Here is a 276,937-nt window from a genome sequence, read left to right as displayed (position 1 = left end):
CTCTCTACCACACCTGATGTCTCAACCTCTGAATGCCTGGCTATGAAAAGCCAACTGACATTTACTCCTGAGGTACTGAATTGTTGCACCCTCTACAACCACTGATTATTATTTGATCCTGGTGGTCATCTATGAACGCTTGAACATCTTGAAGATCAATCTGGCCTTAAATAGCAATGTACTCTTATAATCTCCACCCGGCACAGCCAGAAGAGGACTGGCCACCCCTCAGAGCCTGGCTCCTCTCTAGGTTTTTTCCTAGGTTCCTACCATCATGCTTCTACATCTGCATCGCTTGCTGTTGTGGGTTTTAGGCTGGGTTTATGTACAGCACTTTGTGACATCTGCTAATGTAAAAAGGGCTTTATAAATACATTTGATTGATTGATTAATGTTTTGTACACTCGGTGTATGTTCTGTGTTCTAGATTCACTATAGCATGTTGTTCTACGTTGAAGACTCACTGTAAATTGTATTTTTATGTTCCAGTAACTGTAGCTTGTCATTCTACGTTCTGTGTTCTAGACTCACTGTAGCTTGTCGTTCTACGTTCTGTGTTCTATACTCACTGTAGCTTGTCATTCTATGTTTTTGTTCTAGAGACTCACTGTAGCGTGTCATTATGTTTTATGTTCTACACTCACTGTAGCTTGGAGTTCCATGTTTTGTGTTCTAGACTAACTGTATCTTGTCATTCTATGTTCTGTGTTCTAGACTCACTGTAGCTTGTCGTTCTCTCTCATCAGCTCCTGCAACAGGCTCCTGAGGCTGGTCTCAGAGCAGGAGGAGCCTGTCCTGACCCCGGCCAAGTCTTTTGCATGCTGAGGAGAAGAACTCATACTCCCAGGGTACTTTGTCTCCAGCCCAGAACCCCCTGCCCCAGCCTTATGGGCTGAGGAGAGGTGCTGCTGTAGCAACAGGTTCTCCTGGCGCAGCCGACAGATCTCTCTCTGGAGGCTGACCACCAACTTCTCACGCAGGTCCTGGTGTAGAAATATGATGAGTAGAATGGATATTATAGAAATGGAATGGATTTTCTAGAATCAATATTCTAGAATGGCTAGAATGGATATTCTAGAATTGGTAGAAGGGAATTTGTAAAATGTATTGAAGGGATATTCTACAACTAAAATAAATAGAAAGGATTTTCTAGAATGGGTAGAAAGGATGTTTTAAAACTAAAATGTTAAGTTACCCTCTTGACCATGGGTCTATTCTTGATCCTTTTGGCTCTGCTGGAGTATCGAAGTGTGTTCAGGGTCTCCTGGAGATTGCCCAGGGTGGGAGACACACACGCAATCTAGGACAACATATACACCAGATTATTTTGGGGACAAGCCCACAGACGTAAAGATTTTTTTAAATACACACACAAACTATAGATCTACAATACCATGAGAGTGATACCAGATCCTCCCAGCGAATCAGAGAGCAGCTTGGTGAGTTTACTGTCGCGGTAGGGAATATGGCCATTCCTCTTAATAGGATCCACCAGAGACGAGATACACTTCCCTGTAGAACACACACGCGCAGACACACACACACACACACACACACACACACACACACACACACACACACACACACATTCAAACGTTTGGGGTCACTTAGAAATGTCCTTGTTTTTGAAAGAAAAGCCCATTTTTTGTCCATTAAAATAACATCAAATTGATCAGAAATACAGTGTAGACATTATAAATTACTATTGTAGCTTAAAACTGCAACTTTTTTTATGGAATATCTACACAGGCGTACAGAGGCCCACTATCAGCAACAATCACTCCTGTGTTCCAATGGCACGTTGTGTTAGCTAATTAAAGTTTATAATTTTAAAAAGCTAATTGTTCATTAGAAAACCCTTTTGCAATTACATTAAAACATCTGAAAACTATTGTCCTGATAAAAGAAGCAATAAAACTGTTAAAACTGTTTAAACTAGTTTAGTATCTGGAGCATCAGCATTTGTGTGTTCGATTACAGGCTCAAAATGGCCAGAAACAAAGACTTTCTTCTGAAACTCGTCAGTCTATTCTTGTTCTGAGAAGTTAAGGCTATTCCATGTGAGAAATTGGCAAGAAACTGAAGATCTCGTACAACGCTGTGTACTACTCCCTTCACAGAACAGCACAAACTGCCTCTAACCAGAATAGAAAGAGGAGTGGGAGGCCCCGGTGCACAACTGAGCAAGAGGACAAGTACATTAAAGTGTCTCATTTGAGAAACAGACGCCTCACTGGTCCTCAACTGGCAGTTCATTAAACAGTACCCGCAACACACCAATCTCAACATCAACAGTGAAGAGGAGACAACAGGATACTGGCCTTCTAGACAGAGTTGCAAAGAAAAAGCTATATCTCAGATTGGCCAATAAAAATTAAAGATCGTCAAAAGAACACAGACACTGGACAGAGGAACTCTGCCTAGAAGGCCAGCATCCCGGAGTCTCCTCTTCACTGTTGACATTGAGTGTTTGCGGGTACTATTTAATGAAGCTGCCAGTTGAGGACTTGTGAGGCATCTGTTTCTCAAACGAGACACTCTAATGTACTTGTCCTCTTGCTTAGTTGTGCACCGGGTTCTCCCACTCCTCTTTCTATTCTGGTTAGAGACAGTTTGCACGGTTCTGTGGGGGGGTGTTGTACGACATCTTCAGTGTCTTGCCAATTTCTCGCATGGAATAGCCTTCATTTCTCAGAACAAGAATAGACTGATAGTTTCATAAGAAAGGTCTTTGTTTCTGGCCATTTTGAGCCTGAAATCGAACCCACAAATGCTGATGCTCCAAATTCTCAACTGGCCTAAAGAAAACTAGTTTTATTGCTTCTTTAACAGTTTTCAGCTCTGCTAACACAATTGCAAAAGGGTTCTCTAATGATGAATTAGCCTTTTAAAATGCTAAACTTGGATTAGCTATCACAACGTGCCATTGGAACACAGGAGTGATGGTTGCTGATAATGGGCCTCTGTACGCCTATGTAGATAATACATACAAAAATCAGCCGTTTCCAACTACAATAGTCATTTACAACATTAACAATATCTACACTGTGTTTCTGATCAATTTCATGTTATTTTAATGGACAAAAAATGGGCTTTTCTTTCAAAAACAAGGACATTTCTAAGTGACCCCAAACCTTGAACGGAAGTGTACATGCATACATACATAACATTACACACAGACAACAATAAGCATTCAAACACACACACAAAAACAACGATGCTCAAACACACATTGACACGCACACTGAAAACACACACACAACAGTAACATTGGTACCCAGAGTGAGCAGACTGCGGTTGATGTTGCCTGTCTCTTCCAATAATTCCTCTATAGAGTCTCCCTCTCTCACCCTCTCACTGCCTGCCAGGTCTACTACGCACAGCTTCCCCTGGGTTGACATGCCCTGGCAGAGAGAAGGAGGGGGAGAGAGAGAAAGAGAAGTGAGGAAGAAAAGGGGTAACTCTCTCCACCCAGCCTTGCTAGATCTACCATTGAGACAGAGGGAGCCTGTGTGTGTGTGTGTGTGTGTGTGTGTGTGTGTGTGTGTGTGTGTGTGTGTGTGTGTGTGTGTGTGTGTGTGTGTGTGTGTGTGTGTGTGTGTGTGTGTGTGTGTGTGTGTGTGTGACTGGTGAGATGGCTAGCTATTTAGTGGTGCGCGCTAGTAGCGTTTCAATTGGTGACGTCACTCGCTCTGAGACCTTGAAGTCGTTGTTCCCCTTGCTCAGTGGAGGCAGATGTTGATGTGTTCAAAGGGTCCCTGGTTTGAACCCAGGTTGGTGCAAGGAGATGGACGAATAACAAGACTGTTACATTGGTGCTGTGACCTTGATCAATCAGTTGGAATCTGCCCAGCTGATGGGGTTGCTGCAGAGAAGGAGGAGGTCTAATGGGGGTGAGTGTAACTGGTGTGAAAAAGCTAACTAATTAGCGGTGCGCACTAGTAGCGTTTCAGTCGGTGACGTCACTGACTCTGATACCTTGAAAAAGTTGTTTCCTTTGCACTGCAAAGGCTGCAGCTTTTGTGGAGCTATGGGTAACAATGCTTTGTGGGAGGCAAGTGTTGTGTTCAGAGGGTCTTTGGTTTGAGGCAAGGAGAGGGACGGAAGACTGTGTGCGTGTACCTTGATGTGGACAGTTAGGATGGAGTGACTACGGCTGGAATGTTCATTCTGGGAGTGAGAGGAGCTCTGTCTGTTCTGCATCCCTGGGGGAGAGAAATAGGGGGTACAAATTAACTATTACACTAAGGGGAAAAGATAGGGGGGTACAAATGAACTATTACACTGGGGGAGAGAGATGGGGGTACAAATTCACTGTTACACTGAGGGAGAGATGGGGGGGGGGGGTACAAATGTAACTATTACACTGGGGGACAGAGATGGGGTTACAAATGTAACTATTACACTGAGGGAGAGAGATGGGGGGTACAAATTAACTATTACACTAAGGGAGAGAGATGGGGGGGTACAAATTAACTATTACACTGAGGGAGAGAGATGGGGGGGTACAAATGAACTGTTACACTAAGGGAGAGAGATGGGGGGTCAAAATGAACTGTTACACGTAGGGAGAGAGATGGGGGGGTACAAATTAACTGTTACACTGAGGGAGAGAGATGGGGGTAAAAACTTAACTGTTACACTGAGGGAGAGAGATGGGGGGGGGGTACAAATTAACTGTTACACTGAGGGAGAGAGATGGGGGGTAAAAATTAACTGTTACACTGAGGGAGAGAGATGGGGGGGTACAAATTAACTGTTACACTGAGGGAGAGAGATGGGGGGTAGAAGATTAACTGTTACACTGAGGGAGAGAGATGGGGGGGTACAAATTAACTGTTACACTAAGGGAGAGAGATGGGGGTGTACAAATTAACTGTTACACTGACGGAGAGAGATGGGGGATAGAAATGAACTTTTATCCCGAGGGAGAGAGATGGGGGGGTACAAATTAACTGTTACACTAAGGGAGAGAGATGGGGGGGTAAACATTAACTGTTACACTGATAGAGAGAGATGAGGGGGTACAAATTAACTGTTACACTGAGGGAGAGAGATGGGGGGTAAAAATTAACTGTTACACTAAGGGAGAGAGATGGGGGGGGTACAAATGAAGTGTTACACTGAGGGAGAGAGATGGGGGGTACATATTAACTATTACACTGAGGGAGAGAGATGGGCGGGTACAAATTAACTGTTACACTGACGGAGAGAGATGGGGGGGTACAAATTAACTGTTACACTGAGGGAGAGAGATGGGGGTACATATTAACTATTACACTAAGGGAGAGAGATGGGGGGTCACAAATTGACTATTACACTAAGGGAGAGAGATGGGGGGGGGTACAAATTAACTGTTACACTGAGGGAGAGAGATGGGGGGGTACAAATTTACTGTTACACTGAGAGAGAGAGATGGGGGGAGTACAAATGAACTGTTACACTAAGGGAGAGAGATGGGGGGGGTATGAATTAACTGTTACACTGAGGGAGAGAGATGGGGGGTAAAAATGAACTGTTACACTGAGGGAGAGAGATGGGGGAGTACAAATGAACTGTTACACTGAGGGAGAGAGATGGGGGGGGGGGGGGGTACATATTAACTATTACACTGAGGGAGAGAGATGGGGGGTACAAATGAACTTTTACACTGAGGGAGAGAGATGGGGGGTAAAAATGAACTGTTACACTGAGGGAGAGAGATGGGGGGGTACAAATGAACTGTTACATTAAGGGAGAGAGATGGGGGGTACAAATGAACTTTTACACTGAGGTGGAGAGATGGGGGGTAAAAATGAACTGTTACACTGAGGGAGAGAGATGGGGGGGTACAAATTAACTGTTACACTAAGGGAGAGCGATGGGGGGGTACAAATTAACTGTTACACTGAGGGAGAGAGATGGGGGGGTACAAATTAACTGTTACACTGAGGGAGAGAGATGGGGGGAGTACAAATGAACTGTTACACTAAGGGAGAGAGATGGGGGGTACGAATTAACTGTTACACTGAGGGAGAGAGATGGGGGGGTAAAAATGAACTGTTACACTGAGGGAGAGAGATGGGGGGGTACAAATGAACTGTTACACTGAGGGAGAGAGATGGGGGGTACATATTATCTATTACACTGAGGGAGAGAGATGGGGGGGCTACAAATTAACTGTTATCCTGACGGAGAGAGATGGGGGGGGTACAAATTAACTGTTACACTGAGGGAGAGAGATGGGGGGTACATATTAACTATTACACTAAGGGAGAGAGATGGGGGGTCACAAATTGACTATTACACTAAGGGAGAGCGATGGGGGGGTACAAATTAACTGTTACACTGAGGGAGAGAGATGGGGGGGTACAAATTAACTGTTACACTGAGGGAGAGAGATGGGAGGAGTACAAATTAACTGTTACACTGAGGGAGAGAGATGGGGGGGGTACGAATTAACTGTTACACTGAGGGAGAGAGATGGGGGGTAAAAATGAACTGTTATCCTGAGGGAGAGTGATGGGGGGTACATATTAACTATTACACTGAGGGAGAGAGATGGGGGGGGGTACAAATTAACTGTTATCCTGAGGGAGAGAGATGGGGGGGGGTACAAATTAACTGTTACATTAAGGGAGAGAGATGGGGGGTACAAATGAACTGTTACACTGAGGGAGAGAGATGGGGGGTACATATTAACTGTTACACTGAGGGAGAGAGATGGGGGAGGTACAAATGAACTGTTACACTGAGGGAGAGAGATGGGGGGTACAAATTAACTGTTATACTAAGGGAGAGAGATGGGGGGTCACAAATTGACTATTACACTAAGGGAGAGCGATGGGGGGGTACAAATTAACTGTTACACTGAGGGAGAGAGATGGGGGGGTACAAATTAACTGTTACACTAAGGGAGAGAGATGGGGGGGGTACGAATTAACTGTTACACTGAGGGAGATAGATGGGAGTAAAAAATTAACTGTTACACTGAGGGAGAGAGATGGGGGGGTACAAATTAACTGTTACACTGAGGGAGAGAGATGGGGGGTAAAAGTTAACTGTTACACTGAGGGAGAGAGAGGGGGGGGGTACATATTAACTGTTACACTGAGGGACAGACATGGGGGGGTATAAATGAACTGTTATCCTGAGGGAGAGACATGAGGGGGGGTACAAATTAACTGTTACACTGAGGGAGAGAGGTGGGGGGTATAAATGAACTGTTATCCTGAGGGAGAGAGATGGTGGGGTACAAATTAACTATTACACTACGGGAGGGAGATGGGGTTACAAATGAACTGTTAATCTGAGGGAGAGAGATGGGGGGTAAAAATGAACAGTTATCCTGATGGAGAGAGATGGGGGCGTACATATGAACTAATACACAGAGGGAGAGAGATGGGGGGTAAAAATGAACTGTTAAACTGATAGATAGAGATGGGGGAGTACAAATTAACTGTTACACTGAGGGAGATAGATGGAGGGGTACAAATTAACTGTTACACTGAGGGAGATAGATGGAGGGGGGGTAGAAATTAACTATTACACTAAGGGAGAGAGATGGGGGGTACAAATTAACTATTACACTGAGGGAGAGAGATGGGGGGGTACAAATTAACTATTACACTAAGGGAGAGAGATGGGGGTTACAAATTAACTATTACACCGAGGGAGAGAGATGGTGGGGGTACAAATTAACTATTACACTGGGGGAGAGAGATGGGGGGGTAAACATTAACTGTTACACTGATAGAGAGAGATGAGGGGGTACAAATTAACTGTTACACTGAGGGAGAGAGATGGGGGGTAAAAATTAACTGTTACACTAAGGGAGAGAGATGGGGGGGGTACAAATGAAGTGTTACACTGAGGGAGAGAGATGGGGGGTACATATTAACTATTACACTGAGGGAGAGAGATGGGGGGGTACAAATTAACTGTTACACTGACGGAGAGAGATGGGGGGGTACAAATTAACTGTTACACTGAGGGAGAGAGATGGGGGTACATATTAACTATTACACTAAGGGAGAGAGATGGGGGGTCACAAATTGACTATTACACTAAGGGAGAGAGATGGGGGGGGGTACAAATTAACTGTTACACTGAGGGAGAGAGATGGGGGGGTACAAATTTACTGTTACACTGAGAGAGAGAGATGGGGGGAGTACAAATGAACTGTTACACTAAGGGAGAGAGATGGGGGGGGTATGAATTAACTGTTACACTGAGGGAGAGAGATGGGGGGTAAAAATGAACTGTTACACTGAGGGAGAGAGATGGGGGAGTACAAATGAACTGTTACACTGAGGGAGAGAGATGGGGGGGGGGGGGGGGTACATATTAACTATTACACTGAGGGAGAGAGATGGGGGGTACAAATGAACTTTTACACTGAGGGAGAGAGATGGGGGGTAAAAATGAACTGTTACACTGAGGGAGAGAGATGGGGGGGTACAAATGAACTGTTACATTAAGGGAGAGAGATGGGGGGTACAAATGAACTTTTACACTGAGGTGGAGAGATGGGGGGTAAAAATGAACTGTTACACTGAGGGAGAGAGATGGGGGGGTACAAATTAACTGTTACACTAAGGGAGAGCGATGGGGGGGTACAAATTAACTGTTACACTGAGGGAGAGAGATGGGGGGGTACAAATTAACTGTTACACTGAGGGAGAGAGATGGGGGGAGTACAAATGAACTGTTACACTAAGGGAGAGAGATGGGGGGTACGAATTAACTGTTACACTGAGGGAGAGAGATGGGGGGGTAAAAATGAACTGTTACACTGAGGGAGAGAGATGGGGGGGTACAAATGAACTGTTACACTGAGGGAGAGAGATGGGGGGTACATATTATCTATTACACTGAGGGAGAGAGATGGGGGGGCTACAAATTAACTGTTATCCTGACGGAGAGAGATGGGGGGGGTACAAATTAACTGTTACACTGAGGGAGAGAGATGGGGGGTACATATTAACTATTACACTAAGGGAGAGAGATGGGGGGTCACAAATTGACTATTACACTAAGGGAGAGCGATGGGGGGGTACAAATTAACTGTTACACTGAGGGAGAGAGATGGGGGGGTACAAATTAACTGTTACACTGAGGGAGAGAGATGGGAGGAGTACAAATTAACTGTTACACTGAGGGAGAGAGATGGGGGGGGTACGAATTAACTGTTACACTGAGGGAGAGAGATGGGGGGTAAAAATGAACTGTTATCCTGAGGGAGAGTGATGGGGGGTACATATTAACTATTACACTGAGGGAGAGAGATGGGGGGGGGTACAAATTAACTGTTATCCTGAGGGAGAGAGATGGGGGGGGGTACAAATTAACTGTTACATTAAGGGAGAGAGATGGGGGGTACAAATGAACTGTTACACTGAGGGAGAGAGATGGGGGGTACATATTAACTGTTACACTGAGGGAGAGAGATGGGGGAGGTACAAATGAACTGTTACACTGAGGGAGAGAGATGGGGGGTACAAATTAACTGTTATACTAAGGGAGAGAGATGGGGGGTCACAAATTGACTATTACACTAAGGGAGAGCGATGGGGGGGTACAAATTAACTGTTACACTGAGGGAGAGAGATGGGGGGGTACAAATTAACTGTTACACTAAGGGAGAGAGATGGGGGGGGTACGAATTAACTGTTACACTGAGGGAGATAGATGGGAGTAAAAAATTAACTGTTACACTGAGGGAGAGAGATGGGGGGGTACAAATTAACTGTTACACTGAGGGAGAGAGATGGGGGGTAAAAGTTAACTGTTACACTGAGGGAGAGAGAGGGGGGGGGGTACATATTAACTGTTACACTGAGGGACAGACATGGGGGGGTATAAATGAACTGTTATCCTGAGGGAGAGACATGAGGGGGGGTACAAATTAACTGTTACACTGAGGGAGAGAGGTGGGGGGTATAAATGAACTGTTATCCTGAGGGAGAGAGATGGTGGGGTACAAATTAACTATTACACTACGGGAGGGAGATGGGGTTACAAATGAACTGTTAATCTGAGGGAGAGAGATGGGGGTAAAAATGAACAGTTATCCTGATGGAGAGAGATGGGGGCGTACATATGAACTAATACACAGAGGGAGAGAGATGGGGGGTAAAAATGAACTGTTAAACTGATAGATAGAGATGGGGGAGTACAAATTAACTGTTACACTGAGGGAGATAGATGGAGGGGTACAAATTAACTGTTACACTGAGGGAGATAGATGGAGGGGGGGTAGAAATTAACTATTACACTAAGGGAGAGAGATGGGGGGTACAAATTAACTATTACACTGAGGGAGAGAGATGGGGGGGTACAAATTAACTATTACACTAAGGGAGAGAGATGGGGGTTACAAATTAACTATTACACCGAGGGAGAGAGATGGTGGGGGTACAAATTAACTATTACACTGGGGGAGAGAGATGGGGGGGGGGGGGTACACATGAACTGTTACACTAAGGGAGGGAGATATGGGGGTAGAAATTAACTGTTACACTGAGGGAGAGAGATGGGGGGGTATCAATACATTTTTACAATGAGGGAGGGAGATAAGAGGGTACAAATGAACTGTTACACTACGGGAGAGAGATAGGGGGGACAAATGACATCTTTACATGGGAGGTAAGAAGATTTTGCAATTTTACAGATTCTGCACATGTTTCCTTAGGGTGGAGAAACATTTTGGCCATGTTAATATGATCTGTGAGAATGACTAACAAAATCAATGTGGCCCGTCTAAGCAGTCGCTTATGTCCCTTTTTCCTCTGCCGCCCCTGAGCACACACACCAGGACAAAAAGTCTTAGTGGCGCAGGCAGAGACAGAAAAATAACATTATTTTTGTGGTGTAGCAATGGAGAAAATAATAAAATAAATGTATCGCCCTCACCTCCCTCCAGTATTCTCATGAAGCTGTCCAGGTTGTGGAACTCTACTACTGACAGGTTCTCTACGTAGAACCCTTGGGTTCTGCTGCCGCGCACTGCCAACGAGTACGGCAGACATGGGTTCAGCAGGTCATGCACCTAGATAGATACACACAAGTGGATTTTGAACACACAGTTACTATTGTGTGTGTGTGTTTGTGTGTAACTTGTGTGTGTGTGTGGGTGTCTACCATACCATACATACCTGTTCATTATAGATCTCCAGGTATGAGGCATAGAGGTGAAAGCCCTCCTCTGATTGGCCAGCCAGCTGAAGAAGGTATGACAGAGAACGCTGCATTAGACCTGCCAGCAAGGCGTCATGAGAGCCCTCCAAGAACTGGAGGAGAGGAAGCCAGGAAAGGGTGAGAGGTCAAGTACAGACGTAAGGAAATAGGGAAGGATGCATTTCTTTAAGAAGTTTAAAAGATCCTCTGAAGACAGGAGTCATGCTTCAGCTCATAGTCTCTGTCCTTTTTTTTTAACAATCAACTGTTTAATATAATTATATTTTTGTTGAAACAAAAGGACGAATGTAGGCAAGACTCTGTCTTTGTCCTTACTAACTACTGGATGAACAGGGGTATTACTGACCCTTGTTCAGAGCCGACTTAGCTAGTATGAGGAAGCTACCTCTTAGTACTGACCAGAGAGTGTGGCCCAGTGATGGTGTATGTTTTTCCTGACCCTGTCTGTCCAAAGGCAAACACAGTACAGCAGAACCTGCCATAGAGAACAACAGATGAACAGATGAAGATGATGGTGTCCCTAGTCATTCAACTGTTGTTTCTGCATTGTGTAGCAAAATTAGGTTTTGAACTAGCTTGCTAGTGAGTGACTCCAAAGACTAGAAGTAGTGTGTGTCGCCTCCGGCAAAGTTGCACTACAAAATCATTTAGATTTTTATTTGATATATTCTTAGACCTTCTCTGAAGGCTTTGAAGGCCCTGACGGTATGCAACCGCTACCAACTCACAAGCTATGATGTGTGTTTGACTACAACATTTTCTCCTGAACAACTGCACTACCCATGAGCCTCCTGACTGTCTCTCACCCCTGGACCGCCATGTCTATGAGACGAGTCATGCCACACTCTTGAAACATGGCATGCTGGGAACTCTCCGGTCCCAGGACCACATCAAACACAAACGCCCTCTCCTGCCCCGACGCACCCACCTGGGAGAAAGGATGTGTGATTGAGGGATGACTGAGTGAAAGGAGAGCCAAGGGAGAGAGAAGGATGAGAGAGAGAAGAGGATGTGTGAGAGAGAGAAGGGAGAGAGAGAAGAGGATGTGAGAGAGAGAAGAAGATGTGAGATTGAGAAGAGGATGTGAGAGAGAAGGATGAGAGACATAAGAGGATGTGAGAGAGAAGAGGATGTGAGAGAGAAGGATGAGAGAGAGAAGAGGATGTGGGAGAGAGAAGGATGAGAGAGATAAGAGGATGTGAGAGAGAGAAGAGGATGTGAGAAAGAGAAGAGGATGTGAGAGAGAGAAGGATGAGAGAGAGAAGAGGATGTGAGAGAGAGAAGAGGATGTGAGAGAGAGAAGGATGTGAGAGAGAGAAGAGGATGTGAGAGAGAGAAGAGGATGTGAGAGAGAAGGATGAGAGAGAGAAGATGATGTGAGAGAGAGAAGGATGAGAGAGAGAAGGATGAGAGAGAGAAGAGGATGTGTGAGAGAGAAGGATGAGAGAGAAAAGAAGATGTGTGAGAGAGAAGGATGAGAGACAAAAGAGGGCATGATGTGTGTTCATGTGCTTTTCGGCATCACCAGTAGACTGTGTTGGTCTGGACAGTAGACGATGGTCTCATCTCCCCTGTTATGCTCATCTTCAGTCAGAGGCCTTACCCTGTACACACACACAAACAGACACAATAGCTCACAAATAGCTCATCACTACACACATACAGTAGTGATGAATAATAAGATACCTGACGGCCACGATAACGTTGGACTCCACCTGTATCTCGGTCCTCTGCTTCTCTCTTTCTGGCACCTGGCTGGAGAAGGAGCGTTACATTATACTAAACATTTTCCCCATCCCTCCCCCTCTTCATTTAGCTTTAGCTGATGTTCTTACATAGAGAGACTTCGCAATACCTATGTTGTTGTGCTTTGGAAAGTGCAATTGTCAAAATATAAACAACTGCAGTGCAAACTCTGGAATGCTAAATGTGGGCCCCATTCTAGTAGAATGGGCTACATAGTGGTTCAATTACATCAGACTGATCTACAACATGTAATAATCCTTTTACAGCCAATGGAAGAAAGGAGTGGCCAGAATCAGACTGGACCTGTCCCAGTCCACTACAAACCGGTTCTTACTGGTTGGTTTGGTGTTGGTGGAGTGGGTTAGCCCCAGGTTGGATACAGTCCTGACCTGCTGGTCTCCTCCTCCTGCCCCTCATATCCCCCTGAGACACAGACACTCTTCTGTCTCTCTGTTCTCTACTTCCAAACATCTTATGTGACATCACAATCTCATGATAGAACACTAAACACAAAGGAAGGATAGCACAGTAGAATTAGAATGCATTTATAATTTGTATCTAGAATTGTGGAGTAGAATTAACTTCACTAGACTCACTAATTTACAGAACCATTTAAATCATTGCCCAGCCTTTCTGCTCAGTGCTTTCTGATGTCTTTGCTCAGCTGAAGTCAGAAGTGATGAGGAAATAGGGAAACTCTTGAAGGGCAATGGAAGCTGATAAAATATATTCTTTCAAAATAACTGCTTCTGTACGGTTGTGGCTAGATGGAGTAAAGCATTTTAGCTAAGCCTAACCTATTTCCTAACCTTAACATAATTCTCATAACCTGCTACATTAATTATCCTAACCTGCTATGTTAATTTTCCTAACCTGCTACGTTAAATCTCCATCTAGCCACAACCGTAGCAGCCTTTAGTTCTGAGAAAGCATCACCACACCGGTTTAAAGATCGAAGAATGAAGGAGGATTTTATATTATGGGATATTGGCATAGAGAATGATAGAGATATCACCTTTATATATGTCCCATTATGGTGTCTGTGATCGCACGGGCAGTGCCATTGAGCCAATCGCCATTTTGAAGTCGTCAATTTTCGTCTTCTAATATTTCCATGAGTTGGCAAACAAACTGAAACAAACTGCATACTGCCACCTAGAGTGTGTTGTTTAAACAGGTATAAAGCCAAGGTTGGGAATTTACTGTCACCTAAAGTTCTGGATCATTTGCTCACAAGTATAATTCATTGGCTGATCCCTCCAGATGACCATGGACTCATGTGATCCTTTCATAACCCATAGAAAGTCCAACCCAGTTGACTACTTTAAAATGGTGGTTGCCCTCAGTGGAAATGTCCATGCCAAAACGTTTTTTATTATCCATCTAGAGTCCTCTAACTCTATGGATATTGGTAAATGAGTTAGACATAGGCCCTGTTCAACTGCTTAGAAGTTGCATGCATCAACCAATGGTTGCGTGCCATGTCATCAACTGTGTCATGGATAGTCTGATTGCTATAACATATGATGTGGTTAGCTGATATGTAAACTACCTATCCAGGTGTTGTAAGATCTTGTAACATCTAAACAGGGGAACGCGACCATTGAAACCAATTAGGTTTGGTTTTATAGCCTAATCCCATTGTGATTACGTCATATGGGTCCAGGGACCAATTTTTAACTTGATTTTGCTAAGTGGGATGGAAAAGTCGAAGTGGGTTCCTTGGGACGCCCAACTCTGACATCATCTCACTGAAGTTGAAATTTTAAATTGTAAATTCTAAGTGGGATCCTTGGGACGACCATTCCCTAAACCCTAACCCTTACCCTTACCCTTACCTATACACCCAACCATAAATCTTACCTAACCCTAACCTTAACCCTTACCCTGTTGGACCCTCCACCTCCAAATCGATCCCGCTCCAGAGTACAGGCTCTTTTCTTAGGTCTTGCTTCCTGTATCCTTGGTCTGTGGAACAACTCCAATACGACCTCTGCCGCTGTTTGTTGTTTTAACAAAAATAAAACACATAAACAAGAACCCATGAGTATTGATTCAATGAACAATTATTTTTAATCACTTTATATGCTAATATATACAGAACCTCCTTCTGAAGTGTTTTCTTACCAGAGCAAGGTTACTAGAGACCTGTGGGTGCTGGGTAGGCTGTGGCGTGGAAGTTGTGGCAAGGGTAGAGATCACTGTGGGAGTGAAGCCAACAGCTCGAGACAGAATGGTTGCTTATGGAATACGGATGGATCATTCTGGGTGGTGTTTATTTGTAAAGGACCACAGGAGGCGGCTGGTAGCTGGGTCAGGGGCAGACAGAAGGTCATACACAGGGGGTCAAAAAAGGTAACAGTACAGGTTGATGACAGGAAATCCGATAGGCAAAAGTACAGGCAGGGAATAGGTAAAAAAAATAAAAAAAAGGCATCGTTAGTGAGGATGGCCAAAACTATGATATACGGGAAACACAGCGCTCCAAAAAGAAATGTGTATCAACACAAACAATAGCTCACAATGGTGGGGTGCAAAGAACTGAACTAAATAGTGTGTGTAAATGGCATACAGGTGTGTGAACAGGTGATTAGGATCTGGAGAGTGAACTGCGTTCAGAGGATCGATGTGTTTGAGAGTGTGAGTTGGAAGCAGACGTTACAGCTCTCACATTTTTCACGTTTTTTACAAAAGGATAGATTTGGAGTTAGACAAACTTGGATTTTTCGGCAGGTACATATGCAGGATGCTACCCTCCACAGCATTGCCATAGCTCCAGATCAAAACTTCAGACCTACAACCTAATTTTGACCAAAATAACCGGAGAGATTACCAAGGTTTTCTTTTTCCAAGCTATACGGAGGGTGCTCTAGCAAACAAACAGCAGAGACCTGAGGAAACCATTCCAACCTGGAACTGAGTGAGTAGTGTTTGGTCGGATGTTATTTTGAAAGACAAAAAGAAAAATGAAAAAAAATGAAAAATAAAGTACATGACATGGGCCTCCCGGGTGGCACAGTGGTCTAGGGCACTGCATCGCAGTGCTAGCTGTGCCACCAGGCTCTGTTGCAGCCGGCCGCGACCGGGAAGGCCCAGGGGGTGACGGACAATTGGCCTAGCGTCGTCGGGTTAGGGAGGGTTTGGCCGGTAGGGATATCCTTGTCTCATTGCGCACTAGCGACTCGTGTGGCGGGCCGGGCGCAGTGCATGCTAACCAGGTCGCCAGGTGCACAGTGTTTCCTCCGACACATTGGTGCGGCATTTTGCTATTTGCCTCATAACTCCTGAATACTTTGTTGACTACAACATTTCCCCCAACCGTGGGACAGACTTTGTTTGTGGGTCAGACTTTGACTCTCTATTGGTTACACTGACTTTTGGCCTCACATCTTATTCTAACCACCTCTCGCCAGCTTTGCATTCATGTTACCTGATGAAATATGACTATGACGTTGGAAACCGGGAACTCCTAGAAGTTAAGATGGCTCTGCAGGAGTGGAAGCACTGGCTGGAACATCCATTTTTGGTTTGGACTGACCATAAGAATTTAGAATACCTCCACACTGCCAAGCGCCTTAACTCAAGGCAAGCCCGTTGGGCCCTGTTATTTACCAGGTTCAATTTCACCATCTCCTACTGCCCAGGGTCCAAAAATGTGAAGCCGGACTCCCTTTCCCGCCTGTACAGTTCCGCTGCCACACCCTCTGAATCAGAGACCATCCTCCCTGCCTCATGTTTGGCGGCTTCGGTTGTCTGGGGTATTGAGGCTCTGATCCGCAAAGCACAATGTTCCCAGCCGGACCCTGGGGGACCGGATGTTCATTCCTGATTCGGCACGGCCTCAAGTCCTAGAATGGCTCACTCCCACAGCCTTACCTGTCATCCTGGTGCTCGTTGTACCCTGGCTTTCCTCCAACAATGCTTCTGGTGGCCCACCATGGCTCCTGATGTCTCGGCATTAGTCGAGACATCATCTTGCTCAAAGCAAGATTCCGTGGCAAGTTCTGTCTGGCCTCCTTCAGCCACTCCCTGTTCCTCATTGCCCCTGGTCCCATATTTCCCTTTTTGCTAGTCCTCCCTGTTTTGACCCCTGCCTGCCTCTACTCTGAACCTGCCTGCCTGACCATACTGCCTGTCCTGACCTCAAGCCTGCCTGCCACCCTGTACTTCCTGGACTCTGATCTTGTTATGATAATTTGCCTGTCCACGACCATTCTCTGGCCTGCCCCTTGGATTATAATAAATATCAGAGACTCTAACCATCTGCCTCCCGTGTCTGCATCTGGGTCTCGCCCTGTGCCCTTATAATGTTGTTGTCTTATAGGTCTCTCTTTATGTAGTGTTGTGTTGTCTCTCTTGTTGTGATGTGTGTTGTCTCTCTTGTTGTGATGTGTGTTTTGTCCTATATTTATATTGTATTTTTCATTTTTAAACTGCAGGCCCCCGTCCTCGCAGGAGGCCTTTTGGTAGGCCGTCATTTTAAATAAAAATGTGTTCTCAACTGACTTGCCTAGTTAAATAAAGGTTAAATAAAGGTTATGAAAATAGTGAGGACGCTCGTTAGCTAACTGGACTAGCCAGTGCCTAAATTACGGCTAGAGACAAATGATCAGCCATTGGAGGGAGGCATCTTTCCCATAACATATTACTACTTAGCTCAAAAACAACAACAAACATTTCTAAACAAGCTTAAGGCTTTCCTACATGTATATAAAACATAAAATAATGGATGAAACTTTATTGGACTATATCTAACAAAATTTAGAAATGTCAAATTTGATACATTTATCTTAAAATGATTTTGATGGAATGACTTTATGATACAGATTCAACTTCTTGCCCCATAGTACCCTAATGTTAGCTGCATGTGAAGATATTGACTAATAAAACTCTATGTCGTAGGTTTTTGTAAATTAAATAAAAATACAGTACCAGTCAAAAGTTTGGACACACCTATTTATTCCAGGATTTTTCTTTATTTGTATTATTTTCTACATTGTAGAATAATAGTGAAGACATCCAAACTATGAAATAACACATATGGAATCATGTATTAACCAAAAAAGTGTTAAACAAATCAAAATATATTTTATATTTGAGATTCTTCAAAGTAGCCACCCTTTGCCTTTATGACAAGTTTGCTCTTTGTATTATGTCAACCAACTTCATGAGGTAATCACCTGGAAAGCATTTAATTAACATGTGTGCCTTATTAAACGTTAATTTGTGGAATTTCTTTCCTTTTTAATGTGTTTGAGGCAAATAGTTGTGTTGTGACAAGGTACGAGTGGTATATGGAAGATAGCCCTATTTGGTAAACGACAAAGTCCATGTTATTGCAGGAACAGCTCAAATAAGCAAAGAGAAATGACAGTCCATCATTACTTTAAGAAATGAAGGTCAGTCAATCCGGAACATTTCAAGAACTTTGAAAGTTTCTTCAAAAAGTGCAGTCACAAAAACCATCAAGCGCTATGATGAATCTGGCTCTCATGATCACCACCACAGGAAAGGAAGACCCAGAGTTACCTTTGCTTCAGAGGATCAGTTCATTAGAGTTAACTGCACCTCAGATTTGAGCCCAAGTGAATGCTTCACGGAGTTCAAGTAAAAGACACATCTCAACATCAACTGTTCAGAGGAGACTGCCTGAAGCAGGCCTTCATAATAAAATTGCTGCAAAGAAACCACTACTAAAGGACACCAATAATAAGAAGAGACTTGCTAGGGCCATGAAACACAAGCAATGGATATTAGCCTGATGGAAATCTGTCCTTTGGTCTGATGAGTCCTATTTTGTTATTGTTGGTTCCATCCGCCGTGTCTATGTGAGACGCAGAGTAGGTGATTTATTTAGAATTCAAGGCACACTTAACCAGCATGGCTACCACAGCATATTGCAGCGATACCCCATTCCATTTAGTTTGGGTTAGTGGGACTATCATTTGTTTTTCAACAGGACAATGACACAACACACCTCCAGGCTGTGTAAGGGCTATTTGACCAAAAAAGGAGAGTGATGGAGTGCTGCATCAGATGACCTGGCCTCCACAATCACTCGACCTTAACCCATTTGGGATCGTTTGGTGTCACGCCCTGATGTGTTTCACCTGTCTTGTGCTTGTCTCCCCGTTATCCCCTGTGTACTTATACCTGTCTTCTCTGTTTGTCTGTTGCCAGTTCGTTTTGTTCATCAAACCTACCAGCGTTTTCCCCTTGCTCCTGTCTTGTCTATAGTTTCTGTTTTCTAGTTTTCCCAGTTTTGACCTTTCTGCCTGCCCTGACCCTGAGCCAACCTGCTATCCTGTACCTTTGCCCCACTACTCTGGATTACCGAACTCTGCCTGACCTGACCCTGAGCCTGCCTGTACCTTTGCCTGCCTGTGTTCGATTTAATAAACTTTTGTTACTTCAACACTGTCTGCACCTGGGTCTTACCTTCAAACCTGATCGTTTGGGATGAGTTGGACCACAGAGTGAAGGACAAGTAGCCAACAAGTGCTCAGCTTACGTGGCAACTCCTTCAAAAAAGCATTCCAGGTGAAGCTGGTTGAGTGAATGCCAAGAGTGAGTGTGCAACGCTGTCATCAAGGCAAAGGGTTGGCTTACTTTGAAGAATCTAAAATCGAACATATATTTTGATTTGTTTAACTCTTATTTGAGTACAACATGATTCCATGTGTGTTTTTTCATAGTTTTGATGTCTTCACTATTATTCTACAATGTTGAAAATAAAGAGAAACATTGAATAAGTCGGTGTGCCCAAACTTTTGACTGGTACCTTATGATGATCGATTAAGTATAAATACATCTTCATAATCCCGACCTCAGTGGTTACAGCCTACAATCTATTATCCCACGCGTTAGTGGGTGAGAGGCTGTAAACCCAAAATGTGTCTATCGCTCAAGATTTCTTAGTCTTATTTCAGTTCGTATAATGTTAAATATCACTGTGTGACTTATTACTATTAAGGCTCTAATGGGATTCAAACTCATGGTCTCCCGTTTACTAGACAGCCAATTTAAGCAACTACATAATATGAAGGGATATTAACAGCATATGCATCATGCACTACGAGTTTACAGATTCGTTATGATTTTATTTGTAGGCTAGTTTGGGATCTAGTATTTATACAATCAAACCAATACTATGGAACAATATTTGATTGAATAAAATACAATAGCGTAATCATTAACTGCTTGTATATAAAACAATTGCTAGCTAATAGGCCAAGAATGCGTGTTCATGTCTCCATAGACCTCTATTCACATATTATTATAATTCTTATATATCTATAACTATTAACAATAATTTGCATTTTTTATATTTTACCCTTTGTAAAAACTCAGCTGAGAATATAATCGATCATAGCAGTTGAAACCTCCAAATCAGTCAAATTCAAGTCGTCGAGATCCTGCTTGTAGAACTCAGGCAGGTCTTCTGAAATGTCAGCTTTCTGGCTCCAACAGGTGGCGAAGCTGAAGTACTGCATTGGCATGTTGTGTGCATGCAAGCACTGGTCAGATGCGCCACTTTGGCTCTCGGGGATGGCGTGTTGCCACTGCGTGTCCCCGGCAAAAGCCTCATAGACACTGAGTCCCTCTGAAAACTCCCAAGTACTCTGTGTCGCTTTACACTGCACCGCTTCATTGTTAAAATACCCTAAATGCAGGCTCTGAATACTGCCCAGTGGGTAGCCCGTGGCCTGGTCTCTGGGGGTTGGAGAGGTAGGCAGTGGCAGGAACATTGGCCGACTGCCTGGCACACAGCCTGAAGAAAGCTTGGAGGCCTTGGCTATACCTGGGGAAGTGTAGCGGGGAGGCGGAGATGTGTATTGGCGAGGTGGGGAAGGATAGGGGGGAGGCATGGTCGTGGGGTTAGGGGTTGGAGCGCAGGGGAACTGTGGAACTGAACGGTCAATTGCTGGTGGTAATTGGTCTTCTTGTGGTTTCTTGTTCTTGAAGTAGCGCGCACGGCGATTTTGGAACCACACCTGAGAAAGAGATAGATCAAGTTGTTAGGTTGGATGCTTTGTTTGCAATCTCTCTCTCTTTTTCCAGTTAGGCCTACTCATCATCCATTAGTCTATGCATACTCCTCCATTTCTAAACAGTTATTATTTTGGTCATCCCTAACCTTAAAAACACAAAAATAACACATCTGTAATACCTGGATCTTGGACTCGGGGAGCTCCATGAGGGACGCGAGAGACTCCTTCACTTTGACGTCAGGGTAGTGCGTGAGGGAGAAGGCCCTCTCCAGCTCGACCAGCTGCGCTTTGCTGAAGGTCGTCCGCTTCCGGCGCCGGCGAGTGCCCTCGTGCACAACGCGGAGAGCATCCTGGCTTACTGTAAGGAGGATGAGAGATATAGTCTTTGTAGGTTTTCTGTTTAGAGACACCTTTTTTCTTTCTATTCACTTTGTTACAGTTTCCAAACAGGTTGGAGACATAAAATACTAATTTACGCAACGGGATATGTCTCCTAACCCTGAGTGATCTTTTTCATCTTTACAGTTTCACATAAAGTTATAGGCTACATCAACAACAATGTTAGACAATATAACTATTTTAGACTATTTCACTTTGTAAGAGCCATAACCTGTCATTTTTAAGTAAATGGTCTTACCTCTGCAGGAGTCCTGTGCGTAATCCGTGTTGTTGTTGGTGGTATCCACGTAGGAAGTTGACCAGTTATGGCCAGTGTAAAACGCGTTTATCTCGCTGGCACAACTCACGTAATCTTCACCAAATGACATCTCTACAATATTATTCTACAGACGGAAGGGAACTTGCTGCAAGGACATGGAATGGTGTGACCTGAGTATTTAAAGACACGACACCTCGATATCCAAGGACAATGAGGCCATGGCCGGAATATCAGTTTTTTATACCATGGGAGGGAGAGATCTGGGAGCGATTTACCTGTTCTCATAACCCCCACCCCCCTCCTCATCCTCGGCCTCCCCAGAGGTGGGGAGCTATGCGTGCCTATGAAGCGCACACGCTCCTAAAAGTCGTTAACTCTAGCCGGCTAATAAGGTGTCCTTTTTGAAGTCCAATGAGCTTGTAATGGGCCCGTTTACGCCACTGAGCCAGATGGACACATTGCCAGCCCTGACACGATCAGGGAAAACAGTGATCACCCCCTGACACATTTTGTTCAGAGAGATGTGGAGGGGATAGTGTCATAGGGAAGTGAGTATGTCTGCGCATAATCTTTCCATCTAGACCAGACCACCAAAAGACAATATAGGCTAGGGTAGACTACCACCAGAGAAACGTCCCACTGGGCCAAACACTAGTTGAATTATCGTTGTTTCCACATCATTTCAACAAAAAAATATTTTAATGCGATGTGGAAAACTGATTGGATTCGCAAAAAGTCATCAATATAAGGGCATTTTTTCACCCAACTTTGAACATAAATCCAATGAAATTGTGATTTTTTGGTGATTTCACTTTGAGTTCACATCAGTTGACTACTAAAACAAATTAAAATAAAACAAATAGACGTTGAACTGATGTCTGTGGCTAAAGTGGCTAAAGTGTATATTGAGAAGGCCTTGGGAGTGTCGGATCAGTTAGGTCTGAGTGGATGTGGCAGGTCGGGCTACTAGTCGTTGTTTTGGCTACTTGGTCGGGTTATTTTCCATCGATTTGAGATCAAACCGTCGGATAACGCAGGTTGTTAGGGATTCTGGACTTTCACAACCAGTCTATGGCTGTAACAGTGCCGGACACACACTGTAGAATAGCCCCTGTTCTGAGCCCTGACCATCTAATGATTATTGAAGATGAAATATGACAACAAAACCGCAGATATTTCTATGTAATGCATAAATTGATGCAGTCCACTGACCATGATAGTATGTACATTCGTAAAATGTAAATGTTGGTGTACATTTATAGGCTAGGCTCACTGTTATTCTTGCTATTCAAAATGAATGAAATGTTTGCTTTCATCTTGAGACAGGGCCCTCCAGTAGCCTATGAAACAGTCCAATGAATTATGTCTCCTTAAAGAAAACAGCCGAACGAATTGTACATAGCCCTATGTCTCCTAAAAGCACTGCATTTATGTTTCAGTGTTGTAGGCTAATTACGCAACATTCGAGGAAGACACTGAGGAATAATAATATGGTATACTTGTTATTGCTATAAATCGGTGCAACATGATAAATCTGAACAAAAAACACTTTTATTTGTATTTTTGTTTGTTGGATACAAACTGAATTAGTCACAAAACGTCTACAGGCATATCAAAGAACATGGGAAATTAACTTTATTAAATCAAGTTGGATTAAATTTACAACACATTCTCACTTAGAGCCTCACGTGATAAACCAGAGTATCGTTAATCCCTCACATGACCGAATTATAATGGCTCTGTCATTCATAAACTACATCGAAACCATTTAGGCCTATCGAAACTTCCATCCGAGACTGGGCCCATATCACCCCTCTGTAAAGAGGACTCTCGTGTTCAGGCAGGTCCAAATTAAAGTGGATAATTAGGAACAATATGCGTTCAGTCCCCATCAGTTCATAATTATAATGTTGGCTAAATTATCAATCTACAATATGGTCTACTGTATAACCGTGTATCAGTCTTTATACAATGGCATTGTTGAATACTCGGCTTGAAGGGCATTCTAGATTGTGCATTATTTCCCTATAAGCAGAATTGTAGAATACAATGGTTATAGTTCATTCTTACATGTTTGATCTGCTTTTAAAAAACAAAAGTCGAATTGAAAATGTTGGCATTGTTGAATTCGATTTCCATAATAGTAAGATAGGACTGACTCATGGTTTGGTGAGCGAAACCAACGGTAAATGTGTTCAATTATAGCCATGTTAAAAATTAATTATCAACTCGAGGCTCTATGTGTTCTATGGAAAATAATGCAACTCAGTTGAAGGTTATTTATTTATTTGATTTTTTACCTTTATTCAACTAGGCAAGTCAGTTAAGAACAAATTCTTAACGCGTCGTGAAACACACCTTCCACATCATTAATTATTCTCCAGAGAACGCATAGCCCCTCATGATTATCCCTTATATCAGTCTATAATATTACATCATAATCACATCACTGAGAATAGGCTATACCGGTCTTGAAATTCACATCTCCAATTTCATATGAGTGACACCTGTCTACCTCTAGCTGTTGGACTAGCTATGAGCTATAGTTACAAACCCCGACAGTTCATGTTTAAAAACTGGTGGCAAAAATGTGACAATCCGATTATGTAATTGTAATATGCCTTCATTTCAATGGATCATAGAACTTGTTATTTTAGGGATAGTGGTTTGGTATGAATAAAAGTACAAATGCCTTGTGAGCTTTAGTTCATCTGTCGTACCGTGTCAGAATCCAAAATATAAGATCATTTGAAAACAATGCTAGTGTAAACAAACACTGTATTTCCACAAAACATTGTTACAACTCTAATATTGATGTTATGAATAGGTCAGTCCTTGCATCTCTGTCTATGAATTTGAAAGTTATAAAAATGTTTCCAGCCTAGTCCCTCAGCTGTTTACCAAAACAGCAGCAGATTGACAGCTTTTGTTATTGTTTGAATGCAGATTGCCCCTTTAAAGCTCCTTCATAGATTCACAACTTTAATTCCACCTGTGCTCTCATGGCCCCAGCACGGAGCGAGGTAAATGGATTAGCTGTTAAGGTTTTCTGTCGAAGGAGAGGAGGACCAAAATGCAGCGTGGTTATCTTTATACATCTTTAATAAAGATGATAACGAACAATACAAAAACAATAAACGTAACGTGAAAAACCGAAACAGCCCTATCTGGTGCAAACAAACACAGAGACAGGAACAATCACCCACAAAATACCTAAAGAATATGGCTGCCTAAATATGGTTCCCAATCAGAGACAACGATAAACACCTGCCTCTGATTGAGAACCACTCTAGGCAACCATAGACTTTTCTAGACAACTCCACTAACCACAATCCCATAACCTACAAAAAAACCCCTAGACAAAACCAACACATAATTCACCCATGTCACACCCTGGCCTGACCAAAATAATAAAGACAACACAAAATACTAAGGCCAGGGCGTGACATTAGCCATGGTTTCGCCACTAGATGGAATCAGATGCACATGCACGCGCACACACACACACACGTTACGTTCTTCTATCCTCGTGGAGAACTCACATTAATTTCCATTCAAAATCTTATTTCCCTAACCCTAAACACACCCCCCCCCCCCCCCCCCCCCCCCCCCCTAAACCCATAGGGGAGAGTCTGGGTGGGCGTCTGTCCACGGTGGCGGCTCTGGCGCGGGACGTGGACCCCACTCCAACATAGTCTTAGTCCGCTTACTCCGCGTCCTTAGATTGGCGATCCTCGCCGCCGACCTTGGCCTAGTAACCCTAACAAAGGGCCCACTGGACTGAGGGGCAGCTCCGGACTGAGGGACAGCTCGGGACTGAGGGATAGCTCGGGACTGAGGGGTAGCTCGGGACTGAGGGGTAGCTCGGGACTGAGGGGTAGCTCTGGACTGAGGGGTAGCTCGGGACTGAGAGGAAGCTCGGGACTGAGAGGAAGCTCGGGACTGAGAGGAAGCTCAGGACTGAGAGGAAGCTCAGACAGGTTGATGGCTCTGGCAGATCCTGGCTGACTGGTGGTTCTGGCAGATCCTGGCTGACTGGCGGCTCTGGCAGATCCTGGCTGACTGGCGGCTCTGGCAGATCCTGGCTGACTGGCGGATCCTGGCTGAATGGCGGATCCTGGCGGCTCTGGAAGATCCTGGCTGACTAGCGGCTCTGGCGGATCCTGGCAGACTGGCGGATCCTGGCAGACTGGCGGCTCTGGCGGATCCTGGCGGATCCTGGCAAAATAATAAAGACAACACAAAATACTAAGGCCAGGGCGTGACATTAGCCATGGTTTCGCCACTAGATGGAATCAGATGCACATGCACACGCACACACACACACACACGTTACGTTCTTCTATCCTCGTGGAGAACTCACATTAATTTCCATTCAAAATCTTATTTCCCTAACCCTAAACACAACCCTAATTCTTACTGTAACCTTAACCATAACCACTAACCCCCCCCCCCCCCCACACACATACACACACATACACATCCCCTCACAAGCCAAGACCCACAGTCCAATAACAATCACAGGTGTGCAAACACAGCTAGTGAAAACAAACCCACTAACAAACAGACAGCAACAAGTTGAAATCACTTAAACACAATGGTACAATGGTATGGGTTTGTCTCTGTTTGTGCATCGATTGTAGTTTGCTGAACCTTGCTTGAGACCCGAACACTAGGCTTTAGCTCAGCAGGCTAACACAACCTTGTTGCACACAGGAAACCCGGTTGGAATACAGTCGGTCACATTTGACTGAAGTTGAAGTAGAAGAGTCCAGAGCCAGAGCCTTGTATTGAGAATATAAAGCTATTTTGAGTGATATAAATCAGAGATTAACTTCTGGATGAAGGGTCTACTGTGTAATAATAGTTGGCATAGAACAAATGGGTTTTTTATTCGTGACATTCCGGATGATTTATATATTTTTTGCTTTCAGAGAGCATAGAGAGAGGAATGAGTTGAGCCATCTCAAACATTACACAACAAAACCACCAGTGTTTGTCATTGACTCAGTGTGTGTCACCAGTGAAAGTGGATCCTCAGGTGTGATTGACGTTCCCCCTCCTCTTCTCCTCCTTCTCCTCCTTCCCTTTCCCCCCTTCCCCAATACACAAACACCCCTCCTCTCCTCTGCGTTTGATGTGGAATCTCCATCCATATTTCCTGTTATCCTGAGAAATTTTGAGGCCTAATTCGTGTGTGTGTGTTGAAGGGGAGAGTCCTGGCCTGCTACCAAGGCTTCAGAGAGCCTCTGTGGGCATCAATAGGGCCCCTGGAAACCCTGAGAGCCTGAGATCCAGAGCCTGAGTGTGATCCATCCCAACCTGGCTACAGATGAAAGGCATGGAGACCCGGCATGGTATAGGAGATATACTGCAGAATGCCTAGGGGGATGACCCACATATGAATGGACTTGGTTTAAGCTTGAATCGCAAACGTACTGTATGCTCTTTACGTATGTGTGATGAATATAAAACCATAAAATGGTTTAAATAATTAGATATCAAGTGTAACTAAAACACAAAATATTTGTTCATGATTCCCACCTGGGTCAGGCACAAAGTTGGCCTACCATAATGGAAATTAACCCCTAAGGAGCGCAGGGGAAAAATATTATTATTATTATTATTTATAATAAGAAAGTTTTTCTTGAAAAGTGAAATCACAAGACATGACAGTAAAACTACAATAGCAACATTCAGATCAGTCTAGCAAGAGCTTTATTTTAAGTTGAATGTGAAATGAGAATCTGATGGTCACCTATTGCAAGCACGCAAATCCTTCTAAATATGTCTGTTTTTTTTCTGTGGCTGAAACATGGGCTACTCACAGAATGAGGTTTGGCTATGGGGAATTAAATCTGAAAAGACTTGGAATTGAACCTAACTCTCGTGTCTGGGACTATGTTTCTCTGTCATGTGTGATAGGCCAAGAAGATGGTTGGCCTATTTCAGCCCGAATTAGATTCATGTGAAATGAATGTGGCTTTTATCAGCTCAATCATGGTTCACAGATTTTTGTAATAGTTCGGTCATACTTACACCTTGGCCCAAACCCTTGAATCTCTAAATAGATGGTGCTTTTCATTTACATTAATTTGGGTCTGAGATTACGCAATTTTTCTAATGCAGTAGGCACCAACCCTGGTCATAAGGAGCTAAGCCTATAGTGTTGCATGGAAATATGCATGCAAAGGACAATTGACATCACATTGTATTGCACAAAGCATGGGGTTGTGGCAGCCACATTCAACATGATTTTGGCAGTTGGCAACTTGGCAAAATATTGTAGCATGATAACATGTCACTCAGCAACTTAAATTCTTAATGGAAATAAGAACTTGTTGGCCTATATCTTTAGATTCCTACAGCACCCGTTGTCACAGGAAGGCCAGAAAGATCATGAAGTACAACAACCACCCAAGCCACTGCCTGTTCACTCTGCTACCATCCAGAAGGCGAGGTCAGTACAGGGGCATCAAAGCTTCAACCGAGAGACTGAAAAACAGCTTCTATCTCAAGGCCATCAGACTGTTAAACAGCAATCACTAACACAGAGAGGCTGCTGCCTACATACAGACATGAAATCATTGGCAACTCTAACAAATGGATCACTAGTCACTTTATTAACGCCACTTTAATGATGATGTTTACATATTAATGTAAACATACTAATGATGTTTACATACTCATCCTATATGTATACACTGTATTTTATACCTTTATTGCATCTTGCCTATTCCGCTCTGTCATTGCTCATCCATATATTTATATATATATATTCTTATTCCATTCCTTTACTTAGATTTGTGTGTATTAGGTAGTTGTTGTGGAATTTTTAGATTACATGTTAGATATTGCTGCACTGTCGGAACTAGATGCACAAGCATTTCGTGTCACGAGAATTTTCAATTCCAATGATAATAACAATCAATCAATAACTCTGACCAATCCCCGAGATCTGTAAGACCACGGGTTTAATAATAATTAGTCAAAGACTCAGCTTATGCAAAAAGAGAGTACCGTTTATTCGGAGAACGTCCTAAAGTCAAGAATACAAAAACATCCATTTTATAGCTGCGCACATACTTCCACACAAACAGTAGGTATCCTATGCACATACATACACACAAACAGTAGGTGAGTTTTATCCTTCTCCACAGGTCGCACCACTTTGTATCACTACCCAGCTGACAGTTCCATTCCCCCGAGATTAGGGAGACCTTGAGAAGTACTCACTGTCCTCTCCCAAGTCTCTCAGAGGCCTAGCCAGGTCAGTCCAAACACAGTTTTAATTGTTCTTCGGTATTTTACTAGGCACACACACACACACAAGTTCAAATCCTAAGCTACGCCTTGCTCAGACAGTCTGTGTTTTCCCATTATACAGATATATTGTTTAACATAACTCCGACTAAACCTACACACATCATCAGATTATAATTGTATTATTCTAATCAATTTCATACAGTTATAAAGTTTCAGAGTGCAATTATTTTTAGCATTATCTTTCACATATACATTATTTTATAATTTCACTGTGTGTATGTGCCCAATAAAATAGGATTTTATGTATTAATCATTAGGCTATAGAAGCATTGGGCTCTCGAGTGGCACAGCAGTCTAAAGTACTGCATATCAGTGCTAAAGACGTCACTACAGACCCTGGTTCGATTTCAGGATGTATCACAACCAGCAGTGATTGGGAGTTCCATAGGGCTGCGCACAATTGGCCCAGCGTTGTCGCTAACCAGGGTAGGCTGTCATTGAAAATATTAAATTGTTCTTTAACTTACTTGCCTAGCTAAATAAAGGTTTTAAAAAATGTGCTTTATTTGCGATAGGCCTACCATTCTGCAGTGCAAAAAGTTTGGAAAACAAAACAACATCATAAAATAAAGATCAAGTAAGGGATTATGCGTCACCGCCAGGTAATAACCATGTAGGAAAACATGGTTATAATTGTGCATGGACTTCTGACGCTTGAGTGACAGGCAAACTAACCATTAACTACCCAACCAGCGTCCACCAATAGCAGAGGGGCAGAATTAACGGAGATCCACCCTTAGCAGCGGTGGAAAAGGGATGTTTATGATTTTCAGGGATTCAGTCATTTCAACCTAACTTCGCTTTTCCACTGTAAAACAGAAGTAGGTACTCCGCTCACACGTCTTTCTTTGGGTGCCACATTAAGTGAATGTAGATCCGTATTTCATGTTTACTCTATAGTGGTTCAGACTGAGTTTGCGGATCATTTCTAACGTCGTTGATTCGGCATTTAGCAATTTTGCGAATAATCTGAGTGAGATTTGGAATAACAGCCAGTCAGGTAAGAGTTGACGTTGTGTTTGCGAGTAACATATTCATTTAATTAGTGATAACCAAGAAACGTTACAGAATGGCCTGCTGCAGGCCAGTACAACGTTACTGTGTTAAAGGTTGTGGTCAAGCCTTTTCTACATGTTGACTCAGCAGAATAGAATTATGAACAACACCGTTTCTTAAACGGATTCAATCAAACTCAAAGCTACCATGTAATTTAACGGCTCAGAATGATTCTATGATTTGATCTCGCATGGAGCCAGTGTTGTTACATAGCCTACAATGCGCTGTTCTTTAGTTCACAGGTAGTTACGCCGTTGTAATGGGATAATACAAGTCATTTACTTTTGACAGCATTTCATCATAGCTGTTATTGCCGACCACACCAAAGCAGGCAAAGTCGGTTGACCAAGGCAAACAGAGCAACCTAGTAATTTGTGGATGTCCAAAATCAATTTATCAATTTCGAATGATATGTTACAAATTGCAATTCGTACAATATGTTACGAATCTCATTTGCAAACGTATGATACGTTATTAATTCCAATTTGTGGTGGCTAACGTTTGCTTGTTGCCTAGGTGGCACCGAGTACCTACTTCCGTTTTACAGTTAGCTAGGCTAGGGGTTAGGGCAGAGCTGCCAACTCTCACGAATTTGCGGTGAGACATCAGCATTGAAAAGTACGGCTTTTATTTGTCTAATTAGTCAGCGCGTTAACTTTTCAACTGTGCTCCAAATCGATGATACGAAACCCAGGACTCACTGGAAAACAGTGGCAATTGTTACTGAGTGGACTATCCTGGCTAAATAAATGAGCGCAGTTTTAAATAGGAGCATCTGAGTCTCCAATTTAACACCATGAGTGGAACCTTTATCATTGTCCTGTCCTACCACAGCACTGTCAACCGCGGCATATTGAAGCATATGATTGGTCTAGTTATGTAGGGTATCAAGGGGATTGGACGCATGTTTTAAATAAACGCCCCTCAAGATTAGAGTGAAGTTGAATGGAGAGAAACAACAACATCGATTTAATCCGCACTTGCATTAGTCCCCTTGTTTGGTGATGATTTGCATTTAGGCTGTGACAAGGAAAAGGCAGCAGACAGAGACCTACAGCATGTTTTAGCAGGGACGTTTGGTAGGGTGACCTGATTTGTTAACTATGAAAATAATTGTGTCTAAAAGATTGTGAACCCAAAGCATACATTTGATTCTAGAGGGGGGACAATAAATATACATTATTTGATTAGGAAGTGGGGGCAGATTAATGGCATTTTGTCTTTAGGAGATTTTATTTTTTATTTACTTATTTTAGTCAGATCATTCTTAACAATGGGCTAAAATATAGGGTAATTAGTGTGCTTGTCAGCAAGAACACTACTGCTATTCCCCAATTTTGTCACATTAGTCATTTTAAATCTGATATGCCTACATTTGTCTTTGAAAATTAATTATATGAGGCTATGCATCGTCTGAAAAAAGTGCCCGCACTTTAAATGTCATCCCTCAAAATCTAAAAGTTACAAAGTCATAACATTTTGAGTTTAATGTTTAATATTTCATTTAATGTTCAAAGCATCCTGAATACACCTGACTTGTGGTTTTTATTAGGGTTAGAGGTTAAGGTTAGGGTTAATATTAAGGGTTAGGAGTTAGGATTAGGGGAAAAGTTAGCTAACATGCTAAGTAGTTGCAAAACAGCAAAAATGTACTAAGTAGTTGTAAAGTTGCTGTTTAGCTAAAAAGCTAAAGTTGTCTAAGATGTGATTCAAACGCACAACTACTATGTTACGTCTTCGAGCCCAGGATGAACATAGTTAGCCTACTCATATCAGTATGTTGACTATTTAATATTATAGCCAATAGATGAAATCATCCCTCCCTGATACACAACCTTGTTGTCATCAACACAGCATGACTCAGGAGTATAAAATATAAAATGGTTGTGAGTAGTGCCGTTCGTTTACAGTAGAAACATTTATGTTATTTTGTGGGGCGTGTTTGTAACATCCAGCCATCCATCACCTCTTGTAGAATGTCCCGTGAGCAGAAGGCGGTGGAGCGCGCAAGGAAAGCGTTCCTCACTGGGAGGTCAAAGCCCTTAGAACACCGGATCCGCCAGCTGAAGAACCTCCAGAGATTCCTCTTGGAGAGAGAGAAGGAGATAGCTGAGGCGATCAAGAAAGACCTGAACAAGGTAGAGAGACAAACAGACAGACACAGCGTGAGTGAGAGAGGAGTATGTGTGTGTGTGTGTGTGTGTGTGTGTGTGAGCATGTGCATAAATATATTTGTGTTTGTCTTTGCAGCGTATGTTTGCACACGCACTAGTGTGTCTGTGTGCATGTATCTATCCTCATCTATGTCCATATCCATCTTCTATCCTCCATTCATCCAGAGTGAGGCAGGCACCCAGCTGTATGAGACACTGGGCCTGGAAGGGGAGATTGTCCTTGCAGTGAAGAAGCTGGCAGAGTGGGTTGCCCCCCGGCCTGTTGAGAAGAACCTCCTGACCATCTCAGACACTGTTTACATCCAGCCTGAACCGCTGGGAGTGGTGCTCATCATAGGAGCATGGAACTACCCCTGGGCCGTCACCATACAGCCACTTATAGGGGCTATCGCTGCAGGTAGGGGGGAGTGGGGGGGTTGGGTAGTGTGTGTCTGTGTGTGTTTGTGTGTGACCTATCCCCAGACCATTCATCCATCTCTGCTTCTCTCAGGCCAGGTCCTTTTAATCAGTATTACACAATTGTCCTCTCAGCCTCTTACCTATCAAAGACAGGTTCAAAGTTCCTTGATTGTTATTCATTTGTGTGTGCGTGTTTGTGTGTGCTTCCATGCATGCATGCGAACTCTGAGCACTGCCACCTTCAGGGACTTTATCCTCCAAGGGTGAGACTCCGTCCTTGTATTGTGTCAGTCATGATCATCTAGCCCTCCATCTTTCCCCCTTCCAAGATGGCCGCCAGTGAATGTACTTCTGAATTATTTACGTTTGTTTTATTCACGTTTGTCTGTTTTAAAAGCTTGTTGCCAATGATCACTCTGTTGTTTGTATACAAGCAGCACCACAGTAAACACCTGAGGTATCCTACAACGTTAGCCAGCTAGATAAACAACCAGAAATAACCACACATTTTCTGGTTAATTAAGAAAGCTTCACTTAGACATGTGTCTTTGTACTCCCTGACGAATGATATGCTACCGAAACGGGTCAGAGTTTTAAAATCGTTGTTCCATTGAATGAAGGCATTTTAATTATATGAAGAGTGCCTTGATCCTCCTTTCTTTTTGATGACCAATTTATCCCAATTTATGACCAATTTACACCTTCTACCTACAAAGACCTAGCAGGGTTATATCATCCAATATCATACACAGCACATCCAATATCATACACATCAACCTACTCAGATTTACTACACACATAATAGCTTGACTACATTTTCTAACATCTGTGGCATTGGCTCACAGGCAAACAGGCAAGGGAATAAAACACATATTGCTAGAACCTGTTTCTTTAATTCTAAATATCAGACATTTGAAATCTCTAATTTTGACCGTAATACCTCTTATGGCAGTAACTTTACAAGCACTAATTATGGTCAATTTAGACTGAGAATAGTATCTAGTTATGATAAGGGGTGAAATAAGTATAGCCAGTTATAATTGTAATGGTTTATCAGATTATAAAAAAAGATGATCAGTCTTTACGTGGCTAAAAGAAAAGGAATATAACATATACTGTTTACAGGAAACTTACTCTACATCCTTAGATGAAGTTGCGTGGAAAAAAGGAATGGGGTGGCGAAATCATTTTCTGTCATGAACAAAGGAACTCAAAAGGTGTGATGATTTTAATTAACAAAAAATTGGATCTGAATGTGCAAATAGTCAAGAATGATTCACAAGGAAGGTGAATCTTTTTGATTATGAAAGTGGACAAAAAAGTGATTTGGCTCATTAATCTATGTGGTCCAAATTAGGATGATCCATACTTATTTGAAAATATTTATACCAATTTATTGAATTTACAGGCAACAAATGATCAAATCATTATGATAGGAGACTATAACTATCATCACCGTGCCCTTAAGGAAATCACAAATATTATGGACACCTTAGAAATAGTGTATATTTGGAGACTAAAAACCCTGACCAATTGAGATATACACGGAGGAGACTTAATCAAACTAGTCGCGTTGACTACTTGTTTGTCTCTTTCTCTCTTGCATCAAAGGTTAAAAAGGTTTTAATAGGAGACAGAATGCGATCGGATCATCATCTAATTGGCCTTCACATAACTCTTATAGAATTACCATGTGGATGGGATATTGACATTTAATCAATATTTACTGGAGAACCATTTATTTTTAACTAAGACAAAATAATTTCTAACTGAATTCTTCCAGTATAATATAGATTCAGCAAATCGCCTTATTTTTTGGGATACCTTTAAAATGTACCTTCAGAGATCATTCAATTCAATATTCATCAATAATTAAAAAAAGCAGTTTCTGGCTAAAGAGACCAGACTAACAAGGGAAATATATGAACTAATAGTACAGGTAGATAGCAATAAAAACAATACTACAGAGATATGAAATAAGTTAGAGGAAAAACAAAAACCTTCCGGTTACTAGTCCAACGCTCTAACCACTAGGCTACCCTGCCACCCTAGTTCCGACAATGCAGTAATAACCAACGAGTAATCTAACCTAACAATTCCACAACTGCTACCTTATACACACAAGTGTAAAGGGATAAAGAATATGTACATAAAGATATATGAATGAGTGATGGTACAAAATGGCATAGGCAAGATGCAGTAGATGGTATAGAGTACAGTATATACATATGAGATGAGTAATGTAGGGTATGTAAACATTATATTAAGTGGCATTGTTTACAGTGGCTAGTGATACATTTTTACATCAATTTCCATTATTAAAGTGAGCAGGAGTTGAGTCAGTATGTTGGCAGCAGCCACTCAATGTTAGTGGTGGCTGTTTAACAGTCTGATGGCCTTGAGATAGACTAAAAAACAGCTTCTCTCTCTGTACTGACTTCGCCTTCTGGATGATAGCGGGGTGAACAGGCAGTGGCTCGGGTGGTTGTTGTCCTTGATGATCTTTATGGCCTTCCTGTGACATCGGGTGGTGTAGGTGTCCTGGAGGGCAGGTAGTTTGCCCCCGGTGATACGTTGTGCAGAGCTCACTACCCTCTGGAGAGCCTTACGGTTGTGGGCGGAGCAGTTGCCATACCAGGTGGTGATACAGCCCGACAGGATGCTCTCGATTGTGCATCTGTAGAAGTTTGTGAGTGCTTTTGGTGACAAGCCAAATTTCTTCAGCCTCCTGAGGTTGAAGAGGCGCTGCTGCTCCTTCTTCACCACGCTGTCTGTGTGGGTGGACCAATTCAGTTTGTCCGTGATGTGTACTCAAAGGAACTTAAAACTTACTACCCTCTCCACTACTGTCCCGTCGATGTGGATAGGGGGGTGCTGTGTTGTTGATTGTGTCGCACTGCATTGCTTTATCTTGGCCAGGTCGCAGTTGTAAATGAGAACTTGTTCTCAACCGGCCTACCTGGTTAAATAAAGGTGAAATATTTTTTTTTATTATTTTACCAGTCTTACAATTGGAAGAGAGCGGTGGGTCTATGTAGCATCTAGATCTTTTGAGTTTAAGTGGTTTGGCCCACATCCAATGATCTATATTTCTCTGGTTAAGCCTTAATTGAGACGTAACAATTGAGTCTTCCAGTAACAAGTTCCAATTCTGATTAGATTGGTAGTGGAAACACTTTGAGGAAACATCTTGTCTGGTTTTCTTTCGTCCTAGTTCCTCCTGGTTCTTGTAATGGAGAAATGGCATAATATATTTAACAGACATTTAGCATTCAGCCAAGTAAATAGCTGTTGGCATTGAGCTTGGACTGTTATTGATTAATGTGTGTGTGTTGGGCTGGACTTTATTCTCTAACCCTGCTATCAGTTACCAGAGGCAAGGTTATGGCCGTTCACTCGGTGAGAGTTCTGCCTTGCCTTACAGAAGGCCCTTTGCACACACACACCAGTCATCCCGGTGGATGGTGGCTGCAGAGGGACATATAGTACTGTAATATCATATGTGATAAATATATTTTGTAAAATGGTCTATTGCAATGACTGTGGTATGTGGTTGTTTTCCCTACTAAACTTCTTAAATACACTTAAGAGTGTCTGCTAACTCAGAGTTTCCCAAACTTGGCATAGGCCCCCCCCCCCAACTGAATAAAATGTAAATGTAATGTCATAATGGCTCTGCAGGTGTGAACCAAACATTGGATTAGACTGAATAAGAGATAAGTAAACATATAAATAGAATAAGGATCTCTTTCTATGCCAGTAAATGCCAACACATTCTGTCTGTCCGACTCATAAGGTATCACTCCAACTTTGTTTGTCTGCCCCAAGACTTATTGCCCAGTGCTAACCAATAACTCCATTGTTTGTCTTAGCATCCTTAAGCTAATGCTAATGACAACTGTACTATTCTCTGTGACAGGCAATGCTGCTGTGGTGAAGCCGTCTGAGGTGTGTGTCCACACCGCCAAGGTTATGGAGGACCTGCTGCCCGCCTACATAGACAAGGTAACACACATGCACACGCAGTCACACACTAGGAGGTTGAACGTTTAAACATCTTAATGCTAAGAAGAATCCCAAATAGAAAAAATATATTTATTTCCCTCCCCCCACAAAATTAAAATCACAGTGCAGCTGGCTCACCTGTGCTTTCTCAGTCTTTGGTCTGTTGCGTGTAGAATATTCTAGCCTATTCATTGATGATAGGCTCAAGAAATTGCAAAATACAGCATTCCATTGCGATATGTAGCTTTTGATTGCCGATAGATAGGCCTAGTGCATGGTTCTGACTCTGTCTGCCTGGTGGCCTACCTGCCTATACTGTGCCCCTTTCTCTCCGTCCCTCGCTATGAAAAACGTTTGTGTTCTCGGGAGTACAGCAACTAATCAGTCATCTCCGTTCCAAAAATACTGAATCTTAGGGGTCAATTCCAAGCGGAAGATGTGTTTTCTTTCTACTAAATGTCTTAGTAAGTCACGGTATTTAACTAACTTTAAAGTACTTTTTTTAGTAGAGAGTGGTCTGACTCTGCATGCAGGCAGGCTGTCCACAAGCAGCTTGAGATTATTTGATTGACATTTCTGTTCGCCTAGTGATTGACGTATGAGTCCCATTTCAGAAATGGCATTCCTTTATAGACAAGTAAAATGCCTGTTCAATTGCGCTTCGAAAGTTTCTTGAGAGAAGGTTTAGTGTCGGCATTTAAAAAGCCGTATTGTACCCTTACCGCTGTAGGGGTGGCAGATAGCCTAGCGGTAAAGAGTGTTTTGCCAGTATCCGTAAGGTAGCTGGTTCGAATCCCTGAGCCTACTAGGTGACACATCTGTTGATGTATAAACAGTTTGTATCTACCTCCCTGTTGTGGTGGCAGGTAGCCTAGTGGAAAAGAGTGGTGGGCCAGTACCTGAAAGGTGGTTCAAATCCCCTCAGTGACAAATCTGTTGATGTGTCCTTGAGCAAGGTACTTATCTCTAATTGCTCCTGTAAGTTCTTCTGGACAATAGCATCTGCTAAATGATCTGTTATGTAATCTGTATATAACAGCATGCATAATGTGTTGTAAATAACAATGTGTTTTTCCCTGCATCTCTAGGAGTTGTACCCAGTGGTGACAGGGGGTGTATCAGAGACCCAGGAGTTGCTGCGTCAGCGGTTCGACCATGTGTTCTACACAGGGAACAGCATGGTGGGGAAACTGGTGATGGAGGCAGCAGCCAAACACCTTACCCCTATTACCTTGGAGCTGGGGGGCAAGAGCCCCTGTTACATCGACAAGAATTGTGACATCCCCATCGCCTGCCGGTAAGAGAACACACACAGATACAGAAACAGACAGACAGATAAAACGTTCTAAATCTCTTCTCACCTTGTCCCTCCCTCTCTTTCCTCTTCTCTCTCCTGTAGGCGTGTGACATGGGGGAAGTATTCTAACTGTGGGCAGACGTGTATCGCGCCAGACTACATCCTGTGTGAGCCCAGCATCCAGGGCCGCGTGCTGGAGGAGATCAAGAAGTCCATCAAAGTACAACTCACTATGTTGGGAGTATAAAAAGGAGTATATATCTGGCTTCACGAACTAAGCATTGAGTAGCAACCATAAAGGTACTGACAGTTTTTGTTGGAGTGAAAAAGGAGGCCTTTTCCCTGATGTTTTTGTCCCACAAAACCAGTGCTCTCACAAGCTTATTATAATTATAGACAGGTGGGTTGTTTAGCAACAAAAACTTTGGTGCAAAACAGACGGCGTTGGTTTAAAATCAAAAGGAAATCAACTATATTTCATCTCCAAATGTTTATTGAAAACATAAATACATTTGCACAATGAGCACTTGTTATCGCTCAAATACATTGCTACTAGGGATGCGCCGATATTACATAAAAAAATAAAATAATCCAACTTTATTTAACCATGTAGGCTAGTTGAGAACAAGTTCTCATTTGCAACTGTGACCTGGCCAAGATAAAGCAAAGCAGTTTGACACAAACAACAACACAGAGTTACACATGGAATAAACAAACATACGATCAATAATACAATAGAAAAGTCTATATACAGCATGTGCAAATGAGGTAGGGTAAGGGAATAAATAGGCCATAGTGGTGAAGTAAGTACAATATAGCAATTAAACACTGGAATGGTAGAATGTGCAGAAGATGAATGTGCAAGAAGAGACACTGGGGTGCAAAGGAGGAAGATAAATAAATACAGTATGGGGATGAGGTAGATTGGATGGGCTATGTACAGGTGCAGTGATCTGTGAGCTGCTCTGACAGCTGGGGCTTAAAGCTAGTGAGGGAGGTAAGAGTCTCCAGCTTTAGTGATTTTTGCAGTTCGTTCCAGTCATTGGCAGCAGAGAACTGGAAGGAGAGGCAGCCAAAGGAAGAATTGGCTTTGGGGGTGACCAGTGAGATATACCTGCTGGAGTGCGTGCTACGGGTGGGTGCTGCTATGGTTACCAGTGAGCTGAGATAAGGCGGGGCTTTACCTAGCAGAGACTTGTAGATGACCTGGAGCCAGTGGGTTTGGCGACGAGTATGAAGCGAGTGCCAGCCAACGAGAGCGTACAGGTCGCAGTGGTGGGTAGTATATGGGGCTTTGATGACAAAATGGATGGCACTGTGATAGACTGCATCTAATTTGTTGAGTAGAGTGTTGGAGGCTATTTTGTAAAGGACATCTTTGAAGTCGAGGATCTGTAGTTTTGGCTGATACCGATATCCAATATTTTCCTTGCCAAAAAACCTGATACCTATACCCTATATTTACAATTTTAGCGACCTTTTAAGCATTCTAGTACAGTTAAATAGTTGAAACACACACACACTGACCAAAAAGTTATTTTGTTGGCATTTATGTCCCCATTACCAGTAAAACATAATCAAAGCCTATTTCTTTCACTTACTTGCCTTGCTGTTTCAATTTCATCATTATATCAAGCAGTGAGGTTTCAGCTCTGTCTGTCCGTGGCCTCTCTTCCTCAGTGCGCACTGTCACTGTGTCCTTTTTCCATCTTGTCCAGCTGTGTCTAACATTTCACGTAAACCCTGTTTCTTGTCTGCATCGAAGTAGCAGTCCTTGTACCTTGCATCGAGCATGGTGGTGACACAGTAAAGAGGCTCAGAGAGAATTAAACCAAATTGCTTGTTCACAGCCTCTAGTGGAGTACTTTTCTAAGTTAACCCAACGGTCTGTGTTGGCAGTTTCAATGATTTCAATGCCATGACAGAGGGTATCACGTCTGCTGCAGACGCAGTTGATGAGCTTATATCTCCAGTCAGTTGATCGAATGGCGCTAGGAGTGTGTTCATGTTTCCAAGTTTCAAACATGTTCTCAAATGCCATTGAAATGGCAGCAGCGGTATGAAAACCAGCACATTCTTGAGCATGCAATACGGCTTTCCTCAGTACAAAATCCTTTGTCGACCACTGTGCTGTCAAGCTAATAGCAGTGACGCCCATAGCAAGTAGCTCATGGATGTACGTGTAAGCAATACTGTGTAACTCTGGTAGGGCAACATCTGAAAAATAATTCCTACTTGGTATTGTGTACCAGGGATAGAGGTGCTTGATCAGTCAGCGAAAGCCAACATCATCCACGATAGAGAAAGGTTAATTGTCAAGGGCAGTGAATTCCATCATCTTGAATGGATTTCGCCTTTGAGTTGTCTCGCTGAAATGTTCTTCCTCTTTCAAATGACTGCCTCACTTGTTGACTGCTCGATCCACACAGCAGACATTGTGGGCTAGATTAGGAATGCTGTGTTGTACGTGTAGCGCTATCATTTTCGTGGCGCCATTACGTCATCTAACTACGTCAGCTTTGACATCAATTATGCACATCAGCGTTAAACTAGACATCGGGCCGATGCCGATGTTTGTATTTTTAGCTAATATCGGCAGATTATGCTTATGATAAGATTCATACTGTTACAGTATCTAGAGTTTACAAAATGGTACAATAGAGATAAATAATTAAACACAACAAAGAATGACATCTGCCCACATGATCAAATGATATGCTTACCGATATATCGTGCATCCCTAATTGTTACAGTTGTTAGTTAGTGATCCAATTTTTGACATAATGGCATATACGTGACATAAGTCAAGATACCATGTCTTGTTTTCAGGTGTTAAGAACAAGATGAAACTACAATTTCCCACATTACAGCTTCTTGGCATAATTTTCACGTCATCATTTTCGTGACTTTGTCAGGCAACCCATCTATTATGTAATGTACAATTGGTCAATTGTGTACATGTATTTTCCTTTCAGGCCTTCTACACAGAGGACCCCAAGACCTGCCCCGACTACGGACGCATCATCAACCAGCGCCACTTCAAACGCATCATGGCCATGACAGAGGACAGCACCATCGCTATAGGAGGGGATAGTGATGAGTCAACGTGCTACATAGGTACTACTTATGACAAGCATAATGCTACATAGATACTGTACTACTTATGATAGGCATAGCTACCTAAGATGGCGCCAGAGAAGAAGGCTGACGTTTTATGTGCCCCCAACCAGTTGTGTTTTTTGTTAGTTTCTTTGCATTGTTGTTTTTTTAAACTTATTTTGTACATAATGTTGCCACTACAGTCTCTTATGACGGAAAATAACTTCTGGACATCAGGACTGTGATTACTCACCACGGACTGGCAGAAACCTTTTTTCCCTTTAACGAGTCTGACGAGCCCGACGTGAATGATATACTGCTCTCCCAGGAACAGGCCCAGATCACCATGATTTGCGTGAAGAGAAAAAGTGGCCAAAGGGCGGGCTGCCTTCTGAGAATTTGTAGGCAATCAAATGAACCCCCACTTCCTTCCATTCTGCTAGCAAACGTGCAATCTTTGGAAAATAAAATAGAAGACCTACGTGGAAGATTAAACTCTCAAACTATTGCTCGCCTGAGGTAGAGTATCTCATGATAAGCTGTAGACCACACTATCTACCTAGAGAGTTTTCATCTGTATTTTTCGTAGCTGTTTACATACAACCACAGACTGAGGCCTGGCACTAAGATAACATTGAATGAGCTGTATTCCGCCCTAAGCAAACAAGAAAATGCTCACCCAGAGGCGGCACTCCTAGTAGCTGGGGACTTTAATGCAGGGAAACTTAAATCATTTTTCTATCAGCATGTTAAATGTGCAACCAGAGGGGGAAAAAAAACTCTGGACCACCTTTACTCCACACACAGAGATGCATACAAAGCTCTCCCTCGCCCTCCATTTGGCAATCTGACCATAATTATGTCCTCCTGATTCTTGCTTACAAGCAAAAATTAAAGCAGGAAGCACCAGTGACTTGATCAATAAAAAAGTGGTCAGATGAAGCAGATGCTAAACTACAGGACTGTTTTGCTAGCACAGATTGGAATATGTTCCGGGATTCCTCCAATGGCATTGAGGAGTACACCACATCAGTCATTGGCTTCATCAATAAGTGAATCGATGACGTCGTCCCCACAGTGATTGTACGTACATACCCCAACCAGAAGCCATGGATTGCAGGCAACATCCGCATTGAGCTAACAGCTAGAGCTGCCGCTTTCAAGGAGCGGGAAACTTATAAGAAATCCCGCTATGCCCTCCGACGAACCATCAAACAGGCAAAACGTCAATACAGGACTAAGATTGAATCGTACTACACTGGCTCTGACGGTCGTCGGATGTGACAGGGAATGCAAACCATTACAGACTACAAAGGGAAGCACAGCCGAGAGCTGCCCAGTGACATGAGCCTACCACATGAGCTAAACTACTTCGAGGCTCACTTCGAGGCAAATAACACTAAAACATGCATGAGAGCAGCAGCTGTTCCGGAAGACTCTGATCACGCTCTCCGCAGCCGATGTGAGTAAGACCTTTAAACAGGTCAACATTCACAAGGCCGCAGGGCCAGACTGTACTGCGAGCATGCGCTGACCAACTGGCAAGTCTCTTCACTGACATTTTCAACCTCTCCCTGTCCGAGTCTGTAATATCAACATGTTTTAAGCAGACCACCATAGTCCCTGTGCCCAAGAACACTAAGGTAACCTGCCTAAATGACTACCGACCCGTAGCACTCACATCTGTAGCCATGAAGTGCTTTGAAAGCTTCGTCATGGCTCACATCAACACCATTATCCCAGAAACCCTAGACCCACTCCAATTTGCATACTGCCCCAACAGATCCAGAGATGACGCAATCTCTATTGCACTCCACACTGGCCTTTTCCACCTGCACAAAAGGAACACCTATGTGATAATGCAATTGATTGACTACAACTCAGCGTTCAACAACATAGCGCCCTCAAAGCGCATCAATAAGCTAAGGACCCTGGGACTAAACACCTCCCTCTGCAACTGGATCCTGGACTAACTGACGGGCCGCCCCCAGGTGGTAAGGGTAGGTAACAAGACTTCTGCCACACTGATCCTCAACACAGGGGCCCCTCAGGGGTGCATGCTCAGTCCCCTTCTGTACTCCTTGTTCACTCATGACTGCACGGTCAGGCACGATTCCAACACCATCATTAAGTTTACTGATGACACAACAGTGGTAGGCCTGATCACCGACAACGACGAGACAGCCTATAGGGAGGAGGTCAGAGACCTGGCCATGTGGTGCCACGACAACAACCTCTCCCTCAACGTGATCAAGACAAAAGAGATGATTGTGGACTACAGGAAAAAGAGGACCGTGCACGACTCCATTCTCATTGACGGGGTTGTAGTGGAGCAGGTTGAGAGCTTCAAGTTCCTTGGTGTCCACATCATGAACAAACTAACATGGTCCAAGCTAGAGATCGACCGATAATGATTTTTCAGCGCCGATACCGATTATTGGAGGACCAAAAAAGCTGATACCTATTAATCGGCCGATTAAAAAACAAATGTATTTGTAATAATGACAATTACAACAATACTGAATGAACGCTTATTTTAACTTAATATAATACATCAATAAAATCAATTTAGCCTCAAATAAATAATGAAACGTTCAATTTGGTTTAAATAATGCAAAAACAAAGTGTTGGAGAAGAATGTAAAAGTGCCATGTAAGAAAGCTAACGTTTAAGTTCCTTGCTCAGAACATGAGAACATATGAAAGCTGGTGGTTCCTTTTAAGATGAGTCTTCAATATTCCCAGTTAAGAAGTTTTAGGTTGTAGGTATTATAGGAATTATATGAATTATATTTCCCTCTATACCATTTGTATTTCATTAACCTTTGACTATTGGATGTTCTTATAGGCACTTTAGTATTGCCAGTCTAACAGTCCCTCTCCGTCCCTCTCCTAGCTCCTCCCTGGGCTCGAACCAGGAACACAACGACAACAGCCCCCCTCGAAGCAGCGTTACCCATGCTGAGCATGGGAAACAACCACAGGCTCAGAGCGAGTGACGTTTGAAACGCTATTAGCGCGCGCTAACCCGCCAGCCATTTCACTTTGGTTACACCAGCCTCATCTCGGGAGTTGATATGCTTGAAGTCATAAACAGCTCAATGCTTGACGCACAACGAAGAGCTGCTGGCAAAACGCACGAAAGTGCTGTTTGAATCAATGTTTACACGCCTGCTTCTGCCTACCACCGCTCAGTCAGATACTTAGATACTTGTATGTTCAGTCAGATTATATGCAATGCAGGACACGCTAGATAATATCTAGTAATATCATCAACCATGTGCAGTTAACTAGTGATTATTGTTTTTATAAGATAAGTTTAATGCTAGCTAGCAACTTACCTTGGCTAACTGCATTCGCGTAACAGGCAGTCTCCTTGTGGAGTGCACAAGGACTTGTTAACTGAAAGGTTGCAAGATTGGATCCCCCGAGCTGACAAAGTGAAAATCTGTCGTTCTGCCCCTGAACGAGGCAGTTAACCCACCGTTCCTAGGCCGTCATTGAAAATAAGAATGTGTTCTTAACTGACTTGCCTAGTTAAATAAAGATTAAATAATGGTGTAAAAAAAAAAGATTAAAAAAATCGGTGTCCAAAAATACCGATTTCCGATTGTTATGAAAAAGAAAACTTGAAATCATTCCAATTAATCGGTCGACCTCTAATCCAAACACACCAAGACAGTCGTGAGAGGGCACGACAACACCTATTCCCCCTCAGGAGACTGAAAAGATTTGGCATGGGTCCTCAGATCCTCAAACGGTTCTATAGCTGCACCATCGAGAGCATCCTGACTTGTTGCATCACTGCCTGGTATGGCAACTGCTCGGCCTCCGACCGCAAGGCACTACAGAGGGTAATGCGAATGGCCCAGTACATCACTGGGGCCAAGCTTCCTGCCATCCAGGACCTACCACTATACCAGGCGGTGTCAGAGGAAGGCCCTAAAAATTGTCAAGGACTCCAGCCACCCTAGTCATAGACTGTTCTTCCCCTTCACCGCTGCTGCTCTCTGTTGTTATTCTTTATTTATTCTTTAATAACTCTAACTACATGTACATATTACCTAAACTAACCAGTGCCCCCGCACATTGACTCTGTACCGGTACCCCCCTGTATATAGTCTCGCTATTGTTATTTATTGCTGCTCTTTAATTACTTGTTAGTTTTATTTTTGTTCTTGTCTGTATTTTTTAAAACTGCACTGTTGGTTAGGGGCTCATAGTAAGTAAGCATTTCACTGTAAGGTGAAATGTTGTATTCACTTGTTGGTTTCCCATGTGACTAACAAAATTTGATTTGATGATACATACTTGTAGGTATCACTTTTCCTATCAAAACTGCCTCAACTCCTTCCAACATTCATAGCTTTCTAGAGACACTATTCAATATCCATTTTTACAATTTGTTCTTTCTGTAATACAAGTTGAATAACTTATTTGTATTGTATGACTGACTCCATAGGTATCACATACAGTGCCTTGCGAAAGTATTCAGCCCCCTTGAACTTTGCGACCTTTTGCCACATTTCAGGCTTCAAACATAAAGATATAAAACTGTATTTTTTTTGTGAAGAATCAACAACAAGTGGGACACAATCATGAAGTGGAACGACATTTATTGGATATTTCAAACTTTTTTAACAAATCAAAAACTGAAAAATTGGGCGTGCAAAATTATTCAGCCCCTTTACTTTCAGTGCAGCAAACTCTCTCCAGAAGTTCAGTGAGGATCTCTGAATGATCCAATGTTGACCTAAATGACTAATGATGATAAATACAATCCACCTGTGTGTAATCAAGTCTCCGTATAAATGCACCTGCACTGTGATAGTCTCAGAGGTCTGTTAAAAGCGCAGAGAGCATCATGAAGAACAAGGAACACACCAGGCAGGTCCGAGATACTGTTGTGAAGAAGTTTAAAGCCGGATTTGGATACAAAAAGATTTCCCAAGCTTTAAACATCCCAAGGAGCACTGTGCAAGCGATAATATTGAAATGGAAGGAGTATCAGACCACTGCAAATCTACCAAGACCTGGCCGTCCCTCTAAACTTTCAGCTCATACAAGGAGAAGACTGATCAGAGATGCAGCCAAGAGGCCCATGATCACTCTGGATGAACTGCAGAGATCTACAGCTGAGGTGGGAGACTCTGTCCATAGGACAACAATCAGTCGTATATTGCACAAATCTGGCCTTTATGGAAGAGTGGCAAGAAGAAAGCCATTTCTTAAAGATATCCATAAAAAGTGTTGTTTAAAGTTTGCCACAAGCCACCTGGGAGACACACCAAACATGTGGAAGAAGGTGATCTGGTCAGATGAAAACAAAATTGAACTTTTGGCAACAATGCAAGACGTTATGTTTGGCGTAAAAGCAACACAGCTCATCACCCTGAACACACCATCCCCACTGTCAAACATGGTGGTGGCAGCATCATGGTTTGGGCCTGCTTTTCTTCAGCAGGGACAGGGAAGATGGTTAAAATTGATGGGAAGATGGATGGAGCCAAATACAGGACCATTCTGGAAGAAAACCTGATGGAGTCTGCAAAAGACTTGAGACTGGGACGGAGATTTGTCTTCCAACAAGACAATGATCCAAAACATAAAGCAAAATCTACAATGGAATAGTTCAAAAATAAACATATCCGGGTGTTAGAATGGCCAAGTCAAAGTCCAGACCTGAATCCAATCGAGAATCTGTGGAAAGAACTGAACTGCTGTTCACAAATGCTCTCCATCCAACCTCACTGAGCTCGAGCTGTTTTGCAAGGAGGAATGGGAAAAAATGTCAGTCTCTCGATGTGCAAAACTGATAGAGACATACCCCAAGCGACTTACAGCTGTAATCGCAGCAAAAGGTGGCGCTACAAAGTATTAACTTAAGTGGGCTGAATAATTTTGCACGCCAAATTTTTCAGTTTTTTATTTGTTAAAAAAGTTTGAAATATCCAATAAATGTCGTTCCACTTCATGATTGTGTCCCACTTGTTGTTGATTCTTCACAAAAAAATACAGTTTTATATCTTTATGTTTGAAGCCTGAAATGTGGCAAAAGGTCGCAAAGTTCAAGGGGGCCGAATACTTTCGCAATGCACTGTACATTACAGGCCCATGGATATTATATACACATACAAACCCCACTACATTATTTAGTACCAAGCAGTTAGTGTTAAGCCCTTATTTGTAGATCTAGTTGATGTATATCTATGCTCAGGGCATCGCATACCCAACAGTTGGTTACCCTGACACATCTAGTTGTGTATCTATGCTCCCCTCCTCAGCTCCTACAGTACTGCTATGGGGTTAAAGCCTATCTAGTTAATGTATATCTATGTTCTGCCCACTACATGCCCTGCTGTTGGTTACCCTGACACATCTAGTTGTGTATCTCTGCTCCCCTCCTCAGTTCCTACAGTACTGCTATGGGGTTAAAGTTGGTTTCCCATCTAGTTGCTGTATATCTATTCTCTGGCCACCGCATACCCTGCTGTTGGTTATCCTGACACATTTAGTTGTGCATCTATGCTCCCCTCCTCAGCTCCTACAGTACTGCTATGGGGTTAAAGTTGGTTTCCCATCTAGTTGATGTATATCTATGTTCTGGCCACCACATACCCTGCTGTTGGTCACCCTGACACATCTAGTTGTGTATCTATGCTCCCCTACTCAGCTCCTACAGTACTGCTATGGGGTTAAAGTTGATTTCCCATCTAGTTGACCTCTAAATATATTATCCCCTACTCAGACCATACAGTGCTGCTACTGGTTTCCCTGACACATCTAGTTAATCCATATCTGTCCTCCCTCCTTCTCAGCTCCTACAGTACTGAAGGACGTGCAGGTGAACTCCAAGGTGATGCAGGAGGAGATTTTTGGTCCCCTGCTCCCCATCCTGACGGTCAGTGGAGTGGACGAGGCCATCAACTTCATCAACAAGGGAGAGAAACCCCTCGCCCTCTATATCTTCTCACCTGATGACAAGGTAACTACTCACACATGCACACATATAGAGAACACACAAGCACATGCTCAGCAACTATTTATTTTTAAAACAATAATGGTGGGCTGTTTTTTTCATTAAAATGTCTCATTCTCTCTCACTCCTCTCACCCCTCCTACTCAACCCTCCCTCCCTTGCTCTTCTCTCTCTGCATCCCCCTTCTCTCTCTCTCTCTCATCCCATCTCTCTCTTTAGGTGATAAAGAAAGTGATAGCAGAGACCTCCAGTGGAGGAGTGTTGGCTAATGACTGTCTTGTGCACTACTCTGTCAGTGCACTGCCCTTTGGTGGAGTGGGTAAGTAAGGTTCACTATATAACACAACAACAAAACATTGCTGTTTCACACGGAGTCAAATGAGAAGAGATATGTGTTCTTCAATTTTCCCCCTGTAGGTAACAGTGGAATGGGCAGCTACCACGGAAAGTTCAGCTTTGACAACCTGAGCCACCTGAGGGGCTGTCTTATCAAGCAGCTGAAGATGGAGGGGGTTAACGACATGCGCTACCCTCCCCATACTGCCAAGAAACTGTTCTGGGCACGCTTCTTCATCCTCAAAAATCCAGACCTGGGGTGGTTAGGACGCATGACGCTGCTCGCTATCATCGCTGTGGTGGCTGCTGTGGTGTTACAGGTTAGGGGGAAGGAGGAAACTCTGTGTGTGTGGGGGGGGGGACTGGTAAGAAGCGATTTGGGAATTTTAGATTGAGTTTCACTGATTGGTGGATGTGTGTGTTTCTGTGTGTTTCTTCAGAGATATCTTCAGTGAGATCAAACAAGTCTAACCGTACTTCTGGCCTGATGTTACTCTGGTGACCCGCTGGACCCTGGAACAGAGTTGGCTCTAAAAGTGCTAAATGAACTTTGACGCGGTTAAGATTCTGTCTGCTTCAAGATAATAATCATTCGTAACCATAGTAATGTCAGGTTCAACCTTTAACCCCTCCCCAATAACCCCAATCAGAATTATTATGCAATTCTGCATGAAGCCGTTTCAGAAGGATTAGCTTGCTAATGCTTACTAACATTAGCTAGCCGCAACAGATTTTATGAATGTGATTTTTTATCTGATTTATGGCACGTTAATCAGTGTAATATTATGTGAATTTGTTAGTTAAACCTGTCCGCTTTTTATTTTAAGCCTTAAAATGTTGAAATGTTTGCTGCTTATTAACATTTTGGAAAATGTATCAAAATAAACAATGCATACCTCTTATAAAAGGTTATAACTGGTCATATCGCTGCGCTATGAAGAAGCATAGCTGACCTATATGCAAGGTTCTCTAAGGATTGCATAAAATCCTTTCATATGAATGAATAATCATGAAGTATTGTGTGTTAATATTGTACTACTATTACACATGCTTGTATGTTTCAGTCAGCCTCAGAGAAGCACAACTCTAGTTCTGTTATCATTTCAGTTTTTAATTTCAACCGTTAGAAAGAGATTGCAATGGAGATGTATTTTATTTGAAGTAGAACTTTAACATTCCCTGTCAGTGATTTACCATGCTTTTCCAGGGCAATTGTTCTGATTGTTGCATTGTATTTTTTATCTTTCACATTCACACTATGTGCCTGAAACAAAACCAAATAACCAATCAAGTACCTTTCGAGAATTACACCTTCCATTTCACCACAGAGTTCGTAAAATATTTGCCTGAAGAACTTGTATTCAATAGCTCAGGGTGTAACAAAGTATGACAACTACTATGCCTGAGCAACAATGAAGGAGTAACAGCGTATAATTTCAATGTTTTGGTATTGCCGTCAGAGCATTCCCATGGCATTGATTGTAATTGATTTGTAATAAATCCGTTTTTATGTCCTTCACTTATTGATTGCGGTTGTGTTATTGATAGGGAATGAGAGGAATATCCAGTGCCGATTTTAGCATGTATATCTTGGAGGGGTAAACTCCCCCCCAATTTTTTTTATGCATGCCAGCAAAGGCACTACACAACACAAGACTAAACAATACATGGATTGCACTCTAACGGTGACAAACGGTGCCCACAAACGGTTAGGGCCTACATAAATCTGTCCCAACAGCAGAGCTTTCTTTTCAGCACCATTGAGTGAATCCTTACCACCGCTACACCTGGCTTTCAGCGGAACCTTGTCTGGCAGCGAAACAGTTCATTCAGCCTCATTTACTGCCTTTTAAAAACACTAATTTGATATGGCTGACTTGCTTAAACAAATGTGGTTTCTACTGACAATTGATATGTACAAACTATGGCATAAGGGAACAATGAGCGGAGAGGAAATCCGTGATTTTGATTAAGACATTAATGAGCGAGCTAAGACGAACGTAGTCATAACAATTTGTTTTTTAATGTAAAGTGACAGAATTCAGAACATGGGCCGTTCTTACAGTATTCTCCCTGTACACCAAGTCAGAACTGTAAGATAAGTAAAGGGGGCATATAAGCAGACAATGAAAGCTCTTAAGAGTATTCGATGGTGACATTTCTCTAAAACAGGCTACATGTAAACCACCAAGTCAGAAAAGAAGGCTAAGTTATGAGGGGGAACCAAATTATTATGGTGAGGCACATGGGCTACTAACAGCTTACTACACAACATATACTTATAATTACTTTCTTAGCTACATTATACATATCTCACTGGCATATTACATCATTTTTGCAGCAGCATTCAAGACATTTTTGGACTCACCTTGTTGTGCTGTCCTCACTTGAACAGGAAGGTGGCGCAGTGGTCCTTTTTGTGGCAAATTTTGTCATAGAACTTTTAAGACAACTAGGAACTCTGAAAAAATCAAGGTTGAATCATGTCAGAGATCTTCGGGTCGGAGCTCTAGAAAGAGGCCCGAGTTCCCAACTTCAAATTCACAGACTTGGACAACTTACCCTCTCCACCGAATAGCAGGCTAGTGATTATGCAGCGAATAGCAGGCTAGTTAGCCACTGATTCCTTCCAAATCACATATTTTTGAATTTGAACTTGTTGTCTAATGTTTATGTCCAATGGCTGAAGGAGCACCAAAATGTTTAATCTATAATTTCTCTTCATATGACAAGGATTGAAAAGGAATTACAAGAGATTATCGACTTGATTCATGAAGACTGCTTGTTTAGCTTGCTAGCTAAGATTTTGAAAGTATGATGTTGACATGATCAGTCCAATCAAAGCTCCAGTACATAAAACATGATTTGACATCATTTAATCTGTGGCCAATGATCTTGAGCCTTCTTGGATGTGCACTTCTAATGTAAATCTATGGCAACAACCAAGTGGCTTGAACTTTCTAGCTGTCCCTGTAGATTTGGCAGTGACGTAGTGTCCCTATGAGTGAGAGAACACTGAGCCAATCACGGTGCAACTTGAGAACATTATCAACCACTATGCTCTGTATTTTCTGCTGGCTGCCCCACCACCAAAGAAAGCACTGAGCTAGGCTGAAACAACTGCATTTTGGAGCTGCCTTACTCAAGAAAGCAAGAAAAGAGACCATGTTTGCATGCAGCTTTATTAACTCAATCAGTTTGCCAACTGATATGTGATACGTATTATTTTTATTTATTTATTTATTTGCTTAATGGGGGGCTCTGCCCCACCTGCCTTGAATGACGGGTCGCCACTGGGAATATCAGATGATCGGGTTTCTAAATAGAGCCACAATGTCAGTAGGACATTCCATTTGTGTGGTTTGCTATGATAAATATGGCCAGTAGGTGTTGCTCTAACTACTTGACTACAACTTTGAAGAAACCTGCCAGTAGTTATTTTCTCCACCTTCTCTGTCTCTCTACCTCCCTCTCTCTCTCCCCATCTCTCCCTTTTTCACTCTCTCCCTCCCTCACTATCATCCCCTTTCTTCATCTCTCAGGTGGAGGGTCAGAGAGTGTGTGTGTGTGTGTGTGTGTGTGTGTGTGTGTGTGCGTCAGAGTGTGTTTTCATTAATGTATGCCTCTATCTGGCTCCTGGGAGTGTGCGCGAGTGGTAGTCATGGATTTTGCTCTTTACCTCTCCAGTCTCCTCTCTGTTTTCATCCACTGCTCAGGTAAGACATTTGAGGTTTTTGTGATTGTGTATTTCGGAAATAATCAAAACTTGGAAAATGGCGCAGAAGAGGATGGCTGTCGTTTTACATGCCCCTAATCAATTGTGCTATTATTTTTTTTTTTTCATTGTTCGTAACTTATTTTTGAACTTGTTTTGTACATAATGTTGCTGCTACCATCTCTTATGACCAAAAATAACTTCTGGACATCAGAACATGGATTACTCACCACAGACTGGAAGAAGCTTTTTCTTTTAACGAGTCTGACGAGAAAGATATACTGCTCTTCCGGGAACAGGCCCAGATCCACGTCATTTGCGTGAAGAAAAGACAGAGGAAAAGAGGATGCAGATCAGGCTGCCTTTTGAGAATCTGTAGGCGAGCGAGTAAACTCCCACTGCCATCAATCCTACTTGCTAACATGCAATCATTGTAAAATAAAATGGATGACCTACGATTACGATTATCCTACCAACAGGACATTAAGAACTGCAATGTCCAATGTTTCACCGTTTCGTGGCTGAAAGACGACACGGACAATTTATGCTAGAAGGATTTTCAATGCATCAGCAGAACAGAGAAGGTACGTCTGGGAAGAAGAGGGGTGAGTGTGTGTGTCTTCTTGTCAATAACAGCTGGTGTGCGATGTCTAATATTAAAGAAGTCTCGACGTATTGCTCGCCTGAGGTAGAGTACGTTATGATGAGCTGTAGACAACACAATCTACGAAGAGAGTTCTCATCTATATTATTCATAGCCGTCTATTTACCACCACAGACCGATGCTGGCACTAAGACCGCACTAAACCAACTCTATAAGGCCATAAGCAAACAAGAAAATGCTCACCCAGAAGCAGCGCTCCTGGTGACCGGGGACTTCAATGCAGACAAAATTTAAATCAGATACATTTTTACCAGCACGTCACATGTGCAACCAGAGGAAATAAAACTCTAGACCACCTTTACTCCACAAACAGAGATTCATACAAAGCTCTCCCTCACCCTCCATTTGGCAAATCTGACCATAATTATATCCTCCTGATTCCTGCTTACAAGCAAAAACTAAAGCAGGAAGTACCAGTGACTCGCTCAATACGGAAATGGTCAGATGGCGCGGATGCTACTCTACAAGACTGTTTTGCTAGGACAGATTGGAATATGTTCCGGGATTCATCCACTGGCATTGAGGAGTATTCGACCTTTGTCATCAGCTTCATCAATAAGTGCATTGACGACGTCGTTCCCAAAGTGACAGTATGTACATACAGTATCCCAACCAGAAGCCATGGATTACAGGCAACATCCGCATCAAGCATCAAGCTTGAGCTGAGCTGTAGTCATTGAACAGCATTCGCACATACGTGATCCTTTTGTCCAGGTGGGAAAGGGCAGTGTGGAGTGCGATTGAGATTGTGCCATCTGTGGACCTGTTGGGGCGGTATACGAACCATCAATAATTTAGCCGACGACACCACAGTGGTAGGCCTGATCACGAACAACAATGAGACAGCGTATAGGGAGGAGGTCAGAGTGTGGTAGTGTGGTGCCAGGACAACAACCTCTCCCACAATGTGAGCAAGACAAAGGAGCTGATCGTGGACTACAGGCAAAGCCGGTCCGAACAGGCCCCCATTAACATCAACGGGGCTGTAGTGGAGCAGGTCGAGAGTTTCAAGTTCCTTGGTGTCCACATCACCAATGATCTATCATGATCCAAACACACCAAGACAGTTGTGAAAAGGGCACTACAAAACTGTTTCCCCCTCAGGAGACTGAAAAGATTTGGTATGGGTCCCGAGATCCTCAAAAAGTTATACGGCTACACCATTGAGAGCACGGCTACACCATGGTTCTGGTATGGCAACTGCTTCGGCATCTGACCGTAATTTATATAATGGCCACCGGACTATTTACATTGGCTATGTTGAGAGGTATCTTGCAAGTAAGCATTTCATTGCACTGTTTACATCCCTCTGTATTCTGTATATATGATTAATAAAATTGTGTTTGATTTAATTTGATTTGATTTTTGACAGTAAGGATGCTTGCCATTTAAGGAGACGTAGTTCCTGAAAAAGAGTAAAAGAGAGTACACCAGGGATATATCTCAGGATAAATTTGTCCAGGATGGCTGTAGTGCTCCAAGCAACAAGGCACACTTGTTGGGGCAACACGAGATGCAGTTCAGCCTTTAGAGGAAGCAGAGCTTCAAGTAGGTTGTTGAAAATTCTCTCTGGTATGCTGGGTGTTTGGTGGTATAGATGAAGAGTGACGCAAAAAAATATGCTGTCAATCAGATGACTTTGAAGGAGTACCTGCAGGTCCAACCCCACCATTCAGCATCCAGTCCACACATCTACCCGCATCAGTCCTCCGCTCCTGTATGGACTACTTTACCACCAGCTGGGCCTCTGTCCATGGCCATGACACCAGTGCCCGGCTGGGCCTCTGTTCATGATCTCCACACCTATGCTCGGCTGTCCCTCGGTTAGACCCATCCTCTGCTCCTTACGGGCTAGGCATTATGATGGAGCCAGTGATCAGTCACTCTCCATTTTCAGTTAATTATATATAATTTTAATTTTTTGTGTTAAATTGTTTGTCCCTGTGGTGTTTATTTAACTGTATATACAGCATCATACTCAAAAGTATTCTCCCCTTCCTCTTAATTCACTCTGTAATTACATTTCACCCAATTAATGTCTGTCTTTGAATGGTGTATAAACTATTTAATGTTCCTGCTTGTGTGCTATGTGCACTGATTTCAAACAATTAAGGTTATGTTTATCACTCTCAGTCTTCCTCCAATTCTGTCTTCAATGACGTCCTAGATTTACAATCAAAACAACTTAGCTAACAAAGAGACAGGTTTTCATAATGAAAAGTTATGGATGATGATGATGATGATGACAGATTTACAGGCTAAGAGGAACGAGGATTGGAAAAGAAAGCAATAAAAACGATTCAAGGCTAAATACAGCAGCCGTGTTGGGATCAAATGAAATAAAATGTATTTATAAAGCCCTTCTTACATCAGCTGATGTCACAAAGTGCTGTACAGAAACCCAGCCTAAAACCCCAAACAGCAAGCAATGCAGGTGTAGAAGCACGGTGGCTAGGAAAAACTCCCTAGAAAGGCCAGAACCAAGGAATAAACCTAGAGAGGAACCAGGCTATGAGGGGTGGCCTGTCCTCTTCTGGATGTGCCGGGGTGGAGATTATAACAGAACATGGCCAAGATGTTCAAATGTTCAACGATGACCAGCGTTGTCTAATAATAATCACAGTGGTTGTCGAGGGTGCAACAGATCAGCACCTCAGGAGTAAATGTCAGTTGGCTTTTCATAGCCGATTATTCAGAGTATCTCTACCGCTCCTGCTGTCTCTAGAGAGTTGAAAACAGCAGGTCTGGGACAGGTAGCACGTCCGGTGAACAGGTCAGGGTTCCATAGCCGCAGGCAGAACAGTTGAAACTGGAGCAGCAGCACGGCTAGGTGGACTGGGGACACCTAGGAGTCATCAGGCCAGGTAGTCCTGAGGCATGGTCCTAGGGCTCAGGTCCTCCGAGATACAGAAAGAAATAAAGAGAGAAAGAGAATTGGAGAGAGCATACTTAAATTCACACAGGACACCGGATAAGACAGAAGAAATACTCCAGATATAACAGACTGACCCTAGTCCCCCGACATAAACAACTGCTGCATAAATACTGGAGGCTGGAACAGGAGGGGTCGAGAGACACTGTGGCCCCATCCGACGACACCCCCGGACAGGGCCAAACAGGCAGGATATAACCCCACCCACATTGCAAAAGCACAGCTCCCACACGACTAGAGGGATATCTTCAACAACCAACTTACCATCCTGAGACAAGGCCGAGTATAGCCTACAAAGATCTCCGCCACGGCACAACCCAAGGGGGGGCGCCAACCCGGACAGGAAGATCACATCAGTGACTCAACCCACTCAAGTGACGCACCCCTCCTAGGGACGGCATGGAAGAGCACCAGTAAGCCAGTGACTCAGCCCCTGTAATAGGGTTAGAGGCAGAGAATCCCAGTGGAGAGAGGGGAACCAGGCAGGCAGAGACAGCAAGGGCGGTTCGTTGTTCCAGTGCCTTTCCGTTCACCTTCACATTCCTGGTCCAGACTACACTCAATCATAGGAACTACTGAAGAGATGAGTCTTCAATAAAGACTTAAAGGTTGAGACCGAGTCTGTCTCTCACATGGGCAGGCAGACCATTCCATAATAATGGAGCTCTATGGGAGAAAGCCCTGCCTCCAGCTGTTTGCTTAGAAATTCTAAGGACAGTAAGGAGGCCTGCGTCTTGTGACTGTAGCGTACGTGTAGGTATGTACGGCAGGACCAAATCGGAAAGATAGGTAGGAGCAAGCCCATGTAATGCTTTGTAGTTTAGCAGTAAAACCTTGAAATCAGCCCTTGCCTTCACAGGAAGCCAGTGTAGAGAGGCTAGCACTGGAGTAATATGATTACATTTTTGGGGATCTAGTCAAGATTCTAGCAGCCGTGTTTAGCACTAACGGAAGTTTATTTAGTGCTTAATCCGGGTAGCCGGAAAGTAGAGCATTGCAGTAGTCTAACCTAGAAGTGACAAAAGCATGGATTAATTTTTCTGCATCATTTTTGGACAGAAAGTTTCAGATTTTTGCAATGTCTTGATATGTTCGTCAAAAGAGAGATTAGGGTCCAGAGTAACGCCGAGATCCTTCACAGTTTTATTTGAGACGATTGTACAACCATAAGATTTATTGTCAGATACAACAGAAGATCTCTTTGTTTCTTGGAACCTAGAACAAGCATCTATGTTTTGTCCGAGTTTAAAAGTAAAACATTTGTAGCCATCCCCTTCCTTATGTCTGAAACATAGGCTTCCAGGGAGGGCAATTTTGGGGCTGCACCATGTTTCATCGAAATGTACAGCTGTGTGTCAACCGCATAGCAGTGAAAGTTAACATTATGTTTCCGAATGACATCACCAAGAGGTAAAATATATAGTGAAAACAATAGTGGTCCTAAAACAGAATGTTGATGAACACCGAAGTGTACAGTTGATTTGTCAGAGGACAAACCATCCACAGAGACAAACTGATATCTTTCCGACAGATAAGATCTAAACCAGGCCAGAACTTTTCCGTGTTGACCAATTTGGGTTTCCAATCTCTCCAAAAGAATGTGGTGATCAATGGTATCAAAGGCAGCACTAAGGTCTAGGAGCATGAGGACAGATGCAGAGCCTCGGTCTGACGACATTGAAAGGTAATTTACCACCTTCACAAGTGCAGTCTCAGTGCTGTGATGGGGTCTAAAACCAGACTGAAGCGTTTCGTATACATTGTTCGTCTTCAGGAAGCAGTGAGTTGCTGCGCAACAGCCTTTTCAAAATTATTTGAGAGGAATGGGAGATTCGATATAGGCCGATAGTTTCTGATATTTTCTGGGTCAAGGTTTGGCTTTTTCAAGAGGCTTTATCACTTCCACTTTTAGTGAGTTTGGTACATATCCGGTCGATAGAGAGACGTTTATTATGTTCAACATAGGAGGGTCAAGCACAGGAAGCAGCTCTTTCAGTAGTTTAGTTGGAATAGGGTCCAGTAGGCAGCTTGATGGTTTAGAGGCCATGATTATTTTCATCAATGTGTCAAGAGATATACTACTAAAAAACTTGGGTGTCTCCCTTGATCCTAGGTCCTGGCACTGTTGTGCAGACTCAGGACCACTGAGCTTTGAGATTGAGATTTAAAGAGGAGTCCGTAATTTGATTTAAAGAGGAGTCCGTAATTTGCTTTCTAATGATCATGATCTTATCCTCAAAGAAGTTCATGAATTTATCACTACTGAAGTGAAAGCCATCCTCTCTTTGGGAATGCAGCTTTTTAGTTAGCTTTGCGACAGTATCAAAAATAAATGTTGGATTGTTCTTATTTTCCCCAAATAAATTGGAAAAATAGGATGATCGAGCAGCAGTGAGGGCTCTAACAGCCTGCTGCCTGGCCTGCACCCTATTCCATTGTGGAGCTAGGGGAGTTAGAGCCCTGTCTATGTTCATAGATAAGATGAGAGCACCCCTCCAGCTAGGATGGAGTCCGTTACTCCTCAACAGGTCAGGCTTGGTCCTGTTTGTGGGTGAGTCACAGAAAGAGGGCCAATTATCTACAAATTCTATCTTTTGGGAGGTGCAGAAAAAAGTTTTCAACCAGCGATTGAGTTGTGAGACTCTGCTGTAGAGCTCATCACTCCCCCTAACTGGGACGGGGCCAGAGACAATTACTCGATGCCTACATATCTTTCTAGCTGATTTACAAGCTGAAGCTATGTTGCGCTTGGTGACCTCTGACTGTTTCATCCTAACATCGTTGGTAACAATATCCCTATACTCTCTACATTCGCCAGTTTTAGCTTTAGCCAGCACCATTAGCCTTAACGTCAGTAGCCCTGCCCCCTGGTAAACAGTATATGATCACTGGATGATTTGTTTGAAGTCTAATACTGCGGGCAATGAAGTCGCCAATGACTAGGGTTTTCAATTTGTCAGAGCTAATGGTGAGAGTTTTCGGCACCTCAGACCCCGTAACGGGAGGAGTACCAGAGAAGGCTAGGCCTCTGATTCCGACTCACTGCTTAATGGGGAGAACCGGTTGAAAGTTTCTGTCGGCTGAATGAGCGACACTGGTTGAGCATTCCTACAGCATTTCCTTCCAGAAGCCATGAGAAAGTTGTCCGGCTGCGGGGACTGTGCGAGGGAATTTATACTACTATCTGTACTTACTGGTGGCACAGACGCTGTTTCATCCTTTCCTACACTGAAATTACCCTTGCCTAACGATTGCGTCTGAAGCTGGGCTTGCAGCATCGCTATCCTCACCGTAACGCAATCGTTCTCCTGTATATTATGAGTACAGCGACTGCAATTAGAAGGCATCATGTTAATGTTACTACTTAGCTTCGGCTGGTGGAGGTCCTGATGAACCAAGTCCAGATAAAGCATCCGGAGTGAAAAAGTTGAATGAAAAAAGTCAAGCGAGGGAAAAACTAAAAATATAAAAGTAAAAACCGTAAAGTTGGCAGGTGGAAAAGTCAGGTTAACAACAAAACGCACGGCAGCACGTAAACAAGTCTACAAGTTGGGACTGGAAATGACGAGAGGAAAAGGAAGACGCATTCAGAGTGAAAGAGGATGTTGGGTCGGCAACGGTGAGTATGTTCATTCTTGGTAGAAATTGCATCCCGAATTCGCTACATTTGTTAATTGCTGGTGGCACAACCTCGACTAACTTGTTGGACGACGGCTTCTTGAATATATCCTCTGTAAAATTTACCCCGAATTAGCCTGGTAAAGGTACTGCTTTTTTCTCCATTCTTCTTCACTCCATATATTTATCATCAATGTTTGAATAATCTTCATTGTTAAAGTTAACACTGCTCCCTGGTGGTCTAGTGGTTAGGATTTGACGCTCTCGCCGCTGTAATCCGGGTTCGATTCCTGGTTAGGGAATTATATTTTTGCCTCTCTGCATTATGTTTTTGATGGTGATGAGTAGAAGACATATATGCTACATATGCTACAACAAAAAATGTCATATATTTTTTTTGTCTCAATGGGAGAATTACATCCTAATGAATAGCCAGCCGGCTCTTGTTCATGACATTGGTGGGACCTACAGATTCTCAGACTACCCATCCATCACCATCCATCCAAAGACAACCATTTTATTTTCCTATTTCAGAGGAAATTATATAATAACTCAATGCATTCATGCAACACTGAGATGAAACCTGGCAGCCCTTGCCTTAACAGTGCCCTTTGCGTGTTTATGACAGCCTGAGCATGTGTGTGAAAGGGGCTGATGAATTGTGATATCCACTTTATCTAGACCAATAGTCAGATTCAGACTCTCTCATAATAAAGAGGAAATAAATATTTCTGACTAGGCTACTGTTAGTGCTCAGCTCACCCCTTCCCTCTCTGTCTTATTTCTTATGTCTTTCTTCCCCCTGCAGAGATGGATTGCGTGCCTTGGCTGAGCTGCGCAGCTGCTGCAGAGATCTCACGGCGGCGCAGATGAAAGTATCGGTCTGGGCTTTGTCGCAGCACCGAGAGCTCGCTCCTTCGGCCCCGTCTCGTGATCATCATCACATCCATCGCCAAAAACGCCGTGCCGTGCAGACACCCACGACAACCAACATTCGAGTGGATAATAAGAGAAAAGCCGATAGGTCGATAAATAGCCTAAATATGGCGGCTATAACCGCGTTATAACCGTAAACATCGACTGACGGTAGGGACTATTGCCTCGATAACCTAACCGCGCAACAGAAGAGGAGGAAAGACGCACTTGTTCAGGAAAGGAACATCACTTGTGTAGGTCGGGTCGGAAGATGTATGCAGCAATGCAGACTTTACTCAATTAAGCTTGTCAATGAATCGAGGCTATATCAATCTGCATGTCCCTCTGTCCATCGCGCTCTCTCTCTGTTCTGATTAGGTCTGTCCATTGAGGTTTGTCTGTCTGTCTGTGTTTCCATACAGAGGCTGCTCACTGGCCCAAAGAGACATGAGACAACTGCAGGAGGCAGGTAACTAGGCAACAATAGAAACACTGCACGCGCCACGGCGGGATAAAATGGGGTACAAGGTAAGCGCGCAACATGCATCTAACGTGCTTTGAATATATATGTTGTTATGGAACAGTGCCTTATTGTATATTATGGAAGGAAAGTAGGTAGGTAACCAACTACTGGAAATGTACCAGTGTGGATGGAAATTATGTTATTTCATGTTGAAAAGCAGGGCTATGTTGGTATATTGGATTTGATAGCTAACGGTTAATCGTTTTCAGTGTTTCAGGTGTGTCTTAACACTTAGTTTTTTTGTGTGGTGGTGGTGAATGAGTTTGGTCCCAGATCTGTTGGTCCTCTTGCCAACTCCATTGCTCATTATCAAGCCAAACATCATTGGCATGACAATGAGTGACAAGGAGTTGGCATGATAGCAAAAACAAACTGGTATTCAGGTTAGTACATGAGAGCATTATGAGGCATACCCGAATCCATGAGAGGGCAAGTTGAAACTTGGCAGTTTTAGTTTTATGTCCCTATGTAAAAATAGCAAAAAAGCTCTAAATGATTGAGTGACACAGGTTGGCGTAAAATCTGTTTCTTCGCTGAGCTGTGTCAGCACCATGGACAGAGCGTTCAGCGGTATGTGTAAGGGGGCTGTGGAGAGCCACTTGGGCGGTTAGGTTTGACTCCTTTGGGTTTCCATAAAATGTGGGAAAATCTCATCTGTGGTAGGCTAAGTGAATAAATGATAGGCCTCAGTCTGTAATATCATTTATTAGGGCAAGGTCAAGTTTACTCTTGAAGCTGCTTCACTCAACTCTGCCTCATGCCCCACCATTACAGAGTTTAGTTCGCTTCTTAGCTAGCTGTAAAAATTGTTAGTGTTATTAACCTTAGCCTATTTAGCTAGCGCGAACCAGCTAATCTGCCACTACCATGTTGGATATCAGTAATTGGCTTCGCAAAGTACTCAAACAAAGCCAAAAGAGAGCGATGAGCAGCAGCAGCATCAAACCACCTATCCCAGCATCCAAGCTCTAGCTATTTCTGAGTGCAGAGCCTTCCCCCTCTTCCACAAGCGCCACCAGGATAATAGCTCCACAGCCCCCTTCACCTCCAACTGTTCCTGACGATCATGGAACAGAGGTACCAGCCCAGGTTAGCCTAGAATCCTACCATAGCCACAGGTTTTCTGTCCAAAAACGTTCATTAAATAGCAATTAGGATGGCATCAAACACATGGACACCATGTGTTTGATGTATTTGATACCATTCCACTCATCCCGCTCCAGCCATTACCACAAGCCTGTCCTCCCCAATTAAGGTGCCAACAACTTCCTGTGATAGAAAGAGAGTGTCTGGAATACTCAGTTACGGCAGATGCAGCATTTTGTTTCCCATTTAGAATGTTCTGTGTTGGGTCCAATGCTATTTCAGACAAGGCCTTCTCCTAAGCTGGGTATTCTAACTCGAAGCATGCTATTGATAGTACCAATGGATTCGCTAGGCACACAATCAAGTAAAGAGCATTTGAAATGCACTGCACTGTGGAAAGAAACACAGGTTTGGGTATGGGTACTGAGGTATTAACACTTGTTAATGATGGGTAGCTGGCAAGAAATCGCTGGTTCGCTGGTGTCAATCGCTGGTGTCAGCGATTGCGGATGAAACATACTCTCTGGAAATACAAGGAACTTGCCAAGGTGTTTAGCACCATACCCTACAATGCCACATACACGTCACAGGATATTAAACATTAAATCATAGGGCTCATGAGTGAGATTGTCACTGCGGAAGCTACGTGCAATAACACATTTTCCACTTTGACAAAAGTGTTCAGTCAGCACAGAAAAAGCATGATTCAAAAAAAAAAAAAAAGCTAATTCAACTGACATTTGAGGGGGATCTTACAAGAAGATTTGGGGGAGAATGGAAAGATCAATTACTCAGGAAGTTCCACAGAGCATCAAGGAGGCTTCAACTGGTCTGAAAAGGTAAGAAAGAATCTAGCTGTTTTTAAACATGTTTTTAATCTGCTTTAGTTTGTAGTGCTCTGTCCATGGTGCTGCTAGAGAGCAGCTGAGATTTCGCGCCAACCTGTTACTTCTTGGTCAAATGCATTTAAACTTGTATGTTTATTGTGGAATAGTGTGATATAAACAGAATACGTTTTTTGTGGTATAGTGTGATGTAAGCAGAATTCAATATAATTCCAATGCAAAATTCCAAATGACGCCCCTGGGTATAGCTACATATATAAGGAGTTCCTACATATGCTGAGCACTAGTTGGCTGCTTTTACTTCAATCTGCGATCCAACTCATCCCAAACCATCTCAATTCGGTTGAGTTTGGGTGATTGTGGAGATCAGGTCATCTGACGCAGCACTCCATCACTTTTCTTGGTCAAATAGCCCTTACACAGCCTGGAGGTGTATTTTGGGTCATTGTCCTGTTGAAAAATAAATGATAGTGACCGGTGACGTCGACCGCCGAATGCCGCCCGAACAAGGAGAGGGACGGGACTTCGGCGGATGTCAGTGGTAGCCATGCTGGTTAAGTGTGACTTGAATTCGAAATAAATCACAGCCAGTGTCACCAGAAAAACACCTCCACACTACCACACCTCCACCATGCTTCACGGTGGGAACCAAACATGCAGAGATCATCCGCTCACCTACTCTGCATCTCACAAAGACATGGCGGTTGGAACCAAAAATCTCAAATTTGGACTCATTAGACCAAAAGACAGATTTCCACCGGTCTAATGTCCATTGCTCGTGTTTCTTGGCCCAAGCAAGTATTTCCTTCTGATTAGTGTCCTTTAGTAGTGGTTTATTTGCAGCAATTCGACCATGAAGGCCTGATTGACTCAGTCAAATCATCAAGGAACCCACCAGGTACAACCCTAAATCCGTATACATGGGCACCCTCATAGACATTATCCTGACCAACTTGCCCTCCAAATACACCTCCGCTATCTTCAATCAGGATCTCAGCGATCACTGCCTCATTGCCTGTATCCGCTACGGGTCCGCGGTCAAACGACCACCCCTCATCACTGTCAAATGCTCCCTTAAATGCTCCCTTCTGCGAGCAGGCCTTTCTAATCGACCTGGCCCGGGTATCCTGGAAGGATATTGACTTCATCCCGTCAGTTGAGGATGCCTGGTCATTCTTTAAAAGTAACTTCCTCACCATGCTCTGTTCAAAAAATGCAGAACTAAGAACAGATATAACCCTTGGTTCACTCCAGACCTGACTGCCCTCGACCAGCACAAAAACATCCTGTGGCAGACTGCAATAGCATCGAATTGTCCCCGCGATATGCAACTGTTCAGGGAAGTCAGGAACCAATACACACATTCAGTCAGGAAAGCAAAGGCCAGCTTTTTCAAGCAGAAATTTGCATCCTGTAGCTCTAACTCCAAAAAGTTCTGGGACACTGTAAAGTCCTTGGAGAACAAGAGCACCTCCTCCCAAATGCTCACTGCACTGAGGCTAGGTAACACGGTCACCACCGATAAATCCATGATAATCGAAAACTTCAACAAGCATTTCGCAACGTCTGGCCATGCCTTCCTCCTGGCTACTCCAACCTTGGCCAACAGCTCCCCCCCCTCCCCCCCCCCCCCGCAGCTACTCGCTCAAGCCCCCCCAGCTTCTCCTTTACCCAAATCCAGATAGCAGATGTTCTGAGAGAGCTGCAAAACATGGACCCATACAAGTCAGCTGGGCTTGACAATCTGGACCCTCTATTTCTGAATCTATCCGCCGCCATTGTCGCAACCCCTATTACCAGCCTGTTCAACCTCTTTTTCGCATCGTCTGACATCCCCAAGGATTGGAAAGCTGCCGCGGTCATCCCCCTCTTCAAAGGGGGAGACACCCTGGACCCAAACTGTTACAGACCTATATCCATCCTGCCCTGCCTATTTAAGGTCTTCGAAAGCCAAGTTAACAAACAGATCACTGACCATCTCAAATCCCACCGTACCTTCTCCGCTGTGCAATCCGGTTTCCGAGCCGGTCACGGGTGCACCTCAGCCACGCTCAAGGTACTAAACGATACCATAACCGCCATCGATAAAAGACAGTACTGTGCAGCCGTCTTCATCGACCTGGCAAAGGCTTTCGAGTCTGTCAATCACCATATTCTTCTCGGCAGACTCAATAGCCTCGGTTTTTCTAATGACTGCCTTGCCTGGTTCAACAACTACTTTGCAGACAGAGTTCAGTGTGTCAAATCGGAGGACATGTTGTCCGGTCCTCTGGCAGTCTCTATGGGGGTACCACAGGGTTCAATTCTCGGGCCGACTCTTTTCTCTGTAAATATCAATGATGTTGCTCTTGCTGCGGGCGATTCCCTGATCCACCTCTACGCAGACGACACCATTCTGTATACTTCTGGCCCTTCCTTGGACACTGTGCTATCTAACCTCCAAACGAGCTTCAATGCCATACAACACTCCTTCCGTGGCCTCCAACTGCTCTTAAACGCTAGTAAAACCAAATGCATGCTTTTCAACCGTTCGCTGCCTGCACCCGCACGCCCGACTAGCATCACCACCCTGGATGGTTCCGACCTAGAATATGTGGACATCTATAAGTACCTAGGTGTCTAGCTAGACTGTAAACTCTCCTTCCAGACTCACATCAAACATCTCCAATCCAAAATCAAATCTAGAGTCGGCTTTCACAACAAAGCCTCCTTCACTCACACCGCCAAACTTACCCTAGTAAAACTGATTATCCTACCGATCCTCGACTTTGGCGATGTCATCTATAAAATAGCTTCCAATACTCTACTCAGCAAACTAGATGCAGTTTATCACAGTGCCATCCGTTTTCTTACTAAAGCACCTTATACCACCTACCACTGCGACCTGTATGCTCTAGTCGGCTGGCCCTCGCTACATATTTGTCGCCAGACCCACTGGCTCCAGGTCATCTACAAGTCCATGCTAGGTAAAGCTCCGCCTTATCTCAGTTCACTGGTCACGATGGCAACACCCACCAATAGCACGTCCTCCAGCAGGTGTATCTCACTGATCATCCCTCAAGCCAACACCTCATTTGGCCGCCTTTCCTTCCAGTTCTCTGCTGCCTGTGACTGGAATGAATTGCAAAAATCGCTGAAGTTGGAGACTTTTATTTCCCTCACCAACTTTAAACATCTGCTATCTGAGCAGCTAACCGATCGCTGCAGCTGTACATAGTCCATCTGTAAATAGCCCACCCAATTAACCTACCTCATCCCCATACTGTTTTTATTTATTTACTTTTCTGCTCTTTTGCACACCAGTATCTCTACTTGCACATGATCATTTGATCATTTATCACTCCAATGTTAATCTGGTAAATTGTAATTATTTGCTCCTATGGCCTATTTATTGCCTACCTCCTCATGCCTTTTGCACACAATGTATATAGACTATTTTTTCTGCTATGTTATTGACTTGTTTATTGTTTACTCCATGTGTAACTCTGTGTTGTTGTCTGTTCACACTGCTATGCTTTATTGTGGCCAGGTCACAGTTGTAAATGAGAACTTGTTCTCAACTAGCCTACCTGGATAAATAAAGGTGAAAAAAATATATAAAAAAATAAGTCTCCTCTGAACAGTTGATGTTGAGCTGTGTATGTTACTTGAACTCTGTGAAGCATTTATTTAGGCTGCAATCTGAGGTGCAGTTAACTCTAATGAACTTATCCTCTGCAGCAAAGGTAACTCGGTCTTCCTTTCCTTTGGCGGTTATCATGAGAGCCAGTTTCATCATAGCGCTTGATGGTTTTTGTGACTACACTTGAAGAAATTTTCAAAGTTTTTGAAATTTTACGGAATGACTGACCTTCATGTCTTAAAGTAATGATGGATTGTAGTTTCTCTTTGTTTATTTGAGCTGTTTTTTCCATACTATGGACTTGGTCTTATGTCAATAGGGCTATATTATATATACCACCCCTACCTTGTCACAACACAACTGATTGGCTCAAACGCATTAAGAAGGAAAGAAATTCCACAAATTAACTTTTAACAAGGCACACCTGTTAATTGAAATGCACTCCAGGTGACCTTCTCATGCAGCTGGTTGAGAGAATGCCAAGAGTATGCAAAGCTGCCATCAAGGCAAAGGGTGGCTATTTGAATAATCTCAAATATAAATATATTTAGGTTTGTTTAACACTTTTTTGTTTACCTCATGATTCCATATGTGTTATTTCATAGTTTTGATGTCTTCACTATTATTCTACAATGTAGAAAATCGTAAAAAATAAAGAAAAACTCTTGAATGAGTCAGTGTGTCCAAATTTTTGACTGGTACTGTATATATTCTACGATGGTTTTCTTGGTAGCCTATTGTTGCTGAACTCATGAGCGCCTAGCAGCATGGTTTTCCATGTTTGAAGGGGGCTTATAGGCCTATTTATTTGCAAGACAGATGTGCATGGCTGCATCTCACTGTGTTAGGCTGCAGGCTATGCTTTGGTTATTTGGATCTCCATTCACCTTTTCGTTACTGCGTTTGTTAACTGTTAATGCAATATAGATTGTTTCATACCTGATATTTTGTTTACTAGGCCTACTACTTGGTACTGCTGTTTTGTTCTGTTAACATTCATTAATTCACATTCGCAGTTGTGTTGTATTCTAAGCCAAACTGCTGTCTGGAAATTCATACACAGGGACACTCAAAGTCAGTTAAATTAATACTTGTTTATTGTCAGCGCGCTGGAGAGGTTCCAACCAACTCAATGCACCATAGTACACATGTCAATCAGGACCTCTTCCTGGGCAGACCCAGCAGTTGTCTTATATACGGCTATACACAGACAAATTATATTTACATGATTTAGCATAATTAATCAATCATTATCGTTTTGTTTCATAACATGTGACAGACCAACACCTCACGAGGCTTCTTCTCTCTAAGCTGAGACCTTGAAACTGAGATATCTTTAGTTCGTTCTGAAAACACGGTCTGGGTGTACTGCCAAATTGCAGCTACTGATAGTGGGTATTTGTACAGTCAGCCACTTGCATGAAGACAGAAATTGGTTATTAGAACAGCACATGAATAGAAGACAGAAATGAGTTATAAGAAAAGCACAAACATTAACATTTCCTTTACACTGCTATTCAGTATTTGTTTTGCATGCATGAGTAACTAGGCTGTTACTTTAAGCATACAGTTTGCATTATTTTGTTAAGACAGCTGTATTTTTGGCTGCATTCACTGTTCTTGTAGCCTATGTTCATTACTAAAATAGCCTTGTTTTAAAACCTCTTGGGGCTAGGGGGCAGAATTTTCACTTTTGGATAAATAGCGTGCCCAATTTCAACTTCCTGCTACTGCCAAGAATAAAAGATATGCATATTATTCGTAGATTTTGATAGAAAACACTGAAGTTTCTAAAACTGTTGAATCATGTCTGTGAGTATAACAGAAGTTATGTAGCAGGCAAAACCCCGAGGACTAACCGTTCAGATTTTTTTTTTTTGAGGTCTCTGTCTGTTCAGGGATTTCTCGTTGGCAAACAATATTTCTTAGGAACTAGTTTTCAGTTCCTACCGCTTCCACTGGATGTCACCAGTCTTTGGAATTTGGTTGAGGTTATTCCTTTGTGCAATGAAGAAGTAAGCCAACTAGGAACTGGGTAACACTGTTGAGAGTTGCGCAAGATGTGAAAAGTAGCGCTGGTTTGTTGTCTTCCTGTATTGAACAACAGATAGACCCGTCTACAATTTGATCGATTATTAACATTTAAAAATACCTAAAGTTGTATTACAAAAGTAGTTTGAAATATTTTGGCAAAGTTTATAGGCAACTTTTGAAATATTTTGTAGTGACGTTGCATTTTTTGGAAGCTGTTTTTTTCTGGATCAAAAGCGCTTTATAAATTGACATTTGGATATATATATGGACGGAATTAATCGAACAAAAGGACCAATTGTGATGTTTATGGGACATATTGGAGTTCCAACAAAAGAAGCTCGTCAAAGGTAATGCATGTTTTATATTTTATTTCTGCGTTTTGTGTAGCTCCTGCAGTGTTGAAATATGCTACCCTCTTTGTTTGGTTGTCATCAGATAATAGCTTCTTATGCTTATGCTTTCGCCGAAAAGCCTTTTTAAAATCTGACATGTTGGCTGGATTCACAACGAGTGTAGCTTTAATTGAGTATCTTACATGTGTTATTTAATGAAAGTTTGATTTTATATAATTGTTTTGAATTTGCCGCTGCATTTTCCCTGTTTTTTGCCCAAGAGGGACGCGACTGTCCCGCCTATCCGTAAGAAGTTTTAATGTCCATTGTGCTGATACAGATTTCATATGGAACGCTATTTGGGTCTTTGCGTGTCAAATAAGCTTGTTGACTAATCAGGTCCTGAATATGACTGCACGTCACATAATAATTTAACGCGTTCCTACATTTTTTACATAGTTACACATTACACATTGATTACACTATCACTCGTATTTCATATGTCACAACGATTCATCGATACGTATGCTATGATGCTGGTAAAGTTGTCTTGCGCACCTACAGTGCTGGTCATAAAAGAAAGCAAGCTAGCTCATGGATGCAAACAATGTTCTTCCCCAAAAATATAGCAAAATCTGTTTTAGTAGCTATAGTAGTTTTAGTAGTTCTCATTTGATTAATGGTGGTCTGACCCATATATGTGAAGCTAGCCACAATAGTGGACTTTGCAGTTAGCTTTCAAAATAAAAGTATGTAATTGACAGTGATACAAATTAATACAAATAGAATTATGCCATAATTGAATAGATCATGCTAAACGTGCTATATAAAATCAACAAAAGACAATTTGTTAATTTGACAAAAAGGTGTTGAAATCACACTGGATGTATTAGACTTTAGAATTGCATTGGGGGCATACTTATTTCACTGTACAGCCTTACCAAGGGTATCAGTCTACTCAGTGACACCCAGAGAAACATTAGCGTCATAGCTCTTATTGCGGGACTCTGAAACAACTGTGAATTGAGCCACATTTATTGTCAAGCCATGTGTATTGAACACTATTCCAGAGGAAAAACAATGCTGCGTAGATGTTTTGGAGTGGGAAAAAATATATTGGGTATTGAGTAGACTGATACACCATTTCATTGATCCCCAATACTTACGTAAAGCTGTACAGTGCAATATGAATGTCAATACATACAATAGGCTGACTGGGGAGGTGATTTTACACGGTCACAGTCCTGCGATAAGAGCTACAACGCTAATATTTGCGTAAACTCTTCACAATTGTGTTCTGCGGGTGTCACCGAGTAGACTGGTAACCCATTTCATTGCTTCACATTCTAACCATGTTTAACATTATCTAGTCTAAACATGGCATAATTCCACCAATTGTAACCTTCTGCGTCACTTTCAGAGGTTGTTTTATTTTGAAGGCAAACCGCAAATTCCACTATTGTGCCTAATCCTTATTTTTTCCAATTTCACAACACATAACCCAGTCAGGTCAAGCCTCATTAGCCAGATTAAACTAGCTGGCTGTTTATAATGTTATCTTTGGGCAACAGGATTAAGTAGCTGGCTAGCTAATTATTTTAATAACTGAAGTTCAATTTCAATAGACGAACAAGTGGCTAACTAGCTAACATTTATTCACAAGGATTCCTAAATCATTGTTAAGGACAATGAAAATGACTGCAGTTTCTACTGGTCATTGTTTTTAGGCTTGATGTATTGGTGCAAGCTAGGTACCAAGAAGTTAGCTAACCCAGAAGTTGAGGTCGAACAAATAATGCTTTATTACCAACGCGTATTGTAAACACATCATTCGCGGCCGATGTTTGCCTGTTTGCAGACTTTTTTGTACTGCTTTGACAGTGCTACTGTTAGTTGTGGTGCTTGGCCTGCATGTGCAAATTCATCACACACAACATTCTAATAGAATTGTTATTTGACAAGTCAAATTGGAAGCTTATTTGACGTGTCAAATAGTGTCATTTGACGTGAATTGTTTTGACATGTAAAGACCCAAACGGCGTTCCATAATTTTGAGACAACTGTCACTTGAAAAGCACTCAATGGTCTCTATGTCTCGGCATTTGAACATGTTTATTGTGGTATAGTGTGATATAAGCAGAATTACAAATCATTCCAATGCAAGAACCCCGGAAAATGTCTCAATTTTAACTTCCCCTTTAGTCATTTTATCCTGGTGCTGGGTCTGTTATGAGGTGAGATCATGTGTGATGCCTCCTCTTGGCACCATGGTGCTGGTGGTGCCATTTACATAACTACTTCCTTTAAACCATATTATGCAATTTCACTAAATGGTTTAAAGGGGAATAATGTCAACGTTTGAAAATGTGTCTAAATTCCTAAACCCCTCTGACTTGTAGGTTCGCAGTGTATGTTCACTATGTCTGTTAACTAAAACAATTTTTGGACTCTGTCAGGGAACTGGCTCAAAGATTTCCAACCAAGACCACAATTCTCACTCTCATGGACGAAACCTCAGCGTCAGCAGTGGACAGTATTATTAGTTTCTTCAGGATCTCTAGAACAAAATATGTACAGTTGAAGTCGGAAGTTTACATATACCTTAGCCAAATACATTTAAACTCGGTTTTTCACAATTCCTGACATTTAATCCCTGTTTTAGGTCAGTTAGGATCACCACTTTATTTTAAGAATGTGAAATGTCAGAATAATAGTAGAGAATTATTTATTTCAGCTTTTATTTATTTCATCACATTCCCAGTGGGTCAGAAGTTTATATACACTCAATTAGTATTTGGTAGCATTGCCTTTATATTGATTAACTTGGGTCAAACGTTTCGGGTAGCCTTCCACAAGCTTCCCACAATAAGTTGGGTGAATTTTGGCCCATTCCTCCGGACAAAGCTGGTGTAACTGAGTCAGGTTTTTAGGCCTCCTTGCTCACATACTCTTTTTCAGTTCTGCCCACAAATTCTTTATTGGATGGAGGTCAGGGCTTTGTGATGGCCACTCCAATACCAAGACTTTGTTGTCCTTAAGCCATTTTGCCACAACTTTGTAAGTATGCTTGGGGTCATTGTCCACTTGGAAGACCCATTTGCGACCAAGCTTTAACTTCCTAACTGATGTCTTGAGATGTTTCTTCAATATATCCACGGAATTTTCCTAACTCATTATGCCATCTATTTTGTGAAGTGCGTCTCCTTCCTGCAGCAAAGCACCCCCACAACATGATGCTGCCACCACCGTGCTTCATGGTTAGGATGGTTTTCTCTGGCTTGCAAGACACCCCTCTTTTCCTCCTAACATAATGATGGTCATTATGGCCAAACAGTTACATTTTTGTTTCATCAGACCAGAGGACATTTCTCCAAAAAGTATGATCTTTGTCCCCATGTGGAGTTGCAAGCCGGAGTCTGTCTTTTTTATGGCGGTTTTGGAGCAGTGGCTTCTTCCTTGCTGAGCGGCCTTTCAGGTTATGTCGATACAGGACTTGTTTTACTGTGGATATAGATACTTATTTGATACACTGCCGATTTTGCAGGTTTTCCTACTTACAAAGCATGTAGAGGTCTGTAATTTTTATTATAGGTACACTTCAACTGTGAGAGACGGAATCTAAAACAAAAATCCAGAAAATCACATTGTATGATTTTAATTAATTTGCATTTTATTGCATGACATAAGTATTTGATCACCTACCAACCAGTAAGAATTCCGGCTCTCACAGACCTGTTAGTTTGTCTTTAAGAAGCCCTCCTGTTCTCCACTCATTGCCTGTATTAACTGCACCTGTTTGAACTCGTTACCTGTATAAAAGACACCTGTCCACACACTCAATCAAACAGACTCCAACCTCTCCACAATGACCAAGACCAGAGAGCTGTGTAAGGACATCAGGGATAACATTGTAGACCTGCACAAGGCTGGGATGGGCCACAGGACAATAGGCAAGCAGCTTGGTGAGAAGGCAACAACTGTTGGCGCAATTATTAGAAAATGGAAGAAGTTCAAGATGACGGTCAAGCACCCTCGGTCTGTGGCTCCATGCAAGATCTCACCTCGTGGGGCATCAATGATAATGAGGAAGGTGAGGGATCAGCCCAGAACTACACGGCAGGACCTGGTCAATGACCTGAAGAGAGCTGGGACCACAGTCTCAAAGAAAACCATTAGTAACACACTACGCCGTCATGGATTAAAATCCTGCAGCGCACGCTAGGTCCCCCTGCTCAAGCCAGTGCATGTCCAGGCCCGTCTGAAGTTTGCCAATGACCATCTGGATGATCCAGAGGAGGATTAGGAGAAGGTCATGTGGTCTGATGAGACAAAAATAGAGCTTTTTGGTCTAAACTCCATTCGCTGTGTTTGGAGGAAGAAGACCACTATCCCAACCGTGATGCATGGAGGTGGAAACATCATTCTTTGGGGATGCTTTTCTGCAAAGGGGACAGGATGACTGCACCGTATTGAGGGGAGGATGGATGGGGCCATGTATTGTGAGATCTTGGCCAACAACCTCCTTCCCTCAGTAAGAGCATTGAAGATGGGTCATGGCTGGGTCTTCCAGCATGACAACGACCCGAAACACACAGCCAGGGCTACTAAGGAGTGGCTCCGTAAGAAGCATCTCAAGGTCGTGGAGTGGCCTAGCCAGTCTCCAGACCTGAACCCAATTGAAAATCTTTGGAGGGAGCTGAACGTCCGTATTGCCCAGCGACAGCCCTGAAACCTGAAGGATCTGGAGAAGGTCTGTATGGAGGAGTGGGCCAAAATCCCTGCTGCAGTGTGTGCAAACCTGGTCAAGAACTACAAGAAACACATAGATTTCTGTAATTGCAAACAAAGGTTTCTGTACCAAATATTAAGTTCTGGTTTTCTGATGTATAAAATACTTATGTCATGCAATAAAATGCTAATTAATTACTTAAAAATCATACAATGAGATTTTCTGGATTCTTGTTTTAGACACCGTCTCTCACATTTGAAGTGTACCTATGATAAAAAATTACAGACCTCTACATGCTTTGTAAGTAGGAAAACCTGCAAAATCGGCAGTGTTTCAAATACTTGTTCTCCCCACTGTATGTAAACTTCTGACTTCAACTGTATTTGTTCTAGACACTGTCTTCCTGAAGAGAGACAAATATTCTCTGATTGCCCCTATTGTACATCTAGTTAATCTGTCAATGTAATATGGGTTCTTCCCCAATGCTTGGAAGTCTGCTGCAGTGATACCTGTTTAAAATCTGGTGACCCAACACTGGTGGATAATTACTGACCTGTAAGCATTATTCCAGTGCTATCAAAAGTAGCTGAAAGATGGTTGGCTGATCATCTGACTGATCACCTCAATCAGGGCAACGCCATACATCAAATGCAATTTGGATTCAGAACTAACCATTCTACTGAAACAGCCAATTGCTATTTACTGGAGTGCATTAAATCTAACCTGGACATAGGTGGTGAAGTCAGCACAGTCTTTTTGGAACTTAAAAATGCATTTGATACTGTGAATCGTGAGGTCCTCCCAGTGCTTAATTTGTAAATTGGGAGGTGCCAGAACAAAAAGTGAGCCCGAGAGGGGGGTGACCTGGATGGCTCTGAGGTACTTGAACGCATGAAAGAAAAAGGCACTCTCATAATAAAGCATTACATGCATTATCATCTATTTTGCGTACTGGCATGGAGTAGTAGAGTAGAGAGAGGCCTTTGCAGAAGTTACACACATGTGGACATTTTTAGTGGCCTAGGGTCCGGGGAAAAAATTGGCCTTCATAAAAGCATTTCATACAATTCTACCTAATTTTAGATGACTGGAGGAGACTTTAGCAGAATCTTTTTTAATACCTCACAAATTATCGAGATGACAGGCTATACTTTGACACTGACAAACTGAGAATCTGAGATCAATGAAAGCAACCTTGTCTTGAATCTACCAATAGCCCAGACCTAGATGTTTGGAGACACATTGTGCAATATGAGGAGGGAATTATAGTCCTAAAAAAGCTTTTGTTTCATTGACTCAACTCAATAATGTACAACTCACTCACCAGCGATGGCCGTTGCGCTTGAGCCAAAAGCTCTCTTGTTTTACTTTGAAAAACAATGCTGTTCGCTCAGTAAGTCTATTTGGAAGTTGATAACATGGTAGCCTACAGAGAAACTAGTCTTCTCTTTTCAGCAGGATCCATTTGCTTACCAACCTGTGTTTTCCAGTGAGTGAATTTGATATATCCTGAATATTCCTGAATAGTCACAATGAATGAAAGATTACATGTAAAGACATTGTAAATTTTCCCCCTTTTTGTCCCCCTTCAACCTCTCCCAGAATGCCAACAAACACATTTACAAAGAACGGCAAAGTCATTGAGTTACATATCAGAAAACCAAACAAAAGTATACAACAATGTTACTTCAATACAAGCAAAAAATGTAATAGCCTAACAATTTCAGGTGATTAGGTGATCCTATAGGCCTATAGCAGTAATCTCAAGGGGTGGGGGTGGGGCCAAGAGCACTAATCTGGAGGAAGTGTTTGGAGGATAGGATATCATCGGATCCCAGGTGGAATAAAATTAGTTGTACTTATTTTTTTCTAATTTTAGGAACAGCATCAGATCTTTGAGCCAAAGAGAGGCTAAGGATAGGATTGATAGATTTCCAATCCAACAAAATCCTTCTGTGGGCCAACAGGGCGGCAAAAGCAATTGCATCTAGTTGTCTATTGGTCAGAGAACGATTGTTGTTTGGTACTCCAAAAATAGCCATTTCTGCACTAGGCTGCAACTTTATATCAAATGCTTCAGAAAGTGTTTTTAATATAGTGGACCAATAATCTGCCTTTACACCTGTCACATCAATATTTGGGTAGAATTTGGATAATCTGGCCTTGCTTAAATGGATACTGTGAAGTACCTTAAACTGTATTAAGGCTGAGCCGGGCACAAGAGGAGCTTCCATTTACCCTAAGTAAGGCACCATTCCAGACTTCATCAGTGATCTCTCCACAAAGTTTCCTTTCCTACTCAGATCGGATTTGATTGAATGATGGCTTATCAAGGGACATGATTATCTCAAAAATACGGGATATGAGTCCCTTTAGTTGAAAAGGTGTTTGCAAAATGGCATCCAGACCCGATCTGGGTGATAGAATTGGAAAGGTTAGGCTTTGAGTCCGAATAAACAGGCTCATTTGGAAATACCTAGATAAACCTGAATGGGTTAGATTCAATTTGATAGCGAGGTCTTCGAAATTGGCAAAGGTGTCATCAATATAAAGGTCCTGAAACTTAGTGAGGCCATTCCTCTGTCACAGCCTGAAAGCTGAATCCAGTTTGCCTGGAAGGAAGAGGTGAGTATTACATATAGGATCTTGAAAATGTAAAATGTTGACGGAATTGAGTCCACATTTCAAAAGTATTGACATCAATTGGATTGGATGTGTAGCGCAACGCTGAAAGGGGGAGATTGGGGGTGACTAAGGCTGACAAAGAGGAGGAGAAACAGGAGTTGGCTTCTGTTTGACAGTAGTCCGTTTCTGGGGTGTGGCCCTTGATAATGGGAAATACTGTGAACAAAGTACTGATGCCTTGGGTGATGAGTACAACAGTAAGACCCAGGAAATGAAGTTTTCACCAAAGCCACATTTTCCCAGTACAGAGAATACATTTTCCTATTCTACCCTGTCAAATGCCTTCTCTGCATCTAAAGACATAAACACTTCAAGAACGTCCGAAGGTGCAGGAGAGTGTATGACATTAAGCAGACGTCGAATGTTAGAAAAGGAGTGGCGAGCCTTAATAAACCCTGTCTGATCCGTCGATATGATGTCTGTCATAATGGTTTCTATTCGAAAGGCAAGCATTTGCAAAAAAATTTACATCTGCATTTAAAAGTGAGATCGGTCTGTATGAGCCACACTCAGATGCATCTTTGCTGGGTTTTAACAAAGGAGGGGAGCTAGTTTGGCAGAAGACTTTTGTAGAATTCGATTGGGTAGCCATCTGGGCCAGGGGATTACCCACTTTGCATTGCTGTAATTGAATAAATAAACTCCTCTAACTGCAAAGGTTGATCAATTTCATCTCACTTCTCTGTACTAATGGTAGGAGTTTCCAAATTGTAAAGAAAATCATTCAGAACTGAATTGTCTTCAGGTGGTTCTGACATGTGAAGATCTGAATAAATGTTTTTGAAAGTATTTTTGATTTCAGTAGGGCTAACTGTTAAGACACCTGAGGTGTTGTGAATTTGAGGGATCAGCTGTGAGGCAGATTTACACTTGAGTTGATGAGCTAGAGGTCGACCAGCCTTTTCTCCATGTTCGTAAACAAAACCATGTGAGCGGAGTAGCTGCTGCTCAGCCTTATCTGTGGATAGTAAATTGTACTGAGTTTGAAGACTCAGCCTTTCTTTGTAAAGTTCTGGTGATGGAGAGGCAGAATGTTTTTGGTCTAATTTCAGAATAGCGTCGATCAGCTGTTGTTGTTATTTAATATTCTGTTGTTTATTGAGAGGAGAGGAATAGGAGATTATTTTGCCACTAAGAACAACTTTAGTGTTTACCAAAGTGTAGATGGAGAGATCGATTCTGTTTTATTAGTCTCAATAAAGACATCAATTGCATTCGATAGAATGGTGCAGAATGAATTTTTTAAAAGTAATGATGAGTTAAGTCTCCACGGGGGCGATTTGTATAGTTCAATGAGAATGAGAGGTCGAGCAACAGAGGAGCATGGTCACTAATAACAATGGCAGAGTATTCCACTTTCTTAACAGAGGGGAGAAGGGCTTTATCTATTAAAAAGTTGTCTATGTCACACCCTGATCTGTTTCACCTGTTTTGTGATTGTCTCCACCCCCTTCAGGTGTCGCTTATTATCCCCGTGGTTCCTGTCTCTCTGTGCCAGTTTGTCTTGTATGTTTTTCAAGTCAACCAGAGTTTTTCCTCCTGCTTATATTCTCTTTTGCTAGTCCTCCCGGTTTTTGACACTTACCTGTTTTCTGGACTCTGTACCCGCCTGCCTGATCATTTTGACTGTCCTGACCTCGAACCTGCCTGCCACCCTGTACCTCTTGGACCCTGAACTGGTTTTGCCTGTCCACGACCATTCTCTTGCCTACCCCTTTTGGATTGTTTAATAAATATCAAGACACAAATCATCTGCCTCCCATGTCTGCATCTGGGTCTCGCCATTTGCCCTTATAGTACGAACTGGCCATGACAGACCCAGCAGACTTGGACCAGCTCCGCCACACTGTCTCCCTGCAGGGAGCCACCATTTTGAGGCATGAAGAGTTACTGCAGGATCTTGTGGAAGGACTTCGTTCCCTGACGGAACACCACGACCAAGGGTTTAAGTCTATTATGGAGCAAATCGGGGAGTTAGCTCTTTGGCAGCCTGCCACCTCTGAGAACCCCCAACCACCCAGTAACTTTTTCCCTAATAGTGCTGAGTTTGTACAGCCTACCTCGGCTCCCCAAGAACCCCGCTTACCTCCTCTGGAGTGATATTCTGGGGATCCTGGTACCTGCCAGGGTTTTCTTTCTCAGTGCTCTCTTATTTTAGAGCTACAGCCATCTTCGTTTCCTTCGGACCGATCGAATATAGCGTATATTATTACGCTATTGTCAGGAAGGGCGCTCTCCTGGGCTACGGCAGTTTGAGCACAACAATCCGACATTTGTCATCATCTGGAGGATTTCATGGCAGAGGTGAGGAAGGTATTCGATTCTTCGGTATCCGGGAGAGGCGGCCCGAAAACGTTTTGAATTACGTCAAGACTTCCGTATTGTGGCAGACAACGCTGTTGACTTTCACACATTGGCCGCCGAGAGTGCCTGGAATCCAGAGTTTCTTTTCGATACCTTTCTTCAAGGATTATCTCAGGTGGTGAAAGATGAGCTAACTGCTCGGAAATTACCGGTGGACCTCGATTCCCTCATCGCCTTCACCATTAGAATTGATGGACGTCTAAGGGAATGCAGGAGTGAGAGGAGGTCTGGCCTAGGTCACACTCGTACATCTGCTGCGGCTCGCTCACCTCTGAAGGAATCCGGAAGTCACGGAAGGCTGTTTTTTCGAGAGAATCCAAAGCCACCGAGCTCCCTCTAGAATCATCGGCGACGGGTGAGTCAGATACTCCGAACCTATGCAACTGGGCAGAGCTAGGTTATTGCCTAGGGAACGTTCAAGTAGGCTAAGTTCCAACAGTTATCTGTACTGTGGGGCTGCGGGACATTATATAGCCACCTGCCCAGTTAAGAGACCTATTTTTGTAGTAGGTACAAGTACTCTGGTGAGCCAGACTGGTAATCCTCTAAATCCCATCAAGCACACTCCTTTTTTTGTGATACTGCTGTGGGGAGACCAGTCTAAATCTCTCCGGGTGCTCATTGACTCTGGGGCGGATGAGAGTTTTATGGACGCTACCCTAGTTTCTGAATTAGGTATCCCTCACGGACGCTAGAGCACTGAGCGGCCGCTCCATTGGTAGAGTTACCCACAGCACTGTTCCTGTTTACCTGCGGGTTTCAGGAAATCAGTGAGGCTATACAGCTTCTCCTCATTGAGTCTCCCCATGTTCCTGTTGTTTTGGGATTTTCTTGGCTCAAAAAACACAACCCCATTATTGACTGGACCACAAGTTCCTTCCTGGGTTGGAGTCCGTTCTTCCATTGCCCTAAAGCAGTGCAGCCTTCCCCGAGACGGCCTCCTCAGGGCTTAACAGAGCCTTTTTGGATCTGAAGGATCGGTTCACCACAGCACTCATCATCCGTTCCGTCAATTTGTGGTAGAGGTTGATGCTTCTGATGTTGGAGTGGGGGCCATCCTGTCCCAGCGATCTGCCCAGGACCAAAAGCTTCATCCCTGTGCCTCCCTGTGCCATCGTCTCAATCCTGCAGAGAGGAACTACGATGTAGGCAACTGAGAACTCCTGGCGGTTAAGATGGCATTGGAAGAGTAGAGGCACTGGTTGGAAGGAGCAGAACAGCCATTCCTGGTCTGGACCGACCATACAAATGTTGAATATCTCCGTACAGAAAAGCGCCTTAACTCCAGGCAGGCCCGTTGTGCTCTCTTGTTTACAAGATTTAACTTCACAATGTCCTACTGCCCAGGGTCCAAGAATGTGAAGCCTGATGCCCTCTCCCGCCTATACAGTTCCTCTGCCAAACCCTCAGTCTCCGAAACCATTCTCCCTACCTCATGCCTTGCAGCCTCAGCGGGTTGGGGTATTGAGACCTTGGTTCACAAGGCACAACATTCCCAGCCTGGACCTGAAGGGGGACCAGCTAGCCTGCTGTTTGTCCCTAACTCTGTCCGGTCCCGGCTCCTGGAATGGGCTCATTCCTCCAGGCTGACCTGTCACTACCTGGAGCCGACAGCTGGTCTGGGTGAAGTATGCAAGAATTGGAAGTCTACGTACCCTTCGACGTTCATCTGCCACTGTCGACGTACCTGGAGAATTGCTCGGGCAGCACTTCTCAAGACCAATTCCAGGTATCGTCAACAAGTGGACCGCCGCTGGACTCCAGCTCCCGCTACCGCATTGGCTGTTCGTATGGCTGCCCACACTGGACCTGCCCCTTCTGGTAGAGTCCCTGCAAATTGTCCCCTCGTTTTATTGGTCTGTTTCCCATCTCTAGAGTCCTTAGTTCCACTGCTGTCCATCTCTTTTTACCCCGTACCCTCCGTATTCACCCTATGTTCCATATGTCTAGCCCATGTCTCACAGTCCTTTGTTTTCTGTCCCCAGGCCCCCCTCCCCGTGTCATTGATGGCCATCCGGCATACACGGTGAAACGTCTCCTGGGTGTTTGACCACTGGGCAGGGGTTTCCAGTATCTGGTTGACTGGGAGGGTTACGGCCTGGAGGAGAGGTGCTGGGTTCCCACTAGAGACATCCTGGATCCAGCCCTCATCGCCGACTTCCACCGCCGACACCCCGGTCAACCAGATTTGCGCCCAGGTAGGACGCCAGGTGGTGCCCCTACAGGGGGGGCACTGTCACACCCTGATCTGTTTCACCTGTCTTGTGATGGTCTCCACCCCTTCCAGGTGTCACTTATTATCCCTGTGTTTCCTGTCTCTCTGTGCCAGTTCGTCTTGTATGTTTTTCAAGTCAACCAGTGTTTTCCCCTATACTCTTGCTTCTATTCTCTCTTGCTAGTCCTCCCGGTTTTTGACCCTTGCCTGTTTTCTGGACTCACCTGCCGGACCATTATGACTGCCCTGACCTCGATCCTGCCTGCCACTCTGTACCTGGACTCTGAACTGGTTTTGACCTTTTGCCTGTCCACAACCATTCTCTTGCCTACCCCTTTTGGATTGTTAAATAAATATCAAAACTTAAACCATCTGCCTCCCGTGTCTGAACCTGGGTCTCGCATTGTGCCGTTATAGTCTATTCTAGAATAGGAGTGGTGTACATGTGAAAATAAAGATAATTATTTTGTTACTGGGAAAAAGGAATCCATGGATCTACACATTCTGCCTGGCTCATAAATGCAGACAAAGTGCTGGACATTTTTGAAGGAGATAATGATCTAGGGTTTGAGCGGTTCAAGACTGGGTTGATCACACAATTCAAGTCCCCTCCAAAAATTAAATAGTGTGAGTTGAGATTGGGCAGCAAATAAATAAGTTTGTTAATAAAATCAACATCATCCCAATTGGGAGCATAAACATTTACAAGCAAAACAGAAGTGTGAAAGAGAGAACCAGATACCAAAACAAAATGCCCCTGTGGATCCGAGATGATGTCAGCAGTGGTAAATTGTACTTTCTTATGAATAAGTATTGCTGTTCCCCTTGCCTTAGCATTGGATTTTTAATGGAATATTTGCCCTACCCAAGCTTTACGGAGTCTACCATGATCTGCTGCACACAGATGTGTTTCTTCTAAGAATGCAATATCAGTTTTTACATTCTTAAGATGAGCAAATACTCTAGCCCGTTGAACCGGGCCCTTCATTGCCTTGACATTCCAGCTTGTAAACCTAGTAGCTGACCCCCCAACTCCCACCCCAATATCTGAATTGTCAGTCATTAAAAATTGCTCCCAATTATTAACAGAATGATTTACAACAACAGTTTTAAATTGTATAAACTCAGATTTTGACGGTTCACTCAATAGTCAATCAGTTACATCCTTCATTGGCTTTAACAACCGCAAATAACCAAAAAAAATGCTTATGTTGGTCAAGACTTCGGCCCATGGGTTGTGTTAGGGGTGCGTTCCACGCTCCCAAAGCCGCACCGCGCAACTGCATCCACAGGTAGTAAAATATGATACTCAGGCGCAGTGCGACCACAAGGACTACAGCAGGGAATGCACCACACAAACACGAATGCCAAAATATTCCAACGTCAATGAATCTCCGTAGAGGCGAAAGCTAAATATATCCTAACACCCACTCAAACAAATAAAGGCATTACAGTCACATGAAAGCAAATGCAAACAAGAAAGTAACCCGAGTCAAACTCTGAGATTGTAGCATTAGCAAATAACGTTAAATGAATAGCTAATGCCAATTTAGTTCAAACAAAAACAAACTCACGTTAGATATTTAAAATGTGTTACTAGTACCAGCTAAGCTAGTCAGTCAGCCAATGTTACATACATGGATACAGGTCTTCAGGTCTTCATTCAGTCGATTTTAGATGTAGCTAGCTAGGTAGTATATCTCAGCTAGCTAGCCGCTAGAAATGGTGGAGAATTGCCTAGCTAAATCCACCGCCACATTCAAATAGCCCAGTCAGTGCTTGAGCGTAGCTAGCCATGCTAGCAAGTCAGCCCAATGTTCCTGTTGTCTGAAATCTTCACAGCCAAGTATATATGTAATACAGATATCCCTGGGTGCTCCTGGAGTTAAGCATTAATCTTGTTGTCATGTAAATATACATAATAAAAAAATTGTGTTAGCTAGCCAGCCAGATAGTAAACAGTCAAATGTGTCAAGCCAGCTCCCGCAAACCAGCCAATTTGATTGTGATGTATTAGCTAAAGTTGCCAATAATCTCAGTCAGATTAAACTAAATAAAATAAAGATGTCATCGGGTGCTCCCGGAATGAGAAAGAAAAAAACATTGCTTTGATGTGAAAAGTAATATCCAAGTGGGTGTCATGAAAATCAGTCAGTTCCCAGCTAGAAAATTATCCAGCCACATATTCCTTCCGCCATGGCCAGCCAACCGGGCCGCTTCCTCTATCAACTTTACTCTATGCATCAGAAGTTTCTAAAGCCATTACATAATTTTTAGGAATTTTCCGAGCTGTTTAAAGGCACAGTCAACTTCTGACCCACTGGAATTGTGATACAGTGAGTTATATGTGGAATAATCTGTCTGTAAACAATTGTTGGAATTACTTGTGTCATGCACAAAGTAGATGTCCAAACTGACATGCCAAAACTATAGTTTGTTTACAAGAAATTTGTGGAGTGGTTGAAAAACAAGTTTTAATGACTTCAACCTAAGTGAATGTAGACTTCCGACTTCAACTGTATGTGAGAATGCTATTCATTGACTACAGCTCAGCGTTCAACACCATAGTGCACTCAAAGCTCATCACTAAGCTAAGGACCCTGGGACTAAACATCTGCAACTAAACTTCCTGACGGGGTGCCCCCAGGTGGTAAGGGTAGGTAACAACACATCAGCCACACTGATCCTCATCACAGGGGCCCATCAGGGGTGTGTGCTCAGTCCCCTCCTGTACTCCCTGTTCACTCATGACTGCACGGCCAGGCACGACTCCAACACCATCATTAAGTTTGCCGATGACACAACAGTGGCCTGATCACTAACAATGACGAGACAGCCTATAAGGAGGAGGTCAGAGACCTGGCCATGTGCTGTCAGGACAACAACCTCTCCCTCAATGTGATCAAGACAAAGGATATGATTGTGGACTACAGGAAAAAGAGGAACGAGCACGCCCCCATTACCATCAACGGAGCTGCAGTGGAGCAGTTTGAGAGCTTCAAGTTCCTTGGTGTCCACATCACCAACAAACTAACATGGTTCAAACACACCAAGAGGTACCGGAGCACCAAGTCTAGGTCCAAGAAGCTTCTAAACAGCTTCTACCCCCAAGCCATTAGACTCCTGAACACCTAATCAAATGGCTACCCAGACTATTTGCATTGCCCCCCACCCCCCTTTTACACTGCTGCTACTCTTTGTTGTTATCATCTATTATTTATATTTTACCCCCTTTTCTCCCCAATTTCGTGGTATCCAATTTTAGTAGTTACTATCTTGTCTCATGGCTACAACTCCCGTACGGGCTCGGGAAAGACGAAGGTCGAAAGCCATGCGTCCTCCGAAACACAACCCTGCTTCTTAACACAGCGCACATCCAACCCGGAAGCCAGCAGCACCAATGTGTCAGAGGAAACACCGTGCACCTGGCGACCTGGTTAGCGTGCACTGCGGCCTGCCACAGGAGTCGCTAGTGCGTGATGAGACAAGGATATCCCTACCGGCCAAAGCCTCCCTAACCCGGACGACGCTAGACCAATTGTGCTTCGCCCCATGGACCTCCCGGTCGCAGCCGGCTGCGACAGAGTGTGGGCTCGAACCCAGAGTCTCTGGTGGCACACTGCACTGCAGTGCCCTAGACTACTGCACCACCCAGGAGGCCAGTTACTGTCTATTCATAGTCACTTTAATAACTCTACCCACATGTGCATATTACCTCAACTAACCGGTGCCCCTGCACATTGACTCTGTACCGGTACCCCCCTGTATATTGTCTCGCTATTGTTATTTTGCTGCTGCTCTTTAATTACTTGTTACTTGTATTTCTTATTCTTAACCTGCATTGTTGGTTAGGGGCTCGTAAGTAAAGTACACCTGTTGTATTCGGCGCATGTGAGTAATACAATTTGATTTGATTTGACTTGAAATCATTGGCCACTTTAATAATGCCACTTTAATATTGTTGGCATATCTTGCATTACTCACCTCATATGTACAGTATATACTGTATTCTATACCATTTATTGCATCTTAGCCTATGCTGCTTTGTTATTGCTCATACATATATTTATATATTCTTATTCCATTCCTTTACTTAGATTTGTGTGTATTAGGTATCTGTTGTGGAATTGTTAGACATTACTTGTTAGATATTGCTGCACTGTTGGAACTAGAAGCACAAGCATTTCGCTACACTCGCAATTACATCTGCTAACCATGTGTATGTGACAAAATTTTTTTTACATGCAGATGTATGCAGACGATACACTCAAAATGTATGTTCACTCAAAAAATAGGCAACAAGTTGTTAACAAGTTAACTGAAGCTACATTATGGTACACATTTCTAAATGGATGACTGATTCTTGCCTGCATTTAAATATCGACAAGACTGTTTGTATGTACTTCTCTAAGAAATCAATTGATTCTTCGCAACCAGCTGTTCTTGTTAATTGGGAGATTCTGAAAGTTGTGTCTAACTTCAAGTATCTCTGCATAATTTTGGACTCCAACTTGACATTGAAGAAACGGGTGAAGAAGGTGGTTAACATTGTCAAGTTTAGGCCATCCAACTTTTGGTTTATAAGACTTCCTCTGGAATGCATGTTATGATCAATATATGCATGTTATGATCTTCTTACGTCTGAGATATTGCCTCACATGCTGGTCACAAGCAGGAGCTACTACTCTGACACCCATTGAATCACTCTACAAACAAACCAAACAGTTACCACCATTGTCACATCATTCACAAAAATCATTGATATCATCTGGATAGCTTTAAGCAGTATGTAGATGCAAGCTTTGTCTTTAGGATCTTGCATGGTCTTACCAATCCACCCCTATGCCGGCATAGCATGCTCATGGAAAGCCCCTCCAGGATAACAAGTGCAGCAACTAGAGGGGATTGTGTTGTCCCTTTTCAACACAGTAAAATCGGTCGATCGGCCTTCTCTGTTAGAACTACAATATACTGGAATCTAATGCCCATGGACTTGAGAAGCTGCACTGATTATTGTACTTTTAAATGTAAATTGAAAACATGGCTCAAATCCATCCAAACCTATACACATGTCATCTGTGGTTCCTCATAGGTAAGACAACAGTTGATGATATTTTTTTTATTATGAATAAGTTGTTGTTAGAATGATATATTATTGGATGTAATGTTTTTGTATTGCTTTGGTGAGTATTTGCATTGTGGCTGTGTAATTGCCGTTACCTGCCCAGGGGCTATTGGTGCAAATTAGCTTTTGGCTAACCCCGGCACATTTACATGGATGTTGCATTATTGTAAATTGATGTTGATTAATGTGCATTGTCCCCTATAAATAAATACATTTAGAACAATAGTGTAATAATGAAGAATTGTGGGCATTGTGGGCGGTCTAATTATTTTATAATGAAAGGCTAGAAATGGTAAAAAAATTCCCCTCAGAGAGCCAAATAAGACACTGAGTACAACACTATGTGTGTAGTTCACAATGACAAGCCAAACTAAATGCTGCAGAATTTAGATGAGTTTGAGTCGGATGGAGGATCAGATATTGAGCTTGAAATCGACGTTGTAAACAGATGAAAGAGCATGGATTTGGAGTCATTTTGGTCTGATGGGTATGGGATGGACCTTCAGAGAAATGATGCAACACCTGCGGCAGGTATACAGGAAAAAAGGCCTATGAAACCTGTGTGCAGTGCAACTGATTTGTTTGTAGGGCTTGCTCACACAAAGCCCCAAAGCTGTGTGCTGACTGTGGACCCAAGCATAAAGAGAAGACGAGATTGATTAATGCGTAAAGGCACTGGTATAAGGGCACAATTATCCCATACAATCAACAAATGCCAGTTGTTATATCTTGCCATTAATATTTTTCCACTAATATTTCTTTATGCAATTCATCCTTTACAATTGTCCAGGTGGTTTTGTTTAGGAATAAAGTAATTTCACCTGTGACCTGGCTGGTTATATTATTATTATCTTTTCAGTTTCTACTTTGTCAAAAGAAACTGTAACTGGGCTTTATTAATTACTATAACTATATTACTAATCGAATCTACAAATAAAGTTGATCAAATGGATTACACTGTAATGTTTTTATTGTAAGGGAAAACAAAAATAGGATATAGGCCTGCATTTATTCTAGGACTTTGTAGATTTATACAAAACATATCATTGACTCTATCTAAACAAACAACCTTTGTTGTTCATTTTTTAAATGTATAGATTTCCACAAATATTTCTTCATCCAATTAATCCTTTATGATAGTTTATGCACTATTTATCAAGTGCTGGTGCTTATGTTTGCTGTATCTTGCGGGTTGATATGCATCTGATGCATATGCTAAAGGAGACGCCTGGCAAAGTTCTCAAGATTCTCTATCGGGTACTTATTGGCTGAAAGCCCAGGCGGTTCTAGTGTTAAAGGCCAACTCACAGCTACCACTCCCCCATCTCTCAGACTGTATTCTCTCTTTCTCTCTGTCTGGTCCTGCTCTACTTTCTCTCTCCGTCACTACATCTCGTTTCTGTTTAGATTTTTCTTATTGGTCAGTCTGAAGCATTGTTCTTTGTGCCATTTCGCTTCCTTGTGACATTTTTAAAGTATTGCACTGTAGGGAATAGGAAGCCATTACACAGCTATAGCCATTAAGCCTGTAACTGTGTTACCAGTTCAGTGGGTTGGCTGGAGTAGGCCTATACACTGGATGTACATTGTACATTGTGAATGTGAGGATGGCTGAGAGAGTGTGACCACTATTAGCTACTGGATCTGCATCCCAAATTACACTCTATTCCCTATTTAGTGCACTACTTTTGAGCTCGGCCCATATGGTGCAATTTGTGATGCAGGCCTACTAAGCCTGTGGCTCTGCTCTGGGCAAGGGTGCCTGTTCACTACAGCAGATAAATAATGTAACATGAACATATTGATTTCAAAGGTTCCCTACAGTTCCATGTAGCTTTAGCTCAGCCAATGTGTCTGTGTACGATAACAAGTAAGCAGGAAGTTCCATGATGGTACAAACACACAATGTTAAAGGCTCACCATCGATCTCCACCTGCTCCCATTTCATTAACTCTTTAATTAGTCTCTCCATGTCTCTCTCTCTCATATATAATATATACTCTAACTCAGATTGATTTATGCAGGGCTGCAGTTTTGCCAATGATTTTCTCTGAGACGCTTGTGTCCATACTAATCCAGATTCTCAGAATTGCTTTCCAACCAGCCTCTCCTCTGGTGCCATTAAATGTGTGAGTGTGTGTGTGTGCTTGTCAAAAATTGAACGCTATTCTGATCGTGTGTGGGATCTTCTCTCTAAAGTCTAGTCCAGCTTTGACCGAGTAACAACAACCATTCGTCTCCTCAGCTCTCTGTCTCTCTCGTTCTTTCTCCCTCACTGTTTCCTTCTCCCTCTCGCTCTCTCTGATGAAAGATCAGATTTACATTAGATGAGTTCAAGAAACAGCCTCATAGAGTTTAAACAGGGCTACTGCAACATCGTCTCTTTAATAAAATGTTCAGCAGCACTATTCAAAAAAGCTAATTCAATAAATATAATAAATTACATTTGTAAAGCATTTTTTATTATACAAAAATAATCTAAATACTTAAAATAAAAATATAAAATAGAGAAATAGTAAAACGTTATTTACAGTTGAAGATGGAAGTTTAAATACACTTTAGCCACAATTCCTGCCATTTAATCCTAGTAAAAATTACCTGGTTTAGGTCAGGTAGGACCACCACTTTATTTTAAGAATGTGAAATGTCATAAAAATAGTAGAGAGAATTATTTATTTAAGCTTTTATTTCTTTCATCACATTCCCAGTTGGTCAGAAGTTTACATACACTCAATTAGTATTTGGTAGCATTGGCTATAATTGTTTAACTTGGGTCAAACATTTCAGGTAGCCTTCCACAAGCTTCCCACAATACGTTGGGTGAATTTTGGCCCATTCCTCCTGACAGAGCTGGTGTAACTGGTTTGTAGGCATCCTTGCTTGCACACGCATTTTCAGTTCAGCCCACAAATTTTCAATAGGATTGAGGTCAGGGCTTTGTGATGGCCACTCCAATATCTTAACTTTGTTGCCCTTAAGCCATTTTATGGAAGTATACTTGGGGTCATTGTCCATTTGGAAGACCCATTTGTGACCGAGCTTTAACTTCCTGACATGTCTTGAGATGTTGCTTCAATATATGCACATCATTTTCCTATCTCATGATGCCATCTATTTTGTGATGTGCACCAGTCCCTCCGTGCTTCACGGTTGGGATGGTGTTCTTCAGCTTGCAAGCATCCCCCTTTTTCCTCCAAACATAACGATGGTCATTATGGCCAAACAGTTCTATTTTTGTTTCATCAGACCAGAGGACATTTCTCCAAAAGTACGATCTTTGTCCCCATGTGCAGTTGCCTCACTGCGGGAGTCCTGCCAGAGCTGGAGTAGCCTCCGGGCAGCCTCTCCCCGGAAAATGTGGCATCAAACACCATCTTGAATCAGAATGCAGCCCCTCTCTCCCCCTCTGTCCTGTCTTTCAGAGAGTGAAATGGGGTTTTCCTCCTTCTCTGGGTCCAGTCCAGCTTCTTCACTTGTTTAAAGGTCAACTCACAGCTACCCCTCCCCATCTCTCTGACTTTATTCTCCCTTGGTTACTGTCTTGCCCTTACTCTCTCCCCCCATCATTCCATCTCATCTCAGATTTTTTTCATAGGTCTGTCTGAATCAAGCTCTTTCTCTTTTCCTCCCTGGCCATTCCCTCTCTCTCCCTCCTTCCTTCAACCCGCCTCTCTCTGTAGATCAGCCTCTACTACCTCCACTCCCACCTTCTCCAGTGTCCATCCTTCGCTTGGCCCGATTGGCTATAGGCAGTCTTAGTGACGAGGCTCTACTTCTTTCATCGCTGCACCTCATTGTTATCCTTCTTTCTATTCTGACCCTTCTTTCCTCTCTCATCCCTCTTTTCTGTATCAACCTAACTCACAGGATTTAACACAAAACATGTCTGTTTGTTATGTTAATATAGCACTGTGTAGAAAGGGCAGGCCCACTCTTGTACTGTAGATGAAAACGGAGAGTTCCAAATGTGTTTTCCCATACAGTGGGAATATACAGCATACTGTAGGTGAAAAGGGGTGAGTCATCAAAATATGCATTTTGTCCATGTAGATACAGCATTCTGTAGTTGTATTTCTGCTTGTCTGATCTTTTGATGTTATCCTCCTGTGATACAGTATTGTCTTGTTTGCGTTGCCATGGGATGTTGGAAGTAAGCAATTTGTCGTCGGAAGGCTCATACTGTCATCTCATCACTCTAACCCCCACCCTCTCCCCCTTCTCTCCTCTCTCCCTACCTCTTTGCCGTTCTCTTTCCAACCCTCAATTCCTCACTTTCTCACCCCTCCTCTCTACCCCTCCTTCGGCACCCCTTTCTCTCTTACCTCTCCCCCTCTCTCCATCGAACCCCCTGCATCCTCTCCACCTCTTCTTCCCCTCTCTACATCCACCCAACCGCCTCTCCAGTACCCCGGGGCAGCGATGGACCGCGTCAGCTTGCTGTGGCGTCTACGTCGCCGGGCTCGTCGCGGGGCGCTATGTATGGGCCTCTTCTGCATCTCCATGGCAATGCTCTATGCCCTCTGCGCCGAGAACAGCGTACCCGTCACCGATGCTATCTTCGGGGTGCGGGCACGGACCCGCGCCCAGCCCCGGGCACACTCCATCATCAAGGTCTGTTTGTCTGTCTAGAGTGGTCAGGGAGCATCATCAGCAGAACATGAGCATGTCCGAAATGGCCTATTCCCAATTTAGTGCACTACTTTTAAACCCATCGGACATACTCAAAGCCATAGGCTCATGAATCCTCACACTGTATCATACAATAGAATCTATCCATTCTTCTATTTCATGTAATCTTCTTCTTCCACAGGTGCTGAGAGGTGGGGCCAAGCCCATGTACCTCGACCCCCAGAAGCTCCCCGGCGTCATCCCTGGCAACGCCCACCGTCCAATCCCAGTCCTCTCCTCCCCAAACCACACACAGGAAGTCACAGCTAAGGAGACACACCCCAAACACCCCAAGAGAGAGCGAGAGTCATCGGGATTCTTCGCCTGGCTCTTGCCGCGCCCCTTCAGGCGGGCCATGGAGACCCTGTTTGGGGGCCGTCGCCGGGGGGAGCTTAGTGGAACAGTCGGGGACGCAGAATTTTTTGGTCCTCACAGAGCTCTGGGGGAGGTCTGGGACGACGAGATGTCCAGTAGCATGCTGGGGAAGAGGCTGAGGAAAGTGGTGCAGAACTATCAGGTGAGGGGGATAGAGAAGAGAGAAAGAGTCCAGCTAGCACATAGCGTGTATTACTTTAACAGAACGTTTCCTAAAAGGAACTTAAAACCAATCAGAATTCTGAAGGAATGTCAATGTCATGCTGGAAAATGTTTTTGCCGAGGACGCTCCGCAAAAATAGCCTATAAGGCAGCCTTTTCCCTATAATGTAAACTCCAACAGAAATAACTTCAAATTAAACAAAGGTTGCTAGCCAACTAGCCTGCTAATGTCAACCCTACTACCCTGCGAATTGTAGCACTACCAGCCTGCTAACGTTTATTGATTGCGTAAATCAACCAGTTGCTAACAACACTTAGCTGACAGCCAAAGTTTGAGAAACGAAATGCCATCTAACCAGTTATCAAATAATGTTACCAGTATATGCAGTTATCTTAGCCAACAAGCAAGCCAGCTAAAGTTTGTTATTTTAGCCTGCTAGATAGCCTAGCCAGCTAACTAGCCTAGCTAGCCAACCACCAGGGTTGTCATACAGTATATCACAAAATTGAGTACACCCCTCACATTTTTGTAAATATTTGAGTATATCTTTTCATGAGACAACACTGAAGAAATGACACTTTGCTACAATGTAAAGTAGTGAGTGTACAGCTTGTATAACAGTGTAAATTTGCTGTCCCCTCAAAATAACTCAACACACAGCCATTAATGTCTAAACCGCTGGCAACAAAAGTGAGTACTGTAATTTATGGACTATTAAGCGCACCTGAATATAAACCGCACCCACTGAATTATTAAAACATATGTATTTTGTACATAAATAAGCCGCAGGTGCCTACCGGTACATTGAAACAAATTAACTTTACACAGCCTTTAAACGAAACATGTCTTGTAACAAAAATAAATAGGCTTTAACGAAACACGGCTTGTAACAAAATTTTTAAAAAATAGCAGTAAACAGTAGCCTACCAAGAAAGTCATTGGTCACTATCTTCCTCCTCCTGTGCAATGAAACCACTGAAGTCATCTCCTTCAGTGTCGGAGTTGAATAGCCTCAGAATTGCTTCATCCGATGTTGGATCGTTTTCATTGTCGCTCTCGTCACTTTCATCCGGAGGCAAATTCCCCGCTGAGCTCATGCTGCCCCTTCAACACGCAGCAGTCAAGCCTTTCGAAACCCGTTGATGATAGTGGATTTTTTGACAATGCTCCATGCTGTCAGGACCCACTGGCAGACTTGACCATAAGTTGCTCTTCACATGCGGCCCGTTTTAGTGAAGGATTTCTCCCCATCCAAGCCTCCCACTGAACACGGAGCGCCACCTTAAATGCACGATTTACACTGATGTCGAGTGGCTGCAAATACTTTGGGCCAGCTTTTCTTCCCTCTGAAAGCTTTTGTTGATTTTTTGCACTGAGTCAGTTCCTCACGCTGCTGTTTCCAACGTCTTATCATTAAGGCTCATTAAGGCCAAGCTCCCGTGCAGCATCTCTATTTCCTTTTCCAACAGCCAGATCGATCGCCTTCAACTTGAAAGCTGCATCATATGCATTTCTCTGTGTCTTTGCCATGATGAGGGTGACAAAATTACTACCGTAATCAGAATGATGGGAAGTTTGAGCGCGCTCGATTTACGTCACATTATGTGATGGTGCTCAGTTTTTTGGCGGCATGAATCTTGTGAAAGCGGGAAAAATCCATAAATTAGCCACGTCATTGTATAAACCACGAGGTTCAAAGCGTGGGAATAAAGTAGCGGCTTATAGTCCGGAAATTACGGTACACCCCTAAGTGAAAATGTCCAAATTGGGCCCAATTAGCCATTTTCCCTCCCCGGTGTCATGTGACTCGTTAGTGTTACAAGGTCTCAGGTGTAAATGGGGAGCAGGTGTGTTAAATTTGGTGTCATCGCTCTCACACTCCCTAATACTGACTGGTCACTGGAAGTTCAATATTCAACACTCTTCTAAAGATGATGCACAAGAAAGCCTGCAAACAGTTTGCTGAAGACAAGCAGACTAAGGACATGGATTACTGGAACCATGTCCTGTGGTCTGATGAGACCAAGATAAACGTATTTGGTTCAGATGTGGTTCAGATGTGTGTGGCGGCAACCAGGTGAGGAGTACAAAGACAAGTGTGTCTTGCCTACAGTCAAGCATGGTGGTGGGAGTGTCATGGTCTGGGGCTGCATGAGTGCTGCTGGCACTGGGGAGCTACAGTTCATTGAGGGAATCATGAATGCCAACGTACTGAGACATACTGAAGCAGAGCATGATCCCCTCCCTTTGGAGACTGGGCCGCAGGGCAGTATTCCAACATGATAACGACCCCAAACACACCTCCACGATGACCACTGCCTTGCTAAAGAAGCTGAGGGTAAAGGTAATGGACTGGCCAAGCATGTCTCCAGACCTAAACCCTATTGAGCATCTGTGGAGCAACCTCAAACGGAAGGTGGAGGAGTGCAAGGTCTCTAACATCCACCAGCTCCGTGATGTCGTCATGGAGGAGTGGAAGAGGACTCCAGTGGCAACCTGTTAAGCTCTGGTAAACTCCATGCCCAAGAGGGTTAAGGCAGTGCTGGAAAATGATGGTGGCCACACAAAATATTGACACTTTGGGCCCAATTTGGACATTTTCACTTAGGGGTGTACTCACTTTTGTTGCTAGCGGTTTAGACATTAATGGCTGTGTGTTGAGTTATTTTGAGGGGACAGCAAATTTACACTGTTATACAAGTGTTGTCACATGAAAAGATATACTCAAATATTTACAAAAATGTGAGGGGTGTACTCACTTTTGTGATATAGCTAAGTAGTAAGCCAGAGAATAACACCAACTAGTCTACAGGGGCAGGAACCACAGAACACAAAAAAATGCCAGCAGATATAAAGTAGAGAGAGCAGAGACTTACCGATTGATGGCTAAGTTAGCTACCAAAGAAGGGCCAAGAAGGGGCACTTCAGAGGGAGAGGATATTCCAACGGCCGAGGGAGAGTCAGCTAATCCAATAGCGATATAGTGAGGTAAATCCAAAATCGATAGATTCCAGAGGCAATAATCCAGAGGCGGCGTTGGGTACAGGAGACGAGGGGAAGAGTGAACAATAAGACAGTGATCGGAAGAAGGCTCCAGCAGATGGAAATGATCACAGCAGCACAGTCATTCAACTACTGTACCGCGCTAGTACTAAGCCAGGGTTGGAAAACGCTGGTAGCCTACTTCAAAAGAGAACAGGATGAAAAGTTGACCAAGCAAATTGGAGGATGAAAAACAAATAAGAACAGGTGAGGTACTAAGCAATTAGAGTATGCAGATTTTCCACTTTTCTTTTGATCCACAAGCAAGTCTGCCGGTGGTGCAGGAGAAGTCAGAGCTGCCAGGAGATACCGACCCTACCATCAGGCTTGTTTAAAACAATAATTTTTGTCCTCATGCTAGCTAGAAGTAGTCACTGCAGCTAAGTTTGACCACACTGAGTTGTTACTTTGGTGAGTAAAAACGCAGGGTTCAAACTCATTCCAGGAAGGGCCGACTGTCTGCAGGTTTTCGCTCCACCCTTGTACTTGATTGATGAATTAAGGTCACTAATTAGTAAGGAACTCCCCTCCCCTGGTTGTCTAAGTCTTAATTCAAAGGAAAAAACAAAAACCCACACTCGTCCCTCGTGGAATGAGTTTGACACCTCTGCTTTAAAGTCATATTCTCAAATTGTTCCAAGAAAATGTATAAAAAACACTCTTCTGTGGGAATTTCAGTACTTCAGCATAACATTTCGTACAGGTTTCATCATGGTTCTTTTTAAAGAGGCAATCTGCAGTAGCTACATACATTTTTGCCCAATTGATTTTTGAAGATTATAATTTATAAATGCCTCATGAGCTTAGTTCAACTGTCGTATCCCATCAGAACCCCAAATATAAGCTTGTTTTACTCCAATGTTTGTAAATAAAGTAAATGTAAACACACACTGTATAGCCTCAAAACATGGTTAAAATTGTAATGTTGGTACAGTGGTTCTTCCTGTAAAAGTTGGGGGCTGCCGCAGAATTCTATGGCATGTTATTTAATTGTCAGCCATTGTTACCATTAATGCTAGTTAGTGATAGTTTGATCATCATAGGGCATCTTTGAGAAGCTTTTGATAGCCTTCAATATTGGCTGTTTCCGTCAGGAAAATATGGCCCTGTACAACATGACAGTAGGCTACAGTAGTCTAACCAATACCCAAACGGAGATTCAGTGAAAATAAAAATCTCATTGACTTATTAAAACCAGTTCCCATGCTTGTCTCAGAGGAGCACGAAACAGTGCTGAAATAGTTGACCACGGCGGGTAAACTATTGTTTCAAATCCTATTGCTTCTAACTTCAATATGCTTTAAATGCCACAATGTCACAAATAATTGAACACACTCAATTCTTAAAACTCTGAGAAGGGTAATAAGAGGTGGTCTGCGCTGCATATTAAACTGACATTCTTATTGCTTTATTGCACGTGTTACTGTGTGTGTTTCGATCCTCTCTCTCTCACACACATACGCTCTTGCTGTCTTGACCTCCGAATGGTCGGCTATGAAAAGCCAACTGGCATTTACTCCTAAGGTGCTGACCTGTTGCACCCTCTATAACCACTCTTTATATTATTTGACCATGCTGGTCATCTATCAATGTTTGAACAGCTTGAAAAATGATCTAGCCTTTATGGCCATGTACTCTTCTAATCTCCAACCAGTTTGGACATAAGTATAACTTTTGTATGATTGACGCCTTTAGTGAGAGGTCTAATGCTTTAATATTTAATAATTTCTGCCCTCCAAATTCATATTCATTATATAAATAGGGCCATGTGGACCTTGATATTGGGGATGCGCCATGTGGCCGTGCCTAACGGGTAAGTGGGTGCGCCATGCGGCTGTGCCTAACGGGGAAAGGGGGGGGGGGTGGAGCCGGTCGGCGCAACCCAGGCAACATGGAGATACAGGGATCCGAGCTCATGCGAGAGCCGAAGCTACCCTTCCGACCCTCCCGGCCCAGAACCCAGCGCCAACGGAAGTGGGAAGTGGAGAGCGTGGGCCCCCTACCCTACCCAGTCCTCAGAGAGGCATAGATACTCCAGCCGTTTACCCTGTGCTTCATTGGTCTGTTTTGTTGGATGGCCTTCCGTTCTGCACTTTTTAGATGGCCCTCCGACCTGCAACTGTTTTCTACGGTTATATATGCGTTCCCATTCTTGTAGTGTATCTTATTGCCCGTTTTACTATCGTCCTGGGCTTATAGATCGAGGCAATCCTTCATCAGATGAACCACAACATGTCGGCTAAAGCGATTTAATTAATGAATGCGTTTGAAAGTTTTTAATATTGTGATAGTGAAGAGAAAATTCGCTTGAGAGGAATTTAACATTAAATTTACACCAACTGGTAGGCTAATCACACAACTGTACAGCTCCCACTGGTGAAGAAAGTTACCCTCTACATACACATTCCTTACCGGAATCTCTGAATGAAAATACTGGCAGATCCATAAAACGTCCTTGTACAGTAGTATACCTAATACAAATTTGGAAGATTCTAAATTAATATCTAAGGGGCTTTTATACAATTAAAATGCAGTAAAACATGTTTTTTTTAATGTATGTTTGTTCAGAGGGCCTCCCGGGTGGTGCAGTGGTTAAGAGCGCTGTACTGCAGCGCCAACTGTGCCACAAGAGACTCTGGGTTCGTGCCCAGGCTCTGTCGCAACCGTCCGCGACCAGGAGGTCCGTGGGGCGACGCACAATTGGCCTAGCGGGTTAGGGAGGGTTTCGCCGGTAGGGATATCCTTGTCTCATTGCGCTCCAGCGACTCCTTTGGCGGGCTGGGCACAGTGCACGCTAACCAAGGTTGCCAGGTGCACGGTGTTTCCTCCGACACATTGGTGCAGCTGGCTTCCGGGTTGGATGCGCGCTGTGTTAAGAAGCAGTGCAGCTTGGTTGGGTTGTGTATCGGAGTTGTAGCGATGAGACAAGATAGTAGCTACTAAAACAATTGGATACCATGAAATTGGGGAGAAAAAGGGGTAAAATCCCCCCTCCAAAATAAAAAAATAAATAAGTATGTGAATTAAGTAGTCTTGCTTGTCTAAAAGTAGCGCAAAACGGTGCTGAAATAGTTGATAATTGTCACATCCTGACCATATAGAGCTGTTTATTCTCTGTGTTGGTTGGGGCGTGACAGTAACTAGGGTGGGTTATCTAGGTAAATTATATATCTATGTTGGCCTGGTATGGTTCCCAATCAGAGGCAGCTGTTTATCGTTGTCTAGGGATCATATTTAGGTAGCCATTTCCGCATTGTGCTTTGTGGGATCTTGTCTTGGTATAGTTGCCTGCGAGCACTACTTTGAGCTTCACGTTTCGTTTTACGCTTTATTGTTTTTGTCTTTGAGTTTTTCTTCCTAAAACAAAGAGGATGGAAACATACCACGCTGCATCTTGGTCCACTCCTTATAACGATCGTGACAGAAGATCCCACCACGACTGGACCAAGCAGCGTGCCCGGGAGGAGATGGCATCCTGGTCTTTAGAGGAGGTTGAGGAGCGAATATCCTGGACTTGGGAGGAAGTCTTGGAGAGATACGAAGGCCTGCCATGGAAGCAGACGGAAGCAGCAAAGGAGGATCAACGACGACTCCGGGGTTCGCAACCACGACGCAAGCACGAGAGGCAGCCCCCAAAAACTTTTCGGGGTGGAGCAACGGGGTGGTTGGCGGAACCAGGTTTCAGACCAGAGCCAACTCCACACACTCGCTTTAAGGAGCGAATGCTATGCAAAAACACATTCACGTTTTTTTTAAAGAAAATGCACTGAAACCAAAATACCTTTAGTTTTGGTGATCCTCTCAGCTCCTGTTCATTTTCAAGTCCTCCGGTGGTTACAGTCCTAACCCTGGAACGGATAGCACCATAGAAAGAAGCTGGCTAATGAAACTGTCTGTAAGCCGGAAAAGGGTCTGCTCGGACCAAAACACACGGCCACCCGGGTTTGCATTGCAAGTGAGTAATAAACTGGGTCAAGATGCCAGCAAAGTAGACCTTTATGTAGTAAAATAAAGGTAAAATTAACATAAATAAATAAAAGACCTACAATGCCTACGGTAGGCCTACAGTATATCTACAAATATTTTTTGAATCTCTACATGTAGGTCTCCTGACTTAAATCCGATCGAACTTTTTTTATTTTTTTATTTTTTAAATTTTTACCCCTTTTTCTCCCAATTTCGTGGTATCCAATTGTTGTAGTAGCTACTATCTTGTCTCATCGCTACAACTCCCGTACGGGCTCGGGAGAGACGAAGGTTGAAAGTCATGCGTCCTCCGATACACAACCCAACCAGCCGCACTACTTCTTAACACAACGCGCATCCAACCCGGAAGCCAGCCGCACCAATGTGTCGGAGGCTACACCGTGCACCTGGCAACCTTGGTTAGCGCGCACTGCGCCCGGCCCGCCACAGGAGTCGCCGAACTTGTTTGTTAAACACGATGGAACTCGTTTGGCATCAACTGAAAACATTAATCCCTAACTCTGCCAAGCCTACAGTACAAGCAAATATGAACTGGTGAAGGCCATCAAGATATTTTGGCTTGAGATATTGACGATACTGTTCTCCCCCTACCCTCCTCCTTGGAAAGAGTCGATTGTCCTGCTAATGACCATAATGGATGGATGGCTTCTTTTGTATTCCAATATATTGAATTAATGTATTAATTACAGTCATTTACCGTTCTCATTCTCAGACTGGAAACGTTGTTTGCGGAGTACACAATCTCAATTTCAAGTCCTTGTTTAAAAAATATATATATTTTAGATATTATTTCATTTCCAAATACCCTAAAATGAGCAGTTAAAATCTGAATAAAGGGAAAAAGGCTATTCTTGAACACAGGGTGAGACAATATCAAATCAAATTGATTTATAAAGCCCTTATTACATCAGCTGATATCTCAAAGTGCTGTACAGAAACCCAGCCTAAAATGCCAAACAGCAAGCAATGCAGGTGTAGAAGAAGACAATATGCCCTTTTAATTTTATATGGCTTGCTATTCCAACTAAAATTGAATATTCTTTTCTCAAATAATTTAAACAGGTCGCTCTCCGCCTATTCTCTCCGCTTATTTTAGTTAATCGCTCTTCACAGACCGTGCTCATTTGAGACCAATACTAGTGATCAATTGTAGAGTCGTGACTTTTATAATCACTTCTATTTTCTATTTTTCACTTCCAGACTATCAGGAAGAATGTTGGTACTTATTTTGATCCAAAGCCATGAATGAGTGAGTCACTCAGCTTCATGTAGGTGCCGAGGCCTGCGCCATCAACTTGATCATTTTGCAGACACCACTTGCTGCTTATAATCAGTCAGCACATACTGTATATCATGGAATATAATTTAACATTTTCATTTTTCTTAGAATAAAAACCTTAGTGTAACAACAGTTTTAGTAAGTAATATGCTACGGTCCAGTTACAGCTCCTTCTGACCAAGTAGAAACAAGTGGGTTTTTTTCGGGTGTGTGTGCAGAACAGAGGAATAGCAATTCTTACACTATTGTTCTATATTCAATCACCTTCATCCTCATCATTCAGTTCAATAAAATTACATTTTGAAGTAGTGAACAATTATCACTTTCCATTTGGTTTATATCGCCCAATTCATTGTCATTCATTTAGTGCCTTAGGACCCAAATGCACAATCAGTGCTCTAACTCCCTCTTGTGGTGTTCTGGAGCAAAGAAGCAGTGACGCAGGGTAATGTACAAAACCACAAAGTCCCAAGGCATAATTTCAAAACATGTAATTGAGGATCCACTGTATCTTGGATAGTGAGTCTTTGCTCATGGATAGCTCTGTCTATGAATTTGATAGTTCCATTTTTCGAGCCCCATCCCTCAGTTTTTTTAGAGAAACAGTGGCGGGAAGTTTGTTATTTATTTTAAATTTCACCTTTATTTAACCAGGTAGGCTAGTTGAGAACAAGTTCTCATTTACAACTGCGACCTGGCCAAGATAAAGCAAAGCAGTTTGACACAGACAACAACACAGAGTTACACATGGAATAAACAATAAACAAGCCAATATCACAATAAACAAGTCAATGACACAGTAGAAAAAAGAAAGTCTATATACAGTGTGTGCAAAAGGCATGAGGAGGTAGGCCATAGTAGCGAAGAATTACTATTTTGCAGATTAACACTGGAGTGATAAATGAGCAGATGAGGATGTGCAAGTAGAGATACTGGTGTGCAAAAGAGCAGAACAGTAAATAAAAACAGTATGGGGATGAGGTAGGTAGATTGGGTGGGCTATTTACAAATGGACTATGTACAGCTGCAGCGATCGGTTAGCTGCTCAGATAGCTGATGTTTAATGTTGGTGAGGGAAATATAAGTCTCCAGTATCAGCGATTTTTGCAATTCGTTCACATCACTGGCAGCAGAGAACTGGAAGGAAAGGCGGCCAAATGAGGTGTTGGCTTTGGGGATGATCAGTGAGATATACCTGCTGGAACGTGTGGTACAACGGGTGTTGTTATCGTGACTAGTGAACTGAGATAAGGCAGAGCTTTACCTAGCATAGACTTATAGATGACCTGGAGCCAGTGGGTCTGGCGATGAATATGTAGCGAGGGCCAGCCGACTAGAGCATACAGGTCGCAGTGGTGGGTGGTATAAGGTGATTTGGTAACAAAACAGATGGCACTGTGATAGACTGCATCCAGTTTGCTGAGTAGAGTATTGGAAGCTATTTTGTAGATGACATCTCCGAAGTCGAGGATCGATAGGATAGTCAGTTTTACTAGGGTAAATTTGGCTGTGTGAGTGAAGGAGGCTTTGTTGCGAAATAGAAAGCCAATTCTAGATTTGATTTTGGATTGGAGATGTTTAATATCAGTCTGGAAGGAGAATTTACAGTCTAGCCAGACACCTAGGTATTTGTAGTTGTTGTCACGTTCGGACCTTAGTTCCTTTGTTTTTATCTTTGTTTTAGTATGGTCAGGGTGTGAGTTGGGGTGGGTATTCTGTTTGTTTTTCTATGTTGGTTTTTGAGTTTGGCCTGGTTTGGTTCTCAATCAGAGGCAGGTGTCGTTAGTTGTCTCTGATTGAGAATCATACTTAGGTAGCCTTTTTCCACCTGTGTTTCGTGGGTGTTTATTTTCTGTTTTGTGTGTCATCACTAGACAGGACTGTTTAGTTTGTTCATTCTTCCTAGTTGTTATTTTGTTTAGTGTTCAGTTTTGATTATATTAAAAATCATGAACACTTACAGCGCTGCACCTTGGTCCTCTTCTCCTTCATACGACGACCGTTACAGTTGTCCACATATTCTAGGTCAGAACCGTCCAGGGTGGTGATGCTAGTCGGGCTTGCGGGTGTGGGCAGCAAACGGTTGAAATGCATTTGGTTTTACTAGCGTTTAAGAGCAGTTGGAGGCCACGGAAGGAGTGTTGTATGGCATTGAAGCTCGTTTGGAGGTTAGTTAGCACAGTGTCCAAGGAAGGGCCAGAAGTAAACAGAATGGTGTCGTCTGCGCAGAGGTGGATCAGGGAATGACCCGCAGCAAGAGCGACATTGTTGATATATACTGAGAAAGGAGTCGGCCTGAGAATTTAACCCTGTCGTACCCCCATTGGGACTGCCAGAGGTCCAGACAACAGGCCCTCTGATTTGACACACTGAACTCTGTCTGCAAAGTAGTTGGTGAACCAGGCGAGGCAGTCATTAGAGAAACCAAGGCTATTGAGTCTTCCGATAAGAAATCGGTGATTGACAGAGTCGAAAGCCTTGGCCAGGTCGATGAAGATGGCTGCACAGTTCTGTCTTTTATCGATGGCGGTTATGATGTCATTTAGTACCTTGAGCGTGGCTGAGGTGCACCCGTGACCAGCTCGGACACCGGATTGCACAGCGGAGAAGGTACGGTGGGATTCGAAAGGGTCAGTGATCTATTTATTAACTTGGCTTTCGAAGATTTAGAGAGGCAGGGCAGGATAGATATAGGTCTATAGCAGTTTGGGTCTTTGAAAAGGGGGATAACCGCGGCAGCTTTCCAAACTTTAGGGATCTCGGACGATATGAAAAAGGTTGAACAGGCTGGTAATAGGGGTTGCAACATTGGCGGCGGATAGTTTTAGAAAGAGAGGGTCCAGATTGTCTAGCCCAGCTGATTTGTATGGGTCCAGGTTTTGCAGCTCTTTCAGAACATCTCCTATCTGGATTTTGGTGAAGGAGAAGGAGGCTCAGGGGAGTAGCTGTGGGGGGTGGGGGGGTGGAGCTTTTGGCTAGGGTTGGAGTAGCCAGGAGGAAGGCATGGCCAGTCGTAGAGAAATGCTTGTTGTCAATTATCATGGATTTATCGGTGGTGACCGTGTTACCTAGTGCTCTTGTTCTCCATGGACTTAAGTGTCTAGTGTCCCAAACCTTTTTGGAGTTAGAGCTACAGGATGCAAATTTCTGCTTGAAAAATCTAGCTTTTGCTTTCCTGACTGACTGAGTGTATTGGTTCCTGACTTCCCTGAACAGTTGTATATCGGGGGGACTATTCGATGCTATGGCAATACGCCACAGGATGTTTTTGTGCTGGTCAAGGGCATGAAACCAAGGCTTTTTTGATCACAGAAGTCAACAAATGAGGGTGCCTGGGGACACGCAGGGCCTGGGTTTACCGCCACATCACCCGAGGAACAGAGGAGGAGTAGGATAATGGTACGGCTAAAGGCTATCAAAACTGGTCTTCTAGAGCATTGGGGACAAAGAATAAAAGGAGCAGATTTCTGGGCATGGTAAAATAGATTCAGGCATTATGTGCAGACAGGGGTATGGTGGGGTGCCGTACAGCGGATGTAAGCTCAGGCACTGAGGGATGATAAGAGAGGTTGCATCTCTGGACATGCTGGGTATAATGGGTGAGGTCACCGCATGTGTGGGAGGTGGGACAAAGGAGGTATAAGAGGTATGATGAGTGGAACTAGAGGCTCCATTGTAAACTTAAACAATGATAACTAGGGAGGTGGGCCTGGCCTGGCTCAGGGATAGCTTTGGTACTGGGTCACTCGGTGGCAGCTAGCTAGCTGTGAAGATCAGGAGTAATGGTCCAGTGTTTACGGCAGGAATCCGGCGTTGTAGTGGAGAAACAGTCCGATACTGGTAGGCTGGTGAGTATTATCCAGGCTAAAAAAAGGGCTGGTATCTGTGCAGAAGGTAAAGACCGCTAGCAGTGGCTAACAATGACTAAATAGCTTGTAGCTAATTAGCTTCTGGTTATAAGGTCTAAATAATTAAAAATAATAGCGGTTCCGTATCACATCGAGTGAGGCAGGTTACTGGAATGTATAAGAGATTGAAATATATACAAAAAAGGGCGAAAATACAAAAGTACACGAGAGAACGAACAAAACACATCTGCACTGCTACACCATCTTGGACTCTATCAAGTACAATTTGTTATTGTTTCAACTGTCGATTGCAGTTTGAAAGTCAGGTAATCAAACTGCGCCGAGAACGTTAAGAAAACGTTACATAAAAACCATAAGAAAACTTTTGTAACGTTCAAAAAATGTTCTAAGAATGTTATTTAAAAACATTTAGATTCCGTTCTTATCATCATCAAAAATATATATATATCCTTTAACTTGTTAAGTGTGTTCAGGTGTGTTGGCCGCACCCACTAATTGGCCACACCTGATCTTAATGAGTGCTTGTTTCCTTTTGAAATGGGCTCTGTTTGAATAGACTAAAATGAAAAACGTTGTATCTGTGAATGAAAGAGGGCATGCTAGCTCCGTCCTGGTGGCGCAGTGGACTAACTCCATGGATAGGGAACAGAATAGTATAGGTTTGAATGCCGTGTTACAATAAAAAATACATGTTTTTGCATGATGAATGCCTGTGTAAAGTTAACAGAAATAAACAAGCAGTGTTATTAAAAGTCTTGAAACATTCAGTGAAGTTATTCAAAAATCTCCAAATAACCTAGAATTTTCATTTTCAGAGCGTTAATAAATCCTCCCAGGAAAACTTTCAAGGATGCAGAATAAAACTAACCCTCTAAACTATGAATAAACGTTCCTAGAACAGGCAACCTTTTCACTTCTGTTCTCGGAACGTCAGGAAACATAGGGCTTTGTTCCCACAACCAATGTGAAACCAAAAACATACGTTTCCACAACTTACAGAGAAAGATGGAAACAGAAAACTGGATTTATTTCATATTTTTTGTCCAGTTATCTTTTCTCTTTTGTCCCTCTTTCCAACTGCCTCTCTTCTTCTCCATCTCCCCCATCTTCTTCTCCATCTCCACCCATCTTCTTCTCCATCGACATTACCGTTCCCTCTCACCATAATATATATCTCTCTCTCTCAGGCGATGAATAAGTATGGTGTGGAGTTCTCTGGTCCTGGGGGCGTGGCCACTCGTCCTAAAGTGAGCGGCTCTGAGTTGCTGTGCCAGCTGAAGTACAAGGTAGACGTTGCGACCCTGACCCCTGACCTCGAGCCCTTCTCCTCTCTGCCCTGGGCGTACCAGCTGCCCCTACAACCCATAACCTCTGACCTTGGACCCTACAAGAGCTGTGCGGTGGTATCATCGGCTGGGTCACTACGCTACTCTGGACTGGGCAAGGAGATTGGTAAGTGTTGTTGTACTAAACACATTAAAGTTGTATAGAAGTTGTGTTATCGTACTGTTAAAAGTCACCTAAGTGTACTTCTAGGTACTAAAATCACCCCACTTAAAGTATACTACTGTAAGTGAACTTGTAAGACATAATTTGAAATGTACTCTATACACACTTAAAATGTACTTTTACTGACACTGAAAGCTATTGTCAAGTAGTATGGAACCAACATTTTTGGTTACACCAATAGTAAAACCACCCTAATCTGTGAGGTGTAAGGCTAGTTGAGGGCTCCATGAACACGATTATGCCTAACATTTTTAGAAACATTAGACCAGAACCTTGATACTGTTTGACGTCTACATTTGAACATTAGTCATGAAGATTAGGCTATTTTGGATTTATTTTGCATCAGAAGTGTGTTAATAATGTCACTAGCATATCCCATTTATACTAAAAGTGCACTTTAATTATCTTTGGAGCACTCTTTTAGTTGCAAAATAATCTAATCAGACGCTCTTATCCAGAGCAATTTACAGATTGCCTACATTTTCATACTGGTCCCCCGTGGGAATCAAACCCACAATCCTGACGTGACAAGCGCCATGCTCTACCAACTGAGCCACACGTGACTATAGGGTAGCCTAGTGGTTAGAGCGTTGGTCTAGTAACCAGAAGGTTGCAAGTTCAAACCCCGAGCTGACAAGGTACAAATATGTCGTTCTGCCCCTGAACAGGCAGTTAACCCACTGTTCCTAGGCCATCATTGAAAATAAGAATTTGTTCTTAACTGACTTGCCTAGTTAAATAAAAAAAAATATGTATACTTATTTTTATATTTCTAATGTACTAATGCTGGGATTGACGTTAACGCTTGTCCGCTTGCCTGGGGCAAGTATGTCGGACAAGCAGATTATAGATTTAAGTTGTCCAAATGGAAAAGTTTTTAAAAAAATCACAATATCAAACAATTAGCCTACTCCGAATAGAATTGTATTAGTGTCCCCTGTCTGCGATGTGTTGAGCACTGTCCTCCCAATTTTTACAGAGCGCATTGCAGTATAATTATTGTAGGTCTGCATTGACAGGCATGAGCGGTCTTTCAATCATGCAGTCTCGAGCTGCGTTTTAGAGATAAAAGTGAGCATTTGCACTTTTGTTGATATTCATTGCTAGTTAGTGAGTTATTTGCCCAGTTATAGCAAATATTTGGTCAGCAATGACAATTCTGGAAATGTCATGGTGTGTGCATCACATGCATGCGTGCCAGTATTTCACTGGTTATCTCGCTATTTAACTATTTAGCGATTAGCATGTATCAATGTCATTGTCATGGCCAATGCCATAAACAACTTTCCACCGGCACTCATGAACAGCCTTAAATGGCCGTCACAAAGTTGATACGGGTGCACAGTTGATAAAACCAATGCAGCATACTCTCAGCATACTCTCTCAAGCACTCTAAATTTGGTGTTGAGAAATAAAAGCTGGGATTCTCTTCCATTCAGTAAAAAGTATTCTTACGATAACCTAATTGACAAGTACAGTAACTCCTATGCTGTCAAGATCTCCCCTGAGATCTACCCTTACAAATAGATTAACATGTCTTAGTTAGCTACCTTGCTTTGAAGTTGCCCACTTTACCGTTTGATCCCTGGTTCATTGAATGAGGGAATTATTGAATAAAGACATAAATAATATTTGGTTGTAATTGTAATGTTGCAGGGTTGCCAATCACCCTCCAGGATAGTCCTGGACAGCTACTGGGTGTGCATGTTTTTGTTTCAGCCCTGCTCTAACACATTGTAAAAAAATCAGCTGCTCAACAGTTGACTAAGTTGACTCGGGTGTGTTTTTGCAATGTTGGACCAAAAGCGCTATTTCATTATTGGATAAAAAAACGTGCCCGTTTTAAGCGCAATATTTTGTCACGAAAAGATGCTTGACTATGCATATAATTGTCAGCTTTGGAAAGAAAACAGTCTGACGTTTCCAAAACTGCAAAGATATTATCTGTAAGTGCCACAGAACTCATGCTACAGGCGAAACCAAGATGAAACTTCAAACAGGAAATGAGCAGAATTTCTGAGGCTCTGTTTTCCATTGTCTCCTTATATGGCTGTGAATGCACCAGGAACGAGCCTGCCCTTTCTGTCGTTTCTTCAAGATGTCTGCAGCATTGTGACGTATTTGTAGGCATATCATTGGAAGATTGGCCATAAGAGACTACATTTTCCAGGGGTCCGCCCGGTGTCCTTTGTCTAAATTGGTGCGTAATCTTCAGCTGCGGGCATTTTCTCCTGGGATTCAGAACAGAAAGCACACTTCCACGATATATCATCGAAGAGATATGTGAAAAACACCTTGAGGATTGGTTCTAAACAACGTTTGCCATGTTTCAGTCGATATTATGGAGTTAATTTGGAAAAAAGTTTGGCGTTTTGATGACTGGATTTTCTGGTTTTTTTGGTAGCCAAACGTGACGCACCAAACGGAGCGATTTCTCCTAAACAAATAATCTTTCCGGAAAAACTGAACATTTGCTATCTAACAGAGTCTCCTCATTGAAAACATCTGAAGTTCTTCAAAGGTAAATGATTTTATTTGAATGCTTTTCTGTTTTTTGTGAAAATGTTGCCTGCTGAATGCTAACCCTAACGCTAAATGCTACGCTAGCTAGCTACTGTTACACAAATGATTGTTTTCCTATGGTTGAAAAACATATTTTGAAAATCTGAGATGACAGTGTTGTCAACAAAAGGCTAAGCTTGAGAGCTAGCATATTTATTTCATTTGCGATTTTCATGAATAGTTAATGTTGCGTTATGGTAATGAGCTTGAGGCTGTATTCACAATCCCGGATCTGGAATGGCTAAGTGCTAGAGGTTAAAAATCACTTTTGTTTTAGATTCCGTCTCTCACAGTTGAAGTGGGGCGGCAGGGTAGCCTAGTGGTTAGAGCGTTGGACTAGTAACCGCAAGGTTGCAAGTTCAAACCCCTGAGCTGACAAGGTACAATTTGTTCTTAACTGACTTGCCTGGTTAAATAAAGGTAAAAAAAAGTGTACATATGATAAATATTACAGACCTCTACATGCTTTGTAAGTAGGAAAATCGGCAGTTTCAAATACTTGTTCATACTTGTTTTATACAGTGGGGCAAAAAAGTATTTAGTCAGCCACCAATTGTGTAAGTTCATCCACTTAAAAAGATGAGAGAGGCCTGCAATTTTCATCATAGGTACACTTCAACTATGACAGACAAAATGAGAAAAAAATCCAGAAAATCACATTGTAGGATTTTTATTGAATTTATTTGCAAATTATGGTGGAAAATAAGTATTTGGTCAATAACACAAGTTTCTCAATACTTTGTTATATACCCTTTGTTGGCAATGACAGAGGTCAAACGTTTTCTGTAAGTCTTCATAAGGTTTTCACACACTGTTGCTGGTATTTTGGTCCATTCCTCCATGCAGATCTCCTCTAGAGCAGGGATGTTTTGGGGCAGCTGCTGGGCAACACGGACTTTCAACTCCCTCCAAAGATTTTCTATGGGGTTGACATCTGGAGACTGGCTAGGCCACTCCAGGACCTTGAAATGTTTCTTACGAAGCCACTCCTTCATTGCCCGGGCGGTGTGTTTGGGATCATTGTCATGCTGAAAGACCCAGCCACGTTTCATCTTCAATGCCCTTGCTGATGGAAGGAGGTTTTCACTCAATCTCACGATACATGGCCCCATTCATTCTTTCCTTTACACGGATCAGTCGTCCTGGTCCCTTTGCAGAAAAACAGCCCCAAATCATGATGTTTCCACCCCCATGCTTCACAGTAGGTATGGTGTTCTTTGGATGCAACTCAGCAATCTTTGTCCTCCAAACACGACGAGTTGAGTTTACCAAAAAGTTATATTTTGGTTTCATCTGACCATATGACATTCTCCCAATCTTCTTCTGGATCATCCAAATGATCAGACGGGCCTGGACATGTACTGGCTTAAGCAGGGGGACACGTCTAGCACTGCAGGATTTGAGTCCCTGGCGGCGTAGTGTGTTACTGATGGTAGGCTTTGTTACTTTGGTCCCAGCTCTCTGCAGGTCATTCAATAGGTCCCCCCGTGTGGTTCTGGGATTTTTGCTCACCGTTCTTGTGATCATTTTGACCCCACGGGGTGAGATCTTGCGTCTGGAGCCCCAGATCGAGGGAGATTGTCAGTGGTCTTGTATGTCTTCCATTTCCTAATAATTGCTCCCAAGGTTGATTTCTTCAAACCAAGCTGCTTACCTATTGCAGATTCAGTCTTGCCAGCCTGGTGCAGGTCTACAATTTTGTTTCTGGTGTCCTTTAACAGCTCTTAGGTCTTGGCCATAGTGGAGTTTGTAGTGTGACTGTTTGAGGTTGTGGACAGGTGTCTTTTATACTGATAACAAGTTCAAACAGGTGCCATTAATACAGGTAACAAGTGGAGGACAGAGGAGCCTCTTAAAGAAGAAGTTACAGGTCTGTGAGAGCCAGAAATCTTGCTTGTTTGTAGGTGACCAAATAGTTATTTTCCACCATAATTTGCAAATAAATTCATTACAAATCCTACAATGTGATTTTCTGGATTTTTTTTTCTCATTTTGTCTGTCATAGTTGAAGTGTACCTATGATGAAAATTACAGGCCTCTCTCATCTTTTTAAGTGGGAGAACTTGCACAATTGGTGGCTGACTAAATACTTTTTCCCCCCACTGTATAAAACATACAGTGTGGAGAACAACAGTATTTTACTTCGTGGGGGGTTAAGTGCCTTGCTCAAGGCTACAGTGGCAGCATTTATAATAATTGAGTACAGAGACCCAGCAGCCTTCCATTGTCAATACCAGTGATAATAATGCATTTTATTTTGTGAAGTGGTTCCTTGCATGATACAACACAATTTTCATTCACCGTTTCGTCCCATGGTCTTACAGATTATATCTATTTTTCCTTTGGACAAATGACTTGAGCTTTTGGACAAGTAAAAAATAAATTATACTTGTCTGATGAACAAGTGGCTAAAAAAGTTAATGTCAAGTGCTGTAATACATACATGTATTTAATGTGTACTTATATAGTGTTAGTTTGGAACATCTTAAGTTGTACTAACTACACTAAAGATGTGTCAGAGTACTATAAAAAGTCAACTAAGTGAACTTCTAGGCACTTAAAGTAAAGTAATTAAACTTGTAAGACATTATTTGAGATGTACAATCCTCCCGAAAATATTAGCAACATATGAGAAACAACATAATATATTAAATCAAAACTCCACCTGCAGAAAAGGACACGGGGTAATATGTAAATGTTTTTAGGGGTTCACATAATATGGTCAATGATTGGTAACTTTTTTTCTAATGGCACACAGAAACGAGAGGCCATGTGTAACTTGGTCAAAATGAATGACACCGACTAGCCTATAGGTGGCACTGCATAAGCAGTCTCACTTATACCCTCATCTGCCACTCTGTTTGACCTAGAGACTTGAAACTGTGTATGTAGGGGTCATTCCTAATGCTGAACACATTTGCCTCAAGGACCCATATGGTCCGTCAGAACAGATTTTCCTCTACCTTGGACATTTTGAAAAAAGGTCTTCTCATGAACCATAAATCCAAATAACACAATTTGGTATTTAGGTCCATGATTCAACCATTCCAGCTCTGCAGATTTTTGCTGCGAAGAGACAGAATCATCCGATCATTTGTTTTGGTACTGTCTATACAGTTGTTTCTGTTTTAAAAGTTGCGAGCTTTCGCCGCGGGACTTAAGAGGTACTTCATTGCTCCAGACCACCACAGGGGGGAGCTAGAGCACTCATTTTGCATTTGGTTCCCAAGGTTTTTATATGACCAATCATATCGAGTGGTTCCAATGACAAATTTGACGCGAGCTACCCGTTGCTGGTGACTTTCATCAGCAAAGATGTCTGGCAAAAACGTTACAGTGGAAGCAAATGTAAGTAGTTATATCATAACGAGTCAAACAAAAAATGTACCATTGAGAGGAATCTGTTAGTTAATGTAGAGACAAACAATTGTGCATATTTTTTTGCCATTAAAGTTCATTAAAGAAAATCGCTATTTAGCAAGTTTTTTCAGTCCTATCCAATACCAGATGTATCAAACTCCATTCTTTGAATGTCTGCATGTATGTATGTACTGTATGTATGTATGCATCACAATTATACACTTCAACAGTGTTTACCACTCCTGCTCCTGGGACATCAATGATTACATATTGTAACTATGCAATAGACTAGAAACATGATTTAAGTAAAGCCTGATTTGTAATTTATATATACAGAAAAAAAACAGTACACTACACTTCCTATGCATATCTAACTCCCTTCATCTGCATAAATCTGAGGAGGTTCTCCCAGCCAGGTGGACGATTGAAAACAGGGCAGCAAAATGTGTTTGTCACCAGAGCGGTTTAAAGCATATTACTATTTGACGTGTGGAAGAGGGCGAGGAACGAGATGGGAGTAACAATCCAGGCTATTTGCCCTGTGACCGGCATAATAATGTAATGAAGCAAGCAGGGAGCAGGTTTCGACCCATCAACATTCTAGCCTGATGTCCAGCACGCAATAGACTGTACCCAAATGTATTAATTGGGGTTGGGGCCGATTGTGGCTAAAAAAAAACATAATTTGGAATCTTTAACATGTGGAAAGGGGAAAAAGTATTATTAGTTTTTCACAAGCGTAGCAGGATGGGCTATTAGCTGAACAAAATACTATTCAACCTTTACTAAATAATTGTCTAATAGCCGAGCTAGATGTGAAACCCCTCCTCCACAACTCGCAAACAAATATTTTTTCTACCTTTCCACATCTACCTACACAGGGTTAATGTTCTGAAAAAAATATATATTTATATATATATATATTGGTCATGGCTCCCGAGTGGCGGAGCGGTCTACAATCCCTGGTTCGAATACAGAACTGTATCACATCCGACCGTGATTGGGTGTGCCATATGGCAACGCACAATTGGCCCAGCGTCATCCGGGTTTGACTGGGGTAGGCCGTGATTGTAAATAAGAATTTGTTCTTGCCTAGTTAAATATAGGAAAAATGTAAAAAACAACTAGCGGGAAACGCAGCACAATCAATAGGAGGTGAACAGTGGCTGGTGTTGAAAATATAGCTAACTTGTTATGCAAGTGTTGCACACCAACAGATGGAGAAAACCTACACCAGAGGAGCAATTCATTTCAACAATAATCTTCATTTTAATTTGACTTTACAAACAACACGAGGGCTTAATTGGAGTCTTTCTTCAGAGCCTAGGCCCATATATAGCTTAACTGGCTGAGGTCGGCTATGAGGCTTAACAGCCTAATAGAAGTAGGATTTTTTTTATTAGGCCTACTTACAATTGCAACTGGTCAAAAATGTAGCATCCTATATAAGACAATCATTTAAAGAAAAAAGTCTCTTCATTCGACCTTGAACAATGCAACTAATAATGAAAAGCTCACATTTGTAAATCCCAAACTCTAAAAGTAATTGGAAAGGTAGATACAAAGTATTTGTGACATTGTGGGTACAATAAAGAATGTAAACAAGATGCTGTGTTTTTATTTAGGGTAGTGATGGACAACTGGAGGCATTTTGAAAAAGTTTTTCAAACACTTGTTTTTCACAAGTGTACTGTAGCAGGTGTAGCCCATCATGCAAATTTTTCCTATTAGCAGGACAATAGACTTTTTATAGCCCAGCTACTGGAGTGAAAATCCCCCAACTTCCAATGTATTCGATGCTTAAGTACTCTAAAGTGTTACATTTCTAACTAAAAACAACAGTACAGTATTTATTCACCAACATCTTTATGCTTTTACTAATAAAATAACGAGAATACATTAAAATGCGGATGTTTATTTAAACTCCATTTTAGTCGCACTTCCACCCAGCTCCACGACCACAGGTAAAACCTTGCTGAGATGATCAATGTATTTGTTGCATTGTTGTTTCATCAATTTCTCTAGCCAAAACATCTTGATGGCCTTGACCAGTTCATCTTTGCTTTGTCAGAGCTACGGATTAATGTTTTCAGTTGATGCCAAACAAGTTAGATCGGGTTTAAATCAGGAGACCCACAAGCAGAGATTAAAGATTTGATTTAGATATACTGTAGGCCTACCGACGGTGTTGTAGGTCTTTTATTTATGTATTTTATTTAACCTTTATTTTACTACATAAATGTCTACTTACTCTGCTGGCGTCTTGACCCAGTTTATGCCCTCATTTGCAATGCAACCCCGGGTGGCAGTGTGTTCTGGGTCATTGTCTGCATTTGGAGAAGAAAAAAATACATTTGGCCTAACAGCCAACATTAGGTACAATAATAGAAATATACATGTAAATAGGCATAAAGGTAACAAAATATTGCTATAATCCTACCTTGAAATAAACAATGTGGTCCCAGAAACACCTCTCTGACTTACAGTGGCTTGCGAAAATATTCACCCCCTTGGCATTTTTCCTATATTGTTGCCTGGAATTAAAATAGATTTTGGGGGGGGTTTGTTTAATTTGATATACACAACATGCCTACCACTTTGAAGAAGCAAAATATTTATTATTGTGAAACAAACAAGTAATAAGACAAAAAAACGGAAACTTGAGAGTTCATAACTATTCACCCCCCCAAAGTCAATACTTTGTAGAGCCACCTTTTTCAGCAATTACAGCTGCAAGTCTCTTGGGGTATGTCTCTATAAGCTTGGCACATCTAGCCACTGGGATTTTTTCCCATTCTTCAAGGCAAAACTGCTACAACTCCTTCAAGTTGGATGGGTTCCGCTGGTGTAAAGCAATCTTTAAGTCATACCACAGATTCTCGAAGGGGAACCTCCATCCCAGTCTCAAATCTCTTGAAGACTGAAACAGGTTTCCCTCAAGAATTTCCCTGTGTTTAGCGCCATCCATCATTCCTTCAATTTTGACCAGTTTTCCAGTCCCTGCCGATGAAAAACATCTCCACAGCATGATGCTTCCACCACCATGCTTCACTGTGTGGATGGTGTTCTCGGGGTGATGAGCTAAATTTGTATCATCTAACCAGAGTACCTTCTTTCATATGTTTGGGGAGTCTCCCACATGCCTTTTGGCGAACACCAAACTTGTTTGCTTATTTTCTTTAAGCAATGGCTTTTTTCTGGCCACTCTTCCGTAAAGAGTAGCTATGTGGAGTGTACGGCATAAAGTGGTCCTATGGCAAGATACTCCAATCTCCGCTGTGGAGCTTTGCAGCTCCTTCAGGGTTATCTTTGTTGCCTCTCTGATTAATGCCCTCCTTGCCTGGTTCGTGAGTTTTGGTGGGTGGCCCTCTCTTGGCAGGTTTGTTGGGTGCCATATTCTTTCCCTTTTTTAAATAATGGATTTAATGGTGTTTAATGGATGTTCAAAGTTTATAACCCAACCCTGATCTGTACTTCTCCACAGCTTTGTCCATGACCTGTTTGGAGAGCTCCTTGGTCTTCAAGATGCCACTTGCTTGGTGGTGTGCCTTGCTTTTTCTCGGAATAGAAACACCATAATATTTATCAAATGAATTAAGCCAAATTTCTTAAAATTAATCCCATATACTATGTTATTACAAAAACATTTTTAAATTCTCTGGTAATGCCAATATGGAAGACTATCAAATTATTCTCAAAGATGCCCTCTGGTGGTCAAACTAGCACTAACTTGCATTAACAGAAAAAATGGCTGACAATTCAATAACGTGCCTTAGAATGCTGTAGCAGCCTGCAAGGTGTGCTGCAGTATGATGCAACTTTTTTAAAAAGGAAACACTGTATTTAGCTTGGTTTTGGTCACAAGTCCAGGAATGGCTGAAGAATTGCAACATTTACCTTTAGCTAACTCTGCAAATAGCACTGCTGGGTGATTTGAAAAGTCATAGTCAATCAATCAATAATACAGTATAATAATACTTTTAGCAAATATGTTTTATGTACAATCTGTAGAAACTATAAGAATAGAAAGGTTCAGAAATTTTGTGAAACATCACAGCACAGGTGAAAAATATGGAAAAATAGCAATCAAAATGGATTGTGTTGAGATAGATGGGAGGAATTGAGTGGAACTGAAGGGTGGGACTAAAAACAACACGATAGCTAATGTAAAATATACTGTATCTGTAAAATGTATATAGGTTCAGAACTTTTGTGATACAGCATAGTTAAAAATATATTGGCAAATAGAAATCAAACTGGATGGTCTTCAGAGATAGAGCGGCTGTTATTTAAGTCCCGCCGTGGGACTATGCTGGTGATGTATACCTTAGTTGCATTGTGGCCACTTCTCCCAGGGCCCATACAACTGCTGCAATGGCTGAAGTGAACCCATGTAGACCTCTCTGCAACCTGCCTGGGTCGTCAGGAGCACCTGGAATGGACCAGTCCAGCGCTGTTGGTGCCAAGTCGGTGGTTCTCCTGGTTGAAGATTTGTGGAGCTGTCCTCCCTTTGGTTCAGGCAAAGCTGCTTCAACTCTTGGGAAAATAGACTTCAAAGCATTGTTAAGTGCAGCACAGAGCATAGTAACTTACCATTCCAGTTGTATACTTAAACAGATCATCATTATGCAATCATTCAGTCAATCATTCTGTTATTGTTTGCGTCAAATCAAATTGTATTGGTCACATACACATGGTTAGCATATGTTATTGCGAGTGTAGCGAAATGCTTGTGCTTCTAGGTCCGACAGCGCAGCAATATCTAACAAGTAATCTAACAATTTCACAACAACTGCCTAATACACACAAATCTAAAAATCTGTCGTTCTGACCCTGAACAAAGGTAGTTAACCCACTCTTCCTAGGCCATCATTGTAAATAAGAATTTGTTCTTAACTGACTTGCCTAGTTATATAAAAGGTTAAATAAAAAAATACATTTGGGATGTGTAATGTAAGATATGTAAACATCATTATTAAAGTGACTAGTAATCCATTTGTTTTTGGCCAATGAGGCAGCAGCCTCTCTGTTAGTGATGGCTGTTTAACAGTCTGATGGCCATGAGACATAAGCTATTTTTCAGTCTCGGTCCCAACTTCGATGCACCTGTACTGACCTCGCCTTCTGTATGATAGCGGGGTGAACAGGCAGTGGCTCGGGTGGTTGTTGGCCTTCCTGTGACATTGAGTGCTGTAGGTGTCCTGGAGGGCAGGTAGTTTGCCCCCGGTGATGCGTTGTGTAGACCACACAACCCTCTGGAGAGCCCTGCAGTTGTGGGGGGTGCAGTTGTCATACCAGGCGGTGATACAGCCCGACAGGATGCTCTCAATTGTGCCAAATTACTTCAGCCTCCTGAGGTTGAAGAGGCACTGTTGCGCCTTCTTCACCACACTATCTGTGTGGGTGGACCATTTCAGTTTGTCCGTGATATGTACACAGAACTTAACTTTCCACCTTCTCCACTACTGTCCCGTCAATGTGGATAGGGGGGTACTCCCTCTGCTGTTTCCTGAAATCCACGAGCATCTCTTTTGTTTTGTTGACGTTGAGTGAGAGGTTGTTTTTCTGGCACCCCACTCCGAGGGCCCTCACCTACCTGTATTATCCTCAAAGCGGGCAAAGAAGGTGTTTATTTTGTCTGGAAGCAAGACGGTGTCTGTGACGTGGCTGGTTTTCTTTTTGTAGTCCGTGATTGTCTGTAGGCCCTGCCACAAGTCTCTGTGTCTGAGCCGTTGAATTGCGACTCCACTTTGTCCAGATACTGACATTTCGCTTGTTTGATTGCATTGCGGAGGGAATAACTACACTGTTTGTATTCGGCCATTTTCCCAGTCACCTTTCCATGGTTAAATGCGGTGGTTCGCGCTTTTCAGTTTTGCACGAATGCTGCCATCTATCCAAGGTTTCTGGTTAGGGTAGGTTTTGTCTCAACATCGCCTATGCACTTCTGTATAAACGCACTCACCGAATTAGCGTATAAATCTATATAATTATCTGAGGCTACCCAGTCCGCGTGATCAAAACAATCTCGAAGCGTGGATTCCGATTGGTCAGACCAGCGTTGAATAGTCCTTGTCACGGGTATATCCTGTTTGAGTTTCTGCCTATAGGACAGGAGAAGAGAAATTGAGTCTTCGTCAGATTTGCTGAAAGGAAGGCGGGGGAGGGCGTTGTATGCATCGCGGAAGTTAGAGCAGCATTGATCCAGTGTTTTGCCAGCCCGGGTACGACAATCAATATGTGTCCACACATTAAACAAATAGGGAGTGGTCCCCCATTAATTAGTTATTTAACGGTATCTACATTTCTTAACAGCAGTCAACTCTTAGATCAATCAGTTAACTAATACCAGGCCTTTTTTACATAACATTTTGTACACTTAAATTCAATTTCAATGTCAAAATGCATGCTCTAGTGAGAGCAAACAATTCTGCAGCTTGGGCTGACAGATGTGGTGGTAATTTAACAATCTCTAGGGTAGTGACAGCCGCAGTTACAGCATAAGCCACAAATGGTTCTTCTGGAGTCCACTGTATCTTGTGATTCATCGCCATCTTGTGGTCAGAGGGTGGCTGTACAACTTCAGCATAGTCAGGCAGCCAGGCTCTACAATAGCCTGTCATTCCTGTGTGTCAACATATGTTGTTTTGTAGCTGGCTGTGGTACAGAGATTTCCAGCCACACACTCTCGACCCAATTTCCTACCATTTGGTGTAATATCATGTAAACCAAACACAAGCATCCTAAAAATATAAAATACAGCCTGTTCTTTAGACATCTTAATACTAAGAACACAAAACAAAACTGAGGCCCACTATCATCTGAAGGTTGTGAGTATCACTGCATTGTAAGCTTTCTTTCAGACAATTTTTTTCATAAATCTCTCAAGGTGTAAATCTCTCTTCAATGGTGAGAAATGGGTGGTGCAATGTAGGTCTGTCTGTGGCATAAAACTGCCCTTTTTCCCCAACAGCCATTGAGAAAATCTCTTCAATTGGGTCAATGTCCTGTATGTCCCATGCATATTAACAATCACACATTTGGATAAAATAATATGAATTCCCAATTTACAGAGAAGATCTCTTCCTGCCAAATTTGCAGGGCAACATGCAGAGGCAATACATTGATGTGTCCTGCACATATCAATTTTAACTGGCAGGGGCATTGTGAGTAACTCTTTCACAATTACTCCCAAGGCCCCCACAGTGCTGACTAGTTCATTTGACACGGGAGGATTGGACATAGTTTTAGAATTTATGACAGACATTGCAGTGCCAGTATCTACTAGAGAATTGATTGACTCACCATTGACGAAGAGACAAACCATTGCCTCCTCACGGGAGCTTGAAAAATCTTTAAACACTGTCCAAGAGAGTCAACTGTCTCAACCTCGCGTCAGTCTGTGTGTGGGTTGTAGACGGTCGTTTTTGGTGTAGGTCCTGTTCTCCAGTTACCCCCTCTCCCGACCCCGCCCAATCCAACAGCAAAATATCAATTATTTCCACAATTAGAGCAGGCAAAGTTCATACGCTGTGGTTGCTGTTGTCCAGCCCGTCCGTCCTCACTGTCTCCCTCTACTTCTTCCTTTTCCTTTCTGTTCATCGTTTTGAGGTCCTCCCTGAGCCTGCCACTGCTGGCCCGGTCCTTGAGAATGCTAGCTGGGCAGCTTGTAGTTTCACACCATCCCTTTTCATTCTCTGGTTTCGTCTTTTCTTCTCGAGACAGTTGCTGCCTCTCAGCGTGTTTACAGTGTTCAATGACTGTTTGTAGGGTAGTAGTTTCCCAGCCAATGCAGGTCATCTTAACATGAGGCAAAAGTCCATTCATCAAGACAGCCTTCAAGACGCTCTTGTAGTTATCGGTTGCTGGTCTGATGCCATTTTATTTGTGGAAACAGTTCTCCAATCGATGCCTGTAGTCCTCCAGTGAAACTGTAGTCATTATAGGCAGTGTGTAGAATGGGTTCTTACTGCTCCGGCCAGAGGAGTCTGTTGATCCTGCAGTCATATCCGGTCTTGTTGGGGGGGTAGAGCTGCGGCGGGGGAGGTGGATGAGCGGGCTGCTGGTGTATTGAATACAGGGATATAATAGGAGGTGAACAGTCATTGTTGTCAGAGTAGAGTTCCACATATTAATGATAGTGTAACTTCCAAAACAACAAAAAATGGACACACTAAGTATGATCCCCAATTAGAGGTAACGATTATCAGCTGCCTCCAAATGAGAACCATACATACACACCAACATAGAAATATAATACCTAGAAACCCCCCTAGTCAGGGCGTGACTATTGTTTCTCCTTCTTTTCTTGTCATTCACCATTATTCCTTTCATTTTATTTTCTGCCCTTCTCTCTGATTCTCTTTCCCACTTCCTAAAATCATCCCAGTCTATTATACTTCCCTTGCCTTTCCTGGTTCTTCAAAGTCCTGTAACTTATTTCTACATTCTGCTAATAAAACTTCACTTAATGTGCCTTTTAAGGGAAAATCTGCTACCTTGTGCCAGAGCAGAACCTGTTCCAGAATGTCCCTGTGCCACTTATCCACCATTACCTTCACCTGTCCGGTCAGTGGGTTGGGCAGACGGTTCCCCCCTGGTGCTCTTGGCTCCCATTGAGAAAATCCATTTACACACACACACTCAGAGATAAACAAAAACAAACACACAAAACAGTATTTAGTTAGGAAAGTCTTCCTTTCTTAAAATTAATTATGGGTTAACTCAAAAATAAATTGATCTTGGGTTAACTCAAAAGGGAGTGTTTCTTTGCTATCAAAATATTTTTAATTTAGAATTCTGTACCCATACAGTATTTCCTCCTGTACAAAATGTTGTGTGTTTTATGCACGTAACCAATTACCAATTATTTTCCAAGTGTATCCAATTCTCCAACGGCTCCATGGGTCAAACTGCGACCTTCTAAAATAATATTTTCTTACTTCTATCTCAGGACCCTGTCCTGGAATCATGTAGCTCATGCTTTTACATCTGACGATTGCAAACCATGGCATATCAATTCATATTAATTTAGTACCCGGGAATACCTCTGTTATAAAACAGGGTTGTCTTTGCTTCAACAAAGACCTAATGTGCAGAACATTTCCCAGAACAGGATTTTCTATGATGATTGAAAGAAAATCACCCTTCATTTATTTTGCCTGTTCGGGATGGTGCATCCGTCCACTGACGCTCCCTGCCAGGTGCGAGAAGGGTCACTTCTGCTCCTTTAAGTGGAGTGTGGGCTCCCTGAGCCACGCCTAATGTGGCCACTATGCAGAGTTAACCTTGGTGTCCCCTGGAACGATCAGCAAGTGGAGCTAGCCATCCCATCCTTGTCGCCAGGAATTGTAGTGGAAATTCTAATCAGAAAGGAAGAGAGACTGCAGATTCTTCAAAACAGCAACTTTTTATTATATACGATTTGCAAATCTGGAGCTGAAAATCAATCAAAATATGCAAAGTTAAGAGCCCAACAAACAAGAGTTGGGTCTCAGCTTTTATAATCTTAGTCTACTTGGCAGTTTACCAGGAGGCAGTTTACCATCATGATGGGAACATAGTGTACAAACAAGTGAAATCGCCAGTTTTGTTACTCCTTTCTGCTGTCGCTGGTGCTCAAACTAGCCTCTTCTCTTTTCTCCACACAGCTTTTTCTGAAAGAAACAGATAGAACAGGTTGGACCAAAAACTGTGGTCACTCTCAGAAGCTCTTTGTCTTTGGCCACGTGGCCAAGTAATTTTTCCACCATAACAGTTGATGTTGAGATGTGTCTGTTACTTGAACTCTGTGAAGCATTTATTTGGGCTGCAATCTGAGGTGCAGTTAACTCTAATGAACTTATCCTCTGCAGCAGAGGTAACTCTGGGTCTTCCTTTCCTGTGATGGTCCTCATAAGAACCAGTTTCATCATAGCGCTTGATGGTTTTTGCGATTGCACTTGAAGAAACTTTCAAAGTTCTTGAAATTTTCTGGATTGAATAACCTTCATGTCCTAATGTAATGATGGACTGTCGTTTCTCTTTGCTTATTTGAGCTGTTCTTGCCATAATTGTAACCAACCTCTTCCTCCTCTTCTGAGGAGGAGTAGCGAGAAGGATCAGAGGACCAATTTGCAGCGTTGTAAGTGTCCATAATGTTTATTTTAATACATAAACTGAACACTACGAAATACAAAACAATAAGCGTGAAATGAACGAAACAGTCCCGTGTGGTACGAACACTAACACGGAAGACAAACACCCACAACTCAAAAGTGAAACCAGGCTACCGAAGTATGATTCTTAATCAGGGACAACGATTGACAGCTGCCTCTGATTGAGAACCATACTAGGCCGAACACAGAAATCCCAAAATATAGAAAAACGAACATAGACAACCCACCCAACTCACGCCCTGACAATACTAAAACAACGACACAATGATATGGACTTTGTATTTTACCAAATAGGGCTATCTTCTTGTATACCACCCCTAACTTGTCACAGCACAACTTGTCACATGCGCTGAATACAACAGATGTAGACCTTAGAGTGAAGTGCTTCCTTACAAGCCCTTAACCAACAATGCAGTTAAGAAAAATAAGTGTTAACTTCTTATGGCCAGACCGTCCCACCTGGCCAACATCTGGTGAAATTGCAGAGCGCAAAATTTAAATAATAGAAATATAAATATTTAACATTCATGAAAATACAAGTGTCTTAAACAAAATAAAACTTAACTTCTTGTTAATCCAGCCGCTGTGTCAGATTTCAAAAAGGCTTTACGGCGAAAGCACACCGATTATCTGAGGACATCGCCCCACATACAAAAGCATGAAAAATACATTTCAACCAGGTAGGTGAAAGTCAGAAATAGAGATATAATAAATGCCTTACATTTGAAGATCTTCTTCTGTTGGCACTCCAAAAGGTCCCAGCTACATCACAAATGGTCCTTTTGTTCGATCATGTCCTTCTTTGTATCCCCAAAAACTCAGTTTAGCTTGTGCGCTTCAGTCAATAATCCACCGGTTTTCTTCCTTCAAAATGCATACAAAATGAATCCCAAACGTTACCAATAAACTAATCCAAACAAGTCAAACAATGTTTATAATCAAACCTCAGGTACCCTAATACGTAAATAAACAATAAAATTTAAGACGAAGAATCGTTAGTCTTTACCTTGTCTTTAGTCTTTATAAACAACGAAGAACGCGCTCTCATCCACGCGCATGAAAACACTAAGTCAAAATTGGAGCCACTTAGAAAAACTACAAATTCTAGCACATTTTTCCAAAAACAAGCCTGAAACTCTTTCTAAAGACTGTTGACGTCTAGTGGAAGCCCTAGGAACTACAATCTGGATGGACTTCGCCTCATAATAAACACGACAGTCATTGGAAACAGTGGTAGGCTGAAATTATTATTTTTTTAGATGGTTTGTCCTCAGTGTTTCGCCTGCCATATCATTTCTGTTCTACTCACATCATTTTAGTTTTAGAAACGTTAGTGTTTTCTTTCCAAATCTAACAATTACATGCATACCCTAGCTTCTGGACCTGAGTAACAGGCAGTTTAGTTTGGACACGCTTTTAATCCGGATGTCAAAATCCTGCCCCCTACCCCAGAGTGGCTTATAAGGATCGGTGTCCCGCTAGCGGGACAACTTCCGGTGAAACTGAAGGGCGTGCAATTCAAGTAAATAATCATAAATATTATGGATTCTAAACATTTAGGTACATATAAGTGTCTTATATTGGCTGAAAACTTAAATTATTGTTAATCTAACTGCACTTTGCGATTTACAGTAGCTATTACAGCAAAAACATGCCATGCGATTGGTTGAGGATGGCACACATCAAAATATTTTTCCACTGGCACAGGTTTCATACATTCACATATAACGATTAAATATTCACTTACTTTTTGAAAAAATTCCTCTGATTTGTCATCCAAAGGGTCCCAGCTATAACATGTAGTGTCATTTCGTTAGATAAAATCCTTCTTTATATCCCAAAAAGTCAGTTTAGTTGGCGCCATCGATTTGTGTAATCAACTCGTTCAACTTGTAGAGACAGGAATCCGAAAATCTACCCCTAAACTTTGTTTCATCAATTCAAAATACGTTTCTATTTACTCCTCAGATACCCTAAAATGTAATCAAACTATAATATTTATTTCGGAAGGAAGTATGTTCAATAGGAAACCGATTTTAGCAGGTGCGTAATGTCTTCATGGCAAGCGCAAACAGGAATACTGATATTTCTTATTCATTTTTGAAGTTACAAGTCTGAACATAGACTGCTGACACCCTGTGGAAGCCATAGGAATTGCATCCAGGGAGCTAATTTTCAATATGACCTTTCTCTTGCATTTCTAAGATGATGGTCTCTCAAAAATAAAACATTCCGGTTAGTTTTTCTTTGGATTTTCTCCTACCATATCGATTGTGTTATATTCTCCTACATTATTTTAACATTCCTACTAATGTGAAAGTGTTTTCTTTCCAATGGTACCACTTATATGCATATTCTGGCTTCAGGGCCTGAGCTACAGGCAGTTTACTTTGGACACGTCATTCAGACAGTAAGGGAACACCCCCCTGAAATGTACAAAAATGAATGGGAAGTCATTGGCACTGGACAAACCATATACACGGTGTCCAATACCACTCAATTCGGTGTCGTTTCATTCAAAGTTGATTGCAAATGCCATATGGCAAATGCCAAGTGTAACACTTTAAAAATCCAACAGGATTTGGAGTGCGCTCCACCGTGGTTTTTCATATTGCAAATGTAACACAAGTCAACATCCAAAAGTAAAATTTTGAAAAACTGAACATTTTTTCTAAAACTTATCACCCCCTTAAAAAAGTGCTTTCTGGGCCGTTTTTCGAAATTCTTTAGATTTTCAAATCAAATCAAATCAAATCAAATTTTATTTGTCACATACACATGGTTAGCAGATGTTAATGCGAGTGTAGCGAAATGCTTGTGCTTCTAGTTCCGACAATGCAGTAATAACCAACAAGTAATCTAACTAACAATTCCAAAACTACTGTCTTGTACACAGTGTAAGGGGATAAAGAATATGTACATAAGGATATATGAATGAGTGATGGTACAGAGCAGCATAGGCAAGATACAGTAGATGGTATCGAGTACAGTATGTACAAATGAGATGAGTATGTAAACAAGGTGGCATAGTTTAAAGTGGCTAGTGATACATGTATTACATAAGGATACAGTCGATGATATAGAGTACAGTATATACGTATGCATATGAGATGAATAATGTAGGGTAAGTAACATTATATAAGGTAGCATTGTTTAAAGTGGCTAGTGATACATTTACATCATTTCCCATCAATTCCCATTATTAAAGTGGCTGGAGTTGAGTCAGTGTCAGTGTGTTGGCAGCAGCCACTCAATGTTAGTGGTGGCTGTTTAACAGTCTGATGGCCTTGAGATAGAAGCTGTTTTTCAGTCTCTCGGTCCCAGCTTTGATGCACCTGTACTGACCTCGCCTTCTGGATGATAGCGGGGTGAACAGGCAGTGGCTCGGGTGGTTGATGTCCTTGATGATCTTTATGGCCTTCCTGTGACATCGGGTGGTGTAGGTGTCCTGGAAGGCAGGTAGTTTGCCCCCGGTGATGCGTTGTGCAGACCTCACCACCCTCTGGAGAGCCTTACGGTTGAGGGCGGAGCAGTTGCCGTACCAGGCGGTGATACAGCCCGCCAGGATGCTCTCGATTGTGCATCTGTAGAAGTTTGTGAGTGCTTTTGGTGACAAGCCAAATTTCTTCAGCCTCCTGAGGTTGAAGAGGCGCTGCTGCGCCTTCTTCACAATGCTGTCTGTGTGAGTGGACCAATTCAGTTTGTCTGTGATGTGTATGCCGAGGAACTTAAAACTTGCTACCCTCTCCACTACTGTTCCATCGATGTGGATAGGGGGGTGTTCCCTCTGCTGTTTCCTGAAGTCCACAATCATCTCCTTAGTTTTGTTGACGTTGAGTGTGAGGTTATTTTCCTGACACCACACTCCGAGGGCCCTCACCTCCTCCCTGTAGGCCGTCTCGTCGTTGTTGGTAATCAAGCCTACCACTGTTGTGTCGTCCGCAAACTTGATGATTGAGTTGGAGGCGTGCGTGGCCACGCAGTCGTGGGTGAACAGGGAGTACAGGAGAGGGCTCAGAACGCACCCTTGTGGGGCCCCAGTGTTGAGGATCAGCGGGGAGGAGATGTTGTTGCCTACCCTCACCACCTGGGGGCGGCCCGTCAGGAAGTCCAGTACCCAGTTGCACAGGGCGGGGTCGAGACCCAGGGTCTCAAGCTTGATGACGAGCTTGGAGGGTACTATGGTGTTGAATGCCGAGCTGTAGTCAATGAACAGCATTCTCACATAGGTATTCCTCTTGTCCAGATGGGTTAGGGCGGTGTGCAGTGTGGTTGAGATTGCATCGTCTGTGGACCTATTTTGTCAATTACACGTGTAATACACGTGTAAGAACTGTATGAATATACTTTTGTCCAATTTTATTATCATTATTATTATATATTTTTTTTTAAACTTGTGCATAAGGCATATATATGTTTTGTCCATTTGCAATATGATTTCATAGGAAGTCAAAAGTCAAAAATAGCAAAAATGTAAAAAAAAAAACTTAATCACACCCTTAAAAAGTGCTTTCTGGACCGTTTTTCGAAATTCTTTCGAATTTTGTGTCAATTACACATGTATAAGAACTGTATCAACATACTTTAGTCATATTTTATTATAATCACTTTTTAAATTGTTTTTAAAACTTTTGCATAAGACATATGTTTTGTCCATTTGCAATATGATTTCATAGGAAGTCAAAATTCGAAAATGTGAACTTTTTTTCTAAACTTAAACTCACCCCCTTAAAGTTCTTTCTGGACCGTTTTTCTAATTTTTTTAAATTTTTTGGTCAATTAAACCTGTTGTAACTAACCATCCCGGGTCCGGGAGCGTTGTCATCATCTGACACTAATTAGCATAACGCAACGGACGTAAATATTGCTAGAAAATATTCCTATTCATGAAATCACAAGTGAAATATATTGAAACACAGTTTAGCCTTTTGATAATCACCCTGTCATCTCAGATTTTGAAAATATGCTTTACAGCCAAAGCAAGACAAGCATTTGTGTAAGTTTATCGATAGCCTAGCATAGCATTATGCCTAGCTAGCAGCAGGCAACCTGGTCACGAAAATCAGAAAAGCAATCAAATTAAATCGTTTACCTTTGATGAGCTTCGGGATGTTTTCACTCACGAGACTCCCAGTTAGATAGCAAATGTTCCTTTTTTCCAAAAATATTATTTTTGTAGGCGAAATAGCTCCATTTGCTCTTCACGTTTGGCTGAGAAATCGACCGGAAATTGCGATCACGACAACGCCGAAAAATATTCCAAATTAGCTCCATAATATCGACAGAAACATGGCAAACGTTGTTTATAATCAATCCTCAAGGTGTTTTTCAAATATCTATTCGATAATATATCCACCGGTTACAATTGGCTTTTCAGTAGGACCGAGAGGAAAAATGGCTACCTCTGTATTTTACGCCAGAATCACTCTGAGAGCCATCAGGTGACCACTTACGCAATGTAGTCGCTTACGCTCATTCTTCAACACAAAGGCGTGAAACTACGTCAAAATGCTGTAGACACCTTGGGGAATACATAGAAAAAGGAATCTGGTTGATAGCCCATTCACTGCTCAATAGGGACGCATCGGAACGCAGAGCTTTCAAAACATGAGTCACTTCCGGATTGGATTTTTCTCAGGCTTTCGCCTGCAATATCAGTTCTGTTATACTCACAGACAATATTTTTACAGTTTTGGAAACTTTAGAGTGTTTTCCAGCCGCAAGACGCCTACCAAAATGACGATCCCAGGGATCAGGAGCGTACCGGTCACCTCTGCTGAGACGCGGGAAACCTTTCAGTCCGGCTAATCAGGGAAGTGATGGAGTCCAGGTGAGTCTGACAACATGCAGGTGAATGTGACAGGTCTGCGTCTTAATGAGCAGCCTGGTGACCTAGATGCCGGAGAGGGAGCACACTTGACAGTACCCCTTCCCCGACACGCGGATCCAGCCGCAGGACACCGACCAAAATGACGATTCCGGGGATCAGAAGCAGACCGGTCACCTCTGCTGAGAGGTGCGGGAAACCTATCAGTCCGGCTGAAACGCGGGAGCATGGCGACCCCCTCCCCGGTGCGTTCGGCTCCAGCTGTAGGACGCCAACCTAAGGGTCAATCCTGGGGATCAGAAGTGGACCAGTCACCCCTGCTGATGCGCAGGAACCTGGCAGACCAGCTGAGGCAGGGGAGCTTGTTGGATTGTACAATATTTGCCCATTATTATTTTAAAGATTCTTCAAGCTCTGACAAGTTGGTTGTTGATCATTGCTAGGCTGCCATGTTCAAGTCTTGCCATAGATTTTTGACCCGATTTTCAAGAACATTCAATGTTGTCTTGGTAAGCAACTCCAGTGTATTTTTGGCCTTTTGTTTTAAGTTATTGTCCTGATGAAAGGTGAATTTGTCTCCCAGTGTCTGTTGGAAAGCAGACTAAACCAGGTATTCCTCTAGAATTCTGCCTGTGCTTTGCTCTATTCCATTTATTTTTATCCTAAAGAACGCCCTAGTCTTTGCAGATAACAAGTATACCCATAACATGATGCAGCCACCACACTTGAAAATGTGAAGAGTGGGACTCAGTGATGTGTTGGATTTGCCCCAAACATAACTCTTTGTATTCACTTTATAAAGTGAGTTTCTTTCAGTTTTACTTTAGTGCCTTATTGCAAACAGGATGCATAATTTGGAATATTTGTATTCTGTAAAGGCTTCCTTCTTTTGAAACTGTCATTTAGGTTAGTATTGCTTGAGAACTACAAAGTTGTTGATGTATTTAACCAGCTAAATTGACTGAGAACACATTCTCATGTGCAGCAATGACCCCCGGGGAAGAGTTATGTGGGAAGGAATGGACGAGCTAATTGGAAGCAGGGGATGATTAAGTGGCCAGAATGGTATGAGGGCCAGATTGGGAATTGAGCCAGCACACCAGGGTTAACGCCCCTACTCTTATGATAAATGCCATGGGATCGTTAATGACCACAGAGAGTCGGTGACAGCCATTTAACTTCCAATCTGAAAGATAGCACCCAACACAGGGCAATGTCCCCAATCACTGCCCTGGGATATTGATTTTAGACCACGGGAAAGAGTCCCTCCTACTGAACCTCCAACACCACTTCCAGCAGCATCTAGTCTCCCATCCAGGGAGTGACCAGGATCAATGCTGCTTAGCTTCAGAGGCAAGCCAGCAATTGCTGCTGGTATGCTGCTGGTTGATCCATCCTCAGTTGTCTCCTATCACAGCCATTACACTCACCATTGGCCTCATGGTGAAATCCCTGAGCGATTTTCTTTCTCTCCGGGAACTGAGTTAGGAAGGACGTCTGTATCTTTGTAATGACTGAGCGTATTTATACATCATCAGAATCTGTGTTAGAAAAAAGGTATTAGGTGAACAATAGGTGAGTAAAGAAATAAAACAAATAAAAATAACAGTAGCGAGGCTCTATCCAGTAGTGAGGCTACATACAGACACCGTTTAGTCAGACTGATTGAGGTTGTATGTACATGTAGATATGTTTAAAGTGACTATGCACATATGATGAACAGCGAGTAGCAGTAGCGTAAAAGAGGGGGTGGCAGGACACAATTTAGATAGCCCAGTTAGACAATGTGTGGGAGCACTGGTTGGTCGGCCCAATTGAGGTAGTCTGTACATGAATGTATAGTTAAAGGGACTATGCATATATTATAAACAGAGAGTAGCAGCAGCATAAAATAGGGGGTTGTTGTTGGGAGGGGCACACAATGCAAATAGTCCGGGTAGCCATTTGATTACCTGTTCAGGAGTCTTACGGCTCGGGGGTAAAAACTGTTGAGAAGTATTTTTTTCCTAGACTTGGCACTCCGGCACCAATGAGAATTGGGCAGTGCTCGGTCTGCCTTTTTCTGTAGTGCACAATCATGTCCTTAGTCTTGGTTATGTTGAGGGATAGGTTGTTATTCTGGCACCACATGGTCAGGTCTATGACCTCCTCCCTATAGGCTGTCTCGTCGTTGTCGGTGATCAGGCCTCCCACTGTTGTGTCGTCTACAAACTTAAGGATGGTGTTGGAGTCGTGCCTGGCCATGCAGTGAACAGGGAGTACAGGAGGGGACTGAGCATGCACCCCTGGGGAGCTCCAGTGTTGAGGATCAGCGTGGCAGATGTTGCTACCTACCCTCACCACCTGGGGGCGGCTCGTCAGGAAGTCCAGGATCCAGTTGCAGAGGGATGTGTTTAGTCCCAGGATCCTTAGCTTAGTGATGAGCTTTGAGGGTACTATGGTGTTGAACGCTGAGCTGTAGTCAATGAATAGCATTCTCACATAAGTGTTCCTTTTGTCCAGGTGGGAAAGGGCAGTGTGGAGTGCAATAGAGATTGCATCATCTGTGGATCTGTTTGGGCGGTATGCAAATTTGTGTGGGTCTATGGTTTCTGGGATAATGGTGTTGATGTGAGCCATGACCAGCCTTTCAAAGCACTTCATGACTACGGATGTGAGTGCCACCGGTCTGTAGTCATTTAGGCAGGTTGCCTTTGTGTTCTTGGGCACAGGAACTATGGTGGTCCACAGACTCAATCAGGGACGTGTTGAAAATGTGGGTGAAGACACCTGCCAGTTGGTCAGCACATGCCCAGAGCACACGTCCTGGTAATCCGTCTGGCCCCGCAGCCTTGTGTATGTTGACCTGTTTAAAGGTCTTACTCGCGTTGGCTACGGAGAGCGTGATCACACAGTCATCTGGAACAGCTGATGCTCTCATGCATTGTTGCTTTGTGTTGCTTGCCTCGAAGCAAGAATAGAAGTGATTTTGCTCGTCTGGTAGGCTCATGTCACTAGGCAGCTCGCAGCTGTGCTTCCCTTTGTGCTCTGTAAAAGTTTGCAAGCCCTGCCACATAAGACGAGCGTCGGAGCCGGTGTAGTATGATTCAATCTTAGCCCTGTATTGACGCTTTGCCTGTTTGATGGTTCGTTGCAGGACATAGCTTCCGGGTTAGAGTCTCGCACCTTGAAAGTGGTAGCTCTACCCTTTAGCTCAGTGTGAATGCCTGTAATCCATGACTTCTGGTTGGGGTATGTACGTACAGTCACTGTGGGGATAACGTCCTCGATGCACTTATTGATAAAGCCAGTGACTGATGTGGTGTACTCCACAATGCCATCTGAAGAATCCCGGAACATGTTCCAGTCCTGTAGTCCTGTAGTTTAGCATCTGCTTCATCTGATCACTTTTTTATAGTCCGAGTAACTGGTGCTTCCTGCTTTAATTTGAGCTTGTAAGCAGGAATTAGGAGGATAGAGTTGTGGTCGGATTTACCAAATGGAGGGAGAGGGAGAGCTTTGTACGCATCTCTGTGTGTGGAGTACAGGTGATCTAGATTTTTCCCCCTCAGGTTGCACATTTAACATGTTGATAGACATTTGGTAGAACTGATTTAAGTTTCCCTGCATTAAAGTCTCCAGCCACTAGGAGTGCCGCCTCTGGGTGAGTGGTTCCATGTTTGCTTATTTCCTTATACAGCTGACTGAGTGCGGTCTTAGTGCCAGCATCTGTCTGTGGTGGTAAATAAACAGCCATGAAAAGTATAGCTGAAACCTCTCTAGGCAAGTAGTGTGGCCTGCAATCTATCACAATATACTCTACTTCAGGCAGGCAAAATCTAGAGACTTCCTTAGATTTCTTGCACCAGCTGTTGTTTACAAATATGCACAGACCCCCCCCCCCCCCCTCGTCTTACCTGAGTGTACTGTTCTATCTTGCTGGTATAGTGTATATCCCGCTAGATAGGATATTACAGTTTTTGATGTCCCGTTGGTAGGATATTCGTGATCGTACCTCATCTAATTTATTGTCCAATGATTGCATGTTGGCGAGTAGTATTGATGGTAACGGCAGCTTTCCCACTCGCCTTCTCCGGGTCTTCATCCGGCTCCTTGTCCTCTGTACCTAAGTCGCTTCCTCTTGCAAATAATGGGGATGTCGGTCCTGTTGGGTGTTTGGAGAATGTCCTGTGCTTCCTGCTTGTTGTCGAAAAAATCTTTATCTAATCCGAGGTGAGTGATCGCTGTCCTGATATTCAGAAGCTCTTTTTTTGCCGTAAGATGCAGTTACAGAAACATTATGTACAAAATAAGTTACAAATAACGTGCAAAAAAACACATAACAGCACAATTGGTTGGGTGCCCGAAAAACCGCTGCCATTTCTTCCGGCGCCATTTTTTCTGACTTTGATTGGGAGTCCCATAGGGCGGTGCACAACTGGCACAGTGTTGTCCAGGTTTGGTGGGGGTAGGCCGTCATTGTAAATAAGAATTTGTTCTTAAACTGACTTGCGTAGTTAAATAAAGGTTACATTGTTGCCAATACAATAATGCAGAAAATACTTCACAAACCTTAACATAAACCATTAGTCAAATTGACCCCAGAATTAGTATATAAACATAATACCTTTAAAAGCCCAGTGCAGTCAAAAACGTGATTTCTCTGTGTTTTATATACAGTGCCTTCGAAAAGTACCCCTTTACTTTTTCCACATTTTGTTTGGTTACAGTGTTATTCTAAAATATATATATTTAATCCCTCAATCTACACACAACCCCCCATAATGACAAAGCAAACCTTTAAAAAAAAAATTAAAAACTGAAATATTGACATTTACATAATGGCAAAGTAAAAAGAGGTTTTTAGAAATATTACATTTACATAAGTATTCAGACACTTTATTCAGTACTTTGTTGAAGCACCTCTGGCAGTGATTACAGCCTCATGTCTTCTTGGGTATGAAGTTACAAGCTTGGCAAACCTGTATTTGTGGAGTTTCTCCCATTCTTCTCTGCAGATCCTCTCAAGCTCTATCAGGTTGGATGGGAAGCGTTGCTGCACGGCTATTTTCAGGTCTCTCCAGAGATGTTCGATCGGGCTCTAGCTTGGCCATTCAAGGACATTCAAAGACTTGTCCCGAAGCCTCTCCTGCGTTGTCTTGGCTGTGTGCTTAGAGTCGTTGTCCTGTTGGAAGGTGAACCTTCGCCCCAGTCTGAAGTCCTGAGCTCTCTGGAGCAGGTTTTCATCAAGGATCTCTCTACACTTTGCTCCTTCATCTTTCCCTCGGTCCTGACTAGACTCCCAGTCCCTGCTACTGAAAAACACTGCCACAGCATGATGCTGCCATCATGCTTCCCCGTAGGGATGGTGGTAGGTTTCCTCCAGACATGACGGTTGACATTTAGGCCAAAGACTTTCATCAGACCAGAGAATCTTGTTTCTTGTGGCCTGAGAGTCTTTAGGTGACTTTTGTCAAACTCCAAGCGGGCTGTCATGTGCCTTTGCTGAGGAGTGGCTTCCACCTGGCCACTAGGGAAAAGGGCGATACTTAGTCAGTTGTACAACTGAATGCCTTCAACTGAAATATGCCTTCCGCATTTAACCCAACCCCTGAATCAGAGAGGTGCAGGGGGCTGTCTTAATTGACATCCACATCTTCAGGAGCAGAATTACATATTTTTACTTTGACAGCTCAGGGATTCAATCCAGCAACCTTTTGGTTACTGGCCTAACGCTCTAACCACTAGGCTACCTGCCACCTCCTACCATAAAGGCCTAATTGGGGTAGTGCTTCAGAGATGGTTGTCCTTCTGTAAGGTTTGCCCAACTCCACAGAGACACTCTAGAGCTCTGTCAGAGTGACCATCGGGTTCTTGGTCACCTCCCTGACCATGGCCCTTCTCCCCCGATTGCTCTTGGTGATTCCACACTTCTTCCATTTAAGAATGACGGAGGCCTTCAATGCTGCAGAAATGTTTTGGTACCCTTCCCCAGATCTGTACCTCGACACAATCATGTCTCGGAGCTCTACGGACATTTCCTTCGACCTCATGGCTTGTTTTTTCTCTGACATGCACTGTCCTTACATAGTCAGGTGTGTGCCTTTCCAAATAATGTCCAATCAATTGAATTTACCACAGGTGGACTCCAATCAAGTTGTAGAAATATCTCAATGATGATCAATGGAAACAGAATTCACCTGAGCTCAATTTCGAGTCTCATAGCAAAGGGTCTGAATACGTATGTAAATAATAATTGCTACTAATAATAATAGTAACGATTACCTGCTGCATTCAAAGATAACCAACCTACAGTACTAGACCAATCTTCAGTTGTGTCATGCTTGTTGTATTGAGTGATAAACATGGTAATGCATTCACCGATTGCACGTAAAGGAAGATACTTTTGCATATATATTGTATTTGCACACCCCTTCAAATGAGTGGATTCGGCTATTTCAGCCACACCCATTGCTGATGTGTATAAAATCAACCACACAGCTATACAAGCTCCATATACAAACATTGGCAGTAGAATGGCCTTACTGAAGAGCTCAGTGACTTTCAAAGTGGCACCGTCATAAGATTCCATCTTTCCAACAAGTCAGTTCGTCAAATTTCTGCCCTGCTAGAGCTGCCCGGTCAACCGTAAGTGCTTTTAATGTGAAGTGAAAATGTCTAGGAGCAATAACGGCTCAATCGCAAAGTGGTAGGCCACAGAACGGGACCGCTTAGTGCTGAAGCGTGTAATAAAAATCACCTGTCCTCGGGTGCAACACTCACTTCCGAATTCCAAACTACCTCTGGAAGTAACGACAGCACGAGAACTGTTTGTCGGGAGCTTCATGAAATGGGTTTCCATTGCCGAGCAGCTGCACACAAGCTGGAGTGGTGCCCTTTCCTGTTTCAGCATGACAATGCCCCCGTGCACAAAGCGAGGTCCATACAGAAACGGTTTGACGAGATCAGTGTGGAAGAACTTTACTGGCATGCACAGAGCCCTAACCTCAACCCCATCAAAGACCTTTGGGATGAATTGGAATGATGACTGAGAGCCAGGCCTAATCGCCCAACATCAGTGCGGCTGAATGGAAGCAAGTCCCTGCAGCAATGTTCCAACATCTAGTGGAAAGCCTTTCCAGAAGAGTGGAGGCTGTTATAGCAGCAAAGGTGGGACCAGCTCCATATTAATGCCAATGATTTTGGAATGAGATATTCGACTAGCAGGTGTCCACATACTTTTGGTCATGTAGTGTAGTTCATGCTTTGTTATCCAACTCATCTTGTGTCCTTTCTGTCATCCTGTGAACCCTGTTCATTGCTGCTCGTGGCTATATTTTGTACATACTTTTTTGAATGTATCCTTAAGTATATTTTGTGGACATTCAAATTAAATAATTTTTTGAAAGTACTATATACTTAAAGGAAAGTTTATTTTTATTTTTTGCCAAATCTCTGTTTGATTTTAAGGTTAGGGTTAGCTAACATGCTAAGTAGTTGCAAACTAACAAAAAACAGTAAGTAGTAAAAAAGTTGCTAATTATCTAAAAGGCTAAAGTTGTCTGTGATAAGATTCCAACTCGCAAGCTTTGGATTGCACCCACCCCAACCAACCACCCTACTTTAGTTTTTGCCTTAATTAGCCAAAGTAATTTGAGTGTCCAAGATTTACATTTACTATGTTATATCTAGTCTATCACCTCAGGCTTGTTCTGCAGTATGTGGGCACACATAACACATAAACAAAGTCTTGAAAAACACCAATACATCCTTTTATTTAGATGTTGTACACTGGAAATTGTGTCATTACAAACTTTTTTATAGAATTGTTAAAAAAAAAATTTAAAAGCCCCTTTTTGTGATATCCAATTGGTAGTTACAGTCATCTTGTCCCATCGCTGCAACTCCCGTACGGACTTGGGAGAGGCGAACATCGAGAGCCGTGCGTCCTTCAAAACACAACCGCACAATAAGGGTAGGTAACAACACATCAGTTACACTGATCCTCAACACGTGGGCCCCTCAGGGGTGCGTGCTCAGTCCCCTCCCTGTTCACTCATGACTGCATGGCCAGACACCAACACCATCATTAAGTTTGCCGATGACGCAACAGTGATCACCGACAAGACAGCCAATAGGGAGGAGGTCAGAGACCTGACCGTATGGTGAAAGGACAAAAACCTCTCCCTGAATCATATTTTTTGGTTTATTTAACTAGGCAAGTATGTTACCAACAAATTTGTATTTTCAATGACAGCCTAGGAACAGTGGGTTAACTGCCTTGTTCAGGGGCAGAACGACAGATTTTTACCTTGTCTGCTCAGGGATTCAATCTTGCAACCTTTCGGGTACTAGTCCAACGCTCTAACCACTAGGCTACCTGCTGCCCCAATGTGATCAAGACAAAGGAGATGATTGTGGACTACAGGAAAACGAGGACCGAGCACTCCCCCATTGTCAATCAGTAGAGTTTAACAACGGATGTAGGCTACATTACAAGTGTGTACGCACTCTCAACCATTGTGATATAATTAATTGGCACAACCATTGTTGGCAAATGTATTGCATATCTGTTGTTCCACCCGAGTGTAGACGAAGCCAGTTAATGCTCCAATTCATGTCAGTCACACTAAATTTAAATATTAATTTGAGTGATCTTAATTTTACTTAACACGAAGTCATACAGTGCCTTAAGCCGCACTTTTTCTTGGTCCTCCCTGCTGGGGTCAGGGGGCTTCACGTTCCGGAATCGAGGACAAATGGAATGGAATATTAACTAAGTATGCATAATGTATAAAGATATCCACACAGTGAATTAATTGGCCACATTTATTAATGAAAATGACATTTTAATGAAATATTTACCACCATTGTCTATACGGCACGCACAGTAATGGTGGCAGCTTTTGGTTTGCTGTGTATTTTAAAAACAATAGCACATAGTTACACCATGGGCAATAACAGATATGGAAATCATTCTCAATCTAAGTAACATCTGTAAATGAATGAGACCAGGTGTGCCTCGTCTGATTGCTGATACTATCTTTGTATATTTTCTTTTGAAAATCTGCCACTGAACCACACACTTCTATCTAGTGAGAGCGAGAACACAACATTGCATCGTTAATTAGCTGGTTGTCCCATTGAAGTCAACATTACTTTCATGGGAGACCTTTTAGTATGGATAAAGGCTTGAAAGCAGGTAAATAGACAAAAGAGTGACACCACCACAGCTGCATGAATGTGTGATCTCTCCATATGTTCATTTATCAATTTCCAAGCCCAACTAACTAGACAGAACAGTGTTCAGGCTACATTGTTGTCATTCAGTAAAGGTGTAGCTAGCTACTGTAACATTACTGTACTAGCTTACTGTAGCTTGCAGACTACAACCAAGCTAGATAACTACAAACAAACAATCCATTTCATCAACAGGCTTTTAGCCCTACTCCAGCACTTTGTATTTGAAACAGCTTTAATTTGAAGGTATTTTCATCCATATCGGGTGAACCGTTTAGAAATTACAGCAGTTTTTGAACATAGTCTACCCATTTTAGGGGACGAAAAGTATTGGGACAAATTCACTTATGTGTATTAAATATCCGGAAACAACTTTATTGACCTCTAGAACTAGATCTATTCAATCTTCAACAAAACCCAAGTCAGTAATTAATTGAGGAAGTCATTATATATGCGCGCAAGTCTGTAAGTCAATCAAATGTAGTTATATAGCCCTTTTTACATCAACAGATGTCACAAAGTGCTATACAGAAAGCCTAAAACCCCAAACAGCAAGCAATGCAGATGTAGAAGCACTGTGGCCAGGAAAAACTCCCTGGAAAGGCAGGAACCTAGGAAGAAGTCACTTTGGATAAAGGTGTCATATATGATTATATATTTAATTCTTTAGAGTCTAAGACATTGGGGGAGGGGGGGGGGGGGGGTGCTAAGCTGACATATGGAATTGTTTTAAGATGGTCATACTATGTATCATTTAGCTATTTGATTTGGAATTTTAGGACCCCTTTAGGTATCAACAAAAATATATAAATACATGATTTGATAAAATATAGATTTTGGCCTTTGCTATTAAAACCAACATAAACACATTGAATAATACATGCATAAATGGGAAAATAGACAGAAAATAAGACATCATAAGAAACAAGGTTTTTGAAGTATCTGTCCTAAATCTAGGAGATATAAGAAAGCTCAGGAAACCTGTTTTTGCTTTGTCATTATGGGGTATTGTGTGTAGATATGAAGGGGGGGGAAACAATTTAATAAATTTTAGTATAGGGCTGAATTACATAACAAATGTGGGAAAGGTCAAGGGTCTGAATACTTTCTGAAGGCACTGTATATGTATTTGACACATATTTAATGTCCAGTGAGTCCAGTGACACTTGTGTGGGTTATAGAGCAAAATCGAGTTTTGTAGGTCAAACCGTTTGGACACTACAGACATTTTTGTGACCGATTTTTGGGATGTTCTGACAAACACCGCTCTAGCTCTGTCACCATCCACCACAGATGTGGAAGTACAACACTGGCGGATGCGGTGGACTGAGACGCATCCAATGTGTCCTGTTTGGCTCAGTTGGTAGAGTATGGCGCTTGCAATGCCAGGGTTGTTGGTTTGATTCCCATGTGGGACAGTATGAAAATGTATGCACTCACTACTGTAAATCACTATGGACAAGAGTGTCTACTAAAATGTAATGCAAAAAAACCTCATATCTCTAGCTTGAACTGACACATTTTGATGGGGCGTCAATCGACTCTAGGGGATTAATTAAGAAATAAGGCCCAAGGGCGTGTGGTATATTGGTCATTATAAACACAATACAATATACAACCATACACTCCACCTGAATCTAAATACAGATTTGGATGCAAAACTGAAATATGTGGGCATCTCAGAAATGCATTCAAAAAAGCTTATAAGCCCACTTTAGTACAGCATCTGTAGCTTCAATGATTCCAAATGAATGATGTATATATAAATACTGTACTTATTTATCATTGTCCAACCACAGACTCCCATGATGCAGTGCTGCGGTTCAACGCAGCGCCCACCGTGGGGTACGAGAAAGACGTCGGCTCCAAGACCACCGTCCGCCTCCTTAACTCCCAGGTAAACACACACACGCCTAGTATCTACGTTTAACCACACACCTACACAGTCATTTTTTGTTGTTGTTGAGTGAACTTAAAACAATCAAGGCAAACAGCTGCAATTCGATTTCTACTGAACTGAGTCATGGCGCTGGAGGGAATAGCAGCCATTTTACGGGCTCCTAACCAATTGTGCTATTTTGTGTTTTTTTTAGATTATCGTAACTTTTTTTGTACACAATATTTCCGTCATCGTTTCCTATGGCCGAAAAGAGCTTCTGGACATCAGAACAGCGATCATTAACCTCAATTTGGATGAGGTTAATGATCGCTTGAATAACCCAAAGAATTGAGTTACTTTCTCGGATGTGTTCTTGCTCATACGAGCACCACACTTCTTCTTCTCCCAGAGGAGAATGACATACCGCTCATCCTCGACCAGGCCCAAATCCCAGACACTTGAAAAAGGAAGAGGCGCCATTATAGAGGCCCGCGTGCGGCATACCTGACGAGACTATGTCTGAAAGTGGATAAACTGCCTCGACCCTCATGCAATCACTGGAGAATTAACTGGACGAGCTCCATTGGAGACTATGCTATCAACGTGATCTGAAGAACTATAATATCCTATGTTTCTACGAGTCGTGGCTGGAAAAGGACATGGAACATTTTAATCTAGCTTTTTTTTCTGGCCACCGATACCTTAAAAAAAAGGTAAGGGCATGGTACAGAAAACCAATCAGTATCTGGTGTAACCGCCATTTGCCTCATGCAGCACGACACATCTTCTTCACAAAGAGTTGATCAGGCTGTTGATTGTGGCCTGTGGAATGTTGTCCCACTCCTCTTCAATGGCTGTGCGAAGTTGCTGGATATTGGCGGGAACTGGGACATGTTGTTGGACATTTCCATCCAGAGCATCCCAAACATGCTTAATGGGTGACATGTCTGGTGAGTATGCAGACCATGGAAGAATTGGGACATTTTCAGCTTCCAGGAATTGTGTATAGATCCTTACTACATGGTGCCGTGGATTATCATGCTGAATCATGAGGTGATGGCGGCAGATGAATGGCACGACAATGGGCCTCAGGATCTTGTCACGGTATCTCTGTGCATTCAAATCGCCATCGATAAAATGCAATTGTGTACGTTGTCTGTAGCTTATGCCTTCCCATACCATAACCCCAACTCCACCATAGGGCACTCTGTTCACAATGTTGACATCAGCAAACCGCTCTCCCACACATGGTCTGTGGTTGTGAGGCCAGTTGGATGTAATTCCAAATTCTCTAAAACAACATTAGAGGCAGCTTATTGTGTTGGGTGACAAAAGTGCACATTTTATTGTCCCCAGCACAAGGTGCACCGTTGTAATGATCATGCTGTTTAATCAGCTTCTTGATATGCCACACCTGTCAGGTGGATGGATCATCTTGGCAAAGTACAAATGCTCACTAACAGTAATTTAAACAAATTTGAGCACCAACATTTCTGGGATCTTTTATTTCAACTCATGAAAAATGGGAACAACACGTTACATGTTGCGTTTATATTTTTGATCAGTGTATTTACCAAAAGAGTTTAAATCTATAGTTTTCGTACTGGTCTTCTTACCACCACAAACCCATTGCTGGCACGAAGATCGCACTCAACAAGCTGTATAGGGCCATAAGCAAACAAGAAAATGCTCACCCAGAGGCGGCGCTTCTAGTGTACGTTATTTTAATGCAGGAAAACTTAAATCCATTTTACCTAATTTCTTCCAGCATGTCATCTGTGCAGTAGAGGTGAAAAAACTATAGATTAACTTTACGCCACACACAGAGACGCACACAAAGCTAACTCTATTCTCCTGAATCCTGCTCACAAGCAAAACAAACAGTACCAGTGATGCGCTCAATACGGAAGCGGGCCTATCAGATGAGCGAAATGCCTTCCATGCTCACTTCATGGCAACCAACACTGAACCGTGCATGAGAGCACCAGCTGTTCTGGATGACTGTGTGATCACTCTCTCTGTAGCCGATGCGAGTAAGACCTTTAAACAGGCTAACATTCATAAAACAGATTACCAGGACGTGTACTTAGAGCATGCACTCTCCCTGAACCAGTCTGTAATACCTACATGTTTCAAGCAGACCACCAAAGTCCCTATGCCAAAGAATGCCAAGGTAACCTGTCTAAATGACTATCGCTACATAGCACTCACATCTGTAGCCATGAAATGCTTTGAAAGGTTGGTCATGGCTCACAACACCATCATCCCAAACATCCTGGACCCACTCCCAATTCGCATACCTCCCCAACAGATCCACAGATGACGCAATCGCTAATGCACTCCACACTGCCCTTTCCCACCTGGACAAAAGGAACACCTACGCGAGAATGGTTTTCATTGACCACCCAACTTGTTGTGGGAAGCTTGTGGAAGGCTACCCAAAACGTTTGACCCAAGTTAAACAATTTAAAGGCAATGCTACCAAATACTAATTAAGTGCATGTAAACATCTGACCCACTGGGAATATGATGAAATAAATAAAAGCTTAAATAAATCATTCTCTCTACTATTTCACTTTCTTAAAATGAAGTGGTTATCCTAACTGACCTAAGACAGGGAATTTTTACTAGGATTAAATGTCAGAAATTGTGAAAAACTGAGTTTAAATGTATTTGGGTAAGGTGTGTGTAAACTTCCGACTTCAACTGTATATCGACGGGGCTGTAGTGGAGCGGGTTGACAGCTTCAAGTTCCTCGGTGTCCACAAACACACCAACACAGTCTTGAATGCAACAACAATGCCTCTTTCTCCTGAGTAGGCTGAAAAGATTTGTCATGAGCCCTCAGATCCTCGAAAGTTCCACAGCTGAACCATTGAAAGCATCTTGACTGGCTGAACCACTGCTTGGTATGGCAACTGCTTGGCTGTAAGGCGCTACAGAGGGTAATTCGGACAACCCTGTACGTCACCGGGGCCAAGCTCCCTGCCCTCCAGGACCTCTATACCAGGTGGTGTAATAAAAGGCCTTAAAAATTGTCAAAGATTCCAGCCACTCAAGTCATACACTGTTCTCTCTGCTACTGCACATCAGGCGATACCTCAGCGCCAAGTCTGGAACCAAAACGCTCCTGAACAGCTTCTACCCCCAAGCCATAAGACTGCTGAACAGTTAATCAAGTGGCTACCCTGACTATTTGCACTGACTCTCTAGCACCGGCTCTATGCACACTCACTGGACTCCATCCACACACTCAGACATGCTACATTGTCACACCATAACACACATACATTCACACACACAAAACACACAACTTGTACTTACTTTTTAACTTTGCATTGTTGGGAAATGGCTCATAAGTAAGCATTTCATGGTAAAGTCTACACCTGTTCTATTTGGCGCATGTGACAATTAACATGTTATTTGATTAATTTCACTCAACTTTGGGGCAGAAAGGTTTTGCTAACTTTAGGGATCTGCATCTTTCCCTTTCATATGTATCTAGCTAGATACATGGCCTCCTATACAATACAGGAATGATACATTTTAGTTTGAACTTTGAATTTAAGACTTTAAGAACTTTTCAATGCTACTTGCAATGCAATTTTGAGGTCTGCGCACGTCAGAAACCTAGAGAGGTCATCCATAGTGTCATTAAATGTGAAGACTGTTATTTTAACAAATCAATGCTCTGTGTGTAACTATTATTATGTGATTAAATTAATAATGTAAACTTTAATTAACTAGGAAGTTGGGGCACCACGGACAAATGTTTACAGAGTCTCTATTTCCCGAATCGACTCTTCGGATATTTTCATATCTTATCTTAGTCTTCCATTAATGATTATTAATTGTTACCTCATTAGTCTCATTCCATACGTCGTAAAATTATTGCTTATCTGCACAAACCCTAGTTTCCATAATGAATCAGCATATTCAAATTGGCTTAATTGTATATTAACTATCTAAATAATCACAGAAATACATAAAACAAACATTAAATGTTGGTTACTAACAATGATAGGAATGTCCCGTAGTCAGATATGATGGCTTGGTAGACAAAGGGAAGGGGTGGGGTGGGGACTGAGAGAGTGGGAAAGACAAAATGCATTCACTACATACAGTCTATAATTCTATTCATTGACATGGTATACCTTTGCACATGAACAGCCACTAATTCGGGAATAATTGCAATTTATATATTTACACCAGTATGTCGTTGTTGTCTTCTCTGTTGGAATCCTCAATCGTCCTTTAGGGTTCATCAGAGTCTCTGGTTAACTTTCCCAGAAGTTGCAATGTCTTTCGTGGTTGTAGGTGGTTAGAATGAATACTTCAGAGTACCATTCGGAAATGTTCTCATAGAATAGATGCTTCGGCGGTTGTCAGTATTCTCGTTGTAGACTTACATCATTTCTAGCTGCAGACGAGTAATTCTACGTCTAAGATTTGCTCTTATTCTGTAGTGATCGATAGTCTCAGAGTTGAACCATTTCCAGCCGTGTAGCAAATTCTCCACGTGGTATGGTCTTTGTCCTTTGGTAGAGTTGTAGTGCCAATTATTTCTACATTTCGCATCAGGAGTGGGTTTTATACTCTGTCGAAGAAGGGGCGGTTCTATGACACCTAATGTGATGTCTGAGCTCACGGGGTTGTGGCCACTGACTAGTTCATCTTTACATGAAAATCCATGCTCTCATTTAGAAGGTTAATATCACATTACATCTTTTCACAAATACGTTTCACAATATTTAGATGTAAGCCTGACAGCTGTACACTTTAAGCGATACAGTTATGTGAGTTTCCTGTCCTTCGTGAGATCACCAAATGAAACACACTCGTCATAACTGTGACTTAAGTGTCCACGGACCATTCCCACATTCTCAAAAGTAAAAATATAGTTTAATTCTCCCATTTTGGGGATTAGGAGTTTGTCCAAGAGAGATGCTTTGTTCTCTTAGACTCTCTCAATACTGCATGGCAGTTTCTACCAGGTATTAATGACCTGTCGAAGCACAAACAGACCCCACAGAGCCCCAGGACAGCAACACAATTAGACCCAACCAAATCATGAGAAAACAAAAAGATAATTACTTGACACATTGGAAAGAATTAACAAAAACAGAGCAAACTAGAATGCTATTTGGCCCTAAACAGAGAGTACACTGTGGCAGAATACCTGACCACTGTGACTGACCCAAAATGAAGGAAAGCATTGACTATGTACAGACTCAGTGAGCATAGCCTTGCTATTGAGAAAGGCCACCGTAGGCTGACCTGACTCTGAAGACAGGCTATGTGTACACTGCCCACAAAATTAGGTGGAAACTGAGCTGCACTTTCTAACCTCCTGCCAAATATATGACCATATTAGAAACACATATTTCCCTCAGACTACACAGATTTTGAAAACAAACCCAATGTTGATAAACTCTCATATCTACTGGGTGAAATGCCACAGTGTGACATCACAGCAGCAAGATTTGTGACCTGTTGCCACAAGAATTTAACCTGTCTACGATATTGGTTCCCAATTGGGAATCAACCCTCCCACGTTCAGCTGAAACGGTGGCGCATGGAACGCAAAAATATTCTTAAAAATATTTAACCTCCACACATTAACAAGTCCAATAGCTCAAATGAAAGATAAACACCTTGTTCATCTAGCCAGCAAGTCAGATTTCTAAAATGTTTTACAGCGAAAACATAGCACATATATATGTAAAACCACCACCAGACACAGCTCATTTGAATAGCCAAAACATGCAATCAACAAACGCAGGATTAAAAAATAAATCGCTCACTAACCTTTTGAAAATCTTCATCAGATGACAGTAATATGACATGTTACACAGTACATTTTTTTTTTTCAATAATATGCCATTTATATCCATAAATGTCCATTTACAGTGAGTTCACGTTCAGAAATTACTCAAAAATGCCTGCAGGAAATCTAGGTAGCGCGGCAAGATAACGTAAATAGACATCATAAACTTTGACTAAATATACATGTTCTACATATAGTTAGAAAGATACACTGCTTCTTTATGCAACCGCTTTGTTAGATTTATTTTTAACGTTACAGAAATCGCACACTATTCAATATGCTGAGACGGCGCTCAGTTCCAAGCTACATTTCTACGTAATGTTGGAGTCAACAGAAACACAGATTTAAGCATAAATATTCCCTTACCTTCGATGGTCTTCGTTCAGAATGTTCTGGAAGGCTTCATACTTACCCAATACATCGTTTGGTTTCAAGTCTTGCGTCTTTGTATTAGCTACTGCTAATAACATCAGCTGAAATGCACCCAAAACGTCCTCTGGTCCGGAAAAGTTGTGCATCAAAACTTCAAAATTACATATTATATGTCGACTAAACAGGTCAAACTAAGTGCAGAAGCAAGCTTTATGATGTTTTAGACACGCAAAACAAACTTCAATTCAATCGGCCATCGTCTGCCCTTCTCTTGAGTGCTGGAACAAAGGAATGGCTGGGACCAATTCGCGCCCCTACGCACAGCCTATTCTCTTGTGGCACGCACTAATTTCACTCCCATAGGGTCAAATCCCCATTCTCGCGGGATTTGAACCATTCAAAGCTCTACTGAAAGAGGACATCTAGCGGAAGAGATAGAAAGTCTCCCCAGAATCATAACTGGTTGGGAAGGGTGGGGGCCATGACGTCAAAGTTGCTCCAACTTTCATGGCCACAAAAACTAGTTTGGAAGAATGCCTGCCCTGTGAGTTCTGCTATACTTACAGACATAATTCCAACGGTTTTAGAATCTTTAGAGTGTTTTCTATCCAATAATAATTATTATATTTGCATATATTAGCAATTTTTGACAGATTTTTTTTTCAGTTTACTAGGGGTACCCAATCTCTCCAAAGGGGGCATATGTCTGCCATAATGTACAAGAGTCACCAGCAAGTCACCGTCCATCAGTCAATTAGATATCATTCTGACACCAAACTGACACAAACTGACACCAAACCCACTTTTTCCAACTCGTTTAGTAGCCAACTATCACATACTTCAGAGCTGGCCCAAAATTCACAACGCTTTCGGTTCAAACCATTAAAAAAAACGTAAAACACATAGTTACATTCTAGCTGCGGGTTCTGATATTATGTGTAGGCCTAGCTGAGGCAACCCCAAATCCCAAGTTTCGGCTCGATAGGTCATTTGGTGTCCGAGCAAGACCCTAATTGGTGCTGAAAATCCACTTTTTTCCATGACTTGCTGCGGGTTCCTTGAATTAGCTATCGGACAGAAACGTTGGGGTCCGTCTATATGGGCCGAGACGGTCGCAATGCACCTAGTCTTGCGACTCTGGAACATTTCTAAATGTCGTCATTTTCGTGATGCAAAAATGAATTGAAGTCATTGCAAATGTATGAGGCTGTTTCTCGGCCCGAGAACCTTCTAGAGCCACGTAACTCACCACGCACTATCGACCTAAGGTCTAGAACAGGTTTCTAAAGTTTCGGAACTCTAGGTCTGACGGTTCTTTAAAAGTTCCATCAAGGTTAACTAATGCAGGCAGTGTATGTCTCTATGCACCCCAATGGGTCCCTCCTTCCAAGCTGTGTGTGTGATTTAGTTTTCCTTTGAAATTTTATGGGAAAAATTACTGATTTACAGTTCATGGGGGTTGCCTAATCACACATATGAAGTTTTGGACAGATCTGACATTTTTAACCCTTCGAAACAGCCCCTGTGACACCAATTATGGCACTTCCGGTTGGCACAGGAAGCTATAAGTAAACACATATCCTCAATGGGGTATGCTTTTACAGAATCCTGAGTTTTAAGTCTTTACGTTAAGAACTGACTGATTTACACATTTGATTGAATGCACTATTTATCAAAAACTGCAGGCAGGGTACGGATATACACTTTTAGGGTGATTTTAACCACTTCCGGTTGGTCCAGGAAGCTTAGAATCCACACAGGTAGACCTCATAGTGGCCTGATGGACTGTCACCGAAGACAGGTTCATACGGCATTCATAACCCACATAGGCTTCAGGTTGAATTTAGGAGTGCAGGCAATGTATTCCTATGGGGAGAGAAGTCCATGCAAACTGTTTGATGTAAACACCTTCTTTTAACTATTAAGGGTTAATGCCACACGGTCAAGGTTAGGCTTGCACGGATCGGGAGGACCTTAGGAACGTACCTGAGGTCGAATTGTGCTTCTCACCCTAACGGTTCTCTCACGGTCACCCAAAAGCAAATTACGTTGTGGGGCAGGCTTCATTTTGGGCCTACTTTTCTAATGGTCGCTGCGATTAGACCGAGCGAGCTACGGTCAAGTGGGATATCTCGTTGAACTCGGCACGGCCTAGAGAATATGGGAATGCCATTGCAGGCTCTCTATGTCTTTAAGCACCACACTTTTTCACTCCATCCTTGCTGTGTGTGTGTGAGAGAGCTTTTCTTTGACATCTGTTGGGAGAAATGACTGATTTACAATTCATGGGGGTTGCCTAATCACACATTAAGTTTTGAAAAGATCTGACCTTTTTAACCCTTGGAAACAGCCACTATGACACCATTTAAGGCACTTCCGGTTGGCACAGGAAGCTATAAATAAACTCATATCCTGATTGGGGTATGTCTTTACAGAATCCTGAGTTTTAAGTCTTTACGTTAAGAACTGAGTTATTTACGGAGGGTTTAGTGAGTGTGTGTTATTTCAGAAAATCATAGCAAATCACAGAAATCTCACAGAGCTCCGCAGCACACTTTAAAAAGATTTGTATGAACACCCTGCAACTGGATCTGTAACTGTTTAAAAAATATATATTTTTGAACATCACCAATTTGTCATTGTACGATTTCTCTTAAATGACGATAGATAAATGGCTGGTTCTTTTTTTATTGACACCGGAGGCTCCTTGACTTTGACGTGAAGTGGAATTTTTTTTTCTCTATTTTCATTTTGGACCTTTAATGCCAGAAAAATGGCCATAACTCAAAAACCGTTGAGGCCTAGACGCCATCTTGTTCAGGGCCAACTGCCCATTATGCCAAACCTACGCTCACCAAGTTTCGGCTTCGAAATATTTTCCGTTTTGGAGATAAGGCCCCATCGTGATTCGTGATTTTTTGTACATTTGCAATACGATTGCTTATGCCCTCTTGTGGGATTTTCCGGGACAGTGGAAAAATGACCAAAATTTGTTTATTTTATAAAACGGAAACCGAATGTCCGAGAGAGAGAGTTTGATGACTTCCTGGTAGGTCCGGCCCTGCCGCTCGGCCCGACGCCATCCGCAAATTTTAGAAACGTTCTCGGACGTCTAGTAAGGGACCGTACATTTGCAATACGGACTTTCTCACTAACCATACGGCAAATGTCAAAATGTTATTATTATTATTTATTCTGCAAATTTTAGAAACGTTCTCGGACGTCTAGTAAGGGACCGTACATTTGCAATACGGACTTTCTCACTAACCATACGGCAAATGTCAAAATGTTCCCTTAAGGTATGTTAATCAATTAGTATATTTGAGTTTAACCACAATATTTGTTGTATTATTTATTCTGTCTTTTCTGGTGGCTTAAACTGAAATTGCAAACAACTTTCCATAGCTTGTAAAAAAATATATAATATTTTGCAGATTGTTTTGTTAAAAAAAGGCCATTCTTGAACATGAGGTAAGACATTCTTAGTAATTTGTAAACAAATCAAGTTTATTATTTTGAATGATTTATTTATGTTTTTAGAGGGAGAGAAAAAGAAAGCCCACCATCACCTCATACATCTTTTTGTGTAAGAACATAGTATGTGGGATTCATTTTAAGAAATGTAGCTTTATTTATATTATGGTGTTTCTATTCCAAGAAAAACAAAAAACAAAACCCTCAGGGTTACCTTTAGGAAAATATGACGCTGTACATCGTGACCTTTATTTAACTAGGCAAGTCAGTTAAAGAGCAAATTCTTATTTACAATGACGGCCTAAACCAGTCAAACCTGGATGACACTGGGCCAATTGTGCGTCGCCCGAAGCGACTCCCAATCACTGCCAGTTGTGAAACAGCCAACCTAACTAACAAATACATTTGACGATACAATTCTCCCCAGACCCTCCTTCTTGGCAAGAGTATTGTCCTGCTAATAGCCCATAATGGCGCTGTGGTTCCACACCCTAATTGTAGTCTAACCAATACCCAAACGGAGATTCAGTGAAAATAAAAATCTTGTTGATTTATCAAGACCAGTCCCCATGTTTGTCTCGGAGCAGTGCTGTCTTGACCTCTGAATGCTGTCTCTTCCATTCAATTTGAAAGAGTATTTACCAGTAAGCAACCATTTGTTTACCTTCTTTAGTCTACTTTGATCCAATATTTCTGTCATTCAGTGATATTTATTCCCATAGTAATTTGTTATGGATCAATAATGGAATAAACATCTGCATTTTCAAAGAGTATTTTTATAATTATTTGATTAACGAAAGCACAAAGATGCTGATGAAGAAATACAGTACTGTACAGTATATGCTTTATCCGATATGTTGCGGTTGCATGAGGTCGCCCACACGCACTTTACATTTTGGATAATAAAGCATTTAAAGCATTTTGAAGATAGACGCCGCCTGCATTTGTTTATTAGGCTATGGTAAAGTGCCTAATTCCTTCAAGCGCTCATTAACTCTGTCTTTAATGCTTTTTCGGGTTGCATCAGTCATGGACAAAAACTTCTGAGACATAGTATTAATGATGAACCCCAAAAGGTTCACTTGTAAGCCACATTGACTCGAGATCCATCCCAGTTGGTATTCTGTGTCCACTCGTTATATTTCTCTTCTGTTACACATCCTTGGAATAGCAGAACAGCATAACGGTCCAGACTGCCCTTGCTGTGCCTGGTGAGCAGTTGGTCAAGGTCTATTGTCAGAAGAAGAATGGAAATGTCAGGTTACAGTTCTAACGGGTCGCACCATAGAAAGAAGCTGGGATGAAAACAATGTCCATTTCATCTGTTCTTTTTGGTCACAATGTCATTTTTGGGTGAATTAACAGCTTGTTTTTGAATGGTAACTGTGTTAACAAACAGATCACTGACCATTTTGAATCCCACCGTACCTTCTCCACTATGCAATCTGGTTTCCAAGCTGGTCATGGGTGCACCTCAGCCACGCTCAAGATCCTAAATGATATCATAACATCCATCGATAAAAGACAGTACTGTGACCTGGTCAAGGCTTTTGACTCTGTCACCGCATTCTTATCGGCAGACTCATAAGCCTTGGCATCTCAAATGACTGCCTCGCCTGGTTCAACAACTACTTCGCAGACAGAGTTCAGTTTGTCAAATCGAAGGGCCTGTTGTCAGGACCTCTGGCAGTCTCTATGGGGTTGCCACAGTGTTCAATTCTCGGGCCGACTCTTTTCTCTGAATATACAGTTGAAGCCGGAAGTTTACATACACTTCGGTTGGAGTCATTAAAACTCGTTTTTCAACCACTCCACAAATTTCTTGTTAACAAACTATGGTTTTGGCAAGTTGGTTAGGACATTAATTTGTGCATGACAAGTCATTTTTCCAACAATTGTTTACAGATGTAACGATCTGGCTGTCGTGGGTGTGAAGTCAGGCGCAGGAAACAGAAAGTTCAATATAGTGCTCTTTCAATGCACACACGGTGAACAACGGCCACCCCACAAAACACTGGGTGTTCAAAACAAATGCCCCAAACGCAGGGACGAAAACAGTCCAGCAAAATCCACGAACAGAAACAAACACGTTCGTCTCCAACATACACAAATGTTACAATAATTAATCACGCACAAAGAAACAGGCGGGCCGGCTGACTAATAAAGCCCGACTAATTACCACAAACTCATAACAGGTGTAACCAATAAACACACAAGGAGGGGGAGGAAAGAATCAGTGGCAGCTAGTAGGCCGGCGACGACGACCGCCGAGCGCCACTCGAACGGGAAGGGGAGCCACCTTCTGTCGAAGTATTTCACTTATAATTCACTGTATCACAATTCCAGTGGGTCAGAAGTTTACATACACTAAGTTGACTGTGCCTTTAAACAGCTTGGAAAATTCCGTCATGGTTTTAAAGCTTCTGGTAGGCTAAGTAACATAATTTGAGTCACTTGGAGGTGTACCCATGGATGTATTTCAAGGCCTACCTTCAAACTCAGCCAAGACCCGAGAAAAAAAAACTGTAGACCTCCACAAGTCTGGTTCATCCTTGGGAGCAAATCCCAAATGCCTGAAGGTACCACAATCATCTGTGCAAACAATAGTATGCAAGTATAAACACCATGGGACCACGCAGCCGTCATACCGCTCAGGAAGGAGACGCGTTCTGTCTCCTAGAGATGAACATACTTTAGTGCGAATAGTGCTAATCAATCCCAGAACAACAGCAAAGGACCTTGTGAAGATGCTGGGGGAAGCAGGTACAAAAGTATCGATATCCACAGTAAAACAAGTCCTATATCGACATAACCTGAAAGAACGTTCAGCAAGGAAGAAGCCACTGTTCCAAAACCACCATAAAAAAGCCAGACTACGGTTTGCAACTGCACATGGGGACAAAGATCGTACTTTTTGGAGAAATGTCCTCTGATCTGATGAAAAAAACTGTTTGGCCTTGCAAGCCGAAGGACATCATGCCATCCGTGAAGCACGGGGGTGGCAGCATCATGTTGTGGAGGTGCTTTGCTGCAGGAGGGACTGGTGCACTTCACAAAATAGATGTCATCATGAGGCAGGGAAATTATGTGGATATTTTGAAGCAACACCTCAGGACATCAGTCATCATGTCAAAACTTCCAAATGGACAGTGACCCCAAGCAAACTTACAAAGTTGTGGCAAAATGGCTCAAGGACAACAAAGTCAAGGTATTGGAGTGGCCATGACAAAGCTCTGACCTCAATCCAATAGAAAATGCGTGGGAAGAACTGAAAAGGTGTGTGTGAGCAATGAGGCCTACAAACCTGACTCAGCTACACCAGCTCTGTCAGAAGGAATGGGTCAAAATTCACCCAAGTTATTGTGTGAAGCTTGTGGAAGGCTACCCAAAACTTTTGACCCAAGTTTAAATTGTTTAAGGCAATGCTACCAATTACTAATTGAATGTATATAAACTTCTAACCCACTGGGAATGTGATGAAAGAAATAAAAGCTGAAATATATAATTCTCTACTATTATTCTGACATTTCACATTCTTAAAACAAAGTGGTGATCCTAACTGAACTAAGACAGGGACTTTTTACAAGGATTAAATGTCAGGAATTGGGAAAAACTTAGTTTAATTAAATGTATTTGGCTAAGGTGTATGTAAACTTCCGACTTCAACTGTATCAATGATGTCGCTCTTGCTGCTGGTGATTCTCTGAACCACCTCTACGCAGACAAACCATTTTGTATACATCTGACCCTTCTTTGGACAAACAAGCTTCAATGCCATACAACACTTCTTCCGTGGCCTCTAACTGCTCTTAAATGCAAGTAAATCTAAATGCATGCTCTTCAACCGATCGCTGCCTGCACCTGCCTGCCCGCCTGACTAGCATCACTACTCTGGACGGTTCTGATTTAGAATATGTGGTCAACTACAAATACTTAGGTGTCTGCTTAAACTGTAAACTCTCCTTCCAGACTCATATTAAACATCTCCAATCCAAAATAAAATCTAGAATCGGCTTCCTATTTCGCAACAAAGCCTCCTTCACTCATGCTGCCAAACATACCCTTGTAAAACTGACTATCCTATCGATCCTTGACTTCGGCAATGTCATCTACAAAATAACCTCCAACACTCTTGACGTAGTCTATCACAGTGTCATCCGTTTTGTCACCAAAGCCCCTTATACTACACACCACTGCAACCTATATGCTCTCGTTGGCTCGCCCTTTCTTCATATTCGTTGCCAAAACCACTGGCTCCAGGTCATCTATAAGTCTTTGCTTGGTAAAGCCCCGCCTTATCTGAGCTCACTAGTCATCCTTGGAACACCCACCCGTAGCACACGCTCCAGCAGGTATATTTCACTGGTCATCCCCAAAGCCATCACCTCCTTTGAGCGCCCTTCCTTCCAGTTCTCTGCTGCCTATGACTGGAACGAGTCTTAAATCTCCCTCACTAACTTTAAGCATCAGCTGTCAGAGCAGCTTACCGATCACAGCACCTGTACACAGCCCATCTGTAAATAGTCCGCCCAAATACCTCATCCCCATATTGTTATTAGTTTTGCTCTTTTGCACTCCTGTATCTCTACTTGCACATCATCATCTGCACATCTATCATTGCCAGTGTTAATGCTAAATTGTAATTATTTCGCCATTATGCCCTATTTATTGCCTTACCTCCCTAATCTTACTACATTTGTACTTTTGTTTATCCCATGTGTCCCATGTGTTGTTGTTTTTGTCGCATTTCTTTGCTTTATCTTGGCCAGGTTGCAGTTGTAAATGAGAACTTGTTCTCAACTGGCCTATCTGGTTAAATAAATGTGAAATAAATGTAAAAAAAGAAAATGTTTCAATTGTCTCAAGGCTTAAAACTCCTACTTTAACCTGTCTCCTCCCCTTCATCTACGCTGATTTTAAGTGGATTTAACAAGTGACATCAATAACGGGTCATAGCTTTTGCTTGGTCAGTCTGTCATGGAAAGAGCAGGTGTTCAATGTTTTGTTCACTCAATGTCTGTCTCTCTCTCTCAGATTCAATTAGAATGTAATTGATGTAGAGAGAGAATATTTTAGAGTGCTCACACTGATTTAAAGCAACGATATTCAGGTGATATGCTGATTTAAAAATGCAGCTGAAATTTAAACAATCATAATCTTTACAATAAAATAAAAGGTGACCCCAGAAAGCCAGATGGAAATGTGTAAATTAGATGTGCATTCAGTCCTTATATTACTGTACCATATGCAGCAGCAACTGTAAGAACCACAATGGAAATAAGTCCCTGACTTTATTGTGCAATCTCGTTCACTTTTAAAATTGTGTATGCTGTTGTTTTTTTACTGACAAATAAAATCAAGCAATAAATCCCAGCAATTTGATGAATGGAGAAAACACCAAAACGTTTAATGACATTCAGAGATTGTCAAGCCATGCCTTCGATACTGGGTAAGCCTACAAGGTAGGAAGGGGTGTGTTTTTTGTTAGTCAAGATTGACATCGTCTATTCATTCTGGTGTTGAAAACGCAACCCATGATACTGAAGTGCCCGAAGTCTGTATGTTTTTTGTTTATTGGTTGTGTGGTGGCACAGAAACCTATTGGTGGGGGAAAAATGGCAATATGTTATGTAATTATAAATTTGGCATCAAATGGTTGAAAATCAGATTTCTCCCTAGCTGATCATTGTCTGCAACCGGCTCTGATAGTGAAGTAATGAAACAGGCAGTGAGATTCTAGTCCATGGTGGTCAGCAAACCATTAACCTTCTGGCCCGTAGACATGCATGGCACATAGATATCTATGTGTATAAACACAGGGTCGCTACAGTTATTGTGATCATAACCATTATTTTGAGTTAATTCTATGAGGTTGGAGGGTGTTCAATGTATTTTACAGTACAAGAGGAGGGTCATGTAAAAATATTTGTAAAGTTGGGGAGGGGGTGCATTTTGTACTGGGCAGATGGCGGACAGCGTGTATGGCATCGTGTGGGCAAACGGTTTGCTGATGTAATTTATGTCAACAGAGTGCCCCATGGTGGAGGTGCGGTTATGGAATGGGCAAGCATAAGCTACGGACAACAAACACAATTGCATTTTATCAATGGCAATTTTAATGCACAGAGATACCGTGACGAGATCCTGAGGCCCATTATCGTGCCATTCATCCGACGCCCTCCTCTCATGTTTCAGCATGATGATGCACGACCCCATGTCGCAAGGAACACAATTCCTGGAAGCTGAAAATGTCCCAGTTCCTCCATGGCCTGCATGCTCATCAGAATGCCACATATTGATCATGTTTGGGATTCTCTGGGTCGACGTGTACGACAGCGTGTTCCAGTTCCCACCAATATCAAGCAACTTCACACAGCCATTGAAGAGGAGTGGGACAATATGCCACAATCAACAGTCTGGTCAACTCTATACAAAGGAGACGTGTCACATGCATGAGGAAACTGGTGGTCACACCAGATACTGACCAGTGTCACGCCCTGGCCATAGAGAGGCTTTTTATTCTATATTTTGGTTAGGCCAGGGTATGACTAGGGTGGGCATTCTATGTCCTTTTTTCAATGTTTTGTATTTCTATGTCTTGGCCTGGTATGGTTCTCGATCAGGGACAGCTCTCTATCGTTGTCTCTGATTGAGAACCATACTTAGGTACCCTTTTCCCCCACCTGTTTTGTGGGAAGTTAACTTTGTCTTTGTTCAGGGCACATAGCCCAAAGCTTCACGGTTTGATTTTGGTCTTTGTTTTGTCGGCGTCATTTTCAATAAAGAGAGAATGTACGCTTACCATGCTGCACCTTGGTCCAGTCCTTCAGCCAGCCGTGACACCAGCCCATACTTTTTTTTGAACAGATGCATATCTGCATGCCCTCCATTATTTCAATTGACTGATTTCCTTATGAACTAACTCAGTAAAATATTTGAAATTGTTGCAGGTGCATTTTAGATTTTTGTTGAGTGTAGATTAACACAAAGTTCAAATGTCATAGGCCTATGTATGTTTTTATGTTATCACTTATCATAATTACATACCTTGTGAAATATGTCATACCTAGGGCTGTTGCGTTGACTATATTACCGCCACAAGAGCAGTCATGTCTGCAGTAAAATTCCACGTGACCGTTGAGTCACGGTAATCTCCTCATATGCACTATGGACATTCATTGGTCAAAAGCAAGTTTGGGTGACCATCAGGTCCTAATGGTCTGGTACTCAGGGCTCTATTGTCCCTCCACCAGATTCGAATGGTCTGGTACTCAGGACTCTATTGTCCATCCACCAGGTCCTAACTGTCTGGTACTCAGGGCTCTATTGTCTATCTCATGGCTCAATTGAGAATAGTCTGATGGGTGAAAATATGACCACTTGAGGCGAGAACTGCGTGTGCAGCCTGAGGCAAGGAACAGAGCGCAAGCTCTTCTTGGACATTCTCAAATCATCAGTAGCCTATAGTCGCATCATGCAGCTGACATGTTTGGATTTCTAAAACATTCTAAGGTTTGTATCATTCACAACTAAAGTTGCTAAATAATTCTGAATCTAGCATATAGGGCCTGTTTCAAGTCAACATAGCCACTTCATATGCGCACTCGTTTCAGAAGGCACAGGTCTACGAATACATGTTCTGCACGTGATAATACCAGTGTATTTATTTGTATTCTGATCTGTATAGGTGAAATACAATACCAGTCAAAAGTTTGGACACACCTACGCATTCAAGGGGTTTTCTTTATTTGTACTATTTTCTGTAAAATAATAGTGAAGAAATAAAAACAATGAAATAACACATATGGAATTATGTAGTAACCAAAAAAGTGTTAAACAAATCCAAATATATTTTAGATTCTTCAAAGTAGCCACCCTTTGCCTTGATGAGAGCTTTGCACACTCTTGGCATTCTCTCAACCAGCTTCATGAGGAATGCTTTTCCAACAGTCTTGAAGGAGTTCCCACATATGCTGAGCACTTGTTGGCTGCTTTTCCTTCACTCTGCAGTCCAACTCATCCCAAACCATCTCAATTGGGTTGAGGTCGGGTGATTGTGGAGGCCAGGTCATCTAATACAGCACTCCATCACTCTCATTTGTGGTCAAATAGCAAAGAGACAGTCTAGAGGTGTGTTTTGGGTCATTGTCCTGTTGAAAAACAAATGATAGTCCCACTAAGAGCAAACCAGATGGGATGGCGTATCGCTGCACAATGCTGGTTAAGTGTGCCTTTAATTCTGAATAAATCACAGACAGTGTCACCAGCAAAGCACCATCACACCTCCTCCTTACACAGCGGTTGGAACCAAAAATCTCAAATTTGGACTCATCAAACCAAAAGACAGATTTCCACCAGTCTAATGTCCATTGCTCGTGGTTCTTAGCCCAAGCAAGTCTGTTCTTCTTATTGGTGTCCTTAAGTAGTGGTTTCTTTGCAGTAATTCGACCGTGAAGGCCTGCTTCACACAGTCTCCTCTGAACAGTTGATTTTGAGATGTGTCTGTTACTTGAACTCTGTGAAGCATTTATTTGGGCTGCAATTTCTTCAATGAACTTATCCTCTGCAGCAGAGGTAACTCTGGGTCTTCCTTTCCTGTGATGGTCCTCATGAGAGCCAGTTTCATCATAGCGCTTGATGGTTTTTGCCACTGCACTTGAAGAAACTTTAAAAGTTCAACATTTTCCAGATTGACTGACCTTCATGTCTTAAAGTAATGATGGACTGTCGTTTCTCTTTGCTAATTTTAGCTGTTCTTACCATAATATGGACTTGGTATTTTACCAAATAGGGCTATCTTCTTTATACCACCCCTACCTTGTCACAACACAACTGATTGGCTCGAACGCACTAAGAAGGAAAGACATTCCACAAATTAACTTTTAACAAGCACACCTGTTAATTGAAATGCATTCCAGGTGACTACCTCATGAAGCTGGTTGAGAGAATGCCAAGAGTGTGCAAAGCTGTCATCAAGGCAAGGGGTGGCTACTTTGAAGAATCTCAAATATATTTGGATTTGTTTAACACTTTTTTTGGTTGCTACATGATTCCAATTGTGTTATTTCATAGTTTTGATATCCTCAGTCTTCACTATTATTCTACAATGTAGAAAATAGTAAAAAAAAATAAAGAAAGACTCTGGAATGAGTTGGTCTGTCCAAACTTTTGACTGGTACTGTGAATTTGTGTTACCAACATGTATATTGATTATATAAAGCTCTGTCCTTACCTGTATAGGTGATACCTACAGTGTATTTGGAAAGTATTCACACCCCTTGACCTTTTCCAAATGTTGTTATGTTACAGCCTTTTCTAAAATGGATTAAATCGTTTTTTCCCAATCATCAATCTAAACACAATACACAATGTTTGCAAATTTATTTTTAAAAAATGATGCAACATTTACATAAGTATTAAGACCCTTCACTCAGTACTTTGTTGAAACACCTTTGGCAGCAATTACAGCCTTGAGTCTTCTTGGGTATGACCCTACAAGCTTGGCACACCTGTATTTGGGGAGTTTCTCCCATTCTTCTCTGCAGAACCTCTCAAGCTCTGTCAGGTTGGATGGGGAGCGTTGCTGCACAGCTATTTTCAGGTCTCTCCAGAGATGCTCTCCAGAGATGTTCAGAGACTTGTCCTGAAGCCATTCCTGTTTTGTCTTGGCTGTGTGCTTAGGGTTGTCCTGTTGGAAGGTGAACCTTCGCCCCAATCAGAGGTCCTGAGTGCTCTGGAGCAGGTTTTCATCAAGGATCTCTCTGTACTTTGCTCCGTTCATCTTTCCGTCAACCTGACTAGTCACTCAGTCCCTGCTGCTGAAAAACGCCACCACCATGTTTCACCGTAGGGATGGTGCCAGGTTTCCTCCAGAGGTGAGGCTTGGCATTCAGGCTAAAGAGTTCAATCTTGGTTTTATCAGACCAGAGAATCTTGTTTCTCATTGTCGGAGAGTCTTTAGGTGCATTTTGGCAAACTCCAAGTGGGCTGTCATGTGTCTTTTACTGACGAGGGGTGTGGTGGTTAATTTCTGGATTATCAAATGAGGAGAGAAATTAATCACACAAGTCAGCGTTATACTTAAACTGAATCTTTATTAGTGAGAGCTTTGCAATAGCGGTGGCTGGTTGACGAATCAACCTCAGATGATCCATTGAGAGCCACCACACAAAGGCTACTAAGATCTTTTATAGCAAAGATCCACCCCTTAGTGTACATAACAACCCACAGATGTTTAGAACGTGTCACAAGGTGAGACTTTTTAAATGAGAAAGGAGTATCCCGTAGCCAGATAGCATTCGCTATAAATGATTGTTCAGTTTGGCCCCTAAGACGAGGTTCCGATCTCATTCCTGGCACTTCATGGCACAAAAATACCAACTCATCCAATGGCATAAATCAATTGTCAACTCCAGATACTCCCATCTCAAGTAAAACCCCTTCTTGACCACACTCCTCAACAAGCTCACCGAGGGGAGTGAGCCTCTAGGTCAAACACTATCCCAGGATAAGTGCAACATCAGAGATGACATACAATGGTTCCAGACACTACCACACACATCCCCCCCAATGCCAAAGGAGGGAGTGACTGGACAGACATTGTGGGGACAAGTAATAGGTTCTCCATGAATTGTGCCATCCCTTCACATGGGTAAAGACATGGGTATAGGTAAAGACACATTCACATATGAAGACAATGTTCCCCCCTGTCCTCTTCCCTTTATGATATTCTGCATATCACCAGGGACATGTGAAAGACAAACCTGACCTCTCCCCTCTCTGGGCCCCAGGTGACTGAAGAAGTGCAACTGCCAACACCAGAGTTCGAAAGGATCCATTCTAATAACAAGTATATCACATAAGCATATTATGCAGATAAGACATCTTAATTATCTATGTTACCCAACTAATTCTGATTCTTTCACCACAGTGGCTTCCATTTGGACACTCTACCATAGAGACCTGATTAGTGGAGTGCTGCAGAGATGGTTGTCCTTCTGGAAGTTTCTCTCATCTCCACAGAGGAACTCTAGAGCTCTGTCAGAGTGACCAACAGGTTCTTGGTCACCTCCCTGACCAAGGTCCTTCTCCCCTGATTGCTCAGTTTGGCAGGGTGAAAAGCACTAGGAAGAGTCTTGATGGTTCAAAACTTCTTCCATTAAAGAATGATGGAGGCCACTGTGTTCTTGGGGACCTTCACTACTGCAGAAATGTTTTGGTACCCTTCCCCAGATCTGTGCCTCGATACAATCCTGTCTCGGAGCACTATGGACAATTCCTTCTACCTTATGGCTTGGTTTTTGCTCTGACATGCACTGTCAACTGTGGGACCTTATATAGAAAGGTGTGTGTGCCTTTCCAAATCATGTCCAATACATTGAATTTACCACAGGTAAATGGCAACAGGATGCACCTGAGCTTAATTTTGAGTCTCATAACAAAGAGTCTGAATAGTTATTGTTGAGTTTACATACACCTTAGCCAAATACATTTAAACTCAGTTCTACACAATTCCAGATATTTAATCCTAGTAAAAATTCCCTGTCTTAGGTCAGTTAGGATCACCACTTTATTTTAAGAATGTGAAATGCCAGAATAATAGTAGAGGGAATGATTTATTTCAGCTTTTATTTATTTATTCACATTCCCAGTGGATCAGAAGTTCTCAATTAGTCAATTAGTATTTGGTAGCATTGCCTTTAAATAGTTTAACTTGGGTCAAACGTGTTGGGTAGCCTTCCACAAGCTTCCCACAACTTGCTGGCCTATTCCTCCTTGCTCTCACATGCCTTTTCAGTTCTGTCCACACATTTTCAATAGGATTGAGGTCAAGGTTTGTGGCCACTCCAATACCTTGACTTTGTTGTCCTTATGCCATTTTGCCACAACTTTTGAAATATGCTTGGGGTCATTGTCCATTTGGAAGACCCATTTTCAACCAAGCTTTATTAACTTCCTGACTCATGTTTTGAGATGTTGCTTCAATATATCTACATAATTTTCCCTCCTCATTATGCCATCTATTTTGTGAAGAGCACCAGTCCCTCCTGCAGCAAAGCACCCCCTTAACATGATGCTGCCACCCCCGTGCTTCATGGTTGGGATGGTGTTCTTCGGCTTGCAAGCCCCCCCCCCCCTTTGTCCTCCAAACATAACGATGGTAATTATGGCCAAACAGTTCTATTTTTGTTTTATCAGACCAGAGGACATTTCTGCAAAAAGTACGATCTTTGTCCCCATGTGCAGTGGCAAACCGTAGTCTGGCTTTTTTTATGGCAGTTTTTGATCAGGGGCTTCTTCCTTGCTGAGCTGCCTTTCAGGTTATGTCGATATAGGACTTGTTTTACTGTGGATATAGATACTTTTGTTTCTGTTTCCTCCAGCATCTTCACAAGGTCCTTTGCTGTTGTTCTGAGATTGATTTTCACTTTTTGCGCCAAAGTACATTTATCTTTAGGAGACAGAACGTGTATCTTTCCTGAGCGGTATGACGGCTGCATGGTCCTATGGTGTTTATACTTTCGTACTATTGTTTGTACAGATGAATGTGGTACCTTCAGGCGTTTGTAAATTGCACCCAAGGATGAACCAGACTTGTGGAGGTCTACAGTTTTTTTATTTTGATTTTCCCATGATGTCAAGCAAAGAGGCACTGAGTTTGAAGGTAGGCCTTGAAATACATCCACAGATATACCCCCAATTGAGTAAAAGTATGTACATTAGCCTATCAGAAGCTCCTAAAGCCGTGACATAATTTTCTGGAATTTTCCAAGCTGCTTAAAGGCACAGTCAACTTAGTGTATGTAAACTTCTGACCCACTGGAATTGTGATACAGTGAATAAGTGAAAAGGTCTGTCTGTACAAAATTGTTGGGAAAATTACTTGTCATACACAAACTAGATGTCCTAGCCGACTTGCCAAAACTATAGTTTGACAAGAAATTTGTGGAGTGGTTGAAAAATTAGTTTTAATGACTCCAACCTAAGTGTATGTAAACTTCCTACTTCAACTCTATGTAAGTCAGGTATTTAAAAAAAGTACAAAATAAAAATTGCAAATATTTAAAAAAGTTTTTGCTTTGTCATTATGGGGTATTGAGTAGATTGAGGACATTTTTTTATTTAATCAATTTTAGAAAAAGGCTGTAACTTAACAAAAATGTGGAAAAAGTCAGGGGTCTGAATACTTTCCAAATGCAAGGTAAGTCGCCCTGGATTAGAGTTTCTGCTAAATGACTCAAATGTAAATTTATATAAAGCATAAACCTGTGCTGTTACCTATATATGTTGTATAAAGCTGCGTTCTTACCTGTAATAGGTGATACAACGTTGTGTTGTTACCTGTCCTGCAGGTGATGGCATCAGACGACCACCGCTTCCTGTCCAGCTCTCTGTACAGCACAGGTGTTCTGGTGGCCTGGGACCCTTCCCCCTTTTCTGCTGACCTCAGCCAGGTATGACTTGGGGAGAGTAAATACCAGTAGAGATCATTAGAGGCCAGTAAATACTACTCAAGACCAATAAAAACTTTTCAAAACCAGTAAAGATTGAGTGTAAAGACCAGTCAAGACTAGTCAAGAACAATCAAGACCAGTAAAGATCATTAACCCCCTAGAGTTGATGTCCATGCCCCCGAGGAAATCTAATTAGCTTAATAAAAACATCCCCGTCAAAATCCGTCTGTTTAAGCAACAAAAATATGTTTTGCAACGACTCAATCCACCGCATCCACCGATGTCGGCCTTTCGATCATAGCGTCATCTCTCAGTGGTGTAAAGTACTTAAGTAAAAAATTATTTAAAGCACTAGTTAAGTAGTTTTTAGGGGTATTTGTACTTTACTATTTATATTTTAGAACATTTTTACTACACTACATTCCTAAAGAAAATAATGTACCTTTAACTGCATACATTTACTCTGACACCCAAAAGTTCTCGTTACATTTTGAATGCTTAGCAGGACAGGAAAATTGTCCAATTCACTTACATCCCTGGTCATCTCTACTGCCTCTGATCTGGCGGACTCACTTAACAGAAATGCTTGGTTTATAATTAGTGACCGACCGGCTCAAATCAGTCTTATGTAGCAAAATTTGAAATGGTGTTGTTATTTACTTTGATAAAGTAGAGACTCAGAGCTACAAAATAGTATAACATACACTGCATTTGAGAAACAATGGGAAAGTCATTTTTCTTTGAAAGTTGATAAACTTGTAAACTCACTTTTGAGAAAATGGCCTTTGAATGTTTTGGTACTACTACTGGAGAGCCCTTCTTTAACTACACCCATTCAGCATCATTCACACCCTCTGAAGCTTTAGCCACACACAACACTTTAAGGGTTGATCCGAGTGTTCTGTACTAACAACAGCAATCAAGCACCCCTGTAAAGTTCTTTATTATACACAGATTCAAACAAATGTGTATTTATACACAATCGATAACAAATGTGTATTTATATGGACCCTGATGTAACTTTTATTGTTAATTTGTTTATTTTTCATGGCAGATTTATTCATAAAATGATGTGGGCAGAGAACAAACCCCTCTTCACATTCTTTAAGATAGAATTGAAATATTATTTTGAAATGATCAGTCAGTGTAAAAACAAAAAAGCAATACGTTCCAGAAAATGTTTTGACAAATTGAAAATACATCTCGATATGTAATACCTCTGTTTGTTAATTTTATGTACTCTTGTTTGCGATTGTGTTTATTGCGATTGTGATTATCTGAGGACAGCGCCCCGCATACAAACACATGAAAAACATATTTCAACCAGGCAGGTGAAAGTCAGAAATAGCGATATAAAAAATGCCTTACCTTTGATGATCTTCTTCTGTTGGCACTCAAAAAGGTCCCTGTTAGCCTGTTAATGGTCCTTTTGTTCGATAATGTTCTTCTTTATATCCATAAACACTCAGTTTAGCTGGCGTACTTCAGTCAATCCACCCAGTTTCCCTCCATCAAAATGCATACAAAATTAATCCAAACGTCACTAATAAACTTTTCCAAACATGTCAAACAACGTTTATAATCAAACCTTAGGTACCCTAATACGTAAATAAACTATAAAATGTAAGACGGACAATGGTTATTGTCTTTACCGGAGAAAAATACAAAAGAACGCGCGCTCAATCACGCGCTTGGAAACACTACAGCCAAATTGGAAGCTACCTAGAAAAATTACAGTTTCTGGCTTATTTTTTCAAAAACCAGCCTGGAACTGCAATCTGGGAGGACTTGTCCTTATAACAAAAGTGATGGCCATTGAAAATAATAGTAGGCTGAAATTATTTTTTGGGGGGGATGGTTTGTCCTCGGGGTTTCGCCTGCCATATCATTTATGTTATACTCACATACATAATTATAACAGTTTGAGAAACTTTAGTGTTTTCTATCCAAATCTAGCCATTAAATGCATATCAGAGCTTCTGGGCCTGAGTAACAGGCAGTTTACTATGGGCACGCTTTTCATCAAGACGTCAAAATACTGCCCCCTACCCATGAGAGGTTAAACAAATAATAATACCAAAATGTATACTAGCAGTCAAGCACCCAAGATAACTTGCTAGCTACTTCCAGACACAAATGAGAGAGGCCGACTTTAATTACACCGGCCATATTCAACTGATGTTGAGCATTCAGAAATTCATCAGTTATTCTGCGCTCCGGAACACTCAGATGAGAGTGCTCTGAAATCGGAGTAGATAGCCAGACTGAATTTACAAACTCACCCGAAATGGTTACTTGCATAGTGGAGTCTTGTTAAGACATGTAGCTAGCTTGCTAACTAGCTAAACAATGAACCATCATCACAACTCATGACCCTACTACCCTGGATGAATCTGCAGGTAGCCAACCAACATCATCTATCAACAGTTGTCGCAGTGACATTCTATTGAAATGGATACTTGCATGGTGGAGTCTTTTGTTCTGACATTTTTATTGATTTATTTCACCTTTATTTAAACAGGTAGGCCAGTTGAGAACAAGTTCTCATTTACAATTGCGACCTGGCCAAGATGAAGCAAAGCAGTGACACAAACAACAGCACAGAGTTACACATGGAATAAACAAACGTACAGTCAATAACACAATAGAAAAGTCTATATACAGTGTGTGCAAATGAGGTAAGATTAGGGAGGTGAGGCAATAAATAGGCCGTAGTGGTGAAGTAATTGCAATTTAGCAATGAAATACTGCAGTGATAGATGTGCAGAAGTGGAATGTGCAAGTAAAGATACTGAGGTGCAAAGGAGCAAAAAAATAAATAACAAAATGGGGATGAGGTAGTTGGATGGGCTATGTACAGGTGCAATGATCTGTGAGCTGCTCTGACAGCTGGTGCTTAAAGTTAGTGAGGGAGATATGAGTCTCCAGCTTCAGTGATTCTTGCAATTCGTTCCAGTCATTGGCAGGAGAGAAATGGAAGGGAAGAAGGCCAAAGGAGGAATTGGCTTTGGGGGTGACCAGTGAAATATACCTGCTGGAGCGCGTGCTACGGGTGGGTGCTGCTATGGTTACCAGTGAGCTGAGATAAGGTGGGCTTTACCTAGCAAATACTTAAAGATGACCTGGAGCCAGTAGGTTTGGCAACGAATATGAAGTGAGGGCCAGCCAACGAGAACATACAGGTCACTGTGGTGGATAGTATATGGGGCTTTGGTGACAAAACGGATGGCACTGTGATACACTGCATCCAATTTGCTGAGTAGAGTGTTGGAGGCCATTTTGTAAATGACATTGCCAAAGTCAAGGATCGGTAGGATAGTCAGTCTTACAAGGGTATTCTTGGCAGCATGGCAGAATGGTGTCATCTGCGTGGATCAGAGAATCAGAGAATCAACAGCATCAAGAGCAACATCATTGATGTATACAGAGAAAAGATTCGGCCCGTGAATTTAACTCTGTGGCACCCCCATAGAGACTGCCAGAGCGGAGAAGGTATGGTGGGATTCAAAATGTTTGGTGATCTGTTAATTAACTTGGCTTTTAGAGACCTTAGAAAGGCAGAGTAGGATAGATATAGTTCTGTAACAGTTTGTCTAGAGTGTCTCCCCCTTTGAAGAAGGGGATGACTGCGGCAGCTTTCCAATCTTTGGGGATCTCAGACGATACGAAAGAGAGGTTGAACAGGCTAGTAATAGGGGTTGCAACAATTGCGACAGATAATATTAGAAAAAGAATGTCCAGATTGTCTAGCCCAGCTTATTAGTAAGGGTCCAGATTTTGCAGCTCTTTCAGAACATCAGCTATCTGGATTTGGGTGAAGAAGAAGAAATGGGAGAGGCTTGGGCAGGTTGCTGTGGGGAGTGCAGGGCTTTTGACCGGGGTAGGGGTAGCCAGGTGAAAAGCATGGCCAGCCATAGAAAAATGCTTATTGAATTTCTCAATTATTGAGGATTTATCGGTGGTGACAGTGTTTCCTAGCCTCAGTACAGTGGGCAGCTGGGAGGAGGGGTTCTTATTCTACATGGATTTTACAGTGTCCTGGAACTTTTTGGAGTTTGTGTTACAGGATGCAAATTTCTGTTTGAAAAAGCTAGCCTTTGCTTTCCTAACTGCCTGTGTATATTGGTTCCTAACTTCCCTGAAAAGTTGCATATCGCGGGGGCTATTCGATGCTAATGCAGTACGCCACAGGATGTTTTTGTGCTGGTCAAGGGCAGTCAGGTCTGGAGTGAACCAAGGGCTCTATATCTGTTCCTGGTTCTAGATTTTTTGAATGGGGCATGTTTATTTAAGATGGTGAGGAAAGCACTTTTAAAGAATAACCAGGCATTCTCTACTGACGGGATGAGGTCAATATTCTTCCAGGATACCCGGGCCAGGTCGATTAGAATGGCCTACCCGCTGAATGTTTTTAGGGAGCGTTTGACAGTGATGAGGGGTGGTCGTTTGACCGCAGACCCATTACGGACGCAAGCAATGAGGCAGTGATCACTGAGATCCTGGTTGAAGACAACAGAGGTGTATTTAGAGGGCAGGTTGGTCAGGATGATATCTATGAGGGTGCCCGTGTTTTTTGGCTTTGGGGTTGTACCTGGTAGGTTCATTGATCATTTGTGTGAGATTGAGGGCATCTATCTTAGATATTAGGACAGCCGGAGTGTTAAGCATGTCCCAGTTTAGGTCACCTAACAGTACGAGTTCTGAAGATAGATAGGGAGCAATCAATTCACATATGGTGTCCAGGGCACAGCTGAAGGTGGTCTATAAGAAGCGGCAACAGTGATAGACTTGTTTCTGGAAAGGTGGATTTAAAAAAAGTAGAAGCTAGAATTGTTTGGGCACAGACCTGGATAGCCTGCAGAGTTCTGTCATGCTATCTCTGCAGTAGATTGCAACTCCGCCGCCTTTGGCAGTTCTATCTTGTCGAAAAATGTTATATGTTCTAGTTAGGGATGTACATTTCAGAATTTTTGGTGGCCTTCCTAAGCCAGGATTCAGACACGGCTAGGACATCCGGGTTGGCAGAGTGTGCTAAAGCAGTGAATAAAACAAACTTAGGGAGGTTACAGAAGTCAAAAAATGAGAGCGCCTGGGCAATGGGAGTGGAGCTAGACGCTGCATGGCCTGGATAAACCTCTACATCCCCAGAGGAACAGAGGAGGAGTAGACGATTAGAGGCGCTTTGTCTCTAGAGACACTATTTAAACCAGGTGATGTCACCACATGTGTGGGAGGTGGAACAAAAGGGCTAGCTAGCTAAGTCATATTGATCAGGGCTGGAGGCTCTACACTGAAATAAGACAATAATCACTAACCAGAACAGCAATGGACAAGGCATATTGACATTAGGGAGAGGCATGCATAGCCGAGTAATCATAGGGTCCAGTGAGTAGCTAGGCGAGCTGGAGACACGGCGATTCAGACAGCTAACTGGCCGGGGCTAGCAGGCTAGCAGAAGAGCCTTAGGGGGACATCGTGACGTAAGAGCCTGTGGAAATTCCCTCGGGCGGATTACATCGGCAGACCAGTCGTGATGAATCGGCAGGGCTTCGTGTTGGCAGTAAAAGGGGTCCAGGCCAATTGGCAAAATAGGTATTGTAGCCCAAGGAGTGGCTGATGGATCTCTTCAGCTAGCTGGGAGATGGGCCTAGCACGAGGCTAGCTCCAGGCTAACTGGTGCTTTCTTCGGGACAGAGACGTTAGCCAGGAGTAGCCACTCGGATAGCAGCTAGCTAGCTGCAATGATCCAGGTGAAAAGGTTCAGAGCTTGAGGTAGGAATCCGGAGATGTGGAAATTTGGTGGAGAAAAAGCAGTCCGGTGTGCTCTGGGTTGAATCGCTCTGTGCAGACTGTCAGGAGTTGACTGGGCTAAGGTTAGCTGATGACCGCTAGCAGTGGCTAACTGACAACTAGCTAATAGCTAGTTAGCTGGCTAGCTTCTGTTGGGGGTGACGGTTTTAAAGTATAGAAAATAGCAAGCAAAGGATCCAAAAGGCCTTTTTGTGTTTATTGTTGACACTGATAAAAGACTGGTATATTCCTTCATGGTCCAGTCTGTCCAGTTTCTCCTTGTGCACATGACACATGGCCACATTATTCGGCCTTGTTTGACTCATTGATGATCCAAGCCATGTCTTAAGCCTCCTCGGAGCACTAAAACTCCTCTCAGCCTCTACAGAGGAGGCAGGGACGACCCCTAAGCCTTAGTAAAGCTTCCACCTGCCTAAAGAGACCATCTTACCTCTGGCACCATTTCCCCAATAATGCTATCAACATCTGAGCTCATTTTATATGTGTAATTAGCCCCAAATATGGCCAGCTGCACCTGCAGTAGTCTTGAATTTTCAAGCTGCTGCAGCTTTTGGAATCCAGCTTGACCAAACCTCTCTTTGAATTGAGTATTCACTGTGTCCAAGGTGTTGTAGAATTGGGCTCTGTACAAAGACTGGGCATCTGGATGGATATGGGCAGCAGCCTGACCAGTGTAACGCTTTGTAGATTTGCGGATATGAGGCATCTGAATAAGTTGTAGGTCCAACTTTATTGCTATAGCAGTTGTTTTTGCGAACAAGACATCAATGTGCTCCTCCATCCGCTTGCCCTGCATGCTTGTTTTGACATGGTCCACAGCCTCCAACATGCCTGAAACAGTCTGTTTCCTAAGCTGCAGGGAGGTGTTCAGGCACTCCAAATTCCCCATCAGGTCTTCAGTCATTACAAGGCCAAGCACAGTGTCCCCTTTTAGAAATGTTCCATGAAGATCATTAGCCTTAGTTGAAGTGTCAGATGATCTGCATGATGCCATTTCTTCAAGGACTGTCAGCACTGACTCATACTGGCTGAGACCTGAACGGATGGCAGGGGTGCGAACAGTCCACCTGGTGGGACAAAGGTTTGCACGAGGTGAAACCATGTGGACCACAGTGATAATATGTAGCCAGTGCTTTCCTTAAAATGGCTTGCACCCCCTGCAATCGTCCAGCCATGTTTGTAGCACCGTCATCGTTTGGTTGTAGATCTGCATCTACGAAGCGCAAACATATTGACTCCTGATCAACTCCTGATATATCCTGGGTGCATTCAAACATATTGACTCCTGAACAACTCCTGATATATCGTTGCTGCCGTCAAACATATTGACTCCTGCTCAACTCCTGATATATCCTGGGTGCATTCAAACATATTGACTCCTGATCAACTCCTGATATATCATTGGTGCCATCAAACATATTGACTCCTGAACAACTCCTGATATATCGTTGCTGCCGTCAAACATATTGACTCCTGCTCAACTCCTGATATATCCTGGGTGCATTCAAGCATATTGACTCCTGATCAACTCCTGATATATCCTGGGTGCCATGAAACATATTGACTCCTGATCAACTCCTGATATATCCTGAGTGCCATCAATGCCAAGTGTGAACTGGACCACTGGCATTGATGTTATTTCGGACAATTTATTTGACGATTGTAATGCCCACCAGCTTCAATTATTTTTTTGCATTTGGGGACTGGTGAAATCAAAGTGACATTTCAGCCAGGTGGTCAGCTCTGCCTTGTACTTTAGAAGCTGGCTGAAATTCACACTCTCCTTATCAATGCCTCGAAAATCCTGACCTTGCCACGCCAAGCACTTCACACCCCCAACAATTTTCATAAGATTTATCTTTGCTTGTTGCTGCTGTCTTTCAAGCTCATGTGAAAGTTGTAATTAACAGGCTTTGGCTCCTGAATCCGAGTCATCATAGCTCATTTGTGACACTAATTTGGCTGTCTTTATGCGCACTAAATTTCTCCAGTGCCTTCTTCCAATTTTGAAAGCCAGTCTTGACAAAAGGTGAACTTAGACTTTTGTGTTACAAAGTATTTAGCACGATAAAAACAGAGGACCCCCTTTAAGGAGGGGCTGTAATGGAGCCAAGTATAATCTTTAAACCATTTCTCCTGAAAATAGTGTCCTATTTGATCGGGTTTGAGTAGGTATGACATTCACATTTGGCCGATCATCTTCGCATGACTGTCTGCTCTCTCTCTCTGTATGTCATTGTCTGAAAGTCACTCTCCCTGCTTGATTGTGTTATCTGAAATGCACATGAGAAGCCATACTTAGAGGAATATCACAGATTAAATTAACTTCAGGATTAGACTGTCGTGATGTCATTATTCGGTTTTAACCATCAATATTTGCTCCTTCTCTCACTCACCTCCATGTCACCTGCTGCACGTTGAGTCCACTCTGCACGTTGATGCTTTTATTCCTGAGGCGGACGCGGTGCTTGCGGAAGTGTCTGGAGGACAAGAGAAGTTAATCTTGGCGACAGTATCCCATGACTCCAAGGAGGAGGGAAATTGCTCACACACAGAAACTGCTGGCTCGAAATCATGAAAAGAATAGTCATTCAGGTTTGCTGATTGAATGTGAATATCTGCTTGAGTCAGATTCTGCACCGAGATGTGTCGAAACTTATTTTTCTCCAGGGGTCCTTTCAACAGATACTCCTTGTGGATGACTGTGTTGCAGCCAGCGTTAGGAGAAGACAGTGTGGTCGGTGGCGACGGCACGGTTACCTGTGACCACAATTGGTTGTTTTTCCAATCCATCAGTGGGACGAAACGATCCAGCAAGTCTGCTCAAAGTAGCAGATGTTCAGTTTTGAGGCTGCTAACATACACAGGGTGAACAAGCGATACGTTCTGGAAGTGTAGTTTCAGCATGAGTAGCATTGTGAGAGGTGAGGTAGTCTGAGTGAAACCTTGAAGTTTAGTGTCACGTTTTTAACCAACATTTAGCTGGCTTCAAAGCCCTTTTGAGATCATTGAACAACATTTGAGAGATGAGCAATATTGTTGAACCCAAATCAATTAGCTCATCACAGGTTAAGCAGTCCTCCAGGAATGTGTTGAGGTATGGCGTCTGAGTTTTGTGGTCATATTCCCCACAAAGTGGAGTGATTGTTCGCAATGGTGTGATGTGTAATTTGACTTGGAGTTTGAGTGGAATTGGCTATTGCGATGTGGTTGACCTTGTGCGTCGCAACATTTGTATCTGAGTCTGTAGTCAAAGCCAGGGGGCCTGTTCCTTGATCAAGCGGGGTCTCGTTTGAGAGCGGGATTAAGTTGATTGTTTACGCAAATGGTGCTAATTTTGGCGGACCTGTTGTCCGGCAAAGCCACGCCTAGTCATGGTGATCTTTTTCGTATTTGTGAAATTTTTGCCGCTTCTGTAGTTCTCTTAGCAGAGCTTTTAGAGAACATCGGTCTACGATTTGATCATCATTGAACCCTTTGTTACCCTGGTGCTCTGATATTTTGTGTGGGTTGGGGGCAGGAACGTAGTAATCAGGTTGATTGTAGCGGTAGTCGTTTCGCTGGCGATGTACTTTATAGTTATTTTGACCACTGTGGTTATTGGTATCATGTTTTCGTGGTACATGCCTTTGTTGTGCATTATTCCTGATAACGCACCCTCTAACTGGAGTGAGTGCTCCTGTTCAATCTTCAAAACCAAGATGTCAGGGCTCTTAGTGCCCCTCACTGTCGATGCCTCAAAAGCTGTGCTCGCAAGCTCTTTGAGTTCTGAGATTGGCAAACCAACGTGGGCTGAAGGGCCACAGTAGTTAATGAAGTTGGGATACATTCCATTCCTGTTTCAGTGAGTAGCCAAAGTAAGCTGAACAAAGCCTATGATAGTATGCTTGTGGGTGTTCCTTCCGAGCTTGTTTGACAGTGAGTGTTTGCGTGTCACAGAAGCACTGAATTCTATTTTCAAAGCCATGGCAAGTTTTGAGTAGTCTTTTTGCACCTGTTGCTGTTGTAGACGGATTAACCTTGTCACATGTCTATTCGACATTCGCTTCAAGAGGTAAAGACTGTCAGTACCTGGAGCATTCGGATAGCCATCCAAGGCATCCTCTATGTCTGCTAAGAGCGTCTCAGTGTTTGGCTTCGCTCAAGTGGAAGTTTTTTACAATTTTGTCAAGGTGTTCCATGACGTCATCTTGTGGGGACATTTGGGCCGAACGGCCAAGAGGAGAAGCCAAGCTTTGGCTTTGTTGGCGAGGAGCCGCCATATTACTCTGTGCCAAATGACCAAGAGGAGAAGACTGAGTGACACCTGAGAGAGGCAAATTCTGAAACCTTCTGTCTATTCACTCATTTGTGTACCGAGCTCCGGTTGCGAGCTTGGTTGAGTAGTCACACTGTAGCGCGTAACTGTTCTTAAATTCCTCCAGATGGTACCTAAGGGTGGTATTCTGAGTCCACTTGGGTTCCTAGTGTACTTATTTTAGATACGTGAGAGTCGCACTTGCTTCGTTCGGCCTCATACTTATCTGTCATCGTTTGCAGGTAAAGGTCTTGAGTGCAGAGCAAGAGATTCAGTGATGAGATTTCCTCCGCTTGTGTAGAGATAATTGTTCTCATCTTCCTCACCTGGGTTCTCGCATCAATTATTTGGTCAGAGACTTCGATGAGTTCCGCTGTTTTGTCATCCAACTTAGTCATTGTGTTCATTAACTGATCGTCTCTGGTCTGCAGCATTTGGACTAGAACATTATTGCTTTGAGTGTTGTTCAACAAAACTGCATACATGTTATCAAGTTGCGCACCCCTGTTTGTAGATAACTCATCAGACTTCATCTAATTTATTTTTGGCTAAATCGAGTTGTTCCTGTAGAAGACTATTTTGTTCAAGAGTTTGTTCTCGTTCATTATCATACGTTTTTGCATTTAAAAAAAAAAGAATTGTTCCATTTTCAAACGCAGTTCCTAGCAGTATTTTTTTCGGCTTTTGTCATTAGTTTCCTGGTTCTCCCCACTGTCTCTTCATATCAACCGTTTCTTGCTTGTGCTTCTGCTGTGCATTAAGATACTGTCAATAATATAATGTCAATCTCTGCTGGCGGCCATATATCAGGGCTAAACTGGAGAGAACCTTGACAAGGCATGCGCCTGTTTTTTGCTAATGGCATAGTTGGGTTTATATCACTGCTGAGGTCAGCGATCAATCTTTCTATAGGTGAGGGTTCACTAATTAGCGGGGGAATGGGGACCACCCCCCTGATAGCTTGCTCATTATAATTAAAAAAATAAAAATGCTTTTTTCTAAGTTTGGATTTTGAGTCGGTGGAAGCTGCAAACTCAGGTTCTATGCTCGCTTTGACAGGGACAACAAAAATCCAGCCATCAAAGCTGAGCTCCCCCTAGACGACCTCTCCCTCAGACTATCCATCGCAGATGCGTTGTCTGCATTGATCGTGTGCTCCGGTCATGTGCTCGAGCATGTGCTGGGCAGCTGGCTGAGGTCTTCACTGACATTTTCAACCTGTCACTGGCCCAGGCGGTTGTTCAAGACCGCAAACATTGTGCCAGTGCCGAAGCAGTTGACCGCATCAAGTCTGAATGACTTCCGACCTATTGCACTCACCCCCACGATCATGAAGTGCGAAATTGCGAAAGACTGGTTTGGGCCTACCTCATGTCCTGCAACACTGGATCCCCACCAGTTTGCCTACCGACTGAACAGGTCTACAGAGGACGCCATCTCCATAGCTTTACACTCTGCCCTAACCCACCTGGACAAAACCAACACCTATGTGAGAAGGCTGTTCATAGACTCAGCATTCAATACGGTCATTCCCTCTAGGCTGGTCACCAAACTCCATGACCTAGGGATCAGCCTCTCTTTCTGTAACTACACTTTTGACATCCTAACCAACAGACCCCTGTCTGTCAAGTTAAACAACCTCACCTCTTCAACCCTGAACCTGAACACCGGTGTGCCACAGGGCTGCATGCTGAACCCCCTCCTATACTCCCTCTTCACCTACTAATGCGTTCCTGTACACGGTTCCAACACCATCGTCAAGTTCACAAACGACACCACGGTGGTAGGCCTGATCAGTGACAATGACGAGTCATCCTACAAGGAGGAGGTTAAGCACCTGGCTGCTTGGTGCACTGTCAACAACCTGGCCTTCAATGCAAAGAAAACCAAGGAGCTCATTGTGGATTACAGGAAGCCTAAAAGCTGCAGCCACGCCCCAGTTCTCATTGGTGGCACTGAGGTGGAGCGTGTGCCCAGTTTCAAATTCCTGGGTGTCTACATCTCCGATGACCTCTCCTGGACCCTCAACACCTCAGTTGAGGCGCAGCAGCTTCTGTACTTTTTGAGGAGGCTGAAGAAGGCCCATCTGTCTCCCAAGACCCTGGTGAACTTTTTTCGCTGCACGGTTGAGAGTATTCTAACTGCTCCACAGTGTGGTTTGGTGGATACTCTGTGGCCCACCGGAAGGCCTGCAACGGGTGGTGAAAACCGCCCAGCACATCACTGGTGCCCAACTCCCTGCCGTCAAATACCTCCAGTGCAAGCGGAGTCTGCGTAGGGCGCGCGACATCATCCCCCTACTATCAGGCAGACTGTACAGGTCTCTACATTCCACCACTAGCAGGGTCAAGAACAGTTAATTTCCATCTACACAGAACCCTGCTGAACTCTGCGGCACGGCACTAGCCATATCCACCCGCCCACATCTTAGTACTGCCTCTCAGGGACCTTGTTGCACTACTCTTTACAATCTTTCCGGTACTACTGGACTCTGACATTGCTTTGCAAAGTCTGATTAAGAACATTATTCAGTTGTACATGTACGCATACCTCGGTAACCTCGTGCTGCTATCCCTGCATTCAGTTGCATGCCTCCTTGCACATTTAGACTTGTTTGCCTTCTTTGCATATTTATACATCCCACTTAATAACATTTGTTATACTTGTAAATGTTTTGTTTGCACTTTTGGTCAGATGCTAACTGCATATCGTTGTACTGTACTTGTTCAATGACAAAGTTGAATCTAATCTAATAAAACATTTATTTAATCTATTTATAGACGTGAATGATTCCTCAATACTGGATCAGTAATGTGGAAATTGGATGTCAATGAATTTGCAAAAGCAAATTTAATTGATTAAGCAATGTTAATGATTAATCATACCTGTATAGACTCTGGGAATTAAACTTTTTTTTAAACATACATTTTTATTAAAGAGCTCATAAAGAACATGTACCATACATACACAACTTATATTCAGTCTTTACAAAGGAGTGTAGTTACATTCACATGTTAAGGGTACATTTTGGCTGTATAGAGCAAATATTTCAAGAGTCTGAATAAGTATACAATTTGGATTAAGCCTTACAGAAGCAAACAAAAAGACCATAAATTACAGAATAAGACCCGTACGATATGTCAGGAACTCTGACCAGACACCTTCACACCTATGCGGTCTATTTTGCAAGATTTATGTAATTCTCTCCATGTCAGCAAGTTCCCCGCATAGACCTATCCACATATCTTTTCAAGGTGCATGTTCATTTCTCCAGCATTTTGTCACACATGTCCTTGCTGCTGCTAAAAGATGATCTATCAATTTAAGTGGAGAGGATTGGAGTGTAATCCACAGGAACAATACCTAGAAGGAGATGACATGGGTGTCACGGTCGTCATAGTGAGGAGACCAAGGCGCAGCGTGATATGAATACATCTTCTTTAATTAAACAACAACAACTACTACTACTACTACTACTACTACTACTACTACTACTACTACTACTACTACTACTACTACTACTACTACTACTACTACTACTACTACTACTACTACTACTACTACTACTACTACTACTACTACTACTACTACTACTACTACTACTACTACTACTACTACTACTACTACTACTACTACTACTACTACTACTACTACTACTACTACTACTACTACTACTACTACTACTACTACTACTACTACTACTACTACTACTACTACTACTACTACTACTACTACTACTACTACTACTACTACTACTACTACTACTACTACTACTACTACTACTACTACTACTACTACTACTACTACTACTACTACTACTACTACTACTACTACTACTACTACTACTACTACTACTACTACTACTACTACTACTACTACTACTACTACTACTACTACTACTACTACTACTACTACTACTACTACTACTACTACTACTACTACTACTACTACTACTACTACTACTACTACTACTACTACTACTACTACTACTACTACTACTACTACTACTACTACTACTACTACTACTACTACTACTACTACTACTACTACTACTACTACTACTACTACTACTACTACTACTACTACTACTACTACTACTACTACTACTACTACTACTACTACTACTACTACTACTACTACTACTACTACTACTACAACAACAACAACAACAACAACAACAACAACAACAACAAAACCAAAATGGGAACCAATTCAGGCCACCATAGACCTATAATAAACTTAGACTAACAAAAAACCCTAGACAGGACAAACAAGCATACCCACCCTCGTCACACCCTGACCTGACCAAAATGATACATAAAACATAGAAAACTAAGGTCAAGGCGTGACAATGGGTCTGGTTGAATAATAATACTTGTGATTTCCTGAAAAGCATGGAGAATTTCAGACCCAAAAGTCTGGATTTTCAGACATTGACAAAATATATGTGATAAAGTACTTATTTGTCCACACTGCCTGCAAACACGTAGCTGATATTATTTTTTTCATTTTATTAAGTTTATCAGGGCTCATAAAAAAACAATGTAGTACATTGAATTGAAACTCCCTTGTTCAGTTACATGTAGTGGCTTTATATAGTGTTTTCCATATGTTCCCCCAGCTCTCCTCTGATATCTGCACCTGTAATTCAACCTGCCATGAGTTCCTAAGATTATCTAAAGATAATATTTGCATGTTAAGGATATTGTGATAAACATTTGAAACGGTTCCAATGTTTTCCCCTTGAGAAAGTGATTCAATCATCTCGTCAATAGGCGTAATCGGCTCAGTCATTTTCTGTAACAATCCTTTTTTTAACAATGAATTGCCTTACTTGAAGGTACCTATAACGTTTTTTGCCGATATAATGAATTCCTCCTGGATTTCTTTAAATTATTTAAAAATTGAGCCTTTGAATAGTTGAGAGACTCTACAAAGCCCTCTCTCTTCCCATTCCCTAAATCTTTGGGACATAGTAGCAGGGAGAAAGGCTGGGTTGTGAAATATAGGCGAGTGTCTAGAAATGTCATTACTCACTTTATATTGGCGTTAAACCTCCTTCCATGTCTTCAATGTAAGAGTAATAATTGGGTTTTGTTTAATCCTGTCAATAGAAATAGGACCTGCTATAAAGGCATATCACAATATTGACTCTCATTTTCAAGCCATGACAAATCCTTCGGTTGTTGAATCCATGATGCTATGTGATTAAGTTGCGCTGCCCAGTAATATGATTTAAGGTTAGGGAGGCCAAGCCCACCCAGTTCTTTGAACAGTTGTAGTTTTTTATAACTAATACGAGCCTTTTTATTTTGCCATAAAAATGTGCCTATTGCTGCATTTAGGTGAGTAAAGGTTTTAGCAGGGATTTTAACAGGAAGCATTGAAAACAGAGCAGTCTTGTTAAGACATTCATTTTCAACCCGACCTGCTAGATCTTCAGTGATTTTACTAATGCAGACCATGAATGTTTATGCCACTTTGAATAGCTTCCGCAAGAGGTTCTATACTAAGGGCAAATAACAGTGCCGAGAGACAATCTCCTTGACGATTTCCTCGTTGTAGTGAAAAGGAATGCGACATATTCCCATTAGTTCTAACAGATGATTTGGGACTTGAATATATCAGTGTAACAGTTTAGCTTCCATCCCTCTCCTCGCCCCTACCTCAGCTCGAACTAGGGACCCTCTGCACACATAGACAACAGCCACCCTCAAAGCATCGTTACCCATCGCTCCACAAAATACGCAGAGCAAGGGGAACAACTACTTCAAGGTCTCAGAGCGAGTGACATCACCAATTGAAACGCTATTAAATCAAATGTATTTATATAGCCCTTCTTACATCAGCTGATATCTCAAAGTGCTGTACAGAAACCCAGCCTAAAACCCCAAACAGCAAGCAATGCAGGTGTAGAAGCACGGTGGCTAGGAAAAACTCGCTAGAAAGGCAAAAACCTAGGAAGACACCTAGAGAGGAACCAGGCTATGAGGGGTGGCCAGTCCTCTTCTGGCTGTGCCGGGTGGAGATTATAACAGAACATGGACAAGATGTTCAAATGTTCATTATTGACCAACATGGTCAAATAATAATAATCACAGTAGTTGTCGAGGGTGCAACAAGTCAGCACCTCAGGAGTAAATGCCAGTTGGCTTTTCATAGCCGATCATTAAGAGTATCTCTACCCCTCCTGCTGTCGCTAGAGAGTTGAAAACAGCAGGTCTGGGACAGGTAGCACGTCCGGTGAACAGGTCAGGGTTCCATAGCCGTAGACAGAACAGTTGAAACTGGAGCAGCAGCATGGCCAGGTGGACTGGGGACAGCAAGGACTCATAATGTAAGGTAGTCCTGAGGCATGGTCCTAGGGCTTAGGTCCTCTGACAGAGAGAAAGAAAGAGAGAATTAGAGAGAGCATACTTAAATTCAAACAGGACACCGGATAAGACAGGAGAAGTACTCCAGATATAACAGACTGACCCTAGCCCCCCGACACAAACTACTGCAGCATAAATACTGGAGGCTGAGACAGGAGGGGTCAGGAGACACAGTGGCCCCATCCGATGATACCCCCGGACAGGGCCAAACAGGCAGGATATAACCCCAAAGCACAGCGCCCACACCACTAGAGGGATATCTTCAACCACCAACTTACCATCCTGAGACAAGGCCGAGTATAGCCCACAAAGATCTCCGCCACGGCACAACCCAAGGGGGGGCGCCAACCCAGACAGGAAGATCACATCAGTGGCTCAACCCACTCAAGTGACGCACACCTCCTAGGGACGGCATGGAAGACCACCATTAAGCCAGTGACTCAGCCCCTGTAATAGGGTTAGAGGCAGAGAATCCCAGTGGAGAGAGGGGAAGCGGCTAGGCAAAGACAGCAAGGGCGGTTCGTTGCTCCAGAGCCTTTCCGTTCACCTTCACACTCCTGGGCCAGACTACAGTCAATCATAGCACCTACTGAAGCGATGAATCTTCAGTAAAGACTTAAAGGTTGAGACCGAGTCTGTCTCTAACGGGTAGGCAGACCATTCCATAAAAATGTAGCTCTATAGGAGAAAGCCCTGCCTCCAGCTGTTTGCTTAGAAATTCTAGGGACAATTAGGAGGCCTGCGTCTTGAGACCGTAGCGTACGTGTAGGTATGTACGGCAGGACCAAATCGGAAATATAGGTAGGAGGAAGCCCATGTAATGCTTTGTAGGTTAGCAGTAAAACCTTGAAATCAGCCCTTGCCTTAACAGGAAAGGAGTCAAGGAAGGGGGGCTGGCACTGGAGTAATATGATCACATTTTGGGCTTCTAGTCAGGATTCTAGCAGCCGTATTTAGCACTAACTGAAGTTTATTTCGTGCTTTATCCGGGTAGCCAGAAAGTAGAGCTTTGCAGTAGTCGAACCTAGAAGTAACAAAAGCATGGATTCATTTTTCTGCATCATCCTTGAAACAGTCTTGAAATGTTCGTCAAAAAAGAGATCAGGGTCCAGAGTAACGCCGAGGTCCTTCACAGTTTTATTTGAGACGACTGTACAACCATCAAGATTTGTCAGATTCAACAGAAGAGCTCTTTGTTTCTTGGGACCTAGAATAAGCATCTATGTTTTGTCCGAGTTTAAAAGTAGAACATTTGCAGCCATCCACTTCCTTGTGTCTGAAACACAGGCTTCTAGCGAGGGCAATTTTAGTGCTTCACCATGTTTCATTGAAATGTACAGCTGTGTGTCATCCGCATAACAGTGAAAGTTAACATTATGTTTTCGAATGACATCCCCAAGAGGTAAAATATATAGTGAAAACAATAATGGTCCTAAACGGAACCTTGAGGAACATCGAAATTTACAGTTGATTTGTCAGAGGACAAACCACAGAGACAAACTGATATCTTTCCGACAGATAAGATCTAAACTAGGCCAGAATTTGTCCGTGTAGACCAATTTGAGTTTCCAAACTCTCCAAAAGAATGTGGTGATCGGAGGTATCAAAAGCAGCACTAAGTTCTAGGAGCATGAGGACAGATGCAGAGCCTCGGTCTTACGCCATTAAAAGGTAATTTACCACCTTCACACCTGCAGTCTCAGTGCTATGATGGGGTCTAAAACCAGACTGAGACATTTCGTATACATTGTTTGTCTTCAGGAAGGCAGTGAGTTGCTGTGCAACAGATTGTTTTTGTTTTTTTAAAGGAATGGAAGATTCGATATAGGCCGATAGTTTTTGTATATTTTCTGGGTCAAGGTTTGGCTTTTTCAAGAGAGGCTTTATTACTGCCACTTTTAGTGAGTTTGGTACACATCCGGTGGATAGAGAGCCGTTTATTATGTTCAACATAGGAGGGCCAAGCACAGGAAGCACCTCTTTCAGTAGTTTAGTTGGAATAGGGTCCAGTATGCAGCTTGAAGGTTTAGAGGCCATGATTATTTTCATCATTGTGTCAAGAGATATAGTACTAAAACACTTGAGTGTCTCTCTTTATCCTTGGTCCTGGCAGAGTTGTGCAGACTCAGGACAACTGAGCTTTGGAGGAATACGCAGATTTAATACGTTGAGTCTGTAATTTGCTTTCTAATGATCATGATTTTTTCCTCAAAGAAGTTCATGAATTTATTACTGCTGAAGTGAAAGCCATCCTCTCTTGGGGAATGCTGCTTCTTAGTTAGCTTTGCGACAGTATCAAAAATAATTTTTCCTCAATTAAGTTGGAAAAATAGGGTGATCGAGCAGCAGTGAGGGCTCTGCGATACTGCACGGTACTGTCTTTCCAAACTAGTCGTTAGACTTCCAGCTTGGTGTCTCGCCATTTCCATTCCAATTTTCTGGAAGCCTGCTTCAGAGCTCGGGTATTTTCTGTATACCAGGGAGCTAGTTTCTTATGACAAATGTTTTTAGTTTTTAGGGGTGCAACTGCATCTAGGGGATTGCGCAAGGTTAAATTGAGTTCCTCCCCAACTAGAGAAACAAAAGTTCACAGCATGGCTGGGTGCTAACATACAAACACAGAGCAAAGAACTGAGGAACACTAAGGGTTTAAATACATTCAAGGGAAATGAGGCACAGGTGCAACTAATAACTAGAACAAGGGAAAAACAAAAGGGTCAAAAACCTGAACAATCCTGGCCAAATCCTGACAATATCCATGGGATAAGATGCAGTTTATAGTTGTTTTTCTTGTTTGTGCTGTCCTGGGACTGAGTGTCTGATGTCTACTTGGAATTTGGATCTGTTTACCCCGCAATTTGGTTGCTACAGTTGATTTGGACATTTTCAACAGTTTTTTTCTCAATGGTGGGATTTACAGGATAATGTATCTTGGTTTTGTCAATATCCACTGGGATAGGCAAATTAGTAGGCTTAGACCCATTGCTTTTTTCCCCATTTACATTTCTCCTCTCCTGAATAGAGACTCAAGCAGCCCTTATTGTGGACAGTAAATATTCAGCCATAAATGTGTATTCACAAAGTTTGTTTTCAACTTAGAGAGCTCGTAGGTTTTAGTTTACACGAAGCTTTAGCTAGTAAGAGCAAGATGGAAAGTGAGCAACAGCGTATCTCTACAAGTGTTTTCATGTTTGATTGTTGGGATTGTGGTTTATGTCCAACAATCGGCACGGTGGGGTTTCTGTTTTTTTCTATGTTAAATGTCATTTCCTTCTTATAGAGACACAGGTCACTTCAGTGTTCAAACTAAAGTTGAAACATTACCTGACTATTTACATCTGAGGAATTCCCAGTCGGTTGTATATTAGAAACCCAGCCCATGCATAATTCACTAATATATGTCACATTCAAAGTAAAAGGTCTTAACAGCCCAGTTTAGAGGAAAATACCTTAAGAAATTAAAGGCTGACATTGTGTTTTTGCAAGAAACACATCTTACAGCCAGCGAACACAAGAAATTGAAGAGGGAATGGGTAGGACAAGTATTCGCATCCTCTTTTAACTTCAAAGCAAGAGGAACTGCAATTTTGATAAGTAAACCCATTCCCTTCTGTGTCAGCAACATCATGTCTGATCCCTAAAGCAGGTTTGTTTTGGTGCAAAGGCATATGTATTCGGAGTCTTGGACCCTATTGAATATTTATGCTCCTAACTTCAACTTCAGTTTATTCAGAATGTCTTCCTTCCTTCAGGTTGCTAAAGCACCATCAGTATTAGATACTGAGTATCTCCACAGATTGCTTAGTGACCATTCTCCTCTGGTATTATCAATCTCCATTCCTACTAAGCTAAATGGAGCATATACAGTACTGTGCAAACATTTTGGGCAGGTATGAAAAAACAAAATGCAAAGTGAGTGAACAGAAGAAAAATCTACATCAAATCAATATGTGGTGTGACGACCCTTTGCCTTCAAAACAGCATCAATTATTCTACATTGGCTTGCGAAAGTATTCACCCCTTTGGCATTTTTCCTATTTTGTTGCCTTACAACGAGGAATTAAAATGTTTTTTTTGGGGGGGGTGTATCATTTGATTTACACAACATGCCTACCACTTTGAAGATGTAACATTTATTTTCTTGTGAAACATACAAGAAATAAGACACAAAAAAAATGAAAAATTGAACTATTCGCCCCCCTATAAGCTTGGCACATCTGGCCGCTGGGATTTTTGCCCATTCTTCATTTAAATGTTTCCCCTTAAACCACTTGAGTGTTGCTTTAGCAGTATGCTTAGGGTCATTGTCCTGCTGGAAGGTGAACCTCCGTCCCAGTCTCAAATCTCTGGAAGACTGAAACAGGTTTCCCTCAAGAATTTCCCTGTATTTAGCGCCATCCATCATTCCTTCAATTCTGACCAGTTTCCCAGTCCCTGTCAATAAAAAAACATCCCCACAGCATGATGCTGCCACCACCATTCTTCAATGTGGGGAAGATGTTCTTGGGGTGATGAGAGGTGTTGGGTTTGCGCCAGACATAGCTTTTTCCTTGATGGCCAAAAAGCTAAATTTTTGTCTCTTCTTACCAGAATACCTTCCTCCATATGTTTGGGGAGTCTCCGACATGCTTTTTGACAAACACCACACGTTTGGTTATTTGTTTCTTAAGCAATGGCTTTTTTCTGGCCAATCTTCCATAAAGCCCAGCTCTGTGGAGTGTACGGCTTAAAGTGGTCCTATACTCCAATCTCCACTGTGGAGCTTTGCAGCTCCTTCAGGGTTATCTTTGGTCTCTTTGTTGCCTCACTGATTAATGACCTCCATGCCTGGTCTGAGAGTTTTGGTGGGTGGCCCTCTCTTGGCAGGTTTGTTGTGGTACCATGTTCTTTCCATTTTTTAATAATGGATTTAATGGTGCTCCGTGGGATGTTCAAAGTTTTGGATATTTTTTAATAACCCAACTCTGATCTGTACTTCTCCACAACTTTGTCCCTGACCTGTTTGGAGAGCTCCTTGGTCCTCATGGTACCCCTTGCTTAGTGGTGTTGAAGACTCTGGGGCCTTTCAGAACAGGTGTATATATACACTAAGATCATGTGACAGATCATGTGACACTTAGATTGCACATAGGTGGACTTGATTTAACTAATTGTGTGACTACTGAACGTAATTGGTTGCATCAGATCTTATTTAGGTGCTTCTTTACAAAGGGGGTGAATACATATGTATGCAACACTTCTTTTTTTTTTTTTTTTTTTTTACAAATCTTTTTTTTCATTTCACCAATTTGGACTATTTTGATTATGCCCATTACATGAAATCCAAATAAAAATCTATTTAAATTACAGGTTGTAATGCAACAAAATAGGAAAAACTCAAAGGGGATGAATACTTTTGCAAGGCACTGTAGGTACACTTGTACACTGTTTTTGAAGGAACTCAGCAGGTAGGTTGGCCCAAACATCTTGGAGAACTAACCACAGTTATTCTGTGGATTTCGGCAGCCTCAGATGCTTCTGTCTCTTTATGTAATACCAGTAAGACTCAATGATGTTGAGATCAGGGCTCTGTGGGGGCCATACCATCACTTCCAGGACTCCTTGTTCTTCTTTACGCTGAAGATTGTAATTAATGACTTTCGCTGTATGTTTGAGGTCATTGTCATGCTGCAGAATACATTTGGGGCCAATCAGATGCCTCCTTTATGGAATGGCATGATGGATAAGTATCTGCCTGTGCTTCTCAGCATTGAGGAGACCATTAATTCTGACCAAATCCCGAACTCCATTTGCAGAAATGCAGCCCCAAACTTGCAAGGAACCTTCACCATGCTTCACTGTTGCCTGCAGACACTCATTCGTGTACCACTCTCCAGCCCTTCGGCTAAAGACAAATAGTTCCTGTGTTTTCGTGCATAGTTGAGTCGCTTGGTCTTGTTTCCATGTCAGCGGTATGGCTTTTTGGCCACTTCTGACCAGACTTCTCCGGACAGTAGATGGGTGTACCAGGGTCCCACTGTTTTCTGCCAATACTGAGCTGATGGCACATCTGGACATCTTCTGATTGCAAAGGGAAGTAAGCATGATGTGTCTTTCATCTGCTTCAGTAAGTTTCCTTGGCCGACCACTGCGTCTACGGTCCTCAACGTTGCCCGTTTCTTTGTGCTTCTTCAAAAGAAACCCCTGTCTGCCTTGAAATGTCTGCCTGGGAGAGACCTTGCTGATGCAGTATAACTACCTTGTGTCTTGTTGCTGTGCTCAGTCTTGCCATGGTGTATGACTTTTGACAGTAAACTGTCTTCAGCAACCTCACCTTCTAAGCTGAGTTTGGCTGTTCCTCACCAAGTTTTATTCCTTCTACACAGCTGTTTCTGTTTCAGTTAATGATTGTTTCAACCTACATATTGAATTGATGATCATTAGCACCTGTTTGGTATAATTGTTTAATCATACACTTGACTATATGCCTATAAAATCCCTGACTTTGTGCAAGTGTACCTACAATTAATTGATGCTGTTTTGAAGGCAAAGGGTGGTCACACCAAATATAGATTTGATTTAGATTTTTCTTCTGTTCACAGACTAACTTGCATTTAGTTCATTGATAAATATAATATATCAACATGTCTATTTTTGAAAGCACTCTTACTCTGCAACATTACTTTACACCTGCCTAAAACTTTTTCACAGTACTGTAGATGGAGACTAAATTCTACACTCCTGGAGCAACCTGAATTTTGTGCATTCATCAAAGAGCAGATCAAGAGTTTTACTTTGACAAACAAACCCTCCGCTCCTGACAGTTTCATTCTTTGGGACGCATTGAAAGCCTATCTGAGGGGACAGAACGTTTCCTACACTAAAGAGTTGAAGAGAAAACACAGTGCGAAACTGAATCCCCTTGAATCTGAAATCTCTGAGCTAAAGAACCTGAAATATAGTACTCTGAACACGTATCAAGCTGAGAAGGCCGTCACTAAATCAAAACAGCATTACTACGAGCTTGGAGAGAAAGCACACAAAGTATTGGAATGGCAACTGAAAGCAGAGGAAAGTAGTAGGACAATTAAGGCTATAGAAACTCTTACTAATGAGATATCTTTCGACCCTACTGAAATTAATGATACTTTTAAGAAACATTATGAGGACCTCTATACTTCCCAATCAAGCAATGATCTATAAGAGATCAACTCTTTTCTCTCCTCTCTCAACCTCCCATGACGGTCAGAGGAAGACAGAGAGTGCCTGAGGAAACAGTCTTCAGTCCCTGAATTGTTGGAGGCCTTCTAATAAATCCCCTGGATTGAAATCCCACTCCAGAGTTCTATAAAGAATTTAAGGAGCTGTTGGTACCGTACCTTACGGAGGTGCTTAAAACTGTTTTCCAGAGTCAGTAATTCACAAGAAAGGGAAAAACCATTAAAGTGCGCCTCCTATAGACCAATCTCTGTCCTTAATACAGATAGTAAACTGGTCACCAAGATGCTCTATAAGAGACTAGAGTCATGTCTCCCCCTGTTGGTCAACAACAACATGGTAGCAGCACAAACCCCACCTCTTTGCCCTCGCTATCGAACTGGCTGAGGCTATTGGAACGTGCCCTGACATACATGGCTTTGAGGTGGGCCCCCATACCCATAAGTTATCACTCTTTGTGTACGACCTCATCTTATTTCCAACGAACCCGGAACATTCCCTCTCTCATTTACATGATCTATTACAGTGTTATAGTTCTTTCTCCGGATATAAGGTCAATTTTGATAAAAGCGAAATCATACCGTTGTCTGTCTTTGACCATCATAACATCAGGCATAAGTTTCCTTATTAGATGGTCACCTATGGGCTTCACATATTTGGGCATAATGGTGGATGGTAACCTGAACAACCTCTATAAACTCAATCTAGCCAGCTTGTTGCAAAAGGTGGAGGGTAACCTGTGTAAATGGATGGACTTGCCTCTCACTCTACTGGGTAATATGAATGTAATTAAAATGAATGTCCTGCCCAGATTTCTACATTTGTTTCAATCTCTCCCCATCCCTGTGCCTGTAACAATATTTTCCTCTGACGACAAGCTGACCAGACGGTTTAGGACAGGAAATATATAAAAACTATCAGACAACCTTTTAATTATACATTCTGTCCTGGCATGGTGCAAACCGCATGAGCGGTTCAGACGAGAGGGATTTCTTTCCCCTAAAACCCCTCTATGGAACAATAGATTGATTCCTATGTGTTTCCATAATAGTAACTTTAGACCATGGTCTGATAAGGGGATCACTCTTCTGTAACATTGTTATGGTCAAATCAAATCAAATCAAATGTATTTATATAGCCCTTCGTACATCAGCTGATATCTCAAAGTGCTGTACAGAAGCCCAGCCTAAAACCCCAAACAGCAAGCAATGCAGGTGTAGAAGCACGGTGGCTAGGAAAAACTCCCTAGAAAGGCCAAAACCTAGGAAGAAACCTAGAGAGGAACCAGGCTATGAGGGGTGGCCAGTCCTCTTCTGTCTGTGCCGGGGGGAGATTATAACAGATAAGATGTTCAAATGTTCATAAATGACCAGCATGGTCGAATAATAATAAGGCAGAACAGTTGAAACTGGAGCAGCAGCACGGTCAGGTGGACTGGGGACAGCAAGGAGTCATCATGTCAGGTATTTCTGGTGCATGGTCCTAGGGCTCAGGTCCTCCGAGAGAGAGAAAGAAAGAGAGAATGAGAGAGAGCATATGTGGGATGGCCAGTCCTCTTCTGGCTGTGCCGGGTGGAGATTATAACAGAACATGGCCAAGATGTTCAAATGTTCATAAATGACCAGCATGGTCGAATAATGATAAGGTAGAACAGTTTAAACTGGACCAACCCAGACAGGATGACCACATCAGTGAATCAACCCACTCAGGTGACGCACCCCCTCCAGGGACGGCATGAGAGAGCCCCAGTAAGCCAGTGACTCAGCCCCTGTAATAGGGTTAGAGGCAGAGAATCCCAGTGGAAAGAGGGGAACCGGCCAGGCATAGACAGCAAGGGCGGTTCGTTGCTCCAGAGCCTTTCCGTTCACCTTCCCACTCCTGGGCCAGACTACACTCAATCATATGACCTACTGAAGAGATGAGTCTTCAGTAAAGACTTAAAGGTTGAGACCGAGTTTGCGTCTCTGACATGGGTAGGCAGACCGTTCCATAAAAATTGAGCTCTATAGGAGAAAGCCCTGCCTCCAGCTGTTTGCTTAGAAATTCTAGGGACAATTAGGAGGCCTGCGTCTTGTGACCATAGCGTACGAGTAGGTATGTACGGCAGGACCAAATCAGAGAGATAGGTAGGAGCAAGCCCATGTAATGCTTTGTAGGTTAGCAGTAAAACCTTGAAATCAGCCCTTGCTTTGACAGGAAGCCAGTGTAGAGAGGCTAGCACTGGAGTAATATGATCAAATTTTTTGGTTCTAGTCAGGATTCTAGCAGCCGTATTTAGCACTAACTGAAGTTTATTTAGTGCTTTATCCGGGTAGCCGGAAAGTAGAGCATTGCAGTAGTCTAACCTAGAAGTGACAAAAGCATAGATTAATTTTTCTGCATCATTTTTGGACAGAAAGTTTCTGATTTTTGCAATGTTACGTAGATGGAAAAAAGCTGTCCTTGAAATGGTCTTGATATGTTCTTCAAAAGAGAGATCAGGGTCCAGAGTAACGCCGAGGTCCTTCACAGTTTTATTTGAGACGACTGTACAACCATTAAGATTAATTGTCAGATTCAACAGAAGATCTCTTTGTTTCTTGGGACCTAGAACAAGCATCTCTGTTTTGTCCGAGTTTAAAAGTAGAACGTTTGCAGCCATCCACTTCCTTATGTCTGAAACACATGCTTCTAGCAAGGGCAATTTTGGGGCTTCACCATGTTTCATTGAAATGTACAGCTGTGTGTCATCCGCATAGCAGTGAAAGTTAACATTATGTTTTCGAATAACATCCCCAAGAGGTAAAATATATAGTGAAAACAATAGTGGTCCTAAAACGGAACCTTGAGGAACACCGACATTTACAGTTGATTTGTCAGAGGACAAACCATTCACAGAGACAAACTGATATCTTTCCGACAGATAAGATCTAAACCAGGCCAGAACGTGTCCGTGTAGACCAATTTGGGTTTCCAATCTTTCCAAAAGAATGTGGTGATCGATGGTATCAAAAGCAGCACTAAGGTCTAGGAGCACGAGGACAGATGCAGAGCCTCGGTCCAATGCCATTAAAATGTCATTTACCACCTTCACAAGTGCTGTCTCAGTGCTATGATGGGGTCTAAAACCAGACTGAAGCATTTCGTATACATTGTTTGTCTTCAGGAAGGCACTGAGTTGTTGCGCAACAGCCTTTTCTAAAATTTTTGAGAGGAATGGAAGATTCGATATAGGCCGATAGTTTTTTTATATTTTCTGGGTCAAGGTTTGGCTTTTTCAAGAGAGGCTTTATTACTGCCACTTTTAGTGAGTTTGGTACACATCCGGTGGATAGAGAGCCGTTTATTATGTTCAACATAGGAGGGCCAAGCACAGGAAGCAGCTCTTTCAGTAGTTTAGTTGGAATAGGGTCCAGTATGTAGCTTGAAGGTTTAGAGGCCATGATTATTTTCATCATTGTGTCAAGAGATATAGTACTAAAACACTTGAGCGTCTCTCTTGATCCTAGGTCCTGGCAGAGTTGTGCAGACTCAGGACAACTGAGCTTTGAAGGAATATGCAGATTTAAGGAGGAGTCCGTAATTTGCTTTCTAATAATCATAATCTTTTTCTCAAAGAAGTTCATGAATTTATCACTGCTAAAGTGAAAGTCATCCTCTCTTGGGGAATGCTGCTTTTTAGTTAGCTTTGCGACAGTATCAAAAAGGAATTTCGGATTGTTCTTATTTTCCTCAATTAAGTTAGAAAAATAGGATGATCGAGCAGCAGTAAGGGCTCTTCGGTACTGCACAGTACTGTCTTTCCAAGCTAGTCGGAAGACTTCCAGTTTGGTGTGGCGCCATTTCCGTTCCAATTTTCTGGAAGCTTGCTTCAGAGCTCGGGTATTTTCTGTGTACCAGGGAGCTAGTTTCTTATCAGAAATGTTTTTAGTTTTTAGGGGTGCAACTGCATCTAGGGTATTGCGCAAGGTTAAATTGAGTTCCTCAGTTAGGTGGTTAACTGATTTTTGTCCTCTGCCGTCCTTGGGTAGACAGAGGGAATCTGGAAGGACATCAAGGAATCTTTGTGTTGTCTGTGAATTTATAGCACGACTTTTGATGATCCTTGGTTGGGGTCTGAGCAGATTATTTGTTGCAATTGCAAACGTAATAAAATGGTGGTCCGATAGTCCAGGATTATGAGGAAAAACATTAAGATCCACAACATTTATTCCATGGGACAAAACTAGGTCCAGCGTATGACTGTGACAGTGAGTGGGTCCAGAGACATGTTGGAGAAAACCCACTGAGTCGATGATGGCTCCGAAAGCCTTTTGGAGTGGGTCTGTGGACTTTTCCATGTGAATATTAAAGTCACCAAAGATTAGAATATTATCTACTATGACTACAAGGTCCGATAGGAATTCAGGGAACTCAGTGAGGAACGCTGTATATGGCCCAGTAGGCCTGTAAACAGTAGCTATAAAAAGTGATTGAGTAGGCTGCATAGATTTCATGACTAGAAGCTCAAAAGACGAAAACGTCATTTTTTTTTTTTGTAAATTGAAATTTCCTATTGTAAATGTTAGCAACACCTCCGCCTTTGCAGGATGCACGGGGGATATGGTCACTAGTGTAGCCAGGAGGTGAGGCCTCATTTAACACAGTAAATTCATCAGGCTTAAGCCATGTTTCAGTCAGGCCAATCACATCAAGATTATGATCAGTGATTAGTTCATTGACTATAATTGCCTTTGAAGTAAGGGATCTAACATTAAGTAGCCCTATTTTGAGATGTGAGGTATCATGATCTCTTTCAATAATGACAGGAATGGAGGTGGTCTTTATCCTAGTGAGATTGCTAAGGCGAACACTGCCATGTTTAGTTTTGCCCAACCTAGGTCGAGGAGGGAGTTCTTATGTCTTTTGATCAGCTGAAACAGAAATACCACAATACTACTAACAGGGACTTCTTTAGCTACCTACAACTACGAAACTTTATTAGGGTGACTCTCAAGGGACAATGGAACCTACCTAAGATGTCACCTATTGAACAACTATGCCACGCAGACCAACCACTGTTCGTGACCATTTCCCGTGTTTACGATGCTCTTATGTCAGGACTACCACTGCCTGAGCTAGATAAACCCAGACTTAGATGGGGAAAAGATCTGAGTATTAATCTTGATGAGGGTCTATGGAGAGGGTCTATGGAGTGACCTATGCAGGGATGGTGTTACTTCCACGTTGAACTCCAGATACAGATGATGGAACATTCCTGCATTCCACTTGGCAGTGTTCAAAACCGTTCAACATCGTTTCTGGCAGGGGGATGCGATACCATATCCTCAATTCACGGGGTTGTATTCCCTTTAGGCCCGGAGGTCTGTCTACTGGGTGACTTTACTCATTCCAATCTTAGGCAAAGCCATACTATAAAGCTAACAGAAATATTGCTAGCGATTGCCAATAAATGTATTGACTTGAAATGGAAATCGGATTCCCCCTGCCAGTTGCAATGTGGCTATCAGAAGTTAATAATTGTATCCCACTGTAGAAAATTACTTACTGCTTGAGGAACGAAGACATTTTACAGAATTTGGCAACCTTTTATTGATTATTTGGAGGAACTCCCCTCACATCGATTGCATCTCTATATAATCCTTAAGTTTCACACTTAATGTATAATATGTAGCCTACATATTGACCATATGACCCAATGTCTCATTCTTTTTTTATTATTATAATGTATAATTTTTTCAAATATATTTTTTGTTGTATTGCATAGTTTAAATGTGTATGCAAACTTTCGACTTCAACTGTATTTAAATAGTGAAGTAGGGTGGCGAGTTTTTAGTGCATGTAGGGTTAGATTGTAGGGTATTTGTTCATTTATTTGTAGTTCTAGTTATTTTAAAGCAAAGTATAAGGGAGGTATACTCTAGTCCAGCAGGTGGCGGTAATGAAACCTTTATTGGATGCCAACCTCATCGAAGAAGGGACACGTAGGTGAACAAATATATTTGATAGCTATTCATCTGATTGATAAAGTTGATTAAAATACAATTAACAAGCCTGCTATCTTGAAACTGCTGGGGGAAAGGTAGCTTAACGTTATCTTATCTTACCCCCACCAACAGAGTTCACCTTAGCTAGCTAGCTAACCCCCACCAACATAGTTCACCTTAGGTAGCTAGCTAGCTAGAGTAGCTAGCTAGCTAGACTCTAGCTAGAGTTCTAGAAAATAAAAACGAGTTATATAATTGATAGTTATATTGGTAGGTAGGTACTGAAGATTTGAGCAGTTTTTGTCAAACTACTTTGTTCCCTTGCCCGGCATGAAAAATGCCTGTCCTTGTTTTACTGCAAATAGGCTGTGTTGTTTTCATATAATCTGGCTGATTAGGGGGCTTGTGCACATTTACATTAGTGTTTCATTAAGTTAACTGACTAACATAATTATTTTTCATGTTTTGTTTGCATTTGGCATTGCTGACAGGCCAGTATGCTGCTGGGCAGGGCCCATATTCACAAAGAATTTCATAGTAGTGATTTTAGAATAAGTTTTGCCTTCACACTGAGTACAATTACATTGACACGTTGGAGGGTTATCCTAGATCACTATCCCTACTCTGTGACGCTTTGTGAATATGGGCCCTGGAAGAAATCTGTTGCCTTATACCTTGCACAGCAGTCCTTTCACCACAGGACCCTAGAGCAGGGGTGGGCAACCCTGTTTCTGGAGTGCTGCAAGACCCTAGAGCAGAGGTAGGCAACTCTGTTCCTGGAGTGCTGCAGGACCCTAGAGCAGGGGTAGACAACCCTGTTCCTGGTGTGCTGCAGGACCCTAGACCAGGGGTAGACAACCCTGTTCCTGGAGTGCTGCAGGACCCTAGTGCAGGGGTAGAAAACCCTGTTCCTGGAGTGCTGCAGGACCCTACGGCAGGGGTAGACAACCCTGTTCCTGGAGTGCTGCAGGACCCTAGAGTAGGTGTAAACAACCCTGTTCCTGGAGTGCTGCAGGACCCTAAAGCAGGGGTAGACAACCCTGTTCCTGGAGTGCTGAAGGACCCTAGAGAAGGGCTAGGCAACCCTGTTCCTGGAGTGCCGCAGCTACAACAGTCATTTACCACATTAACAATGTCTACACTGTATTTCTGATCCATTTGATGTTATTTTAATGAACAAAAAATTTGCTTTTCTTTCAAAAACAAGGACATTTCTAAGTGACCCCGAACTTTTGAACGGTAGTATATATTAGTTGACACACCTGTGTGATGTCTGATATACATTAATAAAAATGTATTCACCCTGGACATGAGACTTGCATTTACTTTAGACCATCTGAATCATAAGCTCCAAGCTGTCTTTGTTTCAGTTACCACAGATGTTAGTAAAAGTTGGTGACAAACATGTTATGAAAATGTTATTATTTTGTAATCTAACAACATTTTCACGAGTTTATACAAAACTTTATTGCATTTGGTCATCCCCAAAATGCAGCCTTTAAAAGCCTTGATAGTTGCATCCTTCCTCAGGAAAAGCATATAGCTGACAACAGGGTGGCAGGAGTTTTGATCTGCACTTCTAGAGTTCCATAGCCCTGCAGACTCACCTTGGGATAGGAGGATGGACACGTGTTAGTTTTGATAAAAGTCTGGGAGACTTTTACAGGGAGGAGAGAGCATGAAATTTGGAATGAGTATGATAAATCTAATCCAACCAGTGGCTGTGGATAATATACTGTCATCACACAGGCAGACTGCCACAGTGGTTTACATGGTGCATATGAGTGTAGCTCTGGAGAGATTGCAGGTCGTTGGTTAGATGGCTCTTGCGTGCTAGAAAGAGAGTGAGCCCTGACCTCCCACTGGCCCAGGGCATCCTGCCTAGTATCATGCAATGTAAAGGAAAAGAATAATATCATGACTTACTGAGAGAGTGCTCCATGTTCCTGCTGGTAGCAAGCCTCAACCTGGATGCAGAGAAATGTCCTGCCTTGCAGTATGGTTTCATCTATCCCCACCTGGCTCCAAGAAATCAGATGACAAACCTGCAGAGACTAACAAGAAAATGGTACCTGTATTTATGATTCATGTATCAGTATCCATATTTCACATGTATGTCTTTAAATGACAATAGATCTGAGTATGCATGCCATTTTCTGATAACGGCTATGACAAATTTCACATACATGAGATGTTATAGCTAGTTAAACTATTTTTTTTTTTATGGCACCATGCCGCATCTCACTAACATTTCCTAAGTTAAACAGTAAATGCAACGATTGTGGCTAATCCGTATTGTGGCTAGCTTCACATAGCTAGGTGATTTTATTCCATCACGACAACATGCTCCTCCTTACTTGACTGTAGTTAGCTAGCTGCTAGCTTATTAAGTATCCACTCTATTATTTAATAAGTGATCTAGTTAACGTGAGTTAGCTAACATGCATTGCTTCTGACATGCCACGATCCTGCTTGCTTTACATCTGACAAATATTGAACTACCTTGAAAATAATGTTTTTTGATAACTGTTGATAAGTTCATTAGCTAGCAAGCTAAATGTAAAACTAAGTCTGGCTATGAAACACAGCTAGCTAGCCAACTCAACTTTATCAGTTGTAGCCAAGCTAGCTAGCTTGATGCTCAGTAATGTTAGTTTACCATGCTTTTCTGGACATTCCTCTCGTCGGCTCCTTGCCTACTTTTGTCATGTCCCTGTCACTGTGAGGGGGGAGGGTTGCCCTGCTCTGCCCTGGTGGACACTGGGTCCACAGTAACCCTGGTGAGGTCAGATATTGTGCCAGGTTGGAGCCCACAACTGTGCAGCTCTGCACAGTCACAGGTTAGCTGGCACCCATGAAAGGGAAGGGAATGATGACTCTGACAGTAGGGGGCAGGACTGTGCGTCATCCTGTGTGGGTGGCGGCTGTGCAGGACCCTTGTATCCTGGGGTTGGACTTTATTAGGAGCACAGGCTGCCAGTTAGGGGCACACTGAGCTTCCAGGGAGGGTCGGCAGTCACCATGCCCCCCCCTAATGTCACATTCACTCAACCCAACCAACCCTTTACTCCAACACAGAGACTCATGGCTGCCCCCCCCCCCCTCCCCCATATCTGTGTGTGACTTTTCCCCAGCCTCTCTGTCAACTACGACTGTGTGTTACATTCCCCCAGCTACCTCCACGACACATCCCTCCGTGAGCCCGGCCGCGCCCCCCCAGCCCAGTTACCCCAGATGGGAGAGGAAAGGACACTGTCTGCAGTGAGGGAGATATGGTGGAGGAACTGTGTTCATCTTGACCCGAGCAGCAGGAATGGTTGTGGCAGTTGCTGTTTGAATTCAGAGACAGCTTTGCGCTGAGTGAGGAAGAGGTGGGTCAGACTCATCTGGTGCAGCGTGAGATCGACACAGGTGATGCTCGGCCCATCAAGATGCGTCCTCACCGTATCCTGTTGGCACACCAGGAGGCGGCAGACAAGGCTGTGTTGGAGATGCAGCGGGCAGACTTCATCGAGCCCTCAGACAGCCCCTGGGCGGCGCCAGTCGTCATGGTTCCTAAAAAGGGGGGCAAGCTGAGGTTCTGTGCGGACTACAGGTGGCTGAATGAGGTAACCAGGAAGGACTCATACCCCATACCACGTATGGATGATTCGCTGGACCTTGTTAGGGGGTCCTCCTGGTTCTCCTCACTAGACCTCCGCAGTGGCTACTGGCAGGTGCCCCTCTCCCCAGAGGCCAGAACCAAAACTGCGTTCTCCACTAACAGAGGATACTGGCAGTTCAAGGTCCTGTGCTTCGGCCTGTGCAACGCTCCAGCTACTTTTGAGCGTTTGATGGACAGGGTGCTGGATGGCATCCCCCACCAGCAGTGTCTGGTATACCTCGATGACATCCTGGCCCATGGCAGTGCCTTCCAGTCAGCCCTTGTGGCGCTACAGCTTGTGCTGGAGTGGGTGGCTGCCGTAGGTCGCAGGTCTCAACACCCTGAAACGTGCACTGATCGAGGCCTCGTGCTCGCCCCCTGACCTCACCTTGCCCATGGGTGGGGTGCTGGCCCATGTGGAGCCAGAGGGTGAGAGAGTGGTGGCATACTTCAGCAAAACATTTAACAAACATGAGCGCCGCTACTGTGTCACCCGGCGGGAGCTCTTGGCTGTTGTGGTTTCCATCAACTTCAAGAACTACCTGGGTGGCCTGTCCTTTACTGTAAGGACTGACCACTCTGCTCTTCAGTGGCTCATGTCTTTCATAGAGCCAGAGGGGCAGGTGGCATGCTGATTGGAAGAGTTTCAGCCGTACGACTTCACAATTGTGCACAGGGCAGGGGCATGCCACTCCAACGCCATGTCCCGTTGGTCCTGTATTGCAGGCAGGTGCCACCACTGTGAGCAGAGAGAGGGACGTGAGAGAGAGCTGTGTGCAGAGGAGGGGGTCTGTGCCACAGTCTGTCGGCCCTGTGAGCTGCAGACTGTTGAAGTGGCTGAATGGGGGCAGCAGCAGGGGCGCAGCTGAGACTCTCACTCGCGACCAAATTGTTGTGGTCAAAGTTTGAGAGACTGCGCCTGGCTGATGGCGTGCTACAGCAGGCATGGGAGAGGAGAGGTGGTGGTCCCAAAAGCGCTGCAAGAGGCTGTGCTCCAGAGCACTCATGGGGGGGGGGTGGGGAGAGGACACTTTTGTGTCACAAAAACACTCCGCCACCTCCGTCAGGCCTTTTACTGGGGGAAGCACAAGAGGGATGTGGAGGACTTTTTCCGCATCTGTGACAACTGCACAGTGAGAAAGGGTCCCCCAGGCTGCTCTCATGCTCAGCTCCAACAGTTCCCAGTGGGGGCTCCCATGGAGAGGTTGGGAGTGGATGTAGTTGGGCCGTTTCCCACCACAGACAGTGGAAACCGCTGGGTGCTCACAGCCATGGACTATTTCATAAAATGGCCCGAGGCTTATGCTCTGCCTGACCAGGAGGCAGAGACCATTGTCAATGCTCTGACAGTGGGGATGTTCAGCAGGTTTGGAGCTGCGGAGTCCATCCACAGCAACCAAGGCAGAAACTTTGAGTCCCGTGTGTTCGCCACCATGTTTGAGAGGCTGGGTATGCACAAGACCCGCACTACTCCTCTCCATCCTCAAAGTGACGGAGCGCTTCAACAAAACGCTTGGACAGCAGCTGGCCATTGTCTCTGCCAAACACCAGCATGACTGGGACAAGCACCTGGCTATGGTCCTCATGGCATACCACTCCCCTGTCCAAGACTTCCTGCACACCTGCCCTCCTCATGCTGGGGAGAGAGATCCGCACCCCTGCGGAGATGGTGTTTGGTCGGCCCCTGGATAGCCCTCGTGTGCCCCCGGGGCAGGAGTATGCCCGGAGACTCCAGGACCGCCTGGAGAGAGCCCACACCTTCACCAGAGAGCAGCTGGTGATATAATATAATAGATTTTATCTCCAATTTCCACCCCCAAAGTGAGATTTCATATTGATACACACCTATATGTGCTACACATTATTGTTTGGGGGTGCCTTTAACATGGCCTTTAAACTTTGAACACGTTCTGTCATACTGAATGCAGCCCAGTCAAATGAAATTGATCAATGAGCCGTGGCATTGATCTAGCAATGGTGTGTTAGATACCACCCACATATGTTTGCTTGAACCCCCTCATTATCATTTTGGAGGAAGAATTACATAAATAATTTAAGAAATAATATTAATGAAAAAATTAAAGAAAGTGGGATTCATTATTTAAATCATTCTTTATCTATTTATGTGTTTATTCGTGTTTTATCTATTTATGTGTTTATGTTTACAATGTTACTACCACTTTTCACATCCAAATAAATAAATGAACTGAGGTGTGTGAAAACCGAATATGAATATCAAATTAGGGGTGGCAGGTAGCCTAGTGTGTAGAGCGTTGGGCCAGTACCGAAAGGTTGCTAGATCGAATCCCTGAGCTGATAAGGTAAAAATCTGTTGTTCTGCCCCTGAAAAAGGCATTTAACTCACTGTTCCTAGACTGTCATTGTAAATAAGGAATTGTTCTTAACTGACTTGCCTAGATAAATAAAGGGTGGAAAAATATATATATCTATGTTGACTTGAACAGAATACAGTGTAGTGTGTACACAGTAGAATATAATGCTTATAAGAGTAGGTCCCTGACTGGGAATGGAACCTGGTTGTGACAGTGAGTGCCGAATCCTAACTAGGCAGCGGTAGATGTTGTTGAATATTCAATTTAAATAACCTGGACAGAAAGTACCATCACAAAAATCTTTTCTTCTCTTCTCCACTTGATCCCTGTTGCTTTCTCATCTCCTCTCCTCCCCACCCATCCATTTCTCTCTCTTCTATCTCCCTTACCCCCACCCACTGCCCTTTCTCAGTGGTACAACAAGACTGACTACCCCATCTTCGCCCAGTACCAGCGGTACAGGAGGCTCCACCCCCTCCAGCCCTTCTACATCCTGCACCCCAGCTTTGAGTGGCAGCTCTGGCAGCGAATCCAGGACAACATGGCCGAACCCATCCAGAAGAACCCGCCCTCCTCTGGACTGCTGGGTAAACTATACAGTGAATTCTACTAACCTTTTGGTTACCATATAGAGATCAAGGCAGATCAGGGGTAGAACTCAATAGTCTATCATATCAAATTGTATTTGTCACATGCTTCATAAACAACAGGTGTAGACTGCTTACTGATGGGCCCTTCCAAACATTGCAGAGAGAAAATATACACAGGGTACCAGTAAAAGTGCAGGGATATAAGGTAATTGAGGTAGGTAGGGATAAAGTGACTAGGCAAAGGGATAACCAATGAACAGTAACAGCAGCGTATGTGATGAGTCAAAAGAGATTAGTGCAAAAAGGGTCTATGCAGATATTCCGGGTAGCTTTTGGTTAACTATTTAACTAACTATTTAGCAGTTTTATAGCTTGGGGGTAGAAGCTGTTCAGGGTCCTGTTGGTTCCAGACTAGATGCATCGGTACTGCTTGCCATGCGGTAGTAGAAAGAACAGTCTATGACTTGGGTGGCAAGAGATTTTTAGGGTCAAATCTTTTTTCCTGCCTCCTGATGGGAAGTGTGTGGACCATGATACTTTCTTGGTGATGTGGACTTCGAGGAACTTGATGCTCTCGACCTTGTTCCACAACAGACCCATCGATGTGGATGGGGGCGTGCTCGGCCCTCCGTTTCATGTAGTCCACAATTAGCTCCTTTTTTCCTGCTGACGTTGAGCGAGAGGTTGTTATCCTGGAACCACACTGCCTGGTCTCTGACTTGCTCCCTGTAAGCTGTCTCATCGTCATCGGTGATCAGGCCGTCGTGACGTCTGCAAACTTAATAATTGTGTTGGAGTCATGCATGGCCCCACAGTCGTGGGTGAACAGGGAGTACTGGAGGGGACTAAACATGCACCCTGAGGGGCTCCCGTGTTGAGGGTCAGCGTGGCGGATGTGCTGTTGCCTACCCTCATTACCTGGGGGCGGCCTGTCAGGAAGTCCAGGGTCCTTAGCTTAGTGATGAGCTTGGAGGGCACAATGGTGTTGAACGCTGAGGTGTATTCAATGAACAGCATTCTCACGTCGGTGTGCCTTTTGTCCAGGTGGGAAATCAGTGTGGGTGCAATAGAGATTATGTCATCTATGGATCTGTTGGGGCGGTATGCGAATTGGAGTGGGTCCAGGGTGTCTGGGATGACGGTGTTGTGAGCCATGGTGTTGATCAGCCTTTCAAAGCATTTCATGGCTACAGATGAGTGCTACTGGGCGATAGTCATTTAGACAGGTTACCTTGGCTGAGGTTGAAAATATCAGTGAAGAAACTTGCCAGCGCATACTCTGAGTGTGAGTCCTGGTAATGCGTCTAGCCCTGCGGCATTGTGAATGTTAACCTGTTTAAAGGTCTTACTCACATTGGCTATGGAAAGCATGATCACACATTCATCTGGAATAGCTGGTGCTCTCATGCATAGTTCACTTTTGCTAGCCTCAAAGCTTGCATAGAAGGTTTTTAGCTCATCTGGTAGCCTTGCGTCACTGGACAGCTCGTTTCCCTTTGTAATCCAGGATAGTTTGCTAGCCCTGCCACATCCCATGATTGTCAGAGCTGGTGTAGTAGGATTCGGTCTTGGTCCTGTATTGATGCCTTGCTTGTTTGATGGTTTGTGGGAGGGCGTAGCGGGATTTCTTATAAGCGCACAGATTATAGTCCCACTTATTGAAAGCGGCAGCTGTAGCCTTTCAATTCAGTGCCGATATTGGCTATAGTCAATCCATGGCATCTGGTTGGGATATGTACAGTTGAAGTCAGAAGTTTACGTACACTTAGGTTGGAGTCATTAAAACTAGTTTTTCCAACAACTCCACAAATGTCTTGTTAACAAACTATAGTTTTGGAAAGTCAGTTAGAAAGTCTACTTAGTGTATAACACATGTCACTTTTTCCAACAATTGTTTACAGACAGATTATTTCACTTATAATTCACTGTATCACAATTCCAGTGGGTCAGAAGTTTACATACACTAAGTTGACTGTGCATTTAAACAGCTTGGAATATTACAAAAAATGATGTTTTGGCTTCAGAAGCTTCTGATAGGCTAATTGACATAATTTGAGTCAATTGGAGGTGTACCTGTGGATGTATTTCAAGGCCTACCTTCAAACTCAGTGCCTCTTTGCTTGACATCATGGGAAAATCAAAAGATATCAGCCAAGACTGATCCCGGGTCCGGGAGAATTGTCAGCAACTACACTAATTAGCATAGCGCAACGGTCAAATAATTTTACTAGAAAATGTTCATATTCATGAAATCACAAGTGAAATATAGCGAAGCACAGCTTAGCCATTTGTTAATCACCCTGTCGTCTCAGATTTTGAAATTATGCTTTACAGCGATAGCAAGACAAGCGTTTGTGTAAGTTTATCGATAGCCTAGCATAGCATTATGTCCAGCTAGCAGCAGGAAGCTTGGTCACGAAAATCAGAAAAGCGATCAAATGAACTGTTTACCTTTGATGATCTTCGGATGTTTTCACTGACGAGACTCCCAGTTAGAAAGCAAATGTTCCTTTTGTTCCATAAAGATTCTTTTTATACCCAAAATACCTCAGTTTGTTTGTCACGTTATGTTCAGAAATCCACCGGAAATAGCGGTCACGACAACGGCGAAAAAAAAATTCTAATTATATCCATAATATCGACAGAAACGTGGCAAACGTTTTTTATAATCAATCCTCAAGGTGTTTTTCAAATATCTATTCGATAATATGTCAACCGGGAAGGTTGGCTTTTCAGTAGGACCGGGAGGAAAAATGGCTACCTCTCTCTTTTACGCAAGAATCACTCTGGGAGCCATCAGCTGGCCACTTACACAATGTGTTCGTTTACGCTCATTCTTCAACATAAAGGCGTGAAACTACGTCTAAAGGCTGTAGACACCTTAAGGAAGACGTAGAAAAATGAATCTTGTTGATATCCCTTTCAATGGGCAATAAGGATGCATAGAAAGACAGGGGTTTCAGAATAAGGGTCACTTCCTGATTGGATTTTTCTCAGGATTTCGCCTGCAATATCAGTTCTGTTATACTCACAGACAATAATTTTACAGTTTTGGTAACTTTAGAGTGTCTTCTATCCTAAGCTGTCAATTATATGCATATTCTAGCATCTGGTCCTGAGAAATAGGCAGTTTACATTGGGAACTTTATTTTTCCAAAAATAAAAATAGTGCCCCCTAGCTTCAAGAGCTTAATTAAAACATAGTATAGGCTAAAGTAATATGGTGGACTGGGCATTCAACATTCATTTGGCTAGGATAGTCTACTTAGTAACATTTGCCACTTTTTCTATCCAATCCTCCAGGTGTTTGCTTTCACCATTCCAATTCTTACACATCTTTCAATACTTAGGAGTAAGATGAGGAGAGGAAGTTGATTGAGATATGCACCCTATATTAATGAAAGGTACATTTCCTTGATTATCTAACAGTTCTGAAGTCTCATGGCAGCAACCAGACACCCCAATTACCCTCTCGACATGCCCCCTCTCCTGCCAACTCACTACACCTGTCCCAACTCTGCTAATCACCGTTCCTATTAGAGCCCTGCATGGGTACCCATGCCCACAACATTCAGGTCCTACCTCTGCCAAATTTAAGGCCCGGGCCCTGTCTTAACCCAAAATCGTCATTAGTATTATTGCTGAGAGATTAACCGAAATGTCTGTTATTTCTCGGTTTTTAAACAACTTGACCGACATCGGTTAAATTATTTTATTTCCATTTCGTTCTGTTTTTTTCTGTGAGCTCAATTCTTATTCTAAGAATGATGTAATTTTTTGACCAAGCAAAAACAGGTTTTTCAAAGTGTTTGCACATATATTTTATTTGGGGGGGATATCACATTTACATAAGTATTCTGACCCTTTACTCATTACTTTGTTAAAGCACGTTTGGCATTGATTATAGCCTTGAGTCTTCTTGGGTATGACGCTACAAGCTTGGCAAACCTGTATTTGGGGAGTTTCTCCTATTCTTCTCTGCAGATCCTTTCAAGCTCTGTCAGGTTGGATGGGGAGCGTCGCTGCACAGCTATTTTCCAGTCTCTCCAGAGATGCTTGATCGGGTTCAAGTCCGGGCTCTGGCTGGGCCACTTAAAACCTCTTGGTGTTAGGGGGCAGTATTTTCATTTTTGGAAAAAAAACGTTCCCGTTTTAAACGGGATATTTTGTCAGGAAAATATGCTAGAATATGCATATAATTGACAGCTTTGGATAGAAATCACTCTAACGTTTCCAAAACTGTAAAGATATTGTCTGTGAGTATAACAGAACTGATGATGCAGGCGAAAGCCTGAGAAAAATTTAATCCGGAAGTGCCCCAGGTTTTGAAAGCGCTGCGTTCCAATGACTCCCTATTCAGCTGTGAATGTACCATCAACGAGCTTACGCTTTCTACGTATTCCCCAAGGTGTCTACAGCATTATGGCGTAGTTTTACGCATTTCTGTTGAAGAATAGCCGTAGGCAGACACATTGCGTAAGTGGTCACATGGTGGCTCCGAGAGAGATTCTCGCGTAAAATACAGAGGTAGCCATTACTCCAATCGGTCAGAGTGAAAAACGAATTATCCTGACTGATATATTATCGAATAGATATTAGAAAAACACCTTGAGGATGGATTCTAAACAACGTTTGCCATGTTTCTGTCGATATTATGGTGCTAATTTGGAATATTGTGGTGACCGCAATTTCCGGGCGATTTCTCAGCCAAACATGAAGAAAAAACGGAGCTATTTCGCCAACAAAAATAATATTTTGGGAAAAAATGAACTTTGGCTGTCTACCTGGGAGTCTCGTGAGTGAAAACATCCGAAGTTCATCAAAGGTAAACGATTTAATTTGATTGCTTTTCTGATTTCCGAGACAAGTTTGCCTGCTGCTAGCAAGGCATAATGCTATGCTAGGCTATGATAAACTTACACAAATGCTTGTCTAGTGTTGGCTGTAAAGCATATTTTGAAAATCTGAGATGACAGGGTGAATAACAAAAGGCTAAGCTGTGTTCCAATATATTTCACTTGTGATTTTCATGAATAGGAAGATTTTCTAGGAAGATTTATGTCCGTTGCGTTATGCTAATTAGTGTCAGATGAGGATAACGGTCCCGTTCACGGGCTGGGCGTCACTACAGGTTAAGGACTTTCAGAGACTTGTCCCGGCTGTGTGCTTAGGGTTGTTGTCCTGTTGGAAAGTGAAACCTTCGCCCCAGCTCTGGAGCAGGTTTTCATCAAGGATCTCTCTGTGCTCCATTCATCTTTCCCTCGATCCTGACTAGTCTCCCAGTCCCTGCTGCAGAAAAACATCCCCACAGCATGATGTTGCCACCATCATGCTTCACTGTAGGGATGGTGCCAGGTTTCATCCAGATGTGACATTTGGCATTCAGGACAGAGTTCAAACTTGGTTTCATCAGACCAGAGAATCTTGTTTCTCATGGTCTCAGAGTCCTTTAGATGCCTTTTGGCAAACTACAAGCGGGCTGTCATGTACCATTTACTGAGGAATGGCTTCCATTTGGCCACTCTACCATAAAGGCCTGATTGGTAGAGTGCTGTAGAGATGGTTGTCCTTCTGGAAGGTTCTCCCATCTCCACAGAGGAACTCTGGAGCTCTGTCAGCGTGACCATCGGGTTCTTGGTCACCTCCCTGACTAAGGCCTTTCTCTCCCGATTGCCCAGTTTGGCCAGGCGGCCAGCTCTAGGAGGAGTCTTGGTGGTTCCACACTTCTTCCATTTAAGAATTATGGATGCCACTGTGTTTTTGGTTAGCTTCAATGCTGTCTCGGAGCTCTACGGACAATTACTTTGACCTCATTTAATGGTTTTTGCTCTGACATGCACTGTCAACTGTGGGACCTTATATGGACAGGTGTATGGCTTTCCAAATCATGTCCAATCAATTGAATCTACCACAGGTGGACTCCAATCAAGTTGTAGAAACATCTCACGGATGATCAATGGAAACAGAATGCACCTGAGCTCAATTTCGAGTTTCATAGCAAAGGGTCTGCAAACTAATGTAATTAATTTTTTTCTGAAAAAAAATGTTTTTGCTTTGTCATTATGGGGTATTGTGTGTAGGTTGATGAGGAAAAGCATTTATTTAATACATTTTACATCAAGGCTGTAATGTAGCAAAATGTGGAAAAAGTAAAGTGGTCTGAATACTTTCCGAAAACACTGTTTTCGCTATGGTTGGGTGTTGCTATGGTGACCAGTGAGCTGAGATAAGGCTGGGCTTTATACCTAGCAAAGACTTAGAGAGTACAGTGTGTGTGTGACACATAGTATTAAAGTGTTTATTACATACACTACCAGTCAAAAGTTTTATAACACCTACTCATTCAAAGGTTTTTCTTTATTTTACTATTTTCTACATTTTTTTTCTTTTTTTTTCACCTTTATTTAACCAGGTAGGCTAGTTGAGAACAAGTTCTCATTTGCAACTGCGACCTGGCCAAGATAAAGCATAGCAGTGTGAACAGACAACACAGAGTTACACATGGAGTAAACAGTTAACAAGTCAATAACACAGTAGAAAAAAAAGGATAGTCTATATACATTGTGTGCAAAAGGCATGAGGAGGTAGGCGAATAATTACAATTTTGCAGATTAACACTGGAGTGATAAATGATCAGATGGTCATGTACAGGTAGAGATATTGGTGTGCAAAAGAGCAGAAAAGTAAATAAATAAAAACAGTATGGGGATGAGGTAGGTAAAAATGGGTGGGCTATTTACCGATAGACTATGTACAGCTGCAGCGATCGGTTAGCTGCTCAGATAGCAGATGTTTGAAGTTGGTGAGGGAGATAAAAGTCTCCAACTTCAGCGATTTTTGCAATTCGTTCCAGTCACAGGCAGCAGAAAACTGGAACGAAAGGCGGCCAAATGAGGTGTTGGCTTTGGGGATGATCAGTGAGATACACCTGCTGGAGCGCGTGTTACCGGTGGGTGTTGCCATCGTGACCAGTGAACTGAGATAAGGCGGAGTTTTACCTAGCATGGACTTGTAGATGACCTGGAGCCAGTGGGTCTGGCGACGAATATGTAGCGAGGGCCAGCCGACTAGAGCATACAGGTCGCAGTGGTGGGTGGTATAAGGTGCTTTAGTGACAAAACGGATGGCACTGTGATAAACTGCATCCAGTTTGCTGAGTAGAGTGTTGGAAGCAATTTTGTAGATGACATCGCCGAAGTCGAGGATCGGTAGGATAGTCAGTTTTACTAGGGTAAGTTTGGCGGCGTGAGTGAAGGAGGCTTTGTTGCGGAATAGAAAGCCGACTCTAGATTTGATTTTCGATCGGAGATGTTTGATATGAGTCTGGAAGGAGAGTTTACAGTCTAGCCAGACACCTAGGTACTTTTAGATGTCCACATATTCAAGGTCGGAACCATCCAGGGTGGTGATGCTAGTCAGGCATGCTGGTGCAGGCAGCGAACGGTTGAAGAGCATGCATTTGGTTTTACTAGCATTTAAGAGCAGTTGGAGGCCACGGAAGGAGTGTTGTATGGCATTGAAGCTCGTTTGGAGGTTAGATAGCACAGTGTCCAAGGACGGGCCGGAAGTATATAGAATGGGGTCGTCTGCGTAGAGGTGGATCAGGGAATCGCCCGCAGCAAGAGCAACATCATTGATATATAGAGAGAAAAGAGTCGGCCCGAGAATTGAACCCTGTGGCACCCCCATAGAGACTGCCAGAGGACCGGACAGCATGCCCTCCGATTTGACACACTGAACTCTGTCTGCAAAGTAGTTGGTGAACCAGGCAAGGCAGTCATCAGAAAAACCGAGGCTACTAAGAATATGGTGATTGACAGAGTCGAAAGCCTTGGCAAGGTCGATGAAGACAGCTGCACAGTACTGTCTTTTATCGATGGCGGTTATGATATCGTTTAGTACCTTGAGCGTGGCTGAGGTGCACCCGTGACCGGATCGGAAACCAGATTGCACAGCGGAGAAGGTACAGTGGGATTCGAGATGGTCAGTGACCTGTTTGTTGACTTGGCTTTCGAAGACCTTAGATAGGCAGGGCAGGATGGATATAGGTCTGTAACAGTTTGGGTCCAGGGTGTCTCCCCCTTTGAAGAGGGGGATGACTGCGGCAGCTTTCCAATCCTTGGGGATCTCAGACGATATGCAAGAGAGGTTGAACAGGCTGGTAATAGGGGTTGCGACAAATTAGTTTCAGAAATAGAGGGTCCAGATTGTCAAGCCCAGCTGATTTGTACGGGTCCAGGTTTTGCAGCTCTTTCAGAACATCTGCTATCTGGATTTGGGTAAAGGAGAACCTGGAGAGGCTTGGGCGAGTAGCTGCGGGGGGGGGGGGGGGGCGGAGCTGTTGGCCGAGGTTGGAGTAGCCAGGCGGAAGGCATGGCCAGCCGTTGAGAAATGCTTGTTGAAGTTTTCGATAATCATGGATTTATCGGTGGTGACCGTGTTACCTAGCCTCAGTGCAGTGGGCAGCTGGGAGGAGGTGCTCTTGTTCTCCATGGACTTCACAGTGTCCCAGAACTTTTTGGAGTTGGAGCTACAGGATGCACATTTCTGCCTGAAGAAGCTGGCCTTAGCTTTCCTGACTGACTGCGTGTATTGGTTCCTGACTTCCCTGAACAGTTGCATATCGCGAGGACTATTCGATGCTATTGCAGTCCGCCACAGGATGTTTTTGTGCTGGTCGAGGGCAGTCAGGTCTGGAGTGAACCAAGGGCTATATCTGTTCTTAGTTCTGCATTTTTTGAACGGAGCATGCTTATCTAAAATGGTGAGGAAGTTACTTTTAAAGAATGACCAGGCATCCTCAACTGACGGGATGAGGTCAATGTCCTTCCAGGATACCCGGGCCAGGTCGATTAGAAAGGCCTGCTCACAGAAGTGTTTTAGGGAGCGTTTGACAGTGATGAGAGGTGGTCGTTTGACTGCGGCTCCGTAGCGGATACAGGCAATGAGGCAGTGATCGCTGAGATCCTGGTTGAAGACAGCAGAGGTGTATTTGGAGGGCCAGTTGGTCAGGATGACGTCTATGAGGGTGCCTTTGTTTACAGATTTAGGGTTGTACCTGGTGGGTTCCTTGATGATTTGTGTGAGATTGAGGGCATCTAGCTTAGATTGTAGGACTGCCGGGGTGTTAAGCATATCCCAGTTTAGGTCACCTAACAGAACAAACTCTGAAGCTAGATGGGGGGCGATCAATTCCCAAATGGTGTCCAGGGCACAGCTGGGAGCTGAGGGGGGTCGGTAGCAGGCGGCAACAGGGAGAGCCTTATTTCTGGAGAGAGTAATTTTTAAAATTAGTAGTTCGAACTGTTTGGGTATGGACCTGGAAAAGTATGACATTACTTTGCAGCCTATCTCTGCAGTAGACTGCAACTCCTCCCCCTTTGGCAGTTCTATCTTGACGGAAAATGTTATAGTTGGGTATGGAAATCTCCAAATTTTTGGTGGCCTTCCTGAGCCAGGATTCAGACACGGCAAGGACATCAGGGTTAGCAGAGTGTGCTAAAGCAGTGAGTAAAACAAACTTAGGGAGGAGGCTTCTGATGTTGACATGCATGAAACCAAGGCTTTTTCGATCACAGAAGTCAACAAATGAGGGTGCCTGGGGACATGCAGGGCCTGGGTTTACCTCCACATCACCCGCGGAACAGAGGAGGAGTAGTATGAGGGTGCGGCTAAAGGCTATCAAAACTGGTCGCCTAGAGTGTTGGTGACAAAGAATAAAAGGAGCAGATTTCTGGGCATGGTAGAATATATTCAGGGCATAATGCGCAGACAGGGGTATGGTGGGGTGCGGGTACAGCGGAGGTAAGCCCAGGCACTGGGTGATGATGAGAGAGGTTGTATCTCTGGACATGCTGGTTGTAATGGGTGAGGTCACCGCATGTGTGGGAGGTGGGACAAAGGAGGTATCAGGGGTATGAAGAGTGGAACTAGGGGCTCCATTGTAAACTAAAACAATGATAACTAACCTGAACATCAGTATACAAGGCATATTGACATTTGAGAGAGACATACAGCGAGGCATACAGTAATCACATGTGTTGAATTGGGAGAGCTAGCTAAACAGTAGGTGAGACACCAACAGCTAATCAGCTAGCACAACAACAGCAGGTAAAATGGCGTTGACTAGGCAGGGAGGGTCGGATTAACTACACACAGAGCCTGAGTGCGGCTGGGGACGACAGATAAACATAAACAAGCAGAATGGAGTACCGTGATTAATGGACAGTCCAGCATGCATCAGCTATGTAGCCAAGTGATCAGTGTCCAGGGGGCAGCGGTGGATGGGGCAGGGAAGCTAGACTGGCGAGTATTATCCAGGTTAAAAAAACTGGCTGGCTGTGCAGAAGGTAAAGCCGCTAGCAGTGGCTAACAATGACTAAATAGCGTGTAGCTAGTTAGCTGGTTAGCTTCTGGAGGTTCTTGAATGTGTTCTAAAAATTAAAAATAATAGCGATTCTGTATCACATTGGGTGAGGCAGGTTACCGGAAGGTATAATCTAATTAAAAATCGAAAAGGGATTGAAAGTAAATATGGGTCCAGTGAGTGGTTGGGACGCGGCGATTCAGACAGTTAGCAGGCCTGTGCTAACAAGCTAACAGTTAGTAGGCCGGGGCTAAACAAGGTAGCAGTTAGCAGACCGGGGCTAAACAAGCTAGCAGTTATCAGGCCGAATTAGCAAGCAAGCAGATAGCAAGGGCTAGAAAGTTAGTCTTTGGGGGACGTCATGATGAGGTGAGTCTGTTTATGCCTCTTCATGCGGTGACATCGATAGACCGGTCGTGGGTCCGGATATTGTAGCCCAGGAGTATGCTTCGGTGGTAGCACAGGAGCTCTGGCCGGGCTAGCTTCAAGCTAAGTGGATGGAAACGCTAGCCAGGAGTAATCATCCGGGGTTGCGGTTAGCTAGTTGTGAAGATCCAGCTGAAAATGTTCCGTTTGCGGGGGGAAACCGGTGGGAATCCGGGGATAAAAATAATAGGTCCGTTATGCTCTGGTTAGGGTCGCGTTGTTCAAACTGGCGAGAGCTTTCCGAGCTAAAGGTTAGCTGATGACCAGTTAGCTGATGACACCTAGCAATGGTTTGCTGGTAGTTAGCTGGCTAGCTTCAGTTGAGGGGTTCCGGATCCGAAGTAAATATAAATATAAATACTTTAGAAAAAAAAAGCTGATCCGCGCTACATTGGGTGAGGCGGGTTGCAGGAGAGTATTTCAAAGTTGAGGTTTAGCAAAATGTTTTAAAAGATATGTGAAGAAAAATATGTAAAAAAAACGATATATACAAGGGACACGACACGACAAGACGTCTGACTGCTACGCCATCTTGGAACACATTGTAGAATAACAGCGAAGAAATCAAAACTATGAAATAACACATATGGAATCATGTAGTAACCAAACAAGTGTAATACAAATCTAAATATATTTTATATTTGAGATTCTTCAAATGGCCACCCCATGCTGTGGGGATGTTTTTTAGAGCCAGGGACTGAGAGACTAGTCAGGATCGAGAGAAAGATGAACGAAGCACATTACAGAGAGATCCTTGATGAAAACCTGCTCCAGAGCGTTCAGGACCTCAGACTGGAGTGAAGGTTCACCTTCCAACAGGACAATGACCATAAGCACACAGTCAAGACAGCACACGAGTGGCTTCAGGACAAGTCTTTGAATGTCTTAGAGAGACTCAGCCAGAGTCCGGACTTGAACCCGATCTATCTCTGGAGAGACCTGGAAATAGCTGTGCAGCGACGCTCCCCATCCATCCTGACAGAGCTTGAGAGGATCTGGGAGAATGGGAGAAGTGCAGTGGAGGTTCTAGCTTGTATGGCTCCCTGGGCGAACCTCCCCTTTCCGCACCATTCTGCACTAACTGTAATTTTTATTCAGATATTTGGAACAACACAATTACATAATCATAACATTTAAAACTATTTAAATATAAAAATATATACAAAAATAAGACTCATAAATATACTATATATAATATATATAAATAAATAAGACAAATAAAAACTAATTGAAGTATATAAATATAAAAAATAAAAGACAATTTAATTATTACATTATTACCCTATTGCTAACAAAAAACACACAAATAAAAATTAATTGCACATATCCTATATCACACAAATGTCACGGATCCCTCCGGAACTTTTATTACGCACACCTGGCCCCTATTCCCAGTGATTAGTAATTGTATAAGTGTGCCCTTGGTTCACCATTGTCTTGTAGATTATTGTTATTATGTCCGTTGACCTGTGCTGTGTGTTTTGGCTTTCATGCCCTTGTGGATTGTGCAGATGATTACGGGTCTCGTCCCGTGTGTTAATCATTGTGCGCATGTGTTAGTTATTCGAGGTACTCCTCGCTCTTTTGTTTGGGTTTCAACAATGTGTTTTGTATATGTGTTTGTTTGGTCTTCGTCCCCGTGCTTTTACATGGCACGCTGTAATTTGGGTAATGATAAAAAAAACATATTACGCATTCCTGCGCCTGTCTCCCGATCCCTTTATACCAGCGTGACAACAAATACAAAAATAGAATAACACACTTATAAAGAAGAGAACCGGATTATTACACTATTGTACTTCAAACAAGAAACACACAAACTAAATTGCACAACTGCCATCTAACACTGACCTTTCTTGCCTTCCTTGATACAAAGTCAGCAATTATATCATCATAAGAAATCTGCCCAGCAATTGCATGGTTAATACTGATGACAGCAAGGCCACTAAGGCGTTCCTGTGGCATGGTGGACAGGTAGGATTTGATGAGCTTCAGCTTTGAAAAGCTCCTCTCTGCTTCAACTACGGTCACTAGTTAGACAGAGTTAGACAAATTCTGAGAGCACAAATTTGGATACAATTCTGAGAGCTCCCTTTCGTGTACAAACATCAGCAGTTCAAGCAGGGTCATGGTCTTCGATGGCAAGTCAGGCAAGTTCTTCAGTTCCTGTGCAAGCTTTCTGCCAACCAAGTGTGAGTGTTCTTTATGGTGCAGTGTCATACTAAGGGCCTCACAATGTTGTCAGCTCCTCATCTTTCCTGAAGGGCTGAGGTTGCAGCATCAACAATGACATTGAACAATCCAGCTTCTTCAGGGCATCACTCAAAAGCTCATCAAATGATTCATATGAAAAGTGCCACTTTGTGGACCTCAGCCTTTTTTGTTGTAGAACGGCCTCTACATAAATTCCCCTTCAAATATCCTTGGCTGAAGTTTGTGCAGTCATAAAGCCTGTTGCCCTGTAGTTGCTGAGACCTCACTCTGTCTTTCTGAGAAGACTGACTGCAACATCCACATGCATACTGGGAGACTGCATCAGCTTGCTCATATGTTGGATCTGGCTCAAGATGTCATACCACACCACTGTACAGATGCTGAAGCGGTATGATCGCACCTCCTCTGACAAGGACTGGGCCTCAATCTTTATCACAGGGTCTATGGTTTGATCCCTCACCTCAATCAGTGCCTCTCACCGCTGCTGCCTTATACCTCAGTGGCTCGACACTCTTAACTTTACTCTCCCACCTTGTCTCAGTCCATATCTTCAAAGTGATGTCCAAATGTTTTTTCAGGATGGCCCATCAGTGTGTGGAGGCTGAGAACAAGGTGTACAATTTGTGTAAGATGCCAATGTAACCTTTTAGCAGCATTAGCCACAACCAGGTTCAATGTGTGAGCCCCACATGGCACAAATAGAGCTCTTGGAGTCTGGCTTGGACACCTTTGTTTTTGCCTTTCATGTTGGCCCCATTATCATAAGACTGTCCTCTGCAGTCCTCAAAGGGAATTTTTAGCTCCTCTAATCTTTTGAGAATCAGGGATGCCAAATGTTGGCCTGTGGACTCCTCTGCCTCCAAAACCCCATATAATGTTCCTTTATGTGTGGCTCCTCCTGCAGTGACACAATTATAATCACAATTGACAACTGTTCAGTGTGGTTGACATCTGAAGTGCAATCTAGAATGATAGAGAGGAATTTTGCCAGCTTGATGTCACTCACCATTTTTTAAATGACCTAGCTGCTCAACAAATCAATGAGTTCATTCTGTATTTGGTGGCAAGGTAACTGGTGGTATGACTCAAGGTTGTCACACCTGCTTCCGCTCTTTCCCCCTGGCGCTCGAGGGCGCCAGACTCCCCAGCGTAGCGCACTCTTGCCACCGTCATTACGCACACCTGCCTTCCCCCCGTCATTCGCATCAGTGTATAATTGGACTCAACTGGACATTACCTCCCCTATATTTGTCAGTTCCCCATCTCTGTTCCCCGCTGCTACATTGATTGTTGTTTGTCATTGTGTATCCGTGTGCTGATGCTGTTTATGTCTTGCTCTTTGTCAGTTCCTAATTACATGTCAACTCCCCGTACCTGCTTCTCGTATCCGTCATCTGTCCTTACAGAGGTCCGTTTTTGGACATGGTTATGTTGCTCTTTCATGACTGGATCAAATTGTGCCACCAGTTCAACCTCTTTGAGGAAATTTCCATTTCATGGAGACTACAGTGTTTCTGTGTGTCCCCTTAGTGCCAGATTTCTAATTGACAGAGACTGCACAATAGCAGTCAGATGTATGAACACCTCTCTCCATCTTGTCCTCTCAGCCTTCATAAGTGCCATCTCATGTTTATCAATTGTTTACCCTTTTTTGATACTCAATGCCAGTTCTTTCCATGTTTTCATGCAGTTTTGGTGTTCTGGACTGCTGTCTATTGAAGTCAGCAAAGAACTTGCATGTTTCCAGTCTGTCAGTCCTGAATTTGCTAAATACATTTTCTTCTCAGAAAAGAGTTTGCAGCAGAAGCAGAAGAGGCTGTGAGAGCACATGGGCATTAGTTTACACCCGTTATTCACAGCATTTACAGTGGTGGAACATACCACATACATACCCAGTAATAATAAAATCATCATTGTTACCTACAATATGGAAACTTAAAACTTTGCAAAGGGGAAATTATTTATTTTGTTTGTGTTATGCAGGGTTGCGCACATAAATATATGTGCGTGTACCCACACACACACACAAATGCAGGTGTGCACAAACACACCTGAAGAATCCTGCTGTGGAGAAGTGAAAGCACATGGGTCTTCATCCGCAGACAACATTTGTGAAGACACCTGTGTGGCTGAGGAGGTGAATGGCTCCTCATCCTGAGGCTCCAAGATAATTTCTGAAGAGGCCTGGGTGGCTGAGGAGGTAGATGGCCACTCATCCTGGCCAGTGCCAGAAGGTGCTCCAAAAAATGTCAGAAGTGGCCCTGAATTTATATTGACACCCTAATTACATTTGTTGCACAATTAAATATGTCATTATGCACAATTTATCAAATTTTCAGATTAGGAACCAAATGAACCATACAACCTCCTTGGCTAATTCTAGGCATAAGACACCCCAAAAGACTCAATATATCACAAAATATACAACATATCAGCATAAAGTATTTTAAGTTAGCCTACAGCATTGGAAATTCCCCTTACTGAGCTCAGGACCTAGTCAATACAATCACAAAAAACCTTTATGATGTTACCTCAATGAAAGTTAACCAAATCAATAATGTGCTAGTTAGGTTGTAATCGTTTTGCTGTAGGCTACACATATTATCATGATGAAACTGTGTGAAATGATATCCAATGTTATGTAAGCTAGTTGGACAGAAAACGTAATATTGTCGCCCTTTGCGTAATAGCATAGCAAGCAACATAGCAACATAAGCTAACAAACATAAGTGTTATACTAGCCTATTTCATAACATACATAATATTATACTCATAAAGAGATGACATAGCTACATACCCTTATCTTTTGCATGTTTCTCCTCTTCTTCGTTCCTCTTTTTCCTAAACTGGGCACCTGATGGCTTAGACCTTTTCTTAACCATTTGTGTTGATTTGGCATTTGAGCATCAATACATTACCCATCCCCCAACACTGTCAACCAAGAGTCAAGACTAAACCAATTCACCTTGGTGGTCTGCAGACTGGTTGTATATTATTATTAACTATTTCGCACAAACCAGAAAAAAATGCAACAATGTGTCTGTGAAACTACAGTGGGGCAAGAAAAGTATTTAGTCAGCCACCAATTGTGCAAGTTCTCCCACTTAAAAAGATGAGAGAGGCCTGTAATTTTCATCATAGGTACACTTCAACTATGACAGACAAAATTCGAAAATAAATTCAGAAAATCACATTTTAGGATTTTTTATGAATTTATTTGCAAATTATGGTGGAAAATAAATATTTGGTCACCTACAAACAAGCAAGATTTCTGACTCTCACAGACCTTCTTTAAAATACTCCTCTGTCCTCCACTCGTTACCTGTATTAATGGCACCTGTTTGAAATGGTTATCAGTATAAAAGACACCTGTCCACAACCTCAAACAGTCACACTCCAAACTCCACTATGGCCAAGACCAAAGAGCTGTCAAAGGACATCAGAAACAAAATTGTAGACCTGCACAAGGCTGGGAAGACTTAATCTGCCATAGGTAAGCAGCTTGGTTTGAAGAAATCAACTGTGGGAGCAATTATTAGGAAAGGGAAGACATACAAGACCACTGATAATCTCCCTTGATCTAGGGCTCCACGCAAGATCTCACCCCGTGGGGTCAAAATGATCACAAGAACGGTGAGCAAAAATCCCAGAACCACACGGGGGGACCTAGTGAATGACCTGCAGAGAGCTGGGACCAAAGTAACAAAGCCTACCATCAGTAACACACTACGCCGCCAGGGACTCAAATCCTGCAGTGCCAGACGTGTCCCCCTGCTTAATCCAGTACATGTCCAGGCCCGTCTGAAGTTTGCTAGAGAGCATTTGGATGATCCAGAAGAAGATTGGGAGAATGTCAGATGAAACCAAAATATAACTTTTTGGTAAAAACTCAACTCGGCGTGTTTGGAGGACAAAGAATGCTGAGTTGCATCCAAAGAACACCATACCTACTGTGAAGCATGGGGGTGGAAACATCATGCTTTGGGGCTGTTTTTCTGCAAAGGGACCAGGACGACTGATCCGTGTAAAGGAATGGGGCCATGTATCGTGAGATTTTGAGTGAAAACCTCCTTCCATCAGCAAGGGCATTGAAGATGAAACGTGGCTGGGTCTTTCAGCATGACAATGATCCCAAACACACCGCCCGGGCAACGACGGAGTGGCTTCGTAAGAAGCATTTCAAGGTCCTGGAGTGGCCTAGCCAGTCTCCAGATCTCAACCCCATAGAACATCTTTGGAGGGAGTTGAAAGTCCGTGTTGCCCAGCAACAGCCCCAAAACATCACTGCTCTAGAGGAGATCTGCATGGAGGAATGGGCCAAAATACCAGCAACAGTGTGTGAAAACCTTGTGAAGACTTACAGAAAACATTTGACCTCTATCATTGCCAACAAAGGGTATATAACAAAGTATTGAGATAAACTTTTGTTATTGACCAAATACTTATTTTCCACCATAATTTGCAAATAAATTCATTAAAAATCCTACAATGTGATTTTCTGCATTTTTTTTTTTTCATTTTGTCTGTCATAGTTGAAGTGTACCTATGATGAAAATTACAGGCCTCTCATCTTTTTAAGTGGGAGAACTTGCACAATTGGTGGCTGACTAAATACTTTTTTGACCCACTGTATATATTCACAGTATTATGAATGAATTGTGGTTTATTTGATAGCATTTCGTAGTGTGACTGATTTTACTAATTGCATTTGTACTGTACAAAGTTAGAGGTGCGCTATTTGATAGATTCCCCCGCTCCAGGCTCCCAGTGTTGAGACGTGAGGTCAACCTACCCCCGCCCCCCTCCTTATACTTCTGAGTGGGAGAACTTCCCAGGCAGTAGCCTGCCTAGCTCACAAACTAGAATCAGGGCGCCCACTCCGACAAGGTTAATTGACCCACAGTCCCACACGGTGACATGATATCATTGGTGTGATGTGCAAATGAGCGATAGAGAACCGATCACGCAAATGTCACCATTCCAAAAATAAATGTGCATGTGCCCTGTGCCGCCCCCGGCAAGATGCCGATGTCGCCCATACCTAAATCCGCTACTGTACAGGTGTGCCAAGCTTGTAGCATCATACGCAAGAAGACTTTAGGCTGGAATTGCTGCCAAAGGTGCTTCAACAAAGTACTGAGTAAAGGGTCTGAATACTTATGTAAATGTGATATTTCAGTTATTTATTTTGTATCAATTGCTAAATAAATTCTTAAACAGTTTTTGCTTTGTCATTATGGGGTATTGTGTGTAGATTGATGAGGGGGAAAAACGATTTAACACATTTTAGAATAAGGCTGTAACGTAACAAAATGTGGAAAAGGGGAAGGGTACATATACATACTGTACCACAGCCATTGTCCCATAGAATTTGAATGAGTAGAACGGCCATTCCCATCCGGAAGTGTTGGTTGGGGTGAACAACAAGTAGCCTCTTTTCACAGGTGATGTATCTCTGACACAATGCCTGTTATCCTTATGTGTGCATTCTTAGTTGGAGACCCCCAGTGTGATTGGATCTTCTTTGATCTTCTTCAGTTCTAATTCTATGCTCAATACAATCTCTGTACAGAAATACTAGCTAATACATTGATTTACTAGCTAATACAGTCTTACTAGCTAATACAGTCATACCTGCTTATATTAAACTCACGTACCAAGTTTCAATAAAAATTAATACACATATAAGGAAACGTGTAAATAACTTTAAACCTTTAAATAACTAAATGAACCACAAACCATTACAGCCATCTCAATACTGAGCCACTAAGCTTGTAGCAACTCTATAGGCTTGACAGGCTAGCATTAGCATAGTTATAACTCTGCAATATATAACACTTGGGTGGGGAGATGTCAGGGAATAGACCATATAAACGGAGTAGAAAATATTACCTCAGAGGGGCTAAAAATCAATAAGTTCAAACCAGAATATTATCTGGTCGCCATTTTGTCTTGTTATTCTATGGCCTTACCTAGCTTAGGCGCAAACCCAGTCATCGATGTGTCAAAATCGCTAACAGTTTTCACAAAACCAATTTCCACATTTAAACTTAACAATTTCAACATAAATGGTAAGTTTCACTCAGATACCCATTTCAACTAACATTTTCTCTAAATAATGTGCTTTTGTACACCACGTACCTGTTTTACAGATCAAATAAAAATTAAACGAGGAGAAGCGGTTAGAGTTGTTGAGGCGAGACGGAAACCGCTATGCTTGTGCTCCTAACCGCCTCCTGCTGGTGGCAGCATGCATAAACAATTCCCAATGGAAATCCTTGGAGGATTATACAGTAAAATAATGATTACAACAATAATATCTAAACCATGTTTCATAAATACAATGTGATTCCATAACCTTATGGGCAGCCACAACTATAGTGTATGACAATAAACATTCATACTTAGATAAGTTTCTGTGCGTTTTCAAAATGTTAACATCAAATTATAAACCTACAATAGTTGGCTACACCATCTCAATCTAATCTAAAAAATAAAATGGCAAGTATCATCTACAGTAGCTACAAGAAACAACAAAGTAGTCATAAGGTTGCTTAAAACCAAATGCAATAAGAAAATAATGAATCCCTACTTCTGAGATTTATGTACGTTTAAAAAAAAATATGCCATCAAAAAATATATACACTCTTCTGGAATATATTTCAAAGCAGCAAGGAGGGCATTACTCAGAGAGGCAACAAAGAGACCAAAGATAACCCTGAAGGAGCTACAAAGCTCCACGGTGGGGATTGGAGTATCTGTCCATAGGACCACTTTAAGCCGTACACTCCACAGAGCTGGGTTTTACAGAAGAGTGGACAGAAAAAAAGCCATTGGTTAAGTGTTCGTCAAAATGCATGTGGGAGACTCCCCAAACATATGGAAGAAGGTACAAAATTTGAGCTTTTGTGCCATAAAGGAAAACGCTATGTCTGGCGCAAACCCAACACCTCTCATCACTCTGAGAACACCATCCCCACAGTGAAGCATGATGGTGGCAGCATCATGTTGTGGAGATGTTTTTCATCGGCAGGGACTGGGAAACTGGTCAGAATTGAAGGAATGATGGATGGCGCAAAATACAGGGAAATTCTTGAGGGAAACCTGTTTCAGTCATCCAAAGATTTGAGACTGTGACGGAGGTTCACATTCCAGCAGGACAATGACCCTGAGCATACTGCTAAAGCAACACTTGAGTGGTTTAAGGGGAAACATTTAAATGTCTTGAAATGGCCTAGTCAAAGCCCAGACCTCAATCTAACCGAGAATCTGTGATATGACTTAAAGATTGCTGTACACCAGCGAAACCCATCCAACTTGCAGGAGCTGAAACAGTTTTGCCTTGAAGAATGGACAAACATCCCAAGTGGCTAGATGTGGCAAGTTTACAGAGACATACCCCAAGAGACTTGCAGCTGTAATTGCTGCAAAAGGTGGCTCTACAAAGTATTGACTTTGAGGGGGTGAATAGTTATACACAGTCAAGTTATAATTTTTTGGGTCGTATTTCTTGTTTGTTTCACAATAATCTTCAAAGTGGTATGCATGTTGTGTAAATCAAATAATAAAACCCCCCCCAAAAATATATTTAATTCCAGGTTCTAAGGCAACAAAATAGGAAAAAATGGCAAGGGGGTGAATACTTTCGCAAGCCACTGTATATTAGGCCATATATGCCCATATATTACTTTTCCATATGGGTATCCAGCGCTATCCTGATGTAAAGTGTCAGGCTCATTAAGCGCAGATAGCAGAGACCTAATTCCTATCCCTTCCTCATCAGGGGTCTTCAACTCCTCATTGCATCATGACTGATGCACAATAGCGGCAATATACTACCTGAGGCTAACCTAGATTACAATCCAAACGGGACGTTTTTTCTTTATGGTCCTTTGAGCCAGATTAGACCCAGTTTACATTCAACTAAACCCCCTCCCTCTCCCCTTCCTCCAGGTACGGTTTTGATGATGTCCCTGTGTGAGGTAGTACACGTGTATGAGTTCCTGCCATCTCAGAGGAAGACGGAACTGTGTCACTACTACCAGCGCTTCTACGACGCAGCCTGCACTCTGGGAGCCTACCACCCCCTGCTCTACGAGAAGAACCTGGTCAAGAGGATGAACCAGGGGCTCGACAGGGACATCTACACCCACGGACGGGTCACCCTGCCTGGGTTCAGCACTCTCAACTGCACCCGGGGGCCTGAAATTGTACCAGCAAGCGCTGACTGAGATAATAAGAGAGATCATATTACAGTCAGAAACACACACAGGTGGTAAATAAAGAAACACAATCATATTCACAAGCACAGCATGTATAACAATATGACTGACTACTTTATCATGTGCAATCAATTCAGACAATCTCTAAATCATGGACTGATGGACATTGACAGACATGTATACATGTTTGACACTGCCATAACTAAATGGAATCTTGCAACTAATGTAAATACCCTTTACTCGCTCAAACACGCACAGGTGCACAGAATTCCTTGTGACAGCACATACAAGAAATCACACACATACATCATACAATAGACTGTCTGCAAAAAACCCACAAACTCACAGTTTTGCCGATATCCCTCTTTCCCTATGTGAATATAAGCTATAAGCGTAGTCATTCCACTGTGATGCGCTGTTGTCCTGTCTCTGTCTCTCAGGTTGTGACTGAGGGACAGAAAGAAGAGAGCAGCTCCTCTCTCATTACTGAAGATTGTCTCTGCATGCCTGCCTTCAGCTGCACTACCACACACACATATACACACCGAACCTGTACCCTATGTGGACTAGTTGAAAATGGACTTGAAGAGAACCTGAGGAGACTGCATGAAGCTCTGACAAGAAAAGTGGCACCTCTTGGATATGCTATATAATTGACCATAGACCTGATGGAGATAAATCCTTGAGTGAAATGTGAAGGCTAACTGAAGGAAGCAACTGGAGTTCATAGCATGATGCGTGACATCTAAGGGCGACCCAGAGATTACCTCATCAAGACATGGACCAGATACATTGGGTCACAGAGGTCGTGCGGTGACACACACACACACACACACCAGCCAGACTAGCAGTCTTCTCACTCATGAATGAGCCAACCATCCAGCCCACCATGGACCAATGAGAACTGAGAACAGTTGTTCTGGACTGGCTGAGGATTTCGTGGGCATCTAATGCCCCTTTGTGGGTGAACAAAATAACTGGATTATTGTATTTCCTTCCAGGAAGAAAAAATGGATGTTTGTTAAAAGTAGAAGTTTGTTTTGGCAAATAAAAATCCTGGTCTGCATCCAAAATGGCAACCCTGATCTAATCAAATGAAGAAAGGATTTCTAGGACTGCACTGATTTACCTACTCTACGAGAACCAAATAATGCTTTATTTGTCATTTTTACTGAGATGCATAATAACTTTATAATTTACACCTCCAAGGGGGCTTTATAGATTTAGAATCATTGATGTCATAATATTGAAAATTTAATTAGAATGACAGTCAAACCCCTTGTTGTTGCACTTCTGTCCATGTTTGCCAGCCTTTCTCCCCTACCCTGCCTGTTACGTGTCAAATGTCATAGCATCTCATCATTTTGCACTCATAAGCTAATTCTATACCATCCTGCTCAGACAACCCCAGTCTTCATAGCAAACCACTGCTCACCTCGGTAACACTGCCCACACGTTAGCCGCCCCTACGTTACAAAACGCTTTTACCCAATATTGCACAAAATGGTTGCTAACATTGCCAATATGGTAGGGTTGCTGATACATTTTCCATAGTAAGAATGATCCGAATAATGTAATTGACTTTGAATTTGTGTTCAGATCATTTGTTAAACCAACTGAATGAATGAATGTGCTTCTGGAGTGTGCATTGTTGCACTGCCTATACATACATCCACCATTTCCCAACCAGCACAGAACATTCTCCTAATGTTGCCACAACATTGGGAAAGTAAGGCTGTTTATGTTATTTTTAGACCATGGCTAGGGGTGTTTTTAGAATGTTTACAGATGTTGTTTCATGGTTTCTTTGGGACTTCTGTCACCCTGATAGCAATGTGTACCACTGAACAGAAATATTAATGCAATGTGTAAAGTGTTGGTCCCATGTTTCATGATCTGAAATAAAAGATCCCAGAAATTTTCCATACGCACCAAAAGCTTATTTCTCTCAAATTTTGGCCACAAATTAGTTTGCATCCCTGTCAGTGAGCATTTCTCCTTTGCCAAGATAATCCATCCACCTGACAGGTGTGTCATATCAAGAAGCTGTTTAAACATCATAATCATTACACCGTTGCACCTTGTGCTGAGGACAATAAAAGGCCACTCTGAAATCTGCAGTTTTGTCACACAACAAAATGCCACAGATGACTCAAGTTTTGAGGGAGCGTGTAATTGACATGCTGACTGCAGGAATGACCACCTGAGCTGTTGTCAAATAATTTTATGTTAATTTCTCTACCATAAGCCGCCTCCATCGCCGTTTTAGAGAATTTGGCAATACGTCCAACCGGCCTCACAGCCGCAGACCACGTGTGTGGCACCATGTGGGCGTGCGGTTTGCTTATTTCACTGTTGTGAACAGAGTGTCCCATGGTGGTGATGGGGTTATGGTATGGGCAAGCATAAGCTACGAACAGCTAACACAATTGCATTTGGAATGCACAGAAATACCGTGACGAGATCCTGAGGCCCATTGTGAGGCCCATTTATTTAAAAAACCAAGCAAGGATATGCATTTTCTTAATACTATTTGAAAGGAAACTCTTTGAAGTTTGTGGAAATGTGAAATTATTGTTGGAGAATATAACACATTAGATCTGGTAAAAGATAATGCAAAGAAAAAAAACATGCTTTTTACATTTTTGTTTGTTTGTTCAATCATCTTTGAAATGCAAGAGAAAGGCCATTATTACACTTAAGAGTCTAGGCGCAATTTAGACTTGACACTAGATGGCAGCAGTGTATGTGCAAAGTTTTAGACAGATCCAATTTATCAAACCAGTTGCAGTGATAAAGGTTTTTTGATGTTGTGCACTCTCAATAGCATGGTATTTTTTCACTGTAATAGCTACTGTAAATTGGACAGTGGAGTTAGATTAACAATAATTGAAGCTTTTTGCCCATATAAGACATGTCTATGTCCTGGGAAATGTTCTTGTTACTTACAACGTCATGCTAATCACATTAGTGCACCTTAGCTCAACCGTCCCATAGAGGTTTTAAGGTATCTCTGAACAACAGGCAACTGTATTCCCAGTCATGTGAAATCCATAGATTAGAGCCTAATGTATTTCTTTCAATTGACTGACTTCATCATATGAACTGTAACTCAGTAAAATCTGTAAAATTGTTGTGTTTATCAAAGTGAACAGATTTTTAAATAACAAATTGTTGTGTGAACCTTTGCAACTCAAATAGAAAAAAAGCTTAGTTTGCTGGGACCACACTTTCCGCAAACTGTATTTCACAGTTCAGTTAAAACATACCACAGAGACTGAAATATGATGCTTAAAAAATTTGATGGGTGCTTATATTTGTAAAAGTGTATGAAATGAAAACTTGTATTTTGCATATCCCAAGGACCCCTCCCCTGAGACACCCTTGAAGAGTGGGGCCACTGGCCAGGGTCAGCCATTAACAATGGCGTCCCTGGAGCAATTACGGTTAAGTGCCACGCTCAAGGACACATCGGCAGATATTTCAGCTTGTCGGCTCAGGGATTTGGACTAGCAACGGCCTCAACGTTCTAAACGCTAGACTACCTAACACCCTCAGATTGTTGTACATGTTTGTATGGTCCTTGGTTTGTCAGTACAGATTTAACCAGTCCATTCCTTGGATCATGACAAACTAAAAAGGTCTCGAAAGGGACTTACATCATTAATGTACTTGTCTTAAAATATTTAAATGTAAAAATAATTTCCATATGAACAAATTGTTTAAACATTTTAAGTTGATTGAACTTCTCCCAAACTTGACTATTTAGCTAGGTTTCCTTCCAATTTGTGACAGATTTTCATGTGAATATTCAAAAATCTGCATTAAACAATATGCACATTTTCCCACCAGAGATGTTTCCATCAAAGTTGCTCTTTTTTGCGGTTAAAAGACTGTGTGTGATGACGTAGTGCACATAAAAATAACTTTTATGTACCAAATGAAAAATATAAGTGAAATTGATTCCCATCGCATTTCCAACTCTACTGATGGTTTTCACAAACACTGTTGCGTTGTATAGCAAATGTACCCACTCTGGTCTTGGCCCATACGCTCTAGCCAACAGCGAGCAGATGCAGTTTGGGTAGGTTACCTACAGTACATTGAGATTATTATGGATAAGAGCGATATTATTTGTATTGTAAAACGGCAGCCAAGCATTGATCATCATGTCACCAGAATAAGACCCTCAATATTTATTGGAACGGAGCATCAAACTCAACTCCTTGCTTATTCACCAAGCTGTGAAGTCCATAAAGGTTTTTCATCTGTAGCATAATAAACTGCATGGTCTTCCACCAAGGTAAAGTAGGTTCTATATCAGACATTCAACAGAAATTCACTGTTTCCATTCCTCTCTGATTACTATGAAGGACAGATAAAGTCAAGTGTTGATTTGATAGAAATAATCAAATCATATAAAAATGCATTTAGGCCTCCTGAGTGGCGCAGTGGTCTAAGGCACTAGCTGTGCCACTAGAGATTCTGGGTTCAAGTCCAGGCTTTGTCACAGCTGGCCGCGAATCCATGGGGTGACGCACAATTGGCCCAGCGTTATCTAGGGAAGGGTTTGGCTGGCAGGGATGTCCTTGTCCCATTGCGCACTAGTTACTTCTGTGGCGGGCCAGGCGCAATGCACGCTGACACGGTTGCCAGGTGTACAGTGTTTCCTCTGACAAATTGGTGTATCTGGCTTCCGCGTTAAGTGGGCATTGTGTCAAGAAGCAGTGCGGCTTGGTTGGGTTGTGTTTCGGAGGATGCACGGCTCTCGACCTTCGCCTCTCTGAGTCTGTATGGGAGTTGCAGCGATGAGACAAGACTGTAACTACCAATTGGATACCATGAAAATTGGGGGTGAAAAAATCGATCTTGTTCGCAATTATGGTCTAAAAACATCTGACCTACTTTTACAACCGTTGATTTGATAGAAATAATCTGGCTATATAATATTGAAAAATATTGTAAATCCAAATTAATCAAAACCAGATCCTCAATGGAATTGACGCAAGCCAACACCGCCAAGTTTCTGGCTTTACAAATGGTGTTACAGAACGACCTGCCGGTGACTCTTAGCACACCATCTCACAGCCCTCTCTCAGAGACAAAATATGTAACTGGCCCTTCACAACTCTGGCCATAACCAAACTGTTTTGTTGTTAGGGACCAGGTTGTCAGGTGCCTTATCACACTGTGGGTCAGCCAATATCAGTCAGTCATCTTAGATTACAGATCCCCAATTCCTGCCACCCCCTCTGTCTTCAATGATTTTTATTGATTGAAAAGGGGAATTTAGAAGAAAGATGTGATAGTCGGTGAGTAGTGAGGACAAGATGGAGGAAACGAACATAAAGTTGTTGAAGCAACAGCTGTGCTGGAATGTGAACAATATCGGTGTCAGTTCTGATAGTATGGAGCAGGAGGATGAGGGTCAAGGTCGGTAGTGGAAAGACAAAGGAAGAAGAGAGCTCATGATACAGAAAGCATTGGATCGTCTAGTAAAGAAAGCATAAAGATGGCCAAGGTAGGAAGCAAGGGTAATGATGTGTTGGAGTGGAAAGTGGTGAGGGTTTTCATGAGACCACAGGGCCTCACTTACACCCTAACTGACTAACTAAAGCCTTAGAGAAAGAGGTAGGTGAAGTCAAATTAGCTTGGTTCATTGGAAATGGTAGATTGTTAAAATGGTGTGGTAGCCAGGCTCAGCAAGAGAAGATTCTGAAAATGGAAAAGCTTAGATGGGAAGAAGATTGAAAGCCATGTCCCTGGTAATAATGCTAGATTGAGGGGAGTCATCAATATCTATGTCCATAGATGATAAAGAAAATGTGAAGGAAGGCAGAGTGATTGAGGCCAAAATGTTGATCAGTAGGAAAGTAGGTCAAAGAAGTGGAAGCCTGTCAATGATGCTGAGGTTTGCGAAGGTTTTGCCTGGAAAAGTGTAGATAGGATTTCTTAGTTTCAGTGATAGAGAATTTGTCCCTTAATGCACTGCAGTGTTTTAAATGACAAAGAATGGGTCACGTACAGTAGCTGCTCAGTGTAAAAGAAAGAATCAAATCAAATTCTATTTGTCACGTGCCGAATACAACAGTGAAATGCTTACTTACAAGCCCTTAACCAACAATGCAGTTTTAATACAATACCTAAAAAAAGTAAGAGAATAACAAATCATTAAAGAACAGCAGAAAAATAACAATAGCGAGGCTATATACAGGGGGTTCCGGTACACAGTCAATGTGCGGAGCATTTGCCATACCAGGCAGTGTTGCAACCTGTCATGATGCTCTCGATGGTGCAGCTGTAAAACCTTTTGAGGATCTGAGGACCGATGCCAAATCTTTTCAGTCTCCTGAGGGGGAATAGGTTTTGTCGTGCCCTCTTCATGATTGTCTTGGTGTGCTTGGACCATCATCCTGCTCCACTACAGCCCGTCGATGAGAATGGAGACGTACTCTTACCTCCTTTTCATGTTGTCCACAATCATCTACTTTGTCTTGATCACGTTGAGGGAGAGGTTGCTGTCGTTGCACCACACGGTCAGATCTCTGTCCTCCTCCCTATAGGCTGTCTCATCGCTGTCGGTGATCAGGTCACTGTTGTGTCGTCAGCAAACTTAATGATGGTGTTGGAGTCCATACCGCCCCAACCGATCCATTGGATCGGTTGGGGCGGTATGCAACCTCTCGGCTGTGCTTCCCTTTGTAGTCTGTAATAGTTTGCAAGCCCTGCCACGTCTGAAGAGTGTCGTAGCCGGTGTCGTACGATTCGATCTTAGTCCTGTATTGACGCTTTGTCTGTTTGATGGTTCGTGTGAGGGCATAGTGGGATTTCTTGTAAGCTTCCAGGTTAGAGTCCCGCTCCTTGAAAGCATCAGCTCTACCCTTTAGCTCAGTGTGAATGTTGCCTGTAATCCATGGCTTCTGGTTGGGGTATGTACGTACAGTCATTGTGGGGACGACATCATCGATGCCCTTATTGAAGAAGCCAGTGACTGATGTGGTGTACTCCTCAATGCCATCGGAAGAATCCCAATAAGATATTCCAGTCTGTGCTAGCAAAACAGTCCTATAGCTTAGAATCTGCTTCATCTGACCACTTTTTTTATGGATCTAATCACTGGTGCTTCCTGCTTTAATTTTCGCTTGTAAGCAGTTATCCCCTGCCTCTTATTCTCACTGTGATCGAACAGATGCACGGTGCTCAGTACTTTACCAAATTGGATTTATGCAGTGCCTACAACCTGGTGCACATCAGGGAGGGGGAAGAATGGAAGGCCGCCTTCATTACCAGCACTGGGCACTACGAATACAGGGTAATGCCCTACAGTCTGACAAATGCACACTCTGTGTTTCAATCCTTCATTAACAAGGTGTTTAGAGATATGTTGGGTCACTGTGTAGTGGTGTACATAGACAACCTCTAGGTGTACTCCACTATACGCGAGTAACATGTCTCTCATGTCAGGTCCATTTTGGAGAAGCTGATAGGGCATCACCTGTACACCAAGGCGGAGAAGTGCCTTTTCTTCCAGCAGGTGGTCTCCTTCCTGGGCTATCGGATATCCACCGCGGTAGTGGAGATGGAAGAGCAGAGGGTCAGTGCAGTATGGTCTTGGCCTGTTCCATCCAACATAAAGGCGGTGCAGCACTTCCTAGGTTTTGCCAACTATTTAATGCAATTCATTAGGGGTTTCAGCACAATGGTGTCCCCTCTTACCTTTCTCCTGAAGGGAGGTCCTCGACAGCTGTGCTGGACTGAGGAGGCCAATAAAGCATTCCGTGCGCTCAAGGAACGTTTTACGAACGCACCTGTTCTGGCTCATCCTGACCCATCTTTGCCCTTCAATATGGAGGTGGATGCCTCCGAGGTTGGAGTAGGGGCCGTTCTTTCTCAACGCACTGGATCGCCGCCTAAACTTCATCCATGTGCCTTTTACTCGCGGAAGCTTTGTGAGTTGCTGGCCGTCAAGAAGGCGCTGAAAACATGGCGGCACTGGCTGGAAGGTGCTCAACACCCATTCCTGGTTTGGACGGACCACCGGAACCTAGAGTATATTCAAGCAGCGAAGAGGCTGAACCCACGTCAGGCCAGGTGGGCCCAATTCTTCGCCATGTTTGACTTTACCCTCTGCTATCGGCCGGGATTAAAGAACGTCCTGAGGAGGATTCCTCACCTGCCCACACTCCTGAGGGGCGTACCTACGTCTTGAAGGCCTTCATGGAATGACTGGGGGTCACGGGCGGCCTCACCTCTGGGTACCATCCCCAAGCAAATGGGCAGGTGGAAAGGGTAAATCAGGAACTGAGTAGGTACCTTCGTAGTTACTGTCAGGACCGGCCGGGTGAGAGGACTGAGTTTCTGCCTCCGTCACTCCTCCACTAACCTCACACCCTTTCAGTGTGTTCTAGGCTCCTGGCACCGGAGTCAGATCGAGGCTCCTGCAGTAGACGATTGGTTCCAGCACCTTAGCAGTCAATTACCTTATTTCACCCTCATTTCATTTACAGTGGTTCCACCTTTAAAAGTTGCGTCATACTGCAGAACACCTTGCAGGCTGCTGCAGCATTCTGTGGCACGTTATAGAATTGTCAGCAAATTTTTTTCTGTTAATGCAAGTTATTGCTAGTTTGACCACCAGAGGATATCTTTGAGAAGCATTTGATAGTCTTCCATATTGCAGGCACGCGGGAGACCAGGGTTCAATTCCCTGATGGGGAGGAAGGAATAGGCTGTCCTTGTAAATAATAATTTGCTCTTAACTGATTCCATATATGTTATTTCACAGTTTAGAAAAATAGGAAAAATATAGAAAAATCCTGGAATGAGTAGGTGTGTCCAAACTTTCGACTAATACTTCCTTAATTCATTTGATTAATACGATTCCATGAAAAACAAAAAACCCTTTGGGTAAATTCAGACAGTTTCGCTCTCGGAGCGCACCCTGGATGTTTGGGTTTATTTGAGCGTTCTGGCCTTACAATGGCAGTCAAGCACCCAAGCTAACATTGGCTAGCTTGCTAGCTACTTCCAGACACAAATGAGACCACTCTGACCATTTTACTCGCCCTAGCAGAGCATTGTTCCTGACATCCCATGCCCCATCTACAGAGAATCTTGCTGTGCTGCAACATTAAGTGAACCCTACCACTGACTCCTCATCTTTTGGTCAGGACATATAAATTCAGCAAAATAAGAAACAGCCCTTTTTCAGGACCCTGTCTATCAAAGATAATTCGTAAAAATCCAAATAACTTCACAGATCTATATTTCAAAGGGTTTAAACACTGTTTCCCACGCTTGTTCAATGAACCATGAACAATTAATGAACATGCACCTGTGGAACGGTCGTAAGACACTAACAGCTTACAGCAATTAAGGTCACAGTTATGAAAACTTTGGACACTAAAGAGGCCTTTCTACTGACAGGGCAATAAATTGTAATGTCCGTACTGTGAGATGTCTAAGACAGCTCTACAAGGAGACAGGACGGAGAGCTGATTGACCTCGCAGTGGCAGACCACGTGTAACAACACCTGCACAGGATCGGTACATCCGAACATCACACCTGTGGGACAGGTACAGGATGGCAACAACAACTGCCCGAGTTACACCAGGAACGCACAATTCCTCCATCAGTGCTCAGACTGTCCGCAATAGGCTGAGAGAGGATGGACTGAGGGCTTGTAGGCCTGTTGTAAGGCAGGTCCTCACCAGACATCACCGCCAACAACGTCGCCTATGGGCACAAACCCACCGTCGCTGGACCAGACAGGACTGGCAGAAAGAACTTTTCACTGACGAGTCGCGGTTTTGTCTCACCAGGGGTGATGGTCGGATTTGCGTTTATCATCGAAGGAATGAGCGTTACACCGAGTACTGTACTCTGGAGCGGGATCGATATGGAGGAGGAGGGTCCGTCATGGTCTGGTGCGGTGTGTCACAGCATCATCGGACTGAGCTCGTTGTCATTGCAGGCAATCTCAACGCTGTGCATCACAGGGAAGACATTCTCCTTCCTCATGTGGTACCCTTCCTGCAGGCTCATCCTGACATGACCCTCCAGCATGACAATGCCACCAGCCATACAGCTCATTCTGTGTGTGATTTCCTGCAAGACAGGAATGTCAGTGTTCTGCCATGGCCAGTGAAGAGCCCGGATCTCAATCCCATTGAGCATGTCTGGGACCTGTTGGATCGGAGGGTGAGGGCTAGGGCCATTCCCCCCAGAAATGTCTTGCAGGTGCCCTGGTGGAAGAGTAGGGTAACATCTCACAGCAAGAACTGGAAAATCTGGTGCAGAGGAGGTGCACTGCAGTACTTAATAAAGCTGGTGACCACACCAGATACTGACTGTTACTTTTGATTTTGATCCCCCATTTGTTCAGGTACACATTATTCCATTTTTGTTAGACACATGTCTGTGGAACTTGTTCAGTTTATGTTGTTGAGTCTTGTTATGTTCATACAAATATTTACACATGTTAAGTTTGCTGAAAATAAACACAGTTGACAGTGAGAGGACGTTTTTGTTTTGCTGAGTTTACATGCATTCTCTTCAAGATGTTGAGTCTCCAACCTTCTTAGGTGCAGTCTTCCCACACTATGTAGGATATTGTTTTAGCTCCAGTGCCACTCTTGATAATGGCAAACATTTGTATTTTTTGGAGGAAAGTGAAAGCTTTGTAAGCCCAGCTGTCAAAGTGAGAGAGTAGGCTATTATGGATAGAGCAGGTACTTTTGTGTAGTCTATTTCTTGTGAGGGTTTCTGTCCTCAGATACAGAGAGCTGTGAAAGCCTGTCTGCAGATTGAGGTCCGAATGAATAGCAGCGGTTCTCAGTCCTGGTGCTGGGGACTCAAAGGGTTGCACATTTTTATTTTTCCCATAGCACTACACAGCTGATATGAATGATCAACTCATCATCAAGCTTCAAGTGGTATTTATGTATTCAATTGTGATGCCGTCCTTGATATGATCCGGGTATTGTCACATGCTACACATGCACATGTATCCATCTATCCAAAGTTATCATGATTTATTATAAGGGATATTATACTTATATATCATACAGGAAGTATTATTAAAGAGATGCTTGACATTGAAATACAGATAGAGATATAGTAGTCCCAGAGGTAATGATCCAAGGTCAGTTTTGCATTTCACCTCCTGATGGTTATGATGACTGACCGTGTTAGAATAAAAAAAACAAAGCTTAATCATGCTCTCTCTCTATCCATCTGTCTCTCGTCTGCAGAGATGTTTTGATGTGAGAGAGGAAGCCAGTCCGGTCATCGCCACCTCACCCGCTCTTAAGATAACCTTCAGGCTGACTGGGAGCCCAAGGCTGGTTAGGAGACATCTCTAGAGACACTATGTAATTGTGATGAACTGAGAGAATATTAGGGTAGCACTGTAATTCATTAATCATATGCTGTCTTCCCTTCTCCTCTGTTTTACCTCTTTCTTTTTCTGTCTTCTACACCCCCTTCTCACCACCTCCTCTTCTTCCTCTTTTTTTTATAATGCATGCCATATATGCATTGAAGTACAGATTGTACTTGTATTTATAACATAATATTACAATTATAATATTTATAATGCATGCCATATATGCATTGAAGTACAGATTGTACTTGTATTTATAACATAATATTACAATTATAATATTTATAATGCATGTATGATGTATTTATAACACCTGGATAATGAACGTTCAATAAAGCGTTTCACATTCTCCACACTGGTTGAAATGAAGTACAGTGCCTTGCGAAAGTATTCGGCCCCCTTGAACTTTGCGACCTTTTGCCACATTTCAGGCTTCAAACATAAAGATATAAAACTGTATTTTTTTGAGAAGAATCAACAACAAGTGGGACACAATCATGAAGTGGAACGACATTTATTGGATATTTCAAACTTTTTTTTTAAATCAAAAACTGAAAAATTGGGCGTGCAAAATTATTCAGCCCCCTTAAGTTAATACTTTGCAGCGCCACCTTTTGCTGCGATTACAGCTGTAAGTCGCTTGGGGTATGTCTCTATCAGTTTTGCACATCGAGAGACTGACATTTTTTCCCATTCCTCCTTGCAAAACAGCTCGAGCTCAGTGAGGTTGGATGGAGAGAATTTGTGAACAGCAGTTTTCAGTTCTTTCCACAGATTCTCGATTGGATTCAGGTCTGGACTTTGACTAGGCCATTCTAACACCTGGATATGTTTATTTTTGAACCATTCCATTGTAGATTTTGTTTTATGTTTTGGATCATTGTCTTGTTGGAAGACAAATCTCCGTCCCAGTCTCAGGTCTTTTGCAGACTCCATCAGGTTTTCTTCCAGAATGGTCCTGTATTTGGCTCCATCCATCTTCCCATCAATTTTAACCATCTTCCCTGTCCCTGCTGAAGAACAGCAGGCCCAAACCATGATGCTGCCACCACCATGTTTGACAGTGGGGATGGTGTGTTTAGGGTGATGAGCTGTGTTGCTTTTACGCCAAACATAACGTTTTGCATTGTTGCCAAAAAGTTCAATTTTGGTTTCATCTGACCAGAGCACCTTCTTCCACATGTTTGGTGTGTCTCCCAGGTGGCTTGTGGCAAACTTTAAACGACACTTTTTATGGATATCTTTAAGAAATGGCTTTCTTCTTGCCACTCTTCCATAAAGGCCAGATTTGTGCAATATACGACTGATTGTTGTCCTATGGACAGAGTCTCCCACCTCAGCTGTAGATCTCTGCAGTTCATCCAGAGTGATCATGGGCCTCTTGGCTGCATCTCTGATCAGTCTTCTCCTTGTATGAGCTGAAAGTTTAGAGGGACGGCCAGGTCTTGGTAGATTTGCAGTGGTCTGATACTCCTTCCATTTCAATATTATCGCTTGCACAGTGCTCCTTGGGATGTTTAAAGCTTGGGAAATATTTTTGTATCCAAATCCGGCTTTAAACTTCTTCACAACAGTATCTCGGACCTGCCTGGTGTGTTCCTTGTTCTTCATGATGCTCTCTGCGCTTTTAACGGACCTCTGAGACTATCACAGTGCAGGTGCATTTATACGGAGACTTGATTACACACAGGTGGATTGTATTTATCATCAGTAGTCATTTAGGTCAACATTGGATCATTCAGAGATCCTCACTGAACTTCTAGAGAGAGTTTGCTGCACTGAAAGTAAAGGGGCTGACTAATTTTGCACGCCCAATTGTTCAGTTTTTGATTTGTTAAAAAAGTTTGAAATATCCAATAAATGTCGTTCAACTTCATGATTGTGTCCCACTTGTTGTTGATTCTTCACAAAAAAATACAGTTTTATATCTTTATGTTTGAAGCCTGAAATGTGGAAAAAGGTAGCAAAGTTCAAGGGGGCCGAATACTTTCGCAAGGCACTGTATCTCATTGGAATACTACACCTATCCTGTGTCCTCAGATGTATGCAGATGAAGGGAGTTAGATATGCATAGGTGTATTTCTGCATATGTGAATTACAAATCAGCCTTTACTAAAATCATGTTTCTAGTCTATTGCATAGTTACAATGTGTAATCATTGATGTCCCAGGAGCAGGAGTGGTAAACACTGTGGAAGTGTATAATTGTAATACATACATGCAGACACAGCATCACTCAAAGAATGGAGTTTGATACACCTGGTATTGGATATGACTGAAAAAGAATGTCTCACAGAGATTCATACCTGAACAGCAACTTTATTTGCCAAAGAAGAGTAAAACGATCAGTGAATATATTCAATGTACAGGCTACAATGTGGGGATCACATGCGTGGTAATAACTACAGTACATGTAGATAGGACTTGTAACCTTGGCAAAATAAAGTTATCATATTCTACTCAATCCATAGGCTTCATTAATGCCATTCAGACTTGAAGTCGATACAACAACTATGATAGCTGTGGTTCATAGATTGGTTCGGAACTAATATTCATACCAAAAGTTGTAGCGTCCATACACAGATCGGCTACATACTGTAGCTAGCTACACATCCATAGGCATATAGTTATTTTTATCCTCCACTACACAATAAGCAAATAAATAGTTAACTAGCTATGTTACTTCAGCTGTATTGCATGGCAAATATAAGCAAGGCAAGCTAACACACTTGTACATCCAATTTGCAATAAATGCTTTAGCTAGCTAGATTCTTCATATCGACTGATTCACAAGACGACAGCCTGGCTTGCTGGTTTTCTCAGGAGTCCCTAAAACATTAAACACGAATTACAAATTCATACTCACGTCAAAACACTAGCTAGCTAGATGACTAATGTTAGCTAGTCAGCTAACTTGCTAAACAGCGATTTTTGTAAATTAACTTTAAAAAATAATATGCACAAACGTTTGTCTCTACATTAACTAACACATTCCTCTCAATTGTACATTTTTTGCTTGACTTGTTATGACGTTATAATTACTTACATTTGCTTCCACCGTAATGTTTTGAAAGTCACCCGGGACGGGTGGCTCGCGTCAAATTCGTCATTGGAACCACTCAATATGATTGTTCATATATAAACCTTGGGACCCAAATGCTTAATGAGTGCTCTAACTCCCCCTTGTGGTGGTCTAGAGCAATAAAGCCGTGACGCTGGGTACCTCTAAGTCCCGCGGTGTAAGCTCACAGCTTTTAAAGGAGGAATCATTGTATCTCTCCTCAGGCCGGTGGCAGGTAGTCCCTTGGCCATTGCTGGATCCCATGACAAACCTCCCCCTCCCTTGGACGTCGAGGGGGCCCTGGCGTACTCCGTCTGCAGCCTGTTGGACTCACAGCATCGTGGGGGGTCTCTCCAGTACCTGGTCAATTGTGAGGGGTTCTCTCAATCGGGACTTCCACAGGCATCGTCCCGACCGACCCGCACCGCCTCTCCAGGGTCTTCCCCAAGGTCGGCGGCACCCCGCTACTGGAGCAGCACCTGGGGGGGCATCGCCGGCCTTCTAGCTGCTGTCAAACCTGCTGCTGGCAAACACCCTTCACTCATCAACCTCGTGTCTCGTTATCAGTACACACCTGTTTCCAATCCCCCCTCTCCCGTTGTATATATCCTCCCTCTGTCGTTTGTCTTTGTTGGTCATTGTAAATGTTGCTTGTTTTTCTAATGAGAATCTCTTCTACTGTTTACTGAGTACTTTATTATTTTGCATTTTGGGTTTAATCCCACGTTTAAATCTGGTGCTAAATTAAGTAGTTCTAAACCTGCAACTGCCTCCTGCCTACTCCTCTCTACACTAATGAGGGCATAACACACACCTGGCCATGGATTAAAAATTAAAAAGGGGGGACCACGTATAAAAAGTGCTGTAATTCCTACACTGTCCACCCGATTTGGATGTAAATACCCTCAAATAAAGTCTGCATTATTTAATTTAAACTCCAGTATGCTGTGGTAGACAGCTAAATAATAATAACTTTATGGACCTGACTGTATGTAAATGTGATATTTCAATTTAGAATAGAATAAGGCTGTAACTTAACAAAATGTGGGAAAAAGTCAATGGGTCTTAACACTTTCAGAATGCAATCTATGTAAGGGTTCTCGTCCTCCTCTTCTGAGGAGGAGTAGCGAGAAGGATCGGAGGACCAATGCGCAGCGTGGTAAGTGTCCATAATGATTTTTAATAAAGACAATAAAACACTTGAACAAAACAACAAACAATGACGTGAATATACAAAACCGAAAACAGTACCGTCTGGACCAAACACTCACACGGAAAACAAAACACCCACGCAACACAGGTGGAAAAAGGCTACCTAAGTATGATTCTCAATCAGAGACAACTAACGACACCTGCCTCTGATTGAGAACCATACTAGGCCGAACACAGAAAACAACATAGAAAAACAAACATAGACTGCCCACCCCAACTCACGCCCTGACCATACTAAAACAAAGACAAAACAAAGGAACTAAGGTCAGAACGTGACAATCTATGTCAATTAAGTGTCCCTGTGTGTAACTCTGAGGTCTCCTCTGACCGTGGGTGGTGCTAGCGGGTCACAGACCAGCAAAATATGTAGAGCCAGGTCACACTCTTTCAAATAATATGGATTTACTGAGCACAATGGTGTGAAATTATTGGCGTACACTACCGTTCAATATTTGGGGTCACTTAGAAATGTCCTTGTTTTTGAAAGAAAAGCAAATTTTTTGTCCATTAAAATAACATCAAATTGATCAGAAATACAGTGTAAATTACTATTGTAGCTGGAAATGGCTGATTTTCGATGGAATATCTACATAGGCGTACAGAGGCCCATTATCAGAAACCATCTCTCCTGAGTTCCAATGGCACGTTGTGTTAGCTAATCCAAGTTTATAATTTTAAATGCTAATTGATCATTAGAAAACCCATTTGCCATTATGTTAGCACAGCTGAAATCTGTTGTCCTGATTAAAGAGGCAATAAAACTGGCCTTCTTTAGACAAGTTGAGTATTTGGAGTATCAGCATTTGTGAGTTTGATTATAGGCTTTAAATGTCCAGAAACAAATAACTTTCTTCTGAAACTCATCAGTCTATTTTTGTTCTGAGAAATGAAGGCTATTCCATGCGATAAATTGCCAAGAAACTAAAGATCTTGTACAACACTGTGAACTACTCCCTTCACAGAACAGTGCAAACTGGCTCTAACCAGAATAGAAAGAGGAGTGGCAGGCCCCGGTGCACAACTGAGCAAGAGGACAGGAGCGTGTCTAGGTTGAGAAACAGATGCCTCACAAGTCCTCAACTGGCAGCTTCATGAAATAGTACCCGCAAAACACCAGTCTCAACGTCAACAGTGAAGAGGCGACTCCAGGATGCTGGCCTTCTAGGCAGAGTTCCTCTGTCCAGTGTTTGTGTTGTTTTGCCCATGTTAATATTTTCTTTTTTTGGCCAGTCTGAGATATGGCTTTTTCTCTGCAACTCTGCCTAGAAGGCCAGCACCCCGGAGTCACCTCTTCACTGTTGATGGTAGTGTACATAACTTTTGAACGGTAGTGTACATAATTACATGATGTATAGGTCCCTTGTCTGTCCAGTGCCCTGACCACTGTTTGTTTCAAGGTAATTATGGAGACAACACTGACGGACCTGTTTCTGCCAAAACAACATCACAACTCTGAAGACCTCCACCTTGCTGCCACATTGAAGCTAGCTCAGAAGAAGCTGCCGTAAGCACACGCGATGGCAGCGTGCTTTTGATCTTTCCAATCACCGCGGTTGATTAAACTTAAATATAGGATTCATTAAAATAACCAGAGTGGTGCATTTAGTAGGTGATGAATGTGTGCTTTGGAGCAGTCTCACAGCCATCAGGGGGAAAGAAACAAATAATCAGAGAAGCAAAGTGAACCCAAGATGGAGCCCTTTATAAAAAATCTTTGAATTTATGAAATAAATCAGAGGCCCACTGGGGGAGTTTGGAAATGATCTCAAGAGCTTCAGATCAGAGACAGAAAACACACATGATGAACTGAGTAAGGACATAAGAGATAAAGCAAGGCCTAAATGCCACCATGGAGAGCTTGAAGGAGGCGGAGGAGAGATTGGCCTGGTACGAGGAGAGCGACCCTGCTTTATGAGGCAGTTAATTACTTGAAAATTGAAAGATATATCCAGCAAAACTGACTACCTAGAAAATAAATAAAGATAAAATAACATTAGAATACACAACGTGAAGGAGAGGGCAGAAAAAGACGACATTGCCAAATTTGTGGAAGAACTGTGTGATGTTATATTCTAATCAAGTGTGAGAGACTGTCATTTCATCAATAGCTATTCAATATCAATTAATTGTTGCAATAAGGAAACAGTCGACACCACAATCCAAAGTGTGTGTGTGTGTGTGGGGGGGGGGGGGGGTATTTTACTCTTCCAGGCTAAGTTTCCCAGATGCAAGGATGAGAACAAACACAGATGTTTGTTCTATTCTTTCAGGCTATCTCTATCTCGAGTCACACACACCACATCTTATCTATGAATACAGGCTCAGTGCGACCGGAGACATAATGTCTCACATGCACCACTAATCATAGAATGCAATATGGCTGTCAAGTTTTTTATCACCAAGCCATCACTTAATCAGTAGCCAGCACAAACTTCAAAAACTCCTCTCAGGTCACTCAGAATGAAGAGAGAGTGTCCTAAGAACCCTACTCTATTGCATGAAAACAACCATTCGGACGATAAACAGTATCATAACATGATCTTGTAATTTTGCTACCATAATGCCCCCTCAAGAAACTGAGTTTCTTCTATACAAATTCAAGATTGTTAATGACACTCTATGTGCACTGGAAGTGCTCTTATCGAATTAAACTTCATGGGGTAAACCTTCACAGGGTGGAACTATGAAGGAAAAATGCATTAATGGTGATTTGTCATCAAAAAAAGATATAAGAGGCGGATTTGATTGATAACATAAATTATTTAGAACCTAGACATCGTGCACCAGAACCTATTCTACCTATTCTAGAACCTAAACTGAATGTGGGCGCACCACTATTCAGGCAGAAGCAGATGAACGATCTCCACATCAATATGGCTCAGCCACTTTTACTGATTTAATATTGGATCTATGGTGATAAGGCATACCTTTATTTACCAACAAATTGGACAGGGTGTTGTGTTTTTGGTAAACTAAATATCTCCATTGTTGATATGCATAAAACTAACTCCTCCAATCCAAGCAAATTAAGACAGATTAGGAGGAGCATTTCACAATTGAATGATGTTCCAATTGAGTCAAGACGATCCTCGAAACTTGAGAAGTTTTAGCGTGGGTTATTTTCTTGGTATAGGGCATCGGAAAATGCCCATGAGTTAGAATGATTGGGTCATCATTTAGAATGATAGGTACATTTAATGCTGGCCCCTACTGAATACTGTAAGAATGGTGAGATCGCTGAGTGTGTAAAAAGAGGAGGTATTTTCTACCATCAGTTCAGTTTTACTGTATAATTAAGCAGTGACCACCAAGTGTTTTCCTCGTGATTCCTGCTGTGATGCTCATCCAGTGGATGTATCAACCTCCTGCTTTTTCTGGTATCGGAGCGGCTATTGTTTACTGGACTCCTGTCCTGAGCCTGCTGTTGGCTCAAGCTGGAGTGGCTGTTATTTAACTTCTTTGGGACAGGGGGCAGTATTTTCACGTCCGGATGAAAAGCATGTCCAAAGTAAACGGCCTGCTACTCAGACCCAGAAGCTAAGATATGCATATTATTAGTAGATTTGGATAGAAAACACTCAGAAGTTTCTAAAACTGTTTGAATAATGTCTGTGAGTATAACATAACTTATTTGGCAGGCGAAACCCCTGAGGTCACTCTTTTCAATCAGTTTTCATTGGGAATCCAGATTTCTAATCGACTATCCTGCAGTTCCTATCGCTTCCACTGGATGTCAACAGTCTTTTGAAATTGGTTGAGGTTTTTCCTTTGAGAAATGAAGAAGTAACACTGTTCTGAATGAGGCTTGAGTCTAGAGTACCTAAAGTTGTATTACAAAAGTCGTTTGAAATGTTTGGACAATGCTTACAGGTAACTGTTGAGATATTCTGTAGTCACGTTGCGCAAGTTGGAACCAGTGTTTTTCTGGATCAAACGAGCCTAATAAATTTATATTTTGGATATATATCGAAGGAATTAATCGAACAAAAGGACCATTTTGTAACGCTTTTCTTCCGCTGAAGGAGAGGAAGACCAAAATGCAGCGTGGCAGAAAGTCATCACATCAGCCATGACATCAGCCTGGCCCCCATGACGTTTCGGAGTCCTGGTATGTTGTATGAATGGTATATGCGGAAATGAAGAACTGGAGGCTTTAAGGGCACTCCTTTTAGTGTTGAACCAGTCCTTTGGGTATCAGGGCGTGGTTAACGCAGCCACGTACTTAGTTTTCTTCGTGGGCTGACCCTTCTGAGGATGACCCTTCTTGGGGCTCATTTGAATCATCATCCTCAGGATTTGTATACATTATGCACTTCCTTACATGAACAATGCTTTGCCGCTGTTGGCTCTGTACAAAAAGAGCGTCCAACAACTCTAACATTTTCAATTCCATTAAATCCCAACTTTTAAAAGGAATAAGCATGCGCAACCTAAAATCCTCACAAATTTTTTGGTTGCGGGTTTCCTCGTTGCTGATATAGAACACCATGCAGCCACATGGAAGTCCATTCTTTCTTTGTATTTTCACCCTGTGAAATATTCTTCCTGAGGAGTCAGGGGCACCTTCCCAACGGGTCTCGTAGCCCGTGAAGAAGCTATACCCCTTGGTGATAAGTCTCAGTTCGGGACACACAACCTTGCGAAAAACCGTCCAGTCTTCAAGCCCGTAGTCCACTCCTAAAGTCTGGTCGGTATATTATTCTCCTTTGGCTACCGTATAGGAGGTTCACTCTACAGGCCAGGTAATCAAACTGATACCCCCATTGCTGTCCATTAGACATCAGCACTTGATCTTTCAGTGCAGTTGCGGGCGGTAATTGGGTTCTATACACACTTAGAAACCGCTTTTTTGGTGCATCGTATATTGTGGCGTTATACTTGGCCCTTTCTCTATGTTTCAGCCGCGGTCCTGCTTCCATTGTTACAGTCATCACAGCTTTGCCACTGATCACAGAATCAGAACAGGATGCCAATATATGGGCATAAGCACGTGATAAGTTCCCGCCAGGATGTCCTGACAGGATGCCCAAATATGGGCATGCACACGTCATCCGGACATAGGGTCATGAATCAAACGTTTGACATGTGCTGTCTACTTTATTCTCTCTTCTGTGGATTGCCTTGTCATTGAGACAGAACTGCCCCCAAGCCCATCTCTGAAGCATCCACCTCCACCACAAAGGATATCGTGGGATCTGTGTATTTGAGCAATGGGGCAGAGGTGAAACGTCACTTGACTAGACGGAAGGCCTTGTCAGTAGCTGGGCTCCACACCAACCTACAGGGACCACCCATGAGGAGAAACGGTAGTAGAAGTTGGCAAACCCCAAAAAACATTGTAACCCCTTTATGGTGGTTCGGACTGGCCATGACCTGACCGCATCTACCTTCTTGACGCCCATCCTCACTCCCTGCGGACTGATTTGGTAGCCTAGGAAGGAGACAGCCTTCTGATGAAACTGGCACTTCTCAGCCTTGACGAATGGGTGGTTAGCCAGGAGAAATTCCAGGACTGCTCGAACGTCAGCGATGGGATCCTCCAGGGTAGCCGAGTAGACCAGGATGTCACATGTGCAACCAGAGGGAAAAAACTCTAGCCCATCTTCACTCCACACACAGAGATGTACACAAAGCTCTCACCCGCACTCCATTTGGCAAATTTGACCATAATTCTATCCTCCTGATTCCTTCTTACAAGTAAAAACTAAATCAGGAAGTACCAGTGACTCTCTCAATACAGAAGTGGTCAGATGATGCGGATGCTATATTACAGGAATGTTTTGCGAGCACATACTGGAATATGTTCCGGGATTCATCAAATGGCTTTGAGGAGTATACCGCCTCAGTCATCTGCTTCATCAATAAGTGCATCGATGACGTCGTCCCCACAGTGACCATACGTATAGCAGCATACCACTATGCAACCCAATGCTGACTTGCTTCTGAAGCTAAGCAGGGTTGATCCTGGTCGGGTCGGTCCCTGGATGGGAGACCATATGCTGCTGGAGGTGGTGTTGGAGGGCTATTAGCAAATTTGGTCCACAAAAAATATCCCAATGCCCTGTGTATGTTGTCGTCTTTCGTAATAGGACTTTAAAGGGGTGTCCTGACTCTCTGTGGTCACTAAAAGATCCCATGGCACTTATCGTAAGAGTAGGGGTGTCCTGGCTAAATTCCCAATCTGGCCCTCATACAGTGGCTTGCGAAATTATTCACCCCCCTTGGCATTTTTCATATTTTGTTGCCTTACAACCCTGGAATTAAAATAGATTTTTGGGGGGTTTGTTTCATTTGATTTATATAACATGCCTACCACTTTGAAGATACAAAATATGTTTTGTGAAACAAACAAGAAATAAGACAAAAAAAAATAACTTGAGCGTGCATAACTATTCACCCCCCAAAGTCAATACTTTGTAGCGCCACCTTTTGCAGCAATTACAGCTGCAAGTCTCTTGGGGTATGTCTCTATAAGCTTGGCACATCTAGCCACTGGGATTTTTGCCCACTCTTCAAGGCAAAACTGCTCCAGCTCCTTCAAGTTGGATGGGTTCCGCTGGTGTACAGCAATCTTTAAGTCATACCAACTTTTCTCAAATGGGTGGAGGTCTGGGCTTTGACTAGTCCATTCCAAGCCATTTAAATGTTTCCCCTTAAACCACTCGAGTGTTGCTTTAGCAGTATGCTTAGGGTCATTGTCCTGCTGGAAGGTGAACCTCCGTCCCAGTCTCAAATCTCTGGATGACTGAAACAGGTTTCCCTCAAGAATGTCCCTGTATTTAGCGCCATCCATCATTCCTTCAATTCTGACCAGTTTCCCAGTCCCTGCCGATGAAAAACATCTCCACAGCATAATGCTGCCACCATCATGCTTCACTGTGGGGATAGGGTTCTCGGGGTGAGGTGTTGGGTTTGCGCCAAACATAGCGTTTTCCTTGATGGCACAAAAGCTCAATTTTAGTCTCATCTGACCAGAGTACCTTCTTCCATATGTTTGGAGAGTCTCCCACATGCCTTTGTGCGAACACCAAACGTATTTGCCTAACCAATGGCTTTTTTCTGTCCACTCTTCTGTAAAGCCCAGCTCTGTGGAGTGTATGGCTTAAAGTGGTCCTATGGACAGATACTCCAATCTCCAAAGCATTGTAGCTCTTTCAGGGTTATCTTTGGTCTCTTTGTTGACTCTGATTAATGCCCTCCTTGCCTGGTCCATGAGTTTTGGCGGGTGGCCCTCTTTTGGCATGTTTGTTGTGGTGCCAATATTCTTTTTCAATTTTTTAATAATGGATTTAAATGGTGCTCTGTGGGATGACCTAAGTTTAGGATATTGTTTTACAACCCAACCCTGATCTGTACTTCTCCACAACTTTGTCCCTGACCTGTTATTTTTTTATTTTATTTTTTATTTTTTATTTTTTTACCTTTATTTTACTAGGCAAGTCAGTTAAGAACAAATTCTTATTTTCAATGATGGCCTAGGAACAGTGGGTTAACTGCCTGTTTGGAGAGCTCCTTGGTCTTGATGCCGCTTGCTTGGTGGTGCCCCTTGCTTAGTGGTGTTGCAGATACTGGGGCCTTAAAGAACAGATGTATATATACTGAGATCATGTGACACTTAGATTGCACACAGGTGGACTTTATTTAACTAATTATGTGACTTCTGAAGGTAATCGGTGCACCAGATCTTATTTTGGGGCTTCATAGCAAAGGGAGTGAATACATACTGTATGCACGCACCACTTTTCTGTTTTTTTAATATTTTGAAACAAGGAATTTTTTTTCATTTCACTTCACCAATTTGGAATATTTTTTGTATGTCCATTACATGAACTCAACATAAAAATCCATTTAAATTACAGGTTGTAATGCAACAAAATAGGAAAAACGTCAAAGGGGATGAATACTTTTGCAAGGCACTGTATCATCAAGGTCACCTAATCATCTCCAGCTTATAATTGGCTCAATCATCTCCCCTCCTCTCCCCTGTAAATTTTCCCCAGGCCGTTGCTGTAAATGAGAATGTGTTCTCAGTCAACTTACCTGGTAAAATAAGGTTAAAATAAACAACATATCCCAACCAAAAGCCATTTATTACAGGCAACATCTGCATTGAGCTAAAGGTTAGAGCTGCTGCTTTCAAGGAGCGGGACTCTAATCCGGTCGCTTATATGAAATCCCGATATGCCCTCAGACGAACCATCAAGCTGCCCAGTGACGCGAGCCTACCAGTCGAGCTAAATGCCTTTATGCTCGCTTCGAGGCAAGCAACTCTGAAGCATGCAAGAGAGCACCAGCTGTTTTGGACGACTGTGTGATATGCTCTCAGTAGTATTGTGAATTTTCCAGTACGTATGTGGCAATTATTTATTTCAGAAGGAGTCAGTCATTGGACACGATTAGATATGCACCTGTCGGTTATTCTTGTAACTGTTATGGCCAACTATGTACTGTTGCTATTGTTACACCTCTTGAGGCTTTTCCAGAAAAGGGGTGTCCCTTTCAGAGGAGTTAGCATGATGACATGTATTGGTTATTCCTGTAGAGTGCCAAGGTTTGTTGCTATGGTCCTACATGCATTAAACTATTTATGTGACTCTACACGTTGCATGTCCTAATATGAATGCAATATGATAACGGTGGCTAAATGCCAGAGGTGATGAGTCATTAAAAGAAGTTACTATGAGTATGACTTAAGGAGGACAAAAGTATAAGAAGTCTGTGCCGAGACTGGAAAGCAGTTTTTGGCTAAAATACTTGCTCGCTAGCCTAACTTACTTTCATGGGCAATGATACGCCAGGCCAGCTAGTTAACATTAGCCTACTACATCTAGCTACATGTTGAAATTCCATCCTCTCAGGGCAGGGGCACAATGTATACATTTATGGTTGGATCAGAATCTCTGTTATAATCATTGGCCGGTACTGTCCAAATCGATGCCTAATTTAGGAAGGGACAATCTTTTGCTAACTAGCTAGACACCAGAGGACAACAACACAATGAGATGCAACAATTCAAGTTTTTACTCTGTTTATAATGACGTTTGGCTTGTGATGTGATTGGTCTGAGGCCAAATCCGAACTTGTTTGGTGCACCAGAACATTCATAGCTGAGCTCACACAGTTTAGCTCCACTCTGATTGGCTATTACTTTATACATTTTTTGTCAAGGGAGGCCTAAAGCCTGGCTTCCCTTGGCATCCATGAATACACGCCAGTGCCTCTAACCACATAAATGCAAATGTCATCGAAAATCACATCAAACACTTATCATCAAAACAGTATTTGCTTTTAAAACTCATCTCACTGTGATTGATTAATATGAAGAAAGAAGTTCAACAACAAGTTGAAACTGAATGGAAAACATGGTAGTTGTGGACCTTGTTTCAAAGCCTATAGAAGTGCATTCTAAGGTGATGATTAAATACAGAAAACGTATGCATATTGGAGTTTATGGCCTATATGAGTCAAAGCACGAAAAAAAACAGAATTAAAATAATGATTGTGCCTTCATACAATGCATAGCCTACCGCATATTACACATGGCAGAAAAACATGATAGAAAAAAAAATGATATAAGGTATGGTACATAATTGGTCTAGCCTATACTCCAAAATTAATCAAAAGTACAAAGTTGAAACCACTGATTATGACAATGAGGTGAAACTCCTGGACAACTTGGATCTGTCCTGTTGTTACATGTTGTTTGTTAACATGACAGCAATTTGGGGGGGATTGAGAGCCATTTAGATTAGGCTATTTGATAGGAGAAACCTGCATGATGTCAAACCCGTCCGTCTCATTACAATGCCATACATTTTATCTCCAGCATGTAGGCTAGCCTGTATGCTGCATATTCTATATCTGTTACATGATTTATGTTAGATATTTTTTGGGACAGAACGTTTTTGGAGAGCACCCTGGAGAGGCGCCCTGGGAAAGAATAAGCTAAATATTTTGTGCACCTGCCTTTGACAAAGTGGAAACTGCTTATCAAAGTGCGGCATCAGCGCTGACCTGAAAAGCCACTGGTTGAGAGAAATTGTCATGTTATTTTTGGGCAGAATTATGTAAGGGTTTCAAGGTTGTTGTTGGAGGTGCATTTTGGCCAGTGTAGCTCAGAAAATGGAGAAGATAGTTGCTCAACCAAACTCCTTATTTGGTGATCAACGAACGTATTTTGACATTATAACGCTTGCAGAGCTGGTGAATGGGAGTTTGCATCGGAGTTTTGTGGCCGTTAAAATTAGATAACGTTAGCTGGTGTCCCAGTAGATGCACACGTGTTAGCTACTTCTATGGTAGCTCCGAAATAACTAGCTCAGGATATATGTCTTTACATTTGTGTTTTTGGCATGTACTGACTTTATTAGCAACAGTAATTAAATACTAGTTAGCTAGCCATTTCGAAACTTGAAATGAACATCGCAAAATGTATAGTCTCATTTGCAAGAGTTAACAGTACGCAACATATTTTAAGGCATATCGGAATCCAAGTTTCCAAGTGGTTCCATAGTGTAGCGGTTATCACGTCTGCTTTACACGCAGAAGGTCCTGGGTTCGAGCCCCAGTGGAACCATATTTTTAATTTACGTACATACGTTATGTGATACACCACAGTATTGCTAATGCATGTGTCTATTTAGGTGGTGGCAGTCTACACTATTTTAATACAGAGTTTGCTGTTGATATCCACATAGGTTGCTGCTGGCAATGACTGGAACGAACTACAAAAATCTCTGAAACTGGAAACACTTATCTCCCTCACTAGCTTTAAGCACCAGCTGTCAGAGCAGCTCACAGATCACTGCACCTGTACACAGCCCATCTATAATTTAGCCCAAACAACTACCTCTCCTCCTACTGTATTTATTTATTTATTTTGCTCCTTTGCACCCCATTATTTCTATCTCTACTTTGCACATTCTTCCACTGCAAATCTACCATTCCAGTGCTTTACTTGCTATATTGTATTTACTTCGCCACCATGGCTTTTTTTTTTTGCCTTTACCTCCATTATCTCACCTCATTTGCTCACATTGTATTTAGAAGTATTTTCTACTGTATTATTGACTGTATGTTTGTTTATTCCATGTGTAACTCTGTGTTGTTGTATGTTTCGAACTGCTTTGCTTTATCTTGGCCAGGTCACAATTGTAAATGAGAACATGTTCTCAACTTGCCTACCTGGTTAAATAAAGGTGAAATAAAAAAATAAATAAAAGGGTTATTGTGAGTCACTGTCAACAAGTAGTTGACTGAGTTTAAGCCCAAAAGCCTGCAGATGGCGATATTGAGTCGTTTCATTCTACCATCCAAAGGGTATCTATGCAGCCGGCTATACACTCGGATCGCTTGTGGACGGTTCATACATAAAACAATTTTCCTTTCAGGCTGCAAATGCATCCGTTTCCTCCTTAACTCGATTTAATGGCGAGAAGGCAAGAAAAAAAAGGTAAAATATGCATACCATAAAACTTCAATTAAATGCACCTCTGATCAGTGTTGGATTTGTTATTATAATGTTTACACTGGTCATACTGGTCACAATAAACAGTGTGGTAGTCTTTTCAACAAATTATTGAGCAAAAGCTGTGTGCATTAGGAAATAAACACTTGGTTCAAATAGAAACCTATCTCTAATAAGAGCCGGTTGTGTTCAGTGATTGAAGCAAATACATGCCTGGGCTATTAATTGTAGTTTTACAGTACTTTCTTTAAGAAACACAATTTTCCACAAAATAAAATTTGATTTGTCATGTGCCGAATACAAAAGTTGTAGGTAGACCTTACAGTGAAATGCTTCCTTACAAGCCCTTAATTAACCAACAATGCAGTTCAATAAATATAGTTAAGAAAATATTTACTAAATAAACTAAAGTAAAAAATTTAATAAAAAGTAACACAATAAAATAATAATAACGTGGCTAAATACAGGGGGTACCGTTACTGAGTCAATGTGCAGGAGATTTATGCATTTAGATCAATGTAAGTAGTCCGGGTGGCCATTTGATTAAATGTTCAGCAGTCTTATGGCTTGGGGTAAAAGCTGCTAAGAAGCCATTTGGACCTAGACTTGGCGCCCTGGTACCGCTTGCCGTGTGGTAGCAGAGAGAACAGCCTATGACTAGGGTGACTGGAGTCTTTGACAATTCTTTGGCCCTTCCTCTGACACCGCCTAGTATATAGGTCCTGGATGGCAGGCAGCTTAGCCCCAGTGATGTACTGGGCCATACACACTATCCTCTGTGTCGCCTTACGGTCGGTCGGTCGTGTGCCGAGCAGTTACTTTTGGAGGATCTGGGGACCCATGCGAAAATCTTTTCAGTCTCCTGATGAAAAGGTGCCGTCATGCCCTCTTCACGACTGACTTGGTGTGTTTGGACCATGATAGTGTGTTGGTGATGTGGACACCAAGGAACTTGAAACTCTCAATCCGCCCTGTCAATGAGAATGGGGGCATGTTCCCTGTAGTCCATGATCATCTCTTTTGTCTTGCTCCCATTGAGGGAGATGTTGTTTTCCTGGCACCACACAGCCAGGTCTCTGACCTCACTATAGGCTGTCTCATCTGTTCTCTATCGCACGGCAAGCGGTACCGGTGCTCCAAGTCTAGGTCCAAAAGGCTTCTCAACAGTTTCTACCCCCAAGCCATCAGACTCCTGACGCCTTGCTAGTGTGGCTAAATGCTTTTCCCGGATGTTGCGTACCACTGCTTTGCTTTATCTTCGCCAGGTCGCAGTTTGTTGATGAGAACTTGTTTTAAAAAAAGGTGAAATAAAAATAATAAAACATAATCTTAGGAAAACATGGAGATGCCGGGGATTGAACCCGGGGCCTCATACATGCGAAGCATGCGCTCTACCACTGAGCTACATCCCCACGTGATACTGCTAGGGTAAGTATTTAAGCTATTTAAACCTAGTTCCTGCAATATTTATGGTTTTATGTGATCGAAAGCGTCCCATTATCCGACCCTAGCAACTTGTTAATCAGGTTGGTTGGTATGTGATTTATGCACTTAGTCTTTAATTCTACATTCATTGCAGTATCTGATGTCGACAACGTTTACAGTGGCGCACAACATTATGATGTTTACGTTAGCTTCTTGATGGCTAACGTTAAGTTAGCTATGCTTGCTACTGTGCGTTGTAGCTAGATCAGCGATGTTTACTGATGTTTGTGTCAGACAGTGCAATAGCTATTTAGTTAAATACTATCCACGTTATGGATGGTAGCCTAAAATCAAACTAGCTAGCCAAACCGCCTGGTCTTATAACGTTCACGGAATCGTCGACGCTTTACAAGAATTGTTCATTATTTATAATATACTCTAAAACAATCATAAGCTGCGATGGCCGAGTGGTTAAGGCGTTGGACTTGAAATCCAATGGGTTCTTCCCGCGCAGGTTCGAACCCTGCTCGCAGCGGAAAATGGTTATTTTGAATCAGTTATAGGATTGAGGAGTGAGGATTATAACGAATAACCCCGTTCACCATGCGAAAAGAACCAGATTTTGTTAGGACATCAATTTGCGCGATCAAACCTTATGCATGTGCTAAAATATGCGATAGATTGATTGAAAGGTACACGAAATACACTAGCTGAGGAACGCTAAACTCCATTCTCAATAAAACTTTGATTAACTTCTAACCCCACTTTTGAGAAAATGTATATTTTGGTACGCCTTCTGAAGTATGGAACGCCGTTGGGGTCAAACCGCTATCTTTTTAATGCTATGTGTGTAAAGTAAGCAGGTGCGGGCGCTAAATTAATGCGTGCACGCGTTAAATGAACATCTTCACGTGCTAAATTAACGCCTCAAATAAGCACTTGCAAATGTGCTTGCAGGCGGTCCAACATGTGCAAAATAAACGGCTGCAAGTGGTCCTACACACGCTAATTTACCGCATTCTTTAATATGCTAATTTTACCAGCCAATTTCCCTAGCGCCTCCTTTCATTAAATCCGTGTACAGTCAGTTTGAACCAACAACACCACAATTGAAGATGGTGAGAAGGAAGTTCCTTATCCGCTGCAAACAGACCCTAAATGACTGCACTCAGCTTCTGCTCTCCGATAATCCTGGACTTGATGCCCTTCAGTCCATGTTAATCAAGGTTGATTCTTTTTAAATATTATTATTATTATTATTATTATTATTATTATTATTATTATTATTATTTTTATTTTTAAATTTTATTTTATATATATATATATATATATATATATATATATATATATATATATATATATATATATATTTTAAGGGGTGGATCAGCTTAATATTGCGGAAAGAATGTTGCTTCCAATGTAATTGTCTGCATCATTTCCAATCCCCCATATTTTTGGGGTAAATATATATATTCATACACGCATGCATACATATACACATATATACATACACATACCTATATAGACATACATACTTTTTTTAAGAATATACCTTTATTTTTATTCCCCGCAAACCCTACCGCCGATCCCCCAATTGGAGTAAACTAATAAACAGTTCTGCTTTTACCTTCAATTTATACATCTAATACACATTTTACAGACACAGTCTACTTTACAATAGTTCTCTCTTGTTTGTTCTTAGTCCTTCCTCTATTTCTGATGTCCATCCAGTTTGATTTCTATTTGTAACTATGCTATTTCACAAAAGTTCCGAACCTATATACATTTTACAGATCCTGTATGCTTTACATTGTTTATCTTATTATTAGTCCCACCCTTCAGCTCCATTCAACCTCTCCCATCTATCTCTCAACATCAGCCATTTCGGATTTCTATTTGCCATATATTTTTCAACTGTGCAGTGATGCTTCACAAAATAATTGAACCTTCCTATTCTCATAGCTTCTACAGATTGTACATAAAAAATACATATTTTTGCTAAAATAATTACTATATTATTGATTGATTGACTATGGCTTTTCAAATCACCCAGTATTGCTATCTGTAGCGTTAGTTCTAGGCAAATGTTGCAATTCTTCAGCCATTCCTGGACCTGTGACCAAAAACGAGCTACATATGGACAATACCAAAGTAAATTATCTAATGACTCTGCCTCCTCACAACAGAATCTGCAGAGCTGGGAAGATTGTATCCCCCATATATATATCATTCTATTAGTTGCAAGAATTTTGTATAGTAATTTATATTGAAAAATGTGAAGTTTTGAATCCGGCGTTGTTTTGAGTATCAATTCATAAACCATGTGCCATGGAATGGGTATATCGAAAATCTCTTCCCAACTATTTAGCAATTTATATGGCACAGCTGTCAGTTTTTTGGTCCTTAAATTAAATTGGTATATGTTTTTTTTATCACACTTTTCTTTAACCATTAATGCTCTTTAATACAGGGCCGACATACAAGTTCCTTACTTTTTTCCCCTTCTACTTGCCTCTTCCATTTTTGTGGTAATGCTGTAATTAATTGGTTGTAATTTTGGGTAGAGCAGACATTTCCATATGTCTGTGTTAGCTGCATGTGTGACATAACTCCACCAGTCCTATTTATGATATCATTCACTAAAATGATACCTTTTTTAATCATTTCTTCAATAAATAGTTTTTTTTTATCAATTAGTATATTTGAATTTAACCACAATATTTGTTGTACTATTTGTTCCGTCCTTTCAGGTGGATTAAACTGAAATTGCAGCCAACTTTCTAAGGCTTGTTTAAAAAAGAAAGATATTTGGAGATTATTTCCTTTTCAAACAACCGAAAGTGAGCAGGTGTAATCTGAATAAAGGGGAAAAGGCTCTTCCTGAATATAGGATGATACATTCGTACCAATTGACTAGAGAACCAGTTTGGATTTAAGTATAACTTTTGTATGACTGATGCCTTTCGTGAGAGGTCTAATGCTTTAATATTTAATCATTTCTGCCCACCGAATTCATATTCGTTATATAAATAGGCCCCTTTAATTTTATCTGGCTTGCCGTTCCAAATAAAATGTAATATTTTTTGTTCATATAATTTAAAAAGCAGGTCACTAGGTTGTAGCGGTATTTATTAATGAGGGGTAAAGAAAGATTTTGTTCGGGTGCCAGGCAGGTATTAACCATGCCGAAAGGAAAAGAGTGGAATAGAGAGTACCACTACCAGACCCACACACATCAGCAGAAGAGACTGCCTAGAGGGTAGCCTGTTTACCAGATAGCCAGTGGAGAGAAAAAAGAATTCACACCATATAAAACCCACATCACAGCACAGGGGTAACCCAAACAAGAATACCTCATACAATAATAGTAATACTAATAATGGCAGAGCAATTCAACAGCAACTTCATACAAGAACGAACCCAGTCATCAACATAGGATTTGCAATAATCTGTATTATTTTCTAGTGGATGAGTGCAGAGGGTATGAATGTGGGGGGTGTTCATCGACACAACAAAGGCCTTAAAAATGTCCACAGTCTTCTCGGCCACATGTCATTAGTACACCTCAATACAGTTCACATAACAATACACAACTTGCAAGCAACCTCCCTTTTAACTAAAATGTCCAAATACTTCTGGCAGGGCAATAATAGTCCAGCTCTAATGAACTTCAATGGGAAGTGCATTGGAAAAATAGAGAGTCTGTTGCAGGGTAAAACACTGGAACGTTAGAGGGAAGAGAAAAAGAGAAAGAGAACAAGAGAGATCTTAGCTGTGGTCTTCAGGCATGCAGGTGTACTGTCTGACTGTCCGATGGTTTGTTGGTTTGTATGTTAAAGCTTCGCAACAATGTTGCTACTAATCCATGCGATCCATAACGGGCGTGGTCCCAAACGAAAACAACCACGACCTAGAGCGATTACACCGATGATTGAGTTAAACACTCTATAAACTACACACGCTGAAAACAAACAAAACTTCTGCAGCACAGCACACACAATCAAACTGTCGCGCCACCAAAGAGCCCCTCCCCAAAGAGCTGAACGAGCTCTCTTTATTTTCTCCTTCCTTACTGCTCATGCGCTCTTAAAGTGGCAGTGCACGATGAAGGCTCCGTGCAGATTTCGCCACAAGGTGTAGGCAAAACCATAAGCAAATAGGTAAACTGTGATATAACTAAAGAGTTAATCAGGGTGATTTTTCCACAAATAGACAGGTATTTTCCTTTCCATGGTAGCAAGATCTTATCTATTTTTGCTAACTTTCTATAAAAATGTATTGGAGTGAGATCGTTTCTTTCTTTTGAGATTTGTATACCGAGTATGTCCACATCTCCGCCAGACAATTTAATTGGTAAACTACATGGTAATGTAAAATGTGCATTTTTTTGTGATCCAATGCGTAATATGGTACATTTATCATAATTTGGTTTTAATCCAGAGAGGATAGCAAAAGTATCTAGATCCTCTAAGAGGCCGTGGAGAGAATCCAATTGTGGTTTTAAAAGAAAACATGAATCATCAGCGTACAATGACACCTTAGTTTTTAAACCACGGATTTCTAATGCCTTAATATTATTGTTTGATCTAATCTTAGCAGCTAACATTTCGATGGCAATAATAAATAGATATGCCGATAGTGGACAACCTTGTTTTACTCCTCTAGATAGTTTCAAACTTTCTGAGATGTAGCCATTATTTACTATTTTACACCTAGGGTTACTATACATAACTTTAACCCATTTTATAAGAGATTCCCCAAAATTGAAATGTTCTAGGCATTTATATATACACTCCAGTCGTACTTTATTAAAAGCCTTTTCAAAATCAGCTATGAAAACCAGGCCTGTTTCCAGTACTTGTCTTATATTATCTCCAATGTATCGTCCATGTAAAAACCTGTCTGATTAGGATGAATAATATCTGACAATACTTTTTTAATTCTATGTGCCAAGCATTTTGCTATGATTTTTTGCATCACAACACTGAAGTGTAAGAGGTCTCCAATTTTTTAAATGATGATATCAGACCTTGTTGTTGAGTGTCTGATAATCTACCATTTATATAGGAGTGGTTAAAACAAGCCAATAATGGTCTTTTGAGTATACCAAAAAAAATATTGTATACTTCCACTGGTATGCCATCCAGCCCTGGAGTTTTCCCATCCTTAAAGGCCCCAATTGCCTCAAGCAGTTCCTCCTCTGTAATTTGACCTTCACGTGAGTCTTTCTGAACAGATATTAATTTTACATTAATATTAGGAAAAAAATCCATACAATTAGTTTCAGTTAGTGGAGATGGAGGAGTCTGAAATGAAAACATATTCTTAAAGTACTTTTTTTCCTCTTTCAAAATATAGTTTGGTGAATCATGCATGACTCCATCATTTGCAACAAGTTTTATTACATTTTTTTGGTAGCATTTCTATATTGAAGATTGAAAAATAATTTGGTGCATTTTTCCCCATATTCCATCCAGTTCGCTTTATTATTATAATATATTACACTAGATCTTTCTTGAATAAGTTCCTCCATTTCTTTTTGTTTTTCCTCTAACTTATTCTGTGCCTCTATAGTACCATTTTTATTGCTATCTAACTGTACTGTTAGTCCTTCAATATCCTTTGTTAATATGGACTCTTTTGATCTAAATTGCTTTTGTTTTATAGAAGAGTAATGAATTCCATTGACTCTAAAGGCACATTAAAAGTGTCCCATACAGTAAGGGGATCTGCTGTACCTATGTTATGTCTGAAAAAGTCAGTTATAAATTCTTCCGTCCTAGTTCTAAACAATTTATCATCTAGTAGGCTTTGATTCAATTTCCAATATCCTCGCCCACGTGGAAAGTAATAAGTAATATATATGCCAATTATGTGATGATCCGACAGAAATTCTGTCCCCTATCAACCATTTTTAAACTTTTGGTGCCAGAGAGAATGGTATAAGAAAGTAGTCAAGGCGACTAGCTTGATTAAGCCTCAGCAATGTATATCTCACTAGGTCAGGGTATTTAAGTCTCCATATATCCACTAATTCCAATATATCCATGACATTCATGATATCCTTAAGTGCATGAGGGTGATAGTTTGTATTGTGATTTCCTTTCTGGTCCATAGAGGTATTTAAGACCATATTAAAATCTCCCACCATAATAATAGTCTAGTGTTGCTCGTAGAGTTGATAAATTCTTATATATTTTCAAATAAGCTTGGATCATCATTATTCGGACTGTATAGGTTAATAAGCCATATCTGTTTATTGTCCAATAACATATTTCAAATAATCCATCTACCTTGAGGATCTGTTTGGACAATTTGCACATTTGGATCAAAATGATTGTTAATTAAAACCATCACCCCTTTTGAATTTCTTTGCCCATGGGAGAAGTAAAACTGTTAAATGGGTTTCATGTAAACAATAGATATTATATTCCTTCTCTTTTAGCCAGGTAAATACTGATTGTCTTTTCTTATTATCTGCTAGGCCATTACAATTGTAACTGGCTATACTTATTTCACCACCTATCATAATGAGACACAACTTTCAATTATTTTTATCAAAATATATGTTTGTAAACGTACCATTAACAAGTAACATGATGATTGAGTGTCTATATACTGTAGCTGTACCATGATCTTTGCATTTCTACTAAGTAAACCTCCAATTGGTCCCTACTATTCCACCCGCTAAAGCCCTCCTCATCCCGAGTTGGGTTGTCATCCCAATGCCCGGCAGACCACCCTCGACCCCCTGTATTCCATAACCCATGACCGACTGGGATCCATCCTTTGAAAAGAGCACACAGTGCCATTTACCGAATTGAAGTAGATTAACTGCCAAATGCATTTCCATCACCCTCACCTCGATGTGTATTATATATAGCTGTGGATCATCCTCTATTGTCCCTAACATATTTTACTCCTTCACAACAGTTGTGGGATACACACATACACCCAAACACACTCAACCCATACCCCCACACAACCATAAGCTCACTTACTCAACAATTGCACCACCCCAGAGCCCAACTCAAGATAGGTCTTGATTTACAAATGCACTTGCAGTTGTAGCTGCATGAGAAGGCCTGCAAGACCGCACAAAAAATAGGCAAAAATGTAGAGATTTTATTTATCATTGTCACATCCTAGATGATAGAGGTCAAATGTACAGCTTTCCCTGAAACACCCACAATACGGTCACCCGTATTTACCATATTCCCAAGCATCTCCATGCAGTCTGACTTTGATTCTGTGCCACTAGGGTCACAATAATATACCCCCTCCCCTCTCTGAATGTCTGAGTGTGACCCCCTCCCCATGAGTTACTGCAGCTAGTGTTGCCAGCACTGCCACTGCCTGGGTGGGGGCACCCCACCGGAATCCCCACCGGCTAGGTACAAGGTCATCAAGGTTCTCATTAGCAGCTTTGAGAATTTCCTTGTGTAGCTCTCCCTTTAGGGGGCTTTGGCTTTGCAGGACCAACCCTGCCAAGCAGGCTCAGAATCTTGAGGAATAATATTATTACTATTATTACTTAATCATAAAGTTGATCTGCTAGCTAACACAGAAAACAGATATGTGTATGGCTATACAGTTATATTGGAGGCTCAGACACTGAGACAGCAGTGCAAGTAACTTAGGCCTATGGCTCGCTAATATTGTAAGTCTGATTAGGCCAAGGGAGTATTTTATATTTAGCTAGTATATGTAGTATATATACATTTTGTTTTAATGAATTCTGGTATTTAAATGGCTGGATTGCTGAATTAGTTACTAGTTAGCTTGCTAACGTTCCTTATCCGCACACCCCGGCCATAGCCACAGTGAACGGCGCCGTCTTGTAATATTTTTACAGCCCTGCTAGCTACATAAAGGTGACTTATTATCGAGGAGTGCTGAAGTCAAACACGTTTTTTGTATTTTTTGGCAAAACAGCAACTGAAGGTCTAAAACTTCAGGCAGGCTTGCTGGCTAGCTATATTTTCAATGCCACCTAGCCTTAGCCGCGCTAGCGCGCGATTAGCATGAAAACATTTACAAAGCTCACAAAGCTCATTTGACCTAGGACAACCCTGTAAAAACGTTGCTAATATCTACAACATATCAGCTTTCCAACAGCACAGATATTACTTTTGAATACCCTTTGAAATATGAATATTTAATCTAAGCCTATGATGTAGAAATTAACAACTTCAGACATAAACCAGGAACGTTAACGTTAGTACTTTGAACAGGAATCTCAGTCCCATCCATGGTCTCTATTTTCACCAAACTGTCGTCTTGCAGAATGGAGACCATACAGAGGAGCCTTGAGTGGGCTAGGGGAGGCTGATAAATGTTGGGTGTGGTTGGGCTTACTGGTGATTTTTTTTCACTCTTTGTTCTCCTGCTGCCCATTGTATTCGTTCTTGGTCAACATTTCTATTTATGTCTTGACTTTAAAATCCAATATTATAAAAACATTACTTGGCCACAATTTGTGACAGTTACTATAATTTAAAAGTGTTTTTGGAATGAGGGGGGTGGGCTGTGTCACAATACATTAAGTAGCCTAAACACAGTGTTGTATTATTGTTACAGCCAGTTCCGGTACCGGGCTCCTCGGACTTGGAGAGGAGCTAGAGGTGCACCTTGTTATGCCATCACTCAAGAGCAACTGATGTTTCTGATGTCCTGTGCTTTTAGTGTGTCTCAGATGGCAGATATTCTACATGTGTCCCGATCGACAGTCAAACGTCGTCTAAGGTTCAAATCCCCGAGCTGACAAGGTAAAATCTGTCGTTCTGTCCCTGAACAGGCAGTTAACCCACTGTTCCTAGGCCGTCATTGAAAATAAGAATTTGTTCTTAACTGACTTGCCTAGTTAAATAAAGGTAAAATAAAAATAAATTTAAAAAAAAGGTCAGTTGTGATTGGGAGTAATGCTATAAACTACAGATGCATGGTTTCCAGTTTCTTACCAATCAAACAATTTAGAATGACTACAATCAAGACAGGACTTTAAAATGACTATGATGATATACATTACCTCATCCCTGTCCATTGTTACTCTTTTTTTCCCAGACACTTCAATCTGTCACATGCACCGTTATATTCTGACATGTCAGACTTGGCTCTGGATGAAAGGATTAAGGACTTGGTGGCTGGGAACGACAAACTTGGACCGGAGGATGTTCGAGCACAATTAAGGGCTCCAGGTGCAGAGATGCAGAGCGAGGGCTGCCCTTAGAGACATGTTGCGTTGCTGGACCAAACTCGTTATGGCATCTTGATGGAAACAACAAACTGATAAGGAAGATGTATTTTTCTAATATACACAATTATCTACATCACTGGTGAGAAGTTGTACATTGTAACATCTCACATTTTTCATCCTCAACTTGTTCATCAACAACTAACAGTTCAGTAAGCAATGGCCCTTGATTCCATATGTCACTCATGTGTATAATAACTGTTTTATTGTGTTTCTGCTACTTCTGTGACTGATAGAACATCTGCATCATGAAATTAACAAACATGCTTATATTGAGGACATATGGAGGCAAAAACAATTGGAGCAAAGTATTTGTGCCTAAGTGTGAACCACAGGAGAGTCTGTCCTCCTGACTCATCAAGATAAACGTGGTTATTTTTCCAATTGAAGTAGATATTGTAATTACACATCTTCCACTGCAGGAAACAGTCTAGAACAAACCCTTGTTGTGGCCTTTAGAGGGCTAACGGAAGGACTTATAGTTGTGATCCGCGGTAGATTGTTCATTAACATTGTTCCACATTTTGATGTTAATTTAATATTCGGTCTGCTGCTTTGTTATATCCTGCAGGAACCTGATGCAGCATCTAAGTGGTAAAGGAGGATGGTGATGTTTGTATATTTAAATGTGTCTTCAGCTTTTGTATCAACCAGTGCTGTGTTTTCTGATTTAGGTGGAGGATAGTCATACATGGTGGCATTGATGGGTACAGCCACCTCGTTGTGTTTCTCCGTGCTTCCAGCAACAATCGCAGCAGTACTGTAATGGATTGCTTCATGTCACGGATCCCTCAGGAACTGTGTCATTACGCACACCTGGTCCCATTCCCACTGATTGTAATTGTATAAATGTGCCCTTTGGTTCACCATTGGGCTGTCGATGATTGTTACTATGTCCGTTGCCGTGTATGAGTACTTGTGTTTTGGCCTTTTGTGCCCTTGTGGATTGCACAGATGATTACGGGTCTCATCCACTGTGTTAATCATTGTGCGCGTGTGTTATTTATTCAAGGTACTCCTCGCTCTTTTGTTTGGGTTTCGACCCTGTGTTTTTGTTACGTGTTTGTTTGGTCTTCGTCCCCGTGCCTTTACACGGCATGCCATAATTTGGGCTTAATAAAAAAACATTACGCATTCCTGCACGTGTCTCCCAAATCCATTCATACCAACGTGACACATGAATGCTGTCTCCAGATATGGTGTTCCCTCCAGAGTTAGGACGGACCATGGAGGAGAAAACAGCACCGTCCGCTTTCTCCAATAAGACATATTGAAAATATGATTTTAAAAAATAGAGCTACATGCATCCTTGAAATGTCTTCTTGACCTACACATCGATTACATTCTATAGTGAGTGATGCATGCAGCTACATGTTTTTCTGTAAATAATTTTCAAGCGCAATCACCTCATGTTTTTGAAATGTATAAGCCTTTAAATGACCTTTTACAGACTACTTCTACAAAGAAGGCTACACTTGTGGCAGAACCTATTCCTGTGCCCCCCCCACATCTTCTGCACCACTTCCTGTGGCCCCCATCCACCATTCCCTGAGGCTTGTCGTCCACCTTCACCCCCCTCTTCTGTTGATGTTGGTGATGACAATGAGTACGTCATCCCTGTAAATAATTCAATGCCTTATTACAGATGAATTGTGGGAAGTATGTGAGCTTTGTTATTCTGAAATGTCTCTTTTTTTGTGTGTTGACCTCCAAACACTGCTGAAGTTAATGAGCAGCAAGATTGACTCTGCTTTTGTCCCTGATGCCAACCAAATTAACGTGATGAGGGACAACGTTTATGTTTGTGGAGTGAGAGGCTTTAAGAGAGCCCGCTTTAATCCGGAAGAAAAAATAGACATGGTTTTTAGGGATGCTGAAGGAAAAGGGGCAGCTGATGAGGGTGGTCCCTCAAGAGATTTGACTGCTAATGAGTAACATCCATTCCTCTGCAATATTTGAGGGACCTGATTGGCAAAAATGCCTTTCTTGCAACTCTCAAGGTGAGTTACACTTTTACACCAACAAAGACACATGTGTTTATGGCATTATGTATAACTTGAGTAAGACATTTGATTTTTGCATGTTATTTAATGTGTCCTTTATTTACTGTTTGTCTTCTGTGTGACAGCACTCTATGATGGTGTATACAAGCAGGTGGGCCGCATGATTGCTGTCTGGTACATGGGGGTGTAGAGCCACAATTTTTCAGAGAGGCTATACAGGCAAGTGTGTGGCCTACAACCTTCTGTGCCAGAACTGAAAGAAATTGCGGAATATGACTTCAGAGAGAAGTTGGAGAAGGTAAGTTATACTGTGATGGATGTTACGTTACTGTTCATTTGCTGTTCATTTGCAGTTTGAAAAAAATATTAGGGTTGTGGTTGTTCATGAATACTTTTCCACATGGATTTGGTTCCCTTTTGTTGGCAGGCAATCTTTTTTAAGGGTAGGGATATTCAGTTTATTGTTTTGCTAATTTGTCCCAAAGCACTGTTTTTTTAACTAAGATCCAGTTAGCACAAACTGTTGATGAGGCACAGGAAGCGGTCATGTTGGGTTCAGTGCTATTCTTTTGTACATTGAAGAGGGATGCCCTGGTGGTGTCAGCCACAAAGTTCTACTTAGAAAGCAGGCTACGGGATGATCTTGAGCAGTAAGTTTCCATATATCTAAGGAATCTTATAAGTTTAGCTAATAAATTATTCAGGGCAAATTCATTTTGTGACTTTTTTTACTTTATAGATTCAAAGAGGGTCTGGAGTGTCTAGGTCTGATGCCTTGCATGAATAGACACTCAAGCCTCTTCAGAGAGGTTTTCATCTACGCTGAGAAGCCTCTTTTGGTCAAAGACATAGCTTCTCTCTTCAAAGCAGAGCGCTCCCCACCTGGTACCAAAGAGCAATAGAGATCAGAGTCATATCTTTCTGGAGGGACTGGCTGCTGGAGGTGCAGACGGAGCGGTCTTCTGGTCAGGCTCCGTAGACGGGCACATCGCCCACCTCTCCCGAGTATACTACTAAACAATGTCCAGTCTCTTAACAAAAAGGTAGATTGTTGGCAAGGGTTGCCCTCCAGAGAGACATCAGAGATTTTAACATTCTCTGTTTCATGGAAACATGGCTCACTCAGGAGACGTTATCAGAGTCGGCACAGTCACCTGGTTTCTTCACGCATCGCGGTGACAGAAACAAACATCTCTCTTGTAAGAAGAAGGGCGGGGGTGTATGCCTTATGATTAACGAGTCGTGGTGTGATCATAACAAAATACAGGAACTCAAGTCCTTTTGTTCACCTGACCTATAATTCCTTACAATCAAATGCCAACCGCATTATCTACCAAGAGAATTGTCTTTGATTATAATCACAGTCGTGATTATAAAGCAGACACCTCGACGGCCCTGAAATAACTTTATTGGACTCTATGTAAACTGGAAACCACGTATCCTGAAGCTGCATATATTGTAGCTGGGGATTTCAACAAGATTAATCTGAAAACAAGGCTCCCTAAATTTTAGCAGCATATCGAATGAGCGACCCGAACTGGCAAAATTCTGGACCTTTGTTTCTCTAACTTCCGTGACACATACAAAGCCCTCCCTCACTCTCCTTTCAGAAAATCTGACCACGACTCCATTTTGTTGCTCCCAGCCTATAGATAGAAGCTAAAACAGGAAACACCCGTGCTCAGGTCTGTTCAATGCTGGTCGGACCAATCTGATTCCACGCTTCAAGATTGCTTCGATCACGTGGACTGGGATATGTTCCGGACAACGTCGAACAACAACATTGATGTATACGCTGATTCGGTGAGCGAGTTTATTAGCAAGTGCATCGGTGATGTTGTACCCACAGTGACCATTAAAACCTTCCCCGACCAGAAACCGTGGATTAATGGCAGCATTCGTGCAAAACTGAAAGTGCGAACCCCTGCTTTTAATCAGGGCAAGGCGACCGAAAACATGACCGAATACAAACAGTGTAGCTATTCCCTCCGCAAGGCAATCAAACAAGCTAAGCGTCAGTATAGAGACAAAGTAGAGTCGCAATTCAACGGCTCAGACACGAGAGGTATGTGGCACGGTCTACAGTCAATCACGGATTACAAAAAGAAAACCAGCCCCGTCGCGGACCCCGATGTCTTGCTCCCAGACAAACTAAACAACTTCTTTGCTCGCTTTGAGGACAATACAGTGCCACTAACACGGCCCGCTACCAAAACCTGTGGGCTCTCCTTCACCGCAGCCAACGTGAGTAAAACATTTAAACGTGTTAACCCTTGCAAGGCTGCCGGCCCAGACGGCATCCCTAGCCGCGTCCTCAGAGCATGCGCCAACCAGCTGGCTGGTGTGTTTACAGACATATTCAATCAGTCCCTATCCCAGTCTGCTGTTCCCACATGCTTCAAGAGGGCCACCATTGTTCCTGTTCCCAAGAAAGCTAAGGTAACTGAGCTAAACGACTACGTGCTTTGAGAGACTAGTCAAGGATCATATCACCCCCACCCTACCTGACACCCTAGACCCACTCCAATTTGCTTACCGCCCCAATAGGTCCAAAGACAATGCAATCGCAATCACACTGCACACTGCCCTAACCCATCTGGACAAGAGGAATACCTATGTAAAAATGCTGTTCATCGACTACAGCTCAGCATTTAACACCATAGTACCCTCCAAACTCGTCAATAAGCTTGAGACCCTGGGACTCGACCTCGCCCTGTGCAACTGCGTCCTGGACTTTCTGACGAGCCGCCCCCAGGTGGTGAGGGTAGGAAACAACATCTCCACATTGATCCTCAACACTGGGGCCCCACAAGGGTGCGTTCTGAGCCCTATCCTGTACTCCCTGTTCACCCATGACTGCGTGGCCATGACGCCTCCAACTCAATCATCAAGTTTGCGACACTACAGGGGTAGGCTTGATTACCAACAACGACGAGACGACCTACAGGGAGGAGATGAGGGCTTTCGGAGTGTGGTGTCAGGAAAATAACCTCACACTCAATGTCAACAAAACAAAGGAGATGATTGTGGACTTCAGGAAACAGCAGAGGGAGCACCCCCCTATCCACATCGAAGGGACAGTAGTGGAGAAGGTGGAATGTTTTAAGTTTCCTCGGCGTACACATCACGGGCAAACTGAAATGGTCCACCCACACAGACAGCGTGTTGAAGAAGAGGCAACAGCACCTCTTCATCCTCAGTAGGTTGAATAAATTTGGCTTGTCACCAACAACACTAACAAACTTTTACAGATGCACAATCGAGAGCATCCTGTCGGGCTGTATCACCGCCTGGTATGGCAACTGCTCCACAACCGTAAGGGTCTCCAGAGGATAGTGAGGTCTGCACAATGCATCACCGGGGGCAAACTACCTGCCCTCCAGGACACCTACACCACCCGATATCAGAGGAAGGCCAAAAAGATCATCAAGGACAACAACCACCCGAGCCACTGCCTGTTCACCCTGCTATCATCCAGAAGGCAAGGTCTGTACAGGTGCATCAACGCTGGGACCGAGAGACTGAAAAACAGCTTCTATCTCAAAGCCATCAGACTGTTAAACAGCCCTAACATTGAGTGGCTGCTGCCAACACACTGACTCAAATCTCTAGCCACTTTAATAAATAAAAATTGGATTCACTGGTCACTTTAAACAATGCTACTTTATATAATAAAATTGACTGTATCGACTGTAATCGACTGTATGTATGCCTGGCCCTGCATTCAAGCAACAATCGTGCTAGTATGTAATTTACCTTGATAGTATTAACATAGTCAAATGTGTTTCCGTGGCTGTTATAGTTGTTTTTTTCAGCAGGGCTTTTATTAAAACACAAGATGGCACCGTTCACTGCGGCTAGCAGTATGACCGGTCAAAGTTTGAGACTAGCTATATGATATAATATGGCCGGGGTTTGAGGCTACCTACGTTATCTAATTTAGCTAGCAAGTATCGGATTTAGCTTATGCTAACCACTGCTGATCTTGGTGCTAGATTAATGTCAGCTGAATTTTATAGCCAGTGACAAAAAAACAGATCCTTCCACTGTAAACTAGCTGATCAACTTTATGATTCAGTAAACAACAATTTTCAAAGACAAAACCGTTACCTTGTAAAGGTTCATACTCTGCTTGCAGTGTAAAATGAAGTTCCTTCAAACTGGGAAATCTGGTTGAAAGGAGGAGCTAGGGAAATTGGCTACTAAAATTAGCATTTTAAAGAACGTGTTAAGTTAGCATGTGTAGGTGTATATTTAGCAACTGTAGGCGTGGATTTGACATGTGCAGGACCGCTTGCAGCCATTTATTTAGCACATGTTGGACCTCCTGCAAGCACATTTGCACGCGCTTATTGGACTCGTATAGGCGTTAACTTAGCGCATGATGACGTTAACTTAACGCGTGAATGCATTAATTTAGCGCCTGCACCTGCTTACTTTACAAGCGTAGCATTAAAAAGATTTGGTGCAGGTTGTTGTTCTTCACATTACCGTCGTTGGTAAACACACAGTATATCAAATAAAATCAAAGTTTATTTGTCACATGTAGAGGATACAGAAGGTGTAAAAGTTACAGTAAAATGGTTACTTGCATCGTGTAGCTTTTGTTTTAAACATGTAGCTAGCTAGCTAAACAATGAACAATAATCCCAACTCAATGAGGCTATAACCACTTTCTGACTGAATTGGAAACTTATATTTTAAAATGTAGCTAACTAGACTCTCTTACCCATATACATGGATGAACACTTCTCCCTCGCTGTCACAGATGCCATGGTTGCTCTTAGTTTGAAGATGTAATCCAGAGACAGGTGTTTTATACAACAGCCTTATGGGTTTTCTCCTTTGGCTCCCTGCACATATTTTCAATCAAATGCCTGAATTTTCTCCATCCCGTTAGCTATCACACTCTGCTTCCACCGGGCATTCCACTGATTTCAAAACTTGGCCATCCAGAATGTGGAGAGCAACACTTTTGCAGTTCTTTGTGATATCTTAAAAAAAAGCCACATTAGAAAGGATTACCTACTCATACTGAGCAGCTCATGCTATAGACAGACGCGTGCTACATGGCAGACCCATCCAAACTCATCTCTCTCGGCATGTCCAGCCCATCCGTTATGTCAGCCAGTCATGGCTAGCGGGAAGGTTCCTGGCTTTTTCCATGGGTAACCAAATAGGCTCGTAATTTAACAATAGTGTTAGTATTTACAAATGGCATACAAGTTTGTTATTAAGGCATATGTTCCAGAAGGCATTTCTGCAAAAAAAATAAATAAAATGATATAATAAAATGCATTTTGATTTTTTTTAAAACAACAACTTACGTTCAAATTGCTCTTCTGTGAAGTAGTGACCTGCTACATACGCCTAGTTTCCTGAAACAAGTCACATTTGATATTGCCTATAGGGCGCAAAATTGCTGGGACCATGGCTGGGAAGTGAGCTGCGTCACATACACCTAAAATAATATTGCGGGACTGCGGTTGGGTTTGGGACAAGTTATTGTGGTAGCGGGTTGGATTCGGACAGAAAACCAGCAGGTTCAGGCACTATGAAAGTGAAGCCTGTAACGTTAGAGCTGTTTATTACTGTGTCAGTGTGAAAAGTAGGGAAACTGACAGATCCATAATGTTACAATGCCATACCGACTAATAAAACTCACATTGCACTGAAACAACGTCAGAATATTCATCTTCATCGTTTGTTTCTTTAAGGGCACAAGGCGAGACCCAAATGCAGACACAGGACACAGATGGTTGAGCTCCGATATTTATTACACCAAAAGGGGTAGGCTAAAGGCAGGTCGGGAACAGGCGAGTCCAAACAGTACCAGGGGATAGGCAGGCTCGAGTTCAGGACAGGCAGGGGATCAGTGAACAGGACCAAGTCCAAACAGTACAAGGGGATAGGCAGGCTCGAGGTCAGAACAGGCAGAGTGGTCAAGCAGACGGATTCGGTGTCAGGACAGGCAAGTGTCAACACCAGGAGGGCTAGGAAATAACAGAGACAGGGAAAAATAGGAGCTAGGAGAAATGCTGGTTCACTTGGCAAAACAAGATGAACTGGCACAGTGAGACAGGAAACACAGGGTCTAAATACACCGGGGACTAATGGGGAAAACAGGAGACACCTGGAGGTGGGTGGAGACAATCACCAAGACAGGTGAAACAGATCAGGGTGTGACAGTTTCAGGTCTAGCTAGTGTGAATGAGGCAACAAGAATAGTTAACATCTCTAACGGTACATCAACTGGTGAAAGCTAGCCAAGTTAATTTTTCTTTTGAAACGGGACTAAACAAAGGCTACAAAACATTTCCGTACAAACAACAGCTGTTAGATAGCGATATTATATTGCAAATTTTACTCTATGACAGATAACTACAGGCCAGAGCTGACCTGGCTATGGTAGCTACAAGCTAGCATCTTATTTATTCAACTCAGTCAAGAGGGGATGAAACAATAGCTAACTTTACATGTCAGTTACAAAACTAGCTCAGCACTGCGAATAAACACTTGTTTATTTTTTTTCTGTTGAGTTAATTAAATAGCAGTTACCTTGCCAGCTACATCAGTAAACTAAAGAGTAGCCAGTTTCTGTTTTGCTTGCTTTTACAACTCAGTGAAAGAGCGCAACACATACACACTGGACTATGTTCAACTCTCCCTTTTCTGGTCCAGGCGGCCTTCCAGAAGCTTTGCCTTGACACACTCTGTCAGCCCGCTCAGTGTTGTCGTGGGGTCCTAAATCCAGCCGGCTATACACTGCAAACAGCCTACCCGAACGCTGCGTCCACATGGTCCTAAAGCACACCGTTGCCACTTTTTTGTATGACATTGCAATGATAAAACTGGGGGGGGTGACAAAAATTCTGTAGGACAGCCGTTTCAGTAAAACCCATGAAATTGGTGTATTTGCTATTTGCTCTGTATATAATATTTGCTCTTTGAGGAAGGTATTCCTCAACCTATGTGACATTGTAGTGCTAAGAAGTATGACTCTCTGAAAGACTCTGAATCTCGCACAATGAATTAATGTGCCTACAAGAACGAATCCCTAACAAATCAACGCTGTTGGACATTCTTCTAATGACTACCCCTCACAAATAGTGAGGGGTATCATTGTGCAGTGATCATTGTGCAATTGCTTGTGTTAGAAATACAAAAATGACCAAAGCCAAACCCAGTTATATTTTTAAAATACATTTTAGACAGTTTGATGAGCAAGCGTTCTTACATGATCTGTACCATAATATTGACAGAGTAAGTCTGATTCCCGATGCTGACACTGCCTGGGACTATTTTTATATGAAATTTGTGTCCGTTTGTGATAAGCATTCCCCTGTGAAGAAATGTAGAATTGTTGGAAGGGACAATACCTGGTTTTCAGATAACTTGGCAGAATTAATTAGAAAGAAAAATGTCTCTTGGACTCAAGCTAGACATACAAATGCTCCTGTTGACTGGGCCTCCTCCAGAGCACTGAGAAACAAATGTACAGGATTGATTAGGAGATCCAAATAAGACTTATATCTAAATGCAGTCACAGAGAACCTAAACAACCCTACAAAGTTCTGGAAGCTAATCAAATCAGTGTCAGGTTCTAATGTCTCCTCTGGCCTTCCTGACCATTTAATGATGGATTCTAGTGAAGTGAAGGATAAAGCTGATGTTGTAGGTTTTTTTTAACAAGCACTTCATATCTGCTGGTTCCGTTTTTGGTAATGGTGGGGCCCAGGCCTCTAATGTAAGCTCTGTTACAGTAAACCATGATATTGGCCCTCATGTGAACCATTTTAACCATTTTAGCCTGTTTCTAATGCTGAAGTCTTGAAAGCGCTAAAGGCAATAGACACTAAAAAGGATCCCTACTTCTTAAAGATAGCAGCTGGTATTATTACTTAACCTGTGGCTCACATTTTCAACTTGAGTCTCTTGACCAATTCCATACCCAGCATTTGGAAATCAGATTATGTCCTCCCGCTGCTAAAGGGTGGAGATCCATCAGATGCTAATAACTATCGTTCTATCTCTAAACTCCCTATCCTGGCCAAAGTCTATGGATCCCTAGTGAACTCCCAGTTAAAAAACATCTTAAATGAAAACAACATACTGAGCGGGGTTCAGTCTGGCTTTAGATCGGGGTACAGCACCACAACTGTAGCTATGGTAAATTACATCATAAATGCACTTGATAAAAAGCAACATTGTGTTGCTCTGTTTGTTGATTTATCAAAGGCCTTTGATTCAGTTGAACATGATTGTTGCTAGCTAGACTCCGTAACATTGGTCTCAGTGAAGGGGCAGTAAATTGGTTTAGGAACTATCTTTCTGACAGAACACAATGTGTATATGCTGACAATCCCAAGTCTAGCTTTCTTGAGACTAATAGAGGTGTGCCCCAGGGTTCCACTTTAGCTCCTGTGTTGTTCTCAATTTTTATTAATGATCTGGGAAATGGTATGCAACCAGTGAAATTGCATCAATATGCAGATGATACTGCTTTTTAGTCTCTGCAGCTCTGGTCTCAAACTGGTCTTGAATGTAAAAAAAAACAACTAAATTCATGACCTTTACCAGAGCTCGCACTCAGCCAGAAAAGGTTAGCATTGTCACATCTGGTGGATTATCCATTGAAAAAGTGGATGACAACATGTCCTTTAAGGTTCATATGAATAATCTTGTGAGGAAGCTTGAATTGAAATGGGGTTTTATTTTTTGTAATAAGGCTTGCTTCCCGCTTGGGATTGTCAGCATATACACATTGTTTGGGCCACTTTTCTCTCTGTAATTGGTTATTGTTGACTCGTTGTATTTGCATGCAGCCTCCTCTGTCATACAAAGACTAGACTATGTTTATCATGAATCCTTGCACTTTATTACAAATGCCAAGTCACTCACCCACCATTGCACCTTGTACCAAATGTTGGGTTGGATCTCACTTCATATGTGCAGAAATCTACATTTGTATGTGTTCATCTACAAAGGCCTTTTGGGTAAACTCCCTCTTTACCTTTGTAGTCTGGTCTCCTTCACCACAATCAGTTATCATACCCGGTCTGTTAGGTGGTTGCTACTTAAAGTCCCCAGGACATTTACAGTATTACATGCTGACCAGACCGGACATGTCGCGTGCGCGAGCGTCGCAAAATTAATTTAGAAATCCATGTTATTCAATTATTGCACCCACACTGCTCGCGCGCAGCCAACGAGCATCTGCGTTACCAAGGGCTAAGTTCTGCCTCTCCCATCTCCTCATTGGTTTATAGAAGCAGGTACCCACGTGCCATCTCCTCATTGGTTATACTCACGTGGGTGATTGAAAGATGAGCTGTTTTGCCGGTAGTCGTGGTAATACTATGAAAGTTTTGATGCGATCACCATATAAATTCAACGATGATAAAGCCTGGGAGGAGGAGAGATGACTAGAAACAATTCGGTTGGCCGTTTTATATGTGGATTAATTTGTCGGAGTAGAGGACCTTGTGCATTTCGGGTAAAATAACAACTCAATGTTTATATCCCATGACAAAATAGCTAGCAACAGCAAGCTAGCTAAATAGGACAAATTAGCTAGCAAGTGCAAGCTAACTAGCTAAATTGCCATACATGTTTAATGCTTTTCGACCTGTCCCTAAATTAATGTCATTGGTTCAGAGTTTGTTTTGATGTTTTAACCTGCGTGTCGTGATCGCGTTTGGTGTAGGGGGACAACATAAATTTATGCACGATAGCGCACGATGGCGCACGCTCGCAACCGGTTTGGTCTCCGTGTTAGGCAAAACTGCCTTCTCGTCTTGTGCACCAGAGGCATGGAATAGTCTACAACCCATGCTTCATCTAGATATGTTAGGTCCACTGAATGAATTTAAAATGTTGATGGGAGACTCTGTTGCAGAGGAGTGTAAATGCTGTATTTGGTGTGGATCATGTTGTTGAATTGTATTGTATTGTTGTATGTTTTAATTTTGTAATGTATTGATTGTTGCTGCCTTCTTGGCCAGGTCGCCATTGGGAAAGAGACTCTGGGTCTCAGTGGGCTTTTCCTGGTTAAATAAAGGTTAAATAAATGAATTGTAAGGTCCTTCGGGTGATTCACAGTCATCGGACGTCCTTAGACTGAAATGTAAGGTAAAAATGTTTTTGCTTTCAGCCCTGTCGTTGAATTCTTTGTAGCAGAAACTAGGTTCCCATCCAATTGGCGACAGATTTTATGTGAATATTCTAAAATCCACAAAGAAAATATGCACATTTTCCAGTGGTGGAAAAAGTACCCAATTGTCGTACTTGAGTAAAAGTAAAGATATTTTCTATTAAGGTGACTCAAGTAAAAGGGAAAGTCCCCCAGTAAAATTCTACTTGAGTAAAAGTCCAAAAGTATTTGGTTTAAAATGTACTTAAGTATCAAAAGTAATGTTATTGCTAACATATACTTAGGTATCAAAGGTAAAAGTACACTGCTCAAAAAAATAAAGGGAACACTTAAAACAACACAATGTAACTCGAAGTCAATCACACTTCTGTGAAATCAAACTGTCCACTTAGGAAGCAACACTGATTGACAATAAATTTCACATGCTGTTGTGCAAATGGAATAGACAACAGGTGGAAATTATAGGCAATTAGCATGGCACCCAATAAAGGAGTGGTTCTGCAGGTGGGGACCACAGACCACTTCTCAGTTCCTATGCTTCCTGGTTGATGTTTTGGTCACTTTTGAATGCTGCCGGTGCTTTTACTCTAGTGGTAGCATGAGACGGAGTCTACAACCCACACAAGTGGCTCAGGTAGTGCAGCTCATCCAGGATGGCACATCAATGTGAGCTGTGGCAAGAAGGTTTGCTGTGTCTATCAGCGTAGTGTCCAGAGCATGGAGGCGCTACCAGGAGACAGGCCAGTACATCATGAGAAGTGGAAGAGGCCATAGGAGGGCAACAACCCAGCAGCAGGACCGCTATCTCTGCCTTTGTGCAAGGAGGAGCACTGCCAGAGCCCTGCAAAATGACCTCCAGCAGGCCACAAATGTGCATGTGTCTGCTCAAACGGTCAGAAACAGACTCCATGAGGATGGTAGGAGGGCCTGATGTCCACAGGTGGGGGTTGTGCTTACAGCCCAACACCGTGCAGGACATTTGGCATTTGCCAGAGAACACCAAGATTGGCAAATTCGCCACTGGCGCCCTGTGCTCTTCACAGATTAAAGCAGGTTCACACTGAGCATGTGACAGACGTGACAGAGTCTGGAGACACCGTGGAGAACATTCTGCTGCCTGCAACATCATCCAGCATAACCGGTTTGGCGGTGGGTCAGTCATGGTGTGGGGTGGCATTTCTTTGGGGGGGGGGCGCACAGCCCTCCTTGTGCTCGCCAGAGGTAGCCTGACTGCCATTAGGTACCGAGATGAGATCCTCAGACCCCTTGTGAGACCATATGCTGGTGCGGTTGGCCCTGGGTTCCTCCTAATGCAAGACAATGCTAGACCTCATGTGGCTGGAGTGTGTCAGCAGTTCCTGCAAGAGGAAGGCATTGATGCTATGGACTGGCCCGCCAGTTCCCCAGACCTTAATCTAATTGAGTACATCTGGGACATCATGTCTCGCTCCATCCACAGACTGTCCAGGAGTTCCTCAGGAGCATGCCCAGGCGTTGTAGGGAGGTCAAACAGGCACGTGGAGGCCACACACACTACTGAGCCTCATTTTGACTTGTTTTAAGGACATTACATCAAAGTTGGATCAGCCTGTAGTGTGGTTTTCCACTTTAATTAATGAGTGTGACTCTAAATCCAGACCTCGATGGGTTGATAAATTTGATTTCCATTGATCATTTTTGTGTGATTTTGTTGTCAGCACATTCAACTATGTAAAGAAAAAAAAAGTAAAAAAGTATTTAATAAGAATATTTCATTCATTCAGATCTAGGATGTGTTATTTTAGTGTTCCCTTTATTTTTTTGAACAGTGTATAAATTATTTAGGAAACCAGACAGAATCATTTCCTTGATTTTATTTGATTTTAATTTCCTTGATTTTACGCTCCAACACTCAGACATCATTTACAAACAAAGCATGTGTTTAGTGAAGTTAGAGATAGTGGGATGACCAGGGATGTTCTCTTGATAAGTGTGTGAATTAGACCATTTTCCTGTCCTGCTAAACATTAAAAATGTAACGAGTACTTTTGGGTGTCAGGGAACATTTATGGAGTAAAAACTACATCATTTTCTTTAGAAATGTAGTGAAGTAAAAGTAGTCAAAAATACAAATAGTAGAGTAGAGTACAGATACCCCAAAAACGACTTAAGTACAGTCGTGGCCAAACGTTTTGAGAATGACACAAATATTAATTTCCACAAAGTTTGCTGCTTCAGTGTCTTTAGATATTTTTGTGAGATGTTACTATGGAATACTGAAGTATAATTACAAGCATTTCATAAGTGTCAAAGGCTTTTATTGACAATTACATGACGTTGATGAAAAGAGTCAATGTTTGCAGTTGACCCTTCTTTTTCAAGACCTCTGCAATCCGCCCTGGCATGCTGTCAATTAACTTCTGGGCCACATCCTGGCTGATGGGAGCCAATTCTTGCATAATCAATGCTTGGAGTTTGTCAGAATTTGTGGGTTTTTGTTTGTCCACCCGCCTCTTGAGGATTGACCAGAAGTTCTCAATGGGATTAAGGTCAGGGGAGTTTCCTGGCCATGGACCCAAAATATAGATGTTTTGTTCCCCGAGCCACTTAGTTATTATCACTTTTGCCTTATGGCAAGGTGCTCCATCATGCTGGAAAAGACAGTGTTCGTCACCAAACTGCTCCTGGATGGTTGGGAGAAGTTGCTCCAGGAGGATGTGTTGGTACCATTCTTTATTCATGGCTGTGTTCTTAGGCAAAATTGTGAGTGAGCCCACTCCCTTGGCTGAGAAGCAACCCCACACATGAATGGTCTCAGGATGCTTTACTGTTGGCATGACACAGGACTGATGCTAGCGCTCACCTCGTCTTCTCTGGACAAGATTTGTTTTGGATGCCCCAAACAATCGGAAAGGGGATTCATCAGAGAAAATGACTTTACCCCAGTCCTCAGCAGTCTAAATCCCTGTACCTTTTGCAGAATATCAGTCTGTCCCTGAGGTTTTTCCTGGAGAGAAGTGGCTTCTTTGCTGCCCTTCTTGACACCAGGCCATCCTCCAAAAGTTTCCGCCTCACTGTGCGTGCAGATGCACTCACACCTGCCTGCTGCCATTCCTGAGCAAGCTCTGTACTGGTGGTGCCCCAATCCCACAGCTGAATCGACTTTAGGAGTCGGACCTGGTGCTTGCTGGACTTTCTTGGGCGCCCTGAAGCCTTCTTCACAACAATTGAACCGCTCTCCTTGAAGCTCTTGATGATCCAATAAATGGTTGATTTAGGTGCAATCTTATTGGCAGCAATATCCTTGCCTGTGAAGCCCTTTTTGTGCAAAGCAATTAATTGCAATTCATCTGATCACTTTTCCTAACATTCTGGAGTATATGCAAATTACCATCATACAAACTGAGGCAGCAGACTTTGTGAAAATGTATATTTGTGTCATTCTCAAAACTTTTGGCCATGACTGTAGTACTTTCAAGTATTTTTACTTCGGTGCTTTACACCACTGGCATTATCCCACCAGTGGTGTGTATCCACCAGACCTCTTGGGGATAAAAAACAGTGTGTGATGGCATAGAGCACATAAAATGTATTTTTATTTATCAAACAGCGATCATCATGTCACCAGAATAAGACCCTCAATATTTAGGAGCTTCAAGCTCATCACTGTGAATTTTCACCAACCTGTGAAGTTCATCATAACTTATTTAATCTGTAGCCTAATAAACTGCATTGTTTTCTGAGGCGTAGTGGGAGGACAACACACCATGTCATAATTTCCTGAAATTTCCTGTTTCCATCACAGCTGTCATTACTTTTTTTTATACAGTATGACTTTACTCTCACATGTTTCAATCAAGGTTTTTATGCAAGTAAAGTCATACGGTATATAAGAAAATCACGACAGGGCCTCCCGGGTGTCGCAGCAGTCTTATCACGTCTACTCCCACTTCTCCCCTCCGGCATTCGCAGCCGCCGGTTTACTAACCACTGGTCCTGGCAACCATCATCATGAGCACCTGGCATCAATCATTACGTTACAGAATACTGCCTCAACAAATGGAAGCAGCAGGAAATCAGAACTCCCTGATGGTCAACGAACAGGGATGCCTACTTAGTCAACACCATGACCAGATGGCGCACCTGGGGATGAACATACCTGAGAGGCGTTGACTTGAACTAGAGGAGGATACTCCACCACCAGTCGACCCAGCGAGCCAGCACACCAGCCCAATCAACAACCCGCTTAGGTAAGTGTTTGTCCCTCCCAGATAAATGTGACAGCACCCCATCTAAATACCGTGGCTTCCTACTACAGTGCTCCATCTACTTTGCCCACCAGATGGGAGCCCCAACCATCGAGAGGTCCAAGGTTGCCATGGTTATTTCTCTGCTGACTGGGCGGTCGTCGGAATGGGCCACGGCCATCTGGGAGAGGAGGAGCTGGATTCGGATGAGGGGTTCATGGCTCTGTTCAGAGGTATCTTCGATCATCCACCAGAGGGCAGAGAGGGGTGAGCACCTACTCCAACTACAGCAGGAGGACCAGACTACAGCTGAGTACGCGGTCACCTTTTGGACAGTTGCAGCATTAAGTGGATGGAATGAGCCGGCGCTTCGTGCAATATTCAGAAGAGGACTGCGTGAGGAGGTCCAGACGGAACTGGCCTGTCGAGAGGACAACCTCTCCTTGGACGCTCAGACTGTCATGGTTCCACCTGTCACCAGAGGGTAGCAGAGACCGTCCTAGAGACATTAATGACACTCAGGTGTGTCCTATTACTCATTATGATGTCCCTGTTAAAAGAAGTGTGTTTTCTGGTTTCCTTTGCCGTACGTCCGTGCGTGCGTTTAGACTTAGTGTTTGTTGGTTCCCCAGTGTTACTGTGATCCTTCCATTACCATTTCTCAGTAAAGTATTATGTTTATCCTTAACCACTGATTCCTCGTCTGGTCTTGGTCCAACCTCACCACGTCACACCCTGCTCTGAATATCACCCTCTGTCCTCCTGTTATTCTCTTTCTCTGTCCCTGCTCGGAATATCGCCCTCTGTCCTCCTGTTATTCTCTTTCTCTGTCCTTTCTCTCATTCTCTCTCTCCCGAAGTTGGCTTGGCAGCACAGGATGAAGCAGCATGCCATGTCAGGCCATATGGTCCATCTTTCTTTCTCTCCCTTTATCTTTATCTTCCTCCACCGCTCTCTGTGTTACTGTGACACTGTCAGAAGACAGGCAGATAGACAGGCATGGAGACAGACAGAAAGACAGACAGAGACAAAACAGACACTTGCATTGTGATATTGACAGAACATATTAGTGAAATGTCAATGTCACTGTGTATGTCTCTGTTTAGAGGAATGTCTGGGAAGATCCATGAAGTAGGCTAACTGGAAATTTGTTAATCTGAAATTTTAGCCCGGGTGAGCTAAACCCCTAGAGACTCAGAGAAATACCCTATTTCCAATATTGTGCACTATAACTTTTTCTAAAGTAGTGCACTATAAAGGGAGTATGATGCCATTTGGAACATAACAGATTGACACTTTCATATTATTTAAGTGATAATGCCAGAGAAGCCAGTATTTGGAGGATATATTGACGCCATCAAACACCGGCATTATCACTTTTATACGGGTTGCCAACATATTCAAATAATGATTGACACATTTTCATTAAAACCTTTATTTTGATGAATTTATTCATACTATTTCATCCTTCCATGAGATATAGTCCCGACACAAATCTATAGTCGCTACCCAAGACGGCTGGTCGTTCATTCTATTGGTTAGGTTGCCAGAGATGCGACCCAGTCATTTCTTTATAAATGTTCCGTTGCCATGCTGGCTGGCAACACAGTCACGTCAAACAGTGCAGCCAGAATAACAGCAAAGTTGCTGCATTTGCATTTGTTTCAGCATTTTTCTAGTGAAATTGTTTTGGATACACCCATAACAATGAGCTACTAATGCTCGATTTCGCCTGGCATAGAACATTTGCTCTCTCGCCAGGAGCTAGCCAAATACACAGCTAACACAATCACTTCAAACTGAAGATAGAAAATCAGCAAACTAGCTGCATTTGGTTTCGTTTTACCTGTTTTTATATAAACATTTCTTTGTATATATCCATACAAATTATGCTGATTCATGATTTCGACTGGCTGAGAAAAGCTGTCTGTCTTGTCCTGAAACGTTAATGATCAATGGGACAGTGGAGACTGAATTTCAATATTAAAATGATGTTGCAAAGGTCGATGAGATAGACAGCAAGGTTACAGGTCTCCGCTGTTGAAAACTAAATGCTAGTCTAAAGGGAAGGGGAGATCATGTCTAGATGCCTTCGACAATTGATATCAAGTTTATACATTTCCGAGTTGGACTGGTGAGATAGTGGATTGTTCAGTGTGATAGAACAGTAAATAGGCATTTCAATGTCATATCCTTAACCTGTGGCAACCTTTCACTGAGGTGATTTGATTATCTGGCCTGGGTTACCTTTGTGGGTTACCCTTCTGGCCTGGGTTACCCCTGTGGGATTCTGTGTTTTGACATGCAAAACTGAATGTTTTTGATGAACGCTTTATCTGCCTTGCCAATGAAAACTAAACAAAAATATAAAGGCAACATGTAATGCCTTTATTAAGTGTTGGTCCCATGTTTCATGAGCTGAAATAAAAGACCCCAGAAATGTTCCATATGCACAAAAAGCGTATTTCTCAAAAATGTTGTGCACAAATTTGCTTACATCCCTGTTAGTGAGCATTTCTCATTTGCATAGATAATCCATCCAACTGACGGGTGTGGCATATCAAGAAGCTGATAAATAGCATGATCATTACACAGGTGCACCTTGTGCTGGGGGAAAAAAAGGCCACTATAAAATGTGCAGTTTTGTCACACAACACAATGCCACAGATGTCTCAAGTTTTGGGGGAGCGTGCAATTAGCATGCTGACTGCAGGAATGTCCACCAGAGCTGTTGCCAGAGAATGTTCATTTCTCTACCATAAGCCGCGTCCAACCGGCCTCACAACTGTGGTTTGCTGATGTCAATGTTGTGAACAGAGTGCCCAATGGTGGCGGTGGGGTTATGGTATGGGCAGGCATAAACTACAGACAACTAACACAATTGCATTTCTATCAATGGCCATTTGAATGCACAGAGATACCGTGACGAGATCCTGAGACCCATTGTTGTGCCATTTATCAAATTTCAGCATGATAATGCATGGTCCCATGTCGCACGGATCTGTACACAATTCTTGGAAACTGAAAATGTCCCTGTTCTTCCGTAGCCTACATACTCACCAGACTTGTCACCCATTGAACATGTTTGGGATGCTCTGCATCAGCGTGTCCGACAGCGTGTTCCAATTCCAGCCAATATCCAGCAACTTCGCAAAGCCATTATTTATTTATACCAAAGAAAACAAGTGATAGACATCAATACAGAAAAAAAACAAATGAAAGCGCTGTGTGAAGGTTGGAAGCCTTATATGAAAGCTTATATGAAAACCACACCACACCACAAAAGTACAAAGTAAACAAATCTAAAAAGTTTGTTAAAACAGATAAGACAAATCTACTAAATATAGATGTATAAATTAATTGATCAGTAATCACCAAATATATATACCAGTGAAAAGTTTGGAGACACCTACTCATTCAAGGGTTTTTTCTTTATTTTGACTATTTGGATAAATATAAAAAGATGCCAAGAGCTTTTTCATTGTTTTTCAGGGATGTAAAGATTTTATCCACAAGTTGAAAGAAAGAGAGACAGAGAGAGAGAGCACCATTGGGTAGGTACCCTCTCTGTGTGGTACAGTGTACTGAGGGCTGTAGTAACCAGTATTGGTATTTTTTATATGGAAGCCATTTCTTATATGACATCTGACCACTTAACCCCCTAAGGCATCTGTTTCTCAAACTATACACTCCAATGTACTTGTCCTCTTGCTCAGTTGTGCACTGGGGCCTCCCACTCTTTCTATTCTAGTTAGAACCAGTTTGCGCTGTTCTGTGAAGGGAGTAGTCCACAGCGTTGTACAAGATCTTCAGTTTCTTGAGAATTTCTCACATGGAATATCCTTACTTTCTCAGAACAAGAATAGACTGTCAAGTTTCAAAATAAAGTTATTTGTTTCTGGCCATTTTGAGCCTGTAATTGAACCCACAAATGCTGATGCTCCAGATACTCAACGAGTCTAAAGAAGGCCAGTTTTATTGCTTCTTTAATCGGAACAACAGTTTTCAGATGTGCTAACATAATTTCAAAATGATTTTCTAATGATCAATTAGCCTTTTAAAATGTTAAACTTGGCAACGTGCCATTGGAACAGAGGAGTTGTCATGCCCTGACCATAGAGAGCCCTTGGTTCTCTATGGTGTTGTAGGTCAGAATGTGACGCGGGAGTCGCAGAAAGATCAGGAAGGACAGCGACGACGCTGGGGGCCGCGGCCACAGAAACCCATAGATTTTTTTGGGAGGGGGGCACATGAGGTGGTTGACTGGGCAGTGCCAGAGCCCAAATGGCAGACGGTGGAGGAATTCAATGAGGAATACCGGAGAGAGGTGGAGGCGAGGAGTAGGCTACAGCGCAGGCGTGCTGAAGAGCGTGTCATCAGTCCGGTGCCATCTGTACCGGCTCCACGCACCAGGCCACCAGTGCACCTCCCCAGCCCGGTATGTCCTGTGCCGTCTCCTCGCACTCGCCATGAGGAGGTTGTCTTCAGTCCGCTGCCACAGAAATGTGCCATGAGAAACCTCATGGCACATGAAGCTGGCGGCTGAGCAAAGAGAAGAGCCAGAAACCTCAGGGAGGTGATGGAGAAGTTGTGGGAGAGAGAGAGAGGAGAGAGATGTTGATCAAGTGTGTTCTACTCAACATTT

The 276,937-nt window shown here is 42.5% G+C and overlaps 3 protein-coding genes, 2 long non-coding RNA genes and 3 other non-coding genes across 12 annotated transcripts; 4 read left to right on the top strand and 4 right to left on the bottom strand.

The window, feature by feature from the left end:
• Nucleotides 1-716: 716 nt before the first annotated feature.
• On the bottom strand, nt 717-16,979 carry LOC118938889 (kinesin-like protein KIF12). Its single transcript, XM_090199022.1, has 11 exons — nt 16,801-16,979; nt 12,865-12,933; nt 12,704-12,782; nt 11,985-12,106; nt 11,578-11,653; nt 11,136-11,270; nt 10,894-11,029; nt 4,123-4,205; nt 3,351-3,404; nt 1,196-1,300; nt 717-983 (listed from the first exon to the last, which is right to left on the bottom strand). The coding sequence occupies exons 1-11, from the start codon at nt 16,977-16,979 to the stop codon at nt 717-719; spliced, it is 1,305 nt and encodes a 434-aa protein (XP_090055148.1).
• A 12,451-nt stretch (nt 16,980-29,430) lies between these two features.
• aldh3a2b (aldehyde dehydrogenase 3 family, member A2b) lies at nt 29,431-49,767 on the top strand. Of its 2 annotated transcripts, none has more exons than XM_021563267.3 (11): nt 29,431-29,899; nt 31,931-32,093; nt 32,295-32,526; nt 36,448-36,533; nt 37,622-37,830; nt 37,933-38,050; nt 40,806-40,947; nt 47,747-47,913; nt 48,127-48,226; nt 48,325-48,563; nt 48,684-49,767. In XM_021563267.3, the coding sequence occupies exons 2-11, from the start codon at nt 31,932-31,934 to the stop codon at nt 48,696-48,698; spliced, it is 1,470 nt and encodes a 489-aa protein (XP_021418942.1). In that variant the 5' UTR covers nt 29,431-29,899; nt 31,931; the 3' UTR covers nt 48,699-49,767. The 2 variants fall into 2 exon arrangements, with proteins under 2 accessions (XP_021418942.1, XP_021418943.1); XM_021563268.3 differs by having other exon boundaries at nt 29,535-29,720.
• A 10,217-nt stretch (nt 49,768-59,984) lies between these two features.
• On the top strand, nt 59,985-220,032 carry st6gal1 (ST6 beta-galactosamide alpha-2,6-sialyltranferase 1). Of its 2 annotated transcripts, none has more exons than XM_021563263.3 (9): nt 59,985-60,341; nt 60,510-60,615; nt 90,052-90,258; nt 90,458-90,832; nt 104,218-104,482; nt 137,464-137,561; nt 160,569-160,670; nt 196,704-196,878; nt 217,841-220,032. In XM_021563263.3, the coding sequence occupies exons 2-9, from the start codon at nt 60,604-60,606 to the stop codon at nt 218,116-218,118; spliced, it is 1,512 nt and encodes a 503-aa protein (XP_021418938.1). In that variant the 5' UTR covers nt 59,985-60,341; nt 60,510-60,603; the 3' UTR covers nt 218,119-220,032. The 2 variants fall into 2 exon arrangements, with proteins under 2 accessions (XP_021418938.1, XP_021418939.1); XM_021563264.3 differs by having other exon boundaries at nt 60,022-60,345.
• On the bottom strand, nt 87,999-95,595 carry LOC149977927 (uncharacterized). Its single transcript, XR_016486701.1, has 2 exons — nt 93,730-95,595; nt 87,999-90,805 (listed from the first exon to the last, which is right to left on the bottom strand). It is a non-coding gene; the product is annotated as an uncharacterized LOC149977927 (long non-coding RNA).
• Nucleotides 113,346-124,000, bottom strand: LOC149977926 (uncharacterized). 3 transcript variants are annotated; one of them, XR_016486700.1, is made up of 5 exons: nt 121,340-124,000; nt 120,006-120,117; nt 119,017-119,823; nt 117,767-118,523; nt 113,346-114,997 (listed from the first exon to the last, which is right to left on the bottom strand). It is a non-coding gene; the product is annotated as an uncharacterized LOC149977926 (long non-coding RNA). The 3 variants fall into 3 exon arrangements; XR_016486699.1 differs by lacking the exon at nt 113,346-114,997 and adding an exon at nt 116,133-116,565 and having other exon boundaries at nt 118,960-119,823; XR_016486698.1 differs by lacking the exon at nt 113,346-114,997 and adding an exon at nt 116,133-116,565.
• Nucleotides 220,033-244,268: 24,236 nt separating the features above from the next.
• Nucleotides 244,269-244,341, top strand: trnav-uac (transfer RNA valine (anticodon UAC)). The gene has a single exon. It is a non-coding gene; the product is annotated as a tRNA-Val (tRNA).
• Nucleotides 244,342-246,572: 2,231 nt separating this feature from the next.
• trnaa-cgc (transfer RNA alanine (anticodon CGC)) lies at nt 246,573-246,644 on the bottom strand. Its single transcript has one exon. It is a non-coding gene; the product is annotated as a tRNA-Ala (tRNA).
• A 466-nt stretch (nt 246,645-247,110) lies between these two features.
• trnas-uga (transfer RNA serine (anticodon UGA)) lies at nt 247,111-247,192 on the top strand. Its single transcript has one exon. It is a non-coding gene; the product is annotated as a tRNA-Ser (tRNA).
• Nucleotides 247,193-276,937: the final 29,745 nt, after the last annotated feature.

The sequence above is a fragment of the Oncorhynchus mykiss genome, chromosome 15 (genome assembly GCF_057628025.1).
Source record: "Oncorhynchus mykiss isolate SJ-2025 chromosome 15, ASM5762802v1, whole genome shotgun sequence".
NCBI classification, from domain to species: domain Eukaryota; kingdom Metazoa; phylum Chordata; class Actinopteri; order Salmoniformes; family Salmonidae; genus Oncorhynchus; species Oncorhynchus mykiss.
The sequence above is the reverse complement of the archived record's forward strand: the minus strand, read 5'-3'. Positions and strand labels throughout refer to the sequence as shown.

What these genes read in the sequence shown, in the direction of transcription:
- LOC118938889 (XM_090199022.1), bottom strand. Translation starts at nt 16,979, where the DNA reads ATGGGACCAGGGGCAATGAGGAACAGGGAGTGGCTGAAGGAGGCCAGA. An exon ending in TGGAGATCTATAATGAACAG is followed by an intron (nt 11,030 to 11,135) that starts GTATGTATGGTA and finishes GTATCTATCTAG; the next exon opens with GTGCATGACCTGCTGAACCC. An exon ending in ACCTGGCAGGCAGTGAGAGG is followed by an intron (nt 1,301 to 3,350) that starts GTGAGAGAGGGA and finishes ATGTTGTCCTAG; the next exon opens with ATTGCGTGTGTGTCTCCCAC.
- aldh3a2b (XM_021563267.3), top strand. Translation starts at nt 31,932, where the DNA reads ATGTCCCGTGAGCAGAAGGCGGTGGAGCGCGCAAGGAAAGCGTTCCTC. An exon ending in TGCCCGCCTACATAGACAAG is followed by an intron (nt 36,534 to 37,621) that starts GTAACACACATG and finishes CTGCATCTCTAG; the next exon opens with GAGTTGTACCCAGTGGTGAC. An exon ending in TCTTCTCACCTGATGACAAG is followed by an intron (nt 47,914 to 48,126) that starts GTAACTACTCAC and finishes CTCTCTCTTTAG; the next exon opens with GTGATAAAGAAAGTGATAGC.
- st6gal1 (XM_021563263.3), top strand. An exon ending in GGGCACACTCCATCATCAAG is followed by an intron (nt 90,259 to 90,457) that starts GTCTGTTTGTCT and finishes CTTCTTCCACAG; the next exon opens with GTGCTGAGAGGTGGGGCCAA. An exon ending in TGGACTGGGCAAGGAGATTG is followed by an intron (nt 104,483 to 137,463) that starts GTAAGTGTTGTT and finishes GTCCAACCACAG; the next exon opens with ACTCCCATGATGCAGTGCTG.